At 46.6% G+C, this 288358-nt stretch overlaps 4 protein-coding genes, 3 long non-coding RNA genes, 1 other non-coding gene and 2 pseudogenes across 16 annotated transcripts; 4 read left to right on the top strand and 6 right to left on the bottom strand.

Moving 5' to 3' along the window:
* Positions 1-43218: 43218 nt before the first annotated feature.
* LOC139036517 (uncharacterized) lies at positions 43219-60279 on the bottom strand. Its single transcript, XR_011489281.1, has 4 exons — positions 60016-60279; positions 57539-57589; positions 54808-54894; positions 43219-43695 (listed from the first exon to the last, which is right to left on the bottom strand). It is a non-coding gene; the product is annotated as an uncharacterized lncRNA (long non-coding RNA).
* A 2376-nt stretch (positions 60280-62655) lies between these two features.
* Positions 62656-67882, bottom strand: LOC110133371 (thyrotropin-releasing hormone receptor-like; annotated as a pseudogene).
* Positions 67883-70433: 2551 nt separating this feature from the next.
* On the top strand, positions 70434-73734 carry LOC139036518 (uncharacterized). The gene is made up of 2 exons (XR_011489282.1): positions 70434-70754; positions 71415-73734. It is a non-coding gene; the product is annotated as an uncharacterized lncRNA (long non-coding RNA).
* Positions 73735-78233: 4499 nt separating this feature from the next.
* OCSTAMP (osteoclast stimulatory transmembrane protein) lies at positions 78234-85047 on the bottom strand. Its single transcript, XM_020887259.2, has 3 exons — positions 84885-85047; positions 81132-82137; positions 78234-79182 (listed from the first exon to the last, which is right to left on the bottom strand). The coding sequence occupies exons 1-3, from the start codon at positions 84926-84928 to the stop codon at positions 78826-78828; spliced, it is 1407 nt and encodes a 468-aa protein (XP_020742918.2). The 5' UTR covers positions 84929-85047; the 3' UTR covers positions 78234-78825.
* Positions 85048-90509: 5462 nt separating this feature from the next.
* On the bottom strand, positions 90510-191914 carry SLC13A3 (solute carrier family 13 member 3). 3 transcript variants are annotated; one of them, XM_020887200.2, is made up of 14 exons: positions 191826-191914; positions 177736-177853; positions 135338-135603; positions 132178-132341; positions 120260-120326; positions 115304-115489; positions 112918-113043; positions 109284-109379; positions 108282-108386; positions 106509-106606; positions 102282-102394; positions 94709-94870; positions 93446-93583; positions 90510-92224 (listed from the first exon to the last, which is right to left on the bottom strand). In XM_020887200.2, exons 2-14 carry the CDS (start codon positions 177757-177759, stop codon positions 92048-92050), a joined length of 1722 nt encoding a protein of 573 aa, XP_020742859.2. In that variant the 5' UTR covers positions 177760-177853; positions 191826-191914; the 3' UTR covers positions 90510-92047. The 3 variants fall into 3 exon arrangements, with proteins under 3 accessions (XP_020742859.2, XP_020742858.2, XP_070328828.1); XM_020887199.2 differs by lacking the exons at positions 177736-177853; positions 191826-191914 and adding an exon at positions 164632-164808; XM_070472727.1 differs by lacking the exons at positions 106509-106606; positions 108282-108386; positions 177736-177853; positions 191826-191914 and adding an exon at positions 164632-168304.
* On the top strand, positions 97310-97382 carry TRNAR-CCU (transfer RNA arginine (anticodon CCU)). Its single transcript has one exon. It is a non-coding gene; the product is annotated as a tRNA-Arg (tRNA).
* On the top strand, positions 179566-181770 carry LOC110133372 (protein FAM210B, mitochondrial pseudogene; annotated as a pseudogene).
* TP53RK (TP53 regulating kinase) lies at positions 189028-192297 on the bottom strand. Its single transcript, XM_020887204.2, has 2 exons — positions 191826-192297; positions 189028-189614 (listed from the first exon to the last, which is right to left on the bottom strand). The coding sequence occupies exons 1-2, from the start codon at positions 192106-192108 to the stop codon at positions 189136-189138; spliced, it is 762 nt and encodes a 253-aa protein (XP_020742863.1). The 5' UTR covers positions 192109-192297; the 3' UTR covers positions 189028-189135.
* A 3973-nt stretch (positions 192298-196270) lies between these two features.
* Positions 196271-222725, top strand: SLC2A10 (solute carrier family 2 member 10). Of its 7 annotated transcripts, none has more exons than XM_070472726.1 (7): positions 196271-196382; positions 196712-196874; positions 202932-204200; positions 204760-204882; positions 206844-206889; positions 206978-207113; positions 222133-222215. In XM_070472726.1, exons 2-7 carry the CDS (start codon positions 196793-196795, stop codon positions 222139-222141), a joined length of 1665 nt encoding a protein of 554 aa, XP_070328827.1. In that variant the 5' UTR covers positions 196271-196382; positions 196712-196792; the 3' UTR covers positions 222142-222215. The 7 variants fall into 7 exon arrangements, with proteins under 7 accessions (XP_070328827.1, XP_070328825.1, XP_070328826.1 ...); XM_070472724.1 differs by lacking the exon at positions 222133-222215 and adding an exon at positions 210036-210311; XM_070472725.1 differs by lacking the exon at positions 222133-222215 and adding an exon at positions 207632-209784.
* Positions 222726-269264: 46539 nt separating this feature from the next.
* Positions 269265-274323, bottom strand: LOC139036519 (uncharacterized). The gene is made up of 2 exons (XR_011489283.1): positions 272722-274323; positions 269265-269382 (listed from the first exon to the last, which is right to left on the bottom strand). It is a non-coding gene; the product is annotated as an uncharacterized lncRNA (long non-coding RNA).
* Positions 274324-288358: the final 14035 nt, after the last annotated feature.

Consider the following 288358-nt stretch of genomic DNA (forward strand, 5'->3'; position numbering starts at 1 on the left):
CGCTGACAAATTGATGCTTTTGAAATGTGATGCTGGAGAAGACTCTCGAGAGTCCCTTGGACTGCAAAGAGATCAGTCAAACCAGTCTGTCCTAAAGGAAATCAACCCTGAATATTCATTCATTGGAAGGACTGATGCTGAAGCTGAAGCTCTAATACTTTGGAGATGCGTTTATTGAATCGGTATGACAGCCTACTTCTGCCTAAACCTTCCTTCCTTTTGGAGATGTTGATCCCAAGAGCACTCCTCAATAAACCTTTTTCCTGGGCCTCCCTGCTGGCTCAGGGGCAAAGAATCTGCTTGCCTAATGCGGGAGGCACGGGTTCGATCCCTGATCTGGGAAGATGCCACATGCCGCAGGGCAACTAAGCCCGTTCCTCAGAATTACTGGGCTTGTGCTCTAGTACCCGGGAACCCCCAACTACTGAGTCCGTGTGATGCCACTACTGAAGGCCCTGCACCCTAGGGCCCATGCTTCGAAACAAGAGGAGCCCTCGCCCCACAACTAGAGAAAAGCCACGTAGCAGTGAAGGCCCAGCACAGCCAGGAACAATAAATACAATTATTTAAGAAACCTTCTTCTTTCCTTTTCACAAATGTTGATCCCAAGAGCACTTCACACGCAAATCTCTGTTGCAGTCTTTCTTCTAGGAAAGTCAGCTCTGACAATAGGAGATTGTCCTTACTCTAAAGGGACGCATACTTCAGAGTGAAGTGTCATAATATTGGTAACTTATTTTCAAAGACTCAGACAAAATGCGCATGTATAAAGCAAAAGACACAGAGATAAAGCAAATATGGCACAATAACAGTTGGTGAATCTAAATGCTTCATATAGAGATGTTTATTGTAGCATTCTTCTACCTTTTCTGGGGATTTGAGATTTTACAAAATACACAAGTGAAAATAAAATCCCTTTAAACTCTTTTTAATAGATGTCTCTGTGGGACCAAATTTACAGTTGAATATTCAATTCTCTATCTTTCCTCGGGACCTCTTCATTATATTAAATCTTTTGTTTGCTTTTCTAATAAAGTTATTTAAACCCACAATTCTTCCTTTGAATTTTTCTTTGGTCACACTTCAAAGATTTTTATATTTTGTGCTCTCATTGTCATTCATCAAAATAATTGATAATTTCTATTCTAATTTTCTCTTTAATCTAATAGATAGCTAAAAGAGTGAATTTTGGATATTCATGTGTTGGGGGGTTTTGGTGATGGTGAAGTTTTTATTTTTTGTTTGGCTATTCTGGGTGGTGTTTTCTAGTTTTACTGCATTGTAGTCTGTGAAAGAGCCTGTAGTGCTTCTGCCTTTTAACTACAGTAAGTCCCCTACATACGAACCTTCAAGTTGCGAATTTTCAAAGATGTGAACGTGGGTTCCATCAGTGCCAGGCCTGAGTGAAATTGTAGCTTGCCCTCGTCTCCTACTGCTGATGCCCTTCAGCTCTACCATCTCCCAACACCTCGCCCTCCTCCAGTCCGTAACCCTTCTTACCCATTATTCAGTACCCACCCCCGTGTACCAGCCGTGTACTGTTCTACTGTACTTTTCAAGGCACTGTACTGTCAGACTAAACATGTTTATTTTTTGTGTTTGCTTTTTACATATCATTTGTGTGAAGAGTATTATAAACCTATTACAGCATAGTGCTACATAGCCGATTGTCTTAGGTGGGTACCTAGGCTAATTTTGTTGAACTTATCAACTAATTGGACTCAGAACCCACTTGCAGAACGGAACTCATTTGCATGCTGGGGATTCACCGAACAGGGAAACTTCCTCTGCGAATTCTGGAGAGATGGTTGCTTGAATACATCCTTGCTACCCTCATCTTTCGATTTTAAGCCAGCTACTGAATGCTTTTTGAGGCCAGCAGCTTCTGAGGTCTAGAGTAGAAGTAAGGTCGCGTGCATCTCTGGGGTCTAGTCTGGGTCCAGTGAGAGCGGGGTCCAGGGCCCGGGAGTGATGGTCAGAAGGAAAGAGGGAATAGCTGGGAACATCTGACTTAGGCGAACCCAGGCTTCCTGCAGGAGCAGCTTCACCTGCCCACGGGGGGGTTCTCAGCCTCACTGCTCCAGATCTCAGAAAGCTGAGCGGGGAAGTAAGTGTGCTAGGCCCTTTCTTTCCTGGGGAAATGCCAGCTGAGGAGGCGAAAGAGCAGAGGGGTCCTTCTGGGACCAGCACCCCACCAGCCGGAGCACTGCTGGCCCAGGAGACCCAAGATTGCTGAGCCATCCTGGGTTCAAGGGCCTGACTGGCTGCAGGAGTCCTGAACTCAGGGAGCCAGCAGAAGGAAACACCAACACACCCGAGGGGTCCTTGAAACGAGAAAGGGAGAGAACTGGCGCGTGACAGAGAATAGCCAGTACTAACCTGCTGCAGGAGAGAGAAAAGAACGTGGGCAGAAATTGAGGATGAAAGCAACCCCTGAGGCAGGAGCTAGATGGGCCCCAGGCTGAGCAGCTCTCTCCCCTGTGGCCAGAAACTCCATGAAAGGGCAGAGGAGGCTGGGCCCTGCCCAGAGAGAAGATAAAGGACCACACATTCCTCCTTCTTGAAGTCAAGGAGACCTCCCTGACTACACAGGCGAGTAAAGGCTCCTCGGACGTCAGAAAGGGAGGGGGTATCCCCTTGTAGTAGGCGATGTCAACTACCCATAGGCCTCTCCACTAGAATCCATCTTGGCTGAGAGACACCCATGAGCACATGGGAGGACCCTGAGATTTACCAAATGTGGGTTCAGAGCCAGGCAAGTCAGAGTGACTGGTCAAAGGAAACTGAGAAGAAATGTCCCATAAAACTGATTCAAACCACCACGAGGGTGCGACTCATTCTCTGAGCTGGGCCTGTGTGTCTATCCACATGTACTATTTTTTTCTCCTAATAAACACTTGTTTCACTACTTTTGGTCTTTGTGGGAATTCTTTTTCTGCAAATCCAAAGGACCAGGGCCTTGCCTGACCACTGGTCTAGTGTCTGGGATTCAGGGCTCTAGTCACTGCGACCCAACCTCAGTCTCTGGCGAGGACCTGAAGCGATGCTTCAAGTTGCTGCATACTGTGGCCCCCTGAGATCAGACCCACAATACAGTGTGGTGGGTGTGTGCGCGCGTGCACACACTCACGCTTTGCATCAAAGGATAATCTTGTATTCAGACTAAAACATCTCAGGAGGTGAATCCAAGGAGAGCATGGTTGCTGTTGAAACCTGATGTGGATTAACAAACAGAGAAATAAAAAAAAGTTCAAAGAGATGGAGATAATGAGGTGAAATCAAAGAGGTTGGGGGACTGATGAGATCAACCCAATGAATACTTGTCTGTTTGAATTATTCAATAGTGGAATTATGACTATTGGAAAAAAACAGAAATTCATAAAATGGAGGTACTAAAAGGCAGGCAATAATGAAACAAAACAATGGAGGAAATTTTCCCTGAAATTTTTCCAACAAAGACCTGATCGGAAGACTTGAAGGGGTTCGCTGAATTCCAAACAGAGCTTCCAAAGGAGAATACTCACCTTTAGTCACGTGCTGGGAAAATGAACTCCAAGAATACATATAAAGCTTGCCAGCCTCCAGAGAGGGAAAGTAAGTAACCTACCAAGAAAATCAGTGAGGCTGGCATTGGACTTTTCATCTGCAATATTGGAAGCAAATGATGATGTAATACTACCTAGAGACTTTTTTTGGGGAAAAAGGAATCCTAAAGGAAAGACTAATAATAATATGGGACTATAAATATTGAAGGATCTCAGTCTGGCATTTGGGGAGGGGCAGGTGGAGATGAAAATAAAAGTCTTTAAATCTCTTTGAGGGTTACGGAACATGGAGATGTAAACTATTACCGAGGGTTGTCTTAATGTGGGGAAATAGATGGTGTTTTTCATATAATGGAAGATTATATAATTGTGATCATATTTTAAAAAAACTTGTTCAGGGTTTTATCTTTTTTTTGTTTTTGATAATTTATATTTTATTAATTAATTAATTTTTTTGGGGGGGGCGTACTGCATGGCACAGGTGTGGAAAAGGAAATGGCAACCCACTCCAGTGTTCTTGCCTGGAGAATCCCAGGGACGGGGGAGCCTGGTAGGCTGCCATCTATGGGGTTGCACAGAGTGGACACAACTGAAGTGACTTAGCAGCAGCAGCAGCATGGCATGGGGGAGGCTTAGTTCCCTGGCCAGGGATCGAACCCTTGTCCCCTACACTGGAAGCTTGAAGTCTTATCTACTGGACAACCAGGGAAGTTCCCATGATCATGTATTTTTTTTAATATGAAAAAGAAAAGGTAACCATTAACTTATAGAACACCAAAGCCAGATTATAAATGACCGTGTTATCAAGCCAGTAAAAAACAAGAAAAAGAAAGAGAGAACTAACAAAGTAAAATAAGTAGTAAGCCTAAATTAAAGTGGAAGGAATACAATGGAGGATTTCCATTTTTACGGCAATCTCAGAGGGGCTGAATTGTCCCATGAAAACCCCAAGTGTGCTAAATAGGATTAGCGAACAAAACCCAGGCACAGGCTATTGTGAGGAATACTGTATCGGCCAGAAGTGTGTGCAACAGAAACCCGAATCACAGTGGTTTAAACACAGGAGAAATCTGGTTTTCCTTGTATAACAAGAGGTAGGGAGGTGGGTGGAGCGGGGAGCAGCTCAGCTGTCAGCTCTGGATTCCCCTCCGCGTGGGCCCCTCTGATGTTTAAGTGGCTTACCTGGAGGCATGGCTGTTCGCCCTCATCCCGAGGCACCTGGGCCCTTCCTAGTCATCATGCTGTTCTCAGTATGAGGCCATGATGGAGGCACATGTCCATTCATCATCAAAATTGGACCCCTCCTCCAGACACTAAGCTTAGGCTTCTTCCTTCTCTCTGCTGGTCATAAGGGACCACCCCCCACTGCGTTCAGCCGCAGGTTTCAGCCAAGGGGCAGGCAACAGGTGGATGAAATGGGGTCTGGCTGCTTACTCATGCAGCTGGCTTCTGCCACCTGGCCCTCCTCGCCTCAGTCTTGGCTACTCCAGAGGTGGGTGAGGGCATGTTGGCACGTTTGGAGCAGTCTCCCCAGCAAGGTCTCCTTTTGCATCACTGAAGGTGGCCTCTCCCAGAGGAGTGGGAAAGGGGCCCCATTGCCTGGGGAAAGAGGCTCTAACCAGCCCCTTGGTTATAAAGGGGAACATATTCTTCCCATGCAATACAGTAATCTTACTCCTAGGTTTTTAAGAGGAGAAATGAAAACCTAAGTCCATACAAAGACTTGTACACAAATCCTCACAGCAGCTTTATTCACTGTTGCCTCAAACTGGACATAACCCAAAAATCCATTAATGAGTGAATAAATCAATAAATTGTGTTATATCCTTACAATGGGATGCTACTCGGTTGTAAAAAGAAATGGACCATTAATACACCCAACAACACGGATGAATCTCAAAATGATGATGCTAAGTGAAAGAACTGAGAAAAGAGTAGTTCATAGTGTTTGATTCCATTTATGTAATACGCTAAAAATGCAAACTAACCTATGGTGACAAAGTAAATCGATTGCCTAGGGATGGAGGGGCGGGGAAGAGCGATGGGGAGGGAGCACTGAGATGCACAGAAAACTCGTGGAGATAATTAGAAATGGAATTTAAGTTTCATGGGGGCAGGGGGACATCCTGAGCCATGACAAGACCTTCAGTTAGGAACTGTTGAGGATGGGCAGTGCCGTGGTATTACCCAAATTATAGGAGAAAAAATTGTGCTATGTTACATATGGAATCTAGAAAAATGGTACTGATGAACCAATTTGTAGGGCAGGAATAGAGATGCAGATGTAGAGAACAAAATTGTGGACACAGGGAGGGAAGGAGGGGAGAGGAGCGAATTGAAACAGTAGCACTGACATGTATATATATGTATACATTGTATGTATGTATGTATATATATCTGAATATTGACATACATACGTAACCTGCAGACATAACCTGCCTGCCAATGCAGGAGATATATGAGACGTGGGTTCGATCCCTGGGTCTGGAAGATCCCCAGGACATGGCAACTCACTCCAGTATTCTTGCCTGGAGAATCCCACGGACAGAGCAACCTGGCAGGCTACAATTCACAGGGTTGCAAAGAGTCGGACATGACTGAAGCTTCTTAGCATGCATGTGTGTGTACAATAGATAGCTAGCAGAAAGCTGCCGTATAGCACAGGGCTCTCAGCTCGGTGCTGTGATGACCCAGATGGGTGGGAGAGAGGTTCAAGAGGGAAGGAATACACGTATGTGCGTGCACTGTAGCCCGCCAGGCTCCTCTGTCCATGGGGTTCTCCAGGAAGGAACACTGGCGTGGGCTGCTATGCCCTCCTCCAGGGGATCTTCCTGACCCAGGGATCGAACCCAGGTCTCCCACACTGAGGGTGGATTCTTTACTGTCTGATCCACCAGGGAGGCCTGCATTACATATACATATGACTGATTCATGATGTTGTGCAGCAGAAACTGACACAGCATTGTAAGGCAATTATATTCCAAGTTAAAAAAAAAAAAAGAACTGTGCTATGTACTCCTAACTTCATGTGTGGTACAAAGATGACATCTCTTGATTCATCTCCCGCTACTCCAGTGTTTCTCAACTTTTATTTTTTAAGTTATAGCTCCTCCAAGGGGACTTTTTAGATATTTTCCCCCCTGTAATAATTGTCTTACCCATAAAAATTTAATACCACAGATATACTGCATATCTCTTTATGTACTATGGTCCTCTGAGGGCCACAAACCACTGTAATATCTAAAGATTTTTTAAGGCTCTAAGAACCAATTTTCACCCCCCTGGGGGCAATATTGCCCCTGTTGAGAATGCATGTCTATTCTTTTAAGAAAAAAATTAAAGCAGGCAGGAAAAAGGCAGTCTTATAATTTAAGTGATCTGATTTGTTTCTTTGACAGAAATGCGGAGGCACACATAACTGTGAAAAATGCCTCCCCAGCACTGTGCATTTATGTGGGTTAATGAAACTGGGTGGCTGAAATGAGGAGAGGAGGGTTTGCAAAGCAGACCGCGTTCAGCCAGGGCAGCGACGTGCTGGAGTCTTTCATGTGCGACTAGAGCCTTCTGCTGGCCATTTTGGGAACATACCCCAAAATTAAATGCCGCTTATTCGTTACCCCAGCATCTCCAACACGTCATTGATAAGCTCCAGGCTTGGGCCTGAGGCTCAGCAAAGTTTAATAATCAAATCAGAATCACATAGTAGTAAGTGGGAAAACTGGCATCCGAAGGCAGTTCTGTCTGAATCCAAAGTCCATACTTTCCTCCTCAGGAGGTTGAGGTTCATTTATTCACCTATAGTTTGTCCAATTGCTCTAGCCTTGTTTGTTGAAAAGTCTATCCCTCCTCCATTGAATTGCTTCTGTACCTTTGTTAAAAAAAATACAGTTGTGTATATTTGTGTGAGTCTATTTCTGGTGTCTCTATTATAGCCATTGATCTACATGTCTATCCATCCACCAGAGCCACAGTCTTGATTACTGTAGCTCTGTAAAAAATCTAGCGAGTAGACTGACCTTTCCATTTATTCTTATTTTTCAAAATTGTTTTAGCTAGTCTAGTTTCTCTTTATTTCCACGTACATAAACTTTAGAATAATCTTTCTTATATCTACAAAAAGATTCCTGATGGGATTTTGATAGAAGTTGCCTTAAACCTAAATATCAATACAGGGAGAACTGGCATTTTACTGTGTTGAGTTTTCCAGTCCATGAATCAGGTGTGTTTATCCACTTTTTAAGATATTCTTCGATCAGCATTTTGTAATTTTCAAAATGCAAGTTTGGACATGTTTGGTTAGGCTTACATCTAACTGCATTTGAGCAATTAAAAGAGGATATCATATTTAAAATTTTGATACCCATGTGTTCATTGCTGGCATAGAGAAATACAATTGGATTTTATATGTTTCTTTTGCATCCTTTGACCTTGTTGAACTCATTCATCAGTTCTAGGAGGTTTTCCTGTTGAGTTGTTGTTATGCTTTGTAGCTTCTTTGGGAGATTTTCTACTTAGAAAATCATTTATCTGTAAATAGAACAGTTTTATTCTCTCTTTTCTCATCTGTATGCTTTTATTTCCTTTTCTTGTCTTGTTGCAGTGGCTGGAACTTCCAGCACAATGTTGAGTAAAACTTGTGAGAGCAGATATCCTGCCTTGTTCCCAATCTTAGAGGGGAAGCATCCAGTCTTTCACCATTAAGTATATTGTTAGCTATAGGTTTTTATAGATGCTCTTTGTCAATTTCCCCCACTTGTATTTTTATGAGAGTTTTGTCATAAATTTCACGTACATTTTGTCAAATGCTTTTACTTCATTGGTGGAAATTGTGTGATATTTCTTCTTTGTTTGGTAATATGGTGAATTACATGTATTGATTTTGAATATTTCATCAGCCTTGCATCCTTACAATAAACCCCATGGTATAAAATTATTTTCATATACTCATATGTCTTTGCATACAATAAATAATTCTATTTGCTAATACTCTGCTAAGGATTTGTGTGTCTAATTCATGAGGAATATTGTTTTGTATCTATCCTTTTTTGTACTGTATTTAAATTTTTTTTCTTGGTTTTGGTATCAGTGAATGCTAGCTTCATAACTGAACAGGGAGGTGTTTTTATTCTTGAATTTTTGGAACAAACTGTGTAGAACTGGGGTTATTTCTGCCTTAAACATTTGGTAGAATTCTCTAGTGAAACCATCTGGACCTAGAGTTTTCCTTTTTGGGAGTTTTAAAATTACAAATTAAATTTCCTTAATTCTATTTCATATTCAGTGAGTTGTGATAGTTTATATTTCTGGAGGAATTGATCTATTTAATCTAAGTTGTCAAGTTTATGCATATAAAGTTGTTCGTAGATTCCGCTATTATCATTTTGACGTCTTCAGGATCTGTCATGATATCCCATTTCATTACTGATATTGGTAATTTATGCCTTATCTCTCTTTTTGTCAGTCTTTCTAGAGGCTTCTGCAATATACCACATTGCCTAAAACCCAGGCATGTATTTTAATAACCATCTTTGAATTCTTCAGAGCACTCAGCCTGATGAAATGCCCTTCAATGACCTCAGGAAATCAATGGTGAATTAAAATTGACTCCTGCCTTGTACTCCTGGAATATCTTGGTGTTTCTGCGGAGTCTGAAGCCAGACTGCATTCCCGTGGCTTAGGATGGCTCAGGGGCCCTCCAGTCTGTTTTGTTCAAAGTGGCACTAGTGTGAGCCTGCCAGAAGCGAGGTTTGAGATTCCGGAGGCCAGTGGGTACCATCGGAGACCGACACTGGTTCCCAGGGCGGAGGTTCCATCTAAAGTGAATTTGTCTTTGGGGCCCAGATAGAGCCCACATGGATACATCAGCTGTTGTGTGTCAGGAGTCTCCAGAAACAAAAATACAAGGGGACACACACAAGAAGTAAGACTTCTTACTGAGACTTCCGTGGTGGTCCAGTGGTTAAGAATCTGTCAATGCAGGGGACACAGGTGCTATCCCTGGTCCAGGAAGATTCCACATGCCACGGAGCAGCTAAGTCCGCGAGCTGCAACTACTGAAGCCCTCACACCCTAGAGACTAGGGTATGAGTTTCACCACAACCAGAGGGTAGCCTCTGTTCAAAACTAGAGAAAGCCTGCATGCAGCAATCAAAGACCCATCACAGTAAAAAATAAAGACATCTTTAAATTAAAAAAAAAAAGACTTCTCACCAGTACTCTGGAAAGAGGTAGAAGGGCCTCAGTCAGGGAGTTGGGTCTGAAGCAACTGTTGGTCCTTCTGTTCAGACTGTGTGAAATTTGCATGGTGTTACCCTTCATGAGAGAGTATCAGGGCTGTGTGATGAAGGTTTAGGACAGCTTTCAGAGGAGTCAGCTGAGCTCAGAGGATGGGCAGGAGGCGGACTCCACAAGACAGGCCCTATTTCGGGGCGTCTGTGAGAGAACAGTCTGGGCAGGAGGCTAGACCCAGCTAAGGAAACTTAATCTCCAATCCTCTCCAAAGACACTGTGCTTGCTTTATTTTCTATTTCTCTCCAGGTCATCACTCTTGGCCTCTAAAGTTGTGCTGATTGCTCCATAAATCGACAATCACAGTTTAGAATGATAATACTGGTTAATGATAATATAGTTCTTATGGACTGTTTGTATCCCTCCAAAATTTCTATGTTGAAATTCAAACTCCCCAATATTATGATGGTATTAGAAGGTGGGGCCCTTGGGAGATGCGTAGGTCATGAGCGGGGAGCCCTCTAATAAAACAGACCCCAGAGAGCCCCTCACCCTCTCTGCCATGTGAGGAGTAGTAAGGAAATGGCCAACTCTGCACCAGGAAGCAAGTCCTCGCCAGACACTGAATTTGCTGGCGCTGTGATCTTGGTCTTCCAGCCTCCAGCACTGTGAGAAATAAATTTGTTGTTTATTAGCCCTCTGGGTCTATGGTATTGTTATAGCAGTCTGAACAGATGAAGACAATAGTATGACCTGAATCTGCCTCTTCCTTTTAAAGATGAATAACATTAGGCAAGGTCAAGATTAGAAGTCAAGTTGCCCACTCTCAGTGCCCTGTGATCATTCCAAACAGTCAAAACGAGTGTCTTAAAAAGTTTCTTCCTAGAAATGTCAACCAAGGGAGTACCATCAATCAAAAAGACACACATGCCTGACAGCCTCTTCCCTCCACGGTGGATTTTCTGACCACAAAGAGTTGAAAATATTAAGACAGAAGAGCAGCAAAACCTGGACGTATTTACCTGTTGATGAATTGTTTCCCTATAAGGTCATTTTGATGAGAGGCTAAAGAATCAAATGGTTAAAAACACAGTTGGGTTAAAAGATATAATCATAGGACTTGCCCTTAAGTGCTTACATTTTAGTGGAATCAACATATATAGGCTTCCCTGGTGGTTCAGATGGTAAAGAATCTGCCTGCAATGAAGGAGATCCAGGTTTGATCCCTGCATTGGGAAGATCCCCTGGAGAAGGGAATGGCAACCCACCTCCAGTACTCTTGCTGGAGAATTCCAAGGTCAGAGGAGCCTGGTGGGCTACAGTCCATGGGGTCACAAAGAGTCAGACAAAACTGAGTGACTAACACTTTCATGTATCTATATATATACTTTTGCCCAATCCTTTAACTTTCAAATTTCCTCTGTCACCTGGTTTTACTATTTTTTGGTAAGCCACACATCGTTGAATTTAGTTTTTTAACTGAGCATTAATCTGCCTCTGCCTTTGATATATGAATTCAATGTGTTCACCTTATCTGTGATTACTTTTATTTTTCATTTTTATTTAGTTTACTGTACTTTTTGTTTCTTTTCACTTTTCTTTACTTTCATACTTTGTCAATGTTCATTTTATTATTATTTTTTTAATTAGGAAAGTTTTTTACTAGGAAATAAAGGAAAAATACAATCAAGAAACTCAGTCATACCAGGCCCAAATGACTAGTGGTACAAATACTTGAAAAAGTCATCATAGAGATTCTGGATACAGAAAAATAGATGAAAGAGAAAAACCTTGATTTTTACACCAAACACACTTTTGCTAATGTTATAATACAATTATTTCTGTTCCTTCTTTTTTCTATCTATTTCTTTAAAATTAAATAGCAAATAAACACAAACACAGAGACAAAATATAAAGAAATAAGAAATACTTATGACCCACTTAATAACATAATAAACATAAATAAATATAAATAAACATAATAAACATAAATAAACATAAGCTTCCTCTCCATCTATCCCTAAATGTAAGCCCCCTCCTTTCTCCACAGATGTAACTGCTATGCTAGATCTTGTGTTCACCATCCTCGGGTTTTCCTTTGTAGTTCTACTGCTTATTATATATGTGTCCCTAAACAGTGTACTGCTGAATTTTTTTTGACCTTTATATAAATGCAATAACATGGCATTTATATTTTCCTTTTTATTAAACATTACTGTTTTAAGATAACAATCTTGCTATGTATAACTGAGGTTTATTTTTATTGGTGTATAGTATTTCCAGTGCTTTGACAAACCTAGACAGTGTGCTGAAAAATAGAGCCTTTACTCTGTCAATGAAGCTCCATGTAGTCAAGGCTATGGTCTTCCCAGTGGTGACATATGGTTGTGAGAGCTGGACCAGAAAGGAGGCGTGCCGAAGAATTGATGCCTTCAAACTATAGTGCTGGAAAAGACTCCTGAGAGCCCCCTGGACATCAAGGAGATCAAACTAGTAAATATTAAGGGAAATCAAGCCTAAAAACACGTTGGAAGGGCTGATGCTAAAGTTGAAACTCCAGTATTTTGCTCATCTGATGCAAACAGCTGACTCATTGGAAAAGCCCCTGATGCTGGGAAGGATTGAGGGCAGAAGGAGAAGAGGGCGTCAGAGGATGAGATGGCTGGATGGCATCACCGATGCAACATACATAAACTTGGGCAAACTTTGGTAGATGGTGAGGGACAGAGAGGCCTGGCATGTTGCAGTCCATGGGGTCACAAAGAGTTGGACACAGCTGGGTGACTGAACAATAACAATTTACACTGTATAACCATATCAACATTTATTTATCTAGTCATTGTCAATGGACATTACTATTTTCTCTTTTTTTCAACTGTCATTACAAAAACTTGCAACATGGCCATGGACCTTCTCTTACTTGTCTACAGGTGTAGATGTCCAAGAGTTTCTCGAGGGCAGGGTTTTCCTGTGATGGGGGTATTGGTATCCTGGGTGAGTCCCTTCCTCCTGGTCTCTCACTGACAGTGCAGGGTGTTGGGTACCTTTGGTTCTCTCACATACTAAATGCCTGTAGCACACTTAATCATTCTTTGGCATTGCCTTTCTTTGTGACTGGAGTGAAAACTGACCTTTTCCAGTCCTGTGGCCACTGTTGAGTTTTCCAAATTTGCTGGCATATTGAGTGCAGCACTTTCACAGCATCATCTTTTAGGATTTTAAATAGCTCAACTGGAATTCCATCACCTCCACTAGCTTTGTTTGTAGTGATGCTTCCTAAGGCCCACTTGACTTCACATTCCAGGATGTCTGGCTCTATGTGAGTGATTACACCATCATGATTATCCGGGTCTGGAAAAGGTCAGTTTTCATTCCAATCCCAAAGAAAAGCAATGCCAAAGAATGCTCAAACTATTGTACAATTGCAATCATCTGACACGCTAGCAAAGTTATGCTCAAAATTCTCCAAGCAGGCTTCAACAGTAGGTGAACCATGAACTTTCAGATGTTCAAGCTAGATTTAGAAAAGGCAGAGGAACCAGAGATCAAATTGCCAACATCTGTTGGATCATCAAAAAAGCAAGACAGTTCCAGAAAAACATCTACTTCTGCTTTATTGACTATGCCAAAGCCTTTGACTGTGTGGATCACAGCAAACTGTGGAAAATTCTGAGAGAGATGGGAATACCAGACCACCTGACCTGCCTCTTGAGAAATCTGTATGCAGGTCAAGAAGCAACAGTTAGAACTGGTTCCAAACCAGCAATAGAGTGGTTCCAAATCAGGAAAGGAGTATGTCAAGGCTGTATACTGTCACCTTGCTTATTTAACTTATATGCAGAGTACATCATGAGAAATGCTGGACTGGATGAAGCACAAGCTGGAATCAACATTGCCAGGAGAAATACCAATAACCTCAGATACGCAGATGACACCACCCTTATGGCAGAAAGTAAAGAAGAACTAAAGAGCCTCTTGATGAAAGTGAAAGAGGAGAGAGGAAAAAGTTGGCTTAAAGCTCAACATTCAGAAAACTAAGATCACAGCATCTGGTCCCATCACTTCATGGGAAACTAGATGGGAAACAGTGGAAACAGTGACAGATTATTTTGGGGGCTCTAAAATCATGGTAGATGGTGACTACAGCCATGAAATTAAAGGGCGCTTGCTCCTTGGAAGAAAAGTTATGACCAACGTAGACAGCATATTAAAAAGCAGAGCTATTACTTTGCCAACAAAGGTCTGTCTAGTCAGAGCTATGGTTTTTCCAGTAGTCATGTATGGATATGAGAGTTGGACTATAAAGAAAGCTGAGCACTGAAGGATTGATGCTTTTGGAATTGCAGTGTTGGAGAAGACTCTTGAGAGTCCCTTGAACAGCAAGGAGATCCAACCAGTCCATCCTAAAGGAAATCAGTCCTGAATATTCATTGGACGGATTGATGCTGAAGCTGAAACTCCAATGCTTTGGCCACCTGATGAACTCATTGGAAAGTTCATGAAGAATGAACTCATTGGAAAATACCCTGATGCTGGGAAAGACTGAAGGCAGGAGGAGAAGGGGACTACAGAGGATGAGATGGTTGGATGGCATCACCGACTCAATGGACGTGAGTTTGAGTAAACTCCAGGAGTTGGGGTTGGACAGGGAGGCCTGGAGTGCTGCAGTCCATGAGGTCGCAAAGAGTCGGACATGACTGAGAGACTGAACTGACTGACCCTTAATCATAGTGACAACAAATTATCCCAGCATTTCCAATCACCCCTCAGAATGCTCAGTGGTTTTAGGGTATGTGTCTAAGAAGTGCAACGGTTGAGGCATGGTTTATGTGACTGTCCAGTTTTCGCTTATTACAAATACTGTATTGTTGAGATTCAGAGATAAAAATGGGTTCCCTATATAAGTCCAACATACAAATAATTCATGTTATACAGTACATTCATGTACAATATAACCTATTCATATACTTCAGAAAGTCCTCCCATATATATTCTATGCTGTTATGCCAATAACTTATTTCTGCTTTGACAAAAGCCGCACATTTCACATTCTATTAAGAACTGAATATTTTATCATCTTTTTTTGTAACAAGTTTGGCATCACATCTAAAATATGACTTCTATTTTCACAAGAACATTTTCCCACAAGAACATTTTTTATCCACATTCTTAAGACAATACATTTCTCTTCATATCTTTGAATACTTTTTGAAAGCTTTCACACAATCAAAGCATTCCTGTAAGTGTGTGCTCATTCACTCAGTCATGTCCAACTCCTTGTGACCCCATGGAATGCAGTCCTCCCCAGGACCCTCTGTCCATGGGATTTTCCAGGCAGAATACTGGAGTGGGTTGCCATTTCCTCCTCCAGGAGATCTTCTCGACTCAGGGATTAAACCTGTATCTCCTGCATCTCCTATATTAGCAGGTGGATTCTTTACCACTGAGCCACCTAGGAAGCCCCAAAGCATTCACAGAGTGCTCCTATTTCATTTTTATATTACTTCTCTAATTACATTTAGCTATGACCTATTGATAAAGACTTTCCTGCATGTTGACATCATTGTGGTTCTGCCCTGTGATTTTGCTTGTGTTCAGTGAGCATGACGTGCAGTGGAAAGTGTTTGTGGGAGTTTTCTCCTTGTGTGTTTTTCTTTGATGTTTGGTGAGTGGTGACCTCTGCCTGAAGCTTTCTCTACATTCATTACATTCATAGGGTTTTCTTCCCTGTGTGAATTCTCTGATGTTTTGTGAGGGCTGACTTTTCATAGAAGGTTTTCCCACATCCAGGACATTTGTAGGGTTTGTCTCTAGTATGAGTTCTCTGATGTACAACAAGGTTGGATTTCACACAGAAAGATCTCCAGCATTCATTACATTTATAGGGCTTCTCTCCTATGTGCATCCTTTGATGCTGAGTAAGGTTTGACTTCACACAGGAGGTTTTCCCACATTCATTACATATATAGGGTTTCACTCCTGTGTGAATTCTCTGATGGAAGATGAGGGCTGACTTTAGGAAGAAGGATTTTCCACATTCGTGATACACATAGGGTTTTCCTCCCTGTATAAGTTCTCTGATGCTCAGTAAGATTGAACTTCACAAAGAAGGACTTTCCACATTCACTACATTTGTAGGGCTTTTTCCCTGTGTACATGCTCTGATGGTGAGTAAAGTCTGTTTTCTTAGGGAAGCTGTCTCCACATCCACATTTATTACAGTCACAGGTATTCTTCTCTCTGTGAGCCCTCTGATTTCGAGTGAGGTGTGACTTCTCATTTAAAACCCTCCCACTTTCACTACACTCATTGTTTGGTTCTCCCAAGCCTGCTTTCTGATGTTGACTTAGTTTCAACAGCTTGTGGAAGGATTTCTCACACTTACTCCCTTTCAAGTTTTTCTCACTTGTGTTAATTCTCTGATTTAGAGCAAGATAGGACTCCTTTTTTAATGGATCTCTCACTGTCATTACACTCACTGGGTTTTTCTGTTGTGTGAGTTCTCTGATGTTGAGTCAGACATGGCTTTTCATGGAAGGATTTCCCACACTGGTTACAGTCATCAGTTTTCTCTCCTGTGTGAGTTCGCTCATTTTGAGGGTGGATGACTTCTGCAACACTTCCTTATTTCTGTTAAATTCACCAAGTTTTCCTCTTGTGTGTATTCTCTGATGGTCAATAAGGTTTGACTTCTCACAAAAGGATTTCCCCAATTTATTACATTTACAGTGAGCTCTCTGAGGTATATGTTTTGACCTTACATATGAAAATTTCCAATTTTTACTGGACTCATGTAGATTCCTTTCCCCAGGGGTTCTTGGACAAGCACTGAGCTTTAACTTTTGGATAAAGGCTGTTTTTCTGTGAAAGGCTTTCTCATAATGATTACATTCAAGAAGATGCTCCAAAGCTGAAATCTTCTGATGTTCAATAAAGGCCTCAATTTGCATGTGGAATTTCTTCTTTTGATCATTTTCACAGGACTTATTTCCTGTATGAGTTTTCTCATGCACAGTACCAAAGAATGCACATCCATTGAAATCATCAGATTTTTTCCTCACAGTACTTCTATTACTAATCATTAATTGAAAAACACTTTTCAACTTTGTTACAAATGGGTCACCCTGCTGGGATATTTTTCTTGAGGGCACAGGATCTGTGGCCATATTAAGTGTTTCTCTAAAGAAGAATGGAACTGGAGGAATCAACCTGCCTGACTTCAGGCTCTACTACAAAGCCACAGTCATCAAGACAGTATGGTACCGGCACAAAGACAGAAATATAGATCGATGGAACAGAATAAAAAGCCCAGAGATAAATCCACGAACCTATGGACACCTTATCTTCGACAAAGGAGGCAAGGGTATACAATGGAAAAAAGACAACCTCTTTAACAAGTGGTGCTGGGAAAACTGGTCAACCACTTGTAAAAGAATGAAACTAGAACACCTTCTAACACCATACACAAAAATAAACTCCAAATGGATTAAAGATCTAAATGTAAGACCAGAAACTATAAAACTCCTAGAGGAGAACATAGGCAAAACACTCTCTGACATAAATCACAGCAGGATCCTCTATGACCCACCTCCCAGAATATTGGAAATAAAAGCAAAAATAAACAAATGGGACCTAATTAAACTTAAAAGCTTTTGCACAACAAAGGAAACTATAAGCAAGGTGAAAAGATAGCCCTCAGAATGGGAGAAAATAATAGCAAACGAAGCAACAAAGGATTAATCTCAAAAATATACAAGCAGCTCCTGCAGCTCAATTCCAGAAAAATAAATGACCCAATCAAAAAATAGGCCAAAGAACTAAATAGACATTTCTCCAAAGAAGACATACAGATGGCTAACAAACACATGAAAGGATGCTCAGCATCACTCATTATCAGAGAAATGCAAATCAAAACCACAATGAGGTACCATTACACGCCAGTCAGGATGGCTGCTATCCAAAAGTCTGCAAGCAATAAATGCTGGAGAGGGTGTGGAGAAAAGGGAACCCTCTTACACTGTTGGTGGGAATGCAAACTAGTACAGCCACTATGGAGAACAGTGTGGAGATTCCTTAAAAAACTGGAAACAGAATTGCCATATGACCCAGCAATCCCACTCCTGGGCATACACAACAAGGAAACTAGATCTGAAAGAGACACGTGCACCCCAATGATCATCGCAGCACTGTTTACAGTTGCCAGGACATGGAAGCAGCCTAGATGCCCATCAGCAGACGAATGGATAAGGAAGCTATGGTACATATACACAATGGAATATTACTCAGCCATTAAAAAGAATTCATTTGAATCAGTTCTAATGAGATGGATGAAACTGGAGCCCGTTATACAGAGTAAAGTAAGCCAGAAAGATAAAGACCAATACAGTATACTAAAGCATATATATGGAATTTAAAAAGATGGTAACGATAACCCTATATGCAAAACACAAAAAGAGACACTGATGTACAGAACAGACTTTGGGACTCTGTGGGAGAAGGCGAGGGTGGGATGTTTCAAGAGAATAGTATTGAAACAAATATACTATCAAGGGTGAAACAGATCACCAGCCCAGGTTGGATGCATGAGACAAGTGCTCAGGGCTGGTGCACTGGGAAGACCCAGAGGGATGGGATGGGGAGGGAGGTGGGAGGGCGGGATCGGGAAGGGGAACACATGTAAATCCATGGCTGATTCACGTCAATGTATGGCAAAAACCACTACAATATGGTAAAGTGATTAGCCTCCAACTAATAAAAGTAAATGAAAAAAGAAAGTGTTTCTCTGAAGGTCTTATTCCTCTCCTTAGTCAGCATTTTGTTGTTGATGAATAAATCTTGCTTCAAATACCTGTCTTCATTTTCTTGGCTTATCTCTTTTATGTTATTGGTTCTTTGGACTTCTAGAAATATGAAAAATTAACATACATTATAAATCTTAACATATTTCTTAAGGAACAGGTTTGTACATAAATGACCTAGGTTGAGGTGATTCTTAGATTTTAGACATAGACTCCTGGGGTGAAAGAACTCCCAAGGACAGATTTATCTTACTCTTTTAGTTGGTACATGAAAACAAAAACATATACGGTAGTAGAAAAAGGGAGAAAAAGAGTAGCTTTGGCTTGTTACAAAAATGACCTCAAAATGGGTAGAGAGTTTGAAATAAAACACAAGGAATGGTGGAATGAGTACACTTCTCTACTCAGAACCTGTATATCCTTCAGGGTAATGCTACGATCCCATTGTTTAAAAATGAATCTCCTCAATACTTTAAGTTCCATTTGTGGTTAAAGTTGGCAAGTTAATACTGTCTGTATAATATATTCCAACTCTATTTCCACAGCTATGACACTTTCTATTTCTGCTTCCATGAACAAGCCTGATTTTCATTGCTTTTGGCAATTTTTCCACTTTTTTTAAAGTTTGGGGTTTCAGCTGCCTCCAATCTATAATAAAAATGGAATTGGCATTAAATACTTTTCCTTGTGGCCTTTGGCTAATTTGCAGGAAAAAGGGAAACGGTGACTACATTAGCATTTACATCTTGGGGTTCACTCCCCCTTCTCGAAAACACTGTTCACATGCTCCTGGGATACCAATGTATCCTGATTCTCCCTCTACCATCATAGGTGCTCTCTCTTGGTCTCTCTTGTTAGAGCCCTACATCTCTCTGACCTCCAAATGCAGTGCTCAAGGCTGTAGCCCTTGATTTCTTCCCTCACTGAACCTTCTCTGGTCCCATCAACTTCCTTGCTGTTCCCTGATTACACCAGGCACACTTCTGTCCAGAGGTTTGGCCCCTGCTGTTCTCTCAATCTGGAATCTCTCAGATAACCCATGGCTCACTCCATTCCTTCATTTAAGACTCCATTCCTGAATACAATCCTCTTCAAACATCCACCTCCACTGAGAAGCCTTCTCTGACTTTCTTCCGAAACAAGATTCCCTGTCAGTCTCCCTCCCCTTCATCTGACTTTAATTTTTCAGAATTAAAGCAATCAGAATTCAGACTGCTACCGGAATCTTACATATGCATTTGCTATTTGGATCTATTGACAAGAGTAGAGATTTCACTTTTGTATCTCCTGTGACTTAAATAGAAAGTGACTGGTGTATAACAGGTCTTAGTAAGTACTTATTGAATAAAATGATGCATCAATAAACGCATGATTACAGGATGTTTAGCACAGGAGGGAAGGCAAAGGACCCCATCTTTGAACAGAGAAAAACAGAGAAATAAGGGCCTAGGATGAGGAAGGCAGCAATTGGAGTCTACAAAACCCAAGCAAATCTCTCTCTCCAAAAGACAGAAAACAGAGAACATTTATATATGAGAGCGACATTGGGTGGTTTGATATCTAAGGGGTGGTAGTCATCCACCTTTCAGTGAGTTCAATTCAGTCACTCAGTTGTGTCCGACTCTTTGCGACCTCATCTGCCTTTAGTCACTTCTAATAGACTGGAGCCACTAAAAGAGATCCTTAAAACCCATTTCAAAGACACCACCCCCTGAACTGGCCAGTTTGGATCCAGTTTTCCCCAGCTATCTTCTATCTGACCTCGTTAACTCACTGGGGTGGCTCTGACTTGGGAGTTGTCCCTTTAATATCCACAGTTCTTCTTCTTGCTCCAACTCCTTGCTCCACTATAAGCTCAGGTTTGATAACACAGTGACCTGCTATGGGAAAGGACATGGGACTTTGCAAAGTTGCTTAGCCTTGCAAAGCCTTTGAAGAATCCAAAGGGAGAAGCTTTAGGAGCCATACAATGCTGAGGATCCTTTCACTAAGGAGGTGAGAATACAATATCCTTTCAAATTCCCTCAAAGGTCTTTGAATCCAAAATCTCAAGCCCAAAACTCATGACAGGCTACAGTGGTTTGGTGCCTAAGACAGAAAATGCATGCTGTCAGGAGAAGCACAGGGGACCAGGCTTAACCAAGGACACCATGTGCTCATAGTTCTCCAGCATCACATCCTTGTGCAGGAGCCTCTGAACATGGTCCAGCAGCTGCCACTCATCCTGGGTGAAGTCCACCAATGCATCCTTGAACAACATGGATCCCTGTAATAGTCCAAGGCTGCTCAATCTGCAATACCCAAGACCAGGTGGCACAGAAAATACTTCTGGATTCTGATCCTACTGTATTCACTGCAAAGAGTTTACCAGAAAATGTTACAAAGGCTATCTATCACATACCTTCTGTCATGCTACACAGGTACCTTGGAGATACTGTCGGTTTGGTTCGACACTGCAGTTAAGCCACAAGAACTTGGGAGGGAATTCCCAATGCATATAAAAGTTATGTTTATGCTATTTATTAAGTGTGCAATAGCATTACATCTAAGAGAACAATGCACGTGCCTTAATTTATAAAACAGATTGTTGTGAAAAAAAAAAAAGCCAACCATTTGGGTCTTCAGTAAGTTGTGATCTTTTCACTGGTGGAGGGTCTAGCATTGATGTTGATGGCTGATCAGGGTGATGGTTGCTGAAGACTGGGGTGGCACTGGCAATTTCTAAAAATAAGAAAACAACAAGTTTTGCAACATGATTGAGTCTTCCTTTCACTAATGATTTCTCTGTAACATGCAATGCTATTTGATAGCATTTTACCCACAACAGAACTTCTTCCAAAACTGGAGTCAATCCTCTCAGATCCTGCCACTGCTATGTCACCCAAGTGTATGCATTCTGAATCTTTTGTTGTCTTTTCAACAATCTTCACAGCATTTTCACCAAGAGTAGATTCCATTTCAAGGAACCACTTTCTTTGTTCATCCATAAAAAGCAACTCTTCATCTGTTCAAGTTTTATCATGAGATTGCAGCAATTCCGCCACATCTTCAGGCTCCCCCTCTAACTTTAGATCTCTTCCTATTTCCACCATGTCTGAAGTTACTTCCTCCATGGAAGTCTTGAACCCCTCAAAGTCATTCATGAAGGTTGGGATCAACTTATTTCAAATTCCTGTTAATATTGGTAGCTTGACTTCTCCCTATGAATCACAAATGTTCTTAAAGGCATCTAGAATGGTGAATGATTTCCAAGAAGTTTTCAGTTTGTTTTGGCTAGATCCATAAGAAGAACATCTGTCTATAGTAGCAACTGCCTTATAAAATGTATTTCTGAAAGCGATTACTCCTTGATCCATGGGCTGAACAATGCATGCTGTGTGAGCAGGCATGACAACAACATTAATCTCACTGTCCATCTCCATCATAGTTCCTGGGTGAGCAGGTGCATTGCCAGTGAGCAATAATATTTAGAAAGGAATCTTTTTTTTTTTCTCCTGAGCAATGGGTCTCATTAGTGGACTTCCACTATTCAGGAGACCATGCTGTAAACAGATGTTCTGTCCTCCAGGCTTTGTTGTTCTATTTATGGAGCACAGGTAGAGTACATTCAGCTTCATTCTTAAGGATCCTAGGATTTTCAGAATGGTACATGAGCAGTGGCTTCAACTTCAAGTCACAAGCTGCATTAGCTCCTAACAAGAGAGTCAGCCTCTCCTTTGAAAGTTTGAAGCTAGGCTTTGACTTCTCCTCTCTAACTATGGAAGTCCTAGCTGGTAGTTTCCTGACCTCTTTCAACCTTCACAGAATTGAAGAGAGTTAGGGCCTTTCTCGAGATTAGGTTTTGGTTTAAGGAAATGTTGTGGCTGCCTTGATCCTCTATCCAGGTCACTAAACTATCTCCATATCAGCCATAAGGCTTTCTTACCATTTGCATGTTCACTGAAGTAGCACTTTTAACTTCCTTTAAGGACTTTTCATTTGCATTTACAACTTGGGTAACTGTTGGCACAAAAGGCCTAACTTGCAGCCTATCTCAGCTTTCAATATTTCTTTCTCACTAAGCTTATTCATGTCTAATTTTAGAATTTAAAATGAGAGATGTGCAACTCTTCCTTTCACTGGAATACTTACAAGCCACTGTAGGATTATTAAGTAACCTAATTTCAATAGTGTTGTGTCTCAGGGAATGGGTGAGGGGGTCCAAGGAGATGAAGAGAGAGGACACAACAGCTGGTCAGGGGAGCAATCAGAACACACACAACATGGATGGATTAAGCTTGCCATCTTATATGGGCAATGTTTGTGGCACCCCAAAGCTATTATAATAGGAACATCACTGATCACAGATCACTGCAACAAATACAACAATGAAAAGGTTCGAAAAATTGTGAGAATTGCCCAAATGTGACACAAAGACACAAAATGAGCAGACAGACTTGCTTCATGCAGGGTTGCCACAAACCTTCAATTTATTAAAAGAAAAAAAATGCAGTATCTGCACCTGAGTAAAGTGAAGCACAATAAAATGAGGTCTGCCTGTACTTTACTGGAGAAACAAAAACTAGACCAGAATACTCTGCCTCTGTCTTCAGCTGGTGATTCATAAAAGAATTTGAGTTCCTCTACATGCTTATAACTGTCCTAGTCAGAACCTGGAGAGACCTCCCAGCACCGGAGTAGCTGTGGCTAAAAGCCAAGGCCTTTGGGCTTGGGCTTAGGGAACACGAGTCACGGAAGGGCCACCCACTCCTGACCCCAAGGAGGGGTGGGCTGAGGGTTAACCCTCGGGAGGACATTCCCTGTAAAAAGCTGGGAACGTCAACAAAGACCTGATGTGAAGCACAGGGAATGCCACTCAATATATCCTATATGGGAGAAGAACCTGAAAGAGTAGACATGTGTACGTATATAACTGGATCACTCGGCTGTATCCCTGAAACTAACACACTGTAAATCAGCTATGTGTGTGTGTGTGCGCGCGCCCAGTTGCTCAATCATATCTGACTCTTTGTGACCCCTTATTCTAATATATAAAAGAATTTTTTTTAAAAAGCAAGGAACTGCCTCCAGATATCTGCATGGACCTTGAAACCAAAAGGGGAGCAGGGTACAGCGCTTGGTCCTCTGATTCGGGCACAGCGTTTGTTTCAAGGCCACTCTAGGGAAACAGACTAACATGCCATCAGGTAAGAGGCTGCCCCCTTTAGCAGGGGGAAGGGGGTCCTCTCAAGTTTTGTTCCCCTCGGTAGAGCCTAAGAGAAGCCAGTCTGTACACATGACCCAAAAAACCATGTAAGAGGCCCCAAGTCAGTCCTTTCATTCAGGGGGAAATCTTGCCCAGGAAACAGACCTCTGCACTGCTGAGTATCACACATCAGCTGCCTCCATTGGTCTAACGAGGTCTTTACTTTTCTCTTCACCCAGAAAACAACAAAGGGCCCAGATGCTAGAGGGAAAACAATGATCTGAGAAAGAAGCATCAGGAAGAGCAGACTTGAAGACTGCCAAACAAATAGAATGCCAATAAAAAGCAGCAGCCTGAAAGATAAGTATCAAAACCAACAGATTGAAGACTATGAAAACAAATGGAAGTAAGATACTGCAGAGAATAAATTTTAAGTATTCCCACTGGTGTCTGCAAATCACATAAGAGAGTCTTATTTACGTAAAAGGAGAAAAGTTGGCTATGAACACAGGAAAAGGAAACACGAGTTTTGTTGCTGACTCAGCACACAACAAAAACCCAAAACTCTTAAGAGAAGGCTTGAAAACAAAATGACTCCTACGGCAAAAATGTAGAGACCTCTTAATGCATACATTAAAAACACAGAAGAATGGAAATGATGAAAGAAACACAGAGGAGCACATTTGGAGAGAATAGCCGTTTGAAGAGAAGCACTGACTATCTCATGGGATTTGGGGGCTACAGAAACAAAGAGGATGGAGTGAAGGAAATAAACACAGAAAGATCCAAAAAATGTCCCAAAGCAAGTGGGTTTTCATCTCCACAGGATCCGTCCAATTACCAGGCAGGAATTCTGAAACAAGACAGGCAGCCAGACACACTGCCTAGGGAAATAGCTGAAACCCAAGGGCAAAGAAAAAACTTACAAGAAGAAAAAATAAAACTGGCTACAACAAAGGATCTCGAATCAAGCTGTCACATGACTTCTCCTCTGTCTCCCCAAATGCTAGGAGATAATATAGATCATCTATGATCTTCTGAAGGAAAGGGATTTCAAACTAAAATTCTATAACCAGCCAGTCAGTCATGGAATGGGGCAGAAAAAAGGCCCTTTCAGATTCCTAGACTCAGAGGGCATGTAACCCATAGGGATTCTGCAGAATACTCCAGAGGCCTCTATTAAAATTAGTCAGAATCAGGGAAAGTAACACATCAAAAGCAATCAATACCATAAAAATAAGCTGTGGGCCTTCAAAACCAGAAGAAAAAAAGAGGAAAGTAAAATAATAACACAGGAAAACACTGGCAAATGAAAAAGATGAAGAACAATTGACAAGAAAGCATGGTTATTAAAAATGCAAAGTAACTTTAAGATGTCACTGAAAAAACCTGAGTAATAAGTAAATAATTCACCTGGACTGTGTTCATTTTCTCCTGCTCCTGGAAAAATTTAGAGAACTGGGAAGGCAGAGCTTGAGGAAAGGGATAGAGCAAAGAAGTTGGGAGACATATGATCTACCCTGAAGGTCCCCACAGCACTTGCCTAGAAATCCACATGTATTAGCTAACAATCAGTAACACGGTGGAAGACTGTCTCTGACCCTTCAGAGGGACAGGCAGGCAGGCTGAGGGGACTCTGGCAACCCTGGTGGAACAAGCAGAGCTAAGAGAAGCAGGCTTTTCACTGGTCAGAGTATTTTTTTTCCTTATTGGTTCTTACCATTTATTAGCAGTGGTTCAGAGGCTAAAGAATCTGCCTGTAATGCAGGAGACCTGGGTTTGATCCCTGGGTTGGGAAGATCCCCTGGAGAAGGGAATGGCAGCCCACTCCAGTATTCTGGCCTGGAGAATCTTACGGAGAAAAGAGCCTTGGAGGGCTACAGTTTATGGGGTCCCAAAGAGTCAGACATGACTGAGCAACTAACATTTTTATTTAAGAGCAGACAAATATAAAACAAAAAGTCCAACTAAGAAAGACCTGGTTTAATGCTTCACAACATAGCAAGGATGCCATGCCATGCTTTTGGCTGTTATTAAACCTGTTACATTCTGAAGGTTTAAAAAGAATTTTATTTTCTTTAATTTGACTGCTGGGTGGCTTGCAGGACCTTAATTTCCCGGACCAGGGACTGAACTCACACCCTTGGCAGTAAAAGTGCAGAGTCCTAACCCTGGGACCACCTGGGAATTCCCACATTCTGAAGGTTTTGATGTCTGGGATCTGTATTAAAATAATCCAGTAGAGGAAGGCAGAAGAGGAAAAGTGTACGTGCGCATTGGTGGTGTAGCAGATATATATGTTGATAACTACGTAAGCTGTGATGAGTATACAGGATTTCCTCTTCCCGGGAAGCCTGCCTCCTGCTACCACCCTCAGCCCAACTCCCTCTCTCTCTTGAAAGCTGGCCCACACCTCCACTGACCAACAGTTCTCCACAACCTCTGGTGTGATGTTACTCAGGTCGGAAGGGTCAGGAACTGCTTGTTTCTGGGCTCTCTGTCCTGCAGCAGTGGTGAGGTGTGTCCGGGTAGTGTGGGGATCTCCAGGAGAGAGTCCTGCTCCTGGTGGCCTGCCTTCTTTCCTCAAGAGGACTGTATGAGCCAGGGAAAATTTGTACCTGGCTGGGGCGGGGAGGGGTAAATTCAAACAACCACAATCTTTGGCCCAGGTTCCAGCAACTCTCCCTTGGAATCAGTTCACCATCTTCTACAATGGAGGTTCCCAATGAGTGGTCCTGAACCAGCGGCATCAGGGAAAAGGCAAATTCTCGGCCCCTCCCCAGACTTCCTGAACCAGACGCTCTGGGGTGGAGCCCAGTGGAGTTGTGGGTTTTAACAAGCCCTCCAGGTGTTTCTGATGCCAGCTCGTTTGAGAACCACGGCCAGAAAAATCGGACTTGGGAGTCTGTAAACTGCTGCAGGCACAGGACAGACGGGCAATGAAAGAAGAGTCTAGAAGCCTCAGTTATGCAGTAACCTGAGGGCTCTGAACAGATACTAAGGAATCTCCAAGAGCTTCTGGAGAAGACTCAGTCCTCATACAGTCCAGGTCCTTCCCTGTGGTTCTTAGGGGCATGCCACTCTGCTTAGCACCCCATGGACTGTGGCCCACCAGGCTCCTCTGTCCATGGGATTCTCCAGGCAAGAATATTGGAGTGGGTAGCCATTCCCTTCTCCAGGGGATCTTCCCCACCCAGGGATCGAACCCGGGTCCCCCGCACTGCAGGCAGATGCTTTACCAACTGACCCACGAGGGAAGCCTGTGAAGGATGTGCTACTTGATAAAACCCAGTATGGGGTCTGGAAATAAAACTGAGGCTTGTAGTCCCAGCTTCTTCAATTACTGGCCTTGAGTATTCACCCCCAGAGTCTCGGTTCTCTTGTCAGTTGGAACGGGTAATATCGACTTGTCGGGGTGGGGGGGGGTCTTTGAGAACCGGTATCTTCATGAAAAGAACAGTGATAAAGGCAATGAACACTTCTTGAGTGCTTAGTGAACACAGAGACCACGGCTGGGAGTTTGCAGGTTATCTTAGTTCAATCCTCAAAGCAACTTTGAGACAGGTTTTTGGAATATCCTCCTTTAACAGATGGGAAAACAGACCCAGAGGTGCATCCTTTTGTCCAGGGAGACTCAGGGGCCAGGCTAGAATCTGAACTTGTCTTAGTTCAAATAGAGGCTCTTAAATCATCCTGTTATACTGCAGACCCTCCACCTGCCGCTAGCCTTGCAGGCATATAATAAATGTTATCAGAATTAATTCTCGTCCCGCTGGTGTCCTGCTGGATGTGGTTCGATAATGAATGGTTTGGCCAGGTCACTTGCAAACTCCAGGAGCTTCTGGAACAGCTCGTTAACCTTTGGATGCTTTCAGCGCGTTGATTTTGACCTAGTAACCTGCGCTTCTCCCTTAGTCCCTTCATGGAAGCCAAGCTGCTCTATCATTTGGCTTTCTTTAGGCTCAAATGCAGACCAGACTCAGGAACAAGCGCTATACAGTGTCTCAGCCTACATGGGATTTGCGCAAGTTTTTGCTTCCACCAGGTGTGGGCACAAAAACTATCCTAAGCTCAGCAAAAACAAAACAAAACCGCTCCAAACTAGGTTCTTCCCTGTAGCGCATACCCCTCGTGCGGAACCCAGTCACTGAACAACGCGCGGGCCCTGTGGCTCCAGGATTATCTGCAGCGCGAAACTGGTGACCAGCGAGCGGACGAACAAGGAGGAAGAACCACGCATGCGCAGAGGGAGCTGTGAGGGACCAGTTCCCCGTCCTCTCCTCCTTGTAATCCATCTGTTTCCCATTAGTTTCCATGTCCCCTTTCTTACAGTATGTCAGAAGAGCTCCTGCCTTATTTGGTGAGTTGGATCATTTGTCCACATATACTCAAAACTGGATTTCAGAAGTAACGCACCAAAACTGTGGATAAAATGGCAGATACACATAAATGAAGTTAAATGAAAGTCACTCAGTCGTGTCCGATTCTTTGCTACCCCATGGACTATATAGTCCATGGAATTCTTCAGGCCAGAATACTGAAGTGGGTAGCCTTTCCTTTCTCCAGGGGATCTTCCCAACCCAGGGATCGAACCCAGGTCTCCCGCATTGAGGGTGGATTCTTCACCAGCTGAGCCACGAGGGAAACCCAAATCAAATAAAGATTTGATCAGAAGGGAGCCCTCATAACTTCTTCTCCCAGAAATGCCCATGTTAGATGATACCTTTATTAAAATAGGACCCTAAAAGTTCAATGTGTTATTTTGATAGTCATTAAACAAGTGGTTAGTAATTTTCTTATTGTTTTTATTTTCTCATTTTGAAAATTTTCAAACTCACAGGAAAGTTGCAAGAATGATTCCTTATGAATGAACACCTGTAAAATGTTTACTCAGACTCTCCAAGTATTATTTTGCCATATTTGCATTCACTCAATTTCTCTCATCTTCCTCACCATTTGAGAGTAAGTTCAAACAGGAACTGTCACCCATAAAATTTGCGTATATTTTAAGTAACAGGAACATCCTTTTACATAATCACCACTAATCAAATTCAAGAAAGTGAACATTGATATGTTATCATACAACATGCAGACCATATTCAAATTTCACTCATTGTCCCAATAAAGTCCTTTGTAACACTTTTTTTCTGATCCAGCATCCGATTCAGCCAATTCCTTACATCCTGTTGTCATATCATTTAGACTTCTTTCATCTAGTTCCTCGGCCTTTTATGTCTTTTATGACTTGAAGAGGACAGACACTGTTTTGAAGAGTGTTCCTTCATCTAGGTTTGTCTAACTGATTTGTCACAATTAAATTCGGGTTATACATTTCTTGGCATACATAATAGATATTAAATTCTTCTCATAAACTGTACCAGATCAATTGCATAACACAATGTCAGTTTGTCCCACTTTTGGTAATATTAACTGATTCCATAATTAAGATGATGTGTCAACATACTTTTACATCAGTTGTTTCTTATGCCAATAGTAGTTAACAGAAAATAAGTCCCAATTACAGTAGCATTCAGTATCTAGAACTAGGTTAATAATAATTGGGCAGAATTTACACAAAAGACACTATTATACTCTACTGTGTGACATGAAAGATGTGAATGGAGACACATACTGTCTTTCTAGATAGGAAGACAGCATTCTTTAACAAAATCCCAATTAAACCTCAGTGGGTTGAATGATGTGGTTTCTTTAATTTTTATTTTACTTTATAAAACACATCTAAATTTCATCTGGAAGAACAAAAAAACCTAGGGAAACGGCCAGGACTTAAAAAAACAAACAGTTACCTGTATTTCCTATCAGATATGAATATGAATAATATTAACATAATATTCAAGAAGTTGCCTCTGGCTCATTAAAGAACAGATATCCAAGAGTTCATAAGAATTTACAGTATGATAAAGGAGGAATTTCCAAGTAGGGCATCATGTGGGGAGGGGAGGAAATGAAGTAGTCAAGAAAACATGGTAGGAAACTGCAGGCAGTGTGGGAAGATGACCTCTCTCACCCTTCATAGACATAAATTTCACATGGATTCTTGATTTAACATTTTAATAGTTAAGCACCTAGAGAAAATAGAAAAGAATGTTCTCATTTAATCTCTGAGTAGGGATGGCAGGCTGTCAAGCCATAAACAAAATGACTACCAAATTTTACTCTAGAAAAATTTATAATTTTATTTTATTTAGTTATGATTTGTTTTTTGCTGTGATGGGTGTTCATTGCTGCCTGGGCTTTTCTCTAATTGTGGCAAGTGGGGGCTACTCTTCACTGCAGTCTGAGGGCTTCTCATTGCACTGGCTTCTCTTGTTTCCAAGCACCGGCTCTAGGGCATGCAGGCTTCAGTAGCTGCGGCATGCGGTAGTTTCAGCTTCCCAGCTCCAGAGCACAGGTTCAATAGTTGTCGCACATGGGCTTAGTCACTCCACAGCATTGGGATAAGGAATCTGAGACCCGTGTCTCCTGCATTGGCAGGTAGATTCTTTACCACTGAGCCACCAGGGAAGCCCGTCTCTAGAAAAACGTAAAACCTTACTTTCAGGAAAAAAAAAAAAAAAAAAACAGGTGAAAATAGTGAAAATACATTTGTTAACTATATGAAAGAAATGGTTTACTGACTTTATTTCTTACACATTTATAAGAAGATCACCCTACCATAAAAATGATCTATGGATATGAAGGAAAAGTAATATAAGGGGAAATGCAAATGAGGGATAAATATGTGAAAGCAGCCTGTGGACTGCAAATAAAAAATGCAATGGTTTAAATACATTTTTTTTGCCTTTACAGTTGGCAAAGATGATAAAGAAAAATGATATCCAGGGGAGCATTTGGGGAAATGTTTATTCTCATAAATTTCTATTTGGAATGTAATTTATAAAACAATTTGGAGGCTACTCTGTACCAAGATTTTAAAATAGCCTGCACTTTAATGGAACAATTCTACTATTAGAAATATGACCTAAGAAAATAATTGTCCAAAGATACACATATAAATACATTTCTTAAAGTTTATGTTAACAAAAACACACTGTCAAAAATCTAAATGTAGGAAAAAAGAGAGAGGGAGAAAAGAAATGAGCTTGTAGGAACCTATAAGGTGGGGTATTAGGTAACCATTAAAAATCTTAACAATGAGATGTATTAATTGACATGGGGGAGTTTACAATATATCTTTATTATATTTTTAAATAAAATGCTCTTTGCCCAAGAATTTAAGGCATTGATCTTTTCTGTAAAAATTATCAATGTCTCGTAAGAGTATAAAAGCAAATGTAAAAATCAAATGCAGGAACAAAACTGAACCAAAAAAAAAAAAGATTGGAAATTACTTATATACATGAGAATAGAGCAGTCTAATATCCCCATAGGAATAGATGGGGGATAGGAAGAATGCATTCTCAGGGAGCATAAATTTACATCCATTGTGGAGTGTATCTGCTCTAATGCTGTCTTTTTTAATTCTCTCAGCATTAGCTCTGATGTTGTATTGAGTGTTCACCACTAAATTAACTGCAGCATGCGTTATGGTGTTTGTTTAAGTGTCTTTGTAGTATAACATCTAATTTCCACTTCAAAGTAATTGGTCTTCATGAATTTTTAAGCCCCCTTAGGGCCCTACCATTTAATGAATATTCGGATGAAACTGGAGTAGTAGTTGAAAGATTTAAAATTTTTCATAACAGTGTATGTTAAAATAATAGTCAAAATTATAAAATCATTCAAAATATTCTACAGCATTAGTGAGTGTGCTCACTAGCCAGGACACTAGCAATCCTGACTTGATTATGAAACAGGTGTGTTTCAGTTCATGTGCTGGAGTGAGACAGCCAGACCTCAACAACCTAAACCCAGCTCACAATTAGTCCTCTGTACTGCTTAGAAGTTTTGTGGTTCCTTATAGTCTGTGGAAACTTTGAAAGACTTGTCTTATATTGAAATTTGTACCTAATTTGTACAAACTTTGAAAGTTATGTGGTTATATTGAAATTTGTAATTAATTTGTACAAACTTGGGCTTCCCTGGTGTCTCAGATTGTAAAGAATCTGCCTGCAATGCAGGATACCTGGGTTCGATCCCTGGGTCGGGAGGTTCCCCTGGAGAAGGGAATGGCTACCCACTCCAATATTCTTGCCTGGAGAATTCCATGGACAGAGGAGCCCGGCAGGCTATAGTCCATGAGGTCGCAAAGAGTCGGACATGACTGAACACCTAACTTTGTATAATCTTATAAGTTATATGGTTCCTTACAACCTGTGGAAACTTTGAAAGACTTCTATTGAAATTTGTACCTATGAGATATTAGTATACTGGCTGTTCAGTTCAGTTCAGTCGCTCAGTCATGTCCGACTCTGCGACCCCATGAATCACAGCACGCCAGGCCTCTCTGTCCATCACCAACTCCCGGAGTCCACCCAAACCTATGTCCATCAAATTGGTGATGACATCCAACCATCTCATCCTTTGTCGTCCCCTTCTCCTCCTGCCCCCAATCCTTCCCAGCATTAGGGTCTTTTCCAATGAGTCAACTCTTCACATGAGGTGGCCAAAGTATTGGAGTTTCAGCTTCAACATCAGTCCTTCCAATGAACACCCAGGACTGATCTCCTTTAGGATGGACAGGTTGGATCTCCTTGCAGTCCAAGGGACTCTCAAGAGTCTTCTCCAACACTGCAATTCCAAAAGCATCAATCCTTCAGTGCTCAGCTTTCTTTATAGTCCAACTCTCATATCCATACATGACTACTGGAGAAACCATAGCCTTGACTAGACGGATCTTTGTTGGTAAAGTATGTCTCTGCTTTTTAATATGCTATCCAGGTTGGTCATAACTTTCCTTCCAAGGAGTAAGCGTCTTTTAATTTCATGGCTGCAATCACCATCTGCAGTGATTTTGGAGCCCAAAAAAATAAAGTCTGACACTGTTTCCACTGTTTCCCCATCTATTTGCCATGAAGTGATGGGACCGGATGCCATGGTCTTAGTTTTCTGAATGTTGAGCTTTAAGCCAACTTTTTCACTCTCCTCCTTCACTTTCATCAAGAGGCTTCTTTGTTCGTCTTCACTTTCTGCCATAAGGGTGGTGTCATCTGCATATCTGAGGTTATTGATATTTCTCCCGGCAATCTTGATTCCAGCTTGTGCTTCTTCCAGCCCAGCATTTCTCATGATGTACTTTGCATATAAGTTAAACAAGCAGGGTGACAATATACAACCTTGACATACTCCTTTTCCTATTTGGAACCAGTCTGTTGTTCCATGTCCAGTTCTAACTGTTGCTTCCTGACCTGCATACAGGTTTCTCAAGAGACAGGTCAGAAGGTCTGGTATTCCCATCTCTTTAAGAATTTTCCACAGTTTATTGTGATCCACACAGTCAAAGGCTTTGGCATAGTCAATAAAGCAGAAATAGATGTTTTTCTGGAACTCTCTTGCTTTTTCTATGATCCAGCAGATGTTGTCAATTTGATCTCTGGTTCCTCTGCCTTTTCTAAAACCAGTTTGAACATCTCAAAGTTCTGTAGGTTTCTTATTATCAATCACAGGGAATTCTTTCTGTTCCTAGTTTGCTAAGGATTTTGAAAATCATATATTTAAAATAATAAGTAAATTTTGAGTTTTAACAGATGCATTTTCTATATTATTTTCTATATTATTGATAGACCTTTATCTTGCTAATATAACTCATCTCTTAACTCTTGTTTAAGAGTGAAACAAATATTGCACTCCTAGACTAAATCCAACTTGGTTAAGATATTTTATCTTGTAAAAATACTGCCTTTTTTTGGTACTTATATGAGATGATGGATGTTAGCTAAACTTACGTGGTAAGCGTTTCACATTATATGTAAGTCGGGTCCTTATTCTGTACACCTGAAGCTTACACAGTGCTGTGGCAGTTTCCATCTCAATAAAACTGGAAAACTATTGCCCAATTTTATTTGCTAATATTTTGTTTCTAACTCTTATTCAAGAAAGATTTATTTTTAATTTCATACTTATCTTTTTTTTTTTTTTTTAAGATTTATCTGTCTATGGCTGCGCTGGGTCTTCGTGGCTGCCCAGGCTTTCTCGAGTTGCAGAGAATAGGGGCTACTCTCTAGTTTCGGTGTACCGGCTTCTCTCGGCAGGGGTTTCCGTGGTTGAGAAGCATGGCCTCTAGGTCCATGGGCTTCAGTAGTTGTGGTTCGTGGGTGCAGAAGTTGTGGGTTCTGGAGCACTGCCTCAGTAGTTGTGGTGCAGGGGTTTAGTTGTTCCGTGGTATGTGGGATCTTCCCAAACCAGGGATTGAACCCATGTCCCCTGCATTGGCAGGCAGATTCCTTACCACTGACCCATCAGGGAAGCCCCTTCTTTGGTTTGAAATCAAGGTTATGCAAGCAAACAGAGTAAATTGGGGAGTGTTTCCTCTTTTACTAGTCTCTAAAACAATTTCAGAAAGATTGGGTTACTTCTTTATGTATTTGGCAGAATTAATCAGTGATGGCATCTGGACCCCTAAATTTTAAATTATGGATTCAATCTTAAAAAATAATTTGAAAAAGTTCAAAATTACAAAGTTTTTCCATTTCTTCTGTTGTCAGTTTTGATAACTGATGTTTTTCTAGAAGTTCATTTATTTCACCTAAAAGCACTGGCAGGGGCTTCCTCTCAATTTCTAGTTTTAATTCTGTCACTAACATCATGCATGGTCCTAGACCTACTGATTCAGAAAGTCTGGTGAGGGGACTAGCAATTGATGTTTTTTAAACAAGCCCTCCAAGGGAGGATGGTGCAAGCTCAGGTTTGAGAATCACAGCCTTCATCCTTCTCTCCCCACCACACTCTAAGCCAGAAGGGCTGGGAGATATGCAGGCAGGTGACTGGCCCTGATTGAGGAACCAGAAGATCCTGGGTATGTTTATCGGAGATCCATATAAGCAGGTGTGGGGGTGGGGGCGTGGTTTGCCACAGCAGCTGGATTTCCATTTCTGAGAAAGGGTGGTCACTCCCTCCCTGTCTGCTGGGAGTAGCAGCTTCATTTTTTCAAGGCAGGTTTGGTGAGGATGGTTTTAGACGCTAAATCATTGGAGCAGCCTACTCTACTCTGACTCCTGGCTTCCAAGGCAGCCTTGTGCAGCGTCCCTGAGGGCTGATGAAGAGGGGGTCAGGGCCAGAGCTGGGGAGGCTGTTGCAGCTTCCCCTCTGTGTGCTGTGCTGGGGAAGGGGTCGTGGACTCTCACGACTCTGTTTTCAGTTCCAAGGTGTGGCTTCTTAGAGTTCTGTTCTTTGCTAGTGAGAAAACTACAAGAGAAGGGGGAGGATAAAATGACGCTTTCATTTTTAAAAATCATGTTCCAAGTGATGAGCCAGGTGAGTTCACGTCTTGTCTCCTTTTCTGAAATGCCGATATCCAGTTCCTAACACATTAGCTTTACACATTAGGCTTTCTGGAATTTCATACTAAGAGTCCACATCTAGTGGTATGATTTCTATGTTTGAAACTAGTCAGAAAGCAGAAGGTCTCTTCCCTTGCCTTCTCCTCTCGTCCAATATTCACACATTCATTCAACAAAGTACTCAAAGAGGTACTGACTAAGGGGTATCAGAAGATGTACTATTTTTTTTAACCATTTAAAAATTTTAGAAATTACTTATTATCTCAAGTTCTGAATTTTGAATTCAGTTTCCTTACTGCGGCTGTTCAGCCGCTTAGTCGTGTCTGACTCTGCAAACCCACAGACTGCAGCACCCAGGCTTCCCTGTCCTTCACCATCTCCTGGAGCTTGCTCAGACTCATGTCCATTGAGCTGATGATGCCATCCAACCATCTAATCCTCTGTCATCCTCTTCTCCTCCAGCCCTGTTCAAATGATCTATTTCTTATTAGGTAGGCTATAAAAATTTGTGCTTTTTGAAGTACTGAACCTTACAGTTGCCTAATGTATGTATGTAGATTCATTGTTATTCCCTTATGATCCTTTTGATCTCTGGAGGGTCTGCGGAGATGGCCACTCTTTTGTTCCTGATATTGACAATATCCTTTACCCCCTGAATCCACCATGGTATCAAGTTTAGGCTCACATACAACCTCCTATTTTTTATATCTCAAATATTAAGACTAACATTTCTATAGGACTACCCGGCTATATGGGCAGTTGGAGAATCAAAGTACTTGTTTTTTCAGGGGTCAGTAAAATTTAAAGATGTGTTTGTTGACTTCTCTTGGGAGCAGTGGGAATGCTTAAACTCTGATCAAAAAAATCTGTACAAGATGGTGACACTGGACAGCTACAAACATATGATGAGTCTGGGTAAGAATAAATTTTCTCAGTTGACAAGCTGCCTATTTTGAGGCTTTTTCTTGCTATTTTACTGATATCTATAGAACTCTTGAAGTGCTGACCTAAGCTCCCTAAATTAACTATAAGAGCTTTCTGAAGGCAGAAATGAGCACATTCATGCTTCAAACACTCAAGCTTTGTGTATCCAATTTCCTCAAATCTTCACACATTTCTCAAAGACAATAGTCCTAAGGCTCTTGTGGACCCCAGATCACCAGTAGAGCTACTTTTAAAGCACAGGTTTAAAAAAAAAAAAAGGCACAGGTGGTTTATGGACTGAACTGTGAAAGAATGCTGCTCCCAGGCTTCCTTGGAGATCTCTTTCCTTACCAGGTATCAATATATAACTTCTTTTCCATCCTAAGTGGTGTTGGAAGTGAAAGAGAATGTTACAAATTATGCTGGGATAACTAAAGCAAACTGAGACCTGTAGACATCTTGCTTATGGCCAAGAGATTGGGTTTAAATTCTCTGACAGCTAAAGCACTGAAAAGATAATTTTGCTTCCCTTATATGCAGGGCAATGGGCATTTAAAGCAAGAGCAATGTCCTCTTTGAAGCAAGAGAGTGATCCCTGGATGCTGAAAAGAGAGGCAACAGATGATCCATGCCCAGGTAATTGACATGCAGTGAGCAAGGTGAAAGTCATCACAATTCCCACCCTAACTGGTCAGAGTAGCCTGGGTCCCTGAGGTGATGAGAGATGAACTCTGTGTAAGGGTTTCCATACAGGACAGAAAAGAATACCTAGTAGATCTTCTTTTTATCCCATGATTATTTTTCTAGAGCCCTTCTTGTCATCTCTCTCTTCTTAAAGAGGCAGATACTCTTACCTGTCTATGTGCATATACTTTTTAAAAAGTAATTTATTTTAATTGGAGGCTAATTACTTTACAATAGTGTAGTGGTTTTTGCCATACATTGACATGAATCAGCCATGGATGTACATGTGTTCCCCATCCTGAACCCCCCTCCCACCTCCCTTCCCATCCCATCCCTCAGACCTTTGACATAGGTCAGGATCTGGGAAAAACAGACTCTGATATCTGAGATTTGCATGCAGGAGGTTTTGGAGTTCTTTTGGGAACAACATCTGTGAAGAGTGAGGGGAAACTAGATTGAGCTAAGGGAGAAACTGAACTGCGGTGCTAATGCAACTCAGGCTTCATATCCAATCCTACAGGGACTTTTGAACCTCAGATGGCCCTTCAGAGTGGTTCTGAATTGAGGCAGAGAAGTTGGACTTTTGCACCCCTTACTCTTACAGGAGGAGTGTAATTTCGCGTGAGGCAGCAATCTTCATCCAAGCACAGTGGTCCAAAAGTTTACTCAGCTGTGAGCCATAGGCAGCCAATCTCTCAACAGGTGGAAAGAGCAGTGACTTAATTGTGAAGGAGTATTAGGACTCAGGACTAAGTGATGGGTGATGGACCATCATACCCATGACCTCCTTAGACGTTGATTTTTTTTTCATTTTTAACATTTTTATTTGACTGAAAGAATAGATACATGAATTGCTCAACTGGATAACAGTTTCAGTGGGCAAAGATGAAGGAGAGAATGATAATCCAAAATCCCCCAAATCACAAGTATCACAAATATTTTAACAAAATGGTTGTGGGGGAGTTCTTTTAAAAATGTTTGTGCTAAAGCAATAAGAAAACTGGAGAATAAAACTTCATAAATTAACAAGAAGTTTGTCAAATGGAGGAGACAAGCTATGATCATAAATATCAATGTGGAGGGCTTCCCTGGGAGTCCAGTGGTTAAGCATCCGCCTGCCAATACAGGGCACCCGGGTTTGATCCCTGGTCCGGGAAGACCCTACAGGCATTGGGCTAACCCTGCACCACAGCTCCTGGAGCCGGTCTCTGCAACAGGAGAAGCCACTGCAATGAGAAGCCCATGTGCAGCAACAAAGATGCAGCACCGCCAAAAATAAAATAAATTTTAAAAAATCAATGTAGAAATGAGCAGGATTTCTAATCACATAGAATGTAGGTCCAATACAGAGTTCAGGGATATTAAAATATAATTTCCTCTTAAAGGTTAAAGAATTTTGGAAGAAATAACTGTCCATTAATTCCTAAAAATTAAGGGGAAAATATGGCAGGGGTATATTTTTATTTTGCATCATAATTAGGTTCAAAGAATAGGAAAGAAATGATCAAATGTAGATAAGCCGTGATCAGTTTGTAATGTGGGCTGGGAACCTAGAAGTAAGTTAAACATAAGAGAATCAGATATAGTCAAAATGTTGAATTTTTTTAATGATCTGAGAATCATTCATTGGAATTCTAAATAATATCTAGGTGTTTATTTCCTGGGTTAAAAACTGCTCCCTCAAGGCGACCTTCATCAGTAGTCAAAGTATAAACTTGATTGCAAGATAGCAAAACCTGAGTTGGGATCGTTTATGTAAAATATGAGAAGATATTCTTTCCCTGAATTATATTTTCAAAAGGTTCAATCTACAAAGTTTCAAAAAAGAAAATGTAGGAAATGACTCTAATCTCACCACTCTTTTGGAACTGAAGTATTGGGTTGGTCAAAACATTCTTTCATTTTTAAGTATGAGCCTTGACTATACCATGGCTTCACCCTTCCTACCCATCTAGTTGTGGCTCCTTCTTGATATCTTTCAGAAGATCTTTTCTGCTCATCTTCTGATCTTTCTCATCAAAGGTTGCTCTTTAAACAGTTGTAATTTTGGCGTGCTCATGGGAGGAAGGGAACTCAGGGTCTTTCTACTTTGCCATCTTGGCCACGCCTCAGTGGTAGAGAGTCTTATATTTACTTTATAGTTTTGTGATTTGTTTTATCTCATGAAGCAAAACCCAAATATCTAACAACTAAACGTTGTTGTTTAGTTACTAAGTCATGTCTGACTCTTTGCAACCCCATGGACTGTAGCACACCAGGATTCCCTGTCCTTTACTATCTCCTGGAGGTAAAAAGATCAGTGATAAAACTAAGAATCAGACTGGCAAAAATATAAAATGTTGGTAGAACCCAGGGCTATAGAAAGTGATAGCAATGATTTGTACATGTACTAGAGTTTAGAATTAGAACTGGCAACTTATATTTGAGTTTTATGCTTTAACATGTGGAACATACATAATTGAGATTCCTCTTTGAAAGAGTCATTCTGTGACTTTAAACACAGTATGCGGGAGATCTGGGCTTGATCCCTTGGTTGGGAAGATCCCCTAGATGAGGACATGGCAACCCACTCCAGGATTCTTGCCTGGAGAATTCCCATGGACAGGGGATCTGGCAGGCTACAGTCCATGGGGTTGCAAAAAGTTTGGACACGACTGAGCTACTAAGCGCCCACACACATACTGGTGATTAAATTCATAGAGGTCTATATACAAGTCAATGGATCACTCTTTACATTAACAAATGGACACAATGCAAATTCCTTGTAATAAAATCAATGGATAAATCTAGTATGGCACTCTTAGTATTCAAGAAGCATTCAAATTAGTGTACTACTTATATTGAACCACATACTAACTTGGGCTTCTCAGGTGGCTCAGTGGTAAAGAATCTGCCTGCTAATGCAGGAGACTCAAGTTCAATCCCTGGGTCGGGATGATCCCTGGAGGAGGAAATGGCAACCCACTCCAGTATCCTTGCCCAGGAAATCTGATGGACAGAGGAGCCTGCTGGGCCACAGTCCACGGGGTCAAAAAAAGTTGGACATGACTGAGCAATAGAGCAGGTGAGCACACATTAACTCATCAAAATCTATGGCTAGAAGAAAAACTTGGGTGTAAAATCCTTTGTCTAGTGAGTGTAACTTCTTAGTGTACCATTTAATAGGTTATTCTTAGAGAAATTATTCAGTTCAAAGAATGTCAGTGCCTTATTTTTAAAAATACTGATGTTGCTTTTATTTTTTTAATTTCACTATTTATTTGGCCACACCTGTCAGCATGTGAGATTTTAGTTTCCCGACTAGGGGTCGAACCTGTACCCCCCAGCATTGAAAGCACAGAGTCTTAACCCACTGGACCATTAGGGAAGTCTCCTGATACTGCTTTTAAACAATACCTTCAAAATGCACAGCTGCACTTACTCTTCACCACTTTCCAATCACATGTTGCCACTCTATCTTTGTATTCCCCAACACATGCACAAACAGCTTGTGATCTATATTGTGTTGTGAGAGTCTAATTTCATTTTATTTTTGTCTTCCCATTAGCCTGCCAACCAACTTTGGATTTTTCTCCTGAACTTCATGAATCCATGGGTGCTTTCCAACAGAGCTCACACTCGAGGGCACAGCAAAGATTTTACACACTAAGGCAAAGCCATGAGTGTGATGACTGTGGAATAGCATTCAGTCATCTGTCACACTTAATTCAACACAAGAAAATTCATACAGTAGAGAAAGCATACGAATATGATGGGTATGCAAAGAACTTTAGACATCCATTTACTGCTCACCAAAGCATTCATGCTTTAGAGCAACTCTTTGAATGTCGTAACTGTGGCAATACTTCTACTAGAGCTTCAAGGTTTATGCAGCATCAGAAAAAGCATACGGGATCGAAACGATACAAATGTGATGCATGTTACAAAGCCTTTAATTTTTATTCACTCCTTATTCAGCATCAGAGAGTTCACACTGGAGAGAAACCCTTTCAGTGTGATACATGTGGAAATGTCTTTAGCCAAAAGTCAACCATGCAACGACATAAAGAAACTCATACTCTAGGGCAAAGCTTTGAATGTAGCAGGTGTGAAGACATCTTTGACAGTCATTCAAAGCTTATGGAACACCAGGCAACTCACCGGGCAATCAGTACTGATCGGGCTATGCATACTCAGTCAACAGCATACAAATGTGACAAATGTGAAAAGTCTTTTAGGTTTTACTCATACTTGAGGAGACATGAGAGAACTCATAATGGAGAGAAACCCTTCAAATGTGATGTATGTGAAAAGACTTTTAGCCAAGAAGGGGTCTTGAAACGGCATAAAAAAATTCACACTGGAGAGAAGCCTTTTCATTGTCAAGTGTGTGGACGTAATTTTATCAGTAACTTTGAGCTTATCCAGCATGCAAGAATTCATACGGGAGAAAAGCCACATAGATGTGACCAGTGTGGCAAGACCTTCAGAGTTACATCTGTTCTTAGAATTCATAAAATAAGTCACTTAGAAGTGAAACCTTTTGCTTGTGATCAGTGTGAAAAAACTTTTACGAGGAAAGTATACCTTGTTCAACATCAGAAAATTCACAGGAAATAGAATTTCTAAAATCATGGTAATACCGAAAAGGCCTTTGGGTATCACCTGGTCTTTATTAAATGTCTGAGAATTTATCCTGAGAAACCCTATTTATAGCTAAGTAACTTTCCATGTTGATTATAAGATTCCATGCTTGTTCCTCAGAATGCACGCTGTGTGAAAGATCTTAGACTAAAACTAGTATATGAAATTTAACATGTTTTTTAACATGCAAGGAAACAGCATCATAGGATGACAGATTTAATATTTTCTCTTACTTTGACCATGATTCTTGGAAATATCCACTAGAAAAATGACTGAGAAGGTTCATCCTAGGATTTGAAATAAGCCAAGGCATTGCTTTCATCATAGTCCCTACACTGAGAGTAGAAAGGAAGACTAATGTAATAAGAAAAAATAAATTTAGCTCATAATCTTATTTCAATGGATGAATAAATTAGGTCAGGAACAAATCTTTAAAAATAGAGGCAACATGGTCAATGATAAAAAGACTTGTGAGAGAAAACTGTATATCGAATCCAAGTGGGCATAAGTGATGTGAACTGTCTTCCTAGGATTAAAACCAAAGAAAATTCCTATCTACAGAGACTAAAAGCCTTAATTGACTTGCTCCTTAATTCTGAAACTAGAACAGGGGTTGGTGATGGGTATCGACATCTGTAATAAAAATTAAAATGCTGGGAGTGACAAATGTTTTTGCTGCCTTGTCTGAATGGATGTAGTGCCTGTGATATCTGGCCTCGTGCAGTTATTTAGAGAAAAATGAAGTATTGCAACAGAAGGCTGTCGGACTTCCATTCTGAATGTGGAGAATCTATGGTCATGTTTTACTTGGAAGGAACTACATTTCTTAACGGATTAATAAGTAAACACAAAGCTTTTGAGCATCTGCTGCATAGTGGATTTCTGACACAAAGTCAGAATCCATCTCACATTGCTTGATGAATTTCTTCAACCATTAATGACAAAATTCCCCTGTCCAGCTTAAGGCAGAGGGTATGGTTTAATAAGTTTCCGGGGCCTGTTTCTAATGCACAGACAACTGGGGGAATGTGACCCTAAGCTATTGTTTCTTCCCTGTCACTCCTCTCTCTGATATTATGATGGCTTCTCCAAAGAAAGGGCTTGCCAGGTGGCGCTAGTGGTAAAGAACCCGCCTGCCAGTGCAGGAGACACAAGAGATTTGACTTCGATCTCTGGGTCAGGAAGATCCCCTGGAGAAGGAAATGGCAACCCACTCCAGTATTCTCGCCTGGAGAATCCCATGGACAGAGAAGCCTGGTGGGCTACAGTTGATGTGGCCGCAAATAGTCGGACATGACTGGGCACCCAAACAAAACATAATCTCCAAAGAAAATTTGGCTTTGGGTTTCCACATGAGCCTTGCATGCCCAATTCACTAACAGCCTAAAGAGTAACATGAATGATTCTCCAAGTCACAGTTGAAACTGATCCTTAATTCTCTTGCCTCTGCAGGACCCATTTCAGTTTGATTGGATTCAACTTAGAGGAGCTGAAACTAATTGCACTTGGCTGAAAAATATTTGAGAAATTGCTAAGAACACAGAAATGAGATTATAAACACAGTCATGAAGATAGATATATTACTGGCCTAAGGTAACTCATAACTTCCTCAGTTAACGAGACAAAGGAAAGACAAGACTAATGTGTATCACAACACCTTCCCCGTCTTTGGTTCCTTTGTTGTTCAGTCAGTCGTGTCTGACTCTTTGCAACCCCATGGACTGTAGCCCTCCAGGCTTCTCTGTCCATGGGATTTCCCAGCAAGAATACTGGAGTGGGTTACCATTTCCTTCTCCAGGGGATCTTCCCAACCCAGGGATTGAACCCGGGTCTCCTGCAGGCAGATTCTTTATCGTCTGAGTAAGCGAAGCCCTTACTTTCTGTCTAACCAACTCTATTTGCTCAGCCACAAATAATGGCAGGAAACACATTCATATCACTCCAAGGTAGTTTCACATTTTGGTTCTTTTTTTTTTTTTAATGAGTAAACTTTTATTGCACTTTTATTTTCATTGTTAAGTCTTTTGGCCTTGCCTCGCGGCATGTGGGCTCTTAGTTCCCCAGCCTAGGACAGAACCTGCACTCTCTGCATTGGCAGCGTGGAGTCTTAACCACTGGACCATCAGGGAAGTCCCCACATTCATTCTTAAAACAGACTAGTCCCCACACCCTCATTCTTAAAACAGACTCTTGCGAAGTTGTCAGTTGATTGAGAAATAAGGTTCTGATCTCAACGATGCTCTCAGGCACGTCTTCTCCCCATGTGTTCTTCCTCTTTCCTCCTCTTGTGCCGGTGAATCAAGGATTCCCTGCATGAGGACCAGATAAGAAGTGAAGGAGCAGGGGTCATCTCAGGGCTGGGTGTGGTCCGTGTGCTTCATCACACCTGCAAAGTCCCTTTTGCCATGTAAGGTAATATATTATAGGTTCCAGGAATTAGGATGTGGTCCTCTTGCCACACTGGTGGTGATGGTCATTATTCTGCCGACCACACCCTGCATCATTCCCAGCCCGTCTGGGACAAGCTGCACGTGGGATTCCCCCATGCCACTGATGACGGGCCATGGGGAAGAGGAGGTGCTATCAGACACCATCTTCCTACTGAATGCAGGTAACTGTCTCTCCTCCTCCATGCAGCTGCCTCATGTGGGGCAGGGGCACCAGGTGAGACCTGTCTCCCCCCCCCCAACCCCCGCCCCATCTCAGAGATTCAAGTGGGAAGAGAATCAAGCAGATGGTGTGTTACATGACCCAGTAGGGGAACACGGTAGGGGGTGAATAAGACCACTAGGGAATTTCCAGCCTAAATCTTGACCTACATACCGCATGCCCTAATCCTTCCTGTGTCTAACATACTCAGGATCAGAAGGGCTGAGTCCTGCAGGCAGTGACGGGCCTTGATTGGGAAATGAGAAGGTTCTGGGTGTGATGAGCTGGGCTCTATATAAGCAGGCCTTAGGTGCATGCCGGGCTTGCTGGCTGTGCTGGAGCTGGTCTGTCTGGGATGGTGAGTTCGTGCTCTGTCCCACTGGGAAGCGGAGGACGTTTTGTTAGCTGCATGCCTGGGAAACAAGAGTGGCACACTCTGGCACATGGGCACAGGCCCCATACAGCTGCAGTTCCAGCTGCCACGGGCTCATGCGTGGGCTCCTTGTGGAGCCCGGGAGAAGAGGCGATGTGTCAGGCTGAGGCTGGGAGGCTGTCATGCATTCCTGGCTTCCTCTGTGTATGTGGTTGAGGCGGTCAGGATTTGGGGTGGGGATGGGGGTTTGAACCCTTTGTCTCACGTACTTCTTTTTTTTTTTTTTTTTTTTTTGTCTCACGTACTTCTGCTCTCAGTTTTAAGGTGTGACCTCTCTAGAGTGTTTTGCCCTGAGAATGGAAGGAGGAGGAGGAGGAAGCATGGTTCTTTCATTTCTAAAAGTGATATCACAGGTGAATCAATTGCTTACTTCTGAATTCCGTCCTAAATACCAATTTACCGGCCTAATTCAGTTCAGTTCAGTCACCCAGTCGTGTCTGACTCGTTGTGACCCCATGAACTGCAATATGCCAGGCCTCCCTATCCATCACCAACTCCCGGAGTCCACCCAAATCCATGTCCACTGTATCAGTGATGCCATCCAACCATCTCATCCTCTGTTGTCCCCTTCTCCTCCTGCCCTCAATCTTTCCCAGCATCAGGGTCTTTTCAAATGAGTCAGCTCTCTGCATCAGGTGGCCAAACTATTGGAGTTTCAGCTTCAACATCAGTCCTTCCAATGAACACCCAGGACTGATCTCCTTTAGGATGGACTGGTTGGATCTCCTTGCAGTCCAAGGGACTCTCAAGAGTCTTCTCCAGCACCGCAGTTCAAAAGCATCAATTCTTCAGCACTGATTTCTTTATAGTCCAGTCTGTTGTTCCATGTCCAATTCTAACTGTTGCTTCCTGACCTGTATAACCGGCCTAATAACCCTTGGCTGTTTGGAGCCGTAAGGGAGTCTGTTGCAGGTCTCTCCCCTGGCTTCTGGTGGATGCTGGCTGTCCCGGGTGTTCCTTGGCTTGTGGGTGCCTCGCTGAGGTCTCTACCTTTATCCTCTAACTGTCTCCTCCCCAGTCTCTGCACACAGTGGTCCCTCAGTGTATCTCTGCCTCTGTATCCAGACTTTCCCTTCCTAAACCATTGGATTAAGGCCCACGTAAAGCTCGTTTTAACCTGATGACTTCTGCAAAAACCCTATCTTCAAGTAGGGTCACATTCTGAGGTCTTGGGGGTCAGGGCTTTTTGGTGGTGGTGATTTAGTCACTAAGTTGTGTCTGACTCTTTGTGACCCCATTGACTGTGGCCCGCCAGATTCTCCAGGTAAGAATACTGGAGTGGGTTGCCATTTCCTTCTTCAGGATCTTGCTGACCCAGGCATCAAACCCAGGTCTCCTGCATTGCACACAGATTCTTTACCATCTGAGCTACGAGGGAAGCCTATCGTTTTTTGGGACCACTATAAATGCATAGGCTTCCCAAGTGGCTCAGTGGTAAAGAATCCGCCTGTCAACACAGAAGCTGCAGGAGATGTGAGCTCAATCCCTGGGTCCGGAAGATCCCCTGGAGGAGGAAATGGTAACCCACTCCAGTATTCTTGCCTGGAGAATTCCATGGATGGAGAACCTGGCAGGTTATAGTCCTTGGGGTCGCATAAGAGTTGGACATGACTGAGAGACTGAGCGTGCACACATGAATGCATAACAGGCTGACACGAAGAAACTAACAAGGATTCTTCTGGGAGAGAATTTCTATTTCTGTTATGGTCATTCATTATTCAATGTCCTTTTTGCTTTTTAAAAAGCATTCATTTGTTTGGCTGTGCTGGGTCTCAGTCGTGGCATGCAGGGTCTTTTTTAGTTGTGGCATGTGAATTCTTAGTTGCTGCATATGGGATCAATACCCTGAGCAGGGATGGAACCCGGGCCCCCTGCATTGGAAGCTGGGAGTTTCAGCCACCGTACCACCAGGGAAGTCCCTGGTTATTCAGTTTTCAAGTCCAAAAATTGATACATTTATACTGCCTTCATTTGTAAGGATATCTTCACTGGGTATAGAACTCCAGACACATGGCCTCAACCAAATGCCCCACTCCTCCGTTCTCCACTCTGGCCGGAGGCCCACATTTTTACCAGCACCAAGTGACCGTCAAAACTTCTGCTTGACTCAGTATCCCAGCAGCTGTTCTCACAAGTTTGACCCTGTGGTCAGCTATGGACCCAAGGGAAATTTTCATATCAGTGTTTAAGGCTCTCTGTTTAGCACCCTGCCTGCCAAGCCCAGTTGTGTTGAAAGCCCCAAGTCTGGTATCCCATCCCTCCATCCAGCAAGGTCACTGCTCTCTACTTGGGTTCTATGTCCCTGCCCTGTGGCTCTAGAAATGCCATCAAAGAGAATGTCAGGGTGACATGTGCTTTTCCTCTGTGAAGGACCACAGCCCTTGAATACATTGCTTTCTAGTATGTAAAAGTCGGGGTATGTTTGTTTATCTAGCTTTCCCTGCTCTTTCACAGTGAGAGGATAACTCAGAGCAACCACGCTATCATTGTTGTTGTTGTTCAGTCACTATAATCTTGCCTGCATCTCCATGGACTGCAGCACGCCAGGCTTCCCTGTCCTTCACCATCTCCTGGAGTTTGCTCAGACTCCTGTCCATTGAATCGGTGATGCCATCCAACCATCTCATCCTCTGTCATTCCCTTCTCCTCCTGCCTTCAATCCTTCCCAGCACCAGGGTCTTTTCTAATGAGTCGGTTCTCCGCATCAGGTGACCAAAGTATTGGAGCTTCTGTATCAGTCCTTCCAATGAATATTCAGGATTGATTTCCTTTAGGTTTGACTGGTTTGATCTCCTTGCTGTCCAAGGGACTCTCAGGAGTCTTCTAGTCTTCTCCAACACCACAGTTTGAAAGCATCAATTCTTTGGTGCTCAGCCTTCTTTATGGTCCAACTCTCACATCCATACTCTCACATCCAATTCTCACATCACTCCACCATGGATAGAACCAAAGGTGTCTGTTCTTTCATTTAAAGTACAGGTCAAACTGATTTCATTTTTGAAGATCTACCTTGATGCTTCGGCCCATATAATCTCAATCCTTATCAATCCACACTGTCTGATACTGAGTAAGTGATTGTATGAATCAGGGTCCTCTGGAGAAACAGAACCATCAGGATCTCTATATCTATCTAAATAGATATAATGACTTATGATAAGGCTGAGAATAATGTGATTACGAAGGCTGAGAAGTCCCAAGATACACAGTCAACTGGAGACTGGGAAAGCTGATGGTGTAAGTTCCAGGCCTGAAGTCTGGCAGGCTTGAGACTCCAGTAGAGCGGTGTTTCAGGAGCAGACTGATGTCCAGTCGAACGGTCAGGACATGGTCCTTATCATTCCACCTGCCTGGGACTCTGACTTGGAGGCTTGTAATCATAATCCCACAGGTGGTAGCTTCACCCCACTGACTCCTCAGGCAAACACATACACCAAAGGCATGTTTCTTTACCTGTTACTTTTCCACAAGGATAGGTAATTTTACCTTCCAAACTCTATAAGGACAAAGTTTATTTCTTACAGCTTCTGTTGTGTGTGGTGTGTGTTTGTGTATTCATCCCTTGTTCTGCCTACCTCCCTATTATGGACAACTTGAAAGTTGGCTACCAAGGGCCACACGGAAGCATGTATACTTATATAGTATCAATTGTGATTTCAGGAGTCAGTGAATTTTAGAGACGTGGCTGTGGTCTTTTCTCCAGGCCAGTGGGCTCATTTGAGCCCCGAAAAGAGAGAACTGTATCGGGATGTGATGCTGGATACTTGTGATCACCTCGTGTCGTTGGGTAAGGAGATCTTTCCTTGCTAGTTTAAAATTGCCCAAGGTGGAATTTTTCCTTCCATGGGAATATCTGCAAAGCCCCTAGAAACACTTGGCTGAATTCAACTCAACTCAGTAAAGTACTGGTGCTGCGTGATGATAGAAGAGGGCATTATCATTTGGTGATGATGGAGGCTTCATATTCTCCATTGTCTTCCAAACCATCACACTTAAAAAAAAAACAGCTCCTGAAAGATTTTTGAGGTGACAATGAATCTCATTAGAAGTCTGGGTCGGATTTCTGTAATTCCTACAGCATGGTGAAGATCATTTATTTTTCTTAGGACGCTGGGCTTACAAAGCAGAAGTGATGTCCTCCTTGAGGCAAGGGAAGGAGCCCTGGATGCTGGAGAGAGAGGTGACGAGTGCTCCATGCCCAGGTAACTGACAAGGCACAAACATGTGGAGGCTGTCCCCACTCATACCCCAACTGGTCAGAGTGACCTGGACCCCCGAGGTGATGAGAAGGGAGCTCCCCAAAGAATCCTATTTTTACCCCACATTCATTCCCCTCCTTGCACTCCCCTTGTTGTATCTCTAGTCTTAGGACACTAAATGGTGTGCTGGCAAAATTTTGAAACTTAAATGACCACACGGAAGGACAGAAGTATGAATAGCTGAACTGGTCAAATAATTTCAGTGATTAGAATGGATGGGCTCAGAAGAGTGTCCTGAAAAGCTCCCCTGTTTTTTTTTTTTTCTCCCAAGAAAGAGTTAGGGAGATTGTCTTCTCTCTAGATTCAGAGAACAGGTTAATTAAACACTGAATAACAGCTGAAAAAAGTAATCAAGTTTACCATCTAACTGGAGAGAGATGACAAGCCCATCACTAATAGAAAGTAGAAATTGCCAGAATGCAAGATGATCCAGAAATTTCAGAGAAACTCTAAATTTCAGTATATAATAGAGAGCATAGCTCACTAACGGACCTCTGAAAGTCAAGGGACAAAAAGGTAAGTTTGCCCAGATGGTGATCTGGGCTTGGGACGTCCTGAGAGCTGAATAAGTTACTAAATGCTTAAAAAATACTAAATGCTTATAAGCTGTAGGCATTTTGGAAAGTGAAACTGTAACCCAGGAAGAAATTAACAGGTTTTTATAAGAACTGTTCACTAGAATTCCAAGTAATCCTGGGCTTTCTTTGTCTTTAAAAACTTAATAACCTGACCTCCAACTTCTCTCCTACCCCCAAATTATCTATACAGATGAGTCATCTTTTGAATGCTTACTTTTATTCCATTAACATGTTTGTCTTTCTTTATCCTTTGTCTGGCAAAGTGGCAGGAGGGCTAGAAGTTTTAGGTACAGAGAATGGAGCCAATCATATTGTTCAGTTTATAGTCAATAATCACTGTTGTTCTATATGAGAATCCATCCTTTTGTATTCCCTTCATCTGTAGCCTGTGATTTCATCAATCTTCCTGTCCCATGACAACCAGTTTAATATCTTTTCTATGTTGTTAAATATTCACACCTTTGTTATAAAATACACACCACTGTTTTATACATGGCATTTTAATTTAAATGGCATGCTGTAAAAGTTTTCTTATCATTCCAGTTATCTCTGAGATCTTTACATGTTCAATATAGACATTTTCTTTTTAGTTCAAAATAGTATTCTATGGTATGGGTCCACCACATTTAACTTAGGAATCTTTTTTTGCTTAACAGTGGCTAAATCTCTCCAACTCATTCTGGTCAAAATCCCACATGTTCTTTTAAGAACCTGTGTAATAATTTCTCTGGGCCACGGGGCATCTCTAAACAATTTTATAAATATTCCCAAATTGTTTTCTGGACATCTGTTAGTTGTACAAGCATTACTCGGTCCTCTTCCTGTGTCTTACCAATGCTTGGTAATAGTCTGCATTTTACTTGTTCTATTTTGATAGTAAGGTGTTACCTCCTTGCTTTAATTCTACTTTCTCTAATAGTAAGATGAAGCTCCCGTGATATTCTTGCTATCTACTCAGTATTCAGCTTTTCTGAATTGCTTCTTTGTATTCTTTGCCCATTTCTAATGGTTTTCTCTTTTCTTTGTGGAAATTGAATTTTCTTTTATGTTCTAGATAATTTTTGCTTGGTTTAAGACATATGAAAACTTCTGCCAATCTGTCATTTGCCTCTTGATTCTGAAGCTTTTCTTGACCAGAAATCCTTCATTTGGATGTAGTCACATCCTTCACATTTTTGAGGTAGCTTTACCCATTGCACCCTAGGTCACACACACAGTCTCCTGTTAGCTGTGTCTGTGTGCTCAGTCGCTTCAGTCGTGTCCGAATCTTTGTGACCCCATGGACTGTAGCCCTCCAGTCTCCTCTGTCCACAGGATTCTCCAGGCAAGAGCACTGGAGTGGGTTGCCATGCCCTCCTCCAGGGGATCTTCCCAAGCCAAGGATCAAGCCTGCAACTCCTACATTGCAGGCAGATTCTTTGACCGCTGAGCCACTGGGGAAGCCCCCTGTTAACTTTTGAGGCTTAAAATTCATACTTACATCTTTAATCTGTCTGGATTTGAGAGAGAGATTTTTGTACACAGTGTAAGAAATCAATCCGCCCCATTTTTTCCTGGATAGTGAGCCAGTTTTTATGACACTGTCTACCAAGTCGTCTATCCTGTCCTCACTGACTTGTGATGCCATCCTTATCACATATAAGGCTGCTGCTTACTCGCTCAGCCGTGTCCAACCCTTTGTGACCCCATGGATTGTTGTTCACCAGGCTCCTCTGTCCATGGGATTTTTCAGGCAGGATTACTGGAGTGGGCTGCCTTTTCCTTCTCAAGGGACATATAAGGTATCTACACAGATAAGTCATCTTCTGAACTTGTTCTTTTATTCCATTAATGTATTTGTCTGTTCTGTGTTAGTACCATATTCTTCCTATTAGTTTCCTAGGGAGTATTTATACTTGGGAGGTATTCCCATTGGTTTTTTTGTCTAAAATCAGTTACCTATCCATGGAATGGATTCTTCCACTGATGTTTGTACTGTGTTGTAATACTTCTACGTTATACTTTAAAACTGAGCCTCCTCCTGCTTTGGTTCTTTTATTAAAACTATTCAACATAACACAGTTGAGGCCAATATTCAAAGTCTCATAAATAATGATTATGACCATAACAAATATACATGACCTAATAGATGTGTGCAAAAGTGAATTGTTTTATGAACTAAATTAAGTGGCTATGATTAAATAGTGTTCACTGTTTTATAATGATTACTCATTTATGAATGATACGGGGAAAGACCATGTTTTTAAAAGAACTGCTTAAAACACAACCAAGTTTATACAAGTGTTATTAATTCAGTCAAATAAACTTTCTCCATAAGGAAAAAAACTCAATAGAATACAAATACGAAGTCTGTAAGTGCATAAACTTTTAAGATCGCCATGCTTCAGATTAACTGACCTCTTTATCATTATTAAACAAACTTACATATATAGCATATAGGTATGGTCTCTTGATTTTTTTCATTCCTTTGGTTAAATCCAAATTTTGTATGAGAGAAAATGTCTTTTTTTTTTTTTTTTTGCTTTCATTTTTGAAAGGGTTTTGCTGGGCATGAACTCTCTGGTTGACAGGTTTTTGTTTTCTTTTAATACATTAAAGATTTTCCTTTTTTTTTTTTTTTTGCTTGCAGTGTTCCAGTGAAGAATCTGATGTTACATGTACAGCATCTTTTTTCCCCTCTGGCTGATTCTACAGTTTTCTCTCTATCACTGACTTTGAGCAGTTTGACAATGATGTCTTGGTGTGATTCTCTTCATGTTTCCTATGCTTGACTTCATTGGACTTCTTGGATCTGTGGGTTTATAAGTGTTCATTGGGCTTGGACATTTTTTGGCCATTATTTCTTTAAGTATTTTCCTCTCTGGTCCTTCTTTCTCCATTTCTCATCTCTTTTCAGAGATTCTAGTCACCCGTATATTAAGCCATTTGAAGTTGGAAAATCTTCTAACATTTTTATTCCTCTTATGGGACTTAAATTAATGGATGGTAATACTTCTCTTTGAATCCTGACTGTTCTAACTTTTGCATTACATACTCTATTTTCCCCTCCGGTTCTCCAGCCAGCTTTCCTGTGTTACTGTGTTGTCCTTGACCATATAATTTTGTCTTTGGCATACAATGTTTCTATACATGTGAACTATTAGGTTGAAATATTGTATTTCCAAACCAATTTTCAGCACTAGATTCCACCTTTCAGGGCAATGTTTTATTTATTGTTTAGACAGTATCACTCATGTGTGTCTTTAAAGTGTTCCTCTGTATTCATACATTTTCTAATAACTTCAGTAGCGTTTTAAGATCTAGAATGATAAAGGTAACAGAAACCCATGCTAGTTCTCCCTCGAAAATTAACCTTTTTAATAAAAAAAAATCCTAGCAGTTAATCCATTTTTATTTAGATTTCTTTATTACCAAAAAAGCTAGAAAATTATCTTTTGTCAAACTGGGGGGTCATAAGTTTGATAAAGTCTATAGTGATACTGGAAAGTAATGATGTGCTCATGCAATATAAGAACTTGAGTGTGGTGTGGATATACATGAAAAATAGGACTCCTTTTCATTTCTAAGAATCCATGCCTAGACTACATTTCAAGAAATTAACAAAGATGTGTATATATGATTATTCTTAAGTGTTCTCAGAAATAACAAAGAGAACTCAAATATCCAAATAGAGCACTGGCCCAATCAATAATAATCATGTCCTGCAGTAAAATATTAAATATTAATACAATGGATAGACCAGGTTCATATTTACTCACAGAGAGACCCTCCCCCAGTTTTGGTGCTCAAAGGAAAAGTATTTAAAGTCTAATTACTTTCAGAGATTGCTGTATCTCTAGAGAGAAATTTTAAAGGACCTTTATGAAAGTAAAACTTTAATCCTTGCTTAGAATCTCACGTGGCTGCTTTTAGAGTCTTTAAATGTTGCTGTTTTGGTGATTACAGTGGCAACGAATCATTTTTCAGTTACAAAAAGAAGTATTTCAAGTTTAAAGAAATTTTTCATTGGATATATGTTGATCACTTAAATTATTCTTGTCCTTGGAGAATACTTCTCTCTCGTTCCTCTCCTGGCAAACGCCAGCTTCTCATCCCACCCCTCCAGAGTCCCCAGTTGCTGATGTCCCTGCTACCCCACTAGCAATCTTATGTGTTGTGATGTCTGGCTTTAATTTTATTTTTCTCCCACTGTCTTCCCATTAGCATGCCAACCAGCATTGGTGGATTATCATGCCCTTTATGAATCTATGAGTACCTTCAGGCAGAACCCTCACCAAGCAAAGTATCGAGGACTTTCTGCTTTCGTTCAGCGTTCTGAATGTGAGGACTGCAGCATGGCGTTTAGCTGCAGCTCACAACTTGCTGAACACCAGCGAATTCACCAGGTAGAAAAAGACCACAGATACGATGAAGAAACAAAGGCCTTCAGGCACCGCGCATCATTTACAAGGCTCCAACGAATCGATACTCTGGATAAACACCTTGAATGTGACCAATGTGGTAAAACCTTTAACAGAGCTTCAAAGTTCATTCAACATCAGAGCACACACGGCGGGCTGAAACCACACAAGTGTGATGTGTGTCAGAAGGCCTTCCAGTTTCTTTCATCCCTGATTACGCATCAGAGATTTCACGCTGGCAAGAGACCACAACTGACTCAGCATCAAAGAACTCCTACACAGAAGAAGCTCTTTGTCTGTACATTTTGTGGAAGGATCTTTCACAGCTTCTCAGAAAAAATCCAACACCAAAAAACTCATACGAAAAAGAAATATTACACATGTAATCACTGCAAAAAGGACTTCAACCCATATTCACAGTTTCTCTTACATCAGAGAGTTCACTCTGGAGAGAGACCCTACAAATGTAATGATTGTGAAAAATCGTTTAAAAGCCAATCGAACCTTAATAAACATCAGAAAATTCATACTGGAGAGAAGCCCTTTTCATGTAATGAATGTGAGAAGGCCTTTACCCAGCTCATAGATCTTAAGCGTCATAAACAAATCCACACTGGGGAGAAACTTTACGTCTGTGATAACTGTAAAAAGACCTTTGTCCGTTTCTCGGATCTAACGCGACATCGAAGAACCCATACTGGAGAGAGACCCTACAAATGTAATGTTTGTGAAACAACCTTTAAACATCAGTCAAATGTTATTAGACACCAGAAAAGTCATTCTGAAGAGAGGCCAGAGACACTAGAGAGGCCCTTTCCATGTGATGGATGTGAAAAGACCTTTCGCTATTACTCTGACCTTAACCGACATAAAAAAATTCATACTGAAGAGAAACCTTATAAATGCAGTGAATGTCAAAAGGCTTTTAACCATAGTTCAAATCTTAGTAAGCACATGAAGATCCATACTGGAGAGAAGCCCTTTGTATGTGATCAATGTGGAAAAGCATTCAGTCTAAATTCGAAACTGTCTCGACACCTGCAAACTCATGATAAAAAGAAACCCTGACTGTAGAAGAGGCAGGGGGCATTTAGAAATCACTTACCTTTTACTAGAAATCGAAAATCTAAACCAAAGAGATCAACGTGGAAAGGGTGTTAGCCAAAGTCCAGTTCTTCTGCATGAATTCATCCTGTGTGGAATATTTTAGAAATTTAAATGTTGAAGAAATGGGGAGATGTGATCAGAGACGTGTTTTCTGTATTTCATTGACTCAGTTCTTTGAGCAAAAGCAGCTAAACATGCCCAAGCAAAACTTGAACCTGAAAATGGCAGTTCCTATGATGGGAAATACTCATAGGAAGTTGAGGGTGGAGTAAAAAGAACAGACTCTTTTTGCTGATTGTTCATTATCTATTTTCACTGGATGACTAAAATCCTAGTTTTAACAGAGGTGGCCCTCTATTTTGTATGGAGGGGATACAACTCTGATCTAGGCATAAGTAAGGACCACAAAAGCCATTTCTCTGGAATTAAAACTTCAGAGAAGAAGAAACTTTGCCAGTGGACAATGAAAAACAAAAGGTGGGTCACAATTTAAAAACCTAAAAGAGAAAGAGTTGAGGGAAAACATGAGAAATTTAAAGGTGCTGGGTCAGTGGGCTACAAGACAAGGTTTCTGCTCCTTGTCTAAATGGATAGAATTCATAGACATCTGCTTCCTGGAGTCATTGGCACCATTATTGGATGTATCTAGAGAACCAAGAGGAAATGGAGAGATGGCAACAATTCTATGACTTAGATTCAGGACTTGGAGAATCCATAGTGGTGTTACTCAAAATAAGTTGATTTCCTGTATTCCCTGATAAATAAGTCACAAGCTTTCTAGGGCCTGCTAACACTGGTGGGAAATGTTGAATACATTCAAGTCTTGTGTGAGAAATCTACACTTTTCTGAATCAGTTCCCATAATCACTGGTGGCAGCTTAGCCCTGTTCAGTCAACTGGGGTTGGGCATAGTATAACACGTCTCTTTAGGACTGGTCTCAATCCACAGAAATTGATGGAAAGACATTCAGTTTCTTCTTTGAGGGTCATTCTCTCATCTTTCTGACCTCTGCTTTCCCAGATATTAGAGTATTATAGTGGATGCCACAGAGCTAAATTGTTGTGTAATCATTGGAGGCAGCTCCTCATCCCATGTTCATTCCTTATGTGCTTTTTTAAAAAATCTCTAAGAAAGATATGGACATAAGCCCACTTTTTGCAAATAACCTATAAAACTATCTGTCTGTTAAGTTATATATATACTGAAAATGCAACTGAAATAAATTTAAAAGATGAGTATAAAATAAATGTGATCAATGCAATTATGAAAATGTAAAATGGTTATTGGGATGGGGAGGGGAAAATTGGGCAATTACTCCTAATTTTGGTCTTTAAAATTCTGGTTTAGAGTCAAATTAAACGGAAACTATTCTATGTGTTTAAAATATATTAAGAATTTCCAACAATGCTCTTAACTCTGGAGTCTATATTAAAAGGAGAAAAGAAGAAGCTTAACAGAAAAGAACAGCTTGTTCTAAAATATCTAGTATTCCAAATTTTGCTAACAGATTCAATAGAAACCTAGATTCCAATAAATGTCTTTTTTTTGGGGGGAGGGCTTCCCTAGTGGCTCAGAGAGCAAAGCATCTGCCTACAATGTCGGAGACCCAGGTTTGATCCCTGGGTAGGGAAGATCCCCTGGAGAAGGAAATGGCAACTTTTAAAAAATATTTGTTGCCATGATTCCTGGGGATAATCACTAATTATAAGCCCCAAGTCCCTAATTACATGAAAAAGGAAAAAGTTAGGAGAAAACAGAAAAAAAAAAGGAAATAGCCATTATGCAAAAGTTAGGCCATTCAAGACATTCTCATTGGAAAGTTTCAGCTGAAAAAATTTTCTATTGGATTTTAACATTAAAACCACATAAGATATTTCTACTGTTTAAGAAAATAGTTGTTGGTACAATAAATGGAGAGAGAGCTAAAAATGCTTATATAGAGAGACTTCAAATGTCATCTAAACACTAACATAGTATGTACAACTTTTTCTTTCTGCTTTTAATAATTAATTCCTTATTTAAATTGAGTTTTCACTGTCACACATTTGAGGATAGAATCCAACAGGGTGTTGAGGTGAGCCACCCCCTGGCTCCCACCGAAAGATACACTGAAGTTTTAACCCCCACATGCAGGAAAAACTCAGTTCTCCCATGTTCTCCTTTACTTGCAACTACCACCACGCTGACACTCCTCGCACTGGATATGTGGGGGGTTCCCCACACCAAGCCATTCTGTGATATTGCTTGGGGGTCATAATTCAACTCAATTCTGACTCTCTACCTGGGGATCAGATACCACAGGTGAAGGGCCCAAGTCCCAAAAGACTGCCCCTCATCCCTAACTTCAAATCCCAAGTCCAGGTGGTCACCTGTGCTTTGGTAGGTTGGCTCTAAATCAGAAGTTCCACCCCACCCCAGCTAGAGTTTGCTTGAGCAACTTGCTAGAGCAACTCACAGAACTCAGGGGAACAGTTTATTGTAAAAGGAAATTAGGGATACAGACAAACATTCAGATGGAAGAGGTGTGTAGGACAGGAAGGGGCCTGGGGTTTCTGGGCCTGTCATTCACCCAGGAACTCCACTTGGAAGATCTCCAAACCCCATACTGTTGGGACTTTTATGGAGGCAGCATCATCAAGCAGGCATGATCTATCCATGACCAACTCCATTTCTCAAACCTCTTGAGATCCACTCCAAAACATGGGAAGTAAATCCCTAAACAACTTACCTGGGATTTGTTCATTTTCGAAGAAGAGGGCCAAGAGTGATGACATCAGAGCTGGATAAGAAAGAATGGAATCATGAGACATCTAACACAGCAGCTCTTACTATTATCTACCAAGAAAATGGCCCTTTGACCCATCTGGTCTAGGAAATACAGGAAACAACACAGTGAGGGAATATCCACTTGTCAGAATTCTGAAATGATCACGTAGAACTTTTTATACTGAGAAAATGTAAGCAGTGGGCTTGCTTCCCTGGTGGCTTGGCGGTAAAGAATCTGCCTTCCAATGCAGGAGACTCAGGTTTGATCCCTGGGTTGGTAAGATCCCCTGGAGAAGGAAATGGCAACCCACTCCAGTATTCTTGCCTGGGAAACCCCATGGATAGAGGAGTCTGGCAGGCTACACTCCATGGGTAGAAAAAGAGTCAGAGGTGACTTAGCAGCCAAAGAACAAATGTAAGCAATGGTTTTCTATGGAATGAATCCTCATGAAGTGTCTTTCTCTCTTTAACACATCTGCACCCTTCCTTTGCCCTCCCATTGCAATGTACATTTTTCTTCTGAAAGTTGAACTGAGGCTTTCATGAATCACAATGATCAATCAAAGGTCTTTGAATATGGTGTGATCACCCAGGTTTCGCTCACCCTGGAGAGGAAAATTCTGGCCCCCAAACTCTTCTTTCAGGGATTCTTCTGTCTCTGCCTTAAAATCCTAGGGAGAGGTTTCAGTTTAGAAATATGTTCTCCCAGGTGTGATTTCTGTCCTCGGGGCCTCCTGCTTTTTCCTTCACTGGGATGGTTTTGTTTCTACCTGGGCATAGCAGCCACATTTCCATCAGTTGGACTCTGCATTTGGACTCCCAGCGTTCAAGTGCCTGGTGAGCTGGACCTTTTCTAAAGCCCAATTAAGGCTGCAGAGTGAGACAAAGCTGCAGGAGGCAGAATGAGCCTAGAAGCCTCGATTATGTCTTGTGACCTAGGAAAAATAGCTCCAATGGTTTGATTATCAAAATACATAGTATAATTGCTTCCTAGGGCACAGAGAAGGCAAATCATCATGCCAGAAAAAAACAATGAGGGCAGGCAGGGGGAATGTATATTACAAAGATCGTGCATGTGTGCTAGGCTGCTTCAGTCGTGTCCAACTCTTTACGACCCAATGGACTCCTGCCAGGCTCCTCTGTCCATGGGATTCTCTAGGCAAGAATACTGGAGGGGGTTGCCATGCCCTCCTGCAGGGGATCTTCCTGACCCAGGGATGGAACCTGCATCTCCTGCATTGGCAGATGGGTTCTTTACCACTGTTCTTTACAGTGCCACCTGGGAAGCCCCACAAAGAAAGCCCCACCATGAGACTGGGAGGAAAACAGACCTCACGAAAACAGACTTTTAAACAGTTTTAAAATCTCATTTACCAGGGAATAAATCACTTTAGCTCTCTGTAAACGAAGTTATAAAATGTGCTCCTAAAGGTGCGGTAATGCTGACTTCACAGCCTGGTTGGGTGGACTGAGTGAGGTATCTAAAAATCTTTGTAACATTGATCGCAAGGGACACAAGTCCACAGTGTATTGTATTCTGGCTTGCTCCCTGCAACATATGTGTTTTGTTGTTGTTGATTTTTACTGCACCAGGGGGCATGTGGGCTCTTAACTTCCCTGACCAGAGATCCAACCCAAGCATCCTGTGGTGGAAGTTCAGAGTCTTAACTCCTGGACTGCCAGGGAAGTCCCACGGGCTTGCTTTTTACAAGTGCTATCTTGTTTTACCTCAGAATAACCCAATGAGGCAAATATTATTCCTAGGCTCACTTTATAAGATGCCCTGGGAGGCAGTGCTTCTGTGACAGGACCTGGTCTAAACACAAACATCTGCTCTTAAAACCTCATGCGGCACAGCAGACATCGCCCCAGCCCCCCAGCCCCCTGAAATCTCTGCCGGTCAAATCTGCTCCCTGGCCATTCCTGGCAACTGAAGCTCACATTTTTTCTTCCAATATATGCATAGTATAAAATAACGAATACAATGATTATAACATTTGTTTCTATAATAAATATTCCTTCTCTCCCCTGCTGTTCTCCACTACTCTTCAACCCAGCCTAACAGGCTGCAGATCCAAGTTGCATCAGTGGAACTTTGGGGACAAGATTGTAGCTATTTGTTGTTCAGTTGCTCAGTTCTGTTGGACTCTCTGCCACCCCATAGACTGCAGCACACGGGGCTTCCCTGTCCATCACCAGCTCCTGGAGTTTGCTCAAACTCATGTCCATTGAGTCGGTCATGCCATCCAACCATCTCATCCTCTGTCGCTGCCCCCTTCTCCTCTTGCCCTCTTTAACCATGTACAAACCTTGCACCTTCTCAGAGCACCTTCTTTTTAGGGGGGGCTGCAGGGAGCGCCCATCATGAGGTCTGCAAGTGAGGAACTCTGCCCTCTGTCGCCTTTCTCCCGACAGACCATCGACCATCGGGGAACACACCTCGGGGCGTCCCTGGAAAGGGATGCGGGCAGAGAGCTCGTCCACTCTCCGCGGGCCGAGGCCAGCTCCGCCCAGCCCTTCGCCCCTCGCCCCGAAGGCTCGGAGCTCCCTGCCAACCCTTTATCTGGCGGGTGCACCTGTTTCGCCCAGGAGACCACGGAAGGGCGGGGTCCGGACACTGCAGGACTCTTTCCCCGGAACAGCCTAGAGAACTGGAACACGGACTCGGCAGAAAACTGGAAAGTACGGTAGGTAGAGCGCTGGCAATGGCTCATGTGCAGAAGAGGCCGCCGGGCCGTCCTCCCCAGATTCCCACGGGGCGGTCCACGCTTTCCCGGACTACATCCTCCATAAGGCGCAGCGGCCGCCGCCCACGGCGGGGGGCTCCCTAGAGGAGCTTCTGCCGTCATTACCGGCTTGGGTGATTGCCAGGAACCATTAAAGCAAAAAGAAAAGGTGCATATGAACTTCATCGAAGACTACACCTCAGAAATGAAGATGACAGGCTTTAAAATGTCCCCCCAAATGCAAATAATTCCCCAGGCCGTCTCTTTCTCTTCAACTTCTCCTAGGAACACCAGAAGGGCTTCCCAGGTGGCGCTACCGGTAAAGAATCCGCAGGAGACATAAGAGATGCGGGTTCAATCCCTGTATCCGGAAGATCCCCTGGAGGAGGGCATGGCAACCCACTCCTGTGTATATTCTTTTCTGAAGAATCCAGTGGACAGAGGAGCCTGGTGGGCTAGCTCAGTAGGGTCGCACGGAGTCAGAAACGGCTGAAACGACTTAGCAGCAGCAGAAACACTAGAGGCTGAGAGTCCCTTATTTTTCCTGCTGTTGTTCCCACTCAACATCAGAAAATGCAGTGGGGAGTATGCCCAGTGAGCATTTCACAGGTGAGAAAGCCTTCTACCATAGCCTGAATCTCATAGGGGAGCAATCAGAAAAATGTGTGTTGCATGGTTGCCTGGCTTAGTGGCTTGGAAAGAGTAGGATTGAATGATTGAGTGCAGACAAGAATATTAGAGGAAAAAGAAGGAATTTATGGCACTGGGCAAAAAACTGGGAAGATCTTTGTGTTTGTATTAGTTTTCTATGACTGTGTAACAAAGTGCTAACGACCAGGGTTCTTGGTCGTTAATCAATAGGAATCGATAAGAAGCCAGACAAGAAATTCAGGCAAGGCTTTGTTGGGGCTCCTGCTGCAAGGCAGAGGGCACGGGGTTCAATTCCTAGTCGGGGAGCTAGACCGTATTCCTCTCAGCCAAAAAGCCAGAATAGAACAACAAGAGAAATATTGTAACAAATTCAGTAAAGACTTTAAAAATGATCCACAAATAAAAATTTTTAAAGAAATAAAACATCAGAAAAATCTATTAAGCTTATTTCTATTTTTTTTACATATACATGTTTAGATAAAGTTATGTACATTAAATACATATGATTGTGTAACTTTAGATAAAATTTAGAAAGATACTGCAAGAATGAGGGGGAAACGGAAAGGGGCTGGGGTCCTGAGTTCTATAGCTTCCTAGGTCTCCAGCTCCACTCCTCAGCCCTGTCATCACGGAGCTCAGGAACTGGTCCTCCGAAGTGATGATCCGTCAGGGAGTCTGGGGGAGGGGAAGGGAGAAGTCGGGGAGAGGTGGGAGAGGAGGGTGGACGGCTGGAGGGAAGACAGGGAAGAGAAAGAAAACAATAAAAAATGCAGAGGCGCCAGCAGATATTGGATAATGCAGTTCCCATTATGGCCGCTAGGTGGAGGTATTATCGCAGATCAGCGGCCATTGATGGCAGGTGAACTTCGTTGCCCGGGGAGAAGGCTCCCGCTGCTGTTAACCTGGGTGAACTCATCTGTGATGGATAGCTATTATTGTTAGTTGCTTCGCTTTTGTTTGGTCCTCCTGACATATATACCACTTTTTCCTGATGACAAGCACTTCCATTTTTGTTTGGGGGAACAACCCTATTCCCATTAAGGTCTACCATATACACTCACATAGGCTGTGCACTGCACAGCTTCATGGGATCCCTCCGTTTAAACTGCAGAGTGGTGTTCGCTGGAACTAACTGAGCAGTACTCAGCCTTTACATCTTTCAGTGTCAGCCACTGAACGATGGTGCAGTAAGTTGTCCATCTTAACTCCTGGTCTAGGTGGAGTTGATTCACTCTGATATGGATGCCATGAAGCCATTGCCCATTAATACTTGCCATGTAGATCCCTGGAGTTATCCTGGTTATGATTCTTTCTGGCTCCAACCAATTCCTTTCTGATTTCATTAGCCAGAGATACTTTCTGTTGCTGACAAAGAACTGACAAGTCACAGCCTACACCTCAAATCTTCCTCAAACGGGAAGCCAGATCTCAGCAAAGGGTCTTGAGTATTAAGATTAAAATTCATTTTTATTCATTATCAATTCATTTGTGGCTCAGCTGGTAAAGAATCCACCTGCAATGCGGGAGACCTGGGTTCAATCCCTGGGTTGGGAAGATGCCCTGGAGAAGGGAAATGCTACCCACTCCAGTATTCTGGCCTGGAGAATTCCATGGACTGTACAGTCCATGGGGTCACAAAGAGTCCAACACGATTGAGCAACTTTCATTTTCATTCATTCGTTTATTCATATAATAAATATTTGGGAGCATCTCTTAGATTTGTATTTTTATTTAACCAGGAAACTGTTTTACTAAATACACAAATCTAGGCTGTCTGTGATGTAACTAGTGACCCCTGGGTTGTGCAGTGCACAACTTGGGCACCTCTCCTGAACAGCCCTGGACACCACTCTCTCCTCCAATACCCATGTCTCCTCAAATGCATGGAGACCCCTCCACCTCAATAGGGGTAAGTGGGGGGTCTCACCGTGAAGTGGCAGGATCCCCTTCCTGTCTGGACATCACGCCCCCTGGTTTCTTCCAAGAGCCCAGTCTGTGCTGGGAACAGTCTCTGATGACCCCGTAGTAAACAAGGCTGGCCTCCCGGGGCGGGGCCTTGGGCCGGGCCAGATGGTACTGAAACAGCCCATGGAAGGCCTCCCGGAAACGCTGGGACATGAGGGCGTAGACAATGGGGTTGACGGCGCTGTTCACGTAGATGCAAAGGCGGCAGAAGAGAAGGAAGCCAAGGTTGAGGTAGGGCGGGCTTAGAAAGGAATTCACCACCACCAGGGCATGGTAGGTCAGCCACAGCAGAGCGAAAAGGACCCCCACCACAGCCAGCATCTTGGTGACCTGCCGGGTGAGACAGGAAAAACAGAACCGCATGGGTGCCAAGGGAGAATCCTGGCTTCCAGGTCTCTCTGTGAGCTTGCAAGACAAGTAACACAAGAGTGTGCGGGCCTGGCCAACCTGTGATTGCAGGCATGTCCTCACTTCAACTCCATCCTCACCCAGAAAACCGCTCTCCATCCTTCTCTGCTCTGCTCCAGTCTTCAGAAACCTCCCAGCTCCAATCCACCCCCAAAGCCTTTGAATGGGCGGATCCCACATATTGGAAGCAATATTCACTCATCCACTGAGCTTCAGTCCCTTCCTCTATAAGATGGAGACACGGTACTGCTGTCATCATAAGTGGACGAGAGAACTGAAGGAGTTCATGCCAGTAAAGAATGTAGAATAGTGCCAAGCATATAAGATGCTTCTGTGGGTTTACTATTGCAGCTGCCACTACTAACATAACCACTATAGCAAATGCATGGGCTTCAGAACGGGCACAGCTGGGTTAGCATCCTGGCTCCACCACAAACCAGCTGTTTGGCCTCGGACTGTCCCTCTCTCCAGCTAGATCGCTTCTCCGCAGCAGACGCAGCCACAGGCTTCCTTCCGGCTCTTTCACTCGCCCCGCTCCCTCCCTCTGACCCTCCTTCCTGCCTTTGCTCCTAGCCACCTGTTTGCCCCTCCCTGCCCCCTCCGCTTCACTTCCTTCAGGTCTCCGCAGCACTTCCCTCACAGCACAGACTAAATAAAGCCTCCAAGAGGAGTGCCCACTGGAAGGTGTTTCAAAAGATGCCTAGTTTCTAAATCCTGGAATGAAACCACCACAAGGGGGCGTCTGTCAAGGGAGCCGGGACATCACTGACACAGCGAAGGATAGCAGCGCACACGTGCCCCGGGCCTTGAAATCCTCAGTGAGCCTTCCAGAGACCAAAACACGGTGGCAAACGTCCACTTAATGAGCTTAAACTGCTCAGATAGTCCTGTCACTGGTTCTGTGACCGGAAAACCCTGGATGCATTCTATCAGCTCTGGGGAATAGGGAGAGACAACCCTCTCATCAAGGCAGAAGCTAGCCTGGTTTCCAGCATACGCTTACTTCTTAGAGTCTGTGAGTTTAGTTCCTCTGCTAAGAGGCTTGGCTCTGGCTGAGTCAATAAATTCATGTTATATAATATTCTCCAGGAACCATGAAAAATCACAGGAATTCCCTAGAAGGTCTTGACTTCTGATTGTACTAAATTCCGATCCTTTTCCATTCTATTTTACATTAACTTGGGTGAGAAATACCAGCAGGGTGGTGGGCTCTGGAGCCAGGTTTCCTGAGTTCAAATCTTGGTTCTGTCACTTACCAACTCTGTGATCTTGGGCAGCCTCTGTGACCCAGTTTCCTCTGAGATGATGACATACGATACATCACGGAGTTGGTGTAAAAATTCAACATGTAAACGTGTAAAGCACTAAGACCAGTGCCTGGCACAAGCAAATACCCAATAAATGTTCACTGTTGTTATTATTATGCTCCACCTTGTACTGGGCTTTCTGATTTCCTTAATTTAATGCCTTTTCCCTGTTGGAATTGTACACTGCGTTCTTCAAGGACTCTCTTAGGCATGAAAGGAATGCTCAGTCCATAGACCCCTTTGTTATAAAAAGAAAACATTAATGCCCCACCAAAACAATAGCAACAGGTACCATAACTGAACACTTACTATATGTCAGATTTATATTTACTATCATCCATTGAGGTTGATATACACTATAATTATTCTTATTTTCCAGTGGAGGAAATCAAATCTCAGCAAGGTGAAGTGACTTACCCAAAGCCACATAGCAAGACATTAGCAAAGCTAGGGACCAGAACCTAGGTCTAGAATACTCTTTTCACTACCAGAAGTTTCACCTACAGCATAGATCAGGCAGGATTTTGATCCCAGTCCTTCCAGGTTGAGCCTGAGAGCAGTAACAGTGGTAAATAAGTGGGAGGGTAGGAGTTGCATTTGTCTGGAACCTAAACTTTCTATTTCAGACCTGCTCAGCCTGTGTCTTGCCACCTTCCCTCTAAAAACTACTTTGATCTAAGTTGTCTACAAGCAGGATGGGCCAAAGGGGCTTTTGGAGGCAGCTGGAAGAACCACCCCCCCCCCAACGGCATGCCCATCCCACGAGGCAGGGAGATGGCACAGATGGTTCTTGCCTGGCTCGGGAGTGATTCAGCCAGGACGAGGTGCCTCCGCCTCCCACATGAGCTGTGGGCCGGGGTGGAAGGCTGAAGATAAAGACCAGCTGGACCCAGAGAGCGGTCCTCCCACCCGCATTCCTGGAAGCCCCGTGGTATGGTGAAACTGCTGGGACAGGGCTGAAGATACAGGGGGTCTGGGCAGTTGGGGTCCCGCTCCCAGGTCCGCTTCTGTGTCACCTCGGTCACTCCCATGTCCCCTCTGCCTGTTGCCTTGTCCGTAAATTCAGGTGGTAAACCTCCCCAACAGGAGTGATTTCAGGAAGCCCCAGATAATCAGGCACACAGCAAGTGCTCAGTAAATGCTGGATTCCTCCCCAGGACCCAGTCTCCTCTTTGCTTTCAGAATGTCTGTTGAAGCAGCTTTAGCACCAGAGGGTGTGGAATTGTCTTGGAAAGTCACTTCACCTCTCTGAGCCTTACTTTCCTCCTTAGTAGAAGAAGGGGAATACTGGCTATGGTGGAGGGACCTGCTGAGGAAGTTTAATAATAAACCAACGTGAATTTAGCCTTTAAGGTCCGACTCTTTGCGACCCCATGAACTGTAGCCTGCCAGGCTCCCCTGTCCATGGGATTTTCCGGGCAAGAAAACTGGAGTGGGTTGCCATTTCTTTCTCCAGGGGATCTTCCCAACCCAGGGATCGAACTCGGGTCTCCTGCACTGCAGGCAGACTCTACCATCTGAGCCACGAGGAAAGCCCAAGTTTGTGACATCGACTCTAAAGGAATTATTCCAGTTCTGTGGGCACTCCAAAGTGGTCCACATTGCCATGACCTCACGCAACAGGAGAGGAAACAGGCTCAGAAAGGCAGGAGTGATGTCTCCCAAAACCAGCCCAATAACTAGTACGACCTGGATTTGAGTTTGACTCCAGAGGACTTTCCTGGTGGCTCAGACGGTAAAGAATCTGCCTGCAATGCAGGAGACTTGGATTCCACCCCCAGGGCGGGAAGACCATCCCCTGGAGAAGGGAATGGCTACCCACTCCAGTATTTTTGCCTAAAGAATTTGGACAGAGGCGCCTGGCGGGTTACAGTCCACGGGGTCGCAAAGTCGGACACGACTGAGCCACTAATCCGTTCACTACATTTTTGACTCCAGAAGTGCCCAAGGTGCCATCCACCAATCTGCTGCAGGCTCAGTACAGGGGCCCGAAGGAGGCGGGGAGGAGGGCCCTACCAGCTTCCGGGAGTTGAGGGCTCCCCTCCTGCCGCGGGAAGACAAGCGCCCTTGGCCCGCGGGGGGTCGCCAGGAGGCAGAGGCCCCGCGAAGAGCACGCGCGCTATGAGCGCGTAGCACACGGTGGCCGAGCCCGGGGCAGCGCGTGGAAGAGCGCCAAGTCCAGGAAGTAGGCAGGCAGGCAGAGCGAGCGCGCCACGCGGTGCCCGCACTGACCCTGCACGCTGTCGGCGTACGCGGCCTCGCGCGTGTCCACCAAGAAGGGCCAGAGCACGCAGCAGGCGCCGGTGCCCAGCCACACCAGCGCCACGATGCGCTTGGCCCGCGCCGCGGGGCACAGAGCCTGGGCGCTCAGAGGGCGGCAGATGGCGAGGTAGCGCTCCACCGTGAACGCGGTGATGGAGCCCGTGGACGCGTTGAAGCCCACGTACTGCAGGTAGGTGATGCCCAGGCAGCCGGAGTGGCCGAAGATCCAAACCCTGGCGGAGGCCGCCTCGGTCACGGTGGGCACTCCGGCCGCCAGGAGCACCAGCAGGTCCGCGGTGGCCAGGCTCACCAGGTAACAGTTGGTGGATGTGACCGTGTGGCGGCTCCGGACCACCACCAGGACCACCATGGCGTTGCCCGCCACCCCCACGGCGCACACGAGGGGCACCAGGGTCAAGGTCATGCCTGGACAGTCAGTGGAGGGCGGGGCATGAAGCGGGGCCGGACGAGTTTGCGCACTCAGAGTGCTCTGTAGGCTTCTCCACGCGCCCCGGTCCGCGCTGCCCCCCGAAGGCAGCAGCGAGCTGGGGAATGACTCCCGGGTGCAAAGGTGTCCTCGGAGAATCTCCCTGCAGGAAGCTGCGCGTCTCGGGGTGGGAGACGGGGGTGGGGTCTCGCAGCCGTCTCCAGCTTAACTGGTTTCTCCAACTCCAGGCGGGGTCTCCCTGCCACTGGCCGGGACGCTGGGAACTCGGGGGCTTCAGGAATTAGGGTCGTGCTGCTCAGTTGGAGCGATCACTCCCGGGGTGGGGTTCACTGCAGGAGAGCGTTCTGGATTGTAGGGTCGCGCTCCAGCAGGGGACCGGGCACCCGAACGCCGCCTCCCTCGGGACCGACTGCAGGAGCGCTCTCAGCTTTTACCCTTCCTCTCCAGGTTCCGGAGGCTCAGGACTCCAGGCTCGGGGATCCAGTCGATGAAGCCGGTGCGCGGACTGACCGACCTTCGCCTCTCTAACCTCTTTCTTCCCTGGCTCTGCACGACGCCCCCCCCCCCCCCCCCCCCCCCCCCCCCGCCCCCAGGCAGGCTCCTCTATGTTCTCTGGTCCTCTCCACTGATGCCACGTGGCTCATTCTTGTTGCCCCAGCCCGGCATCAGTTCCTTCCACCAGCTCCTGGCACCGCACGAGGTCAGATGGGGGACGCAGGGTGCGGTGGGGAACGAAAGCTGAAAAAAGGAGCGGTGCACTCTGCTCGTGTAGCATCTCCTCTGGACCCGGAGATGGGCGGCGGGTAGGGGAGGAGTCGGAGACCCGCTGGCTTCCCAGCACAGTTCCGGGATCCTATCCTGTTCTCCAGGGCAGAAACCTCAGCCCTGCTCCTGACAAATGGGGAGCAGAGACCCAGAGCTGCGTGCGGGAAAGGAAAGCTACTTGCTCCTCTGGACTTGGGTTGCTCCTGTCTCCTCCTAAATGTCTCGTCTCTTTGTCACCTTTTCACTTTCTCTGGCTTATTTCCCCAATTTTCTTTCCTTCCTCCTGAAGAAGACCTGTAAATTCTTCGAGAGTGACCCCACCCCCCGACCTTCCCACAGGAATCTCTCCCGTCTCTAAGACGGTGCCATTCACAGGCAAAAACCTGTTCGGAATCTTAAGCTGTGTTCCTGCTGCAGAAAAGATGCTTAAGGGTAGTTGAATGAATGAAAGGACTTGTCTCTTCACTAGAGGAAGCTTCTTGAAGGTGGGACCACACTAAGCTTCATAAGAGGCATAGAGACTGCCTCCAGGGAGTCTGGCTTCCTGCCTGCACCTAACTGATGCTGACAGTTGTTTGCTGCTGGCGATCCATCGGTTATGCTCTCTAAAAATTATTTCTTCATCTGTGAAATGGAATAATAATGATAGAACCCACCTCGGAGTGTCCCTGGGAGGCTCACATGATTGATGTGGGGGAAATCCATGTGAAACACTTAGCTGTGCTTGACTGTGACAAGGGGCGAATATATGGGTAGTTACAGTTCTCTGTCTATCCATCTATCTATCCATCCATCTACTTATCTGTCGATCTATCCCTCTCTTCCCCCTTCTTCTTCCCCTTCTTCTCTGAAGAGCTTGCTCTGTCTACAAATCTGATAAATGGACAAAGAAATAATGAGAGGGAACTTGCCAGGGGAGTATTCTGGGGGCACCAGCCAAGATCCCACTGTCCCCATTGTCAGTCTTTATAACGAATGTTGACTGATGTGTGTGAAACACTGGGTATTGCCTGGCGATGCTCTGCATGCTTTACAAACATGTAATTCTGTACTCTCAATGTCCTGTGGGGAAAGTATTGTTAGATCCCCACTCTGCCCTGTTCAAATTTCTGACACACAATCCATGAGCTTTATAACATGAGTGGTTGTTAGATAATTATAACAGAACACACATGAGTCAAACTGTCCTCAATTATCAGAAAGCAAAGACTATCAAAGTGGGAAGGGAAACCCATTCAATAATTTAACACATGTGCATGGATGGTCTTCTCCTATGTTAGAGACTGAGCTGGGTTGTTGTTATGAATAGTCAATTTAGAATTAGGCAAAGTGGGCATGATTGCTCCCATTTTACAGATGTGGAAACTGAGTTTTAGAGAGATGAAGTGATCTACTTGGTGTTAATTGACAGTAGAGATAAAGTAGGTGTTGGAACCAGATCTATCTGGTTCTAAACCTTCCACCAGACTCTGCCCTTTTGAAGGCATTTCAGTTAGGGGGCCACTCTGAACACAAAAGATTGGTCCCTGGCTTCCTAGCACTTATGGTGTAGTAAGGGAGAAAGGCAGGAAACAAATAGCTAATTACACTTGTTGTAAGAGTTTTGAAGGTATTACAGCAGTGTGAGTTGGAGAGCCATGGTTTTTTTCTTTTTATTTTAGGTTTTGACCACACCGTGTAGCAAGTGGGATCTCAGTTCCTCAACCAGTGATTGAACCCACACCCCCTGCATTGGAAGCACAGAGTCCTAGTCGCCAGACCACCAGGGAAGTCACGTAATGCATCCCCAAGAAAGTGACATTTAGGCAGAGTTCCTGGTCCATCATCAATTCCATCCCAAACAATTCTAAGTTACTAGTTTTCTTTTCACCCAGTATCCACAGAAAATAAATTTTATATAGTATCTCAGTATACCTCACACACTCACACACACACAACAAGCTGAAATGATTTTTACAAAATTACTCTTGGGCTTACTATAAGCAACATGTGCTGGTATTTTCTATTCTATTTTATTTTTTAGAAAGACTGGTTGCCATCTGTTAATTTGGTTCCTGATCCACGTTTTGTGACCCATCCTTTGAAAAACACTTCAGCCAGTCTTGCTAGTCCCATCTCCTGTCCCATCTCCCCTCCCAGTGATCGGGCTGGAGAGAAGCAAGAGACTAATTCTAGTTAATGAATCATGAAGGATTATTGCTGGGGGGGGGTTGCTCTGGGGAGGTTATATTCTTATATAACCAGCTTTAGGGGAAGGGAGGGGTGGGGCAGAGAAGGAGAGAGAGAGGGAGAGAGGGGAGGGGAGAGAGAGAGGGAAGCGGGGAGGGAAGGCTCCAAGGAGAGTCACTGGAGGGACACTCCAGGCCGTCTGCGGTCCGATGGTGGTGACGGTGTTACAAGAGGATGTTACCCACCTTCTTCCTCTCGGTCCTGTAAATTGCCGCGTGAAGAACCTCTGGTCTGAGGCCTGAGCACAGGTGGGTGGTCTCGCTGATTCACAGGCTGCTCCCACCCGCCTGGGCTTCCTTCAGATCAACAGGGAAGAGACAAGAGCCCCTGCAGCTGATGCCGCAGAGTCGCCCAGTCCTTGACCCGATTGGAACCCAGCACTTGAACTCATGTCTAGGACCCCCGTGGCATTTCCAGGTGGGCAGTGAGGCAGGGCATCAGAGACGTTGGCCTTCTTACCTGGTACCTTTTCCTCCCGGCGCCCATCCCGAGGATGGTCCTGTGGCCACCAGCAGAGGGCGTCCGCGCCAGCTTTCCAGTCTCTGGACCATTCACTGTCTTGGCTGGAGACCCCAGGGCTCTGCACCACCTCAGTCAAGGGAAACTAGCACCACCTCGCCCATCTGACTTGCTTTGAAGTCAGGGTAGGAGAAAGGTCAACATTCACATTTGTGACTCTGGGAAAAATCACATAATTCTCTCTGAACCTCAGGCTTCTCATCTGTAGAATGGAGATGACGATGTCCCTTTGCTCATGTCAGAGGGCTCTTGGGATAGAAGACAGAAGGAGGTTCCAGCCCCGTGTTTTCCAGGCTCTAGGTCAAAGAGGAAGAGGCTCCCGAGGTGAAGTGTGGGATTGTCAGGAGGGCTGGAGTTAGCCTTCACTTTGCTCCGTCCTTTTGGGCTGGGCACCCAGCAGGGAGCCCGGTGGATGTCCTGAAAGGAGCTGAGCAAGCAATCTGACAACCTCCTCATCCTCATTTCTGTCCTTCAGAAACATCAAACTTGTCCCCACTTCAGGGCCTTTGCACTTGCAGCTTTTCCTGTCTGGGATGTTCTTTCCCTTTCTCTTTGCAGGTCTGGCCCCTGCTTATCCTTCAGGTCTCAAATCAAAAGCTATCTCCTCAGAGAGGCTCTTCCTGGCCACTCCATCTAAGATTGCTCACCGCCCTCTTTGTGACACGAGTCTCCAGGTAAAATTATCTTGCTAATTTATTTCCTTGTTTGTTGCCAGTCTCTCACCTAGGATGTAAGTTCCATAAGGAACTTCATGTGTCCCTTTTTCCACTGACCACCAGGCCTCAGCACAGGGCTTAATGTACAGAGTTGCCCAATAAATATTTGTTGAGTAAATGCATGAAATATTGGACTTCTCAGGTGGTGCTAGTGGTAAAGAACTTGCCTGCCAATGCAGGAGATGCAAGTGATGTGATTTGATCCCTGGGTTGGGCAGATCCCCTGGAGGAGGCCAGGGCAACCCTCTTCAGTATTCTTGCCTGGAGAATCCCATGGACAGAGGGGCCTGGTGGGCCACAGTCCATAGGGTCACAAAGAGTCAGACACAACAGAAGCAACTTAGAACAGTACAGCGCACAGCACATGAAATGTTGGTGAATTCCATGTATTTGTAAAGACTGGGCCAAACGCTTCTTTCCATGCGTATCTCACATGGATTGGAGGAAAGTTCTGTTAAGCCCCACTGAAAGGAAGGGAAAATGACGTACAGAGAGACTTAGTGATTTGTTCAATGTCACACAGCTACTAACTAAGTGGTGGAGTCTGAACCCTGCTGTTTGTTAGCTGTGTGACTTTGGGGAAAATAGTTAACCTCTCTGAATCTCAATTTCTTTGCCTCTAAAAATAGATGACAACAATACCATCAAGCTCATACACTTGTGTGAGGTTTAAACCAGATGATGTACGTGAGGTTTTTACAGAGTTTGGGGCACATCTGATGGCGTGCTGGAGCCAGCTCATAAGAGCCAGTTGCAGGCATCTCTTCCTCAGTCCTCTTCCAGTGACAACATGTGGGTTGCTCGAAATCACATGGTAGGAGTATTTACACCATGGAAATCAGCAAACACTATATATGAGGGCTTTTTTTTTTTTCTTAAAGAACCAGTTGTTAAGCATTTACTAGCAAACTCCCCACACATTGCAAGCATCCAGCAAATGCTAGCTATTATTATCTGTAATGCTCTCATTTTTATAGGGGCAAAAGTTCATGTAACACTTGGGAAATTTTTTTAAAAACGTGTGGGTGAGTCACTGCCTAAGCAAATGACAAGGCAGTTTTTGTGGGAACTGGAGGTGGGATGGCGGCTGGGTGTCGTGGGAGACCAGCGTGCTCCTCGGGGGTGAGGACAGACACCTTTGGGGAGTTGGTGGCAGAGTGGATGGAGTGCAGCCAGCTCAGTGTAATTGCTGACTCACAGCCTAAAAACACCCCAGAGCTGAGGGCGTGGGGATGGAAGGGGCAGACGGTAGGATTTCTGTTCTCCATCCTTGTGAAAACCCAGCCACCAAGATGTGCCTTTGGATGTCAGTTCCATTAAAGGACGGATCAGATGCGCGGGCTTGAAGCTCCACCCGTGTGTCATCCCCCTGTAATGACATGTGATTGCAGGGACCCCAAGTCCCTGGGCTCGCCTTGAGTCCTGGCATTCAAATAAACATTGTGGTAGCAACATAGAGTGAAAGGGAAAGTAATTTTATTTTTAGTGGCGTTTCTGGAGAAAACCCACAAAACTGTTTTAGAAAATCCCCTTTTCTCATCTCAGTGTCTCAGTATTTCACCCTCCAGGCAGCAACATTATGAATATTTTCTCTTTCCCTCTTGTTTCTAACCTGCCTGCCTCCCTCCCATCTCAAAAGTATCCATCTCTAGGGCAAATATGATACCCAATCCATTCTTCTTCCTAATATCCAATCAACCCTCATTTTCAACGGGGTTTTCAATTGGGTAAAACCTTAACCCATAGCATTCAACGGAGTGGAGTAGACCAGAAGGGAATAGATAGACTGCGCTAGAATAGAACAGAATCAGATATGATTACATGGACTGGGACGGAATAGGACAGGGTAGAAAACATCAACGTGCCTTGCACAAATTAAGACTAAATGTGGGGTCTTCCCTGGGGGTCCAGCGGCTAAGAATCCACCTTCCAATGCATGGGGTAAAGGTTTGATCCCTGGTCAGGGAACTAAGATCCCACGCACTGTGGAGCAACCATGCCCACGTGGGGCAAATACTGAAGCTAAGATCTCTGGAGCCTGCATGAGATGAACGAGTCCGTGCGCCACAGCCAAAGAGACCGTATGACACGAGGATGATCCCATATGCCTCAACTAAGACCCGACACAGACAAACAAATGAATAAATATTTTTAAAAAACTATTTTTCATTAAACTTTTATTTCAGTGTGTGTGTGTGTGCACGCATGCATGCTCAGTTGCTTCGGTCATGTTCAACTCTGCGACCCCATGGACTGTAGCCTGCCAGGCTCCTCTGCCCATGGGATTCTCCAGGCAAGAATACTGAAGTGGGTAGCCATTCCCTTCTCCAGGGGATCTTCCCCATCCAGGGATTGAACCCAGGTCTCCTGCATTACAGCTTATTTCTTTAACATTGAGCCACTGGGGAAGCCCGTGTGTGTGTGTGTGTGTGTGTGTGTGTGTGTGTGTGTGTAGTTGCAAAGAAACAGGTATTTCCTGTGTGGGTTGAGGTCAAGAAAGTTTCAAAGTCATTATTTTGGCATGTCTTCTCGAACTATAGCTTTTCAGTCTTTGCAAAACTGAAATCTGTTTCCCACCCTCCTTTACAGATGGGATTCCTGTGGGGTTCTCTCGCTAGTGGTAAAGAACCCGCCTGCCAATGCAGGAGATGTAAGAGACAGGGGTTTGATCCCTGGGTCAGGAAGATCCCCTGGAGGAGGGCATGGCAACCCACTCCAGTATTCTTGCCTGGAGAATCCCATGGACAGAGGAGCCTGGTGGGTCAGAGTCCAGGGGGTCACACAGAATCAGACACCCCCGAGGCGATACACTTAGCACGGACATGTGCAATTTGGAAAGTGGAAGTAGAGTTGCAGTTTCGTTGCTTCTATTTCTGTTGGTAAGCAGTGTCCTGAAAGCCCAATCACCATGTACAGCCGTGCAAGGTAGGGACGCTCTGCCCTTCACCTGGGGATGCATTATTCATGCCATGCTATGGACCACTTCCCCTAGAGGTGCGCCCTGCAGTAGCCCTGCTGGAGGTGCGGGGATCTCAGTATTAGGGGACTAATTTTTGGGGAGTTGAAAGGCCAAGCCTGGGCATCCATGTTTTTGGGGGGCAAGTCTCCCACATTCAGCCTGGCTCTGGTTGCAGAGGCATCTTTCTCATCCGTGGACACAGCTAAGAGAGTGCATCCTGAGAGCCAGCAGTTTGAATGGTGCTTCCCAATTTCTTACCTTCCTGATTATCCCAGAGCCGAGCTCCCTGGTTAAGGCATTTCTGGACCCTCATCCCTGGAGGTCCTCTCCTCTAGTACTTCGGACTCATTCCCTGTATTAAATATCTCCTGGCTTAAGATATCTAAGGAATTTTCTTTTATCTGTAATCAAATCCTAACTGAGAGGGCACCCAGTTCAGGTCACATTCGTTCTTTTTAAATTAGATCAACTTAGAGTTTCATATTTCTTTTTCTTTCAAAATTTAAACTTTTTAATTTGTATTGGAGTATCAGTTCAGTTCAGCTGCTCAGTCATGTCTGACTCTTTTCAACCCCTTGGACTGCAGCATGCCAGGCTGCCCTGTCCATCACCAACTCCCAGAGCTTGCTCAAACTCATGTCCATCAGGTCAGTGATGCCATCCAACCATCTCATCCTCTGTTGTCCCCTTCTCCTCCGGCCTTCAATCTTTCCCAGCATCAGGATCTTTTCCAGTGGGTCAGTTCTTCGAATCAGGTGGCCAAACTATTGGAGATTCAGCTTCAGCATCAGTCCTTCCAATGATTATTGAGGATTGATTTCCTTTAGGATGGATGGACTGGTTTGATTTCCTTGTGGTCCAAGGGACTCTCAAGAGTCTTCTCCAGCACCACAGTTCAAAAGCATCAATTCTTTGGTGCTCAGCTTTCTTTATAGTCCAAATCTCACATCCATACATGACTACTGGAAAAACCATAGCTTTGACTAGATGGACATTTGTTTACAAAGTAATGTCTGTGCTTTTTATTTTATTTTATTTTTGTCTGTGCTTTTTAATATGCTGTCTAGGTTGGTCATAGTTTTCCTTACAAGGAGCAAGCATCTTTTAATTTCATGGCTTCAGTCACCATCTGCAGTGATTTTGGAGCCCAGGAAAATAAAGCCTCTCATTATTGCCATTGTTTTCCCATCTATTTGCCATGAGGGAATGCCATGATCTTAGTTTTCTGAATGTTGAGTTTTAAGCCAGCTTTGAAGTCATACATATAAATGTAACCAACCCTCACTCCCATCCAGGTTGGCACATAACATTGAGTAGAGTTCCATGTGCTAAGCAACAGGTCCATGTTTGTTATCCATTTTGAATATCGCAGTGTGTATGTGACCTTATCTACCCATTACTCAGATTGCACACAAAGGAAGACCTAGAAACTGACTCAGAAGCAAGAAAACTTTTTTTAGATGTGTAGGAGTGATGATGAAAAGATTGCAAACTCCTATTTTGTTTTTTTAATCCATGTTATTATAAACAACAACAAAAGACAACTCATAGTTTTATGGCACTTAATCAGGATTTATGTGCCCCCTCCAGATCCACTCTAGCCAGAATTTGGAGGGGAGCAGAGGGCATCAGGGGAGAGAGGAGTACTTTGCCCTGGGGACCCCACAGCCCCGCTCTCTCCTACTCTGCCAGCTTGGGACGACAGGTTGTCCACATTCCTAGGTTCATGGCTCCTTCCTCACAACAAAATCATCCAGACCTCTGCTCTGGTCATCATGTCCCCTCTTTCTGACTCTGTCCTTCCTTCCTCCCTCTTATAAGGACATTGTGACAACATTGCCCTCCTCCGCACACAATATTCCAGGATAATCTCCCCATTTCAAGACCCTTGACAATCACATCTGCAAAACCCCTTTGGCCATGTCAGGTGACATACAGGTTTTGAGGATTAGAGCATGGACCGCTTTGGGGTTATTCTGTCTACCACATGTTTGGTCCCGAGGGAGCTGGCCTTAGGACGCAAAGCTGATGGCTGGAGTCTGATGCGATTCTCCCAAATGTACTGGCTGTTCAAGTGGAAATACTTGGCTGGGATATCTTCTTACTGCTGAGCATCTTCCCCTTTGGTCACAAACTCAGCCTGCTTCCAGTGCCCCATCATTCCCTCCTGCAAGCCCCAAGTCTTCAGGAAGGAGCTGAGACCAGAGAGAATGCAATTCCACCTCCTGGGGTTTCCCTGGTGGTCCAGTGGCTAAGACTCCAAGCACCCAAGGCAGGTGGCCTGGCTTCAATCCCTGCAGGGAACTAGCTCCCATATACCTCAATTTAAAGATCCCCCGTGCAAGTAAGACCCAGTGCAGCCAAATAAATGAATAAGCAAGTATTTTAAAACATTCTACCACCAGGTATCTGGCTGTTTAGGTAATTGTTACTGAGCCCTTGCTCAGCTTCTGCTTGAGATGCTAGGAAAACTGTGGAAGACCAGACAGATAGCATGGAGTTTGCATGCTTGTGGGCATGTCATGAAACACCCCATCAAGTAAACAAACAAAAGGAGAAAGCTAAGTATACAAATGCATATGTAAGATAAGAAAGGATATTGATAGAGTTATATATAAAGATGATAATTTGATATGAGAGGTTAGGGGTTAGCAACCAGTTTATTTAAAGAGCCAGATGATAAATATTTCAGATTTCCTACACCATGTCTGAACTACTCACATTTACCATCATAGCAAAGGAAGTCTGAGACTACTTAAATAGGGGTATCAAAGGTCCAATAAAACCTATTCATGGAAACAAGGCTGATCTGGCCCACAGATTGGAGCTTGCTGACTCCTGTGATAGAGGAGAAGTAGGTGGGAATGGGAATTTTAGGTAGAGTGGTCACAGAAGTCTTCTCTGAGGAGGTGATGTTTGAGCTAACATCCCAATGATGCGAAGAAGCTGGCCGTGCTTGAAGGAAGAGTGTTCCAGGATGTGGGAATAGCAAGAGCATCACCTTGAGGTGCAAACCAGCCTCTGGGGAGCTTAAGCCCATGCAAGTGAGGGAGAGGCTGACTCCATCAGGAATTTGTAACCCAGGCAGGAAAGAGATCTCAAAGGGATAACTTAGGAGAGTTTAATGAAGGCATGGGAAGGGGGTGGGTATTTGGTGAAGGGAAGGATGGGGACATCCCCAAAGACCTATACCGGCTAGATTCGTGCCTCTGGGAATGAAGCAGGAACTGCAGCCACAGGACTGGGGTCACCCAGAGCAAGGAAAGCGGGCCTCTGCAAGGGGGTCTTCCGGATCAACATCCTGACCCCTCTCCCCGCTCCCACGTTAGACCTCCTGTCAGCGCGTGCTGTTGGCTGAGTCCAACCAGAGGTCAGAGGTCAAGGGAGCCAGAGTGACAGAATCTCTAAAGGTCAGATGCCTGGGAAAGAGGGCAGGTGAGAGAAGGGCAGAAAATGACCTGGAGGGAAAGACAGGGGATGCCAAGCCCCCAGGGTAACGAGTTACGATGGCACTATACTTTCGATAGGGACGGAGTGGCCATAAACTACGATTACCCATCAATTTGAGTTTCAGATAAACAACAAATATGGGTCTCGTGTAAGTGTCTTCAGGATACTTATAAATAAGTATCTTCAGGATGTACTTATACAAAACCTGTATTGGTGTTTATCCGAAATTCAAATTGAACCAGGTATCCTGTACATTTATTTGCAAAACTTGGCAACCCTAGGTTGGAAACCCCTGAAGGAACCGGAAGGAAAGGAATAACAATCTAATTTAGAATTTAATAAATACATTTATAAAATCAAGAAAATTTTAATGACTATAAATAAACCCAGAGGATTCAGGAACATATAGATAAGTTCCACGGGCATTTCAGACACAATCAGGGTGCAAAGTCTCCAACTACGGGGGACAGCAGCCAAGGCAGCAGGCAGCCTGGACAGATGCCCCCCGACTCGCCCAGAGGAAGCTTGTCTGCACTGTGCATCATCCTTTTCTGTTTATCCAGGCCTTTGCTGCCCAACGTCTCATTCCATTCTTACTACGTTTCCATGCGCAAGCAGGTCACATTAATTGTTGCTATGCAGTCCTTGTTCAGATATAGAAACCAAGGCTCAGAGAGGGGAAGCAATCTACCCAAGGTCACACAGGGAGGCAGCAGAGGGGCCAAGGTTACACAGGTCTGGGCTATGCCAGAGCTCTTTCCCCTCCGTCTCACTGCTCCGTGTCCTTCTAGGCATCCAGCAGGCCTGTCCACCTGTGCGGGGCGCTTGCTGCCCGGCCTGGGGGTCAGGAGCAGGAGGAAACGTCTTGCAGCTGGCCTTGGTGCCTGTCATATCTTCGCTGGAGGCGGGCATGAAGGTGGCGGACCCTCCTGGCCTCCTGGGTCCTGAAGAAGGAGGCAGCGATGCTGTGCCGCAAGCGGCGGGCATAGGTCTCCAGGAGGACTGTGGAGCAAGCCGCGAGCTGCAGGGCGCCCGCAGCTAGGGGCGCGGCTGTGTGCGGGCGCTGGGCGGGCAGCAACGGGCAGCCGGGGGCAGTGAAGCGCAGCTCCCACTGGAAGGAGTTGTGGGCGGAGAGGTAGGGGTTCTCCGGAGGCGGCTGGTTGAAGAGGAAGGGGATGTGGCCCAGGACGGTGTAGGCAGCCTTCAGAAAGGAGGGAAAGGTCAAGTCAGCAGACACCCCAGCCATTCCCTCCCCCACAAACAGATGCTTGTGGGGCTGGACGGGTCCAACGTTCCCTGCCCGTGTGTCTGCAAACTGGGCGTAGAAGTAACCCTTAGCTCCTGGGCTTGAGGAGGGCTGAATGAGATCAGGAATCAGAAACAGGCTTTTTGCCAAATAAAAAGCACTAGACAAATGCTACTTTTTATTATTATTACTCTCTTTGCAGAGAACGCTTTAGAGAAAGCCAATTCATGCCTACAGGCATTTTTCTCTCCTCTGAGCCCTTCATGAATACTTCAGACATTCTAATCCCTCAAATAAGCATGGTTGTATGAGGCTGATTCTATCAGGAGCCTCATTTAAAAGATGGGAACCGAAGGTCACGCTAAGGGTGACACGCAGCCCCCCGAGGGGTCAACCCCAGCGAGGGTGGGTCCCAATGTCCTGCTTCTATTAATACGTATGTGCATGCTCAGTCATGTCTGATTCTTTTGCGACCCCATGGACTGTAGACCACCAGGGTCCTCTGTCCATGGAATTTTCCAAGCAAGAATACTGGAGTGGGTTGCCATGCCCTCCTCCAGGGGATCTTCCTGACCCAGGGATCAAACTCATGTCTCATATGTTTCCTGCATTGGCAGGTGGGTTCTTTACCACTAGTGCCACCTGGGAAGCCCATATAGAATAAGCAGTCAATAAATATTAACTACTAATATTATTAGCTCAGAGTCTGATACTTTGGCATGTTTTACACAATGGACTTCTCGGTGAGATCTCACCATTAAAGAGAAAAAGATTTGTGGCCAAAGAGATTAAAAATCACAAAACTAGATGAGATAGTAAATTTTTCTGATAGTAAATAGCTGGTATTTTATATATCACTATTAAAATAGTAAATATTTTAGGCTTTGCAGGTCATACAATTCCTCTTGCAAATATTCAACTTCGTAGAGCAGGCATAGATAATACATGGACATGGCTAATTTGAATCCAATAAAACTCAATTTACAAACACAGCACACTGGCAGAATTGGCCTGTGGCTATTGTTGGTGGACTCCTGATCTTGACCATTGGTAAGGTCACCTCTAGTCTATTATCTATAGATGTGAGCTATTAATAATAGCCACTATTTATTAAACATCTCCTATGTGGCATGGAGCCTACTAGATACTTCTAGAGACAACCACTTTTTAAGGCTCTTGGTACTCTTGTAGGGTAAGGAGGATTGATCCAGCTTGTACACGTGAGAAGAATGAGGCTGGGACATGATATCACGTGTGTAGAGTGACTTTGGGGGGCAAGTTATTGTGAATGTCTCTGGGTGATAAGGAGTGAAAACAGAACCCACTGCCTTAGTCTGTCCTGAGAATTAAATGCGTTCATCTGCCAAAGCCTCTGGATCCCATGCTTATCCAAGGACAAAGACTTACAGGCAAGTAAAATTCATTCTGAGTCAAGGATTTAACAAACCCTGTCCTCTCCCTTGGGCTCCCTGGCGGCTCAGACAGTAAAGCGTCTGCCCGCAGTGCGGGAGGCCTGGGTTCAGTCCGCGGGTCGGGTGGATCCCCCGGAGAAGGACATGGCAATCCACTCCAGTACTCTTGCCCAGAAAACTCCATGGATGGAGGAACCTGGTGGGCTACAGTCCACAGGGTTGCAAGGGGGCTTCCCTGGTGGCTCAGACGGTAAAGAACCTGCCTGCAATGCAGGAGACGCAGGTTCGATCCCTGGGTCAGGAAGATCCCCTGGAGAAGGAAATGGCAACCCACTCCAGTACTCTTGCCTGGAGAATCCCACGGACAGAGGAGCCTGGGAGGCTACAGTCCATGGGGTCAAAAAGAGTCAGACATGACTGCGTAACTAAACAACAGCAATCCTGTCCATCAGGGAGATGACTCCGTTCACACCTCCTGGTCACAGCACTTACACTGTACTTGATGGTGAGCGTGACGGGCACAGCGGGCAGCTCCTGAGCCCAGTCCACGGCTGCCTGCGCCAGGAGGAAGGCCACGTAGTCCGTGGCCACCGTCACCGCCGTGGCCATCAGGAGCAGGGTGAACAGCCCCAGCCTCACCAGACAACTCAGCAGTTCCGCCTGGGACAGCCTTGGTCGGGCTGCCCAAAGCAGCCAGGCTGGAGGGGAGGCCGTCAGGTGGGTGGCCCTGACCTCTGCCAGCCGCTGAGTCAGCTGCCGGGTGGCATAGATGTTATCAAACCGCAGGTCGGTCAGGTAGCGGTGGAGGTACCAGGCCGAGTCCAGCAGGAGGCCCAGCATAAAGAGCCCGGTGACCACTCTCTGGGTCCCCAGTGCCACCCCCCGGGCCGAGGACTCCAGGCCGGAGAAGTCCTCCAGGACCTGCTGGGTGACCCTGAGCACGTGGAGCCGGAAGGCGGCAGCGCTGTCGCCCTGGGCCTGGAGCGTCAGGCCTTGGCTGCCCGCCTGGCCGTCTGGGCCCAGAGCCTGCGATGCTGTCTGCAGCCGGTGAGTGGTGTTGAGCAGACTCTCCAAGGAGCCCTCCGTGACGCACCTCAGCACCTGCCCAGCGGCACGCAGGTTGGCCAGGACGTTGGGCACCACGGCGACGGTCAGGGTGGCGGTGCTCCAGGACAGGAGAAGCCGGCGGCCCTGCTCCGTGCCCAGCGTGGGCACGCTGAGCGCAAACAGGCAGCGGGTGGGGGGCACCAGGCCCAGCCCCAGGAAGGCCAGGAGGCCGCAGGCAGTGGCCACCGCGGCCGAGGGCCCGAGAGGATAAAGCAGCGAGGACGCCAGCCAGCAGTAGGTCAGACTCGCGGCAGCAAGGGCCAGAGAACCACACAGGAGGACCTGGGTCAGCAACTGGCCACGGCCGGCTGGGACGGGCTGGGAGTAGGCAATCCAGGTGGCCTGCAGCAGGGCAACGGCCTTGTGGAGCCCCGAGGACCAGAATCTCCACCTGTACACAGGTAAATGGGGGAACCTCTATCAGGAGGGTAGGAGGGTTGCCTGTTTCCCCCGTGCTCCTGTCCTTAAACAAGCTTCAGCTGTTAACAGGCTCCACCCCCTTAGCTACAGAGGTGGCCACACCTCCCAATTGGTGGGCCAATCAGAGTAACCCACCCCAAACCCATATGACCCAAGCTGAGCCAATCAGAGCCTTCCCCAGGACTATTCTCACTGAGTTGTCAGGAGAAGAACCCAGATTACTGAGGATGTGTATCTGGGCTGTTTGTGACTTGTGAGGGCAACTGGTGCAGGGGAATGAGAGAGTCACGGAGAGAGAAGCACAGATGAAAGAAAAAATGCACGGGAAAGGATGGAACCCAGGTCTCCCACATAGCAGGCAGATTCTTTACCATCTGAGCCATCAAGGAAGTCCCAGCGAGAGGTGCTATTTCACTTGACTTCTTAGTTTTGGTCAGTTCACTGTGTAACCCTGGACATTCCTTCCTTATAGACTTCAGTGTCTCCTCTATAATTTACAGGATGGGGAGAGTGGACCAGCTGATCTGAGGAAAATTTCTCCCTTATTATACTCTTATTTATTCGGTCGACAAACATTTGTTAAGCAGTTACTATGCGCTAGTCATTGGAGAAACAGGAGTGAATAAAACAGAGGAGAACTTCTGACCTCATAGAGCCTGAAGCATGATATCATTGAAGCATGATAGCAGAGAACTAGTAAAAGGACCCGGGTTCTGGATGTGTTTTCTGGAAGAACCAACACGACTGGCAGACTGATTGGCTGTGGGGTGGGAGAGAAAGAACGGGGGAGTCAGCATGACAGGGAGGTTTTGTGCCTGATGAGCTGAAAGCCCTGAGGTGGTGTTTCCTGAGATGGGAAACCTGTTGTTGAAACAGCCTTGAGTGGAGGGGGCAGAGGGGAAACTGAGATGCCGATTCAGCCATTTGGCGGAACTGCTGTGTGTGATTGAAAACGCAGTCTGGAATTCAGAGAGACCAGGCGGGAGATAGAAAGCTGGGAGTCATGGATTGATAGATGGTCTTTAAAGATGGGGAAGATGAGACTCTTTAAGACCGTGTGTAGCCAGGAAGGAGAGAGCTCCGAGGACAGACCCTCGTGGCACTCCAGAGGTCCTGGGCTGGGAGGTGAGGAGGAGACTGAGAGCAAAGGAGACAGAACCAGGCCAAGTGGGGCTGGGGAAGCCAAGCCACTGAAGTGTTTCAAGAAGAAGGGAGAGATCCAGTGTGCCAAGTGCTGCGGGCGGGTCAAGAAAGATGAGGGCTGAGCAAAGACCATGGGATTTAGCCACCTGGAGGTCACTGGTGATGTGGACAAGGGCAGCTTGGAGGCATGTTGGGCCAAAACCTAGCTAGAGTGGACCCACGGGAGACTGGACAGAGAAGAACATGAGATATAAGTGCAGACAGAGGTTTCAGGTCATTTGTGCAGTAACGGGGCTGAGAAACAGTATAGTAGCTGATGTGGGAAATGGGACCAAGTTCGTTTAAGCTGGAGAAACTCTAGCGTGTTGGCAGATGGAGGGTCCAATCAAGAGTGGAGGCAGTGATGAAGGGGAGGGTCCCTGGGGTAATATCCTTCAGTGGGTGGCAGAGCGTGGAAGCTAGGGCTGGTCTTAGAAAGGAGCAGGGGCCATTCATCCTCAGTAGTAGGTAGGATGGCAGAGAAAATGGGCACAGGTGATGATGAATGGACAGACAAGGTGTGGGCACATATGTATCAGCATCATCTGATCTACACAGAACAGAGCAATAATTAAGTGTGTGACCTCCAGACTGCTTGGGTTAAAATCCCCACTTCACCACTCACCATCTGTGTGACCTTGGGTAAGTTTCTTAACTTCTACATGCCTCAATTTCCTCATCTGTAAAATGGTCCAACAGAAGTGTACCTCACAGGGTCATTTTGTGTCTGGTACATAGCAAGTACTATGTCAGCCATGATCTATCATGAGAGCATCAATTTCACCAGTGTAGGAACTTGGTCTCTTTTGATCACTGACATACCAAGTACCTAAAATAGTGTTTGATGTATAGTGGGTGCTCCGGAAATATTTGTAGACTGTTACATGTTTGTTTCTGTTTGTTCAAGGTAGCAGGAAGCCAGATCAGCATTGATGGTGAGAATGCTGGAAGAGATGATGGAAAGTTGAAGATGGAGAAGAAGGTGTAAAATGTTTGTCCAGGAAAGTCAGCGAGTAAATGAACTAGGGAAGTTATATACATGCTGGGCAGTATTGAGGACCCACTTGAGGATAGGGATGATGAATTACGGTCTTCCCAGCCCCTGATGGCATTTTAATTTGGGACTAAGCTTTCTATTGTATAATTTATATTCAGAACATGATAGCTGTTAAAATGATAGCTAATCATTTAAATGATATTGGAATGGAAAACCAGTTATAAGTCATATTGTGTGCCATGGTGTGCATTGAATGTTGTAAATGATAAGGAATCAGCTGCCATTCACTGGGTGTTTACTCTGAGCCAAGCACAATGGCAAGCAGTAAGTGTGCATTTTCTCATTCAGCTCTCACAACAACAGTCTCACAGACATTATTATTACTTCCATTTCACAGCTTAGGAAAGTGAGGCTTACAGAGGTGAAGATTTCCCCGAGGTCACAGAGTCAGACAACAGCAGAGCTTGAGACCTAGGCTCATACCCATCAGGCTCATTGATGGTTTTCTTGCCTGTGGCCCCCAAAGTCCCCAGACCTACCCGGTCCTGATGAGGTGTTCAAGTGTGCCCCCGGGGGGCCTCATGCTTCCTGAACGGCAGCAGATCTGGGCAGGCGGGCTCAGGCAGCGATGGCAGGTGGAGGGGAAGTGGGGGGAATTGCGTCCTCCAGGACCTGGGAAACCCTGTCACTTCTGCTTTTCTGCCCTTAATCAAGTGCTCCTGATGGCCTTGTCCCGCCCTGCCTGGGTCCACCTCCCAGGGGGTTGGGCAAGCTGCCTCATCCTCTTCTGGCCAGCGGGAGTTGGTGGAAGGTGTGGGAGGAGAGAAATGGTCTTTTACAAGCAACACTACTAAACCTGATAGCAGGAGGATAGAATTAGTCCCATTTCACAGAAGAGGAAACTGAGGCTCAGAGAGGCCATGCAGCTCATTGGTGGTGGTGTTGGGGACAGACCTCAGCTCAGCTTCTCCTTTCCCTCCTGCTGCACAGTTATGTGTCCCCAGAGGAGCCTGGTCCCTCACTCTTAGGGGGTGGAAACCCACAGGAGACCACTGGACCTCTGCTGTGACTCTTTCCGACCATCAGTGGCTCTGGACCCTCTCTCGGCTCCTTTCCTGTCTTTATTCCAACGTGGACCTGGCTTTGAATCACAGCTCTGTCCCACTGCCACCACCCGCCACCCCCCAACCAGCTGTGTGAACTTGGGCAAGTGACCTCACCTCTCTGTCTCAGTTTCCTCCTCTTAAACGAGAGTGCTTATAAGAACAGTTAGCATTTATTGAGCATTTGCTAAGGATGAAGCATGCTTCTATTAGTGTCCACATGACTGTTATTTCCATTCTTCAGTTCAGAAAACTGATCCAGAGACTTAAATCCCTCAACCCAGCCGCTCAGCTAGTAATAGGTAGAGCCACAATTTATAGTCAGCAGTCTTGTTCCAGAATTTCCCGGTCAGCTCCTGGGCCCTACTGGTGGGGAGGGAAGAATTCACAAGATTCACATTGACCTTGGGATGCATCCGGCCCTGGCAAGAGCAGGCATTCAGCATGAAATCCCTGTGTCCACCGTGGGCCCTACTGCAGTCAATGCCCTGCAGGTACACTTCTAGGCTTTTCTGAAAGCCAATCTCTCCCTAGAAAGCAGACACCCCTCCCCTGCCCCTCATCCGACCCAGGATCTCTGTGCCCATCACTGCCAGCAGGACCAGCTGCCCCAGGAGGCCTCTCCTGAGCCCTCAGCCCCCTGCCCTGCAGACAGACGGGTGCAGGGAGCATACCTAGGTGACATTCCAGGCGCCCTGTCATTTCTAAGGACATTGGCCGGGTCACTTGCTCAGGTCCGAGGGAGGGTGTCTCACGACCCAGATAAGGGAAGTGACATTCTCATAGTCACATAGTTGGGATGAGACACCTGCAGCCCTCAGAGGGCCTAACACCCTTCCTGGATCACAACCTAGGAAGCTGGGCCACTGTCAAGTCTGCCGAGAACTGGGCACCCACAGTAGGTCAGGAGCAGGAAATGCAGGCCCCTGCAAGGTAAGGGGCAGGGTGAGCCGGATGGAAAGAGCAGTGAGCTGTCACGTGGAGACCCTTTGAAAAGTATAGCTTCTACTCTGCTCCCTGAACAGAGGGTTGAAGCCCCTTGAAAATGAGGTCCAGTGTTACCAGAGTGGCTAGTTTTTCCAAAGATGCCACTCATTCCCATTTTTATGTGAAAGTCCCCCAATTTAAAAGCTAGCATTTTTTAAAAACCATGGTGCAGGCCAATCTTGGGAGGTCTGTGGGCCTGCATGAGGGCCGCTGGGTGACAGGCTCTGCAGGAAACCTCCGGGGACTGGTGCAGGGAGCTGTCTAGCTGTTTCTGTGCTGCAGGGACCCTGGGCTGGAGGCCACAGACCTGCGCTGAAATGCCAACTGTGCCGCTTAGCGTGCTGTGTGACCCTGGGAAAGACACGGTCCCTCTATGAACTTTAATAGATTCTGCTATGAAGAGAATACTAGTACCTACTTCTTAGGGTTGAGAATTCGATGTGATGATGTATGCACAGGGTCCAGTAAACAACAAATAAACTTTCCAGGCCTGTTCCTTTCAACCTGGGCTAACAGCTTGGCCTGAGTGAGGCCCAGACTTCTCAGATCAGACTGTACAGGCCTCTGCGATGCCCACTGGATCAGAGCCCTGGCCTGGGTCTCATCACAAAGGAAACATCAGATCCGTGTGGTGGTTGGAAAGGAGAGTCTTGGGGAGACACTGTCATTTGCTTAGTTCTCAGACTGGCATCAGGGAGCTGATTGGTTAAGAACCATGTTGGTCATCTCTCCAGGGCCTCTAGTGGATGCATAAAATCTGGGAGGATGGGAGCAAAGGGAGGGACAGGGCAGAAAATATTTTTGGCTTTTTTCAGCAAATGTAGGCAGTCATTTCTGCCTATATAAGTGCTGGTCTGAGTTCAGGCCCACAACATCCGGAAGGAGTGTCTGAATCATCAAAAATAGAATGAACTTTGTTGAGGGGAATTTCTGGGTAGAGGATTCAGAACCATAAGACAGAACAGAAAGAGGAAGTGGTGAGCCTTCAGATCTAGAATCATAATCAGAGGTCGATAGAATGTCAGAGTCATTGAGTTTTACAGCTTGTGGGTATAGTATGTTGCCACCATCCATCCCATTGGCTTGAGAAGGTGGAGAGCTGGCTAGACTCTTGTTAAGTAGGCAGTGCTCACCAAGAAAAATGATGTGAGTCACATACATGATTTAAAAATTTCTAATAGTCACACAAAACTGAAATTAATAAAATATTTTATCCAACCTACTACATCCAAAGTATTATCCTTTCAACATGTCATCAATATAAAAAATTATTGAGGACCTGAAGGAGGTGCACCCAAGGATCCCCTTGTATTCTGGCTTCTGTTGGTGTGATGGTAAATTTTATGTGTAAACTTGGTTGGGCCACAGTATCCAGATATTTGGTCAAATATTATTCCAGGTCTATATGTGAAAGTGTTTCCAGATGAGATTTTACATTTAAATCAATGGAGTTTGAATAGAGCAGATTGCTCTACCCTGTGCGGTGGGCCTCGTCTAATCAGCCAAAGGCCCAAATAGAACAAAAGACTGACATCTCCTGAGCAGGAGGGGATTCTGCCATCAGACTCGCTTTAGACTTGAACTGCAACTCTTTCCATATGTATGCATCTTGTTGGTTCTGGAGTACCCTGACCAATACATCTGGGTTGGGGAGCCCCAGGAGAGCTGAGAGAGAAAGGGGAGAGAGATCCAGGGTGGCTACCTCCCTATGGGGTCACAAAGGACAGGATATGTCCCTGGACTAAAGTTGCCAGCTTCAGGTCAGCATCTGTCCTTGAGCCCCCAGGCTGGAAGGTGTTTCTCCGTGGCTGGTCCTACCTCCCACCACCACCAGGGTCCATGCTTTTTCTTGTGGTTCCCATAAACGACCATCTGCTCACACCTTGCAACTAGACCTTCTACTAAAATCTCCTCACATGAGCTAGTTTATGTGTTTACCGTCTCTTTTTGAGACCCTGACTATGATGCCCATCTCTCAGATGGGGAAACCAAAGTCCAAACAGACAAGGATCTGCTTAAGGTCAGAGAGAGGATATGGGTGGAGCCAGGTGTCCAATGCGGTTCATTGAACGCCTCCTCAATGACTTTTATTCCCCTCGCCCCCATTTCCCATCAGGGTTTCCACTCCTCTGCCCACACGACTCTACTCTTCCATTTGATGTACATGCTGAAATCTCTCCGTGTCCTATCACTCCACATTTCATCACTTCTACCTGTGGCCATGTTTCCACAGTGTGAAATAACCCCCCATTCTCCAGTGACGGCCTCCAGCTCCTTGGCACCTCAAACAACACTGGCATGAATATCCTCCTATATTGTCTCTTCAGGGATGCAGGGGATAATTTTGCTGGGATATAAGCCCAAGAATAGGATGGGCCACAGGGAATGCCGATAGTGGATCTTCCTGATGACTGCCAAGGTGCTTGCCAAGACAATGACTATCGTCCGCTGTCTTGCCAACAGAACACGAGGGTTTCTGCATCTTCCCATTTCGCCATCACTCACTGTCTATTTCTCTAGTTTTTGCTAGTCTGATGGGTGCGTTGTGGTTTAACTCGCACATATCTGATTACAAGTGATTTGAGCATCTCTTTAGACACCTGCTGGCCACTTGCACATCCCTTTTCAGAATGGTACATTTCTATCTTTCACTCCGTTTTCTCTTGCGTGCCAGGATGGAAGGCTTCCAAAACTGGTGGTCAGCCACCTTCTCCCCTGTTTGTGGGTGACACGCCTCCCATCAAGGAGCGGAGTTATTTCCCTCCCGTTGAACCAGGCTAACCCTGTGACCTGCTTTGACCTAATGATGTTTTGGACTCCCAAGCCCAGGCCTTAAGGGGCCTTGTGGCTTCTGCTTTTGCCTTCTGAGAAGTCCACTGTCATGTACAGTAGCCCAGGCTGAACTCCTGAGAAGCCACATGACCCTTGGGGTGTCCAAAGCCGCCATGGACATTCCAGCTCCAGCAAAACCCCTAGATGAGTGGCCCCACCCACACCATGTACAGCAGAGATAAAACCATACCTGCTGAACTCTGACTAAATGCAGAAATATGTCGCATTTTTAGGCCCTGAACTTTGGGCTGATTTGTTATGTAACCACAGGTAATTAAGTGCTTTGTTTTTGTCTCTTTTGACTTTTGGGTATTTCTTGTGTGTTACAGATGAGTTACTGGTATATTTCTAATGACTCTGTACCACCCCTGACATCCCCCTTCCTCCCACAGTATGGTGAGCACATGGCTGACTCCTACTGGCCTTGGTCCAGTGCCGCCTCCTCAGAGAAGTCCTCCCTGACCACCCCAGCTAACATAGTCTCAGAGTAGGTTTATCACACTGGCCAGTTCATTTTCTTCTTAGCCCATATTATGACCCAGAGTCACGTTATTTGTTTACCTGTCTACTCTCTGTCTCCTGGGCTAAGAGCTATGTGGCTAAGGACAGTGAACTAACATGAAATAAGTTCTAAATTAATACTGTTGGATGAATAAATGGAAGAATAAATGAATAAAAAAATAAGCCAAATAACCTGGATTAAACAGTGAGATTGTTTTGTCATAATTTCTAGCATAGATTTATTTATCAACTATTTACTGAGCACCTACTATGTGCCAGAAACTGTTCTAAGTACTGGACTTACAGCACTGTACAAAAGAAAGTTTGCATTCTCATAGGCTTATATTCTAGAAGGTGAGAAAATTAATAAACAAGAAAATAAATAATACAGCATCCTGACTAAATACTTAGAAAACCATAGCAGCATAAGGGGATAAAAAGTAATGAGGTGATATTTAGACCCGATGGTCAAGAAAGCTTCTCTGGGGAGGTGACATTTGAGCAGAGGCCTGAATAAAGTGAGGAAACAGGCATATATTTGGGAGCAAAGTGTTCTAGGCAATGGAAACAGCATGTGCAAAGGCCCTGAGGCAGGAGAGCTGGAGTGTGTGGTTGAAGTGGCGTGGAGAAAGGAGAGCAGTAAGGACATGAGATCAATTCTGCTGTGAAACCCCAAGTTCCAGAATGTGGGGCTTTGCAGTTCTTTTATGGCCACCAAGGCAAATGATTTCCAGGCCTAGGGTTGATTAACATTCTTTATTTTACAGCATTTTTGATCAGAAGTATTTGAAATCACGATTCATCTGGTGATAAGCCCCTTGGGTTTCTCTGTGAATGAACTTCTCCCCTACCCCTTCCTATGGGAGGGCATCCCCCACCCCATCCTATGGGAGGGCACCCCCCAATCCCGGTGGTCTGTAACTGTGACTAAATCCTGAAGGACCCCCCGGCAGGAAGAACAGGAGCCTCTTCTCACTGCCGCTCCCAGGGAAACATCCATGACTCACACGTATGGGGTGTGGCTCCTCAGCTGAGTTGCTTGGGGAACCACATCCCCCGGAGGAGTAGGAAGCGGGGGCCGTGAGCTTTCTGGGCTCATGCCTGGCCGCTGATTGCACAGACACTTCCTGAGCGCCTGTCGGGTGTCCAAACTGCACTGTTCCCGGGGGCTGGGGAAAGCTGAGATGCTCCCACTTGAAACATGGAAGGAGCACATCCTTCAGCACAGGCCCCACTAGCCCCCAGCTCAGGGGATGCTATCCTTGTCTGTAGAAGAGGATTATGGGGTTTCCCTGCCTAAGACACTGGACATTTTACAAGGCCTTGATTTCTCTTTTGACTTTTCTCTCTCCCCTGGAAAATGTGGCCCTTGCTAATCACACATGCTTACCACCTGGGATGGTGGTGGGGAGGAAAAGAGCGGCTCCGGGAACAAGAAGAAGCCGGCAGCCAGGAAGGCCCGTGTGGGAGGCGCCTGGCTGGAGGAGCCATGGGCCATCTGTTAGGGGGCATGGCCCACACTTGGCCTGACCCTGGAACTGTGGCCACACTGATTCAGACTAATCAGGAAAATTCAGACAATCAGGAAAATCCGAAAAAGCTTGGGTAGAAAGGTCTAGAACTCCCCTTGTGTGCTCGGGAGCCCAGAGAAACAGCAGAGAGGCTTTGTGCAGTCTCCATGTCCTCAGGGGTCATCTGTCCCTCCCCCTGTCTCCAGGGACTGAAAATAACCCTGGCTTCTGGGTATCAGCAGAGGCGCTATTCAAACAACTGGTACAGAAAGGGCCCCCACCAAGCAGAGCACACACCAGCTGGGAACAGCTGGAATAGCTGGACTGGGACACGGCATCCCCGGCCTCTTGAAGGAAGGCGACCCCTAAAGGCAGGATGCTCTCTCCAGATGGTAACCTTGCATCATCAGTGAGGGATGCTAGCGGTGCCTCCTGCCCCAGCTGTTCAAGACAAACGCCATTCCGGATTGGCTTACTGTTGCTGAAACTGGGCTTTCTTGCATCCTAACCACAGGTCAACTCAGAGATAAAGGAGCTTGTTTCTCAGGCAACAGAACTGGGAGGAAGCAGCTCCCTGAACTGTGTGGGAGACAAGAAGGTATCCTAGATAACGAGACTGTGGACCCAAGTGGACCACTGGAAGTCACCCTTGCTTGCTGTGTACTGGATCACAGAGAAGAATTGCTTGATCAGCCTGTGGGGTCCCAGCAGCAGAGGATGGCGAAACGCTCTGGGAGGGCCCAGCCCGAACAGAGTTCCTGAGGGGGCTCAGAGGGTCCGATATGTGCCGTTAACCAAGCTGGATGGCAGTGCTGTGACGTTGCTTAAGTGGATGTCGGCCCAGTCCGGGAAGGTGCCCAGCTGGAAGATGGTCTGTGCCCAAGTATTCATGGCCAAGCTGAGCAGCAGGACGCCCATCAGGTTCATCAGGAGTCCTGTCCGCACCTGCAAGGGAGCCCAGGGTGAGGGAGGGTTCTACTCGAGGCCCATTATACAGATGGGGAACCTGAGAGTCAGAAAGCCTTTCACCCAAGATGGCACAGCTGGGGAGAGATGGAGGGGGAACACAAACCCAGGACGGTTGATACCCAATAGCCTTCCATCTTTACCGCCCTAGGCTGACCCTCAAGGAGCTGAAAATGTCCCCTTTCGTTGAGTGGTTTCTAGCTGCCAGACGCTGTGCCATGCGGTTGTCATAGAGCTATGTCATTTACCCTGAAAGCAACCCTTTTAGGGTAATTCTTATTATTATTCCCATTTTATAGAAGAGGAAAACGAGGCTCAGAGCAGTTGGCTCACCCAGCATCACGCAACTTGAAAACAACCTGCTTTGATCATTAAACATCCCCTGCTCTGCATTTCCTGTCTCCTTGGAGGCAGGCCTTTGTCTCCCCTACCCTGCACCACCCCGGCGCCTGGAACGAAGAATGTGCTCAGCAAACACTTGTACAGTGAATGACCAACGAATGAATGAATGTCTGTCTTCCCGGGTGCCTGCTGCCTTTCTGCTGTCGGCGCTTCCTGCCTCTCACTCTCGTTTTCTCTCCCTTTGTCCTGCTGGGGTCTCTGTGCCTGGAGACCCTACCTCAGCTGGGAACCAACTGAGCAGATCCCGCTTGTCTGCCGCACCAGTTTAGGGCCTGCAGTCCCCAAACTCCATGGTGCAATCATCCCAGGCAGCCAGTGGAGGTGGAAGGGCGGTGGGAAGCAGGCCGAGGAAGAGGCTCAGGTTGGAGGAGAGCCTTGCTAAACCTGGGATTCCGCGCCCCCCGCAACTGTCCTCAGCTTCTGTCTCCTGTCCAGGTGACCCGGCACCGAGGTGCACCCCCACATCCCTGGTGTGGTTGCTGCTCCATCTCCCCTAGAGATGCTGCTGGGCCCAGAGCGCTTGGCCAAACAAGTCAGAAAACAGGCGGTGCCCAGAGAAAGGGGAAGGTCCTTGTCTCTGAGGCAAGCTTTGGAAAGCAGTGACTGAGTCAGCGCTTCCTGAAATCGCCTATGCAATCATCCCAGAGTGCTTGCTAGAAGTTATCAATTCTGGTCCTACTCAGAATGACCTATTCAGGAACTGGGGGGCAGGGGAGAGCGGGAGTCCTGCCTTGATACCTTGCCCACCCCTGGTCCACCCACCTCTCAGGGCCTCTGCTAGAATATGCCTGGACTCACCATGTCTTTGACCAGCAAGTGTCCGGAGGCGAAGGCGATTGAGTTGGGGGGCGTCGAGACTGGGAGCATGAAGGCATAGGAGCAGCCGACGGTGCCAGGGATCATCAAATACAGGGGGTGCACCCGCAGACGGATGGCCTGGGCCCGGAAGTCAGGGGTGAGACCCAAGCAGAGAAAGACAGAGAAACCACACGGGAGGTGGAGACAGGAGGAAAGCGAGGGACACGGCGACAGACGGAGAGACAGGAAAAGAGCCAGAGATGTACGGACAGGGATGCGCGGAGTGACAGAGAACAAGAGAAACAAACGAGAAGATGAATTTAAAGACACACGGAGCGAAATGCAGCCAGAAATACAGACACACAGGCCGAGGGAGAGACACAGACAAGAAGAGAACCATACAGAGGGAGACAAGAGAGAACGTTCCTGGGTTAGCAACGTTCCAAGGCCACGTGCAGGTTTATCAGGGAGGACCTGCAGGTTTATCAGGGAGGATGGGCAGGGGAAACTATTCTAGAACACTCCCTCTCCAACAGAGTCACCTGGAGGGCTGGTGGCCCCACCTCTCGCAGAGCTGCTGGGTCAGCATGTGTGGGGTTTGTTGCGGGGGCGGGGGGGGGGGGCGGTGGCAGCAAGAATTTGCATTTCTGACAAGATCCCAGGTGATGCTGACATGCTGGTCCACATTTTGAGAATTTTGAAAATGTGCTGGGACCACACATTGAGAATCACAATTCTAAAACCTCACGCCCTCTGCCTGGTCCTTCTCAAATGGTCCAAACAAGTAGGAGAGAGCAGGGATGCTGCTAAACATCCTACAATGCAGAGAGCTTCACATAACAGAATTCTCCAGCCCCAAATGTCCATAGTGCTGAGAAACCCTGCTTTAAAGGGAAGCTAGAACTTTGCCTCCTGTTAGGATTTCTGCTATGGTTGTCTGTCTACTCAGATTTTCCACTTCTTTTTAGTCCATATTTGGTCATTTCTATTTTCCTAGAAAACTCTTTATGTCACTAAGGGTTGCTTTTCCCAGAGGAGACCTTCTGGTGTGCTTTGAAAATATTTACTGTTTATGCATTTCTTAGAGAAAAAAAAAGATAGGATTTTTAAAAAATCACAGTTCTGACACGTTTATGCATTTTGGACGAGAATGATGACAATTGTGGCCCCCCGTGGAGCTCCCAGGATCAGGGACGAGACTGGTGAGCCTGTGTTGGGGAGGGATGTTGCCCTCCCGTCCCAGGACCCTGTCAGGACCCTCACCAGCTCCGCCAGGACAGGCAGAAAGATGATGATCGTGGCCGTGTTGCTGGCGAACTCGGTGAAGAAGGCGACCACCACGGTGATGAGCATCACGGCCAGCGCCGGGGGCACATTCTCCAGGGGGTGCAGCTGCCCGCCGATCCACGCCGACAGCCCCGACTCCTGTGGAGGGAGGAAGCAAGAGCACCTCCTCACACCCAGCCCACCGCCGGCTGCCACCCCCGAGCCTGGGCCAGGTGGAAGCGGTTAGGATTGGCCACAGCGACGACAACTGCACCCTTTCACATTCAGGTTGACTGAGGTTTAGAGAGGGTAGGTCACCTGCCCAAGGTCACATATTCGATCAGCCTCTCTGCTTCCTGAGCTGCTCTCTACTCCATACTCCACAGGCCCAGGGCCCACACCCCTGGGTCCTTCAAATAATCCATGCGGTTCTCCCGGTAGTTCGGTTGGTTCGGGTAGCCCTGACTTGAGTGGGAGAGGGGCACTGGAACTGTTAAATCTTCTCATCCCTCCAATGATAGCTATCACTTCCAAAAATATTAACATATTTATACAAAATATTCATTATTAAAATTTATAATTATTATGAATCAGTACATATTAAATATATAATATATATGATATACATATCATATATAATAGAAAACACGCATCAGCTAGAGGTCAAATACAACACAGTGAATGTGTGAATGCTCAGTTGCTAAGTCGTGTCTGACTCTTTGCAACCCCAGACTGTAGCCCACCAGGCTCCTCTGTCCATGGGATTCTCCAGGCAAGAAAACTGGAGCGGGTTGCCATTTCCTTCTCCAGGGGATCTCCCCAACTCAGGGACTGAACCCATGTCTCCTGCATTGCAGGCACATTCTTTACCACCGAGCCACCAGTGAAGGCCAGCACAATGAATAAGATTACCAATAAAGACATTTATGATGATTATTACAATGATGGTGCACAAACACTGCCATTATTATTTGTATTATTATTCATTAGCACAAGAATCACTAACCATTCAGCAAAGTAAACACTCCTTCCCATATTACAGAGAAGGAATCCTAACTTGGTGAAGTTTTTGTGACTTGCTCAGTGTCCCCAAAGTACTGACTTAAGATGTATTTTGCACTCAGGGTCATGGAGTCAGTATACTAACATTCTCCTGCAAAGCACCCTGTCACTACGTATTCTCCAGTGGACACACCAGACTGTCACTGTGCCTCTTAATGAAGGGCAGTGCCCAGAGCTGACCACAGCTCTCCAGGGCAGTGAAGACAAGGTCGATTGTCCCCTCTCTGACTCCAGACTCCACCTGCCATCAATGCTGCAGAATTATCTCCAAGCTCTCTCTCTCTCTCTCTGCTGACTTCTCCAGGAATTACTCTACTTGCGGGTATTTAATAATGATACTCTCCCGATTCTGCCCTCCAGGCCTCAAATGTATCCTAACCTTAATAACCCAGAATCCAACGCACCTTCGTTAAGTCCCCAAAGCGGAAAACGGATGTAAAATTGTGCTCGATGCTGCCCCCTGGTGGTGCTACGCGGCAATATACCAATAAGGCTACAGGGGCGCCACCTGTAGGTCGTTTTCTTGACAAAGATAAAGCAGTTGTAGGCTTAGGAGCGGATCAAGGCCAGGGTTGGGTTAGACCCCTAACATTTGGCCAAGTGTATGTCTACCACAGCCCTTTTATCAGTGCAATATCTTCTGGTACTAACGCACTTTGGCTTATCAGAGAACATGTATGCATTTCTTTTGTGTTGAATAGAAAATTTGCTGACAAATTTAGACAGCTTTGCTGACAAAGCTTAGAAACTAAGCTTTCATAGTGGATTCTAGAATATAGTATACTGTTTTGACACAAATAAATTATTTTATTTGACGCCATGACTTAAAAGTTACCTTCAAGGAATGAATAATAAATGCTTAAAGATAGTTTTCCCTAGAAGAGACCTTATAAAAAGGTTCTTCTTCCACATCCGCAATGTTTGATAACCTGGAAATTATAGTGCATGGCAGAGTCCAGACCCCGGCCCCTCCTATGGCGCAAGGAACTCTGCAGGGGAAAATGGGGCCACTAGTTTTTCTCAGAGGCCACGGCTCTGGCAAAGAGACTGATGGCAGTGTATGTAATTAAATGGAGAAGGGCTGGAGAGAGGGAATATTAATGACTTAGATGAATGAGGAGCCAAGAGCTTCCCTGTAGCCGGGCCTCTGGGTGCCAGGCTCCCAGCCAACTTCCCCCCAGCCACTCGGGGGCCCGGAGGAAGGTCTGGCAGCTTCACGAGAGAGGAGACCCCCCAGCTGCTCTCGGGGGGACTCAGGGGGCTTCACCTGCCCTTTCCTGTTCTCTTAGGAATCAGAAGCTCTGTTTCCATGGAAACACAGCCACAGGTTTTCCCAGGGACCCGCAAGGGCAGAGGGGCATGGCCAGGGGGTGAGGACAAAGGGCTCTGGAAGCAGATTAGGCTTGTCCCCCGTCCCCCCCGCCTTCATCCATTCCTCCTGCGTCTTCCTCCGCAAGTAACTTAACCTTTCTGTGCCTCGGTTCCTTATCTGTAAACTGAGATGCGATAGTGCTTGTCCTCGGGGGTTACATAAGTGCCCGGCTAGTTCAGCTGGTAGAGCATGGGACTCCTAATCCCAGCGTTGTGGGTTCGAGACCCACGTTGGGCAGCTGCTTTCCAACGTTTGGGCTTCCCTTGTGGCTCAGTTGGTAAAGAATCCGCCTGCAATGCGGGAGACCTGGGTTTGATTCCTGGGTTGGGAAGATCCCCTGGAGAAGGGACAGGCTACCCACTCCAGTATTCTAGCCTGGAGAAGTCCATGGGGTCGCAAAGAGTCGGACATGATGGAGCGACTTTCACTTTCACTTTCACTTTAGGGGGTTATGGTTGGGAGAAAAGGAACTAATCTCTAAAGCACTTAGAAAAGTGCTTGGGTGCCAGGTGAGTGCCCAAAACATTTCATTGGCCATTAGTGGCATCAAGTCACAAGATGCCAGCGGTGGTGGGACACTCAAGAAACTGCCTTGAGGAGTGGTTGTCAAACCGTTCCTTACAGCCCCCAGGGATGCCAAGAGGTGCCTGAGGCCACTGATGCAGGATGAGAGGGGAAGGCGGAGCTGGCAGGACGGTGACCCCTCTTTCTCCTCCTTTCTCACTTCCATGAGGTCCTTTCTTCCTGATCTCGCTGATATACGGAAGGATCAGATCTTAAAGGAGGGTGTTATGGTAGAAGTGAAATGTTTCAGGTTGAAATCTAAATAGGAAACCCTTGAAAAATCTCTTTAAAGGCCTCATAAAAGACAGTAGGCTCAGCTGTGTGTGCACAACTCGACATAAGAGTTCTCGGGTACGGACTTGCCTGCTGGTCCTGCAGTTAAGATGCAACTAAAGATCCTGCATGCCACAACTAAAACCCAGTGAGGCCAAATTAGATAAATAAATAAAGTAATAAAATAAATATTTTACAAAAGACTGATAGTAAAAAAATAGAATTCTTAAGTGGAGAGAGCCAGTGAACTTGACTAAAGGAAAAGAAGAAAACACTTCATGTGCATACATGAGCATTCAAACCACTGTACCGCTTACAAGCTGTGTGGCATTGGGCAAATTAATGAATGTCTCTGTTCCTTGCTTTCTTCAAAGTACAGGTAAAAACAATTCCTATATATAATAAGTACCAAACAGGGCTTACTATTACTTATTTAATTTAACAAACACTTAATACAGTGCTTATTCTGTGCTGAGAACTCTCCTCAGTACTTTGATAACATTAACTTATTAATCTTCAGAACAAGTCCACGAAGGAGTGGCGATGTGGGTGAGTGTGCCCAGTCGTTCCAATTCTTTGTGACCCCATGGACTGTAGCCCTCCAGCCTCTGCTGTCCATGGGATTCTCCAGGCAAGAATACTGAAGTGGGTTGCCATGCCCTCCTCCAGGGAACAAACCTGTGTCTTCTGCATCTCCTACATTGGTAGGCAGATTCTTTACCACTGTGCCACCTGGCAGGGATGAAGCAGTGCAGTTTTCTATATTTTACGGTTGAAGAAACCGAAGCACAAAGGTTGTGATATGCTCAAATAAGTGAAATGGGTTTGGAATTTTGTGCTCAGAATCTGGCTCTTACTTCATAATGCTACCTCTTCAATAAAATGATAAGAACAGTAAGAACAGCAATAATAATAACTCTCCAGCAGAAAATGAGGGATTCAGGAGAATACACATGTTTCTACTTGCCTATAGGGTCTGTTCCACCCTGATTTAATACCAACTTATATCACCTGAATATATTTGTAGATAAGTTTGTTGCGGATAGAGATTAAACGAGATGTACATAAAGGTGCCAGAATGAGACCAACGTTTAATTCCTGAGCCAGTAAAACTATAATAACAATAAAAGTGGTAAGCCCTCTGCATCAGCCCCCTGCCAGGTACTCGCCATCCTTCATGTCATCAGTCCTCAGAACATCCCATTTTACAGGTCACGTCCAACAAATACTGAGCGAGCATGTTAGGTACCAGGACTTTTCTAGATGCCTAGAACAGCGATGGAGAAGACAGATATGGTCCTTGCCCTCATGGACACCAATAAACAAATGAACAGGATTTCCTGGGGGGCGGGGTAGCTGTTTGCTGTTTAGTTGCTAAGTCGTGTCCGACTCTTCTGTGACCCCCGTGACCTGTAGTTTGCCAGGCCCCACTGTCAGTGGGATCTCCCAGCCAAGAATACTGGCGTGGGTTGCCATTTCCTTCTCTGGGGCCAGGGTTGGGGAGGGTGGTGTCTTCCCAACCCAGGGATTGAACCTGCACCTCCTGCACTGGCAGCCAGATCTTTACCACCAAGCCACCGGGGACGCCCAAGACCCGAGGGGTAGATGCAGCTACAGGAAGTAATCAGGGTGATAAGAGAGAGAGGCGGGCTGTGTGTGGGGGAGACTACCTTAGATATGGTGCCAGAGAGGGCTTCTCTGAGGATGTGATCTTGAAGCCAAGACCTGAGGGTAAGGACTCAGAGATCTCAGGGAAGAGCATTCGGCAGAGAGAGGAAGCAGGTGCAAAGGCCCTGGGGGTGCAAATGAGTTTAGTGTGGCTGAGAAGCAGGCCAGTGGGACTGGAGAGGAGCCCCAGGGGGACAGAGATAAGAGCTGATGTCGGGGAAATGGGCGGGGGCTGTTCTCTGGAGGTCCAGGCAAGCCTTCAGACTAGAGTCTAACTACATGGGGGAGTCACGGACAGTTCTGCAGCAGGAGGAAACTGGTGTGAACATCAAGCAGATTTACACAAGTTACTCAAGCTCAGCGCAAGCACTGGGGTCTGCTTCCAGCCCCTCAGAACCAGCAGGTGGGCGTCCACACATCCAGGCTCACTGTGGCCTGGTCCGAGGGCCTCCAAGCCCCGTGAGGCCCGGCGGTGACCCGGCGAGGGCACTGGTCAGGGGCTGGGAAATAGGACGTGCCACGAGCACTCTGGTCCCTCCTGTGACAGGCCGCCTGGGGCGGGGATGGTACGAGCAGGGGCTGTGGAGGGGGCCGCTGTCACACACAGTCTTTGTTGCACAGAAACCCCGGCTGGCTGCCCAAGGCTGGGCCGGGAGCCAGACTGGCCTCTCCAGCATGCTCAGCGGTCCTGCAGCCCAGCCCCCACTGTGAGCTGGGCTTTGTCCTCCACTCCGAGCTCAGAGAAACCTCTGGAGTGCGGGTCAGGCTCAGGGTGAGGTGAGGACCATGCCATCTTATTAAATGGCACCATTTCCACTGAGTTGCTCCGGGCAAGAACCTCTGCTTTTCCAATCCACTCAGTAATTGTAACAGCTCTATGCGATGGGCACCATTACTGTGCCCATTTTACAGATTAGGAAATGAAGGCACACAGCTCAGAGGTGGAGGACCAACTCCAACCCAGAAGGCCTGGGTCCACCATCCACGCTTTCCACCTTTGCCCTGCATGGCCTCCTAAGACCTGGCTAACATGCCACTTCCTCCTGGAAGCCTTCCCTGATGTGTCCCAAGCAAGAGGCAATAGTGAGAGGAGTCCAACAAGTTCAAATCCTAGCTCTGCTCACTGTGAGCTCTGGAGGCCTTGTGTCACAATTAGAGAATTGGTGTGCTGCCATGGAAGATCTTTTGTGACACAGCTAAGACTGGTGGCTCAGATGGTAAAGCGTCTGCCTGCCAATTCAGGAGACCTAAGTTTGATCCCTGGGTCAGGAATATCCCCTGGAGAAGGAAACAGCAACCCACTCCAGTACCTTTGCCTGGAAAATCCAGTGGACAGAGGAGCCTGGTAGGCTACAGTCCGTGGGGTTGCAAAGAATCAGACATGATTGAATGACTTAAAAAAGACCCAGCACAGCCAAATAAAAATAAATAAATGATATTTTGAAAATCCTGAATTTTAAAAAGTAAACAAGCTGAGAAGTAATTTCAGCTTTCTTTTACCTTAATTTCCGATTGACCCTTAACTGGTTGTGTTTTGAAATCTGGGGGTAGGGTAGGGCCCAGCTTCATGAGTTGTGGATTCAAATACCACTCTGCTGGCTTCTGGCTGCACAAACGTCGGCAACTTACTCAGCCTTGAGTTGCCTCTGATTCATCTTTGAAAGGAGGACAACCACAACATCTGCTTCAGTGCTGCTTTTGAAGATTAGTGGAGTCAGTATTTGCGCAGTACTTCCCGAGGTGCCTGGCACTTGGGAAGTTCTCAAGATTGAGCATTAAGAGGCTGGATTCTGAAATCAGATGGACTTAAGTTCAAACCTCAGCGCCTAAGCAGAGGGCAACTGCATGACATTAAGAGAGCTGCTTAATTTTTCCAGGCCTCAGTTTTCCTACCTGTAAAATGGGGATAACAATATTCCCTAGCCCTGAGGGTCAGCGTGGAGATTTCATGAGCTACTAGTTACCACCTGTTGGACACTGAGGCTGCACCTCCACTGAGCAGGTCTGGCTCTGCTGAGAATGTATTTCTCCCAAAATTCTTCTCTGTCTCTCCCTCGCTCACCTTGGTCTAGTCCTGGCTCTGCCTCTGTGCTCACAGAGCCCTTTAGAACCTCATTAATAGTAACACCAAGTAGTTAATATTCATAATATCTGGGCTTTAGAGCCAAACTACCTGGCCTCTAATCCTGAGGACACAGCTGTGTGGCCTTAGGGAAGTTACTTTACCTCTCTGTGCCTCAGTTTCCTAATCTACAGAATGGGGATAACGGTGGCATCTGCCTCATAGGCTTGCTGGCAGGTTTAAATATACTAATATGAGTAGAGCGCGTTGAACAGTGCCTGTTGCAGGGTCAGCCTGCTAGGGTGAGCGCTCTGTTCTCACAGGACCTCGGGTCGTGATATTAGTACCAGCAATACTAGCATAATGCTCACTGCCAGCTCCTCGGGCTTCCACACTGCACCATTTTCCTCTCTCTCTGGGCAGCACCAGGCAGGGCACGGAGCTGTGATCACCCCCACGTGGGAGAGGGGGTGTCTGCACGGCCGGTGGGGCTCACTCAGCCCCCCGCTTGCAGCTGCCCCAGGACGGGCGCTCACCTTCCCGAGCTGCCTGCTGCCTGCCCCTCTTACCTCGCAGCCTTTGGCCATGGCGAAGCCCCCTCCCAGGAGAAGGATGATGTTCCAGGGCACCGTGTCCTGAGCTCGCTTCCACGTCAGCAAGGGCACTGTCTCTGTGTTGGGAGCTGGGTGGAGAGAAGACACTCAGCCTGGGAGGGGATGCCCAGTTCCACCCACCCCCCTACCCCTGGCAGGGAAGGGACCCAACACACTCTCAGGACCCTCAGCCGGAGGAGGGGACACGTGGGGGTCTCCAGGAAGCCACAATCTGGCTTCAGCATCCGATTTGGGAGTTTCCAGGAAAAAACACACAAGCATCATGAAAGGGCATTTGCTGTAGTCAGAATCTTCTGGGATTGTGCAGTTCACATGCAGAACATCCTTTCAGGTCCTATTTTCACCCTCGTTTACGGAAGAGAAGGTCCCCTTTATAACTGAACGTGTACAGAGAGGAGAAAAAAAGAGGAAGGAAATTCAGGAGAGCAGACACCGAGGGAATGTCTGGTCCATGGAGTTATGAGACGACTGTATTTCTTCAAAAGCAGAGATGTCCGCAGCGGCTAGAACTAGGGGCTGGCGAACGTCTGCTGAAAAGGGCTGGAGGGGCCACTATCCCCGGCTCTGCAGATCTCCGCTGCGGTCAGGCCACCGTGGGAGCACGGAAGCAGCCACAGAGAGAGCAGACACACGTGGGCGCGGCGGCGTTTCCCCGAAATTCCATTTACAAAGCGGGTGGCAGCCGGATTGGGCCACGGGTGGTAGCTTGTCATCCCTGCGTTGAGAGCATCCTCCTGGATCTTGGTCCACTGCGGGTCCCTGGAACATGACCTTGCCTCTCAGAGCCCCCATCTCCTCAGCTGACCCCTGACCCCATAAAGGAAGCTGGTAGGTCCTTGTGGGCACTTTTGTGGCAGTGATGGAGCCGTGGGTGGAGTGACACTTCGGTTCAGTTCACAGCTGCCTGGCACCTGGAAGTCACTCCGTAAACACGTGCCAGATGATATATACAACACACGGAGCCCCGTGTCTGGCACCGAGCAAGCTCCCTGGAACCAGGCCTTCCCACTGCGGGCTGCCAGCAGCCTCCCTGGAGGAGGATGGGTCTGACCCATTCAAGGTTTCTCTGCTGCCAGGACAGTCCCTGGTTAAACATTCTTTGATATTTTTGTTTCCTCTTTTTGGTGTTTTTCAAAATTTTATAGCTTGGTTCTCTAAAACAAAAGTTTCTAACTGGATAACAAAGACAATCCAAAGCTACTTTATAAAGCCCCTCTACTAAACAGTCCATGAGGTCGCAAAGAGTTGGACATGACTGAAGTGACTTAGCACGTACGAGATGCACGCAGCCCATGGGTGTATACATGTGGTTCTGATGTCACACACCGCCAGCGGATTCATGGGCCAAACCCAAGTATGAGTAAGCCCAGAGCTGGAAGAGGCAGGTGGCCCAGCCCTTGGCCTTTAGGTGATAAAATAGTATTTCACTAAAGAGGCAGCCAAGGTCTGAAAAAGTGACCCACCTAGAAAGTAAGGGTTGTACAAGCAGAGGGAGGAGGTCCTGAAGATGAGTTTAAGTGAGTTAAGATAATGAGGTTGAGTGAGTTGAGTGGTGAGAGTTTATAAAACTGCTCACCATATGGTGAAGTCAGCTGTTACTGCCTTTATTATCTTCCCACCCAACCATGCCCTTGGCGCTATTTCTTATAAACGCAGCCTCTGACTGAATTTCTCACTTCTGGCTCTATCTTCTATTCTCTGCTGTCTAGCGCAGGAGCTGAAGGGACAGACGTTGAGGTTGAACTAGAATTCAGTCCTGGCTCTGCCGCTCAGCTGTGTGACTGGAGCCAAGTGCCTCTACCTCTCTGAGCCTCAAAGGTCTGCGAAAGGGAGCAACAGTACCTTCCTGGAGACCAGTGCGGACAATGACATGGGCCATGTGTGCAACGGACTCAGCACGGGGTGTGGCCGGAGCGAGTCCGTGGTCATTCAATTACAAGAGTATATTGGGGACCTACCCTAGCCCCTGAGGATATGGAAGTGGCCAAAACAGGGAAAAACCCTTCCTGTTGGAAAACTTACATCCCAATAAGTGAGGCAGGTGATAAATCAATACATGTATTATGTTGGGAAATTTTATGCGCTATGAAAAAATTAAAAAGAAAATATAGGAAAGAGACTGAGAGTGCAAAGGAGTGCTTTTCTAGATGGTGTAGTCAGGGAAGGCTTCTTTGGGGAGGTGACCTTAGGACAGAGTCTGAAGCGAGTGACGGAGTGAGCCACTCAGATGTCTGGAGAAAGAGCCTGCTGGGCAGAGAGGAAGTGGAAGCGATCACCATCACCCACATCTCCGTCACATCCCCTCTTTCTCCGCCTCAACAACGTCATCCACAGCAGCCTCCTCGCCTTCCTCCCCCTCTTCATCATCACCCACACACAGCACCCAGGACGCAGAGCCTCAGTACTTGAGGAGCGATCATAAAGGGGGCTGCAAGCACCACTCAGACCCGCAAAGGAATGGGAGACCGTGCGTAAGGTGAAGAAAATCAAGTTTGGCTTGGATGTCTGAGGTCCGCCTCCCATATCTTTTTAACTGGCGGAGTGATCTTGATCAAGTCACTTTCTCTCCATGAGAACTGACGGACCACTCTCTAAGGCCGCGTGGAAGACATGGGTGTTGAGCACTAGAGTCAGCCCTTTAGGAAAGTAGCAGAAAGCGTGTGGGACTCGATGCTTCGAGGGACAGAAACCGGAGGCAGGAAGCAGGAGGAGCACTGCGAGTAGGTACTGTGAGGGGGGGGTGTTCTGAGGGGGACCACTATGCCAGGGAACAGAAGCTGGAATCAGGCAGGAACGCTAATGAAGTAGGAGTTACACAGATGCCAAAGCTCAGAAACAGGAAAAACTCTGAAAAAAAGAGAAGTTTAAAAAAGTGAAAGTGTTAGACAATCAGCCGTGACCAACTCTTTGGGACCCCATGGACTGTAGCCCGCCAGGCTCCTCTGTCCATGGGATTCTCCAGGCAAGAATACTGGAGTGGGTTGCCATGCCCTCCTCCAGGGGATCTTCCCGACCCAGGGATCGAACCCAGGTCTCCTGAACTGCAGGCAGATTCTTTACTGTGTGAGCTACAGAGAAACTCTGAACAGACCAAGAAATGATACAGGGAGTGGATGGTGAGGAAAGCCAGCTGGAAGCAAGACAGAGAAGCAGGGAGGAAGGGAACATCTGAATCCTGTTCAGTGGCACAGCCTCAAAGCCCATGGTCTAAGCCACCTGACCCCAAGGCTTGAGGTCCACCTCTCTACAGTAAGTGCCTGTGGGTCTCTGGGAGACAAGCTCCTGGCTCATCCTTACACTATACTCCACACATACAAACCTCTCCTCCTGGAAGCTGGAGCTGCTGCTGGAATACACTTTTCTTCCCCTGGCAATAGAAGATGGTTAGATCACAACCCCTATTTCCTGACCCCTGGCCCAGAGCTCATCCCACAGCCTCGGAGGGTGATGGGCCAGCCATGGCCTCTGTCACCGGGAGCAGCTGTTGGCACTTTCTTCTGCAGACACCAGCTAAAATCTCAGTGGGGTCATAATCTGGCGATCTGAAGGCCAGCCTACAGACGTTTTGGTTTGGGTGCTCAGTGATTTCCTAAGGCTGAAACTGAACGTCTGGGTCTAGGTTTGCCTCAGTCCCCCTGCTTCCTATCCGTTTAAAACCCAGCAGGAGATTTCCATCTCTGGCTCCTTAGGCTCTTGCTTTGGGCCCAGGGTTTTTCTGGGTAGAGCCGAGGCTATTGTAGAGGCACTCACACCACTAAAGAAAGTAAATGTCCATGAATTTCTTCTTCAAGAAATTAAAAATCTTATTTGTGGACGCTGAAATCTGAATTTCATGTTATGTTCACAAGTCAGAAATATATATATATATATATATATATATATATATATATTATTCTTTTCAACCATTTAAAAAATGTGAAAGCCATTATTCTGAGTTCAGAGACTGTACAGAAACAGCCAGCCAGCTGGGTTTGACCCAGAGACTCCAATTGCTAAGCCTTGCCCTGGACTGTCACCTCTAGCACCTCTGTACCCAGACGTGGTTGAAGCTCAGACAGGGAGAGCCGAGAGGCAGGACCGTGAGGTTTGTACAATGGGGCTGTCAGTTTTAGGAGGGCCCCGCCTTCAGGCCACTGCTCACCACGCTCCAGACCACCGGCGCCCCGGCCTTTTCCACCTTACCTTTAAAGTCAAACCACCACTTGAGGGACGGCTTTTGTGACGGGAAGAAGAACAAGATGGTGACAACGGACACGCCGGTGACAGCATCAGAAATAAACCTACAAGGACAAGGCCCCAAAGCATGTGACCCTGGGCATCTCAGCAGGCCAAGGTTTGGCAGCTTTGCAAATGAGGATTTGTGGAAGGGAATTAGGCCCACTGGGAAGGGGACGCTGTTGGAGGCCACCAACTGTGTTCTGCACTGCACTCGGCAGGGACGCCAACCGCCCGTGGATGAGAAAGCTCTTTATCCACAGCTCCCTGGGGTGTTTGGACTCTGCTGGAGCCAAACCAATGTTTATCCTCCCACTTCAAGGACCCTAGGAAGAGGGATTTGATCAAGGAGGGGAGAATCTGAGAGCCACAGAAGGCTGGAGTCTGTGGAACCTTTATGCATCACTGTAACTGGGATCCCTGTGAAGCCCTGAGTGTATTTGTTCAGCTCCTGTTTGCACTCTTCCTGGGGTGGGCAGCTTAGCACACAAAGATGCAACCCAGAGATGCAGCTCACACCGGCAGAGCCCAGATGGAGCCACCTCAGAGCCCCTCAAAACCTCACTGCCACCTTCTAAGAATCCACAGCGTGTCCTGTGGGGATATCAAGCCCATCAAAGTCTCAGAGACAGTCCTCGGGGGCAGGTATCTTCCCTTTCAAATAAGGAATCTGAGGCTCAGAGAACAGCAGCAACTTGCTCAGGGCCAGACCATGGCCTGTAGAAGAGATGACCTTGGACTCAGATATTTCTGGCTCTGAGTTCAGTGAAGCACAGAGCCAAGTGCCAACAAAAGCGCTTTCAGCCCACACATTTGGGGAGAAGGATATTCAAATGGCCAAGAAACTGGGAGAGATGGTCAGTATCAATGTAATAGAGAAACAGATGAAAACACGTGCCAACAGACAAGTAAAATGTGAAAAGGGTGACAGTATCTAATGGGGATGTTGAGAAACACAGGCTATTAGTGGGAAAATAAACTTTCTGAAGGGGGAGCTGGCAGTACGTTTCAAAACTTTACGTGTGAATACCCCTTGATCTAGGAATTTATCTTCAGGGAATAATTGGGCTCTTGTACACAGATTATGTACCGGGATGTTCATTACTGATAAGAGCAAAAAAACAAATGGGGGGGCACTTTCAGTAGGGACATGGTTAAATAAATTGTGTATTATCATATATGTATAATGAAGTATCCCTTGCTTGTTAAAAAAAAAGATAAAAAGTAACATCAACTGTTATGTTTGACATGGAAATACAACTGAGATACCTTGTAAACTAAAAAAAAAAAGCAAGTTTTTTGGGACTTCCCTGGTGGTCCAGTGGTTAAGAATCCACCTGCAGGGGACACGTGTTCCATCCCAGTCCAGGAAGATCCCACATGTGGGGCAACTGAGCGCCCAATAGGTGCTCAGTAAAAGTTGACTGACTGGCTGAATAATCGAATGAATGAACGAACCACGTGCTCAGGGCTGCACAGTCTGTAGTGGCGGAACTGGCATTCGAACCCAGTTTTGTCTGATTCCAAAGGCAGAGCTCTTATCACACGAGAACCCAGATGTCTTATCACCCAAACCTAAGCTCTTTTGGGAGCAAAAGAAGGAACTGGTAATAACCACACGGGATGAGAGGCGGAAACCTAGCCCAGCTCTCCCCAGCAGCACTGCCTCCTCAGCTCTGGGCAGCCCAGCCCCGAGGCTCCCCTGTTGGGACTCCATCCCACGGGTCCCCAGAGTCTCACCCAGGGGTGAAGAGGCTGGCCCAGCCAGGGATGAACTTCGGGTCCCGGGAGAAGAGGAGGATGGCGAAGACGCAGAACAGGATGAACACGGCCTGTTCGGCAAACCTGCGACACAGAGATGTGACCACCACGGGGACCTTGGGCTTTGGCCTGACAGCAGCAAGGGAAGGCCTGGGGTGGCGGCCTGCCGGCGGTGACGGGGCCCAGGCTCTGCCTCTGAGAGCCGGAAGCAGCAGTGGGGAGTGCGGGTGTAAGGGGTTCCTTTCCTGGGGCTTCCACGATCCCCCAGCATCCTTCCTGAGCATCGGGCCTGCCTCCCTGCAAACTCTTCATATCATTCCCAGAGTCCTAGGGACACTCCAGAGAGAAAGAAAGCGAGACAGAGTCAGAAAAACAGAGAGGAAGGAAACTGACGGGAACAGAGAGGTAGGCAAGAGAGGAACAGTCATATATCCAGAATGGGGCAGATACGAGAAGGACGCACGTGGAGAGGGGGGCAGACAGAGGCAGAAGAGAGGCTCCCCAGATGTTGGAGTAAAAATCTACCCAGTGAGCCCCTTTCACAGACCAGGAAGCAGGGCCCAGAGAGGGTTAGTGCTTTGCCCAAGGCCACCCAGAAGTTAGTAGCGGAGTCAGACCTTGTGTGTGGGCCTGCTGACTCTTGGTTATTTTCACTTTAACATGCACTAAACAAGGTCCTGGGAGCCACCTGAGGCAGGGCCAGGTATCCCATGAACCAGGAGGGAAAGCAGGCATTAGGCAGGAAGGCGACACGTCCCCACTCCAAGTCCAGCCTGAGGGGTTTGCTCGTCCTCGGGGTATCGGCCCCGGTGCCAGGGCAAGAGGCTGACTGTGTTAGTCATCTCGCTACCCTCTGTCTCCAGGCTCCCAGGCTACTGGTCCTGAAATTCCCTCTGGACTCAGTCCCCAAGAGGTAGCTCTCCTGAAAGTCTAGTGCCCAGTTCTCTTCCCACCCCAAGCAAGGATCCCTGTGCCACGTACTTGGTCGGCCCCAGGCTCTGGAATTCCTCCCGAATTGTGTCTCGAGCCCTATTTTCTGCATCAGTTCTGAGCTCAGATTTCTTCTTCCTCCAGCCCCTGAAACAGAAAGCAGGAAAGTCAGGAGTGGCCATTGCAGCCTAAAACACTTCCGCTACCCGCCTCCATCTGGCCAGGCCTCTTTGCCTCTGTTTTGGAGACTCCGTGACAGCCTGCTGTATAGTCACCCTGCTTCTTTGTTCCCTTTCTAAAATCTGTTCTGTCCACCTACAGCCTGGATGGTCTTTTAAAAATGGGGATCTGATCATTTGGCTTCCAGGCTTAAAATCTTTTTTGGGGTCAAACAGACTCAGGAATAAACCATACACACCAAGGAAATAAAGTGCAAAATCCAGGAATGGACCCCACTATAAATGGGGATTTAATCTATGATAAGGTTGGCGCCCCAGCTTGTTGTAGGAAAGATGACCTATTCAGTCAATGATGTGAGACATACAGATCAATGGACTCTAACAGAGCTTCCGGAAATAAACCCACACTTCTCTGGTCAATTGATTTCTGATAAAAGTACCAACACCATTCAATGGAGAAAGAATACTCTTTCATCAAACGGTGTTAAGACGACTGGATGCATGTGTGCATGCTCAGTTGCTCGGTCATGTCTGACTCTTTTGAGGCCCCATGGACTACAGCCCACCAAGCTCCTCTGTCCAAGGGATTCTCCAGGCAAGAATACTTCACCACTGTGCTACCTGGGAAGCCCCAAGACAACTGGACAGCCAGATGCAAAAGGATGAACGTGCAACCTCCTACCTCTTGGTACATACAAAATTTAACTCAAAATGGTTCAAAGACCTAAATATAAGAAGAGCTAGACATATAAAATTTTTAAAAGAAAACATAGAGAAAAATTCTCATGGCCTCAGATTCAGCACATATTTCTTAGATATGACACAAAAATCACAAGCAAACAAAAATAAATTGACTTCATTAAAATTAAAAACATTTGTGTGTCAGGAAAAGGCATTGAGACAACTTGATAGTTATCTGGAACAAAAAAAATACTGACTCCAAACCTGTACCCCAAAGTTGCATCCTTACACTGTACCCTAAAGGACAAGCTCCAAATAGATGAAAAGATTTAAATGGAAAAAATACAAAAATACTAGAAGAAAACATGGGACTGTTATTTCATATCTCCTATAATGGGAAGGAAGACCTTTCTAACTGCAATTGAAAATTCAGAAGCCACATGAGAAAAAATTGATAATTTCACCTCATAAAATGTTTCTAAAAATTTCTGCACAGAATAAAGCATGATAAGCAAAGTGAAAAATCAGGGGGGAAAGTTGAAACTCACACTCAAAATAAGCACTAATCTTTCAATATGGAGAGAATACTAGAAATCAATACAACCAAGACCAGCAATCAAGTTTTTAAATGCACAAAGGATATAAACACACAGTTTAACAATTCACAGGAGAGGAAATACCAGGGTCTCCCATGAATATGTGAAAAGTTTTCATCTTATCCCTGAGTGTGAAAGGTTCTTCAAAATTACTCCTAAAGTAAATGCAAATTATTTTTCTCTTATCAGATTGGCAAAAATCTACCTTGCTGCACAGAAACAGAGGCTCTCATATATTGTATTTATTTTTTATTTTTTTGGCCACACCATAGAGCATGCAGGATCATAGTTCCCTGATCTGGAATTGAACCCAGGCCCTGCATACTGGGAGCACAGGGTCTTAACCACTGAACCACCAGAGAAGTCCCTTATATATTGTAAGTGGGGGAACGTGTGTGGTTCGTCGCTCAGTCGTGTCTGACTCTTGGCGACCCCATGGACTGCAGCCCACCGGGCTCCTCTGTCCATGAGGATTTCCCAGACAAGAACACTGGAGTGGGGTGCCTCCAGGCAGCTGGCTCCATCTCCAGGGATCTTCCCAACCCAGGGATCAAACCCATGTCTCCTCCTTGGCAGGTGGATCCTTTTCCACTGAAAGTGAAAGTCGCTCAGTCGTGTCCAACTCTTTGTAACCCCAGGGACTATACAGTCCATGGAATTCTCCAGGCCAGAATACTGGAGTGGGTAGCCTTTCCCTTCTCCATGGGATCTTCCCAACCCAGGGATCAAACCCAGGTCTCCCGCATTGCAGGCGGACTCTTTACTAACTGAGTGATCAGGGAAGTTGTATTCCACTGAGCCACCCAGGGAACCCAGGCTTCATTTTTATCCCCTCTCTACTAGTGAAAAAATTAAAGAGGTAAAGCCTCAGGGAGGGGACAGAGTTGCTCGAGGTCACGCAGAACCATGATGTGAACTCTGGTTTATCTGAGTCCAGTGTCTGGGCTTGCTTCTCTGGGCTAAGCCGGGCTTTGAACCCCAAATTTCTGCTCTGATGGGTCAAGAAATACCACAGTCAGAGCTTTTCTATTCTCAAGGGGTTTTCATATCTCTTTGATCTAGAATAGCTCTTACTGGTCCCATTTTACAGATGAGAAAAATTAAGACCCACAGAGGCGAGGGGACTGAGTCAGAGAATGACTTTATGTCATGCCTGCTACTCCAGCCCTGAGCGGTAGCTCCTATGTTAGTATTTCCAAAAACCCACCCATTCATAAAGGAAATCAGTCCTGAATATTCATTGGAAGGACTGATGCTGAAGCTGAAACTCCAATACTTTGGCCACCTGATGTGAAGAACTGACTCATTTGAAAAAACTCTGATGCTGGGAAAGATTGAAGGCAGGAGGAGAAGGGGACGACAGAGGATGAGGTGGTTGGAGGGCATCACCAACTCAATGGACATGAGTTTGAGTAAACTCTGGGAATTGGTGATGGACAGGGAGGCCTGGCGTGCTGCAGTCCATGGGGTCGCAAAAAGTTGGACACGACTGAGCGACTGAACGGAACTGACACATTCACAACTCCCTTCACAAAAGTTCCTATGTCCACGTACCATGGGCTCCAACTAGATTTAGCATTTTAACTAAAGGCAGATATTTAAATAGAAAGCTTTCTATCACTCCCATATAGCAAACAAGAATCACTTGTCATACATAGAAAGTATCCACAAAATAAAGACATGAAAGCAAAGCAACATTATTACATCTGGCTGGGTACCACTGCTGACTTAAGTCTCTGGACTTGAGGCTTGCTCTTCCTTTTTTAAAAGGATGATTCGGAAATGCTAGAGAGGTGTTAAAGTTTTTCCCCACCTTACTGAGACTTTCTCCCCAACACAAGCAGCGTTGATAGAGGAATATTTTTCTCACTATCGGAGTCAGTGTTATCTGATACCTTGTCCTCAGGCTGCCCCAAATTACCTCCTGTACTGAGGCCCCGTGAAATGAGAAGCACTGCACATCTCCTGTGGTGTGAGTGGGGACCTAACTTAAGGAACAATACGATTAGTGATTATTGATGATGGGTGACATTCACCCAGGGCCTGGACTCAGCAGGCAAGATCCCACCCCACCTGTAATCCCCACTCCCTGGGAGGCCAGGACAACTACCAGCACCACATCCGACTGGAAACTGGAAGGACTTTGGAAGGTCACTCGCTAGGCAGTGGGAAGCTGGGACTCCAGACCGGTTCTGTCTGCCGCAAAGCTCAGGTTAAATGCCCGGGTACCTCAGGGTTATCCCTCCATAGAGGAAGGAGATCCAGAGCCAGCCCACCAACAGGAACAGGAGCATGAGAGGAAAGGCGAAGATGAACCAGGAGCCGAAGTTCACCACGTCGCACTGTGGGAAGAAACTGGAGAAAAGAGGAGGTGAGAGCCCGCCACCATCAGGCGGACGGATGGACGCACACACACCTACAGAGGAAAACTAGAGGAGTGTGCCCGGGACTCACAGTGGGACTGAAGGGCTTCCGATTCCACCCCCCTGTGTTTTCTGAGTAATATATTGGGTTGACCAAAAAGTTCATTCCATTTTTTTATGGTCTGGAAAAAAAAAACCCAAACGAACTTTTTGGCCAACCCAATATAAAGTTCCTATATCAGGTGTGATCAGAATAAACCAATACAATGTATCTGGGGAGCAAACACCAAGGTGAACACTCAGGGCAGCCATTTCCCTGTCTCCCCAGGTGCCCTGCTGGAAAATCAGAACCTCATATAAACCTCATATTCCTTTCAAATACCTTCCTTCCCGACAAGAAGGTCCAGGCTTAAGCAATTAAACATTGTATACGTTTTGCATGTAATTTGCATGCCCTTTACTCAAAATCCTTCATGTTGGATACTTTTACTTGAAGTTCCAGCATTTTCCCCCTAATCTCTTATCAAGGCTTGCTCACATCAGAGCGAATAGGCAGCCTGAAAACAGTCTGACAGCAAATGCCCTCCCATGTCCCCCATCCCCCAACTCAGGACTAGCCCCCGAGGGCTCCAGAGCCCCCATCTTCCCTGTCCATCCTGTGGACAGCCTCCAGCAAGAACTAACACCGGACACCCCGCTTTGTCCTCTCGGCCGACTGCCCCTTCGCTGGCACTTCCTGCTAAACGAGGAGACAAACAGGGCACCCCGGTTGGTCCCCACATCTGAAGCAGAACCATCCTGGCGTCTGGTTTTCAGTCTCACAGCCAGGCCTTGCTCAAAGAATGGAGACGAAAAGACACCAAAGTTTTGCAGTGGGGGCTGAAATCAACCGGGAAGAGACCAGTGCCTGGCCCCGATGCCCAACCTCCGAAATCAGCATCTCTGCAGCTGAGACCCAAGCATGTTTTTTTTCACCTTCCCTGGAGACTATAAAACATGCCCATGGCTGAGAATCACTGTTCTTTATGTAATCTTAAAATCAAAGGATTTGAGAATCTGAGAACAGGGTGGAGAATTAAGGTTTTAAAATCAGCTTATGAGGTAAGACATGGATGTACTTAAGTTTTCTCATGAAAATAACTTTGATTATCCACAAGTGTAGAACTGACTTACGTACACCAAACCCACTCTCAGGAAGACCAATGCAGTTAGCTTTTCCTCCATCATCCCTGTAAATCCTTCATTCTTTGGTTGAATACCAGATAAAGACGTTGGCCAGCACATGGAGCCATGTTGAATATCAGAAAATTTTGTTGTTGTTTGTCAAATGCTTACATTCGGATTCATGTGGATTAATTTAATATATGGCACATCTCCACGGTAACAAAATCTTAGAAACCGCACCTCTCAGAATCCTGGAATCTGAAAATACTTAGAATCTTGAAATACAAAGATTTTTAACATCTTCAGACTAAGGAGTTTGGAAAAATGGAATTGATGTCAAACCACCGGAGAATCCATCACTTTGATTCTCATGTCCTGACAAGTGGTCACGCAACCTCTGTTTGAACAGTTTCAGTGATGGGGGGATTTTACCTGGCAGCGTCCACTACACTGCTGGTCCACGTGCCTGGCTGTAAGGCTTCTCACGGGACATCACAGCCACACACCGGTGTCTCCCACTGGGGTTGGTTTCAGGAGGTGTCATGTCATGTCACCCCTCTGCTCTCAGCTCTCCTCTGATTCTCCTGACAATGACTGCCCTGGTCTTCTTACCTAATTCCCTCTGCACCCCAGCCTGGCCAGTCTTTGTGCTGCTTCCCACCTTTGTACGGGCTGTTCCTTCTGTCTGGGATGCTCTTCCCTCCTGCGTCCACAAAGTTCACCCCCTCACTTCTAGGTCTCTGCTCAAATGCCACCATATTAGAGGGGTGCGCAATACCGACCAACCTAGATAAAACAGCACCCACTCCTGTTACCTCTGCCCCCTTCTTCTGCCCGATTTTATTTCATAACGCATCACGCCAACATATTATATATTCTCTTGCTTTTTCCTTTATTGTTTGTCTCTCCCATCAGAATGGAAGTTCCCCAGAGCAGGGATTTTGCTGGGTTTTGTGCATTGCTGGGTCCCCAGAGCCTAGACAACGGTAGACACCCAAGGCACATCCCTGGATGTTGGGTGAAGGAAGAGGAGAGGAGAAGAAGAGGCAGAAACCCCAGCGCTGGGGATGGGGAGCATGCGCTCTTACCTCTTGAGCTGGCCGAGCAGGATGAGGTTGGGGGCTGTGCCCGTGAGGGTGGCAGTGCCCCCGATGCTGGCTGAGTAGGGGATGGAGATGAGGAAGCCCTTCCAGATGTTCCTGCGATATTCCTCCTCCTTCTTGGAGGTAGGCTGGAGATCCATTGGAGCCTCTGCCTCCTCAGGGCAGTCTTTGCTTTAAACAAACCCAAAGAGAAGCCATTCAGAATTCCTGGCCTTGTGGAGAAACACACTGCCCGGGATGGGAGAGCTAAGTGAACTTTCTAGAAGGCAATTGGTATAGGAACCAAACACTTCTAAAAATGAGCAACCCTTCAGCTTAAGCATTCTACTCTAAGAAGTTGTCCTAAACTAGTACTTGGTATTAAATATAACTTAAATGGAAAATTTAATTTAAATGTCCATCAAAAAACAATTGGCTAGATTAAGACGATCCTGTTGCTGGATGGAATACCAAAGCAGTTATTAAAAATGGTGATTTATATGGGTATTTATTCAGATGAAAGATGCCCATTATATAAAGTGAAAAGGTAGGTAACAGCACTAACTACTTCTTTTCTTTTTAAAAATATACACATAATTCATGAATACATGAGTATTAAGAAAAGTCTAGAATGGTATACACAAAGCTGCTTTGGGGACTTTCGCAGGGATGGAATTATGGATTTTTCCCCCTCTTTTACTTTTTATTTGTATTTTCTGGGTTATTTTCCTGGTACCTTTGGGTAGTTTGGGAAATAATAAAGTTAAAAATTGTTAATTATATAATTAAAAGATAATGATGCTGACACAAACTTATTGAGGTGAAAAGACATCCACTACACTCAATTAGCTGAGATGATAGGTTATAAAATGGCATATGTAGCATGGTCAGTTATTTTGTTAAAAATACACACATATGCACACACACAAACACACACACATATATATAGATAAATGGTCTAGAATAGTATTCACTTAACTCTTCTAATCTATCTTTGGGACTGAGGTGCTGAGTACATTTTTCTTTTTGTTTAAGAGTTCTTTTTCTTTTTACTTGTGCAATTATAAAATGTTTATTAGTGGATGAAATTAAGAATTGTCTTTGTGTAACATATCGATTATTTTAAAAAGAATGTAAGACACTTCAAATATCTTGGGGCCTTAATTACTAACATGAAGGGCCCCTTCTCCAGTGGGTAGTGGGGATGTGACCTGGGGTCTAAAAGGAAGAGAACGGCTGGAAGCAGCTGGAGACAGAGGCCATGGCCTGATGATCCAGAGTGAGAGGCCCGGTCAGACACCTGTGGGCTCCCTCGGACCTGGGGCTCCAACCAGACTGAGCCTCACAGGAGAATAAGAGCAGAAAGGGCTCTTGTGCACCCCCTTCCTTGTTTGGATGGAAAACTGAGGCCCAGAGTAGGGCTTGAAGAAAGTAGGGAAAACCACTGGACCACTCAGGTATGACCTAAGTCAAATCCCTTCCGATTATACAGTGGAAGTGGCAAATAGATTCAAGGGATTAGATCTGATAGACAGAATGCCTGAAGAACTATGGATGGAGATTCGTGACATTGTACAGGAGGCAGTGATCAAGACCATCCCCAAGAAAAAGAAATGCAAAAGGCAAAATCATTGTCTGAGGAGGCCTTACAAATAGCTGTGAAAAGAAGAGAAGCTAAAGGCAAAGGAGAAAAGGAAAGATAAATACTGGGTTCTTCTGAATACAGGGTTCCAAAGAACAGCAAGGAGGGATAAGAAAGCCTTCCTCAGTGATCAGTGTAAAGAAATAGAGGAAAACATTAGAATGGGAAAGACTAGAGATCTCTTCAAGAAAATTAGAGCTATCAAGGGAACATTTCATGCAAAGATGGGCACAATAAAGGACAGAAACATTATGGACCTAACAGAAGCAGAAGATATTAAGAAGAAGTGGCAAGAATACACATAAGAACTATACAGAAAAGATCTTCATGACCCAGATAATCACAATGGTGTGATCACTTACCTAGAGTCAGACATCTGAGAATCCGAAGTCAAGTGGGCCTTAGGAAGCATCACTACAAACAAAGCTAGTGGAGGTGATGGAACTCCAGTTGAGCTATTTCAAATTCTAAAAAATGATGCTATGAAAGTGCTGCACTCAATATGCCAGCAAATTTGGAAAACTCAGCAGTGGCCACAGGACTGGAAAGGTCAGTTTTCATTCCAATCCCTAAGAAAGGCAATGCCAAAGAATGCTCAAACTACCACACAATCGCACTCATCTCACATGCTAGCAAAGCAATGCTCAAAATTCTCCAAGACAGGCTTCAACAATATATGAACCAACAACTTCCAGATGTTCAAGCTGGATTTAGAAAAGGCAGGGGCACCAGAGGTAAAATTGCCAACATCCATTGGATCATAGAAGAAGCAAGAGAGTTCCAAAAAAATATCTACTTCTGCTTTATTGACTATGCCAAAGCTTTTGACTGTGTGGATCACAACAAACTGTGGAAAATTCTTCAACAGATGGGAATACCAGACCACCTTACCTGCCTCCTGAGAAATCTGTGTGCAGGTCAAGAAGCAACAGTTAAAACTGGACATGTAACAACGGACTGGCTCCAAATTGGGAAAGGAGTACATCAAGGCTGTATATTGTCACCCTGTTTATTTAACATCTATGCAGAGTACATCATGCTAAATGCCGGGCTGGGTGAAGCACGAACTGGAATCAAGATCGCTGGGAGAAATATAAATAACCTCAGATATGCAGATGACACCGCCCTTATGGCAGAAAGTGAAGAAGAACTAAAGAGCCTCTTGATGAAAGTGAAAGAGGAGAGTGAATAAGTTGGCTTAAAAGTCAATTTCAGAAAACTAAGATCATGGCATCTGGTCCCATCACTTTATGGCAAATAGATGGGGAAACAGTGGAAACAGTGGCTGACTTTACTTTTTTGGGCTCCAAAATCACTGCAGATGGTGACTGCAGCCACGAAATTAAAAGATGCTTACTCCTTGGAAGGAAAGCTATGACCAACCTAGACAGCATATTAAAAAGCAGAGATGTTACTTTGCCAACAAAGGTCCATCTGGTCAAGGCTATGGTTTTTCCAGTGGTCATGTATGGATGTGAGAGTTGGGTCTATAAAGAAAGCTGAGCACTGAAGGATTGATGCTTTTGAACTGTGGTGTGGAGAAGACTCTTGAGAGTCCCTTGGACTGCAGGGAGATCCAACCAGTCCATCCTAAAGGACATCAGTCCTGGGTGTTCACTGGAAGGACTGACGTTGAAGCTGAAACTCCAATACTTTGGCCACCTCATGCAAAGAACTGACTCATTTGAAAAGACCCTGCTGCTGGGAAAGATTGAAGACAGGAGGAGAAGGGGATGACAGAGGATGAGATGGTTGGATGGCATCACTGACTCGATGAACATGAGTTTGAGCAAGCTCTGAGAGTTGGTGATGGACAGGGAAGCCTGGTATGCTGCAGTCCACAGGGTCGCAAGCAATCAGACACGACTGAGCAACTGAACTGAAATGAACTGAGAGTGGGGCTGGGGTCTGCAACCAATGGACACGGAGCTCCAGAGGGTAGGGATTGATTCTTTTCCAACGGACTCAGCAGAAGCTCTGCCTGGATGGATGGTTAAAACAGATTCCCAGGTTGCAAGGTGGTGAGTGGCAGGGCCAACTATAGAACCTGTATCTCAAAGGTGGACTCAAAGCCCCCAAACATGGTGCCAGGAAGGAGCACAGGCCTCAGGATAAGACAAACTGATGTAAAACCATGTCCCTATCTGCTAGACACTCCATCAGTTCCCATCTCATTCAAAGTCAAAACTGCATCAATGGCCTGTGGGGTCCCACATGCCCTGTCCCCCACTAGTGCCCTCCTGCCACACAAGCAATCTCCATGACCCCACCTCCAGCCACACTAGCTTCCCGGCTGCCTTGAACTCTCAGGGCTTTGTACCTGCTGGCCCCTCTGCTGAGAATACTCTTCCCACAGACTCCCCAGGACCCTTCACCTCTCCCAGGTGTTTGTCCGAGAATGATCTTAGTGAGATCTTCCCTGACACATTTAAATACTGCCCTCTCCCTCCCCCAGCCCCCTCCCCAGCCTGATTTCCTGCTTTGTTCTCCTGTGCGTTGCCGTGTGCCTGACAGTACCTGGCTCATGGTAAATTCTCCATAAATTTGCTGAATGAAGGAAGCAGACCTGACTGATGCCCAGCAATGATGCCTTGAGCAAGTCACTTTACTCCCTGCTGTTTGCCTCATCATCATGAAACTGAGATAACGATACCATTAATAACAAGCATTACCATCTGTGCATGGAAGGCCTAACAACTGGCTTTATCTACATGATCTCATTTAATCTCAAAAACAACCCTCAAAAAGAACCCAGGTGGGTTTCTGACATCATTGTAGGTGAAACTGAGTTTCAGAGAGGGGGAGTGATGTGTGCAAATCAACAGAGCTGGTAAGTGGCAAAGCCAGGGTTCAAAATCAAGTCTGCTTGACCCCAAGCACCCAGGTCTTATATCCTCGCTGCTGTATACAAAAGACACCAAAGACTAACTACGTCGTCAGCGTCCAGACGCTTCCTGAGTCACACAGGTGTGAAGGGCTGCTACTGTCTCGGGATCTTTTGTCTGCAGACAAAGCTTTAGCTTGGCCCGGTACACCCTCTCCTCCTTGACGGTCATGTGGTCTGCGCCTCCTGCTCTTCTGGTCCCTCCTTCCAGACCCTTCACCTCAGCAGACTTTAGGGGTTTACTGTACTCCCCTGCTCATCCCACATTTTCTCTTTTCAACGGAGTTGGAGCTCAGGGAGAAGAGGTGGAAACTTGGGCATCGGGTCATTGGGAGAAGAATTGGGGGGTGGGGATTGCCTGCAGCATGGAATTCTTGTTCATCCTCTCCTTGGATCAAGCATGGGCTCCTCTGCGAATTTCACCAGGAAAACTCACTCTTCTGTGCTGGCAATGCATTGTATCTCCATGGGCACAGTGTGCAGGCCGTTTTTCCGCACAGCAGCTAGGAGGAAAAAGCATGAGGTCTTTAGTGGGATGTAGCAGGTGGGACAGAAGCGTCCCCTTCTTGTGCAGTCAATCAAGAGTACTTCCTCAGGTACCGGCCTAGACTAGTCACTGGGTTTCAAAAAAAAAAAAAAGACTCAAAATTCCATCCTTCTACCCCACCTGTTCCTATTAGGAGAGGGCTTCAGGCCTGTGGGCAGGAAGTTAGCCGCAAGGCAGCTGGACCAGTCATAACTCAAGCCTAGGCTAACCTCAACTGTCACTGTCAAGGGGATGTTTGGGAAAGACCAGCTATGAGTGGTAATGGATCAGCAACAGGATGGGTGACCTCAATCTGCCACTCATTCAAAATGCATTTATTGAGCACCTACTATGTACTACTGACCATCAGCTTGGGGTACACAGTGAATAATATAGGACAATGTCCTTGCTACCATGAAAGCTCTGTTCTAGAGAGGATGACTGACAATAATCAAAGAAAGAAAACTTCAGGTTGTGATGAAAGTGGTGGAGGAAGCAAACCTGGGCACAGCGATGGAAAGTGACTGCAGAGTAGGGAGGAGGAGCAGGTAGACTCGTGATCAGGTCAACGGAGGAGACGTATGAGCTGATGGCGTTGGAGCTGAGACCTCAAGGATTAAAAGGAGTCAATCATGTGAAGAGTTGTGGGAAGAGGGGCTGGAGGAACAGGAACAGCAAGTACAAAGGCCCCGAGGAGAGAGTGTGTCTGGTGTGTTGGGAAGAAGAAGGAAGACCCATGGACCTGGAGGGGGCTGATGGAGAGGGAGACTAGGAGGAGGTGAGGTGGGAGACGGGGCAGGGGCTGGGGTGGCAGGAAGTAGTCTGGATCACACACAGGTCTTGGGGCTCACAGTAAGGATTTTAGCTTCTCCTCTGAGCCAGCTGGGAGTGGAGCCAGGGGAGAGTTTGAGCAGAGGAGTGTCAGATAAGGATATGACTTCATTTCTCAAGAATCCCTTGCTTGACAGGTCAGTCTCCCCACAGGAGAAAACTGAAGAGATTAAAATTTCCTGCAGCCAAAACCATCACCAAGAGCAAAAGAATCCATCCCTGGGCATCGGAAGTGTGATTAATAACTGAACACATGGGTTCAGGGGTCAAGTCTCCATCAGTTGCTTTGCGACCTTAGATCAATGTGGTTCTCAGCTGGGGTTGATTCTGCCTCCAAGGGACATTGGACAATGCCTGGAGACATTTTTGGTTGTCAGAATTGAGATGAAGGTGGGGGGATGCTACTGGTCAGAGGTCGGGGATGCTGCCAAACATCTTGTAGTACATGAGTCAGCCCCCACAAGCAAGAATTTTCCCACCTAATTTGTCAAATAGTGCCAAAGTTAAGAAACTGGCTTAGATAAATCCCTTAATCACCTTGAACTTCTTTAATCCATAAAATGGAAATAATAATTCCCCTGGGGTCATTAAGAGGATTACAGAGTTGATTTATTTGCTATAGACAGAATATTTTCATTCCCTGCCCCCCCAAATTCAAATGTTGAAACCTAACCCCCAGTGTGATGGTGTTAAGAGGTAGTGCTTTGGGAGGTGTCTAGTCATGAGGGTGGAGCCCTCACGAATGGGATTAGTGCCCTTATAAAAGACCTCAGAGAACTCCCTTGCCACTTCTACCATGTGAGGACACAGCCAGATGACAGCCAGGCTGTCTGTGAACCAGGAAACAGGCCCCCAACAGATGCCAGATCTGTTGGTGCCTTGATCTTGGACTTTGCAGCCTCCAGAATGGGGAGAAATAAATACTCAGCCTGTGGTGTTTTTGTTGTAGCAGACTGAACAACTGAAACACCATTTAAAGCAAGGACCGGCAAACTTCTTCTGCAGAAGGCCAGACAGTAAATATTTTCGGCTTTGGAGGCCATATGATGTCTGTTGTCACTACTCAAATCTGCCATGGTATCATGAAAGCAGCTCTAGATAATACAGAAATGAATAAGTGTGACTAAACCTTTATTTTTGGACACTGAAAATTTCATATAATCTTCACATGGCATACAATCTTCTGCTTGATTTATACAACTATTTAAAAACATAAGAGCTATGCTTAGCTCACAGGCTAGATGAAAAACAGGTGGCAGGCTAATTTGGTGCACCCAAGTTTGCCAGCCCCTGAATTTAAAAATTCAGGAATCAGAGCACTAGTGAGGATTCAGGAAATGTGGGTTACTATTAAGAAAGTACAGGAAAGTGGCCCCTGGAGTCTGGAACTGGTCTGACCCAGATACGACACATCATTCTCTTGGACCTAAATAATCTTATACATCACTGACTCCAGACAGTCACACTGATAAAAACAGCCGGGGCAAGGACACTGTAACCTCGTTTAGGCACAAAGCTACTTGCCACCTACAAAATACCAAGCATCCCCTTCTCTTGCTAAAGAAATGGCTACTTCTTACCTAATCACAGAATTGTCCCCAGGTTTCTTTTTTTTCTGTTTGCTTTGTTTTTGGCTGAGCTGGATCATCCTTGCAGCGCATGGGCTAAGTTGCCCTGCTGCATGAAGATCTTAGTTCCCGACCAGGGATCGAACCCATATGTCCAGTATTGCAGGGTGGATTCTTAGCCATGGGACCGCCAGTTTCTGACAGCACCCAACCTAAAGCAAACTCTGTTTCCTTAGGTCCCCACCCCCACCCCAAATGCCCCAACCAAAGTCCGAATAGTGAGAGGTGCTTTCTAATATCTCTGAGTCCTTTGTCATTGCCCGTGGTGTGTGTTTTTCCTCACTGCAGCAAAGATAACAAACTCAGCCTGTTTAACTACAAATGCACTTTGCCCACTTTGAACACATGGAGGAAGGGTCTAGACTCCAGCTCTGGCCCTTTCCCTGTCTCACCCCAGGCCCCTGGGGAAGTGTCTTCCCTTCTCCACTCTGGGCTGTTCTTTTCCTGCTGGTACCACGAGGGAGCAGGGCTCCACGGTGGCTGACTCTGTCGTTTTTACTGCACCGGAAGCCGGGGTCTGAAGGCTAACTTCAGATCGTCTCACCCTGGGCCATGGGGACAAGGGCCTCAGCACTCCTGTGGTGGGAGCTCACATTCAAACGCAACGCCCAAGGCTGGAGGCCAGGGCACTAAAGCAGGACGTGAAGGGTTGCTCACAGGACACTGATGCTGTTGGGGGGGGGGAGGGGAACGCAGAGTCACTCCCCGGGGGCTGGCCAGACAGGGAGAACTCTGACCCAGGGACTCCCAGCCGCCACCCACCTCTCGCTCACCCTGCACTCTTCTTGCTCGTTCGGGAACGGCTGTTCCGCAGCATCAGATACTTGCAAAGCTCACCAGCATCTCAGGTATAACCACAGCCCACCCTCCTCAGCCCTGGATGAACATTAGAATGTCCTGAGAAAGCCCAGGCCCCACTCCAGAGGTTCTGGTTTAGAGGCTTGGGGCCTCAGTATTTTTCAAAAGCTCTACAGGAGGTTCTATTGTGCAGCCAGGATTGAGAAAGCATCCCTGAAGTTAGACATACGGAACTGATGTCTTCAGGGGCTGCCCATGACCCTACGGGGGTGGGGGGGGAGTGGGGCGGTGTGCTCACCAGTTTGCCCCAGTCCCCACCTGGCCCCTTTTCTCATCCCTGGAACCTGGTCGCTGCCAGCATCAGATCTGGAGAGCCCGATATAAAACCCGAGGGCTGCAGACAGGCCATGCATGCATGCTGTCGCTCAGTCGTGTCCCACTCTCTGCGACCCCACGGACTGTGGCCAGCCAGGCTCCTCTGTCCATGGGGTTCTCCAGGCAAGAACACTGGAGCAGGTTGCCATTCTCTCCTCCCGGGGATCTTCCTGACCCAGGGATCGAAACTGGGTCTCCTGCATTGCAGGCAGATTCTTTACCGTCTGTGCCACCAGGGGAGCCCACAGACAAAGCAGAGGAGGCTATTTGTGCGCACACACACACACACACATACACACACACACACACCACACACACATACACACACACACACATACACACACGCCACACACACACACATACACACACACACCACACACACACACACACACCACACACACACATACACACACAGATACACACACATACACAGACACACATACACACACATCACACACACACACACGCACACACCACATACGCCACACACACACATACACACACACCACACACACACAGATACACACACACACACACACCACACACACACACATACACACACAGATACACACACAGACACAGACACACATACACACACATACACACACATACACAACTGTAAACAGGAGTTATTGGTAGCAATTAAGATTAGGAAGGAGGGAGTTCACTTTTTCTTTATGCAAATTAGTTCCATTTAATTAGTAATGTGAAACAATTTGATACTGAGTATTATTTCTCTCTTAACACAGCCTTTGACTGTGTGGATCACAATAAACTGTGGAAAATTCTGAACGAGATGGGAACACCAGACCACCTGACCTGCCTCTTGAGAAACCTGTATGCAGGTCAGGAAGCAACTGTTAAACTGGGCATGGAACAACAGACTGGTTTCAAATAGGAAAAGGAGTACGTCAAGGTTGTATATTGTCACCCTGCTTATTTAACTTATATGCAGAGTACATCATGAGAAACGCTGGGCTGGAAGAAGCACAAGCTGGAATCAAGATTGACGGGAGAAATATTAATAACCTCAGATATGCAGATGACACCACCCTTATGGCAAAAAGTGAAGAAGAACTAAAGAGCTTCTTGATGAAAGTGAAAGAGGAGAGTGAAAAAGTTGGCTTAAAGATCAACATTCAGAAAACTAAGATCATGGCATCCGGTCCCATCACTTCATGGCAAATAGATGGGAAAACTGGACACAGTGGCTGGCTTTATTTTTCTGGGCTCCAAAATCACTGCAGATGGTGATTGCAGACATGAAATTAAAAGACACTTACTCCTTGGAAGGAAAGTTATGACCAACCTAGATAGCATGTTAAAAAACAAAGACATGACTTTGCCAACAAAGGTCCTTCTAGTCAAGGCTATGGTTTTTCCAGTGGTCATGTATGGATGTGAGAGTTGGACTATAAAGAAAGCTGAGTGCAGAAGAATTGATGCTTTTGAACTGTGGTGTTGGAGAAGACTCTTCAGAGTCCCTTGGACTGCAAGGAGATCCAATCAGTCCATCCTGAAGGAGATTAGTCCTGGGTGTTCATTGCTAGGACTGATGTTGAAGCTGAAACTCCAATACTTTGGCCACCTGATGTGAAGAGCTGACTCATTTGAAAAGACCCTGATGCTGGGAAAGATTGAGGGCAGGAGGAGAATAGGGTGACAGAGGATGAGATGGTTGGATGGCATCACTGTCTCAATGGACATGGGTTTGGGTGGACTCCGGGAGTTGGTGATGGACAGGGAGGCCTCACGTGTTGCGATTCATAGGGTTGCAAAGAGTCGGACACGACTGAACAACTGAACTGAACTGAATAATGATGATGATAAAATCAATGAAGATGAAGTAGGAAAAAACCTGGAAAACCAAGGTGCTACTCAGCCCCTCATCCCTTTGCTTCCTGTGACCATGGTGACCCACGTGACCACATGAAAACAGGCCAAAGTCTCCAAAGATTGTAACTTCCCTGGGTCCAGAAATCACTGGCTGGTTAGGAGCTTGGTGTTTATGTAAGGTCTTATTCAAATAATAACAATCCCGAGCTGGTATCAGGCAGGGGGAACTGAATGTCCACATCTGCAATCTTACAGCAGTCTAGGATCAACCTGGGAGAGCTGGGCAGGGTGTTACCTTCCTCTTTACACCTAGGGAAACTGAGCCCCAGACAGATAGGGCAAGGCTGGGATTGAGATGACCCAATTGAACTTTTTTGGCAGAGTTTTTAATAGCAGAGTCAGGCTTGTTCCCAGGACTGCTGATTTGCCACCGCTGAGTCTTGCCCCATCTCCAACGGCACCTACCTGGCTCAAACCTAGAACAGCTAACTACAATGTAACCTCCCCAGCATGACTGAAACATTCTTGAAGTCTGGCACATGGAAGGCTCTCAGGAAAGAGTTTTTGTGTCAAATTTGGAAAAGAGCATCCCAGGGAGAACAAAGACCCCCAGGTTAGGTAGGTTTACACCTGTTCATTTATTTAACACTCACAACCACTTGGGCAGTAAGGATTTATATCTCCATTTTATATATTAGGAAACTGAGGCTTAGAGAAATTCAGTAGCTGGTTTGTTTATTAATTGATTGATTCCACACATTTATTGATCACCTACTACATGACAAACAGTGTTCTAGGTGAACAATACTATAGTTCACAGCAAGGAAAAAGATGGACATGAGCTCCTTTGGAACTTAGAGTCCATGGAGATGGGTAATCAACAAATAAATCCTTCTCAATTAGGAGTCATGGGAAACTTCAACCTGAATCAAGGTGTAGGGTCTTATTTCCCACTCTTTCTGATTCATGGAACCCTTATACTGGTTTTTATATAATGGCAACTGTATAACTGCCATGTATTACCCACATCTGTGTGCCAGGACCTCATTTCTCATGTACGCTTCACAATGATATACACGAAATGGGAGGTTTTGCCCTCATTTTATAGATGAGAAAAGAGCCTCGGGAAGACGCCCCTCTCCCAGCCTCATGAATGAAGAGGGAAGGAGAGGGCAGTGCTTAGCTCAGGCGACAAGACTGCTTTTGGAGTGATGGCATCTTTGGCATTCCTAAAGGAAAGACAAGGGTGGCAAGCCAGCCTTTTTTTCTTTCTTTTTAGTTAATTTGTTTGGCTGTGCTGGGTCTTAGTTGTGGCTCAAGGGATCTTTAATTGCAGCATGTAGGATCTAGTTCCCTGACCAAGGACCGAACCCAGGATCGAACTGCATTGGGAGCATGGTCTTAGCCACTGAACTACCAGGGAGGTCCCGAGCCAGCCTTCTTTGGGCAGAAAAAAGGAGGGGAAAGCGTTGCAGAGTTTAGGTTCAAAAACCTGATGGTCCCTTTACTGGCTGAGGGGCTTTGGGCAAATAGTTCACCATTCTGTGCATCAGTTTCACCCTCTGTGAAATGGGGCCACCCCTTCAGGGATGAAGCGCAGGATCTAACGAGAGCGTGCGTGTAGAAGGATGCTGGAGAAGCCACCACCCATGCGGCCCTGGTCCCCTAGGCAGCGCAAGGAGCCAAGTATGTAACAGAACTTCAGAGAAGCAGCGGGGCTGCCCTTAAAGACTGAGGACCCCCAGGGTCATGTCCAGCGAGCCCTGCCCTGCCCAAGGCTCTATCTCATCCTGGCACGTGCCTGTAAGCACAGATTCCAGATTCAGACAAAACTCGGCAACTAACGTACCATGCTGCTTTGGGTAAATCATTTTGCCTCTCTGACCCTCAGTCTCTCCATCTGTGAAATGGGGATGATCTTCTTCATAGTACGGTTATGAAGATTAAATGAGCGAATGGGTCTGAAAATTTTAGCACAGGCACAGGGCGCCTTTAGAAAATGGCAGCTCACATCACCCTCACTGTTGTTGCTCTGGGTTCCCCTCAGGGACCTGGAGCCTCCAGGAGCCTCCCCGCCCCTGTCCTGGCCCCTGACCAGAGTCTCCACTCCGTCCACCCCTGCCGTCACCTCCTGCCACCAGGAAAGAACACAGAAACTGGATGAAAGGGAATGCCTCTTTGCCCTGGAATCACCTGGTTGAGGTCTGAGGGCTGATCATTAACCAATCCCTGCTCTCTGATCCCACCGCCTATGAAAGCAGGTGTCTGCCCCCACCCTCCCAGCGTCTCCTGCCTCCTGACATCCTGCAGAGTAAGGAGAAAGACTCTGGATCTCACTTATGTACCCGACGCTGTGTGTGACCTTGGGCAAGTGCCTTCTCCTTCCTGAGTCTCAGGTTTTACTTCTTCTTTCACATAATTGGCTTTCACACATTGTTTTCCCCTTTGTCACTAAACTCTTGGGGGGAAAAAAATCTGTGGAAAGTAGATCAACAGAAGAGCACAGGCTATAAAGTCAACCAGAATGGATTCAAAATACCAGAGCTGCTGTTTTGAAACTATGTGGCCTTGGGGACTACAATCAACTGCTTTTTCAGTTTCTCCCTCCTTTTTCATTTCTCTAAATGAGGTCAGTGCTAGTTCTATGTCATTCAGAGGTAAGGCCCTAAGATGAGACCTACTTAGCACGAAGTAAGTGCTCAACAAACATCAGAGACAGTTACTCGGAAGCTCAGGGTATACAGTATATAAAGAGGGAGCAGCTGGGTTGAAATGAGAGAAGGAGCAGAGTTAATCACTTGCTGCCACCCCACAGTGACTATGAGGCAGTCTCTTGGAGCCCCAAGACTCAGGGGAAACAGTTCGAAAACTGACGGAGCCAATCCTGAAAAGTGAAAGTGTTAGTTGCTCAGTTGTGTCTGACTCTTTGTGACCCCACGGACTGTAACCTGTCAAGCTCCTCTGTCCATGGGATTCTCCAGGCAATAATACTGGAGAGGGTAGCCATGCCCTTCTCCAGGGGATCTTCCCAACTCAGGGATCGAACCTGGTCTCCTGCATTGCAGGCAGATTCTTTACTCTCTGAGCCAATACTAGGCATCTGCTAAGAAATACTCGAGATCTGCACACTATGGTCCACAGGCTGAATCCTGCCTGCTGCCTGCCAGCTATGGTTTTAATATTTTTAAGTGGATGGAAAAAAATTGGTAGAAGAATAATATTTTGTGATGTAAAAATTATACAAGGTTTTAATTTCAGCACCTACAAGCAAAATTTAATTGGCCCACAGCCACACCCACTCATTTACATATCATCTATGGATGGTTTCTCCCTGCAAGGGCAGAGTTTGAGTGGTTGTGACAGAGTGGCCAGCAAAGGGCTAAATATGTTACTGTCTTGTCATTTACAGGAAGAGTTTGCTGACCCCTGCTATAGAACATCTCTTCCTGCCCACATGGAAGACTTTGACCTTGTATAGATCACGGCTTTGCTACTTTATCAACAATGTGATTGATTCTGGACATACCATGTCACCTCTCAGAACCTCACCTGTAAAGGACTTATAACTATTTCTAGCTTTCAGGGCTGCCGTGAAAATAAAATAAGCAAGACTCTTTACTGCATGATGGAGAAATACCCATCTCACAGTGAGATTAACTTAGATGGTGTGTGCGTGTGTGCTCAGTCTCGCAGTTGTGTCCAACTCTGCGACCACATAGACTGTAGCTCCCAGTTTCTTGGAATTTTCCAGGCAAGAACATTGGTGTGGGTTGCCATGCCCTCCGGGGATCAAATCTATGTCTCCTGTGGCTTCTGCACTGGCAGGCAGATTCTTTACCACTGAGCCTCCTGGGAAGCCAACTTAGATGGTACATGAATCAGTGTTTAGATTTTTAACAGGTAATTATTTTCATGTATATTCAAAAAAATAGCACACATAAGGCTCATGGTTTCATAGATAAGGTTTGTTGTGTTTGTTGGGGTAAATGATCAAATGCTACTGGGGCAGACCTACCATCTCAGCTTTCAACACACACCTTCCATCTTTGGGTCCCAGGTAGCATCTCTCATCTGCAGCATCCTATTCACATCTCAGCCAGATGGAGCAGGAAGCAGGCAGGGGAGGGCCAGAAGCTGCACAAGCCTCTCCCACTCATACCTCATTGGCTAATCATGATCACATGACCATATCTAATTTCTAGGGAAGCTGAGACATTCAGCCTTTTCTCTGCACAGTCATGTGCCAAGGTGGGGGTTCTATTATTAAAACTGCAAAGGAAGAATTAAGATTGCAATCTCTGCTCTCTTATCAGCCAATTTAAAAACCTCCGTGTAAACAAAAAGGCGTTTTAAAGCAGACAGATTATGGCATCCATTTTGAAATTAGGAAGGGAAGACCGAGGGAATCACAGCCACGCCAGTTAACAGTCCTGACATCCCTGTGCCTGCGAAGTGGCCTGGCACTGCCCTTCTCTGACAAGGAAGACAACCCTCTGTTCTCTAAGTCACTTGCAGTCGGGCCTCCTCTTATCTTCAGCCAGAAGGATTCTCACTGATGCTGCTGATTTGACAGGGAAGGGAGTAGGCTCTGTCGCCGGGCTGTCTGGGTGCAAAGCTGGGCTCTGCCGTTTGCACGCCTTGCACGCTGTGTGACTCGGGGAAGTCAGTTCTCCTCTCTGAGCCCTCATTTAGCCATTTAAAGACACGGCAGCCACTTGTGTTTTGTCGCCTTTAGAGCACAATTTCTGAGATTTAACTGAATCTAATTCCTCAGCTCACGGTAGGTTCTCATTCTCTGCTGCAGGAGGCCACTCTTACTGATTTATTTATTTGGTCCCTTTTACCCCCATTTCCCAATTCCATCCTTTTCAGAGCAACCCCTCTGATGCATTGAATGTGTAGCTTTTCCTTTGTTTATGTTCTTGCAAAATGTTCTGTCTTTTGTAAGCATTTTTAATTTACATAATGGTATTGTGTTCTCTTGGGTTGGCCCAGACTTTCGTTTGGGTTTTTCCATAACGTGTATGGGCTTCCCTCATAGCTCAGTTGGTAAAGAATCCTTTGGCAATGCAGGAGACCCCGTTTGATTCCTAGGTCGGGAAGATATGCTGGAGAAGGGATAGGCTACCCACTCCAGTATCCTTGGGCTTCGCTGTGGCTCAGTTCGTAAAGATTCCGCCTGCAATGCAGAAGACATGGGTTCGATCCCTGAGTTGGGAAGATCCCCTGGAGAAGGGAAAGGCTACCCACTCCAGTATGCTGGCCTGGAGAATTCCACGGACTGTATAGTCCATGGGGTCGCAAAGAGTCTGACATGACTGAACAAATTTCACTTTCACTTTCATAAGATGTTATAGAAAACCCAATGAACTTTTGGGCCACACCAATATACCTCATTCTGGCTTTCCCTATCACAACTAGGTTTTATGAGATTTATATAATTATGCATGCATGCTAAGTTGCTTCAGTTGTGTCCTGACTCTTGGCGACCCCATGGACTGTAGCCCACCAGGCTCCTCTGTCCATGGGATACTCTAGGCAAGAGTACTGGAGTGGGTTGCCATGACCTCCTCCAGGGGATCTTCTCGACCCAGGGATCAAACCCACATTCCCTGTGGCTTCTGCATTGCAAGTGTATTCTTGACCATTGAGCCAACAGGGACGCCTTATATAACTTTATGTCCCTCTGAATCTTTGCTCTAGAAAGCAGTACGGTGCTCAGTCAGGGTGCCCTCCACAATCTACCTCCTCCATTACTAGCAGTGGCGGCCGTATCTGAACCCTGGCCCTGACCCAGCATACCACAGGGACTGCCGCGCTAAAGATGGTCACATGACATGTGTCTCCTTCTGGACTTTCGGTACTTGCATTCAGAGCCAAATTTCTGCATTCCAGGGAATATGCATGCTTAATTTGATTATACATTTGCAGAATGCCCTTAGGAAAGGCTGAACGTTCACACTCTCTAGCAGCACAGAGAGTTCCAGTGGCCCCCATTCCTGCCAACACTGGGCACTCTCCAGCCTTCTTATTTTTGCCAATCTCACTGAAGTACATTTCATTGTTGTTTCAATTTACACAGTACTGACTTCATAAGGCTGTTTTGAGAGGCCAAGGAGGTAATGTACGTTAAGTGTTTAACTCATTACTTAGTACATAGTAAATGCTCAATAAATGCACTTAAAAAAAGGTACTGTGGTTTGATTTATCTAATCCTCAGTTACTCTCAACGTTAAACTTGGCACACAGTAGGTGCTCAATAAGTGCATCCCCCCTCCCTTCCCCGACACTGTTTGATCATCCCCACTCCTACTCCCCAACCCTGGTGGAGTTGCTCCCAGTCCCTTCCCACAGACTCACCTGCAGTCTCTTCACTCTCCCAGCTGAGGTCCTTACGAGACTCCCTGTGGCCGAAGAGACTCTTCAAGATGGCATTGGCGATCGGCAGCATCATGGCGGTAGATGCGGTGTTGCTCAGCCACATGGACAGAAACGAGGTGGTCGCCATCATCCCCAGGATGAGCCTGGGGACAGAGGGAGTTAGGGGCAGATCTAGAACTGGGGCCCCTGGTCCCAGTTTGCATCCTACTTGTCTACAGATGGAAAGTCAAGGCCCAGCGAGGATGAGCCAGTGACCAATGGAAACCAAATCCACTCACCGTGCTTATTCTAGCTCTTAAGGAAATTGACTAGGTGTATGTAAGTGACCTGACCTCAGGTACCCAAGGGAAAATAGTTCTGGACGGGCACCAACCCTAAATTTTCTCTCCTTTGCCCCCAAATCCTTGATGGCTCCCATTGCAGAAAAAAAGATGCCTGCACACCAAGATTTTTCACTATTTTACCCTAAACAGTCTTTCCAGCCTCCTCTCCCTCGTCCCTTCTTCCCAGGCACCCCTCTCAGGCTCTGCTAAATTTTCCATCAGCTCTCAAACACGCCTTGATGCCCTGACTGCCTGCTATCACTTGGTCCTTCCCACCAATAGGAATCTAAATTTAGTGTTTTTTCCCTTTACATTGAACTCTTAATCCACCTGGAATTTATTTAGATATATAGACAGCATATTAAAAAGCAGAGACATTACTTTGCCAACAAAGGTCCGTCTAGTCAAGGCTATGGTTTTTCCAGTGGTCATGTATGGATGTGAGAGTTGGATTATAAAGAAAGCTGAGCGCTGAAGAATTAATGCTTTTGAACTGTGGTGTTGGAGAAGACTCTTGAGAGTCCCTTGGACTGCAAGGAGATCCAATCAGTCCATCCTAAAGGAGGTCAGTCTGGGTGTTCATTGGAAGGACTGATGTTGAAGCTGAAACTCCAATACTTTGGCCACCTGATGTGAAGAGCTGACTCATTTGAAAAGACCCCAATGCTGGGAAAGATTGAGGGCAGGAGGAGGAGGGGACGACAAAGGATGAGATGGTTGGATGGCATCACCGACTCAATGGACATGAGTTTGGGTAAACTCCAGGAGTTGGGGATGGACAGGGAGGCCTGGCATGCTGCGATTCATGGGGTCGCAAAGAGTCGGACACGACTGAGCAACTAAACTGAACTGATAGAGCAAAGTCAGATCTAAGAAGAATTTTTTTTTTAATGAATCAATTATACCAACATTTACCATTTATTGAATCCTTCCCTTCCCCACAGATCTAGATTTCTTCCATATTTTTAAATGGAAATCTATTTTTTTTTAAAATCTATTTCTGAACTAGTGTCATACTGTTTTCATTGTTATAACTTTAAAACCCTGAATATTCACTGGAAGGACTGTTACTGAAGCTCTGATACTTTGGTCACCTGATACGGGGAGCCGACTCATTGGAAAAGACCCTGATGCTGGGAAAGACTGAGGGCAGGAGGAGGAGACGACAGATCTTGAGATGGTTGGATGGCATCATCTATTCAATGAACATGAGTTTGAGCAAACTGTAGGGGATAGTAAAGGACAGGAGAGCCTGGCGTGCAGCAGTCCATGGGGTCTCAAAGAGTTGGGAAAAACAGTGACTGAACAACAACAAACTTTAAAATGTGTTTGATAGTAGCCTCATCCTTTCTTCAGTGTCAAATACAACCTCCTCCAGGAGGAAGTCACCTGGGCTGCATCCAGCTTCTCATCCTCATTTGCTCCCCACGTGGCAGTCCAGAGGAATTTTTTAAAAACGCCATTCTGGTTATGTCACTCCCCAGCTTAGAATTCTTTAAAGCAGAGATTCATAGACAGAGGGGCCATGGATATAATTCAGGATGGAAATGATGGGAGTAACTGAAGCTCTACTTTACTAACATCTAATATTCCCTCATAGGTCAGTTGGTAGAGTCCGCCTGCAATGCAGGAGACCCCGTTTCGATTCCTGGGTCGGGAAGATCTGCTGGAGAAGGGATAGGCTACCTACTGCAGTATTCTTGGGCTTCCCTTGTGGCTCAGCTGGTAAAGAATCTGCCTGTAATGCAGGAGACCTGGGTTCGATCCCTGGGTTGGGAAGATCCCCTGGAGAAGGGAAAGGCTACCCACTCCAGTATTCTGGCCTGGAGAATTCCATGGGCTTGTATAGTCCAAGGGGTCGCAAAGAGTTGGACATGACTGAGCGACTTTCACTTTCACTTCACTTTCACTTCAATAGAAATTGAATACTTCCTTCAGTGATTAATGAAGACAATAAAGTTCAGTATTATTAGAAGGGACTTGGTTACAGCCTCAAAACTACAGTTACTAGGCTGTTGCCAGATCTTATCATTTATTGTGTTAATAAAGAAGTTCATAAGGTATTCTATCAGAAATTTTTTTCTATCACAAATTTGTGTGGTTTTAAAACATTATTTGGATAAGTGCATTTTGATGTGATTGTTGTTGTTTTAAATCCTACATGTGATTTATGCACTTAAATAACATTACTGGGAAGGACGCATTAAGATGCAGCAAACTCCAAAAAAAAAAAAAAAGAACAACAATAACCTTATTTTAAAGGCCATTCAATTCTCTTTAAATGAAAGCCTGAATCCCATCCAGGAGGCTCGAGGCCCCGTCTTTCTAAGGCCATCTTTCCAACCACTCCCCACCCACTGGATCACCTTGGCTGGTAAATAGAAAACCAGGATGATAGAGCCAGCACTTACTGTTGAGACTATCATGTCATCATTTTTATAGGCAGAGAGAGGGTAGGTCACTCCCAGAGCAGGAAAGGTAGGATTCAGCCCCGAGTCACCTGAGTCAAACTGCTAACACGGCCCCCTCTAAAACTACTGGACACGAATCCCTGGGGTGAGGTCTGGGAACCAGCATTTCAGCGGACTCCCAAGCGATTCTTATGTAATTTTGAGAACTACCCAGGAGCCTAGCACTGTGCCTGGTGCACAGAGTGGGGCTCACTACGTATTTGGGAAATGAATGAACAGGTGTATGGTGGGATATGATGCGTTTATCACTCCAGATGACCAGAGCAGGAAGGGCGGGTTTGGGCTCCGAGAGATGGGGTCCCTCTGCCTCCCACCTCTGGGCTGGACACCATTCCCTGGCCTCACCTGGCCGGCTGGACCCCGGTGAGCATCAGGACCTTGAGGGCAATTCTCCGGTGCAGGTTCCACTCCTCGATGGCGCTGGCCATGATCAGACCACTGAGGAAGAGGAAGTTGGTGTCCAGGAAGTACTGGGCGCAGACCTTGTTGGAGGGCAGGATGCCCAAGAAGGGGAAGAGGACGATGGGCAGCAGGGCCGTCACAGAGAGGGGCAGGGCCTCGGTGCACCAGTACACCGCCATGAGCAGGATGACGAACAGGCAGCGACCTTCCTGCAGGGGGAGATGCAGGTTTAGGAAGGTCAGCAGAGCTTGGGGTGGCAGGGACAGAAGAGGTCCTGGCGCAGGGCCCATCCCCGAGGCACGTTCCCTGGGGAGGTAGTGGAGAGGGTACGTGCCCAAGGCTCAGATCTTGAGCAGGTGGTGTCACCGATCTGAGCCTCATTTTACTCAACCATAAAGTGGGGGAGCCATATCTGCCATTTTATAGGACTGTTTGAAGGTCACGTGAAATACGCCCATTGTCTTTGAAGTGGTCCCTGAGATGAGCAAGACAGTGAAAGCGGTTTGAGGGACTTCCCTGGTGGTCCAGTGGTTACAACTCAGTGCTTCCACTGCAGGGGGCGTGGGTTTGGTCCCTGGTGGGGGAACTAAGGTCTTTCATGCCACTCGGCACAAAGAGAGAGAGTGTGTGTGAAAGTGAAAGTAGTCTGCTTGACGGGCAATCCTAGAGAGCTCTGGAAGGGCACTGAGGAAGTGAAATAGAAAAGGAAGCCAAGATGATGTATTAACGAGACGGTTACCACTGTGGGAAGCTTGGGTGCAATCTTGATCGGGACCCCAGAAGAGAGTGTAGATCAGACCTCTCCCCCTGGGAGGCAAGAAAGCTGAAACTCTTGGTCATCATTGGCTGAGTGTTGCTCGTGGGAGCATTAACTCCCCAGCACTTGGGCCTGCCCTGTGCGGCAGCCGGAGGACACGCTCCTGCCAAGCATCCTGGGTTCAGTAAGAAGCTACTGGCCTGTGCAGAATGGTGAGTGCCAGAGGGGATGCGGACATAGCACCAGTAGCTACTGCTGCACCCATACACAGCATTTAGCACAACGTCCAATACCGGTACACACTCTATACAGAGTGATAATAGTTACTGATATTTATTGGGTTATTGGTCTTCCCAGCTGGCTCAGTAGTAAAGAATTCTCCTGCCAATGTAGGAGATGCAGATTCGGTTCCTGGGTGGGCAAGATCCCCTGGAGGAGGAAATGGCAACCCACTCCGGTATTCTTGCCTGGAGAATCCCATGGACAGAGGAGCCTGGAAGGCTACAGTCCACAGTATTGCAAAGCAGTCAGACATGATTTAGTGACTAAACAATAGCAACAACCTTGGGTTATTAAGTACCAGGTGGTGTTTATTCCTCACAAAATCCCAGTAAAGTAGGTGCAATTAATATGACCATTTGATGGATTGGCAATTTAAGATGCAAGGAGGTCACTAGCGAGGCAATGACTGTGAACCAAGGCAGTCTGCCTCCAGAGCCAACTCTCTTAACCAAGTTGTCAGCTGATTACTAGAATCTAGGACAGCCTGATAATGCAAATTCAAAGATTCAAAACAAAACAGATTGAGGCTAATTCAAGTGCAATCTATTCTAGAGAGATCCTCACAGACACTTTGAAATAATGTTTCACCAACGAGTTAGGCATCTGTTAGCATGGTCAAGTTGACAGATGAAATTAACCTGAAAGCAGATTATTATACCTTACTGGTTTTCTCCTCCACTAGAATGTAAACTCTAGGAGGGCTGGGATTGTGTCCCTGAAGCCAAGAGCAGTGCCTGGAACTTTTAGTAGGAACCCAAAGTATTTGTTGACGTGACTAACACTTGTAACTCAGAGACAGGGCTCATAACACACTCACTGTCTTCCATTCCACAAACATCACTCCTGGCCAGACTGGGAGTTGAGATGAGAAAAATGACTGAGACATTGTCATGCACTTTTACCATTTTCAATAGTTAGTTCTTCTCACACTCAAGTGACCTTATCAGACTCTACCCACTTAGTATTCCTCAAGTGGTGTGCCGGGAAATGTTTAACAAACGGCTCTCTGAAAAACTGCGGGTATGTGTGTAAAAATTCTTAATTACTATTCAATTCAGCTAAGAAGTCACTCCACTCATTGATCAATGAGTTTGGTTCCACTATGAATGTTTGTGTGTGATAAGTTGTGTCTGACTCTTTGCGACCCCATGGATTGTAGCCTGCCAGACTCCTCTGTCCAGGAATTCTCCAGGCAAGAATACTGGAGTGGATTGCCATTCTCTTCTCCAGGGGATCTTCCAGACCCAGGGATTGAACCCGCACCTCCTGCCTTGGCAGCCGAATTCTTTACCACTAGTGCCACCTGGAATGTTAGTTATATTTTCCTTTACATTAATTATTAAGACAAAATGGACTCAATGAGTAGTCCATTTATCAATGGTGTGTCTTCTTTATTGAATCAAATGACGGTTTTCAAATACTGGAGGAGGGGACTTCCCTGGCGGTTCAGTGGTTATGATTTCACCTTCCAATGCCAGGGTGTGCGGGTTTGTTCCCTGGTTGGGGAGCCAATATCCCACATGATTCCTGGTCAAAAAACCAAAACATAAGGCAGAAGCAGCACTGTAACAAACTCAATAAAGACTTTTAAAAAATGGTCCACATGAAAAAATACTGGACTAAGAGTTCCTCATTTTTTGTACTATTCACAATGTCACAGCTATAGACAACACATTTTGAGTGTGATCTGCATTACTAACTTTTCCCATCACCTTAAGACTAGACAAGCACCCAAACAATAAGCCAAGCCCTGATTTGTAGTGTTTACTGATTTCTATGCTGTGAATACCTCTACATGGCTGATTTCAAGCCACCAAGTTACATCACTGGGCACAGAATGCTCCGAGAAGGACAGTATCACAACACTCTACAGTATTCCCGATGCACATATAGAGGTGAATAACAGTAGAGGCAAATAACCATAGATGTAAATAACATCAAGACCTTTCAAAATAGAACACAATTAGGAAGTGAAGAGCTTTGACTATCTATTACTTTTGTTTTGATCATTTAACACCAATTCATAAAATTTCACCTTAGTGTCTATGTTCAACAACTAGCTAGCAAAATTCATGAAAATTTAACCATCAGGTCTCGTGAGCCAGGAACACGCAGGCTCCAGTCACTGCTGTGGGCCTCCAGGCAGAAGAATGCACATGGAAAGCCCCCAAGGAGTCAAGGCCATTCTGAGGCAAACTTGACATTCTCCGACCCATGTGTGGTATCATGCATCCATCGTTTAAAAATATACAATTATTTGCTATCAAAGCTTGCTGCTGGCTTTGGAAGACATGCCGCATCTATCCTGTTTTATACACCACCTGACAGGCCAATAGGTATTTCAGTTTGAAAAAGATATGTGTGGCTAATCAAGCAAATACCATAGGCTGGGTGGCTTAAACAACAGACAGTTATTTTTCACAGTTCTGGAGACCAGAAGCTCTAAGGTCCAGGTGTCAGCAGATTTGGGTCGTGGGGAGAACTCCGTTTGTGACTTATAGATGGCTGTCTTCTCCTTATGTCCTTACTTGGTCCTTCTTTGGTGCCAGGCATAGAGAAACATGCTTTCTCCTAATAAGAGCTATAATTTCATTCCCAGGCTTCCCAGGTGGCGCTAGTGGATAGAGAACCCACTTGCCAAGGCAGGAGACATAACAGTTTTGGGTCTGATCCCTGGGTCAGGAAGATCCCCTGGAGAAGGAAATGGCAACCCACTCCAGTATTCTTGCCTGGGAAATCCCATGAACAGAGGAGCCTAGCAGGCTATGGTCCATAGGGCCGCAAAGAGTTGGACACAACTGAAGTGACTTAGCACATAGCACAATTCCATCCCCACCCTCATGAACTGATCTTTCAGCTTCAGAAGCATACTAAATAGATAGTATGAGCCACTTGATACCAATAAATTTGACTGGAGGAAATATAAAATCTTCTTGAAAAACATAACTTATTCAATTTAATTATTAGAGAAAGAAATAGAAAAACTATGTCATTGACTTTGAAAGAAATGGAATCAATTAAAAATCCCCCTGCAAAAAAACAAAAACAAAAAATACTTCTAAGCCCTGCTGGCTTTGATAGTAATTCTACAAATGTTTAAGGACTAAATAATATCTATCTTACACAAATCCTTCCAGAGAACAGAAGGGAAAAAGGAGCACTTCTCAATCCATTTTGTGAGGCCAGAGTAACCCTGTTACCTGGGTTATCCTGACAAGGCTATGAAGCAAAAAGAAAAGAATATTATAATAGTTGAGGTCACCTGGAAAACTTGAGCTCTGAGAAGCTCTATTTAGAACTGCCTTCTCAATCCTGCCTCACATCACTATGCAGCAGAATAATTATGGTAATAATGACAACCACCAACATGTTTTGAGCATTTTTAAATTCCAGGCATTTGACATGTATTAATTCATTTAACGAGAGGCCCTATTATTTTTCAGAGGGGATTATAGAAGACATTGGTTTAGTCATGCATGTGAAGCTGTGACCCAGATAATTTGGTCCCATGGTGGTGTTGCAATTCATGAACTGCATAGCTAAACAGAAATTCTAATTTTTAAACTCTTTTCCTTTAAACATTTAAAGGACTCCAAGTATAAAGAGAGCTAACAAGTGCTTACAACTGGCCAGGTACTTTTCCTAGTAATTTACATGCAATAACTCATTCCGTTCCATAGCTCCTCTTGGAGGCAGGTATTATCATCTCCATTTTACTGATGGGACAACTGAGGCAAAGAGGTAACTTGGCAAAGCCAGGTAACTTGACCAAGGTTGCTGAGGCAGAGCCAGAATTTGAACTCAAGGTGGCCTGACTCCAGAGTTTGCGCTCTGTACCACTTCGTATCTCTGCATGACCCATGGCTGCCCTTGCCAAATTCCTGGATCCTCTAGATCTCTAGCATCCCTGGAATCTCTCAAACCCCTAGATCAAAAGAAACCCTCTGAAGCTCACTGGCCTGGTCTTGCCATCTATGTCCTTCCATCACTTCTCATCTGTGCCTCCACTGTCCCCAAAGAACACCATCTTAATGACCATCATGTCCCCTCCCAATTTCCCCATTCCAGAAGCCTCACCCTTCCATTTTGTCTTCTGTTTTCCAGAGAATAATCTAACTGGAAGCTATCATTTTTCCTTTCATTCATATGAGAGCAATCACCACCAGCACCATAGTAAGACTACTAAGAACCAACATTTACTGAGAACGTACTATGGGCCAGACAGCATTCCAACTACTGCCCTGCATGATCTCAGTTTACTTGTGATTGTCACAACAGCCTTATGAAGTAGGTCCCACGCTTATCTCCGTTTTACAGATAAGGAAACTGAAGCACAGAGTGGTTAAGTAACCTGACGGACATTACAAAGGCTCCCAGGTGGCGCTAGTGCTAAAGGACCTGCCTGCCAATGCAGGAGGCATAAGAGACGCAGGTTCGATCCCTGGGTTGGGAAGATCCCCTGGAGGAGGGCATGGCCAAAACTGACCGTTCTACTTTCTATGCAGAGATCATGCATGTGCATTCAAATAACTGGAGGATTTTAATTATTAATACTTTTCAAGAGTGATGGGGTTAAGTCATGGTCTTCAGGACCACGTGGGTTATAGAGGAAGAACATCCCCTATGGAATACATTTTTAGAGCAACAACTGGAGAGAAAAACAAACATGATTTTTTAAAAATTAGCCTTATGAACTATAGTTTACACCCAATAAAATGCATCTATTGTTAAGTGTACAGTCTGTGTTTCAACAAATATATGAACCCACACAACCACCATCCCAATCAAGATACAGAACACTTCCAGTAAAGAAACGTGGTAAATATGTACAATGGAATACCACTTGGCAGCAATATGTATGGACCTAGAAATTACCATACTAAGTGAAATAAGTCAGAAAGGCAAATATCATATGATATAACTTATATGTGGAATCTAAAAATATGATACAAATGAACTTACAAAACAGAAATAGACTCACAGACACGGAAAACACGGTTACCAAAGGTTGGGAGGATAAATTAGGAGTTTGGGATTAGCAGATACAAACTACTATATGTGAAAATAGAGGACCTAGTATATAGCACAGGGAACTATATTCAGTATTTTATAATAAACTATAATGGAAAAGAACCTGAAAAAAATATATATATATATAATTGAATCACTTTGCTGTACACCAGAAACTTACAAAACATTGTAAATCAACTATAGCTCAAAAAAAAAGAGATACAGAACATTTCCATCCCCCCTGAGAGTACCCCGCAGCCCCCTTCAGGTCAGTCCTCAGGACCCCTCCAAAACACGGCTATGCTTTCCATCACTAGAGCATGTTTTCTCCTCCTCTAGGACTTGACTTAAATGGAATGATACAGAATGTACTTTCACATTTTCTGCTCAGTATCGTGTTTGTGGATTCATCCCGAGGTTGTGTGTGTTTGCAGTTTGCTCTTTTTCATAGTTGCATAGTATTCAGCCCTGTAAATATACCACTCTTTCTCTGCACATCTTCTTGCTTATGGAGACCGGAGTGTTTCCAGTTTGGCATTACTGTAAATGAACCTGCTGCAAATATTCGAGTACACCTGCTTCAGGGGTGACTCCTGCCAGTCCTTCCGTGCAGCGCTACTAATTCTGCACATTATATAGTGGGAGGGGGTGCTGGTAGATTCCGGGCTGCGTGGGTGGCCTTTCAAAGGCCTTTGAGTCCCAGGCCTGGATTCTCCCTCTCCCTCTTTCCCCTCTTTTTTCCCTCCCTCTGCTTCTCTCGCTCTGTCCCACTTTCTCTTCCCTCTCTGGGTTCTCTTGCCAGGAGGTCAACATCCATCTTTTGTGGAGAAATGACTCCAGATCCAGCACGTGTCAGCCAGAGGGGGTGACCCAGGGGAGATGGTAGGAAGCGGGAAGTCGATCGTTGGCCCTCACGGGGTTTGGGCAGTGAGTGGGTCAACAGTGCTTCATTGCCCTCCTGGTTAGGAATTGGAGCAGGGCCGAGGTGACCCCACGTAGCTCCCCTGCCCCGGCTGAGCTTCCTGTGGGCAAAGTGAATTCAGAATTGCCAGCTGGGTGCCAGGCATCTGGTGAGGAATTAATAAGTACTGCTGCCCCTCACCCCCTGCAGGCCTCTAGGCCAGAGCTGAGTTCCAGAGAGCAGAAGTCTCCCAGGAGGCCTGGAGGCAGGACCAGAGAGCTGGCCTGCGGACGCTAAGCGGTGGGCTCTCAGCGATTCAGCCGGCCAAGCCGGCTCCCACCTCCAGGGCTTTGCGCCTGCTGCCTCCTCTGCCCGGCCTTCAGCCTTGATCTCTGCCTACCTCACTCCTCCTTGTTCAGCCTCATCTCAAAGGTCGCCTCTTCATGGACCACGCTACTGTCCGTGATCTGATCCCCACGACCCAGCCTCATTCTTGTCAAGCACTTTCCGGCGACTGAAGAATTTATTCGTTCACTTATCACTAGCTCCCTTCCCACCAGACCTCAAGCTCAGTGCAAACAGCATTCTTCTCTGTGTTTGCTCACCTCTCTCCTCAGGGCCTCAGTGGACATTTGTTAAATGAATGATTGTGTGTGTGTGTGTGTGTGTGTGTGTGTGTTTAATCAATCAGTTGTGTCCGACTCTTTGTGACTCTTTAGACTGTAGCCCGCCAGGCTCCTCTGTCCATGGGATTTCCCAGGCAAGGATACTGGAGTGCATTGCCATTTCCTCCTCCAGGGAATCTTCCCGACCCAGGGATCGAACCCATGTCTCCTGGTCTCCTGCATTGCAGGCAGATTTTTTACCCACTGAGCCATCGGGGAAGCCCAAATGAATGACTAAATGCTCTAAATCAGGCATCACAAACTCAAGTGCAAGGGACAGTTTAATGAGTGAAGTGGGCTAGCCTAAGAAAAATCACTTCATTTTCTGGAGTCTGATTTGCACTTCTGACAGTGCTGTGGGTACAGGGAACCTATCTTTCAACACAGGAACAAAATGACCAAGTGTGATGATAAATTACAGCTGGCACTGGCTTTCGTGTCATGGGCACAACAGGGAGAAGTGGGGACTCTGGTGAAGTGGGGAATATAGGCCCCTTGAAAACAGCAACTGCCACTCAGCTCCTGACTGTTGCCATGGGGCCCAGGATGCCAGCTCTGATTTTTCAAGAGAAGCTTGAAGTTGTGCTTTTATGTGACATTTCACAGTTTTAAATTATTTGTTCATTAAAATGAAAGTATGGGATGGAAAAAAAAAAAAAAACACCTCACATCTGCAAAACGCATCAGACCCACAGTCATCAATATATGACCTCTCGTCTAAATGGTCTTAATGGGTGGAAAGTCCCAGAAAAAAGCTCACACATACACAATTTGGATCTAATGTCAAGTTGTTCATGGATTACTAGGAATCACAGGATTCTCTGTGAAAAGTCCCTGTTCTGTTTAAAACCCCTCATTTTACAAGGACAGAAACTGAGGTCACAGCAGAAGCCGCACAGAGCACAAGAGCAGATCTCGGGTTCCTGGTCCAAACAGTGTATCAGGGAGTGGGGTCCAGTGGGATTGGTTTTACCCCAGCACACAGCACATCCGAGCCACCTCTACCTCTGAGCCCCCTGCTCTGGGAATTCAGACCAGCCACCTGGCCACAGGGAGAGTCAGTCTGCGTGTCTGCCGAATGGAATCTTCCTTCGATTCCAAGGGCAGGTTTGGGTAAAGGCTAGTGTCACATGAGCCCAAGTCCCTGTTCCTTTGAATTTTAACCTCTGGAGTCCAGAGGTAGGGGGAGGTGTCTGCTCTTGCAGGCTCACTTTCTGGCTCATCTCAAGAGTCATCAGTCTGCCCCTGGGCCACTCTGTTCGGTCTAGACGTTCCGCTTCAGGAAGGGGAATTTGCTGAGATGGCACAGGGTAGACGGAGTTGTGGTTCAAGGTGAAACATCACTCACAGCCCCAGCCTGTGCCCTCTGCCAGCAGAAGCTGCCGTGACTCAGCTAAAACCCTCAGGGGGGACAACCTGAAGGAGACTGCAGTCTGAGAAGACGGGTGAGAAGCCAGAAGGCTGCTCCTAATTATGAAGGCTGATTGACCCCAGAGGCCAGAATCTGGAAGGGCTTGATGTGGATGTGGTTGGGGGATGGATGAAATGGAAAGTGGTCATTTCTTTTTCAGAAGGGAAAAGAATGCCAAGGAAATCTCTAGAACTAGGCTGTCCAAATACACCAGCTCTGGGCCACTGGTGGCTGTGTAAGTTTGAATTCATCAAAATTAAATGAAATTTAGAATTCCAGGTTCTCGGTCACACAAGCCACATGTCAAGTGCTCCACAGTTACATGAGACTAGTGTCTACCATTCTGGACAGAGAAGATCTAGAACATCCCCATCACTGCAGGAAGTTCTTTTGGATAAGTCATTCTAGAGGATTCAGATCCTAGGGCCAGGAAACTTGGGTGTAGTGGTTTTTCCACTGCATTCTTGTGTCAAGTCACTGAGTTCATCCATCTGCAAACTGGGAATAATAATGGTTCGTTACCTACATCCTAGAGGATCCCATGAGAAAGAATACATGTAAATGCATTCTGAAATACATACTTAACAGGTAGACTAGGAGTGAGATTATGAATGAATTTCTTCATTTTTCCAAATTCCAACTATATATTTACATGTTTTTTTAAAATAGACATTCCCTGAATACATATGTAATGTATCTATAAAATTCTGAGGTTGCACTCTCCTTTTTGAGAACTAGGAAATACTTCATTGTGTAGAAATTTGAGGCCAGCCTGATTTCTTCCCCTTTATAGCTCATCAATTTTTTTGCTTGGATATCCATGAGATTATTTGGTTTAATCCTCAATTCATTCACATTGCCATGATATAGCTCAGAGTTAATGAGTCTCTATACATTTTTTTTCTTGTAGACAGAAAATTTGCAGATGTTTTAAATTAATTTGACTTCAGAGTCATTTAATTAATTAATCCTCTAGAATTAGAGGTAAATTCATTTTCTACCATTAAAGATTCCAATATTGTTTTCTGTTTTATTTGTTTGATTTCTTTTTCTTTCTTCTTCAGCAACACCAATTATGCAGAAGTTGGATTTCCTTTGTCTTCCATATTGATCACTTTTCTTTCATCCTTTCTCATTCTTTCTTACTTAATTTTGTTCCATCTTCTTTAGTCTGTGTAACAATTTCTTGATTATGTTTTTAATAGTTTCCATCTTGCTATTTCCAGTAGAGCTTTTGTAATAGTGTGGCTTCACTTTTCTCTGTCACCCACTTTCATTTCTCTTCCGACACTGCTTTTCTCAATTCCATCTACTTTTTATTCTCTTCTTTGAATCTTTTATTTCTTATCTTGAGATTTATTTTAGGAAGGTCATAATTTCTTTATTTTTTGTGTAAAATACAGAGAAATGTCAGTTCAGTAGTTTCTCCTACTTCATAACACAACTCTTCCAGTATTTTTCTTTGTTTATTTTTCATTTGATGTTCTCTTTCCTCTTATTTCTCACACAACTCTTTGTAGGTCCCATGCTGGCTACTTATCACAGATCTTTGTTAAAGGAAAGTGTGTGGACAGGAGCTGGAAGGAAGTTGGGGCGGGCAGGTAACCCTGTGGATTATCTTAGATCCTTTGTCACCAGCACTGTCATGAATATATTAATATCTCTACTCTAAGCAACAGACCTAGAGGGGAGATTAAATATAAAGACCTAAGAATATCACAGTTCTTCAGGTCTCCTTGAGTAAGTCTCTGACTCACTGAGAGAGAAAATTAGAACCCTTAGAATCAAATGGCTGATTGTTATCTATCCTTTCTCTCACCTGCCACTTTAACATCGTACTTCTTGCCAAGGGTCTTCAAGTCTCTTCATCCAGTTCATCTGAGCTCTGAACTGTCACATACCTCTCACTGACTCTCCCTTCCCCTGTGCATGCTTCAGGCTTTGCCAGGATTAGGAAGGGCTCATAGAGTTGAAAATCCTTCTGGAGACTTCTGCCTCCTGCTCAGGAGCTGCAGCAGCACATGCCACCCTTGGTTCCCTTCTGCGCTTCGGTCCAAATCCCATATCACGATCAGCTCGTCTTCACAAACAGGGTGGGAATGTGGTCTGCCCTTCTTTTATCACATACGGCATTTTCTCCTCCCTTTGTTGCTTTTGGTTACCTTTTTCAGACTGCTTCAGAAAGGTGAATGGAATAGAAAAGTTTGGACTCCACCAATGTAGTAATTTTGTCATCAGAAAGTACTATATCTCCTTTTGCTTGTCTGTCTTTTCTAATCTTCCTACAATAAACACGCACAGTAGAAATAGTATCGGGCTTCCCAGGTGGTACTAGTGGTAAAGAATCTGTCTGCCAATGCAAGAGGTGTAAGAGACACGGGTTCAATCCCTGGGTTGGGAAGACCCCCTGGAGGAGGGCATGGCAACCCACTCCAGTATTCTTGCCTGGAGAATCCCACGGACAGAGGAGCCTGGGGTCACAAAGAGTTGGACATGATTGAAGTGACTTAGCATGCACGCACAGAAATAGTACTGGCTTTGGAATTAGACAAGCTTGAACACTAAATGAAATCCTTCCACACTCTAGCTGTGTGATCTAGTTATTTAACTGCCCTCACCATCAGTTTCCTTGTTGCTATAGGCACGTAATAATAGTCTCTATCTTGGAGAGTGATTTATTTCATATGAAATGACCACTGACAAGGGAATGCTCAATAAATATGAGCTATTGTTACATTGCAATAATAATACAAGTGTAGGGGTTTCCCTGGTGGCTCAGTGGTAAAGAATCCACCTGCCAATCCACAGGAGACACAGCTTCGATCCCTGATCTGTAAGATCCCACATGCCGTGGAGCAAGTAAGCCTGGGCACCACAACTATTGAGCCAGTGCTCTAGAGTGTGGGAGCCGCAGCTATGGAGCCCACATGCCGCAACTACTTAAGCCTGGGTGTCCTGGAGCCCCCGTTCCATAACAAGAGAAGCCACCGCAATGAGAAGCCCATGCACTGCAGCTAGAGAGTAGCCCCCACTTGCCATAACTAGAGAAAAGCCCAAGCAGCAACAAAGACCCAGCAGAGCCAAAACTAAATAAAATTATTTTAAAAATAATACAAGTTTAGTTTCTTAAAGTGAAAGTGAAAATCACTCAGTTGTGTCTGACTCTTTGTGGCCCCATGGACTATGTAGTCCATGGAATTCTCCCACTGGAGTGCTTAGCAGTCCCCTTCTCCAGGGGATCTTCCCAATGCAGGGATCGAACCCAGGTCTCCCGCATTGCAGGCAGATTCTTTACCAGCTGAGCCACAAGGGAAGCCCTAATTTCTTTAAGCTGAGCTTCAAATAAACTATTCTTAAAATCTTTAAATAAATCCTGAAATATCTGCGCTAGAATGAACTTGAGATTACATAATCCAGTGGTTCTCAATAGGGGATGACTCTGACCTCCAGGGGACAAAGGGAATATTTTTGGGTGATTGGAGGGGAGGATGCCAGTGGCATCTAGTGGGCAGAGGCAAAGGATACTGTTAAACATCCTGCAGTGCCAAGGGCAGCCCCCACAACAGAAAATGACTTGTTTCCAATAGGAGCAAGGTCACCATTGCTGATGCTGAGAAACCCTGGTCTAATTTAACCCTCAGTACAGTGACTGCTCAGAGAAGGACAGTGTCTCGCCTGAGGTCACACAGCAAGGCAGATGTAAGGACTTGTTTTACCCCGTTTCGTGGAAAGATCATTGCACCCTGAGGTCTATCAGGCAGCAGAAGTTGGGAGCTGGGCTGGGATGAGGGTGAGGCGGGTACATGACCCTGACAGTGAGTTCCTCCTTAAACTTTGTTTCCTGGGTGCTTCACCTGGCTACCCCTAGTCCTGCCCCTGGCTGGGAGCAACAGTTGGGCTGGGAGGTGGAGGTGGTCCTCATAGTCCCTCACCAGCCCGATTCATGCCAGCCTGACCCAGACATTTCTGACAGAAAGCCTTGTAATCTGCCCACTGAAGAAATCCCAGCTTCTCCAGCTCAGCCGGTCCATAAGCACGGGGATTAAAGTCTGCAGGCGAAACACGCAGAGGTGACAGCGGACAAAGAAGAAAATGCCATGTCAGGCAGTTAATTTTTGAGCTGGGGGAATGATTTCCAGGCAGACACAAGGTAACTTGTCCCCCACTGCCCCCAAGCCTGCCCACTTCGCTCAGGAAAAGAAAGAGCGAGCACTGGGCTGTTCTCTGATTCCGGGGCGGGAGCTGTTCGGAAACCGTGTCCACCCCCATTCCCTCCTTCCCTCCCTCCGCATCCATCTTCCTGCTGGGCTGTGACTGGCGCCATGCCAGGCCCTTTGGGGAGCAGGATCAGGGCCAGGTGCTCACAGTGGTGCCCTCCTGCTGCCTACTAGAGGCCCATTCCCCGGGAACGTCCAGGGCCAGGGCTGTGGGAAGCCTAGAAAGGCCAGACCCATGCCTTCAATCTCTCAGTATCCCCTCCAGCCCAAGGCTGGGCCACTGCAGCGGTCAAAACCCCTGAGGCCACTCGGGGCTTGAAATATCGGCTCAGGCCCCCACGGCTGGTGTGAGGGACCTTGGGCAGGTTCGGACCTCAGTTTGCTCATAGATAACATAGGGACTACAGCAGCACACTGCATCTAGAGAATGACGAGCCCCTGAGAAGCAGCAGCCGTTGGGATCAACAGAAAGGACAGTGGACAGGGAATGAGGAGATGGGGATCTGAAATCAGAGCCCGACATCAAGAAGCAGAGGAGCTTGAGTCGCAAGCTTGGCATCCAGTGGTAGAGGGCCTGGGTTCGAATCCTGCCTCTACTGCTTCCTAGAACAAGTGACTTGTTGTGCCTTGGTTTCCTCATCTGTAAAATGGGGATGATGATAATGATGATAAGAATTTCAACCTCATAGAGTTACTGTTACGAGGATTAAATGCAGGGAATGTAGGTTGAGTGCTGGGAGCAGTGCGTGGCAGATTAAGTTATAAAATGTTACCTCCTACTGACAGAATCTGTTGCTTCTGCCCATTTCTTGCCCTCCTTATATTAGAGGTTTCATCTCAATGATCCCTAAGGCACTTCCAGTCTGCACTTCATGTGGGGATGAAGGCAATGGATGCTGGGTAGATATTGACCCCAAAAGGAAGGGAGTTTGGGGCACACACAGCAGACCCAGGCAAAGGACCCAGCAAGGTGAGAGACAATCCAAGAGAAACTCTCTCTGCTGAGGCTAAGAGGCATGAGCCTCCACTTGAAAAGGGGGAATTAGGCAGCTGGAGCTCAGGGTGACAAGCCCCAAAGGGGTCCCAGACTCCCAGGTGCAAATCCTGGTTCGCCACCTACAAGCTTTGACCTTTGGGCTGATTGGTGGCCTTTCTGAGCCTCCACATCCCCACCCATAAATCAGGGTGCTTGTTCGCCATCCTGACAGAGCTGAGCAGGAAGTCAAAGGGAACATAGGTGGACGTGGCATCTTTGGAAGCCCTGCCATGCTGGCAGCATCTCTGCCTGCGATCTCCTGAGCAGCTGTCTCTGTGACCTCAGAGCACTCTTATTTGAGACGGCTGCCTGCACTGAGCACTTAAGACGTGCCAGGCATGGTGCCCATGGATTCCTTCATTCAACCTACCCACAGCCCCATGAGGCAGTTATGACCACTGTCCCCGGGTTACGTGTGGCTCAGAGAGCTTGAGCAACTGGCCCAAGCTCACACTGCCTCAGTTGTGAGTGGCAGGTGACCATAATAAAGCTACCGGTCATTGAGGGCTCCCTGTGACCTGGCACTGAGCCTCGCCCTTGGCACGCATGAGCTCACCTGCTCGTCTCACGGCCCTATTTAGGAAGGAGAAATTGGAGGCCCAGAGAAGTTCAGCCACCTCTTCGCCAACGTGTACATCTCTAGCAGGGGGCGGAGCGTGATTTCAGCATGGTGGTCTGAGCCCAGGGCCCTGGTTCTGGGCTCAGTGAAGAGAATTACTGCAGTGATGGTAAGAGTCAGCGTTTACTGACTCACTGTGTGCAGGTGCTGGGTTAAGCCCTTGAAACTTAACGTGAATGTTGCTCCTCCCACATTGTGGTAGGTTCTATGAAGGAAAACGGAAGGAGATATATTCAACAGAAAAGCACTTCAAAGGTCCTTTCACATCCTTTCTGGGTTTGTTCAGTCCTGAGGATAAGCCCGGCTGATCTTAGAGTATTTACCTTCTGGAGGAGGAGACAGAAGCCTGGAGGGTGAAGCCTGAAACTGGCTCAGGGTGACTCAGCGGGAAACATGTAAGACAGCCCAGAAGTCTTGGTCTCTGATTTCCAGCCAGGGCTCCCCTCTAACCTCAGCCCCAAAACAATCAGCAGTTAGAAGCCCCCTGTGTCCATTTGGGCCTAAGACTCAACAGGGGAAAGAGGAGAAATGGGAGGGAGAGACTTGTCCCAGAAGACTTCCAAGGCTAGCCACCCCATCCTTCCACTCCTTCCGCTTGAATGGACTGTGTTAGACCCCTGGACTTATTAGCAGATGTCACAAGTTCAGGTTCTTTGAACCATTCATTAAAAGTGTTCAAGGGGCAGCTCACACCCCACTGCCCCCCAAGCCTCACTAATCATTCATGAGCCAGGCAGGCGGGTGGGGGCAGGGTGGCAGCTGCCCAGTGACCCTCTGCTGCCCACGGTCCCTCACTTCCTAGGGCTCGGGGGCTATGGGCTTTGGGGTTAGAAGAAGAATGGCAAGGGAACTTTCACCGGGATTTTTCTTTGCACAAACACTATCTCATTTAAAATCCCAGGAACTCCTAGGAGATCAGTTTCTCCCCATTTTATAGGGAGGAGCCCCCCCAAAAAAATTCCCCCAGCGGCCTGACTCAGCCAGAGGACTGAGAGCTTTTGGAACAAGTTCTTCCCAAAAAGAGGCCAAGTGACCGTGTGACCTCGGACAGTGCCTTCCTCTCTGTGGGCCTCAGACTCCCCAAGTGTCCCAAGGGACCTTCAGTCCCCAACGCAGGTGGTGGGTGTGTCAAAGGCCCCCTCAGGGCTTCTCCGCCTCCCCCTGCTCCTGGCAGCTGTCCCACACCTCCGCAGGCCTGTGCTAACAGGAGGCCTCTCTTGGGCTGAAACGAAATCCAGCCTGAAGGCATTATGGTGGGATCTGCCTTCAAACGCCACCTATGCCCTTCACCTGAGTTTCTCTGTGATCCAGGGGTCAGTGGGCAGGCTCCGGGAAGGGCTGTCATGAGGACCCAGGAAGACCATTTGCTATTTCTTTTGTGTGTGTGTGTGTGTGTGCTTCAGATTCCGTTTCAAATTTTTTTTCCATTTATTTTTATTAGTTGGAGGCTAATTACTTTACAATATTGTAGTGGTTTTTGCCATACATTGACATGAATCAGCCACGGATTTACATGCATTTGCTATTTCTTGAGCATCCCCTATGCCCCCACCTCAGGATCTTTGCGCTTAACTGTCTCCTCACCTGGAATGCTCTTCCTTTATATGCGCTCAGGGTTTGTTCCTTCACCTCCTTCAACTCTTTGCTCCAATGTCTTCTCCTTCAGGTATCTGTTCAAATGTTCCCTTTTCAGAATCTTTCTGACTCTAAAATTGCACTTACCCCCTTTCCTGGCTCCCTGCCGTCTGTGATTTTATTCTCCATAGTACTCTTCATCATTTGATATACTACAGATCTTACCTTGGAGAAGGGCATGGCAACCCACTCCAGTATTCTCGCCTGGAGAATCCCATGGACAGAGGAGCCTGGCGGGCTACAGTCCAGGGAGTTGCAAAGAGTCAGGTAAGACCGAGAAACTAACACACACACACACACACACACACACACAGATCTTATTTATTTATGTGTTTGCTTTCTTTAAAAAAATGCCTACCACTCTAGAATGTCAGCTCCGTAAGTAAAAGGATTTGTGACTATTTGGTTCATTGCCATGTTCTCCCAGACTAGTAGCTGGTATATAGTAGGTGCTCAATTAATACTTTTAAATGTAAGGATCATGTGTGGACAGTGCCTGGCACACAGGAAACACTACGGAAACACTTGCATTGATTCCATATTCATTCTACACATATTCATTAAGCACCTTGTTTGCCAAGCGCTGGGGATATACTGGTTAACCAGACGGGAAGGACCCTCATTTGTACCTTACTATTTGCAGGTACTTATTTCACTCTTTACAAAGTGCTTAGTCTCCCTGGCTCCTCAACATGGCCCCATGGAGCTAGTGAATGCACAGACAGACAGTGAGACCAAGGATGGTGGGGAAGTGCCTTGTTCTGCCCACCCCCACCCCCATCCCCAGAGCACGTTCTTGGCAGGGATCCATCCTGGATCAGCTATGGGCCCACCACTTAGCCTAACTTCTCTTGGGCACTGAGGTCTTCACTACCCCTGACGTTTTAAGTCTCTACCATTTACCATCGTCCCACCTCCACTCTGGTCCAGCTTGCTCTGCCCCAGGCATCCTGGGAGTCAGTGCAGGGGATGATGGAAAGCTGACCCCTGCTGCTGAGGCCTGAGCTATGACGTTCACAAGCTCCTCTTGACAATGACCCTCCGCTGCCCACATTCCTTCACTTCTTAGGCCTCTGGGGCCCTGGGCTTCAGAGTTAGAGTAAGAATGGCAAGGGAACTTTCACTGTTTTTTTTTTTTTTTTTCTGAATAAGCACTACCTCATTTTAAATTCCAGAAGCTCCTAGGAGATCAGCTTTCCCCCGTTCTATAGTGGAGGAATTGGAGGCTCAGAGAACCCAAGAACCTACACAGAGATTAAAGGGAAGAAGCCAAGAGGATGCAGAAGCAAGTCTCATCCCCTATAAAGCACTTCCAGACCCTTAGATCCACAGGCTCATTTGTAAGGCAAATAACAATACTACTACCATTACTATTATACCTGATGCGAATAGCCAACTCATTGGAAAAGACCCTGATGCTGGGAAAGACTGAAGGCAGGAGGAGAAGGGGACGACAGAGGATGAGATGGTTGGGTGGCATCACCCACGCAATGGACATTAACTTGGGCATACTCCCGGAGATGGTGAGGGATGGGGAAACCTGGCATGCTGCAGTTCACGGGGTCACAAAAGAAATGGACAGGACTTGGCGACTGAACAACAACAGTAGATCTTTAACTAGTACCTCTTATGATAAGGAGCAGCCCAGAGTATTTTAGGTATCAAAACCAATCTTCACCATCCCGCTCTGAGGTAGATCCTACTAGTGTCCTCACACAGAGGAGGAAACTGAAGCACAGAGAGGTTAAGTAACTTACCCAAGGTCACACAGCCAGGAAGTGGGGGAGCCAGCATGGAGTCCAGGAGATCTGGTGCTAGAGTTCATACTCTCATGACGTGGCCCCCTCCCCTTCAGAGAGTGATTCTGGAGGACAAATCAGCCCAGTGACTCTGGGCAGCCCCTTTGTCCAGGGGAGGAACGTCAAGGTCTGGAGCAGGTCCAGACCCCATAGAGGAAACAGATCAGAAGCAGGAAAGGAAGCCAGGTATCCTGGATTGATGGGTAGTTTAGTGGGGGTAGGAAGGGCCTCTCAGGACCACCTCAGTTTCCCCAAGAAGAAGTGAGAGCTGGACTGCAGGCAGGGCCAGGCATTGGGTCTCTGCTGGCTCCCCCAGGCCTGGACACCCCGCGTTCTGGTCCCAGACGTCAGCACAGCAGAGCCTGTTCCCAAGACTCGTGTCTCAGGAAACTGCTCACACTTCTGTTTCTCGGACTCCATGCTGTCAAATGCCTGGCTCAGGCGCCAGGAGGAGTTTTGCCGAGTCCCAGCCCTTTTCAGAGGAATCCAGGGGGGCTCCAGACAGGGCAAATGGCTTAAAGGGGCAGGGAGCGTTTCCTCCCTTCTGCACTCCTCCAGGCTGCTGGGGGCCAGCCAGCAAAGTGGCTTGTCATGCGAGAAAGGTGGACTGTCATGTGGAATCGAGGGGACAATCAGGGCTGTGGGTGGCAGCGAACAAGGGCCGCTCTTGTTATTTCTCCCGATCATGGGAAAGGAGGCTGGTCCCGCCTGCTGAGAGCCAGGAGGGCAGAGGGGACGGTCAGCTCCACGCAGCAAAGCCTGGAGCAGGGCCCTGGAAGGGCCTTCTTGCCTGGAAGGCCCTCCATTTCCAAATCCCCTCCACCCTGGGAGGCCTTCTGCAGTCAGGCTGTGAGTCCAAAGGCAAGCCGTTCCCCTCTCTGGGCCTCAGTGTTCCTGACAGAAAATGGGATCTGATCACACCTGCCTCACAGGCCTGCTGGGAGAGGACCCCAAGTAAATGCACTGAGCAGGGGCTCCCAGCCTTGGCACCACTGACATTCGGGGCCTGAGAGCTCTTCATTGTGGGGGCAATCCTGTGCACTGTAGGGTGTTCAGCAGCATCCCTAGACGCCGGTAGCATCTCCATCGAGCTGTGACAATCAAAAATGTTTTCAGGCCTTGCCGAATGTCTCCTGGAGAGCAAAACACTTCAGAAGCTTGCTTTAAAGGACTCCCCAGGGCTCAGGACACAGGAGGTGGTTTAGCCATGAAGCCAGCCAGCATTTGTTGAGCCCTTTACAAGTACCATCACCTATTATCATACCCATTTACAGATGAGGAACTTGAGCACAGAAAAGTTATGCAACTGGCCCGAGGTCACACAGCATATTAAAAAACCAGAATTTGCACCCAAGCACCCAAACCCAAGCTTCTACATATCAAACTTGACAATTCATGTTAGTTCCTATCTTCAGAGCCCCCAAGACCCCAAAACCTCCAAACTCCCACTCCAGAGTCAGAATGACAGGTGTCTCCACTGGGAAGCCTTCTTAATGTATTCCCTGCCCCTTGCCCCTTGCCTCCACTGAACCATGAAGGAATGTGGGCTTTTGATAAGGCAGACGTGCTCGAATGGCAGCCTGACCACTCATTCAGTGACTGTGAGGTGCTAGGCAAGTGTCTTCCTCTCTGAGCCTCAGGCTTCTCGTCTGTAAAATGGGTCCATCTCCCTTGTGTCACACAGCGACTAAAAGCACAGACTCTGGAGCTAGAATGCCAGGGCAGAATCCCAGCTGTGCCACTTCCAGACCATGGGAGCTTGGCAAGTGACTGAACAATTCTGTGACTCAGTTTCCCCATCTGTGAATGCGGACAATAATAGCACCTGTGCCACAGAGCTGGGGCAAGCATACATGAGCTAGCCTATCTCAAGTGCGTTGAACCATGCCTGACACTTCATAAATGCTAAAGAGGTGTTGGCTATGGCTCTCAAGGGGCCTCCTGGGTGACAGAGGAGAGCGCATGAATAAGGCATGTGGCCTGGGACATCAGCAACCTTGAATTCACATCCTGAGCCTCCCAGGACTGGCGCATTCCTGCTGGAGAGCTTAACACAGCTGAAATCAAACCCCTCTCTCCAGTCCAGGCCAAGAGAGGGCTTCGCAGGAGAGGAAAGTTAAAGGAACTGGGCAGGGCAGCCACTGGGCTGCCAGAAGGGGCACGCTGGCCTCGCCAGCCTTTTTCCAACGTCTTTATTGAGCTGGGCATCACTGTTCTGTCCTATCTATCAGTCCTCCTGACTCCCCTCGCCCCCAGCACAGGCTCCTTCCCGTTGGCTGCCCCTCCCCTTGTGAATTTCATGAACAAGTAGATAGAGTCAAGCGCCTGGTACCCCTATTTTGCAGATAACAGCAATAGCCACAATTCTTTACCAAGTACCTATGCTGCATCAGGCACTGTCAAGTCTTCCAAGCAGGTGGGTGTCCTTATGCCCACTTATCAGATGAGGAAATTGAGGCTTGTCAGAGACGGCATGGCCTTGTGCATCTCTCTCATCCCTGGTGCATCTCAGCTGGAGAGAGCCGTTGGGGCACACCTGTGTCATTTGTTTCAGGTCTGGCCTAGCTAGGGTGCTTACTTTGTGTCCTCATGGTCTGGGCCGGGGGGGAGGGAGGGGCAGTGTCTCACAATCCTGCTCATCAGTCCAGAGGGCACTGCCCAGCTGAGTCAGGTCAGGAAATACGATCCTGCTCCCCACCACCTCATCAGGAATTGTGTCGGTCTGTTTACACACCTGGCAGGATCTCCAGGAAAGTGGAAAGTTGGCTAGGCCTCAGAGGAGCGGTTCCAAGGCCAAGGGGTCTGTGTGGGCAACGGGTCAAGCCTGGCGGGAGAGCACGAAGGGGGCACAGACAGATGAGGGTTCTGGGACCACCTGGCTGGAAGGGGGTGGGAAGGTCCTTCCACGTGCCCCCTGGGCCCGTTTTCCCCGCTGAAAAAGGAAAGGGCTGGAAACACTGATTTCAGCTCAGATCTTCTACAAATTAGTAGCAGTCTAGGGGTTTAGCAAGTGCATGTGTTCAGAAATCAGAGCTACCTGGCTCAAATGCAAATTCATTCATTGGCTAGTTTACTGAGTACCAACTATGTGTCAGACTCTGTCCTAGGCACTCGGGATGCTGAAGGAACAAGACAGACACAAGCCTTGCCCTTATATCACTCACAGTCTCATGGAGAAGGCAGGCAGTGAACAAATAATGAACATTTCAGGTTGGAATAAATGCCATGAAGGAGATAAAACAGGATGCTGTTTTAGAGAGTGTTCTGTACAGTGAGGAGGGCAAGTGTTATTGAGAAGAGGTAATCAAGGAGGCCTTCTCGGAGGAGGTGCCTTTGGAGCTAAGACCTGAATGACCAGACAGATCCACCTGTGAAAGATCAGGGGCAAGAGCGTCCCAGGCAGCAAGAACAAGTGCAAAGGTCCTGAGGCAGCAACAAGTTTGGCAGGTTTAAAGAACCAAAGGAAGGCCTATAAGGCTGGACCACAAGTGAGAGAAGAGAAGAGTATGGGAGATTGTAACAACCATGTTTTCCAGTTTCTGAATGTGATGCCCTGGCATCTTGGGACCTTGCTAACACTGGAGGGTCTGCCCCTCCCGGGGCTAGCTCATTCCTAGAGATAGTAAACAACTCACCTGTGCGCCGGCTTTTCAAATGTAAACCAGACAATCCCAAGCCCACACTCCCAACCATCTCCTCTCTTGGGCTCTCTCACTCCAGGCCACTATCTGCCTGCCCTAATCACCCAGGGCTAGGGACCAGACAACTAGGGACAACCTCTCTGTCCCAGAGCCTACTGAAATTATTTGAGCTAGCCAACTCTAAGCCTGCTTACTCTGACTTGCCTGTTCTTTAAATACATATTACATTGCCAGATAGTGATGAAGACCATGAAGCAAAATAAGGCAGGGAAGGGAGCATAAAGGAATTTTTATTTTCTGTGTTACATAGGGTGGCCAGGGAAGGCCTTTGAGGAGGTTCATCTTTGAACTAAGATGAATGCAGTGTGGGAGCAAGGCTTGCAGGCATCTGGGGGAAGAGCAGTTCACAACGGAAGGAACAGTAGGTGTGCGTGTCTTTAGTTGCTCAGTTGTGTCCGACTCTTGATGACTCCATGGACTGTAGCCTGCCAGGTGCCTCTCTCTATGGGATTTTCCAAGCAAGAATACTGAAGTGGGTTGCCATGACCTCCTCCAGGGGATCTTCCTGACCCAGGGATCAAACCTGAGTCTCTTGGGTCTCCTGCATTGGCGGGTGGATTCTTTACCACTGTGCCACCTGGGAAGCTGGTAAAGGCAGCAGTGAGGTGTTGCCCCACTTAATTTCAGTGAGGTGAGAGCAATCTTGGGATATTTAAGGAACACCAAGAAAGCCAGGTGGCTGGCACAGAGGGAAAGAGGGGGCCAGCTTCTGGTAAGTAATCAGTAAGTATGAAGTGTTCTTATCCTTTCTGGAGGTCTTACTATAATCTGAACAGAAATATGGGAGCTTGACATCTACTTCCCTTCACCCCTTATCTAGAAGGTAGGCTTCAGAGATTAAATGAAATGTAATGAACTAAAAGGTGAGAGGCATGTAAAACAGTGTGGGGCAGATGAGGAAAACACTTAGCAATTATTACTGTTATCAACTCCCACCCTGTTTGACAAGCATGGGACGATTTCTGTATCCTAACTGAATTAAAGCTCGTAGGAGCCCTTTGAGGACCTGTGAGTCTTCCCCACCTTACAAGTGAGGAAAACGAGGCTCAGAAATGGGACGTCTCCCGCCCAAGGCCCTCATCTTACAGCTTGAGAGCCCAGACCCAAACCCAAGTCTTCCCAACTCCAAGGCCCATGCTCTTTCCACCCTCTTATTCTGAGTCTCAGCTTCCTCATCTGCAAAACGGGAGAGTTAAAACATACCTTGAGGGCTGAATGAAAAAGTAAGAAGTTATGATGCCAGTACAACATATGATTTCACTAGGCCCAAAGAATAACTATGACCCAAACAATAATAAATGACTATGCCAAAGCCTTTGACTGTGTGGATCACAATAAACTGTGAAAAATCCTTCAAGAGATGGAAATACCAGACCACCTGACCTGCCTCTTGAGAAACCTGTATGCAGGTCAGGAAGCAACAGTTAGAAATGGACATGGAACAACAGACTGGTTTCAAATAGGAAAAGGAGTACATCAAGGCTATATATTGTCACCCTGATTATTTAACTTATATGCAGAGTACATCATGAGAAACGCTGGGCTGGCAGAAGCACAAGCCGGAATCAAGATTGCTGGGAGAAATACCAATAACCTCAGATATGCAGATGACACCACCTTTATGGCAGAAAGTGAAGAAGAGCTAAAGAGCTTCTTGATGAAAGTGAAAGAGGAGAGTGAAAAAGTTGGCTTAAAGCTCAACATTCAGAAAACGAAGATCATGGCATGCGGTCCCATCACTTCATGGCAAATACATGGGGAAACAGTGGCTGACTTTATTTTGGGGGGCTCCAAAATCACTACAGATGGTGATTGCAGCCATGAAATTAAAAGACGCTTACTCCTTGGAAGGAAAGTTATGACCAACCTAGATAGCATATTAAAAAGCAGAGACATTACTTTGTCAACAAAGGTCTGTCTAGTCAAGGCTATGGTTTTTCCAGTGGTCATGTATGGATGTGAGAGTTGGACTATAAAGAAAGCTGAGCACAGAAGAATTGATGCTTTTGAACTATGGTGTTGGAGAAGACTCTTCAGAGTCCCTTGGACTGCAAGGAGATCCAACCAGTCCATCCTAAAGGAAATTAGTCCTGGGTGTTCATTGGAAGGACTGATGTTGAAGCTGAAACCAATACTTTGGCCACCTGATGCGAAGAGCTGACTCATTGAAAAAGACCCTGATGCTGGGAAAGACTGAGGGCAGGAGGAGAGGGAACAACAGACAATGAGATGGTTGGATGGCATCACCGACTCAATGGACATAGGTTTGGGTGGACTCCGGGAGTTGGTAGTGGACAGGGAGGCCTGGAGTGCTGCGGTTCATGGGGTCACAGAGTCGGATACGACTGAGCTACTGAACTGAACTGAACTGAAATAATAACCAGGGGGGAAGGTGATATTATAGGGGTGTTATCACTGAAGAGACTGAGGCCCAGGGAAGTCAAATGACTTGCCTAAGGTCACAGAGCCGGGATGTAGATTGAGAATCCAGTTCTGATTCCGAAGCCTCAAAACTGGGAAGGAAAGGCCCATTTTCTCAGTCATCCACACATCCCCCACTCATGGATTAGGTGAATGCAAAACAGTGGGCCTCGGACTTCACAGGTATAACTGCCGCCCCAGAACAAGGCTGCTGCAAGCCAGACAACGCCTTCGTGCCAACTGGGGAAAGGGGCTCTTCCTCAGGTGGGTCCGGCACTGCACCGGGATGCCAGCTTCCGCAGGTGGATTCGGTCTCATTTCGCCTCCTCACTTCTCTCTGTGCACTGCACAATCTGTACAACACTCTGGAGCAGTCCTGCCCAGAAGCTTTTATTCACATTGTACATTACATTGAGAAACATGTTAGTCACCAACATCCAAGAATATGGCAATAATATAACATGATAAATGTAAGCATATAACAGGAGGGGGCTTTGAGTGTGCTGATACAGAGACTTGAGGGCGGCTAAAATCAGTGAAGTCAGATTATTTTGCTGACAAAGGTCTGTCTAGTCAATGTTATGTTCTTCCCAGTAGTCACGTATGGATATGAGAGTTGGACCGGAAAGAAGGTTGAGCACCGAAAAATTGATGCTTTTGAACTGTGGTGTCGGAGAAGACTCTTGAGAGTCCCTTGGATTGCAAGGAGATCTAACCAGTCCATCCTAAAGGAGATCAGTCCTGGGTGTTCATTGGAAGGACTGATGTTGAAGCTGAAACTCCAGTACTTTGGCCACCTGATGCAAAGAGCCAACTCATTAGAAAAGACCCTGATGCTGGGAAAGATAGAGGGCAGGAGGAGAAGGGGACGACAGAGGATGAGATGGTTGGATGGCATCAGTGACTCAATGGACATGAGTTTGAGCAAGCTCTGGGAGTTGGTGATAGACAGGGAAGCCTGGCGTGCTGCGACTCATGGGGTTGCAAAGAGTCGGGCACGACTGAATGACTGAACAACAACGAAAGGTCTCCCAAGAAGCCAGACCGGCCGCCTGGGAGGAGGCCCTGCCCAGAGTCCCCCCACCCCTACATGCCTCCTCCTCAAAGCATCCTTAGAAAAAGCCACCTGTGAGTATCCACTGGAAGCACTCTTGATGGCCAGACGGTCAGTCCAGCAAGATTTGCTTTTAGTAAGTTGGGAAAGGAGGTAAGATTCTCTGCAAATACATGGCCTGGTGCTTACTTGCAAGCTTGATTTAATACTCTCCTCTGTCTCCCCGAGCCGCCCAAGGCCAGTCCTCTAACACCCAGCTCCCAGGATGGCCATTCTTAGAAAACTATGAGGCAGTCCCTCTCGCAGCATCCTGAGTTCCTCAGTCTCTGGCACTCTTTGGGGTAAGAGCCATGATCCCCGTGGCCCTGGAAATTGCAGCCACTGCATTCCAGAAGGGCATCCCACTCCTTTTCACCCCTGCTGACAGTGTTCCAAGCCAGGAGGACATAATGTAAGAATTGTTCCCATCCCCTGCCCCCAGCCCCTGGCTCTACCCTTCAGATTAACCCAAGCCTCCCTGCAGCCTCCCTCACCAGTCACCAGGGGACAGGTGCATGATAACCAACCCTTACGATCATACAGACTTCTGGAACATCAGAGCAGCGATGCTGGGGACCTTATCAAGCTAGAAAAGCAGGACCCAGTGAGGGGCAAATGGCCAACACCAAGGATCTCACACTTCTTCCCTGATATCAACAATTTTGCAAAGGTTTTGGGATATGAACCCTATAACTGGCCTTGGTGGTTCCAGAATTTCTAGGTGAGAGAGGCTTAGAAGCAGCAGCCTGATGTTAGGGGTGAGGGTGGACACTGAGCACACTTGCCTTGAAGCTGCATTTACACAGAAAGCACACTTTTTTATACTGCCAGCCTTTGTCTGGAGAGGTTATCACAGGGTTGAACTGGTTAAGATTATAGGAACTGCCTTGAAACTATGTGTGCATAGCACACCCACTCTTTGCTTTACGTGTATGTCATAGACCAACAAAAGCCACAAATTTCTCTGCTCACTATTCTCTAAGGATGCTTTTATTCACCTTCTACATTAGATTAAGAAACATGTCAGTTATCAACATCCAAGAATATGATAATAATACAATGTGATAAACATATACATATAACATGCAGGAAGAGGGGGCTTTGAGCGTGCTGATAGAGACTTGGGGGAGGTTACGATCTCCCAAGAAGCCAGAGCTGCCTCCTGGGAAGAGGCCCTGCTTTATTAGCCAGTTTAAAAGGCGGTGAGATCAGAGCCACACACAGAGTCTCCACTGGGGATCTGGAGGGAACCAGGAGAGGTTCTCCACTCAATTAGAACTAAAGAAAGAGTATAAAGTGAAGTGGTCAGACACAGACAATGCATTCTGGCTTTGTACAGGTTGTGTGACCTTGGACAAGTCACCTAACCTTGCTGAGCTTCCACTTCTTCACCTGTTCCATGCTAATAGCAGTGGACTCCCTGGTGATGTGGATATTACAGAGGGCAACACCTGAGAAACTCAGCACGACGCCTGGCACATAAGAAGAGTCATGAAGCACTCAGCAAAACACCTTATGGATCAGACAGGCGCTGTTACCTATCCACACTGGGGACCATATGGAAGTGGGCTCACTGTGAAGCTAATGAGGTCTTTAGAGGTTCAGAGCCACTCCCAAGCCATGTACTGAATTCTGTACTTGTAAATCTGTATGCTCTTTCTTAAAGAAAGCCTCTCAGTTAGTATAAGTTTCTGGTCCCATAACACTTGGACCTGCCCCTGGGTTCACAAATCTTGCTGCAGAGCAGAGCAGAGCAGAGCTTTCAGAACCCTCTGCAGAGGAGAGAGACCCTGTGTGTTTCATCACTTCTTCCCCAGACTTCCGCCTGGGACACCCCCAGACTCACCCTGCCTTCTACCAGTGATGCTTCATAAAGTGAGGCAAAGTCTTCGCTCAGACCCTCACATCGAGTGTTGGAAGCTAGCATGGCAAAATCCTCCACCTTATAGACAAGGAAAAGGAGACCCAAAGAGGAAAGGAGACGGGTCCAAGTTCCTTAAGTCAGCAAGTGGCCAGGGATGGGACGGCTTTTAAATAAGCAGCCTAATCCTTACACCAGCATTTACTGTTTTTCTCTCACATGTCAAGAAAGTCTAACTGCTAGGATATTTCCACACCGAAGAATTTGTCCTGGATCTTTCAACACCATCTTCTTAGTATCACTTCCTCACCCCTTCCTCCAAGCAGCCCTCTCTGAACACTTCTCCCCACTCCCCTGGTACTCTGCTGGAAGAGCTGGGGAATCTGCCACTAAATTATACCTTCTCTTTAACTTTTATGAACATGTAATGTTTCATTGATGGCAATTAATGAATAATTAAAATCTTATTGTTGGATGGTATCACCAACTCAAAGGACATGAGTTTGAGCACACTCAGGGAGATAGTGAAGGACAAGGGGAGCCTGGTGTGCTGCAGTCCACGGGGTTGCAAAGTGTCAGACACGACTTAGCAACTGAACAATATCTCATTGAGGGACAGTGAAACAACCTCCTGGAGGTAGAAGCCTTGTCTAATGAGCCTCACACCTTCCCTTGATGCCCCAAATGTGCTGGGCACAGGTGAGGGACCCACCAGGGGACCTGCGATACCATCTTCTTCTCCCACTGGTGGTGAATTTTGTCGTGACACTCCTGACCTCAATCTGCAGCCTTTGATCTTCTATGGATTACTTTCTTTGAGAGTCTAGAAACAACCTAGGTTCTGGATTCTGATAAGCGAGGGATTGATCCCACTCAGCTGCCTGTTGTGTGACTGTGAGCAAGACACTTCTCTCCCAGCCTCACTTTTCTCCTCTGGAAAATAAGGCAAATAGTCCTCCCCACTCGGAGGGGCATTTTCAGTCTGGATTAAGTCAGATGCTGCACATAGGCAAAGTTAAGCGCTGCACCTTGCCCCTGGTGGCTCAGAGGGTAAAGAATCTGCCTGCACTGCAGGAAACGTGGGTTCGATCCCTGGATCGGGAAGATCCCCTGGAGGAGGGCAAGGCAACCCACTCCAGTATTCTTGCCTGGAGAATTTCATGGACAGAGGAGGCTGGTGGGCTACAGTCCACGGGGTTGCAGAGTCAGACATGACTGCACGACTTTCACTTCACACTTGCTCCCAGTAAGCATTTATTAAATCTTGGCTGTTCTCCATCGTATAAGGCACATCGAATAAAGACCAGCCAGTGTAGTCTTCGGCACTTACTGGGTACCAGGCTCAGTTCTAAGAAATTAACATATATTGCCTCTTTTTAATATTCACCACCGTCCAATGGATCCCTATGATCATTTCCCCCGTGTTTACAAATGAACAAAGTGAAGTTCAGAAAGGTTAAGCCCCAGATCACACAGCTTGCCATTCATCAAGTGTTTCTTGTGATTATCAAGTGAAATGTGCCACACATCACCAAGCACACAGTCAGAGCTCGATAAAGAGAAATCATTCCTGCAGAAATGACAAGATCCAGAAGGCTACTGGGACCCGGGCTCCCAGGAGCAGCAGCGGCTGGGAAAGGGGAATTGTGTTCACATCAGTGCAAGGCAGGGAAAGAGAGGGAAGGCGGAGGGGCGGGGGGTCTGGTGAAGTCTAGACTGGGACCTCTGCGGTGTTCCGCCTCCGAGGCTCGGGACGGCAGGGTCCTGATTGCGGCGCGGCCGCCCGGGGCGGGCGGAGTGGGGGGACCGCCCAGGAGAGGCGGCGTTACCTTGGGCGGGAGGGCGAAGACCACCGGCAGTAGCACGAGCGGTGTGAACAGCAGCACCAGCAACCGCCGCGCGCTCCACACCTTCTTGGCCACTGTGGCCAGCGCCGCCATCTGTGCGATCGCCCCGCGGAGCGGGCCAGCCCGGGACTGCCCGCGCCGGTCCCGGCTCCGGGCTTATAGCCTGGGGGCAGGGTCCGGGGAGGGGACTGCGCTCGGGGACCCGCCCTCCCCCCTACGCGCGCCTCCGGGAAGAAAAGGGTGGGGCCTGCTCCCCTGGGACTTGGGGAAAGAGGCCCGGGAAAGTTAGGAAAAGTTGGACCCAAGAACCAGGGAAGCGCACTCTAGCCCAGAAGACTGAGTAGCCGCCTGACTTTCCAGCTGTGTGGCCCGAGGCTTCACTGTTCCCTACTTGCCTGTGAAAAGGGCCACACCAGACAATTTGAGGATTGAATCGCTTACTAGCCTTAACAGGATTCGTATACCGCCTCTGCCGCATACCAGTTGCGTGGCCTTGACATTGGCCTCTGAGTCTCAGCTTACTCATCCACAAAGTGGGGGTGATGATAACATTAGTCGGAACTACACAAGAGGTCTGTTGCGAGTTCTTGCTGTTGATACTGTTTTTACTTATTTTTCTTCCTGTGTGGGTCAGTCATCTGTAGGTCAGAGCCTGTGTGTGTCTGTATTAGTCACTCCATCAAGTCTGACTCTTTGGGATCCCACAGACTATTGTGCTGTCAGGCTCCTCTGTCCATAGAATTCTCCAGGCAAGAATGTTGGAGTGGGTAGCCATTCCCTCCTCCAGGGGATCTTCCCGCCCCAGGGATTGAACCAGTGTCTCCTGCTTTACAGGTTGCCTGGAGAAGTCTTTTTGTTCCTTCTGGATAAGTGCATGGGAATACAGTCCTGGGTTGTATGGCAGTTGCATCCTTGGTTATTTTTTTTTTTTAATTAATAAACCACCAAACAATTATCCAAAGTGTTAGCACTCTATTACATTTCTGTTAGCAATGGATGAGTGATCCAGTTTCTCCATGTCCTTGCCAACACTGGACTTGTAAGTTGCTTTTTTTTTTTTTTAATTTCAGCCACACTGATAGGGGCGTAGAGGAATCTTGTGGTTTTAATTTACATTTTCTTAATGGCTAATGATGTTTAACATCTTTTCATATGCTTGTTTGTCATTTGTATATCTTCTTTGGGGAAAACTATCTCTTCCTGTTGTTTGCCATTTTCTCATTGGACTGTTTTTTCTGCTGTTGAGTTTTGAGAGTGCTTTATATAGCCTAAATACTGGTCTTATGATAGATATGTTATTCGCAAAAATTTTCTCCCAGTCTATAGCCTGGCTTTTCATCTTGCTAACAGACCTTTCACAGAGCAAACACTTGAAGTTTTGGTGGAATCAAAATAATGAAATTTTCCCTTTTTTGTATCATGCTTTCAGTGTCAAACTCTACACAGCCCTAGATCCTAAAGATTTTCTCAGATTTTTTTCTAGATGTTTGATAAGTTATAGTTTTATGTTTTATATTTAAGACCATGAGTTAATTTTTATATCAGGTACAAGGCTTAGGTTGAGGTTTTTATTTTATTTATTTTTGCCTATCATTGACCAATTGCTGCAGCATCATTTGTTTAAAAAGTTATATTTATTCCATTCAATTCCTTTTATACTTTTGTCAAAAATCAACTGGCATATTTGGTTGATCTGTCTCTGGGTTCCCTATTCTGTTCCATTGATCTAATTGTCTATCCCTCTACCAATACCGGGTTTCCCCAGTGGCTCAAGGGGAAAAGAATCCACATGCAATGCAAGAGACACAGGAGACTCGGGTTTGATTCCTGGGTTGGGAAGATCCCTGGAGGAGGAAATGGCAACCCACTCCAGTATTCTTGCCTGGGAAATTCCCTGGACAGAGGAGCCTGGACATGACTTAGTGACTAAACAACAACAAAACTGCAATTTTGAGCAAAGTAGATGGTATTCTTTTTTTTTTCAGGATCCATATGCTCACTGATAGTACACTGAAATAAAGTTGAATTTTAAATGTTTACCTTATACCCTAAATCTTGTTCAATTCATTTATTAGTTTTAGGAGTTTTTTTTTTGGTCACATCTTTGAGACTTTCTATATAGACAATCATGTCATCTACAAATAAGAACTGATTTATCTTTTCCTTTCAAATCTGTATGAAATAGGGCTATTTGAATTATCTACTTTATACTGAGTGCATTGTGGTAGTTTATATTGAGTTGGCCAGAAAGTTCTTTAGGGTTTTTCTGTAAGATGTCATGGAATTTTCTGAGGAGTGTTCTAGTAAATTGTTAAACATTTGCATGTGGAGTTTTGAGTACTCCCTTTTGATGTCTGCAGGTTCTATAGTGATATCCTTGATTCCTTCATCCATTCCTGATTCATTCATTTGGTAATTTGCATCTTTTCTCTCTCTTTTTATCAGCCTTACTTGAGATATTTAAATTTAATCCTCTTTTTAAAGAACTAATTCTGTGAGGTTGTTTTTTCTGTTTTCAGTTTCATTGATTTCAGGTCTCATATTTCTTTTTTCCGTCCTTCTGCTCATTCTTCTTTTTCTAGGCCATTGAAATGGGAGCTTAGATTATCGAGTTGAGATTTTTTTCCTCTTTTCAAAAGTATACATTTAATGATAAACATTCCCCCTCTCTATACTGGTTTAGCTGTATCCCACAAATTTTATGTGATGTATTTTCATTTTCATTCAATTCAATGTATTTTTTACTTTCCATTGCAATATCTTTTTTGACCCATGGATTATTCAGAAGTGAGGTATTAGATTCTAAGTGTTTGGAGATTTTCATATTATCTTTCTGTTCAGTTCAGTTGTTCAGTCGTGTCCGACTCTTCATGACCCCATGGACCACACCATGCCAGGCCTCCCTGTCCATCATCAACTCCCACAGTCCACTCAAACTCATGTCCATTGAGTCGGTGATGCCATCCAACCATCTCATCCTTTGTTGTCCCCTTCTCCTCCTGCCTTCAATCTTTCCCAGCATCAGGGTCTTTTCCAATGAGTCAGCTCTTCGCATCAGGTAGCCAAAGTATTGGAATTTCAGCTTCAACATCGGTCCTTTCAATGAACACTCAGGACCGATCTCCCTTATGATGGACTGGTTGGATCTCCTTGCAGTCCAAAAGACACTCAAGAGTCTTCTCCAACACCACAGTTCAAAAGTATCAATTCTTCGGCACTCAGCTTTCTTTACAGTCCAAGTCCCACATCCATACACAACTACTGGAAAAACCATAGCCTTGACAAGATGGACCTTTGTTGGCAAAGTAATGTCTCTGCTTTTAAATATGCTGTCTAGGTTGGTCATAACTTTCCTTTCAAGGAGTAAGTGTCTTTTAATTTCATGGCTGCAGTCACCATTGTAGTGATTTTGGAGCCCAGAAAAACAAAGTCAGCCACTGTGTCCACTGTTTCCCCATCTATTTGCCATGAAGTAATGGCATGCCATGGGAGTGTATGCCATGATCTTAGTGTTCTGAATGTTGATCTTTAAGCCAACTTTTTCACTCTCCTCTTTCACTTTCATCAGGAGGCTCTTTAGTTCTTCACTTTCTGCCATAAGGGTGGTGTCATCTGCATATCTGAGGTTATTAATATTTCTCCTGGCAATCTTGATTCCAGCTTGTGCTTCATCCAGCCCAGCATTTCTCATGATGTACTCTGCATATAAGTTAAATAAGCAGGGTGACAATATACAGCCTTGATGTACTCCTTTTCCTATTTGGAACTAGTCTGTTGTTCCACGTCCAGTTCTAACTGTTGCTTCCTGACCTGCATACAGGTTTCTCAAAAGGCAGGTCAGGTGGTCTGGTATTCCCATCTCTTTCAGAATTTTTCACAGTTCATTGTGATCCACACAGTCAAAGGCTTTGGCATAGTCAATAAAGCAGAAATAGATGTTTTTCTGGAACTCTCTTTCTTTTTTGATGATCCAGTGGATGTTGGCAATTTGATCTCTGGTGCCCCTGCCTTTTCTAAAACCAGCTTGAACATCTGGAAGTTCACGGTTCACATATTGCTGAAGCCTGGCTTGGAGAATTTTGAGCATTACTTTACTAGTAGTGTGTGAAATGAGTGCAATTGTGTGGTAGTCTGAGCATTCTTTGGCATTGCCTTTCTTTGCGATTGGAATGAAAACTGACCTTTTCCAGTCCTGTGGTCACTGCTGAGTTTTCCAAATTTGCTGGCATACTGAGTGCAGCACTTTCACAGCATCATCTTTTAGGAATTGAAATAGCTCAACTGGAATTCCATCACCTCCACTAGCTTTGTTCATAGTGATGCTTCTTAAGGTCCACTTGACTTCACATTCCAGGATGTCTGGCTCTAGGTGAGTGATCACACCATGATGATTATCTGGGTCATGATGTGGTACACTGGAGAAGGGAATGGCAAACCACTTAAGTATTCTTGCCTTGAGAACCCCATGAACAGTATGAAAAGGCAAAAAGATGGGACACTGAAAGATGAACTCCCCAGGTTGGTAGGTGCCCAGTATGCTACTGGAGATCAGTGGAGAAATAACTTCAGAAAGAATGAAGGGATGGAGCCAAAGCAAAAACAACACCCAGTTGTGGATGCGACTGGTGATAGAAGCAAGGTCCGATGCTGTAAAGAACAATATTGCATAGGAACCTGGAATGTTCAGTCCATGAATCAAGGCAAATTGGAAGTGGTCAAACAGGAGATGGCAAGAGTGAACGTTGACATTTTAGGAATCAGCAAACTAAAATGGACTGGAATGGGTAATTTAACTCAGATGACCATTATATCTACTACTGTGGGCAAGAATCCCTGAGAAGAAATGGAGTAGCTATCATAATCAACAAAAGTCCAAAATGCAGCACTTGGATGTAATCTCAAAAATGACAGAATGATCTCTGTTCATTTCCAAGGCAAACCATTCAATATCACAGTAATCCAAGTCTATGCCCTGACCAGTAATGCTGAAGAAGCTGAAGTTGAACAGTTCTATGAAGACCTACAAGACCTTTTAGAACTAACACCCAAAAAAGATGTCCTTTTCATTATAGGGGGCTGGAATGCAGAAGTGGGAAGTCAAGAAACACCTGGAGTAACAGGCAAATTTGTTCTTGGACTACAGAATGAAGCAGGGCAAAGGCTAATAGAATTTTGCCAGGAGAATGCACTGGTCATAGCAAACACCCTCTTCCAACAACAGAAGAGAAGACTCTACACATGGACATCACCAGATGGCCAACACCGAAATCAGATTGATTATATTCTTTGCAGCCAAAGATGGAGAAGCTCTATACAGTCAGCAAAAACAAGACCAGGAGCTGACTGTGGCTCAGATCATGAAATCCTTATTGCCAAACTCAGAGATAAGTTGAACAAAGTAGGGAAAACCACTAGACCATTCATGTATGACCTAAATCAAATCCCTTATGATTATACAGTGGAAGTAAGAAATAGATTTAAGGGACTGGATCTGATAGACAGACTGCCTGGTGAACTATGGATGGACGTTTGTGACAGTGTACAGGAGACAGGGATCTTTCTGTTACTGGTTTCTAACTTGATTCCCCTATGGTCAAAGAGGGCATCCGTGATGGCTCAGACAGTAAAGCTTCCACCTGCAGTGCAGGAGACCTGGGTTTGACCCCTGGGTGGGGAAGATCCCCTGGAGAAGGAAACAGCAACCCACTCCAATATTCTTGCCTGGAGAATTCCATGGACAGAGGAGCCTGGCGGGCTACAGCCCATGGAGTCAAAGCGTCAGAGACAACTGAGCAACTCACACACACACACACGGTCAAAGAACCATAACCAAGTATAATTTCAGTTCTTTTAACTTTGATGAGTTTTATGGGCCAGCACAGCTATCTTCCTATACATCCCATAGTCACTTGAAAGAATGTGTATTTTGCTGTTTTTAAAGGGATTGCTCTATAAATGGCAACCAGGTTCTGTTGTTGGATGGTGTTGTTAAGTTATTCTATATTCTTGCTGATTCTGTTTAGTTGTTCTATCAATAATTGATACAGAGGTATTGAAGTCTCTCACGACAAATGTAGGTTTGTCTATTTCTCTTTTCAGTTCTGTCAGTTTTTGCTTCATATATTTTACAGCTCTGTTGTTTGGCATATACACATTAAAGATTGATTCTGTTTAGTTGTTCTATCAATTATTGATACAGAGGTACTGAAGTCTCTCACTATAAATGTAGGTTTGTCTATTTCTCTTTTCAGTTCTGTCAGTTTTTGCTTCATATATTTTATAGCTCTGTTGTTTGGTGTATACACATTAAAGATTGTTAAATCTTAGTGGATGACTCCTTCATTATTATATAATGTCCCTCTACGTCTCTGGTAACTTTCTTTGTTCTGAAATATACCTTATATTAATATAGATTCTTACTGATTTCTTTTGACTAAATTCTTCTTTGCCATATATATTTTTCATCCTTTTACTTTCAATATGCATATATCATTATAATTGAAATGAACTTCTTATAAACAACATACAGTTGGGTCAAGCTTTAAAAACATCTACTCTAGGGTCTTTTAATTAGTGTTTTTAGGCCATTTACATTTAACATAATCATTGATATATTAGGACTTAAATCTGCCACTCTCTTTTCTATATGTTCTCTATTTCTCTATCTCTGTCTTTCTTATTTCTCTATTTCTTATTTCCTCTGCCTTTTTGTGGATTACTTGAACATTTTTTAGAATTCCATTTTGATTTTTATATTGTGATTTTGAGTGCATTTATTAGTATAGGGTTTTTAGCATTCATTCTAGGTATTACATTGTATATACATAACTTATCACAGTCTCAGTTCAGTTCAGTTCAGTTCAGTCGCTCAGTCATGTCTGACTCTTTGTGACCCCATGGACCGCAGCACACCAGGCCTCCCTGTCCATCGCCAACTCCCGGAGTTTACTCAAACTCATGTCCATTGAGTCGGTGATGCCATCCAACCATCTCATCCTCTGTCGTCCTGTTCTCCTCCTGCGTCCAATCTTTCCCAGCATCAGGGTCTTTTCCAATGAGTCAGTTCTTCGCATCAGGTGGCCAAAGTATTGGAGTTTCAGCTTCAGCATCAGTCCTTCCAATGAATATTCAGGACATGAATAGTATGAAAAGGCAAAAAGAATCATATCAGGCAATGCCATAATTTTGGCTTCAAACATTAAACATAACTTAGAAAAGCCAAGAAGAAAAAGAGCTTATTGTAGTTACCTATATTTTTTGTTTGCTGTGTACTTTCTTCCTTCCTGATATTCAAATATTCCTTTGTTTATCATTTCCTTTCGGTTTTGAGAACTTTTAGTCATTCTTTTAGAGTAGGCAACAAACCCTCTCAGTTTTTCTTCATCTGAGAAGCTTGTGACTTCCCCTTTATTCCTAAAGAATATTTTCACTGGATATAAGGTGAATTGACAGCTCTTTTCTTTCAGCACTTGAAAAATGTTATGCCCCTTTTTTCTGGACTTCATGAATGTTGGTGAGAAATTTGCTGTCATCTGAATTGTTTTTCCTCTAGAGGAAAGATGTCATTTCTCTCTCACTGCTTTCAAGATATTTGTCTTTAGTTTTCAGAAGTTTGACTTCTGAAGATTCAAACTTACATGCATTGGTGCAAGTTTCTTTCGGACTTCCCTGGTAGCTCAGATGGGAAAGAATCCACTTGGGATGTGGGAGACCTGGGTTCTATCCCTGGGTTGGGAAGATCCCCTGGAGGAGGGCATAGTAACCCAGTATTTTTGCCTAGAGAAAAGTTTCTTTCAGTTATCTTGTCTGGAGTTAACTCAGCCTCTGGACTCTGTAGGTTTATTCTTTTACCAAAGTTGAGATGTTTTCAGCTATTATCTCTTTGAATACTTTTATGCTCCTTCTTGTTTTTTCTCTCTTTTCAGAACTCCAATGACACAGATGTTAGACTGTTTGTTACAATCCCGCAGATTCTTGAAGCTCTGTTCATTTTCAGTCTATGTTCTCTCTGCTGTTCAGATAATGTAATTTCTATAGTTCTATCTATGAAACTTTTAAAAGCATGCTTTTCTAAAAATATGAATAAAAATTAAAGTAAACTCCATGGGGTCAGGACTTCTGTAACTGATCTTGGTGTAAAAGTATTCATAAGTTTCATCCACAATGAACTCGTATCTACTCTGTCTACTGTTTAATATGCTTGAACCATTCAAAAGAATCAGATTTACTGACATTTATAATTGCAGTTTATTTTGTTCAACATAATTTAATCAAATTAGTGATCTATGTCAAATGTGCAAGGGATATTGGCTTTCTTATTTATTAATGAATAACAGCCAGCACTCACTGGTACTTACTCTGTGCCAGACCCTATTCTAAAAGATTTATATGATTTAACTCATTAAACACTTATGCACTAGATCCTAATATATTCCCATTTTGCAGAGGAGGAAACTGAGGTACAGAGAGCTTGAGCAACTTATCAAACAACACACAGCTACTAAGGGGGACTCAAATCCCAGTAGTCTCCATGCATAACCACAACATAGTAATGACTCACAGTATATGTTTTATTAGCTATGTTTTATCATACACATTCAGTAGATATGAGATATGAGAGATATAAATACACACACACACAAATATATATATATACATATATATACTTTTATACTGAACACTAAAGTAAAATAGCACTCAATCCCCTCCAATATTCTAAGACCTGTCAACAATCTGAGTATATTTAGGCACGAAGCGGTTGCCCAGTACTCAGTACCATCAGGTAACAAGGACCACCAACACTCTTATAACCTAAAATCTAACACAGTGGTTCTCAACCCTGGCTGCAGCATGAATCACCTGGGAAGCTTAAAATGCTGATGCCAGGCCCTGCCCTTGGAGACTCTAACTTAATTATCTGGGATGTGGCCCGAACATTGGGATTTTTAAGAGCTCCCAGCAGATTCTAATATGCAGTGAGGGCTGAGAGCCACTTTTGTAACAACTCCACTGCTTTCCAACTCCCCACATCCCTAAAAGCTAGTCCATCTTTGGTCAGATTCTGGTAGAATCATTTCCCTGATGCAAAATCTCAGTTGGCATCTATCACTTCATATCTAGAGACTTCAATCCCGTTCTCATAGCCCTCCTAAAAGAAGGAAAGTGAAGTCACTCGGTCGTGTCTGACTCTTTGTGACCCCCATGGACTGTAGCCTGCCAGGCTCCTCCATACATGGGACTTTCCCGACAAGAATACTGGAGTGCGTTGCCATTTCCTTCTCCGGGGGATCTTCCTGACCCAGGGATCGAACCCAGGTCTCCTGCACTGCAGGCAGACTGTTCACCGTCTGAGCCTCCAGGGAATCAGGTACGGCTCACCAGGGAATGGCCCTCCTGAGTTGTACCGAATTTTGCGTCTTTATATCTCCAGGGCCCAGGCATGGTCTGTGGCAGACATTCTGTTCATGTTTACTAAATTAATATTTGAATACCAGACTTGGTTTTCCTCATCAGCAAACTTGGCATCCAAGCCTTTCATCATTCTTTTTATTCAAGAAATACTGACTACATGGCAACTATATACTAGGCTATGAATACAACAATGAAAAAGACCAAAATTTTTAAATCTCTGCATTCACAGAACTTATACTTGGTTGAGAGGAGGGGAGGTGTGGAGTTGGAGGGGACACATAATAAACAAATGAGTAGAACGTATGATAGCATAAAGAAGAGAAGACACCCAGGGCTATGCAGGAAAACGAAGCAGGAGAGAGAGACGGAGAGTGATGGAGTGGGCTGCCATTTCGGATAAGGTGGTCAGGGAAGCCCTGGATGGTTAGGTGATCAAGCACCCTAAGTTAAGCAGAGACCCAGGGAAAGTGAGCAAGTGGACCCTCTGGGTATGTGAGGGTCTTTACAAGAGGAAGGAAAAACCAAGAGCAATGGCTCTGAGGCAGGAGCAAGCAAGACCTGGCTTAGCGCCATCAGGGAACTGGGGTGCGGAGCCAGTGACAAGACCACACAGCAGCTTGAAAGGCTGAATGAGGACTTTGCATTCTACACTGAGTGACAAGGGAAGCCACTGCAGGGACTTAAGCAGAGTAATAGAGTCTGCTTTCATTATGCTAATAACAGATTTATTTGGATATAACTGACATAGCATGCAACCCATCCATTTAAAGCCAACAGGTCAATAGGGTATACTCACAAAGGTATGCAATCATTACTACAGCTGGTTTTAGAGCTTTCTCATTATCCTAAAAAGAAACCCCATACCCATTAACAGTCTCAACTGCTCCCTCAACCTCCAAAGCCCTAAATAACCACTGATCTACTTACTTTCTGTCTCTCTAGATTTACCTGTTCTGGACATTTTGCATAAATGGAATCATACAATATGCGGTTCTTTGTGTCTGACTTCTTTCACTTAAGCATGATTTTGTTCAAGGTTCTCCCAAGTTGTAGCATGCATCAGTACTTCTCTCCTTTTTACGACCAAGCTGGAATCAAGATTGCCGGGAGACATATCAATAACCTCAGACATGCAGATGACACCACCCTTATGGTAGAAAGTGAAGAAGAACTAAAGAGCCTCTTGATGAAAGTGAAAGAGAAGAGTGAAAAAGTTGGCTTAAAGATCAACATTCAGAAAACTAAGATCATGGCATGCGGTCCCATCACTTCATGGCAAATACATGGGGAAACAGTGGCTGACTTTATTTTGGGGGGCTCCAAAATCACTACAGATGGTGATTGCAGCCATGAAATTAAAAGACGCTTACTCCTTGGAAGGAAAGTTATGACCAACCTAGATAGCATATTAAAAAGCAGAGACATTACTTTGTCAACAAAGGTCTGTCTAGTCAAGGCTATGGTTTTTCCAGTGGTCATGTATGGATGTGAGAGTTGGACTATAAAGAAAGCTGAGCACAGAAGAATTGATGCTTTTGAACTGTGGTGTTGGAGAAGACTCTTTAGAGTTCCTTGGACTGCAAGGAGATCCAACCAGTCCATCTAAAGGAGATCAGTCCTGGGTGTTCATTGGAAGGACTGATGTTGAAGCTGAAACTGAAATATTTTGGCCACCTGATGTGAAGAGCTGACTCACTGGAAAAGACCCTGGAGCTGGAAAAGACTTAGGGTAGGAGGAAAAGGGGACGATAGAGGATGAAATGGTTGGATGGCATCACGGACTCAAAGGACACGAGTTTGGGTAAACTCCAGGAGTTGGTGATGGACAGGGAGGCCTGTCCTACTACAGTTCATGGGGTCACAAAGAGTGAGTGACTGAACTGAACTGAATGTTCCGTTGTACGAATATACCACATTTTATTTATGCATGCATCACTTGATGGGTACTTTGGGGCTATTATGAATAACACTGCTATGAACATTGGTGTACAGGTTTCTATGTGGACCTGTCTTCAGATCTCTAAAGATGAGACAGAAAAGAGCTGTTGTTGAGACCAAATGAGATGGTGGAATATTTCTCAACATGTGAGAAGCAGACCCATGAGGAAACACAGATCATTTTATGTTGTACTAGACAGCTCAGCTGATAAAGAATCTGCCTGCCAATGTAGGAGATGCAAGAGACACAGGTTCGATCCCTATGTTGGGAAGATCCCCTGGAGGAGAGCATGGCAACCCACTCCAGTATTCTTGCCTGGAAAACCCCGTGGACAGAAGAGCCTGGTGGGCTACAATTCATGGGGTCAGACACGCCTGAGCACGGACACACACAGACGGTATTTAAATAACATTTAATCCCACAGAGTGAAAGTTATTTCCTGTGTCAACTTTCTTTAACTCTTCATTAACCCATGGAGTGGGTCTCTGCTGGGTGTTAGTCTACTACTAACTCCTCATCACTTGGTAACTCCCTTTTTAACAGCCTGAGAAGACTTCAGGATCAGAGACTTTGACATCTTGCTGCAACTGGACAGCATTCATTTCTTTTTATTTTGTTTATTCTTCTAATTACTTTTGACTTAGAGCAAGTAATTTTTTTTAAACTAAAGACCACAATTTCTTTTTGATGAAGACCATTCTTAAAGTTTTACTGAATTTATTACAATATTGCTTCTGTTTTATATTTTGTGTTTTTAGCCCCAAGGCCCACTGGACCACCAGGGAAGCCCCTAAAGCCCATGATTTAAAAATAATCCTCCTTTTAAGCTACATCTATTGAAGTTTACAATGCGAAGCAATTCAAAGAAAAATACTAAGTAATTCTGGAGAGTGCACGGTTATGGCAAAATTCCAAAAATTAGATGTGAAGATCTGAAATTTGGGAAGCCAAGACAAAACAAGAGAAAGGCCCAGATAGAGGTGCAGTGTTCACTTCCTACCCAGGTCATGCTGCTGTGATTCCCATAAACCCTAGGCCAAGTTATTTCCCAATGGACCCTTGGCAGGCTGTGATGAAACCTTCTCCCGTGTCCTTTCAGGTTGGAGACCTGACCTTGAGCCAATCCAATAGTCGGCTTCATCAAAGGTGCTAGCCAGGTTAGCATCAGATGGTCTTGGATGGACCGCAAGGCCCTACAGGGAGCACTTTGGACATTTGAGGACTGGATGTGGGAGGATGGGGTGCTCCAAACTGGAAAAAGTAGTCCTAGGTATTTGGACCAGTTGACTTCATAGAAACTCAGGTCCATTCCCAAAAGCCTAGGTGGAAGCTGTTGGGACAGGGTATACTGGACCCAGTGTCCCTGGACAGGCTCCCTTATTCTGAAGTCAGCTAAGAGATTAAGAGTACAAATATTTTCTATTAGAGCAGATGTTTCAATCTGGTGGCTCAAATGTATTAATAATAATAGCATACAGTCCATGGAATTCTCCAGGTCAGAATACTGGAGTGGGTAGCCTTTCCCTTCTTCAGGGGATCTTCCCAACCCAGGGAACAAACCCAGGTCTCCCACATTGCACGTGGATTCTTTACCAACTGCGCCACAAGGGAAGCCCAATAATAGCATTGATAATACCAAATACATATCTATTATTACTATGTGCAGGGCACAGTTTGCAGCACTTTATATGTATTTAAACTTTTTAAAAATCCTTACAATAATCTGTTTGCATTACCTTATTGAGTCTGTGACCTTGCATTAGATGAAGTTACATTCAAATTCTGGCTGTTCCACTTGCTGGTTGTGCAACCTTGGGCAAGATGTTTAATTCCATGAGGCTTTGGTTTCCTCATCTAAAATGAGAACAAAAATTGTGTATAACGCATAAGGATATGGAGAGAATTACTAGGTGAGTGTATAGCACAGAACTTGCACATGGGCAGGTAACAACCCCTGCACCAAATATATATATATGATAGTCATCAGGTGAGTTACTAAGGGGCCTGCTGTGTGCCAAGCACTGTGCTGGGCACTTACATGAATGATTGAGTCCTGCTGAGTACTTCAACTCCATGTCTTACCCTCCTTCCCTTCAACCACCGGGTGCCACCCTCTTTGTGACCTTTTCCTGCTCCTTGAGCATGCCAAGTTCTTGCACTGACTGCTCCCTCTGCCTGCATCTCTCTTCCCCTACTCCTTCCTACCACCCCTCACAGTGGCCGCTTCCTCCTCCTCACTCAGGTCTCAATTCAGACGTCACCTCCTCAGTGGGGCCTCCATGACTACCTAATTTAGTGAAACACAGCGTTCCTCAACTTGACAACACTCCCTCTGCATAAAAATCCCGTGTTGTTTCCTTCACAGCATGACTGACCATTTGAAATTCTTCCTAGATGAAGCCCCGTGAGAACGAGGAGCCCAGATCATACCCTGCCACAGTCCCAGTGCCTGCGACATAGCAGAGGTTCAGTCAACTGCTGAATAGTTGAACACGCTTTAAATCACTGTATTGTATTACTGTGAACATCAACCAAAATCACGCCTATCATTCATTCAACAAATATGAATTGAGTGCATCATGTGTACCAGGCATCATTCTGGGTGCTGGGACAATAGCGGGGATCAAATGAAACAAAAGTCTCTGCTCTCACAGAGCTTTTGTTTTGGCAGCTCTATAACAAGATGTGTGCGTGAAATACACAGCATTATATTCAGCATCACGTGGTGTTTAGCACTATGAAGAAATATAAAGCAGGGAGGGACAGAGTCTTCTGAGCGGTGTATGGGCACCAGTTTCCCACTCTGCCCGCACAGAAGGGATTCTTGGTGCATTCCCCCGTTCCCCTCACTGAGCCCCGTGGTACCACGGTCAGCATCTCTCAGTGGGACATCTTGGTCGAAGCCTCTGCAGCTCCAAAAACAATATTGGCTTTCAAGCCTGGCCCAGCAGGTGGGGTCAAGGCTGGGGTTGGGATAAGTCACCCCTTGACATGCCCTGGAGGGAGGGGGTCACGCGGCTTGACCTCTTAGGGCCTTTCCTGGGGAAAGGGGCAGGCGATGGACTCCCCTGGCCTGGAGCTGCAACCAACTCTGGATTCTGGGCCATCCCCTAACCCCCTCTATCTCAGGCAGCGAGCCAAGGTTTACAAGCATCAGGAGGCCTTTGATCGGCACCAAACCCCCCCAGGGTTCTGACTGTTTTTTGTTCTAAGCCGCAGGCCAGGACCCTACTCTGCTTGCCTCCATCAGGGAAGACTGTGGGTAGGTGGGGGTGGGGTGGTGGTGGTGTGTGTGTGTGTGTTCGACATAGTGGTAGGAAAGTGCACATGGCTCCTTGATTTTTTTTCTCCAACATCTAGGCTGGGCTTGTATGAGGGAATTCAATTCAATTAAGTAAATGTTTACCGAGCACCCACTACCTTCCAGGCACCAGTGCAGAAACCAGGGCTGCAGCAACAATGCAAACACCATCTTGGCCCCCAGAGTGGCCAAGAGGCAAATGAGCGAGTGAACGTAAACGGGAACAGGCGCTCGCGAATGGGCTGGAGACAAAGCTGGGGAGGCAATGGGGTACCTTCTGCACAGGATCCTCACGGAAGACAAAGTGGAGTTTGGGAGAGACTGGGAGGAAGTGAAGGTGGTGGCCGGATGTGTGAGGAACAGAGTGGCAGGCAAAGGGAACGGCAGGTACAATGGCCCCGAGTCACTGGAAGACAATTTTTTCCGATGCCTGCCTATTGGAAGGACTGCATGACTGACCCCAAGTGAGAAGAGGGGGTCAGAAAGGTGAGAGTGTCAGGGTGGGGCAGGTGGGTCTCTGGCCCTGAGGAAGGCGGCAACACTGGAGTGTTTTGGACAGAGGGATGAATGACATGATATGAATTGGTCTTGAACAGGATTCCCTAGGCTGCTGTGTGGGAACAAGACCAAAGGGGATGAGGAGGAAGCAGGGAGTGTGGTGAGGGGACGGCCAGAATGGTTCAAACGAAAGAGCACAAAGTCCAAGTCACAGGATGTAGGTTTTGTGGTGGGGCTGGCGGGGGGGTGGGGGAGGCAGGAGCTAATTTCCGTGTTCTCATGAATAGGATTTACTTTTGCTAGCCATTGTATATTCATAATTTCTGGCACATCCCCTGAAGAAGTGAATGGCTACCCACTTAATATTCTTGCCTGGAGAATTTCATGGACAGAGGAGCCTGGCAGGCTACTGTCCATGGGATTGCAAGGAATTGGACACAACTGAGCAACTAACACTTTCACTTTTTTTTCCGAGAGAAAGATTCATTTATTGTAAGTGTGCATGCAGTTGGATTACAACAAATCCACCCAAGTAACCAGCGCCAAGATGGAGAAATGGAACTTACCCCTCCCCACCGCCCCCACCAGAAGCCTGTTCCATGTCTCTACCCCTCCTCCAAGGGGAGCCTCTCTCCCAGCTTCCTGATTATATTCTGGAAGTAAAGCTAAGAGGATTGGCTGCTGGGTTGGGGAACGGGATGTGAGGGTGAGAGAAAGGAGTCAAGGGGAGTCATTTCCTATGATGGGGAAGCTGGGTGGGAGCAGAGACCAAGGGCTGGAACCAGGAGTCTGTTTTTGAACAGACTGCATTTGGAGCTGCTTGTGCAAGCCCTGGAAAAAGATAAGACATCAGCTTATCTGGGGCTGCAAATTCAATGCTTACAGGGATGAGCAGCATGAGGATGAGAAGGTCTGCAAGTACGAAATGTTTCACTCTCCTCTTAACTGCATCGGGAGAAGAGCAGGATGAGCATGGTGATAAATCGTGACCAGCAGCCAGCCTCAGAGCCAAAGGGCAATAGGGCAGTAAGCTGGGGTAAGCTGGCAAGCACAGGCCCTCCCCACTCAAAAGGGGAAGTGCTGGAATGCGGGTCCAGTGTGGCTGGATCTCCTGATGATGTTCCAGAGAAGTCAGACACCTGGATGTTGCTATGAAACCATCCTAATCATTTAACACTGGCAACCAAAAAAACAAACACTCCACGGGCCCAACAAACATGTCTACAGATAAAACAACCAGCCCGATCTGGATGAGAACCTTTATTTTACAGACGGGGAAGCGGAGGGCCAGAGAAGTCCTAAATTCAGAGAGGAAGTTAGTGGAGAGATGGGGCAGGCGCTGACCGGGCCGGATCTCAGGCCACTGGTTTAAGCTCATCCACCGCCGCATTTAAAAGCAGGCATTGTTCACACAGCAGGCGACTGCAGAGGCACCCATGCCAGGCTGCGCAACATGGCTGGGCTGCTGCGCTGCTGAGTCTCGCGGGCAAAGCAAGTGCCCAGGTCCAGTCTTGCACCACCTGGCTCCTGGGCACCACTGCCCCTTTCGGGAACTGCCATGGCCACCAAGACCCCAGCAAAGTCACTGCAACAACAGGAGGCAACGTCAGCAGTACAGAGGAGAAAAGGCAAAGCAAGTCCCAGCAGCTGAAACAGACTTTTCAAAAATATGGTGCTCTTGGCGTGTCACTGCACACTGGAATCTCATTAATCTCCTTGGGCATGTTTTACATGGTTGTTTCAAATAGTGTGGGCATGTTGGCCGTCCTGCGTAAACTCGGGTTTAAACAGTCACTGGTCCAGTAAAAAATAGCAGCCAGCACGAGCTCCTTCCATTCACATACATCCATGGGTGTGAACATCACTGTTCACAACCATGAGGATCAGCATTACCTTAGTTTCCTGGCCTTTGACTGTCAGATATTTTCGGAAAGTGAGAATTTTTAAATTACCTCCAGCTGCAAAGCTTTGATAAACTCAATTGTGGACCTGAAAACCTACTTTTAAATGACACATTTTGGATTGGCTTTATTAATAGGATGCAGGTTTTGTGGTGGGTGGGGGGCAAGGGCTAATTGCTGTGTTCTTGTGAACAGGATTTACTTTTGCTAGTAAAAATTTAGGGTTTCAAATCACTGTAATTTTTGGGGGGGTATTAGTTTTGGTAATGCTATTCATCACAGGGCTTGTCTGCATAATTGAGAACGTTAGCAAAACACCACTGATAGGTTGTCATCTCAGACAAAACTGTCAGTTAGGAAATGTTCTTCTGGAAGACCACTGCTAAGGGTCTGTCTGCAAAAGCCTTGGGGTTTTAATCTTTGCTCAAGTTCTTAACAGACAATGGTTCATCAGGCTGGTTTTTAAAATTCTCTTTCCTCCAGTATTTGTTGTCAGGCTGCCTGCAGCTTAGCGTGCAATAGTGTGCAAAACAGCTACCAGTGCTATAATTAATGAAGCAGAATTTAAGGCTTCACAATATGTAATCAGGATCTAAATTAGCATCAACACTTTGACATTCATTACACTTGTTTCGGTGGGGAAGAAAAACAAGTATTTCTGGTATGTTTCATTAATTCCCCCACACACCTTCAAATCTGGACATGATGGGGCCTGCCTCAGCTGGTTTTTCCCAAATTTCATTAAAGTAGGTCAGAATTATTTGTCTCTGTTCAGGTAAAATAGGAAACTTCATCCGATACTAATGGCATCAGTTGACTCTGGACACCTGGGTCCTCAGAGCAATCTGGATACTGAACTTCTACGGAAAGCTGAGGCAGCCTTGGCCTAACTGACTCCGTCTCAGACTTCAGGCATTCCAGAACTACCGTCACAAAGTTTACATTGTGTTGCTACTTATATTGAGTTAAAATTACCTATATTAAAAAAAAAAAGATTTTGTGTCATTCTCTAAAAAAGGAAAATTACTAGCAGTTGCTGTAAATGGGAGGCAACTGTGAAATAAGAATACAAGCCCAGGCAGGACTGAACCAGTTTATCAGATAAAGGGGGCGTGACCTGAGGCCCTTCGTTCTCTGCGAGGGATATTCCTTAAGAATAGAAATCCAAGCACACGGTCCCAAATTAAGACTTTCTCTTGAAATAGTCAGGGGCAGGCAAAAGAAAAGGAATTCCTCCCCTGGGCTTCAGCATCACTGATCACTGTGACCAGGTTCCTGCAGGGCACTTGTTAGGGTAACCAGTTTGCCCTGCTACCATGCATGAGGGCTTGTGTTTATCTTTTCTGGCTCCCAGATTTATTTTTATTTTGGGGGGGTTTGATTAACTACATTTGTGACAATCAGAAAACTGATCAACCTGGTTTTACTGAGATCTGACTATTGACAGTTTCTTAGTTAGCCCTTATAAAACCCAAGTCAATCAGTTATTTCAGTTAACATTTACAAGAACCTTTGTGGGACAAATTCTCCACTTTCAAGATCTCTAAAGTGGATCCATTATACCCCTGCCCCCTTAAAGCAATTAAAGTGAAAATGGCAGTCACTCAGTAGAGTCTGACTCTTTGTGACCCCAGGGACCATACAGCCCATGGGATTCTCCAGGCCAGAACACTGGAGTGGGTGGCCTATTTCCCTTCTCCAGGGGATCTTCCCACCCAGGGATTGAACCCAGGTCCCCTGCATTGCAGGCAGATACTTTATCAGCTGAGCCACAGGGAAGCCCAAGGATACTGGGGTGGGTCGTCTATCCCTTCTCCAGCAGATCTTCCTGACCTAGGAATCGAACCGGGCTCTCCTGCATTGCAGGCGGATTCTTTACCAACTGAGCTATCACCAAAAGGTTTTAGATGGCATCATCAACTCAATGGACATAAATCTGAGCCAACTCCAGGAGACAGTGACAGATAGGGAAGCCTGGTGTGCTGCAGTCCACGGGGTTGCAAAGAGTCGGACATGACTTAGTGACTGAACAACAATAGGTTTTAGCAATTTAAAGTTGGAGCTGCCTTTCTGGGGTCTAATTCCAAGGACACATGTACACAGCAGACCCAGACGGTGACACCAGTGCCAGGTAATTCCTCTCGAGGCCCGGACCGGCCCTTTTGTATTGCTGTCTTTATGTAAACAGTTGGCTTTGGGCTCCTAACCACCTTCCACAAGGAGCCTCCCTACCATTCAGATCCCAAGTAACGTCTCTGCAAAAAAGCTGACAGGAATTCCTACAGGTTTAAGGGCTTAAATCTCAAACTTTGATTCTGCATTTGGAGAAATGGGAGTGGACTGTAAGGGCGAGCAGGAAAACAAATTACCATATCAAAGTTATTTGTTCAAGGCATAGTTCTCTTCTAAGCCCTGACTCCTACGGCCAGTGGTCAAAACACAACAGAGTAACTGCAGAGGTAAAAATAAAAGTGTCAGTCGCTCAGTCATGTTCGACTCTTTGGAACCCCATGGGCTGTAGCCTGCCAGGCTCCTCTGCCCATGGAATTTTCCAGGCATGAATACTGGAGTGGGTTGTCATTTCCTTCTGAGGAGAGGAAGTCAAAAGATAAGGGAATTAGAGCATTACATGAATTCATAAGCAAAGTGTACAAATCACTTGTAAATTTACATTGTTTTCATGGAACTAGGGGAATAAAACTGATAATCCATTTTAAAAAGGTAATAAATAAATAAAAGCAGGCATTGTTGATGGGGGTGTGTTCAAGTCAGAACTTAGAATTCTCATACTCCTCTCACCTTCTATAAGAAGCAAAATCTTCCCCCAGAGCAAACTTCGAAGGTTTTCTCTTGTGTCTTATTGGCCAGAAAAAGGTCACACACCCACCACTATTCCAGGGACCAACTTTAGCTTCCCCGGAGCCACCTGCACCTAGTAAATACCTGGATAAACCAAGGCTCTGTCCAAAAGGATTAAGGGGGTGGCTTTTAGGAGGCAACAGACAATGTCTGGCACAATTTCTGCCATACAGGCTGATGACTCTGGGCAAGGTGTTTAGCATCCACGAGCCTCAGCTTCCTCCCTGTAAAAGGGGCAGAGCAAATTTATTGTTTCTGACCTCACCCCCCAGCATCCATTTCCTGATCTTCCCATGAAACCTTGATTTCTCATAGGGCAGTGGTCTCAGAACAGCAGCCTCAGCATTTGACAGAAATGCACATTCTCAGCCCGCCTCAGACATTTTGATTCTGGCAGATTAGGCCTGGGGTCAGTCAATGCGCACCTATGAGCCCTGGGCTCATAAAGTGGCGCAAATGATGCTGTATTATGATTGCCTGTTTGTCCGTCTCTAAAAACAGTAGCAATAAAACTTACATAGTAATAACAAAAATACAGTTCATTGCTGTTGAACAATGCCAAGCACTGTGGTAGCACTCTATTTCACTGATGCTTATGGGAGGGCGTTGACGTGTGACCCAGGCCCCCTCAAGAAAGAAGATGCAGTCAGCAGGCAGCAGTCAACTGTCTCCCTTCAGGGATCAAGTGGCCTTGATCGCAAGCAGAGTGGCCTCACCCAAGCCCAGACCTCTCAGGGTGGCCCGCCCACATCTGGGTGATGCGGGGCTATGAAGGCCGCCCGGGGACATCTGTGCAGGGCCACTGCAGCTACAGAGCACCCCCCAGGGCTGGCTGGGGCTGCTGTCGGCCTGCATCTCAGCCGCACTTCTCTGCCCGCCCTCCCTCCACTCCCCTTCCGTGGAGGCTGACACCTTAGTAAACATCCTACACGCTAACCTGCATCGCTTCCTGGGGATGCTGACCAGGAGAGTGCCCACAGCAGGGCACCACTGTTGGTCCATTTTACAGACGGGGACATGGAGGCTCACAGAAGGGCAATGAGATGGTCCCAAGCCCCACGGCTGGTGAGCAAGGACACATGTGGTGGAAGCCATCACACTTCTGAAGCGGGAAGTGGCATCCTCCGGCTTTACAAGGGTGTCTCTGACTGCTGAGTGAGGAAGAACACAGGAGGCCAGGGCAGAACGGGGTGTGTGTGTGTGTCGGGGGTGGGGGGGGGGCAGTGGGGAAACCACTGACTGCAGCAGTGCTGGGAGAGGTGAAGGGGGTCCTCCAAGGTGGTAGGGGGACTCCCTAGTCATCGTAGCTTCTTCAGGATCTGGCCAGACACAGCCAACACGTTTGGTAAATGCCTAGTGAGTGAGAACAGATGACAAAATCAAGGAAGGAGAGAACCAGACACCCCCACCTCTGATCCGTCTTGCTCTCTAGGATCCTGAGCGACCAGTGATCAGCATGGCACTCACATCTGGACACTCAGCTAAGGTGTTGTGTGAATAAATGAACAAATTCAATGGAGAGAAGAAAAGAGGGAAGCAGAAGAAGATAAGGGGGTGTGGGAGGAGGACAGGGGGAGGGGAAGGGAGAAGGAAGTGGAAGAGAGGCTGGAAGGGCAGGAAGTTTAACGTCTTTGCACCCAGAATGACAGAAACTTGTGACCTCTAGTGGCAAAGGAGAGCCACGTCACTGGGTTCAGGCCAAGGGGAATTCAGTCCTCTGGAATTGCAGGACCCTGAACTCAGGACACAAGAGAGTCCTAGTTCCCAAAAAGAGGGTTGGGGCAGGCCCTTACAAGGACATGGGCACTCAGTCAGGGTCTCCATCGGTTGATGACAGTGGAGTTATGAGTTAAGGATGAGTGCAAGGCCAGAGCAGCGCTTGCCTAGGGCCCCCAAGACTCAGTAACTGAGACAAATATTTGAACGTGATATTTTAAACAATCAACCCGGCAAACTGTGGGCCACAAACCAGGTGCCTGTCAGTGTAAAGGAGATCGTATGGGAAGCGGCATCAGGATCCAGGCTGATCCTGAGTTACGGGATACTCAGTTACAGGATCCTGAGTTACAGCTGATCCTGAGTTATAGCAGACTCTTCAGTTACAGCTGATCCTGAGTTACAGGATCCTCAGTTACAGCTGATCCTGAGTTACAGGATCCTCAGTTACAGCTGATCCTCAGTTACAGGATCCTGAGTTACAGCAGACTCCTGAGTTACAGGATCCTGAGTTACAGCAGACTCCTGAGTTACAACAGACTCCTGAGTTACAGCTGATCCTGATTACAGGATCCTCAGTTACAGCTGATCCTGAGTTACAGGATCCTCAGTTACAGCTGATCCTGTTACAGGATCCTCAGTTACAGCTGATCCTCAGTCACAGCAGACTACAGCCCACGGGCCTCACCAGCACCCCCACTTCCCCGAGGGCAGCTCAGATGGCTCAGGAGCTCGCCTGCACGGGGCACTTGCCAGGCGAGGTTTGGGTAACTCCATCCTGTGGCCCCCGGACCGGCCAGTTCTCCAGATGTGGCCTGTGTCCTTTTTGCTGGACACCTCTGTCACAGCACCTTGCCCCAGCTCTGCCACTCATTCGCTGCGTGACCTGGAGCAAGGCTGACTTTCTCTGTGCCTCAGCTGCCTTCCCTTGAAGACGGGGCGATGTACACAAAGAACTTAACTGCTCAAAACAGTTAACTGATGTTGCAAATGGGAGTTTGAATCCGAGGTCGGTTGCTTACTGTGATCCGAGCACAGCATACTCCACGTTGCTCAGTGTTTCCTTATCTGTAAAATGGAGGTTTGAACACCTGTCTGGGGGGCGGGGGGATCCCAGCGGGAATTCACACATGGCTGCTGGTGCTGTTGGCTGACTGATGCAAAGCACAGGCTGTCCCCACGTGGACTTCGAGGGAGCTGGGATCGCAGAGGGATCCTTAGCCTAGCCTCTGTGAGACACTGAACTAGGAGGGGAATCCACTGATCCCCCAGGAAGGCTTGTTCACCCTTGTTTCCCAGCCCGGGCTGAGGAAGAAGGTGGAATGCTCCTCCTGGGAACAGGTAGACATCTCTCCAGTCTCTGGTTATCTCCTTCTCCCCGACGGCAGAGGCCAGTTTTTGCCTCCCTGTTGCTGCTGACACCTCCCCCAGCTGCTGGCCAGCATGTCACGTGGCTGATCATCCACCCGTCGACCATCATCACAGGCTCCACCTTCTCGCTGCTCTCTTGCCCTCACTCTGACTCCATAGGGTCTTTCCTCTACTGATGCCACCCTTTCACAACACAAATCAGATGCTCCCTGTTTAAAACCTCCTGAGTTGCGTTAATAAAAACCCAGTCTTGTTACCAGGCCTGGAATGACCCAGCGCTTACCCACTTCTCTGATTTCACCTCCCGCTTCTCCTTGCTTGGCTGCCAACCAGTCCCACTGGCCTTGCTGTCCCTTGAGGAAGTTCCTCCTTCACCAACTTGGTACATCATGCTCCATTCACCATCTCTTGGTTCTCGGGCATGTCTTAGCTCCAAGGTCACTTCATCAGAGGCTTCTCTGACCACTCCTGCCACTCCCACCGCGTGCACTCCTCGCGGTCACTTGGGATCTCAGCATCATTTACAGCCCTCATCACTGTCTGAAACTGTCTTAGGTACTTAGTTTGTTTCCCGAGTGGTTCACGTCCCCTCTGTCTCCGTTGCCTGGCACACAGCGAATACTAGGTATCTGCTGACGTAACGCCTGCACACATGGGTCAACCATTCCCTCCACAAGGCAGAGGAAACTGGGGAATGAGCCTGCAGTCTCGTTGAGAATATTCATTGAAAAAATTATGGCCAGCCTCTGTGGCCTTGGTATTCTTTGAAAAACAGTGTGATATAATGCCAATACATAATAAAGTAATTTAAACACGTGTCATAGCCAGCATCTCATTTCTTAAAGGATAAGTGGAGTTAAGCAGCATTTTTCATTTTGTTTACCATACTCTCAAAAAGAACTGTATTTTACACCAAAACTTAGTATGTACTGTTGTCTATATACACATTTGAAACAAGTTTCATAAAACAATATTTACAATACTACATATAATGCACTTTAATATTTTCTAATCTTTGATTCCATTTCTTTTTTAATATGCTGGTTGCATCCCATTGTATTGGTTTCAAGACTATGTCATGAACACAACAACAAAAAAGGCTGGGTTAGAGAGCTGATAAAGATACACTGCCACCAATTGAGGCTCTGTCCTAGTCTCTCCAGGACTGAAAAGTGGTTCAGTGTGGTTCACTGGTTCAGTATGCGGTTCAGCATGCGGTTCAGCATTTTGTAACGTCACGCCCTTCAATCTGAGGTGTACGCCTTACAACTGCAGAGAAAGCCTGAGATTTATTCTGAATGCCCAGTCCTGCCAGACATATACAGAGTGAGTGAGAACAGTGAACTGCAGGTGGTAATGCCGAACAAGCACGATCGCAGCACTGAAAATTACCCGACCATCTTTATTTAGGTAGAATCTTATACTCATAGCCTTCCTTCAAACGTACTGTGAACAGTTTCCTGCTTGTGGTTGTCACAAAGAGAATTCTTCTAGCCTACCATGGATCTCTTTCTCCCTCTGAGGCGCACCTCATCTAATTTTTTTAACACTGGTTTGGCCTTTCTGGAGGAGGTGGAGTAGCTCTTCAGAAAGGCTTCGAACACAGTCTCAGTGTTGGGATGGGTACTGAGGAAGGCCTTCTCTAGCACGTACAGGTCAACTCCCTTGTCTTCCGGAAGTGCTGAAATGAAGCTCAGCCCAAAGTCTATGAGCACAATGTTCAGCTGCTCCAGGGGGGGTTTTAGGAGCATGTTGGATGTGGTGAGGTCACCATGAATGAGGTCTTCATCGTGCATTCGAGCCAAAACCTGCCCAATTGTCCTGGCTAAGCCCAGGAGACTTTGGGGAGATTTTTCAGTCTCCAGAGTGGATTCAATATAATCTCGAACAGTCACTGAGCCTTCGATTTCTTCCATAAATAAGCAGTTGGAAGCATAGTCCACAAAAAAGACAACTGGGGCACATATTCCTGTAACCAAGATATAAGGGGGTCATTGAATTAGATACTTTTTTTTTTTCTTAATAGTAAGCTTAATTTTCTAGCTCAAATTTTCCAGTGTGTATCTGCATATTTGGGGGAAAAAATTTAGGAATACTGCAGAATGGCACAGCTTTCCTTCTCTGGAAGTTTCTCCTGCCAGACTATGCTTAGACCACCCCAGCTAAGGTCAGCACAGCCAAAACTCCCTCCTCCCTTCCACCCACTGTGATTGAACTTCATTTGTCATATTGCGGCTTCCCTGGCAGTTCAGCTGGTAAAGAATCCACCTCCAATGCAGGAGAACCCAGTTCAATTCCTGGGTCCCGAAGATCCACTGGAGAAGGGATAGGCTACCCACTCAAGTGTATTCTTGGGTTTCCCTGGGGGCTCAGCTGGTAAAGAATCCGCCAGCAACATGGGAGACCTGGGTTCAATCCCTGGGTTGGGAAGATCACTTAGAGAAGAAACAAGGCTACCCACTCCAGTATTCTGGCCTGGAAAATTCCATGGACTGTGTAGTCCATGGGTCGCAAAGAGTCGGATACAACTGAGTGACTTTCACTTTCACTGTCATACTTCTTCCCTAAAATACAAATCCAAATAGAGCCAGAAGGGTAAGCACCAACAGTCATATGTTCAAACATATGAAAGCAGTTTCCCGACAAGGACACAAGCAGGAGGCCAAGCAGCATGCTGGCTCAGAGATGCATCTTTACCGAGAGGAAGGACAGGTGCAAATCCCAGCTCCCTTCCTTATTAACTGTGTATCTTTAAAGACACATGCGTTTCTCTAAGCCTCCATTTCTGCCTCTATAACATGAGAACAGTATACCAATAATCCAATGACTTCACTGAATCTGAAGATTCAATGACTCTTTACTGAATGTCAATCACACTCAAGACACTTTGAGATACTAGAGACAAACGTGTAGAGATACAGCAGGAAACAAAGCAACTGAGGTCCTGCTTAATAGAACTTAACTCCTGGAAAGGGTGAAAATAGGAAATAAGAACGCATACATAACTATGCAAATCCAAGAAAGGGCAGAGACAGTGTTCTTGTTGGCAACTGAATTTCTTCCAGATCTCCCAACACCTAACAATGTCTTGGTGTACAGTAGATGCTTAAAAAATTACCAATGAAAGAAACAAAGATAGAAAGTGTAAAAGTGAAAAGTCAGTGTTGCTGAGTCAGAGGGATAGGGGGTGAAAGCCTTACTAACTGTGTAAACTTGAGCAAGTTACTTCTCCCCTCTGAACCTTGTTTCTCAACAGAGGCAAAGGTTTATGGTCATGGTGCAAAATAGTGTTTAGTCAAAGCTATGGTTTTTTCAGTAGTCATGTATGGATGTGAGAGTTGGACTATAAAGCAAGCTAAGTGCCAAAGAATTGATGCTTTTGAACTGTGGTGTTGGAGAAGACTCTTGAGAGTCCCTTGGATTGCAAGGAGATCCAACCAGTCCATCCTAAAGAAAATCAGTCCTGAATATTCATTGGAAGAACTGATGCTGAAGCTGAAACTCCAACACTTGGCCAGCTGATGTGAAGAATTGACTCATTTAAAAGACACTGCTACTGGGAAAGACTGAAGGCAGGAGGAGAAGGGGACGACAGAGAAAGAGATGGTTGGATGGCATCACCGACTGGATGGACATGAGTTTGGGCAAGCTCGGGGAGTTGGTGATGGACAGGGAAGCCTGGTGTGCTACAGTCCATGGGGTCGCAAAGAGTCAGACACGACTGAGCGACTGAACTGAGCCAGACTGTGTGAACCCAGAGACCCTGGCTCCTGGACAAGTACTTGTAAATACTTCTGCTTCTTAAAAGTAACTAATATAAAAATAACAGTGGTCGAAAGTTGAGACTGTACAGATGGGGAAACTGAGGCTCAGGGCAGTGAAAAGACATGCTCAACGTTGAGTAAGGGTGGAAGAGTCGGGAACTGAACCAGGCGCCAAGAGCTCCGGGGGCTCAACGCTACAACGTCAAGTGGCTTCTTAAGAGTTAATGAAAGGAAAAGAAGGATGCAAGGATGACATTTCTTAATGGAAAGCCTTGAAGAAGGTACAAATGGACAAACTGAGTAAAATCTCGCCCCCCCCCCCCCCCAACCCTGCAGCGCAGGGGAGCCCCTCATCTGCGTCGCCAGGGCCCCGTAGCCTCGGGGCTTTCCCGCGTCCCCAAGCTGGGCCGTCTTACCTGCGCGGCGACAGCGGAGCAACGCCCGGGCCTCCTGCACAGTCCGCCGCCGGCTCAGCCGCGCTTCCAGCGTCGGGTGCCGGTAGCCCTTGGGGAAGCGGTGCTTCACCACGGCCGCGCGGCCCTGGAATCGGCCGCGGAATACGCGCGCCTCGGCGCCCTGCTTCACCAGCTCCAAGCCGCTCAGGAAGCGACTGCTTCGCTCCCGGGCTGCGGCCAGCGCTTCGGCCGCGGGCGCCAGCTCCTCGTTCGGCTCAGCGGCAGTAGCGCCCGGCGCCGCCATGTTTGCGTTTCAGCGTCGCCGCGCGAAGCCCCTCGGCAGCCTTCGGAAACTGTCGGGGCTGCTTCGGCTCACTCCGGAAATGCTCGGGCCTCTTCGGTCTCTCTAAGGCCGACCCTTTTGCCTTGTGGAAGTGGTTCCCCCTCCCAACCTTTCAGCTCTTTTCTAAGGCTCCTGGCCCCGCCACTCGGCTCTTCGGCTATTTCCGTAAACCCTCGGCAGCTCCCGGTGAGTAGCTCTTTCCACTCCTCGGCTCTTTCCGGAAGCCCTTCGTGACTCTTGAGGTTGGCTTCGATGGCGGCGCCACCTCTCAGCTCTTCGGCTATTTCCGGAAAGCTTCGGCGTCTCTCTGAAAAACCTCTTTTGGAATCTGCTCTCAGTAATCTATCTGGATCCTGGGAAGTTGTACTTCACAGTCCCTGCATTCATTCATACACAGGGAAGGTAACCTTTTCAAACATCAGACCCTTTCTTTTGGCCTAATGTGGTTTCCAGTACCTTTCATCAGTTCAGCCTACTTGAAGCTCCTATAGAACCAATTCTATTTGGTTTGGAAAACCCAGTTTCCCAAGTTTGTAGTTTCATTATCATAATTCTTAGTGTCCATATGGTCATCTCCATGGTTACCAAATCTGTCTGAATTGCTCTGTATGGTTATTAGCATAACTGAGGCCATCTTTGGTCTGTACAGTTCCTTCTGCTCACCCTATCGATGGCTGTTCTGTGTAGTAAATCTCTGTCATCAGTGATTTTTAGGTCCAGGTGGCCTCTAAACTTTGTTAGCCTCCAAACGATAAAGACCTTTGCCGATGTACTCTTGGTTCCTGCAAAAACTAGTTACCCATTCATGAATCTTGACTGAGGAATGCACTTCCTGTTTCCAAGGATGTACCCCTAAACTGTAGGTTAACTATAAAATTGTCCCAGTGGCCTCTCGAAGGTTCAGAGTGCAGCTGCAAATGCTTCTGGATTGCCGTCCACTTGATTCTACCCTGTAAGTTACCTTATAATAAACTTATCTGTTGATTACATGGAGCTGCCTGCCTTGTTTTCCATTCTCAAGATACCTTTTCAGTTTGGTGGGCACTTTTTGTTTCCTCCAATTTCCAACACCCTCCTTTGGAAAAATCCATTGTGCAAACATATTTAAAAGTCCCAGGCTTGCTATAGTCAGACTGGTTCTGACTTCTACCATAGGAAATCTAGTTTAAAATCTTTCAGTGGCTCCCTGTTGTGCTTCAGATAAAGACCCATGAGGTCTTGCATGGGGCCCTGTGTCCCTCTCGCAGATTCATCTCCCACCAAACTCCCCTTTGCTCTGGGATCTTCAAACACATTTGCCTTCTCTCAGTCTCATTCTTGCCAGGCTCCCTCTTGCTATGGGGCCTTTGCACCTGCTATTGCCCACATCAGAAGTGCTCTTCCTTCTCTTGGTTGCCTAAACTCATCTAGGCATCTTTCCATTTCCAGCTCAAATGTTATTTCCTCAGGAAGCCCTCTCTGACTTCTCATAGGAGGGAAAACCCAACTTAATAATTCCTGGAGTCCCTGTGAATCTCTCTTTTGTGTTGCCTTTTTGTTTGCTTATATGACTATTTGATTAGTGGCAGGATTTAGTTCCCCACAGATTGTTAATCTGAGGGCCTTAGTTCCTCCCTGGTATTGCCTGGAGGGCACCCTCAATTCTTGCCACACTGGCCTCTCCACTGGGCAACTCATAACACAGCAGGTAGCTTCATCAGAGAGAGTAAGTGATCAGAAGTGGTTTAGCAAGATGGAAATCACCATCTTTTATAACCTGATCTCTAAAATGACAAACATTTTAGAGTACACTTTTGCTGTATTCTCTTTGTTAGAAATAGTTACTAGGTCCTGCCTCGCCTCAAGGGAAACCATTTTAAAAAAAATAATGTTTATCGTTTAAAATTTTATTTATTTATTTATTTTAATTTTTTTGTGGCTGAGCTGGGTCTTTGTTGCTTCATGTGGGCCTTCCCTAGTTGCAGTGTTGCGGTGAGTGGCAGCTACTCTCTAGTTGTGGTGTGTGGGCTTCTCATTGCAGTGGCTTCCCTTGTGGTGGTTTCTCTTGTGTTGGAGAACGGGCTTTGGAGCACATGGGCTCAGTAGTTGTGGCTCGTGGGCTTGCAGTTTGCCCCATGGCTTGTGGAATCTTCCCAGACCAGGGATTGAGCCCAGATTCCCTGCATTGGTACGTGGGCTCAAGCCACTGGACCACCAGGAAAGTCCAAGGGAAGTCATTTTTGAAGACGCCTACCAAAATGCCCAATTAGAAATTTTTCTTTCTCATTTGGGGCAACCAGTGAAGAGAGATTCTCTATTCTCTAGGAGAGATAGAACCGGAAAGCAGACCTGCAATTATCCTGACATAATGCAAGCCATGAAGATCAAAGACTTCCTGCCCTTTTAAATCATATAACTTCTACAAGTTATCTCAGGAATGGAACAGCCTAGGCTTTTCTGTATGTCTCCTGGTGACAGTTCCAGATACGCACATGAAGGAGGAACTGTCACGTGGCAAAAGCCAAGAGGCCTCCTTGGGCTCTTCTCCATGCCAAGAGCTAGATGGATAAGAGCACGGTTTTCCCCATAAGCTGAACTTCAAGGTCAGCTATATACTGTGTGTCCTTAAGCACTATTGATTTTATGTATTGCTTATAATGCAAGTTACTTCACGTCCCTTTGCCTCACTTTCCTCATTCATAAAATGCTTCTCTCCCAGTCCATCTGCCCTTATCGAGTCTGTCTGCTGACTTTTCTCCAGCCCCACTGCTATCACTTTGCTGCTGCTGCTGAGTCGCTTCAGTCGTGTCCGACTCTGCGCAACCCCATAGATGGGAGCCCACCAGGCTCCCCCATCCCTGAGATTCTCCAGGCAAGAACACTAGAGTGGGTTGCCATTTCCTTCTCCAGTGCATGAAAGTGAAAAGTGAAAGTGAAGTTGCTCAGTCATGTCCGACTCAGCGACCCCAAGGACTGCAGCCTACTAGGCTCCTCCGTCCATGGGATTTTCCAGGAGAGTAGTGGAGTGGGGTGCCAATCACTTTAGTCCACATCAATGTCAACTTTTCAACCTGCAACAGCCTCTAAAGGGTCCCCTGTTTCCATGCCTGCCCCCTATAACCTGCTAGAACTGCCCAATTATTTCTGTGTCAGTTGGAATAAAATCCCATCCTGACCCCGGCCTCCCAAGGACTTAGATTATCTGGGTTGGCCAACATCTACCCTGGACTCGGCTTCCCAAGTGGCGCTGGTGGGAAGCAGCCCAAGCAGCCCGCCTGCCAATGAAAGAGGCATAAGAGCCTCAACTTCGATCCCTGGGTGGAGAAGATCCCCTGGAGGAGGGCATCGCAACCCACGCCAGTATTCTTGCCAGTATTCTCCCCATGGACAGAGGAGCCTGGTGGGCTACAGTCCAGAGGGTGAAGAAGAGTCGGACACAGACTGAAGCGACTTAGCACGCATGCGTGCATGCACCTTGGACCCTATCTCCCCCTCTGCTCCAGACACTCTGGCTGCACAAGCTTCTCCCTGCAGGGCCTTTGCCTTTGGTCTCCCTTCTGTCTGGAACCCGAGGTCTCAGCTCAAAAAAATCCCCTCCCCACCCCCAGCTAAAGCAGCCACTTGTGGCTGGCTAACCCAGCACCCTAGCTTAATTCTCTGCCTGGCCTTCATCACTAGATGGTATTTCTCTGGTTCTTTTGGCTATTTATCTTTCTGCTTCCCACACCAGAAAGTAAACTCCACAAGAACAGAACGAACTGTCTTTCTGGTTCTCCCAGCCCATACTCTAGACGTAGGAGAGCGCCTGAGGGCAGGTGGGAGGTGTCCAAACCTAAGTGTTCAATGAATGGAAGATAAATCCGTGAGAGCGTGAGCGGCTGAAGTGGGTGTGTGTGTCAGTGTGGATGCTGGGGAGGCCAAACTAGCGTGGACCGCAGTGATTCGGACTCCTTTCCTCTAGGAGGACAAATCGTGGGCTCCCCACCCGCAACCGGGATGACGCTGGGTGCGTTCCCAGCCGGGCCGGGCGGGACTGGCGACGTCCCGAGCGCACCGCCGTCCCCCGCCCCCAGCACAGGGGCCCTGAGCTGGCCGACGTGGCGGCGGCGCCGCAGGAGGGCAGGCGGGGAGGGAGGGACGGAGGCGGGCCGGAAAGTTTGTCCGGCTGCGGCTGACGAGGCGGGGACTCGGCGGGGGAGATGCACGCCCAGTCCCCCAGCGCCCCCCGCTCTCCTCGGGAGTCCTGGTCGCCATGGGTAAGTCGCGATCGGCGCTGCGGGCAGAGGGGCGCTTCGGGCAGGGAAGCCCCGCGATCCCATCCTTGCGCGCGCAGCCTCTGCCCGCCGCTGCCGCGCCCAGACCAGATACCTCCCACTCGGGTGGCCGCCGGGACAGCAGGCCTTGGCTGGGGGCTGGGAAGGGACTTGAGCCCACTTCCTTCCACGTTCCTTTCTGCCCAGAAAAAAAGTGACCTGAGAGGGCTCTTTAACTTGATACCGGGAGCTTATTCCGGGGCCCTACCCTCTCCTGACCTCTTGAAGCCTTGCAGCGTCCCATGAGAGAGTGAAATTGTTCTATCCTGCAGACGAAGAAGAGGTTCCGAAAGGAGCAAACTCATTCATGGATTCGCTGAGCACTTCTCTCCAGCCACTGTTCTAGGCTTGGGATGCTGCCCTACACAAAACAGACAAAAACCTCTGCTGTCGGATGCTCAGTGGAGGGGAAGATAGAGGAGAGTTGGGGCGGGGGTGAGTGGTGGGGTTTTGGGGGGTGGGAAGGTTAGGAAACTTTGTTGCTCCAGGGGACTAAGGTTTGTGTTTTTCTCTCTGGATTTAGAAGCCTCAAAAGGTCAATCATTGATCCACCTACTACCTGGCAGACATCGATTTAGGGGTTGGGAACTCAGTGAACCTGTATGTAGATTTGGGGGTCAGAAAGACGGGTAGGGGGGCGGTTCCAGCCCTCATTCTCCCATTTCCCAGGTGCATCCTGATCTAGGACAGGGTAGTTAACTTCTCTCACCTTAGTTTTTGCATCTCCAAAACAGTCACCAGGAAATACCCCACCACAGGGAAGCCATGTGAATGACATGAGAATATGAACTTAAATACTCCATATACCACTTGCATATGGTAAATGATCTGTTAACATGAGATTTTATTTTTTTAATCACACCCAACATTGGGACTCTGGAATCAGACTACTCAAGTTCAGAATATGCTCTATGACTTGATAAACTCTTGGTTCAGTTCAGTTCAGTTCAGTCACTCAGTTGTGTCCTACTCTTTGCGACCCCATGAATCACAGCACGCCAGGCCTCCCTGTCCATCACCAACTTCCAGAGTTTACTCAAACTCATGCCCATCAAGTCAGTAGTGCCATCCAGCCATCTCATCCTCTGTCATCCCCTTCTCCTCCTGCCCCCAATCCCTCCCAGAATCAGGGTCTTTTCCAATGAGTCAACTCTTTGCATGAGGTGGCCAAAGTACTGGAGTTTCAGCTTCAACATCAGTCCTTCCAATGCACTCAGGACTGATCTCCTTTAGGATGGACTGGTTGGATCTCCTTGCAGTCCAAGGGACTCTCAAGAGTCTTCTCCAACACCACAGTTCAAAAGCATCAGTTTCTCAGTGCTCAGCTTTCTTTATAGTCCAACTCTCACATCCATACATGACCACTGGAAAAACCATAGCATTGACCAGACGGACCTTTGTTGGCAAAGTAATGTCTCTGCTTTTTAATATGCTATCTAGGTTGGTCAAACTCTCAACCCTAGGCAAACGTCTTTACTTCTCTGTGCCTCAGTTGCTTCATCTGTAAAATGGGAACAGCACCAGTGTCTGTGACACAGGGTTAATGTAGGAATTAACGCAGCTGCTGAGGTATGGCTTCTGGAAAGGAGGTAAGCTGGCTATAGTATCAACAACAGTTCCACTTATATTACCTGTTGTTGGGACACTTGGAAGCCAGTCGTCTGGGTGAAGACATTTGCATGGGTCAGTTTCTCTCCTGGCTTTTCCCTGGAGTTTCAAGGGAAGCCATGGCAGGTCTCTGGTCGGGGAGGGATCCAATACATTGTGCCTCTGAGTGAGATGCTGCTCTAGCGTCACCCACCGAAGGTGCCCTGGGACTTGCGGCTGGTGACGTGTGCAGCCATGACCTGGCTTTTTCCTCTCCACCTGCCCCTTGATTCTCTCCCCTGGGAAGCTCTGCTTTCAAAAACTGAGGGATTTCATCCAGGGTGAGCCAGTTTCACATATTATATTTAGACAGACAATCCATAGAAAGGGAGTTGTTTAGTCGCTCAGTTGTGACCGACTCTTTTGCAACCCCAGGGACTGTAGCCTACCAGGCTCCTCTGTCCATGGGATTTCCCAGGCAAGAATACTGGAGTGGGTTGCCTCCCCCAGGGGATCTTCCCAACCCAGGGATCAGACCCAGGTCTCTTGTATCTCCTCCATGACAGGCAGATTGTTTACCTGCCGAACCATCCAGTACCTAAACTCAGGCTGGGCCGTCATAGTTTGGAGGCCAGGATTTACTCCACTTCCTGTCCATCGCCACTTCCAGACCCTGAATCCGCCAAGATGCTCAAGAGCCCAAACCCTTTCTGTCTGGATTCCCTATGTCCTGAATTCACTCGTTTATTCAATCATGTGTTTACTCAACCAGTATTTACTGGGTGTCTACTGTATGCCAGGAACTGTCCCCAGCATCAGGAGACAACTTAGAACTCATAAAGAACTCCTGTCCCTTTAGGGTTGACATTCTGGTTGTTGAGCCCCCCAAATATGTTAAATGTAAGTTATTTCAGATGATGAAAAGTACCATGGAGGAAAACAAGCAGGAAAGTGGAAAACGAAGGGCTGGATGCCATGGGAGCTTGCAGTTTTAAGGAGAGCATCAGGGAAGGCCTCATGAAACGGTGATGCTGAGCAGGAGCCAGAGGGAAGTGGGGTTGGGGTCACTGAAATGGAGAGAAAGGGCTTTCCCAGCAGAGGTGAGATCTGGTAAAAAGCTTTGACTTGAGATGGGCTTGGAGTGAGGAGGCACCACAAGGAGGCTGGTGTGCCAGGAGTTCAGTGAGAGGAGTCAGGTCCTATAGGGCCTTGAAGGTCACTGTTAGGACTTTGCCTTTTTTCACAGCGAAAGGGGAGCCTTGGAGGACTCTGGGCAGAATGATGTGGCCTGACTTGGGTTATCATACGGTCTCTCTGGCTGCTCTAGAGCATTAGATTAAGTTCAAATGTATCTGACACAGTCCTTGGAATGGGACATGGAGATACTGCCCTGGATCCTGACTCAATCTTTCATTCACTCAGTAGAACCTTTAATCGGCCCATCTTAGGTTTCAGGGTGGGGCTGGGGCCTAGAGACATAGAGACAGTAAGTCTCTGTTCTCATCGTGTCCCGTTTAATAAGGAAAACACGTCGATTTCACAATTACTTGGTGTGAGCAAATGCAGAAGAAAGTAGAATTGGCTGGAAGTGAAAAATATGACTTAGAAAGTTGAGGAAGATGTACAGGAATTAAGAGTCTCCGTCAAACTAGCTTAACCAGGAAAAAACCAAAAAGGTGCTTATTTATTGGTCTCTGAAAACATCTACGGCTTCAGGCATGGTTGGATCTAGGAGCTCGGGCAGTGTAGTCAGGATTCCCTGCTAGGGAAAGATGACCTCCAGCTGCTCCAGGCAGGTAAACTACCAGCTCAGAAACCCAAATAAGCAACCAGCCTGGGCTGGACTGTCTCTCACTGGCTCAGGTTCAGCCACGTGGCAGAGAACCTGCTAGCTAGTCAGACCTGGGTCATGGACACAACGTCTGGAGCTGGGTGATGGGGGGTGGAGGTGGGGAGGTCAAGTCTACCCAGATCCAGAGGTTGAGAGATGAAGACAGGAGAGGCGAAGGCAGCTCCCCACGGAGCATGGAGGCCTGAGGCCAAATCACAGATGTGTATTACTGGAGCCCCTCAGGGAGGTGAACTGGGGCTGAAGAGGGTGAGTGAGCATTTGGGGAACACAGGTCGGGAAGAGAGGGACCAGTTCATGTGCAGGGCAGAACAGCATGAAACTCTAGGGTGTGTGCTGGGAACAAGTGTTTGCAGGGTGTGTCGGAGGGGTGGGGATAGGGGTGGAGAGGAGAGGTGGCTAAGGAGGTGGGCTGGGGCCACCAGCTCGTGCAGGGACTGGGAGGTCATGCTAATGAGTTAATAGAGCAGGTGGTAGGAGCCTTGGAAAGCTTAAATACGTGGGTTTGGGAGTCAGATGGGACGGCGTTTGAGTCCTGATCCTGTTGCTTCCCAGCTGTGAGAACACTTGGTTTCTCACAGAACACTTAGTTTCTGAGCCTTAGTTTTCCCATCTGTCAAATGGGGGTAATCACAGCAGTACCACCTAGAGTTGTCACCAAGGTGAATTGAGAGAAGGCACCTGAAGTCTTTGCAGAGAGGAGACACTCTGTCAGTGACACTTGTTATTATTACTGTTTGATCTTCCTTTATTGTTGCTGTTCTGCTCTTGCCACTGAGACCTGAGTCTGTCCTTCTGCATTTTCCGGTGGAACCTGTGGACAGTCAACTTTGCCCCTGGGCCCTTTGGCTGGGTTCCCATTCACCTCCAGAAGAACCCAGGACATGGCAGAGAAGTTCTGTGTTTTCACGGGATTGCCTCACATGGCCTGGACAAAACTTCCCTTCTGGCAGTGAACTCTAGAAACGGAGGGAGGTAGGGCAGAAGGGGGTGACAAGGGGCAGGACCTGGGCAGCATCATCCCCCCAGGGTGTTGGTTGATGGTCATGAAGAGGAAGGACTGGGCCAGCCAGGGAATAGTAGGGGGTTGTTTCCTGGGGGGCAGAAGTGATGGGGAGAAAAATGAGCTGGCGGGGGAGGTGATTCCTCCACCCATGAAAGTCCTCTCCCCGCCCCTGCACAAAAATTGCCTAACATAGATGGGGTGAGGCAGGAGTGAGAAAACAGTGAAATTTTATTCTGCCAAGGTTTTATACTGGAGTGGCTAAGGGTACAGATTGTGGAACCAGAGCGCCAGGCTTTGAATCTCAACAAGCTGCTGCTGCTAAGTTGCTTCAGTCGTGTCCGACTCTGTGTGACCCCATAGACAGCAGCCCACCAGGCTCCACCGTCCCTGGGATTCTCCAGGCAAGAACACTGGAGTGGGTTGCCATTTCCTTCTCCAATGCATGAAAGTGAAAAGTGAAAGTGAAGTCGCGCAGTCGTGTCCAACTCTAAGCGACCCCATGGACTGCAGCCTACCAGTCTCCTCCATCCATGGGATTTTCCAGGCAAGAGTACTGGAGTGGGTTGCCATTGCCTTCTCTGACAAACCTTATGAGTTTTTGCCTAATTAAAAAAATTATGACATTTTGATTCTACTTGTTTGATCTAGTATGAATAGAATGCTAGATTTTTAATACTCTTCATCTTAGGCAAGTCATTTCGTGTCTCTGATAATTGGTTTATATGTGTGTGCTCAGTTGCTCAGCGGTGTCCTACTCTTTGTGACCCCATGGACTGTAGCCCGCTAGGCTCTTCTGTCCATGGGGATTCTCCAGGCAAGAATACTGGAGTGGGTTGCCATTCACTTCTCCAGGGGACCTTCCCAATCAAACCCAGGTCTCTTGCATCTCCCGCATTGGCAGGTGTACCTTCATAGTACACCATAGGAGTACTAGCTATTAATAGTTATTTTTCAAACATGCCTCAAACCGTCCAGCTTCAGAGCCTTTGTTTCTGTTATTCCCTTGTCTAGAATGTTCTTCTCCCATACTTGACATGATTTTCACCCTCCCTTCATTCAGATCTCTGCTCAAGTTTTCCCTCTTCAGAGATGCCTTAGCTGCCTGGCTACTCTATTTAAAACAGAACCCCTCCATCGTTCTCAATCCCCTTTCAGCTCAGCCCAGTCTCTCAGTCATGTCCAACTCTTTGCAACCCCATGGTCTGCAGCACGCCAGGCCTCCCTGTCCATCACCAACTCCTGGAGCTTACTCAAACTCATGTCCATCGAGTCAGTGATGCCATTCAGCCATCTCATCCTCTGTCATCCCCTTCTCCCCCTGCCTTCAATCTTTCCCAGCATTACCTGCTCTTTTTTTTTTTAACGACACCTATCACCTATTCGTTTATTATCTGCCTTTTTCTACTAGAATGTCAGGTCCTTGAAAATACCACTGTATTGTCAGCCCCAAGAACACAGCCTACTGGCATAAAAAATTATGCCAGATAATTTTTTGAATGATTGGATGGATGAATGAATGGATGGGTGTGTGTGTGTGTCTGGGTAAGTAGCAAATAGAATACAGTGATGGGTGGATGAATATATTTTTGGATAGATGGATCAATAAATGGATGGATATTTGGGTGAATTAAGGGGTAGACGAATGGACCAATGAATGGAAGAATATGTGGTGGATGAAGTAGGTGGATGGATGGAGGAGTGGATGATGAAGGGATGGGTAAACTGATCAATAGCTGGATGAACAGATGGAGTGGATGGATGAAGGAAGGAGTGGATGGATGGATGATGGGTAGATGGATGGAAGGAAGGATGGAGGGAGAGATGGATGAAGAAAGAAATGGATGAAGGAAGAACTGGGTGCATGCATACATACATGTGTGGGTATATGGATAGATGGATGAATAAATGAATAGATGGATATATAAAGGAATAGATGGAGAGATGGAGGGCTGGACAGGTGGAGAGGGGGTTCGATGGGACAGATGGATGGACGGTTGGATGCTCTGGAATGGAAACATTCTGCGCCCGCCCTGTCACTTTTGTTTTTCAGGCCGACCTTCACTGCTCCTACCCCTGTGTGCCTCGGTGTCCTTGCTGGGTGGCCTGACCTTTGGCTATGAACTGGCAGTCATATCGGGTGCCCTGCTGCCGCTGCAGCTTGATTTCGGGCTGAGCTGCTCGCAGCAGGAGCTCCTAGTGGGCAGCCTGCTCCTGGGGGCTCTCCTCGCCTCTCTGGTAGGCGGCTGCCTCATCGACCGCTATGGCCGGAAGCAAGCCATCCTGGGGAGCAACTTGGTCCTGTTGGCAGGCAGCCTGAGCCTGGGCCTGGCCGGCTCCCTGGCCTGGCTGCTCCTGGGCCGCTCGGTGGCTGGCTTTGCCATCTCCCTCTCCTCCATGGCCTGCTGCATCCACGTGTCCGAGCTGGCGGGCCCACGGCAGCGGGGAGTGTTGGTGTCCCTCTACGAGGCAGGCATCACCGTGGGCGTCCTGCTCTCCTACGCGCTCAACTACGCGCTGGCCGGCGCCCCCAGGGGATGGAGGCATATGTTTGGCTGGGCCGCTGCGCCCGCTCTCCTGCAGTCTCTCAGCCTCCTCTTCCTGCCCGCTGGTACAGCTGGGGCTGCAGCCCGCAAGGACCTCATCCCGCTACAGGGAGGCGAGGCCACGAAGCTGGACCCCGGGAGGCCGAGATACGCCTTTGTGGACCTCTTCAGGGCCCGGGATAACATGCGGGGCCGGACTGTCGTGGGGCTGGGGCTGGTGCTTTTCCAGCAGCTGACTGGGCAGCCCAACGTGCTCGCTTACGCCTCCACCATCTTCCGGTCGGTCGGCTTCCGGGGAGGCTCCTCCGCTGTGCTGGCCTCCGTGGGGCTCGGTGCGGTGAAGGTGGCGGCTACCCTGACGGCCATGGGGCTGGTGGATCGAGCCGGCCGCAGGGCGCTGCTGCTCGCCGGCTGCGCCCTCATGGCCCTGTCGGTCAGCGGCCTCGGCCTCGTCAGCTTTGCTGTGCCCCTGCACTCGGGCCCAGCCTGCCTGGCCGTGCCCAATGCCACCAGGCTGTCGGGGCTCCCTGGAGACTCCAGCCTGCCCAGGGGCTTGGCTCCACCTCTGCCGCCCACGACCAACCAGAGCCCGGGGCGGCCAGTCTTGTCAACCTCTGAGAGGACCAGGCCTCCTCCGGGAGCCGAGGACCCTACAGCCCTAAGCCTCACTCCCCCTGGAGGCCTTTCTCCCGCCCCCGAGCACGCCCTGCTGCACTGGACCGCGCTGGTCTGCATGATGGTCTTTGTGAGCGCCTTCTCCATTGGCTTTGGACCCGGTAAGTGGGAGTCTTCTGCAGGTAACTTGGAAGCCTTCTACCCCTCCTAGCAGAAAGCCTGGGGACTGAACCCATCAGGGTCTCAGAGGGACCAGAGGTGGCTTGACCGTGAGAACAATGAGCTTGGACTCCAGGGCTCCTTGCTTCCTTGAAGCTACTTCTTCCGAGGGCAGGAGCCTAATTTGTGTCTGTCATGGTTTCTTTCTTATGAAGACCCCAAATCTTCTAAGCTTCATAAAGCCAGAATGTGCCGCTGGATAGCTCACTCAGAAGGGTTGACTGGAAAGGAATTTAATAAATAGGGTGACCAAGCATCCCAATTTGCCTAGGACACCGAAAGTCTGGGGTCCCAGGAAACCCTTCAGTTTCCTGTGCAAACCCAGGTTGCTGGTCCTTCTGAAGGGAATCTTATGGCCATGTGGGGAAAACAGCAGAGAGAAATGGGTGTCAGGGGCCTGACCCTGCACTGAATCCCATTGTTGGGGGGCTGCCTGCTGGACCGTGGGTGCCAGGCCCTGGGTCCCGGCTACTAGGCATCCTCTCTGCCCTCCTGTCCTAGTGACCTGGCTTGTCCTCAGCGAGATTTACCCCATGGAGATCCGAGGGAGGGCCTTTGCCTTCTGCAACAGCTTCAACTGGGCCACCAACCTCTTCATCAGCCTCTCCTTCCTGGACCTCATCGGTGAGTCCTCTGACCTAATTCCCTGGCCCAAAATCTGGAAACAACTGTCTCCAAACAGAGCCCAGGCTTCTATGTCATCTGGGTATAAGTGACAGAAAATCCCGTGCACAACAGTTTGTGAGCAAAAGGTAATGTTTTTGTCTTAAGTCATGAAAAGAGGAGGGTAACTGTCTTTAACCATGACTGATCCAGAAGCTTCAACAAAACTGTGGGCCCGCTTTCATACTCTCTTGGCTCTGCCTCCCACGCTGTGAGCTTCATTCTTGGGCAGACTGACTGCGGGGCTGCAAAGATGACCACAAGCGGGGCTGTTCATCTTAGCAGCCCCTGGGAAGGAAAGCCTGTTTTTTCCAATGGTTCTAACTCATGTCCTGGGACTGGCTCTCATTGGCCCAGCAAGATCACATGCCCATCACTGAACCCTCACTGGAAGGCTGCAATATTCTGACACCCAGGCCTTGGGCCACATACCCAGTCTGAACAAGGTGGGGTGATAGACACCCCACGGCATGGACTGAGAGTTGGGGGAGGGTTCCCCGAAGGAAAACTGAGGTGCTATTGAAAGAATGAGAGGGGTTGAGAGACAAAGACAACAGAAGATAACAACCTGCGAAGTTTCTACTTCATTCCAGGCCCCATCAGTTGTCAGTGGAGGGGTGGGGGGGATTGGCTTTATTGACAACCTGGGAGTTGAGGCTGAAGGGGGGATAGAGCTGAAGCATCCATTTCTCCTCGGCCCAGGAAGCCATCCCTGACTGGGGGGGTGGGGGGGGTGGGGGGGGCGGGGGGGAGGAGTTTGTTCTCAAACCCCGAGTTTGTTCTCTGGGTAGAGGGTACGGAGATTGGGAGCCCTGAGTGTGGGGCTTTGCTCTCTGATCCCATCAAGACAAGTCCATTCTCCTCTAGTAACTGAAAGTTTCCACTCTACTGCAGAGGAGTTTGCATTTTTTTTCCTATTTGCAGCAGCAGAACAATTCCCCAAATAAAATTTTGTGCAGAAGCTCCACAGAAGTGCCTGACAACATCCAGAACTCTCAGACATGCTGTAAAATCCTCCAGGCTGGAGAAGAGGGGAAGGTCCACTCCCCCACCCACCCCTACCCCTGGAGAGAACGTGTCTGAGACCAGCAGGAGCCACAACCTTTCCTTTTCATTCTAAACCAGCTTAAACTGGCTCGTGCCCGCCTGCCAGCAGGAAGCTCTGCTCAGATCTGGTTTGAACGACACCTTCTCTTCCTAGCTGGCATTCAAACCCAGTCTGGGTGCTGGTGGGGTGGGGTGGGAATTATATGGGCCCAGAACACTAGGGAGGGGTGTCTGAGATGCAGAGGATACTCATGACCCAAGACCAGGGGTCATCAGGGCCCAGGTGGGTGGGGCTCCTTCCCTGCGGGCCCAAGGCACAGTTCTGAGAGTTTCGTTATTTTCCCACTTCCTGCAGCCGAGTGTTTCCCCTTCAGAGGAGGAGCCCTTGGGGGCCGTGGGAAATGCTGGTGGGAGAACCCGTCCACCTTGCCTGTCTCCCACACCCAGTCTTTGGGAATTCAAATTTCTCACTCATAAAAGAAATTTCTCATTTCTTTTATATGGAATGAATGAGAGATAAGAGAGAAAGGAAGGGAGACAGGGGAGGAAGGAAGCAAGGGGAGGAAGGGCTTCTTAGAATTGTTTCATATCCTATCATCCCCGTCTCACAGATTGGGAAATACGTCCTTCCCAAGTCTAGCCAGGTAGTCAGAAGACTAGAAGCCCTCCTTCTCCCAGCCCAGCACGCCCTCTCTGCTGGTATAAGGATTAAGTGGAGGTCAAGCTTCCTAGGTGGCTCAGAGGTAAGGAATCCGCCTGCCGACGCAGGAGACAGAGGTTCAGTCCCAGACATTTTGTGGGTTTGGGCCCTGGCCCTTTGCCTGCCTCTGGGACAGCCAGTCCTACTCCTGCTTTATGGTTCTTTTATCTGACAGCGTGTTGGTCATTCTGCAAATCTACCATCTGGAGAATCTGCTCCAGGTAAACTGATTTTAAGTCCACCTGGAACACTGGTCAACCAGTTGGCCCAGGCTAAGCTCCGCCCACATTCCCGCCCCATCATTCTCAGGTGCCATTGGCTTGTCCTGGACCTTCCTGCTGTACGGGCTGACCGCTGTCTTCGGCCTGGGCTTCATCTATTTCTTTGTCCCGGAAACAAAAGGCCAGTCGTTGGCAGACATAGACCAGCAATTCCAGAAGAGATGGTAAGGTGGTCAGGGCTGGCCGAGGGGGATGAGTGACCTCAGACCAGAGCCCTTTGCTTCGGGATTTAGTCCTTACACTTTGCCTTTGCAGAAGAGTGTTCTTCTTCTCTTCTGTTGTTCTTACTGCCTGGACACAATGACTTTTGTCCTATCTTTGCATACGAGCTCTTCTCCTTGAGTGGGATGGGAAAATGGGACTGGAGGGTGGTGATGTGGGAGAGGCCGGTTGGGCGTGATGTCACTTCCCAGCAGGAGTGACAGGAGCTAGTCTTTGTGTGTAGGAGGGTCAGTCTGGCTGTGATGGGGAGATCTGGCTGTAGGGAGCACAGGTGGACCCAGGAAGACCAGGGGGAACAGCTGGGCTGTTCGGAAGATGGAAATGCACATTAAGGCAGAAAGCAGGAAGGGTCAGGTAGGAGTGGGGGTGGGGATGGGACGGGGACCCCAGGCATGGTCCACTCCCATCAGCCCTGGGGAAGGCCACCAGGCCCCGCCAACCTCCGCTCTCTGTGCTGCAGGCTCCCCCTGAGCTTTGGCCATAGGCAGAGCCTGGCTGGCGTCCAGTATAGTCGTATCGAGGTCTCCGCAGCCTCCTGAGGGGGTCCATCCGGAAGATGCTGGAGCCATGGCTTTAATAGACAGTCTTCAGCTTCCTGCTTGCCTGGGCCCCGGAACACAGGGCTAGATGGTCCTTCAAGACTCGCCCTTGCTCCAGAAGAGGTCTGTTTTGCTGGGGCAAAAGGGTTCAAAGTCTGAGAGCTGCACAGTCTTCATTTTGAGTCTCAGGTTCAGAGGGTTCCTGAGGCTCTGCCTTTTTGCCTCAGTTTCCCAACTGACTCTGCACATCTCTGCAGTAATGAAATGATATGAGCATCTCACTGTGACACTATTGCTCCGTGGGCTTTCTCAAGCAGGAAGTCACTCCTGGGATCACCCCTAAATCCAGCAAAGGATACCATATTATCTGCTCTCTTTCTCCATCTGGCTGGGACTTTTGGGGGGGAACACCTGCTTTTTGGTACTCAGATCTCATTATGTTCAACCCCTCCAATTCCCTTGCCCAGAATACTTGTCATTCACCAGCGACTCAGATGGTTGGTAGGAGGCTCGAGTTCTAGCCCTGACTGCAGCTGTTCTTGCTGTCTGACCGTGGGCCTCAGCTTCCCTTGTGTATACAATGGGGGATCTGAACCAGGTGGTTCTTAAGATCTCTTCAGAAGCCAATGAGTTGGAATTTTAAATGATGGCAATGCCACAGATAATCAGCATGGGCCCTGCTTTCAAGTTGCTAGTAATCCCTTTACGGGAGATAAGTTTTAATTAGGGGAAAGGTGAAGAATTCCAGAGTTGTGTGCCCTGAAATCCAAGGGCCATCACAATGCAGGTCATGAGCTCCAAGAGCAGTTTCCAGGATGGCACAGGAGGACTTTGCAGAAAGGAGATAGGTCTGAAAGCTAACAAACCCGGTTGTCGGCGTGGCCTCCACCTCTTGGCAGCTACTGACCTTGACTAAGTAATAATTCCCTCAAACCTCAGTTTCCACATCTGTAGAAAGGAGTTGACTTTCCCCCTAGGGGTGTATTTAACTTCTGTCTCCCATCAGGAGTGTCTTCAACTAGTCCCATTCAGCTGGTCAGGATGGATGGGGTTTCTCTTTACCCACAATGCCTAGGTCCCCACTTTTGGGACATTGTAAAGGGGTCACCCCCACACTGCCCCAGGCCAAAAGGGTTGAGTCAAATGGAGACAGAGCGAATAGCTCCACCCCACAGGACTCTGGCCCCTCCGGAGTCCTCCTCTCCTCTCATTTCTCGATACTTCCTTTAGAGCACTGAAGCTGGCTTATGCTGGCTTGTGAAAGCTGGTTGTTAAATTTTCAGACTTTTGCAAGCTCATTATTAAGCACAGTTGCTAAAAAATTAAATTATTTAAATTTATGCTTAAGTAAGTTATCTTGAAAAACAAGGTAATGTATACTCTAAGCGCATCACTTCTTTATTTTACTGCATTTTGCTTTCGTCTGTGCTCTTAAGGTGATGTACAGCTATTGTATCACAAGAGGAGCATGGGGGAGGGGCACGGCCCACCCTTTGCCGATTCTGCATTCAGTGATGTTGTGTTGGTCACTTGAGATGTCCACGGGGAGTGTCTTTGCATCAGAGAGACTGAGGAACATGATAGATCGGGGCTTGATGCATTGTTTTGTTGATTTTCCAGTCTCAACAATGTGATGGATGAAATGTTAATAATGTAAATTAAACTTAACAATTTCTCCTGTCTGTAGTTGATACATTGTGAATGGCACAAAAAAATGGAGGGGATTATTATCCAATTCAGCCAACAGGTGACGCATGTCAGCAGTGAAGGAGTCTGGACACACATCTTTCTTGTTGTACTTCCATCTCACTCATTAACGTGAACAGAAATTTCAACCAGCATTCGTGTCACAACCACACACATGCTTCAGTGATGTGAGCACCTTCCTTACTGAGTCGTGTGGCTGTTCTTCGTGGTCTAATTTTGTGAAATCATGGCTAAATTGCAGTGACAGTTGGTTTTGGAATCCAGAGTTTGACAGGAAAATCAATGAAAAAATTTGAGAGAATTAGTTGGGTAGATGGAATTTACAGTGAAGAGTCTTTACAATAAAGTGTTTATTATTATTTGTAAATTTGTCAGTTTTGTGCAACAGTACATCCTTTATCCCAGTAAAATTTACATACATTCTTTTCCCCCTTGAGAGCAGTTACTATCAGTCCACTAGGAGCATTTACCTGGCCACCATTGCTTACAGCTGCTGCTTGGCTCCTTCAGACCTAATTTTCTCTGCAGGAACCCCCAGACCTTCTCAGTTCTCCTTTCCTGTCAGCCGAAGGGGATACCTTTCCAGTCTTAGGGTGGGTTCTCCTCTGTTTTGATCAGGGTCATAGACTCATCGATCAGGCAGGGGATGTATTGCATGTGCAAAGGCCCTGAAGTAAGCCTGAGATTCCATCCTGGAGGAATGCCAAGGAGGAGCGCGTGAAGAGTAGTGTGATGGCAGAAGATGAGGAAGAGGTCAGCAGGGGTCAGATCATGAAGTAGCTTCCAGAAAACAGAAGCGTTCCTGACTTTCTTCTAAGTGTTCTGAGGAGCCACTGGAGAACTTTGACAGTGGAATGGCATGATCAGACTTAACGGTGTAAAATACCGTTTGTATTTTACAAACGGTAAGTTTGTGGGTGATATTAGTGAATATAAAAAAAAGTCAGTTTCAGAAATAGAAACCATAAAAATACTATGAAAGCAATCCAGTTCCGCTGGATTTGATTCTCTTGCAATACTGTCATCAACTGATGGCTCTGAACTTAAGGCCTCCTCTGTGCTGAAAAAGGGGGCTCCAGTGAGAGAGGGGTTCATGACCTAGTAGCACCATCCTCAGATTCTGTGTCTGGGCTGAGAGAACAGTGGTGTGATTCAGCACATTTTCATGTTTGTGAACCACCGAAAATCATTTCCGATGCCATGGGCACTCTGCTTCCCAGTCTTTGGTTGATGTAGCACTGAAGTAAAACGATTAAGGAAGTCTTAAGCACCAAGAAAGAGACAGGGTGCCTTAGGTACTCTCTCATCAGACCCTCCTGGAGAGGAGCATGGGCAGTGTGGGCCTGGAACCATGGAGACAGGAGCAAGGTCCCCACAGCCAGTGTCCTTCAAGGAGGACTGAAGGGGTAGGGGGATGGGTCCTCCAGCCGAGGAGAAGGCTGTGCACATCCACCCACTATCTCCCTGCTGCTTCAAGGGGCCACTCATTCATGGGACAAGATGTGAAACCAATCACAGTCCATGCCTGAGGTCATGGGTCATCAGACTTGGGAGGAGAATCTCCATTTCTCCTTTGTGGATAAGGAAACCAAGGCTTACAAGGAAGATGACTGACCCTGTCCAGCTCTAGCATCCTTTTGGATGATACCTCAGTGTGGCCTCTCTGGGTCCGTGTACCTGCCATTCCAGCAGCCTCCTGCTCCACTTTGCCTGCTCCATCCCGAATCTGGTCAACCTCAAACCTGACTCAGTCTTAATGTTTTATATCAAACATCCCACTTCCTGATCACCATGTGCTAACATTTCTCCTAGTACTTGAATGCTCCTGCTGGCAATAACTCTCTGACCTCACTGAGATCTCTGATCTCTAAATGATGATCCTTGACTCCAGTGCTTTTCCGGAATCCATCAGGAGGCTCACGGGCTTCACTGTCCTTCTTGTCAAATCTAGATCCCACATCCCAGCCTTAGGACGAATCTCTGCAAACACCATTTCATAGATTAGCCATGTTGATACTGCCTTAATGTACACACCTGCTGCACATGGGCAGAAAAGTCGGCCAGCCTGACAAGCAGGTTTCACCTGAAGCCCAGGAACTCAAAGCCTCACACTCACCCTCTAAATGCTCCAACACAGCAGAGGAAATGCTCAGTGAGTGGAAAAGGCAACCGATAGAATGGAAGAAAATATCTGCAAACTCTAAATCTGATAAGGAGTAATCTCCAAAGTATAAACTCAACAGCAAAAAAGCACATAATTGAATTTAAAACTGGGTGATGGACCTGAATAGACATTTTCTTCCAAAGACATACAATACTGTTTGGCCAATACAATGACCAACAGGTACATGGCAAGGTGCTCAACCTCACTGTCAAAACCACAATGAGACCACACAGGTGAGGATGAGCATAATAAAAAAGAAGAGATAACAAAAGCGAGGATGTAGAGAAAAGGGAAGCTGCACCATTGGTGGGGATTGCAAACTGTTGCAGCCACTAAAGAAATCAGTATAGTGGTTCCTCAGAAAGTTGAAAGGAGATCTATCACGTGATTGTCCACTCCTAGGTACATGTTTGAAGAAATTGAAATCAGTATCCCAAAGAGTTATCTGCATACCCGGTTCACTGTAGCATTATTCACAGCAGCCAAGCTCTGGAAACTACCATGGATGTTGACTTTGGCCACGTGACTCGCTCTGGCCAATAGGATGTGGGCTGAAGCTACAAGATGTCAGTTCCCAGCCTTGACATTAACAGGCAGTGGGTGTCTCCTCTCTCTCCTTGGGGAACTTTCTACATCTACCATAACAACAGGGAACCCCAGTCCATCGAGCCTGGGCCCCAGAAGGAGGAAGCTGGTACAGTCCTGAAGCTGACCTGTAGCCTGCAGTGGGGCTGTGCCAGCCAACCCACAAGTCTGAAAGTGAGAAAGGACTACTAACTTATGGTTCTGGGATTGCTAATTGTACAGCAAATAGTGACTAATACAGCATCCACCCAGATAGTAAGTGCTTTTAACCTCACCCACAGGGTATAGTACTGCCATGACTGAAAGCCCTGAAATATAATAATAACAATGACAGCGATAATAATAGTAATACAGCCTTTGCTTGCAAAAATACAAAGTACTGAAAAACATCGAGAAAAATAAAACCCACCCAAGCCCTACTACTCAAACATAACCACTAATGTGCGTGCATGTGTGGTCATGTCAGTCGTGTCTGACTCTCTGCGACCCTATGGATTGTAGCCAGCCAGGCTCCTCTGTCCATGGGGATTCTCCAGGCAAGGATACTGGCGTGGCTTGCCATGCCCTCTTTAAGGGGATCTTGCCCGCCCAGGGATCGAACTCATGCCTCTTACATCTCTTGCATTGGCAGGGGGGTTCTTTACCACTAGCACTATCTGGGAAGGCCCAAATCACTAACATCTTGGTGTACATCCATCTAAGCTCTTATCTCTGATGACAGATGAAGCAACTTAGGAAGAGAGATAAAAGGCAACTGCATCCTTCGAATTATTCAGATTAAGACCTTGGAGGCATCCTTGACTCCTCTCTTTCTCTCTCACATCCAGTCTGTCAGTGCATCCTGACAGAATCCCATCTTTCTAGTCACCGCCTCCATCAGCATCACCACCCCCACCCCACCTCTCACCAGGAATTTGCAATAGTGCAAGAGCGGCCTTCTTCCTTCTGTTCCTGCCTTCTCGTCTGTCCTCCCCGCAGGGGCCAGAAGGAACCTCTGCAAACCTAAGTCGGTCCACCCTGCCCTTCTGATCCGATCGCCCCACGGTTCCTGCTCTTACTCAGCAGAGCACTGACCACCCCCCCCTCCGTGCGGTGCCCACGCTTGCCTCTCTGACCTCATCTCTTCTCCGTTGCTTCTAACGCATGTGACCAGCTCCGCCTTCCCTTCTTGGCTCCTCTGTGCCCTGCGGTAGGAACGTGCACACGGCAGATGCCTGCACTGCTCAGCTCCTAGCTTCCTTCCATCTGTTATTCCAGAGCTGCCTTCCCCGGCTACCACAGCTAAAATTGCACACTCGCATGGACACGCACACACTGACACTTCACGTTCTCCCTTCCCTGCATCCTCGCTTCTCCTTCACCCTCTCCAGTCTCCAACAGACTGTAGCTCATTTATTTGTTAATTTATTATCCGTATCCCCTGTGAGAATATACGTGCCACAAAGGCAGGGTATTTTGACTGCTTACCTCTGTACTTTCCATATCTAGAACAGTTCACAAGTGGACATTCAGTATTTACCACGTGAATGAATGAAGGAGTGAATGAATGAATGAGTGATGGATGCGTGAACGTAAAGTGCCTAGAATGTTGCAGATGCAGAATAAAGGATATTTGTTAGTACCAGAGACTTAAAGAAAAATGCTTTCTTCCTCTTATATCGTAGGTGTTACAAAAAGTTGATATAAATTTTTTAATGGAGCATAAATATTTAAAGTCATAAAGGTCACGCTGGTAGAATAATAATATAAGCAATACTATCACTTATAAAAACAAGGGAATAAAAGGAAAGAAGCGGGTAGTGGAAGGAATGCAAATAACCAAAATTCCTCATCTCTCTCATCACTAGACATTGTCTAGGACTAATAATTTAAGAAAAGCACTCTGTGTTTATTTTTTTAAAGAAGAGGCCTCAGTGCTCTAAAAACAGGTCCTAAAATGTATTCTATTTGGCCCAACCATTGCTTTTAACTTTTTTTGAGTCAGTACCAACTTTTGAAATTTGGGCTGTTTTCACATACAGCCTCGTCTTTTGAAGAGATCTGGGACTGCACTCTGAAGTCTAGCCAGCAGGTGGCGAAGGGTAGCAGCCATTCTCTTTAGATGTGGCTTTTAACCCGCAGTTGGCTGTGGACCCACCTAGCTTTTCATTCCTGGTATAGTTTTACGGTAACAAACTTAAAGGAAGGAAGGCAGGCAGGGATGATGGGCGGGAAGAAGACAAAATGTTAACAGTTGTTATCTCACCGATGTGGGGCCTGGGGGTGTTGGAAAGATGAGCTACTGTCTAATTTGAACCTTTTAAGCTCTATGTCTTCAATATATTCCTGTAAGTTCAGGTACACGGTCTTGTTTCAATAATGAAGGGACCAGTTAGGTTTAAAACAAAATCATTGAAAAGTAAATTTTTACATTAGGAAAATCTCAAAGCACTGAAATCTCTAAAGATCAAAAATAAAACTGCCCATGTCCTGCCAGTTACTATCCACATGTTGGTGTATAGTCACCGAATCTGTTGCTTATGATGATAGCTAGTTAAAAATGGAGACAGACAACATTCTGATAGACACTTCCACATCACTGAGATCGTACTCTATCTAAAACGTGGCAGCATATACCTTTGTAGATATACCTGATGAGGCATTGACATGAGACTGAGTTCACATACGTATCACCTTTGCCAGTGTTAAAAACTGTATCAGCATTTTCACTGTCTGGCTTTTTCTTTACTTCGGAATGTATAGAAAATCGAATTATGTGCATACCAAATCAACATTCCAGTTTTCCTGGCAAAGACTGCTTTCTGCCAGTGGAAACAGTGTTCTCATTTTCCTTCTTTCTCCCCACCATCCTGTGCTTTTCTGGTTTCTCTGTGCATATTTTCCCCCTGGATCTGGCACTGTGAAGTTGCTAAGTTCTTCCAGATTGGGGATCTGATGCCATCCTAAATCTCCGGGTTTGACAGGCGAGGTCGGTGGTCAGAAAGCTCGCTCTGAGGTCATCTCTCAATCAGATGTCAACTCCCGAGGTGGGGGAATTGGGCAGCCATCCTGCCTTTGGACGCCAGCTTTGACTGCCTTCTCCCTGAAATACATCTGGCAGGACACTGGGCACAAAATAAGTGCTCACTACATCCTTGACAGTTGGAACCAGCTCAGGTGGCTCTTGGCAGGAGATGGAATTTTTGCTCCAAATCAACTCTTCACTGCCCTCCATACCAATATCTCCAGATCTGAAAAGCATTTAAAGCACCAATGTGCCTGCTTAGTCGTGTCCAATTCTTTGCAACCCTGTGGGCTGTAACCCATCAGGCTCCTGTGTCCATGTGATTTCTCAGGCAAGAATACTGGAGTGGGCTGCCATTGCCTTCTCCAGGGGATCTTCCCCATCCAGGAATCAAACCTGCGTCTCCGGCTTTGGTAGGCGGATTCGTTACCACTGACCACCTGCTGCTGCTGCTGCTAAGTCGCTTCAGTCGTGTCCGACTCTGTGCGACCCCACAGACAGCAGCCCACCAGGCTCTGCCGTCCCTGGGATTCTCCAGGCAAGAACACTGGAGTGGGCTGCCATTTCCTTCTCCAGTGCATGGAAGTGAAAAGGGAAAGTGAAGTTGCGCAGTTGTGTCCACCTCTTCGGGACCCCATGGACTGCAGCCCACCAGGCTGTGCCGTCCCTGGGATTCTCCAGGCAAGAACACTGGAGTGGGGTGCCATTGCCTTCTCCACTGACCACCTGGGAAGCCCATAAAAGTACCAATGGCCATTCTAAATTCTTGAATGCCATTGTGGCTTCATTTTTGAAGATATTTACAAGGTGACCCCCGTGTCAGCACCTGCGACTTCCAGCCTTCCAGAGTCACCCTCTTTCACACCTGATCTAAAGCTTCATTCCATACAGTGATCCTGCCTGCCATCACTGTCTCTTTGAACTTGCTCTTGGGGCAGACATATTCGAGTACGTTGAAAGCGAGGAAGCCAGCAGGTGCAATCATCAATCCTATTTCCTCTCCCACCAGGTACTCAAACACAATGAGTGGGGAGGTTCTTTACTTGGCCCTGCATGATCTATCCTGCAGACTCCATAGCTTTTCCGCTCACGCTTAGATAATGATAAATAACAATATAAGAATAATACACCTTCCAGTTATTTCCAAGGGTAACAACGGTCTGTGTGCTCGGCCACTCAGTCATGTCTGACTGTTTGCCACCCCATGGATTGTAGCCCACCAGGCTCCTCTACCCATGGAATTTTCCAGGTAAGAATACTGGAGTGGGGTCCCATTTCCTACTCCAGGGGATCTTTCCCACCCAGGGATCAGACCTGCATCTCTTGTGTCTCCTGCATTAGCAGGCAGATTTTAACCACTCGTGCTGCCTGGGAAGCTAAATAATGGTCTAAAATCAGTAATTAACATGTCATGTCAAAATTCCCAATTTCATTCACGTTACATCTTCCCCTTCCCCACCTCCACCAGACACCAAAGAGGTGAGAGGCAGCAAAGGCCTTACCTGGCTGACGCTGTTAGGACGGGGTGTTGTGCCTTCTGGACTCACTGGGTGCTTGCAGTGGTTTGCAGTGGGGTGTGCGTGTGTGTGTGCGTGGGGGGTTCTTGGCCTTCCGCCCACCGGGAACCTGTGAATGCACTTCCTTGGAGGCAGATCCTTGGCGTTCCGTGGTCCAGTCCCTGCCCTCGGATCTCTCACCTTTCCAGGTGGTCCTGCCACTGAGAACCCAAGTGATCGCAGGCTTCTGTGGGGTTCAGAACCAGTCCTCGGGAAAATTCACACCTTTGACCCACTCTGGAGCCACCCACTGCTGTCGCTTGCAGTAATTCATTTCCTATGGATGCTGAGCGGCCACTATCTGAAATGTGTAGACTGTTGGAGGCCCAGGTGTGGCACTGGTTTGTCCAGGAGACTCAGGGAAAACTTCCAGGTGGTTCCCCCACATGGCTGACTTTTCTGTAGGTGAAGAACTACCAGCAAGGAGAGCCTGGTTGAGGATAAGGCCAAGACATAATGTGGCAGGGTGATGATAAGGAGAGAAATAGATTTCTAACGACATCATTTGAGCATCTCACATCCAAATTCAGACCCACTCATGAACCTTTTAGATATGTGAGTCAGTAAATCTCCTTTTGTTCTTTTAAGCCTGTTCACCTTATCTTTTTTCTTCCCTTGCAATCAAGAGACCTGACTGATACAGAAAGAGGAGCAGTTGTCTCCCAGGAGGAGAAATGATTAAGCATTTAATCTGAGACATGCCTATTCTTAAATGTCTCCTTAGCATAACTCACAGCAAGAATCTCATCAATTCATTCATTCATTCAGCGAGTATTTCTGGGCTGCCCTGGTGGCTCAAGTGGTAAAGAATTCACCTGCCAATGCAGGAGACATGGGTTCAATCCCCGGTCAGGAAGATCCCACATGCCATGGAGCATCTAAGCCCGCGTGCCACAACTACTGAACCTGTGCTCTGGATCCTGGGAGCTGCTACTACTGAGCCTGTGAGCCACAACTATTGAAGTCCGTGCACCCTACAGCCAAGGCTCTGCAACGAGAAGCCGCCACAATGAGAAGCCCGCACAGCAATGAAGACCCAGCACAGGCAAAGATAAACAAATAAAATTATAAAAGAAACCACAAACATTTCTGAAGCACGTGGACTTCCCTGACAACTGCCCCCCTACAACCAAGCTAAGTATTATTATCCATATTTTATCGGTAAGGAAATTCAAGTGTCAGCAAGGACACGAAATTTGCCTGATGTCACACACTGGGATGTGAGAGGTGGATCTTGACCCCGTGAACTTTCCCATCAGGTTTCACTGACTGCTCTGCGAGGCTGCTTATTGGATCACGTTTCAGAAGGGAGCTTCTGGAGGTGCAGGGCACAGGTTGTGCCATCCCCAGGCAGTTGACCAAGGCCATCGATCGAGGCAGGGTAGGCAGCAGGCTTTCTGCCTTGGGAGAGCCTTTAGATTAAGTGAGTCCGAGTCAACCTGGAGTCTTTCACGGGACTTAACACAATTCCATACATCCAGTAGGTGCTCAGTAGTAGTTTATCAAGTGAAAGAAATAATAGGAAAAAATGCCTGTCTCTGCAACTAGTGCCAGTGCTGATTCAAAGTGGTGCAGATTGCCCCTGGGAAGGACCATGTGTGTGTCTGCTTGCTAAGTTACTTCAGTCGTGTCTGACTCTTTGCAACCCCATGGACTGTAACCTACCAGGCTCCTGTGTTCATGGGATTCTCCAGGCAAGAACACTGGAGTGGGTTGCCACGCCCTCCTCCAGGGGATCTTCTCAACCCAGGGACCAAATCCGCGTATCCTGCAGCTCCTGCATTGCAGGTGGATTCTTTACTCTTGAGCCATTGGGGGAAGCCTGAGAAGGACCACATAGAAATGCAATTGTATGTCTAAGAATTTTCCCACAGGTACATTTGCATATCAGGGCTCCAGTGCAAGGCTGGGCAAACTGTGCACTGTCCAACGTGAGGGGGGACACGTTTCTACATCACGGGGGAGTGAGCGGCAGATAACTTTTCACTGTCTACCTTTGTGTATGGAATGAATTTTTTCCTTTACCATAGTCATGTAAAACTTATTCCAACGAAAAACCTGATGTCACAACTGAGGTGGTGCATTTAATCATTATTACTATTGTTGCTATTTTTAAAGATGTACTGTTTGAACGTCCTACAGTGTTATTACACCATAGAGACACACGAGGGCGCGCCAAGCACCTATTAAAGAAGTTTTTTCGTAGCTGTGGCCCTTGGAGGCTATAACTTGAAGAACACAGGGGTGGTGGGGAAAAACATCCTGGGGGTCTCCTGTTAGTGACCAGGGCGATTTTTGGCTCCATCTTAGTCCCGTTGTCCAACCCTGTTAATGGAATTCGAGGGCTCGTTTCCTGAGCACGTCCATAAGAGGAATCAGGGTGAGTGTCCCTTCCCTGTACGTGGCGGGGAGAAGGGCTGGCGAAGCCAGAGCTGTGCAAGGGAACCCTGTAATCTTGGACCTCAGTGTTCCCATCCATGCAATGTGGACAGTAAATCCCACCTTGCAGGGCTGTTGCGAGGATCAAGCAGGGACTCTCAGAGATTAAAAGAAACCTGAGCTAGTTCTCTCTGTAAAATTTGAACTAGTTCTCTCTGAAAAATTGGAAAGAAAAAGAGAGAGAGAAAGAAAAGATTAAAGCCCCAGATGGAGTTACCAAAATCAAAGTCACTTTTACAAGGTTAGATTTTAAAACTTATGTCTCTAACACACACACACACAAACACATACACGGCAACCTAAGAGGCTTAGGCAGAGACAGAGATGGTGGGATGCATTTTAAATAAGTAATTCACATGGTCTGATAGCGGGACCCAAGTTTAATGATTTTCTATGATCCAGGAGTTGGTGACGGACAGGGAGGCCTGGTGTGCTGCGGTTCATGCGGTCGCAAAGAGTCGGACACGACTGAGTGACTGAACTGAACTGAACTGAACTGAACTTCTGCCATCACTTCTGGTGGTACCTCTCTATGACTTGGGTATAATTTTATTTGAAGATCATACGTAAAAGCTGACAGCAGGACCTGCAGCAGACAGACTGCTGTCCTCCCTTCTCCCGACCGAGCGAACTCCCACTTTGTTCCAGCACAGAGCAGATGGCAATGTGCTCAAAGGAGAGATGCTCCATCCCCAGTCCCAGGAGGACAACTGTTCTTGATGTAAATCATTCCCTTTTGCCAGTGATTGGTTTACAGGTGGGCCGATGCTCTGGTTCTGGCCAGTGAGAAGTAAGTGCATGTCTCCTGGAGGCTTCTGGGAGAGACTTTCCTGTGTAATAAGAGAGAGACCCTTAGAAACTTCTCCTTCTGTCTCTCCTCCTACCTTTGAACATAGTCAGAATGTCCAGACTTGCAGCAGTCATCTTGTGACCACAAGGCTAAGCCCAGGGGAATGCAGGGATCCCCATCCTCCTGTTTGACATAATTGAGGCTGAGCGAACCAAACTTGGAACCATTTAATTCAAGACTACTTGTTACAGAATGCACTTTCTAGAAAATACAGTTCAAACTTCTTCTAGATGATCGGTTACTTGCAGCTAAAAGCACATTTGATGATACATGGCTTATGTGAACTCTGTGAGGCACATGCCAAATGCTTCCTTGGCAGAACCCGAGAACTGCATGTCTAATAAGCTCAGAGCCCCTATTACGAGTAGCATTTGGTCTTGGCTATTTCTTACTCTAGAGCGGGAGCCTGCAGACCGGCCAAAGCTCAGGAAGTGCCAGTTTATTTATCCATTCCCCAGGAGAGGGACATCATGGTTGTTTCTAGTTTTGGGTGATTTATGAATAAGTTGTTCCTAATGTTCACATTCAGGTTTTTGTAAGAACACAGGTTTGCATTTCTTAGGTGAAACTCCCAGGAGTGTGTCTGCTGGGCTGGATGGTCAGATTGTGTTTGACTCGAAAAGACTATCAGATCATGTCGCCAGAGTGGCTGCACCATTTTGCATTCCCACCAGCATTGTGGGAGACCACAGGTTACTCTGCACCCCCACATCTGGTTTCTTTCTTTCTTGTTTTTTTAGAAGCACTGATTCAAATTAAAAAAAATTTTTTTTCCTGTTGTTTTTTTAAATTGGAGGATGCATGCATGCTAAGTCCCTTAGTTGTGTCTGACTCTTGGCGAGCCCGTGGACTGTAGCCCACCTGGCTCCTCTGTCCGTGGGATTCTCCAGATAGGAATACTGGAGTGGGTTGCCATGCTCTCCTCCAGGGGATCTTTCCAACCAGGGATCGAACCTGCTTCTCTTACGTCTCCTGCGTTGGCAGGCGGTTCTTTACTACTAGCACCACCTGGGGAGCCCCAAATGGAGGATAATTGCTTTACACTGTTGTGGATTTCTGCCATACAACTATGCGACTCAGTCCTAAGTGTGTATGCATTTCCCCTCCCTCCTGAGCCTTCTTCCCACCCCCCATCCCACCCCCCACATCTGTTTTCTTCTCACTGTTGTATCTCTACTTCCAAGCATGGAACCTGGCACACAGTAGGTGCTCAACAAATATGCACACAGTAGGTGCTCAACAAATACTGACATCTGCTGAGTAGAATAAATGGATGACTAGTAGCAGTCACACACTGCATAGTTGTGAGGGTTTAATGGGATAATTTTGTAAAGCATTTGGCACAGTGCCTGGCCCTTAAATGTTAGTCACTCAGTGGTGTCTGACTCTTTGTGACCCCACGGACTGGGACTTGCCAGGCTCTTCTGTCCATGGGATTCTCCAGGCAAGAATACTGAAGCGCGTTGCCATTTCCTTCTCCAGGAGATCTTCCTGACCCAGGGACCGAACCCAGGTCTCCCACATTGCAGGCAGACTCTTTATCATGTGAGCCATCAGGTCAGCTCGCCCAGCCCTTAATCCGCACTCAACATGTGAAGGTCACTAATCGAGGCCACCCTCCCCGGGGGCAGGGTGGAGCGGAGCAGGCAGTGAAAACCTTTCTATGTTCTAATCTCTAGTTTTCTGAGCTCCAGGCTTCAGGGATAGGAAGAGCTTCTCTTCCCAGGAACCAAGGAGGTAAAGAATCCCCCACCCTGACCCCTAGCTGGACGCCCCAACCTTCGAGCACTTTCTGAGCCAATCTTGTGGCTCTGTCTGCTCCAGCCCGGGAGGAGCCCAGGGAGACTTGGATCCCACTGTATTTTCCTTGCCCCCACACTGGAGAAGGGGAGGCCAACGGGCCAGGGAACAGAGCGAGTTTTTGTTTTGCTAGCTGTCCCCGGCCCCTGTGGGGGGGAACACGGACGCCTCCACACCTCTGGGGATTCTCCCAGCTCAGCCAAGCTCTTTGGCCTCCCTCATTCACCCACACCCACCGGGGACCTGTTTGCCAGATTCTTTTCACCACTTTTCTTTCTCCACAATAACTCTGACCCTTTCTGCTATTGTTTTTCTAGGTTAATTGAATACGTGCTCTTTGCCGTGGAGGCCTGCGGACCGTGCCAAGCACAACAGCCCCAGCACGAAGTGGGCCTGGGAGGCCTGGCCCACCTCGGCAGCCTGGGGCTGGCTCAGGCGGGGCAGGGGGCGTCTCTGGGGGACCAGGGATGTGAGCTCACCTCACATAGGCAGCATCCAACTGGGGTGGGGAGGCAGGCAGGGAGAAGGGCGTCTTATCTGCTTTTCAACCTCTTTTTCTTAATAGAGCAGATAATCCCCAAATTATTTTTTTTTTAATTAAAAAAAAATCTTTTGGATGCACCACACAGCATGTGGGATCCTCCTTCCCCAACCAGGGATCAAACCCATGCCCCCAGCACTGGCAGTGTGGAGACTTAACCACTGGACCACCAGGGTTTTTGTTCTTGTTTAGTCGCTTAGTCATGTCCAGCTCTTTACGATCCCGTGGACTGTAGCCCACCAGGCTCCTCTGTCCATGGCAGCCCTCTTCAGTTATTCTTTAGGAACTCATGTTGATACTTTCTGAGCCCCTTTCAACAGAAGAAAACTGTAGCAAGGTGTTGGGGTCATAATAAAAACCAAGAGTGCAGTGGTTCTCAATCGGGGGGCATCCGTGCCCCCAGGAGACACGGATCGCTGTCTAGAGACCTTTGGGTTGCTGGGACCTTCAGGTGGGGTGTTGCTGGGACCTTCGGGTGGAGTGTTGCTGGCATCTACTGAGTAGAAGCCAGGGAGCTGCTAAACTTCTTACAGGGAACACCGCGGCTCTCACAAGAGAATTACCCGGCCCAGAAAGTCAGCAGGGCTGAGGCCAAGCAACCCAGGTTTCCCAGGATTCCGTTGTATGGATGAGCTGACTGAGGTCCAGAGCAGTTACGTAATATGTCCAGTGACACAGGAAGGAAGGATCGGGACAAGGTTTCAGCTGGAAAGCTGCCCCTGCTGCCCTCCTGTCCCTCCCACTATTAGATCACATGATGCTTGCTCCTTGGAAGAAAAGCTACGACCAAACTAGACGGCATATTAAAAAGCAGAGACATTACTTTGCCAACAAAGGTCGGTCTATCAAAGCTATGGTTTTTCCAGTAGTCATGTATGGATGTGAGAGTTGGACTATAAAGAAAGCTGAGCACCGAAGAATTAATGCTTTTGAACTGTGTTGGAGAAGGTTCTTGAGAGTCCCTTGGACTGCAAGGGGATCCAACCAGTCCATCCTAAAGGTGATCAGTCCTGAATATTCATTGGAAGGACTGATGCTGAAGCTGAAACTCCAATACTTTGGCCACCTGATGCGAAGAGCTGACTCATTGGAAAAGATCCTGATGCTGGGAAAGATTGAAGGCAGGAGGAGAAGGGGGCGACAGAGGATGAGATGGTTGGATGGCATCACCGACTCAATAGACATGAGTTTGAGTAAACTCTGGGAGTTGGTGATGGACAGGGAGGCCTGGCATGCTGCAGTCCATGGGGTGGCAAAGAGTGGGGAATGACTGAGCGACTGAACTGAGCTGAACTGAGGTGATGGAAGGTGAAGGAGCTTGGAGCAGGGGCTCATTCCGGTAAAAGTGGGAGGTGGGAGAGCAGTGGGAAGTGGAGGGAACCTACCACAGACGGAGGAGGCACTGGGAAATTTGGCAGGATTCTCAGAGGATGGCCAAGTATGTCATGATCCCTCTTCTCATTCACTTCTGCTGCTGCTGCTAAGTTGCTTCAGTCATGTCCGACTCTCTGCAACCCCATAGACGGCAGCCTGCTAGGCTCCTCCGTCTCTGGAATTCTTCAGGCAAGAACAGGAGTGGGTTGCTATGTCCCCCAATGCGTAAAAGTGAAGTCGCTCAGTCGTGTCCGACTCTTCGACACCCCATGGACTGTAGCCTACCAGGCTCCTCCGTCCATGGGATTCTCCAGGCAAGAGTATTGGAGTGGGTTGCCATTGCATTCACTTCTACCTGCTTCCAAACCTCCATGGGACACCTCCAAACGCAGATCTTGGGAGCTGCGCTGCAGTATCCAATATAAACAGCAGAGGGCGCAAGAGGTCCTTTGCTGCCTTTCCGCTTAAAAAGCTTTTTCATTATAAAGAATAGGTGTGCCTTAAAGAGAACGCGGCAAAAACAAAAAAAGCAGAACAAAGAAGTCTAAACTGCCACTAGTCCCACCTCCAGGGGAAGCTAAAATTTAAATCATACTTTCTTCTGTCTTCTTCTCAAGCCAGTTTGTTTATGATTTCTCTTTCGTTAGTTTTCCGACACAGGTGTGATCACCCCCAGAGGCTTGATTCTTTGGCCTGGATTTTTCACCCGAGGTCACATCAGAAGTTTTCCCTGCTGTCTAACAAGCTCTCCGTACCACCTGTAGTCACGGAGTGGCGGAGTTGGGGGGGGGGGGTGCAGGCTTCCACCCGACAATTGGGTTTTAAGTGCCAACTGTGTGCCAGGCTGTGTTTGTGCACGGTGGGGGGAATGGAGGCCAAGGTCTGGGAAGACGGGAGATACCCGGGATCCCTTCATATCTGGAGCAGTGCAGGGGGTTGGGGTAGGAGGGAACCCCAGGGTGATGTGACGGGGAGCTCTGGGGTGGTGGTCCCAGAACGGCCTCTCGGAGGATGGGACCTTCAAGCCGGGACCTGCAAGATGACAAGCAGTCAGCTTGCAACGAACGAGTGGTGACACAAGTTCTTCCGCCAGGAGCACGCCTGGCACATTCGGAAACTAGGCTGGGAAGGGGGCGACCGGCTGGGGGGTGGGCGGAGAGAGGAGAGAGGGCAGCCGCCAGACCAGGGGAGCCCCGGGGAGGACCACGGAGGGGAGGTCCACAGAGGGGAGGTCCATCTTCGTCCGAAGAGCAGCGGGGTGTCTCCGGGTTTGCTGCACAGTGGGTGATGGGCTCTTTGCATTTTTTTTCTTTGGGGGTGGGGGAGCTGCAGGAGGAGAGGAGCCAAGAGGCTACCGCAGACACCCAACAAGAGAGGACCTTGTTCGGGAGAGCGGACAGAGAGCAGCTTCATCCAGAGCAGGACTTGCCTTTCCCAGTGGCACTAGTGCTAAGGAATCCGCCTGCCCGTGCAGGAGACTCAAGAGACGTGGTTTCCATCCCTGGGTCAGGAAGAACCCCTGGAGTAGGGAATGGTTAACCAGTACGCTTGCCTGGAAAATTCCACGGACAGAGGAGCCTTGGGGGCTATAGTCTGTAGGATCGCACGACTGAGTGCACACACACACACACACACACACATTTTCTTAAAAATCTAAACAAAAGTAGAGAAAATGGTAAGATGGACCCCACGACACCCCTCTGACCCCCAACTCCGGGTCCATCTGCCCTCATTGATAGACCCACCCCACCCCACCACACTGGGTGATTTTAACCAAACCACAGATGTGTGTCATTTCACCTGGAGTCATTTTGTAAGTATCACCAAAATGAGAATTTTTTAAAATATCACCTTGAGACCATTAACATGACTTCAAAAATGACCCATGATTCTGTAGTGTCACTCTAAATTTAGTGTTCAAATATTCCTGATAGTCTAAATTAGCTTTACAGTTTATTTATTCAAACAAGCATCCAAAGAAGGTGCAGATATTGTGAATGACTAATCTGCCATGCGCTTCCCAGGTGGTATAATGGTAAAGAATCTGTCCGCCGATGCAGAAGACTCAAGAGACACAGGTTCAATTCTTGGATCAGGAAGATCCCCCAGGGTAGGAAATGGCAACCCATTCCAGTATTCTTGTCTGGAAAATTCCATGGACAGAGGAGCCTGGTGATCGGTCCACGGAGTTGCAAAGAGTCAGACACGCCTGAGCACATGCACACACAATCTGCCCCTTAAATCTTTAAATCTATAGGTTCCCCCTTTTACTTTGTGTGGGTTTTTTTTTTTTTTTTTTTTTTTTTGGCGGCAGGGGAAGCTGGGATTCAAAGACTAAGAAGGAGCTGGACATGGGAAGAATCAGGTTTAACTCTTTTATTTAAAACTGCAGTCATTCCCCCTTCCACGCTTGCTTCCTTTCTCATCTTCTAACATAGATTTTGATTTCTGAAATTAAATTGTTCAGTTGTGTCTGACTCTTTGCAGCCCCACGGACTGCAGGCCGCCAGGCTCCTCTGTCTGTGGAATTTTCCAGGCAAGAATACTGGAGTGGGTTGCCATTTTTTTTCTCCAGGGGGATCTTCCCGACCCAGGGATCGAACCCATGTCTCTTGTGTCTCCTGCATCGGCAGGCAGGATTCTTTACCATGGCGCCACCTGGGAAGCGCATTAATTGGATTTATTGCTTATGTCTTTTCATTGGAATGCCAGCTCCGTGAGGACTGTTCTGTTTGCCAGGGATCCCTCAATGCTTAAAACAGGGTCTGGCACACAATAGGGGCCTAATAAATTTTTCTTGAGTGAATGAATGTTGCACTCAGAGGCAGCTTCAGGTTTCTTGTCAACAGTGAGTTCCCAGCAACCACGAGGAATCAATCAGAACAGGCAAAGGAGATCAACCCAAAGCTATGGGGATTCAGCAAGAGGAGACTACGGATTTGTCAAAGAGGTTCCAGCTGAAAACCCTTTCAGTGGGCTTCTAAATCAGACTGAATTGGCTTCAACCCCAGGTCCACCACTATATAAACTGTATGATCTTGGGCAAATCCAGTGTCCTCTCTGAGCCTCAGTTTCTACATCTGGAAAACAGGGGAAAAATAGTAGACGCCTCCCAGGGTCATTGAAAGAATTAACAAGATAACATATGTTAAGAGTTCCAAGGGCCACGGGAAGGAGGGGATCGGGGCCATTACATCTTTAGATTGACTTACCATGGGTCTCGTCTACACTGGAAGGCACATAAGGTCGTTACAAAGCTGCTGGGAAATCGGGGAGCCAGGTAGGAGGAGTGGGGGTCACTTTGGGGCCTGGGTGCACTCTGTCCCCTCTCTCTGCTGCACTGTCCCCCTGCCCTGACTCCTTCTGGTCATTTGAGTCTCAGGTCAAACTTCAGCTCCCTAAATGGGTCTTCCCTGGTCACTGTGTTAGAAGTAGCCTCTCCTCTCCTCGCCTCCCCCATCACCCTCGCCTCCATCACCATGTTGATTTCTATCACAGCGCCCATCACCACCTGTAAGTTGTCATCGCTTCACTGTCTTATTTATTGTCTGTCTTACCCTCCACCAGCCATGCCTCCCCACCAAAGGTGACCATAAATTCCTTTTTTGCGGGGAGGAGCAGTGCTGTGCTGGGTCTTCATTGTGGCACACAGCCTTCTCTAGTTGTACGTGAGCTTCCCTAGTTGTGGCACATGGGTTTAGTTGGCCTGCAGCACGTGGGATCTTAGACCCCGGACCAGGGATCGAACCCTCATCCCCTGCATTGGAAGGTGGATTCTTAACCACTGGACCGCCAGGGAAGTCCCTCGATTACAAACTCCTTGAGAATGGGCTCTTACCACTTTTTTGTTCACCACCTGAATCCCCAGCACCTAAAACAGTGTTCGACCTGTAGCAGCACTCAAGACAGGTGCTGAATGGCCGAATGAATGAGTGAGTGAATTAGGACGATGGGAAGGACTCATGGAGGGAAACATGGGAGGAAGGGAGGCTGAGAGGCTGTCCCCCCAGGAGAGGGATTTTGGACTTTCAGACCGCGGTGGGTGGAAGTGTAGAAACAGATCCCCAGGAAATACCAAGCCTCCTGCAATATTACTGGTTTTTAAACGTGGCCTTAATGTGATTTTGGCATATTGGGAGTAATAAAAGTGTAGGCGATGTCTGCTCAGAACACACTCCCCGATTCAATTTCCACTCTGCTCGTGAGCATGTTGCTAAATTGTCTGGTCCCCTGGGTAAAGAACTCAGGTTCCTGGTCTGCTAGAATCGAAAGGCCCTGGGAAGTGATCTAGTGCAGAGCTTTCTACTTCCTTCGACGGCAGCCCACTATAAAGAGCTACATGGTGACCCGGTACCTGCTCCAGCACTCAGGCACCTGAAAGTCAGAGGAGACTGACTCACGCTTCCTCGTACTCAGCTGGTCACGCTCTGCTTTTTCTATTTTTAAAATAATGGTCCGAACCCCCAACTTGATTGTGTGACTCATTTAATGGGTTTCAGCTCACAGTTTGAAAATCAGCAGACCTGATGCCTGCAATTTACAGACGGGAAGCTGAGGGAGACCCAAGATGGATCAGTGACCTTCCTAAAACAACGGAAGTTAGTGGTAGAGCTCAGGGCTCCCCAGGTGGCACTGGTGGTAAGGAACCTGCCTGTCAATGCACGAGATGTAAGAGACATGGGTTCGATCCCTGGGTCTGGAAGATCCCCTGGAGGAGGGCATGGCAACCCACTTCAGTGTTCTTGCCTAGAGAATCCCACGGACAGAGGAGCCTGGCAGTTTACCATCCATGGGGCCGCAGAGTGGGACACGACTGAAGCGACAGCACACACACATTTCCCGGTAAAGGACCTTCCACTTTCCTTCCAGGGTGGATGTCTGGGGGCCTGGGGGTCCAGGGGAGAGCAGAGAGCCTGGACACAGGAAACCCAGCCTGGAGAAGAGCGATTTTGCTGCAGTGTCCTCTGTGCCCCACTAAACACCCTCTTCACACTTGCCCTGCCAAGCCAGCTTCTACGTCATCACGCTATCGGATTATCTTCAAGATGCTTATTGCCAGCCGGCAAGATGGTGTTCATTTGTAGATTTCCTTGTTGTCTATCCCACCCCCCACGATACCCAAAATATAATCTGCATGAGAGGAAGGACTTAACTATATGCTTCTCTGCTGTGTCTCCAGCACCCAGAAAGGTGTCTGGCACATAGTAGGTGTTCAATAAATCTTTACCAACTGACTACGAGACTAAATGGAGCAGCTGGCAGCAGGCATCCTGGTTTTGATGAAAGCGAATCTCAGACCACATCCATTTTACACAAATTGTTACTTATCAACAGGCAGCAGAAAATAGCCACACAAGCCGGCCTGGAGGCTTAATGGACTGCCGGATCCTTGTCCTTTTTGAGGCTCAGAAAATGCTTTGCACAAAAGGTTCATGGGGGCAAAGGCAGCAATATTCCAGCAGCAGGATTTGTCTGACATCCACAGGGGTCAGAACCAAAGTCACTCGGGGATCTGGCCCAGGATAGTAAAGGGTACCACTCCCTAGATCAGTTCTGTCCAATAGCACTTGCAACAAATGAATCTTCTACTCTGCGCTGTCCAGGATATTAGCCCCCAGCCACATGGCGATTGAACACTTGAAATTCAAGCTGATGTGACTAAATGGAGCTGAATTTTTGATTTTATCTAAACTTGGGTTAGTTATCAATGAAGTTGAAATAGCCACCACGTGGTTTGTGGCTACTGTATCAGACAGCACAGCCCTAGATCATTCAATGCTGTTCATGCAAGTGCAGGGAGCCGCTGTAAAATATCTCCTGCCACCTGCTTCCCTTGAGTAGCGCTGAAGTCACCGAAGAGAACACATTCTAACATCCACTTTGTTAATCATCAGCCACGACTTTCACCAATGCCATTTATGTCTAACATTCATTGTATCAGTTAGCGAAGTCTCTGGTATTGACCAAACATCAAAGTCATTGCTTCTGGCGTGTGGTCTCTCTGATTCCTTGCTAGGGGATCACCCACAGAGAATGAATTATTGATTAGAACAACGGACCACCATGAAAATGGTGGTTGAAATGAACACTGTCAGCCCTCGATATCCCACGGGTTCTGCATCTGCAAGTTCAGCCAAATGCAGGGAGCAAACCTAATCTACCGTCCCAGGGTGGTTGAACCTGCGGATGCGGAACCGTGGATATGGAGAACTGACTCTGGGACTTACGCATCTGGGGGACTTTGGTATTCACAGCGAGTCCTGGAACCAGTCCCCCAAGGATACCCAAGGATGACTGTCCTATGTGCCCCATCTCTGCAGAAGAAACAGAAACACTACATGCATGTTAATGTAATTATGGTTGGTGACAAGTCATGAAGGACCTGAGAGGGGGAATAATGGGAGAAGGTTGTGGTTAAGCCCAGCTTCCCGAGCAGGTGATTTTTGAAGTTCAAGACTGAGGAGGAGAAAGCCAGAGAAGGACAATGGGAGAAAGCACTGCAGAGGTGACTGCAAGCGCACAGGTCCGGGGGTTGTCCTCGGTCGGTTTGAGGAATAGGACAAAGGCCAACATGGAAGATTAGTGAGAGGCCAGAACTTTCTGGCTGTGCCGTGGTAACAAGGATTCCGGATTTTGTTTTCTCATCCTTCACTTGAGACACTGGCAGATACTGGGTTAAGCAAAGCTCAGAAGAAGCTGGAGATTTCCAGTTGAAATGAAATCCTCTGTATAGGCTTTCTGCTATGGGGTCCAATTCAGTATCGATATTCCCATTTAAAAAATACTAATTTCCATTAGATTGAGGCCAGAATGCCCCGGGAAGCCTAGTGTGGTTTGCCAATTGATTCACAGAATGAAATCTTATCTAAAATCTTTTTATTTTATGCTATTAAGGACACAGGAGGGAGCAGCGAGTAAAAAATTTCCCCGCCAGGTTAATGCACAGGGTCAGCTCAAAGTGGCCCCAGGGCTGTCTTAAAAAGATTGTCATTTGTGATTTCTCACTATTTTGTTTCCCGCTACCAGTAATTGAAAAAAAATTTTTTTCTTCCCTTTGGGGGAGGTTAATGGATTGACACCTCCTTATCAGCACCTCGGATCTTTATTGGCAATTTCTTCCCTGGGCTGGCATCACTCCCAGCTGCCCTTGGAGGGAGTGAGGCGGTCAGCATGGTTTGCTCACACTGGTCTCTGCTTCTCCTCCTGCCAATGGGGAGTGGGGCAGGGGCGTTGAGGGAAAGAGCGGGGTGCTACCCACAGTTCTGAGACCACAGACATCTTCGGCACTGACCATGTGACTCAGGGAAGGACAGACTTGAAGGGATGCTCAGATCTCACGGGAAGTCATCCACTGTGTCAATGCAGAACTGATCAGGATGAGAAAACCATCAGCTTTCCACGGGCCAGAAAAGCAGAGATGTCTTCCCTCCTTCTCTTTTGCTCTTCCTTTAATGATAATAAAAGGCTTTTATTCCCATGATGAGACTTCTCTGGTGGCTTAGCAATAAAGAATCCGCCTGCAATGCAGGAAACGTGGGTCCGATCCTTGGGTCTACAAGATCACCTGGAGAAGGAAATGGCAATCCACTCCAGTATTCTTGCCTGGAGAATTCCTCGGCAGTGGAGCCTGGTGGGCTACAGTCCATGGAGTTACAAAAGCTGGACGTGACTCAGCATCTAAACCACCACCGTTTCCATCATACAAGCTCTGTACTCTCAGAGAGAACACAGAAAGCGCAGCTAACCACTGCCCCCTTTTCCTCTCTGCTCGAGCCTCACCGACCCCCGGGAAGTTTTTGTGCACTTGCTGTTCCCTCCACTTGGAACCTTCTTTCTCCAAATATCCTCACTCCCTCCTCCCCTCCCCATCTTTGTTCAGCGCTCACCTTTTCTCACTGAGGCTTCCCATCAGCCTGCTTGAACTCAAAACCCCCACCCCCAACCTAGCACTTCTGGTCCCACTGTCCAGTTCTATTTGGTTCTCCCAGGTACGTGCCAAGCCCCAACCTGCTCTATATTTTTCTTACTCTGGTGTTTATTGTCTGTCTCTATCCATCAAGAATTTTTGCAACTTGTTATGCACTGCTTTTTCAAGGCATAGAATAATATCTGGCACCCAGTAGATGCTCAATAAACATTTGTCAATGAATGAAACAGAGAGGTTGGAAAAAATATCACCCACACTTCTCTTTCATAGTCAACCACTGGCAGTATTTTTGTGCATTTGCTTCCTAATTTTTTGACTTATATTGGCTTTTGTTTTCATTTCTACAGTGGAGTCATCGTGTACACCAGGGTTAGGTTATCAAGAAAAATGCCTCCGGAGAGAAACCAGAAATGCCCATGAAAGCTGCTATTTGCTCCCAAATGATTCTGTCTATACACGGAGTAGCTGGTTTGCTATTAAAAGGCTTGTTGGCTGGAAATTGCATATCCTGAGTTGCCGCAGAATGAAGCGAAGGGGGAGATGCTCTCAGGAGTACTGGGACTCAGAGTTTCTGTCCCCCCAGCATCTCACCCCCCATTTCACACTCAATTCGTGGCAAACTGTCCTTAAATTAGAGGAACTGCCTGTACTGTGTAAATAATTTTTTTCTTTCCTATGTATTTATTGAAGTATAGTAGAGTTACAATATCATGTTAGTACAACATATATATGTATACTCTTTTTCACGTTCTTTACAAGTTACTAGAGAATATTGAGTATAGTTCCCTGTGCGGTACAGTAGGTCCTTGTTGGTTATCTGTTTTGTACAGTGTGTATATGTGAATCTCAACCTCCTAACACCCTCCTCCCTTTCCCTTGGTAACCATATGTTTGCTTTCCATGTCTGTGAGTCTTTTTCTGATACGTGCACCCCAACAGCCCCCAGCAGCACTATTTATACTAGCCAAGACGTGGACGCAATCTAAATGTCTGTCGACAGATGAACGGATAAAGATATGGTATGTTTGTACAATGGAATACTACTCAGCTATAAAAAAGAATGAAATAATGTCATTTGTAGCAACACGGATGGCATACGAAGTGAAATAACATACTAAGTGAAACAACACAGACAAAGACATGCTGAGTGAAATAACCTAGACAGAGAAAGACGAATATCATGTTATTGATTATATGTGGAATCTGAAAAAAAACAAGACACAAACGAACTTATTTGCAAAACAGAAGAGTCTCTTTCCTTTTTAAATGTTTTTGATCAAGAGACTATAGGTGACTTTACTTGCACTTGATGGACACACGTGCTGCTCCCCTATGTACCACTCTAGTTTCAAATCATGCCTTTTCACTTCATTATACTGTATTCATTTCCTATGTTATTGCAAACTTGTCATGCCTATCATCTCTAAAGGCTACATAATCTGCCATCAGGATGTGCCCTCATCTATGTCTTGTTCAGCCCATCCTGTATTCGTGTACATTTTTCCTCTTACCCTGCCCAGCTTTATAAATAGAAACCTCCCTTCAAAGGGCCCTCTTTAATTCTGTCCCCATTTCTTCCTCAGACCCCGGCCGATACAGATCTCTCTTAGTTTATATACTCTCAGCGTTTCAAGCCAAGATTGCAAATTAGTGGCCCTTGTGGGTTGAATTTGGGTGTCACTCATGCTCAGTTGATCCTTGCCACCATTAGTTATCTGGAGAGCTCACGTAACTAGATGTCCACGTGGAAGTTTAGATCTGGCCACACATAGCTGCCCCTCACAACATCTCTCAGCCATCAGGAAGGAGCTGTGGCCTCTGTTGCCTTTTTAGAAGCTTGACCCCAAGCTTTCCACGAACTACCCTCCCATCTAAACCAACTTTCCTATTGACGTTACCTGCCTGGCTCTGCTAGGCACTGAGTTTATGACCTCTCAAGTCTTCCAGACTTCACCTGCATTTAACCACAGGCCTGCTTACAAGAGAGATCATAACTAGGATCCCATTCTCAGGTTTAGGGGGATGGCAGTCGATATTGCAGGAAATGGACCAGCAGTGATGGTCCAGGAGCTCGGCAGCTGCGGTGGGTGTGGAGGCAGCAGGCAGGCTACGTATAGATCTGACTGAGCTGGAGAGACTGTGCTTTGATCTCCAGCGAAGCTAGTTAGATTTGGGAATAGTGGCCTCGGTAATTAGCCAGCGGTAAGAGCTGAGAGGCAACGTGAGTGCTTCTCACTGAAAAGTCTCTCTCTGTGAAATGAGTTCAGATGGAACCAAAGAATTAGAAGGCTCTGTACTAGAGGCCACCTTTGCCTTCCACTCTGGGGTTTCTGATGGAGCTCTGGGACCCGATAAGAGCAAGAAGATCAAGGCCCTTGACCTTCTAATGAGATGATGCTGTAAATTTCCCTCCAATTTGCTTATCAAGTTTACCAGCTCACACTTAACCAAGTGCAAGGTTAGGCTGGAGAGAGCTCCCTTCATGATCAATGAGCTGAGAAAGCTCTCTGGAAGATTCCCAATGCACACACACACACACACACACACACACACACACACAGATCCCAAAACCCAGCACAAGAGAGAGCTTATAGAGAGCACAGAGAAAGTTAGGGCAAAGTATCCCAGTTCAGGGGCTTCCCAGGTGGCAGTACTGGTAAAGAACCCGCCTGCCAATGCAGGAGATGCAAGACATGTGGGTTCAGTCCTTGGGTCAGGAAGATCCTCTGGAGGAGGGCATGGCAACCCACGCCAGTATTCTTGCCTGAAGAATCCCATGGACAGAGAAGCCTGGCGGGCTACAGTCCATAGGGTCACACAGGGTCGGACACAACTGAAGCGACTTTAGCCCGCACACAAGCACCCCAGTTCAGTCTGGGGGTTACACCACCTAATAGGTCTCACTGTGCTTGCTGGTCCCGAGTTGGCACCGATGATATTCTCACATGGACAGTTTGGGAAAGTTCAGTTTTGCAAGCACCTGAGAGACCATTTTCAGACTTGGGGTCTGCAATATGATAGGGTGATCCATTAACATTAGGGAGTTGGACAGACTTCAAATCCAGCCCATCTCCCAAAGCTTGGTGCCTTTAGCCATGAGATTAACCTCTCTGCGCTGGTTTTACTCGTGTGTAACATAGATGCCGGCCATCATCGCTGAGTCCTTACTGCTCAAGACAGAGGACCAGCAGCCCAGCATCACCTGGGAGCTTGTAGAAACGCAGCCCCTGGGACCCCACCCCAGGCCGGAAACTGTGTTTTCACAAGATCTCCAAGTGATTCATGTGCATGATACATTTACTGACTGAGGTTTTGTGAGAAGGACATGCAACTTATTCATTGATTCAACACTTTTCTTAAGCACTTAGTCTGTGCCAGGCTCTGTGGCAAACACTGGGAATACACCAGGGAATGTGATCCACAAATCCTGACTCTTTTGGAATTTAACTTCTATGGAGGGAGACCAACAGACCAGATAAATACATAAAGTGAAGTGGTGCTCCTGGATGGGGCTTGGCGAGAAAGCTTATGATGGTGGAGAGAATGACAAGAAGGTGGCAACTGAGCATACACCTGATGGAGGTGAGGAAAGGGGCGTATCACAGCTGTATCGAAAAAGTACGTGCAGAGATGCCTCAGCAGCAATGCTTCCTGCATTTGAAAGATCAGAGTGGCTGAAAAGAAGAGGAGGTGACAGAAGATGAGTTGGGAGAGAAGAGAGGGCAGGGGCAGGTAATGGGTGACTTTAGGAGTCACTGAAGACCGTGGCTTCTCCTTCAGCAAGCAGGGACTACCCCCCCACCCCAGCAGGTGGAGAAAGGAGGGGTAGCAAATGGTAAGTAGGCAACCAAGGGTGACACCGTTGTTGGAATTGTCCCCATTATCCAGGCAGTGTAGAAGCAAGTTGGACTCACCCTGGAAGTTTCAGCTTGGACATCCCTTCTCTAGAATTCCTTCTCGGACTGCCCCCGCTGGAGGGGAGGGATTGTAGTTGTCTGAGCGCCCACAGGCTTCTGAAAGCTCTTGGGTGTGACTGGGGTGGGGAGCTGATCATGTCTCAGAGCTGAGCACCATGCTTGGCGCCTACGAGATGCTTAATAAATGCTTTGTCAGCAAAAGGAATGAGTATATACAAAGACCCGGGGGCGTGCATGGGCGGGTGTGCTCAGAAAGGGTGAGGAAGTGGCTGGGGAGGAGTGGTGGGGTGTTGTTAGAAGCTTTGTCCCTTCAAGGCGCCCTCTGGAACCTGACACCCAGGCACAAGGCGAGGGCCCTGGCCGGCTCTGGTCACACAGCTGGGACGTGTGACCCAGAGGCCGCAGGGACTCGGGGCCGAGAAATCCTGGCTTTTTATGCCGAACTTGGTGAGGCTTCTGTCCTCTGGCCACCTTATGCCTGGGCCCAGGCTCCTCCACACAGTTCCCTCCCCAGTAGTGATGCTCGGCTCTAGGAGCCCTAGGACAGCCCCTTGGAGAGCCACATGGCAGCGCTCTGAGAAAGTAACAGTGCGCATGCTCTCAGACGGGGCATCCTGCCCCATGGCAAAAGCCCAGAGCAGGGATTCTCAGCCAGGACAATCCTGCACCCGGGGGACACTTGGCAACATCTGGAGACATTATTTAAAGGCTTCCCTTATTTATGCGGCTGTGTCAGGCGTTAGATGCAGCGGCACACGGGATCCTTTCCTCGCAGGCACAGACTGACTGGCTGTGGCACGTGGGCTCCAGGGCACGTGGGCATTAGTAGTTGCCAGAGGAGGGCTTAGTTGCTCTGAGGCATGTGGAATCTTGGTCCCCCTACCAGGTATCAAGTCCATGTCCCCTGCATTAGAAGGCGGGTGCTTAACCATTGGACCACCAGGGAAGTCCCTGGAGACATAATTGATTGCCACACCAAGGGGTGTGCTGCTGGCATCTGACGGGTAGAGGCTGCTAAACATCCTACACTGCACAGGACAGTCGTCCACATCAGACAATTATCTGGTTCAAACGTCAATAGTTCTTACTGTTTCCCAAGGAGCTTTTGAGGAGGGCATGGCAACCCACTCCAGTTTGTGCCTGGAGGATCTCCATGGACAGACGAGCCTGGTGGGCTACAGTCCATGGGGTCGCAAAGAGTCAGACAGGACTGAAGACTAAGCACAGCACAGCACAAAGGAGCCTTTAGGGGCATTTTTCCTAAATGCCCACCCCCAGGAAATTTAATACCACAGGGACACTGTGTGTACTCTATCTGCTTATGTGCTGTAGGTACAGCTGCGCTTTATGTATAAGAAGAGTTAAGAGTTTTAAGTGTCCATTGACAGATGAACAGATAAATAAAATGTGGTCTAGAACTACGATGGAATACTACTCAGCCTTAAAGAAAAAGAGAATTTGGACACAGGCTACAACATGGATGAACCTGGAAGATGTTACGTGAAGTGAAAGAAGCCAGTCACAAGAGGCAAATTCTTTATGATTCCACTTGTAGGAGGTACCTGCGTGCATGCGTGCTAAGTTGTTTCAGCCATGTCTGACTCTTTGCGACCCTACGGATTGTAGCCCGCCAGGCTCCTCTGTGCACGAGAGTCTCCAGACAAGAATCCTGCAGTGGGATCTTTCCGACCCAGGGATCGAACCTGTCTCCTGCAACTGCTGCATTGCAGGTGGATTCTCTACTCCTGGGGAAGTAGAATGTCAATAGTTATTACTTTTTCCTAAGGAGATTCTATGGGAAAGCCCATAGAAGGTACCTAGAGCTGTCAGATTCATAGAGACAGTAGAAGGGTGGTTGGAAGGGGCTGAGGGGAGGGTGAATGGGGAGTTTTTGTTTAATGAGCATAGAGTTTCAGTTTCACCAGATGTAAAGTGTTCTGGGAGATGGATGGTGATGATGGTAGGACAATAATGTGATGTACTTAATACTACTGAACCATATGCTGTAAAATGGCTGAAATGGTAAATTAATGCCATGTGTATTTTAGCACAAACTTTTAAGAGTTTTGTGTTGCCAACCCCTCAAGAGTCTATTCTTATCCCCAGGGGGACAGTAGGACACCTGTTAAGAATGCATAGTCAAGCAAGGTCCTTGTATAGGACACACGTGTTTGCATGTACATGGCAGCTCAGCTCACACAGGACACACGTGTTTGCATGTACATGGCAGCTCAGCTCACACAGGACACGTGTGTTTGCATGTACATGGCAGCTCAGCTCACACAGGACACGTGTGTTTGCATGTACATGGCAGCTCAGCTCACATAGGACACGTGTGTTTGCATGTACATGGCAGCTCAGCTCACATAGGACACGTGTGTTTGCATGTACGTGGCAGCTCAGCTCACACAGGACACATGTGTTTGCATGTACATGGCAGCTCAGCTCACATAGAACACATGTGTTTGCATGTACATGGCAGCTCAGCTCACACAGGACACGTGTGTTTGCATGTACATGGCAGCTCAGCTCACATAGGACACGTGTGTTTGCATGTACGTGGCAGCTCAGCTCACATAGGACACGTGTGTTTGCATGTACGTGGCAGCTCAGCTCACACAGGACACGTGTGTTTGCATGTACATGGCAGCTCAGCTCACACAGGACACGTGTGTTTGCATGTACATGGCAGCTCAGCTCACACAGGACACGTGTGTTTGCATGTACATGGCAGCTCAGCTCACATAGGACACACGTGTTTGCATGTACATGGCAGCTCAGCTCACACAGGACACGTGTGTTTGCATGTACATGGCAGCTCAGCTCACACAGGACACACATGTTTGCATGTACATGGCAGCTCAGCTCACACAGGACACGTGTGTTTGCATGTACATGGCAGCTCAGCTCACATAGGACACACATGTTTGCATGTACATGGCAGCTCAGCTCACATAGGACATGTGTGTTTGCATGTACATGGCAGCACAGCTCACACAGGACACACGTGTTTGCATGTACATGGCAGCTCAGCTCACATAGGACACATGTGTTTGCATGTACGTGGCAGCTCAGCTCACATAGGACATGTGTGTTTGCATGTACATGGCAGCACAGCTCACACAGGACACACGTGTTTGCATGTACATGGCAGCATAGCTCACACAGGACACGTGTGTTTGCATGTACGTGGCAGTTCAGCTGGAGGAGATGGGACCTGGGTGTTCCTCCCTGGAGACTGGTGGAGGATGGTGACTGCCCAGCCATGCAGACCGGAGGTGCTGATGGAAAGATGCTTGTGTTCAGAGACAGCCTGTCACAGGTGCTCCACAATCACCCTCTCCAGATTTTCAGAAAATCCATTTATAGCCAAAATGTCTCTCTGCTCTCTCGAGTTGATGACTCAATGATCATTTCAAGCCAACTGCTTCCCTGGATGCTAGAACTTTCAGAGGAAGGATTAAAGGAGAAGAGGCCACGAACCAAATGAGTTCTGCCGGCTGCTTGGGAATTAGTCAGGTGAATGAGGCAAGGAGAGCATGGGGCACATGGAACATGAACCCTCAGGGATCTTTCAGAAATTCTCGGTGACTGAGTGGGAGGCCTAAACAATGAGACATAAGATGAGAGTAGAGACGTAGGCAGGGGCCAGGCCATGAAGGAGCTTGGTCATCCTGGCGGGTGGGGAGGTCGGTAGGTTTATGGGATGGATCATATAACTTCTGGCATACCATTGTAAGGACTAAAATTTCCCGGAAAGAGATGGAAGCCACTGCTGGCTTTGAGCAGAGGTAGCACATAGTCTGGGCTCTCCAGGTGGCGCTATTGGTAAAGAACCCGCCTGCCAGCGCAGGAGACATAAGAGATGTGGGTTCAATCCTTGGGTCAGGAAGATCCGCTGGAGGAGGGCATGGCAACCCACTCCAGCATTCCTGCCTGGAGAATCTCATGGACAGAGGAGCCTGGCAGGCTACGGTCCACGGGGTCGCAAAGAGTTGGACACGACTGAAGAAACTCAGCACGCATGCACAGCACATAGTCTGACTTAGGTTTTAACGGAAAGGAGGTGCCGCTGATACTTGCCCCTGAAACTCAGCCAGACCATACAACAGATTGAGGTCTGTTACTTCTTCTCCAGAGTAGTTTCTAAGATGAGAATTCAGCCTGTCACCCCCAAATACAGCAGGCCATTAGCCCCCCATCTTAATCAGATCTCTCCTATCTTATTAAGCAATTTGGGGCCGTTTCTAGAGAAGATTTTGTTATTTCCCTAAATCTCTGGCTGCTTCATTTAGACCTGGTGTTTAGGTGGAATGCAATTAACACATTCCAAACCTGGTTTCCCCTGAAATCCAATCAATTGTAACTCGTTTTTAAATCACGCTGCTTTCTCTAATTGGGAGCTGCAGCCTCCACAGAATAGCGATTTAAGTCAATTATTGTATCGCCTGCATGAAAATTGCGCTATTTATGTTGGCAGCTCCCCCACATTACTGATGAGCTTCCTCCAGCTAATGGAATAATGAAAACACAAAGCAGATTTACCATTCTTAATAAGAGAGAGAGATAATGAAGGCAAATTAAAATGGAAGCTCAGATCTGCGTGGAGAACAGGTAATGCAGTTTCTTCTTTTAAATTAACACTCGAATTCTCAAATGCTGATGGCAGGGCGGTGGAGAGGAACTCAAAATCCTATTAGACACAAGTGTGCCACTTGGGTTTGGTTTGGGAGAGGGTGGTCTTCCTTTGCACTTCCTGGAGTTTAGTTACGGGATGCTCTTAGGAGCTGAGCCCCCTGGCGCCCCATTCCCCCATTCTTACCCCTATACTCCCATTTATTAGAGTAAACTCACTTTCAGTCAACCACCGGGTTTTTCTCGTTAAATGCATTCAGTCGTCTAATCCTCCCCCAATTCTACGAGCTTGATGGCGTTATTATCACCATTTTACATTAGAGGAGCATGGATCTAAGGATCATAGATCTAAGGTTTAAAGCTGCACATGAATCCAGATCAGGGTTTCTCAGCTTTGGGGCCCAAATTGTCATCTGGGGCTGGATAGCCCTTTGTAGGGGGATGGATGGTTGTCCTGTGCGTTGTAGTTCATTTAAGTAGCATTCCTAGTCTCCACCCACTAGAAGCCAGTGGTACCCCTGCCCCCCAGTTGTAACAACCAAAATGTCTCCAGACATAGCCAGATGTTCTCTGGAGGGTGATACCATCCCTGGTTGAGACCCACTGGTCTAGAATCTGGATGTTCATCCATCACCCAGGCAGCCTCTCTTGCCAGGAAGGGCAAGGAACGTGGGGTTGGGATTTGGGAGACTGATCCTGCCTCACAGTGGGATCCAGAAGAAATCATGACCCCTCACTGAGCCTGGTTCCCTGACCTGTCAAATGGGGGTAATAACACCAGGACCTGGAATCTGGCTTGGCTGAAGAGGTTTGGCCAATGTCTTAGAAGGTGTGGTCAAATGAGAAGCAGCAAGCCAAGGGGAGGATAGAGAGAAGAGGACCAGAGAGATGCCAGGGGCCAGCAAAGCTAGTTGGAGGGTCCAGACTGGCAAGAGATAAGGCCAGGGACTTCCCTGGTGGTCTAGTGGCTAAGACTCCAAGCTTCCAATGCAGGGGAACTGGGTGGGTTCCATCTCTGATCAGGGACCTAGATCTCACATGCTGCAACAAAGAGCGTGCCATGACTGCGACCCAGTGTGGCCAAATAAATAAATAAGTGTCTTTTTAAAAAGAGGTAAGGCCAGAGTGGGGGCCAGCAGCCGGCATAGGCAGGGCCCGACTCTGGAAGGCAGGGAGAGTTGGACCCTCCACCATAACCTCTTTCCTGCCTCCCACCCCACCCTGCCTCCCTCTTCCACTTCCTCTGTACCAAGCACTCAGCATCACAGACTCGTAGTTGCTAAGTTGTGTCTAGATTCTTTTGCGACCCCAAGACCTGTAGCCCGCCAGGCTCCTCTGTCCATGATGTTTCCCAGGCAAGAATACTGGAGTGGGCTGCCATTTCATCCTCCAGGGGATCTCCCCAACCCAGGGATCAGACCCGCATCTGCCTTGGCAGGTGGATTCTTACCACTGAGCCAGCAGGGAGCCCCAGAGACTCAGTTCCTCTGACACGTTCACTGTGTGCTTTCTCATCTCTCGGGCAGGTGCACCTGCGTGACGCCCCAGAGGTTATCAGAATCACAACAGTGATCCTCATAAAGACGAAAATGACAGCAATGCGTGTGAAGCGCCGTGCTAAACCCTTCACGTGCGTCATGCCAACGCCACGAGGTCCTCCCAATGGCTCTTGTGTTTTTTCAAGTTCACTCATTCCTTTTTTCTTTCTTTTTTCCTTTTCTGGCTGTGCTGCATGGCATATGAGATCTTGGTTCCCTGACCAGGAATTGAACCCTCGCCCTCTGCAGTGGACGCTCCGAGTCTTAGCCACTAGACTGCCAGGGAAATCCCTGGATCTATATTCTTGTCATTACTAGCCCAGTGGGATGGCCTACTGCTAAGTGTCCCAGAAGATGAAGAGAGGCAAGAGGGTCCTTTGAGGCCAAAGAAAAAGAAAAGAAAAAAGGTGGGGGATGTTTGCTGGTACCAGCTGTCATTTATTGAGTGCATCCTCTATGCCAGGCCTTATCTTAAGGCCCTTAAACAGTTTCACTCGTTTACTCCTTACCATAAGTTTTTATCTCCATTTCATACCTAGAGGTTAAGCCAGTTGCCAAGTTTGCACAGCTAATAAGTGGTAGAGATATGATTTGAACCGACGTGGCCTGGCTCCAGAGTCTGTGCCCTTGACATCTGCCCATTAGACTGTTGGCTGCAAAGTGCACCTGGGGAATTTAGGCCCTAATCTTACCAAAGGTTTTGTGTCCTAATCATGGCATGAGTGACTGGGGCTTCCTGCCCGGGTGGGAATAGGATGTCTTATCAACAGGAGACTGTGGACCAGTAAGAATCACCTCCCATAACTTGAGCCATCCCCGGCCACCAGGCATCGGTACAAGACTTGGATGGGAGCACCCAAAAGGACTAAATTTGGTTTTCCCTACAGTTCACTGACATGCATGTGGCTTGGAGACCAAAGGAAAGTGCTTAGCCAAACACAGCAAAAAGTTACCTGAGTTTGTGGACCAAGAATAATCCAAGGACAACAGTCAGTCAGTAAGAAAGGGGCCCAGCATGGAGGGAGGCAAGGAGCAGATACTTAGTAATGGTTAGCTTCTTCCTCACCTCCCCACCCACCCTCAGCTTGGCTGACCCTGCGGCTGGGGTTAGTTTGGGGTAGCTTTGCAGACTTCTGACCACCCCCACCCCTCACTTGCTGCAGCCCACTATCCTTTAGTGGCTTCCCTTTCTTTTCAGAGGTCAACGCTTAGCTGTGTGACCTTGGGCAGGTTGCTTGACCTCTCTGAGCCTCCACTTCCTGGGGGGTTGGTCGGGATCTGTGGACTCCCAGCTCTAAAGTTCTAGGAATCTCCACTCTGGCCACCTTCTCCTCTCCTCTTTTCCTCCCTACTCCTCCTCCTATACTGTTCTCCTTGCCCCTCTGCACACACCTCTGAGCCTCTGTCTAGATCACGATTTCCCAGGAATGAAGGGCAGGATAGCATAGAGAAGACCCCCTCGTTTTCTAAGAGGTTCAGGCTAGATAAGGGGGCACTCAGCTTGCCTCTTCCAGAACTTTCTAGCACAGGTAGAGCTGACATCTGGTCGACAAGCTAAATATTTACAGAGCTCCTAAGATTTCCCGCCACGTTAAGCCCATTGCTTTATCTCCCGTCTGCACAGAGCCCTTCTCTGTTCACCTTGGGTCAGGCATTTCCCAGAATCCTCTGGGCTTCAGGCAGCATCTCTCAGGAGGGTGATGAAACCACGGCCGCCTCTAATCACTTCCAGTAATAATAATAGTTCCCGACATTGTATAGGATTTCTCAAAGCCCCTTTGCACACGTTATCTCACTTGCTTCTCACAATAACCCCGAGACTTGGACCTTCTTTGGAGTCCCGTTTTAGAGAGCACTGTTAAGCCACCTGCCTCCAGGCTCCCAGCCAGTGTGGGGCAGAGCCTTTGCAGCCCTTCTCGGGCCATCCACAGTGGCCAAGGGCCGCTCATCCAGGTTCAGCTCATCTGTTGGACCCGGAACAAGAGTATAAATGGAGGCCCAGGGACTTCCCTGGCGGTCCAGTGGTCAAGACTCCGCATTTCCAATGCAAGGGAAACAGGTTCGATCCCTGGCCAGGGAACTAAGATCCTACCTGCCACCTGGCACAGCCAAAAGATAAACAATAAAGTTAAAAGTTTTAAAAAATTACTGGAGACCCACGTGCCATATGCTTCATATGCAAAAGCTATGAATAAAGCTAAGAATTTTTTTTTTCTCCTCCTACCTTGACAAACATATCTGGAAGGACAGGTTTGAATTTAGCAATCTCACACTCCTTGGAGTTTCACACTGGAATGTGCTAGAAGTCATAGTATACATGGCCTTCTTAGTTTCATGAGCCAATCAATTTTCTTTATGCTTAAGCCACTTATGTTTTTGTCACTTATGACTAGAAGTTCCACTAATATATTGTTGTGGAAGACAGACTGGGGGACAGAAAGATGGCTCAGATGTACCCTTGTGAATTGCGAAGGTCAGAGGCCCACAGTAATTTATAACCAGAACTTTTAGATAAAGAAATAGTGATAGAAAGTTTGAATCGAACAGTTTACACCAGAAGATGCATACATCTCTGAACAATACACATATATACTACACCTTTTTTAAAAAAAAAAATTCTTTTTAGGTTTCATATTTAGATCTATGATCCATTTTGAGTTAACCTTTTGTATATGGTGCAAGGTATGACCAGTTGCTGTTTTTTTGCATAGAAGTATCCAAATTTTCTGGAGTTATTTTTTGTTCTGCACCTCTCAGCATGTAGGATCTTAGTTCTCTAACCAGGGATCAAACCTGTACTGCCTGCATTGGAAGGTGAAGTCTTAATGCTGGATGGCCAGGATACTCCCATCACACCTTTTTAAAATAAGAAAATAATTCAGAAATACCATGGGTACCTTGAAATTCTCAGCCATTGCTTCCTCTCACAGATTATCACAGCTCATCTGATTCAATCCCTTTATTATACAAATGAGGAAATGAAGGCTCAGAGAGAGAAAGTGATTTGTTCAAATTCTCACAGTTTCTGAACAGCAAGAATCACTCATCAAATCAGCAAATATTTATTGATCACATACCACATCCAAGATCTCACGGGATACCACAGGGCAGAGGTAACAGAGGATACCACTGTGGCCCACCATCTGCTTTTGCAAATGAAGTTTTATTGACACACAACACTGTTCACTGGTTATGTATTGTCTGCACACAACACTGTTCACTGGTTATGTATTGTCTGCACACAACACTGTTCACTGGTTATGTATTGTCTGCACACAACACTGTTCACTGGTTATGTGTTGTCTGCACACAACACTGTTCACTGGTTATGTGTTGTCTGCACACAACACTGTTCACTGGTTATGTGTTGTCTGTTGCTGTTTGTGTGTTGCAGGGGGACTGCTCAACAGCTACAACAGAGACTACGTATCATGAGAGGGTTGGGCTTACCTTGGGTTCTGACCACCTACAAGCTGATACACCATGCTCGAAGCTTCCACCATCTTCCTTGGAAGACAAAGACCCTTGGGTCAGCAGGGTAGGCATTCCAGCTCCTCTCTCCCCTTAGAAGAGGCCAGGGCAGCAATCTTGACTTCAGAATCTTTATTGGAAAATAAACACCATTAATGTACAAGAAATCCATCCAAGGGTCCAGTCAAAACATCCCCATGTGGGATTGATGCCATTCTAATGGACTCCAGATGTCCCCTGGCCCCAGTGTCCCAGTGGCCTGAAGGAGGGAAGAAGGCCCTGGTAGGACACATGTAGCAGGTTCGGAACCTAAAGAGGCATCTTCATCACCCCAATTTCTTCCTAGTGGGGAAGTCTGGGGGGACTCCCTCACCCCGCCCTGCTCACCAGACCCGGTTGATCTCTGCTCTCAATGGTCTCGACAGCCCCCTTCTCTTGTGTTTATTCCCCTGACCAAAGAAGATACCCAGGGCTAGGATTCTACTTGGAATGGGAGCTGAGGGTGACTTCCCGAGGCCAGGTCAAGCTAGAATCTCTGCCAAAGCCCGTCAGTGCAGGAGAGAGAACTGTGGAAGGAGCCGGCTGCAAGGGATCGGGAGTGAGTTTTGGATGGAGGGGGCCAGAGATAAGAATCAGATGGTGTATTTCATTGTCTGTTTATTCATTTATTTTCCCACGTCTCTCTCTGCGAGGTTCTATGTGCCCCCTGGGGACTGTGTCTTGTTCACCGCCTTGTCTCCAGCACTTAGATCAGGGCCAGCACCCTCAAGGAGCTCAGTCAATAGTTCTTGAACAGGACTTCCTGGGGGTCCAGTCGTTAAGAATCCGCCTGCCAGCAATGGAGAAACAGACATAGAGAACAGACTTATGGACGCGGGGAGAGGGGAGGAGGGGGTAAGATGTATGGAGAGAGTAACACGGAAGCTTACGTTACCACATGTAAACTAGAGAGCCGGTGGGAATTTGCTGCATGTCCCAGGGAACTCAGACGGGCTCTGTATGAACCTAGAGGGGTGGGATGGGGAGGGAGGCGGGAGGGAGGTTCAAGAGGGAGGGGACGTAGGTGCACCCATGGCTGATTCGTGTTGATGTTTGGCAGAAAACAAGATTCTGTAAAGCAATTATCCTTCAATTAAATAAGAAGAAGAAGAAGAATTCGCCTGCCAATGCAGGAGATACAGGTTCGATCCCTGGTCCAGGAAGATCCCATGTGCTGCGGGGCATCTAAGCCCCCGTGGCCACAACTACCGAAGCCCACGCGCCTGGAGCCCAGGCTCGGCAGCAGCAGAAGCCCCTGCAGGGAGAAGCCCGTGCCCCACAACCGGAGAGGAAGCCTGGCTCGCTGCAGCTCGAGAAAGTTCGCGTGTGGCAACAAAGGCCGAGCACAGCCAAAAATAAACATAAATAAACAAAATGATAAACATTATTTCTTGAACAACTACTGTGCTCATAACATCCTTTTTGTAAAAAAAAGATTTTTTTGTGTGTGTGTGGACCATGTTTTAAAGTCTTTATTGAGTGTGTGTGGATACTGCTTCCGTTTCATGTTTTGGTTTTTTGGTCCTGAGGCGTGCGGGATCTCAGTTCCCTGACCTGGGATCGAACCCACACCCCCTGCAGTGGAACTGTGGAGTCTCAACCACGGGATTGCCAGGCATGTCCCCGTGCTGCATTCTTGATGTAAAAATAGTTAAATAACCCACCAGATGAGACTTGTGCCCTTGGGAGGGTTGAGCCACCCCCAACCTGGCTCCCGGACTGCCCCAGTGCCCCATGCCCCTGGCGTCAGGAGCAGACAGCCATGCCTCTCTGTGATGCAGTCACGTCTGATCCCAAGGGCCTGAGAGCTGGGAGCCTGTCTCATGCACCCTGGTTTTCCTTCCTCTCACCCCTTGGCTGCCAGAGGATGACCAGTGGAGAGGGCTCAATAGCAACAAAGGCAGTAATAGTAATTCAGGCTGATGGCTCAGAGCCCTCGTTAAGCCTCACGATAACCCTGGACAGGAGGTTGTAACTATCGCTACCCTGTTAGCAGAAGAGGAAACGGCGGCCCAGAGAAGTTAAATGCTTGCCCAGGATCCTGTGCCAGCAAGCGGAGGAGCTGAAGGTGGAAAACCACAGTCATCCTGGTTAGGAATTTGGTCTAGGTCAGCTTGGGTCCAAAGCCAGCATCCTTGTCTTAATCACAAGGAGCTCTAGTGTGCCCTGGAGTCCAGGAGAGTGAAGTAGTTTCCACCATCAATGTGGTCCTGAAGGGGAAAGAAGCCAGAGAGGAGAATCACCTTTGGGCACAGGAGAGCAAGAGAGGATGCTGCTAATGGGATGATCCAGTATCCAGGGTCCTGCTCGACCAGTCACCTCTCAGGGTGGCCTTCCCTCCGCCCCTCCCATTGTTGCCAAGATATGGGGGCTGCAAGAAAGAGCTCTGGGCATGCTCATCAGACCTCCCTCCCTGAGAGAACACAAACTTAACTAATGCCCAGTGATTGGTGTGAATTTCTCATGATGTACACAATCCGGGCTTGGCTCCATCAGCCAGAGGGAAGCAGAGACTTCTAGAAATGTAGTGCTAAAAGGGGACGTAAAAACCATCTATCCATTCTCCCTTTCTTTCACTCTGTTCCTCACTGCTGTTCTTGGAGCACAGAGGATTCACTCCTACCCCAGGGCCTTTGCATTTGCTGGGCCTTCTGTATGGAACAACAGTCTATCTCTTTCCTATCAGCTTCTCAGTAAGGCCTTTTTTTAGTGTTTGTTCTTTTTTTTTTTTTTAATGTGGACCACTTTCAAAGTCTACATTGAATTTGTTGCAGTACTGTCTCTGTTCTGTGTCTTGGCTTCTTGGCTGCTGGGCATAAAGGATTCTAACGCCCTGGCCAGGGGTTGAACTCACACCCCCTGCACGGGAAGGGGAAGTCTCAGTGATGGGCCCACCAAGTGGAGTCCCATCAGTAACACCTTCTTTACCATTACAAACGCACACCTCCCACTGGTACTTCTGCTCCTCTTCCTCACTTTATGTTTTCTCATAGGACTTTCTCATCCTCTGTGTGTGTGTGTGTGTGTGTGTGTGTGTGTGTGTGTGAAGTCACTTCAATCATGTCCGACTCTGCAACCCTGTGGACTGTAGCCCGCCAGGCCTGTCTATCCATGGGACTCTCCAGGCAAGAACCCTGGAGTGGGTTGCCATGCCCTCCTCCAGGGGATATTCCCGACCCAGGGATCGAACCTGAGTCTCTTATATCTCCTGCATTGGCAGGTGGGTTCTTTACCATTAGCGCCACCTGGGAAGCCCATTCACATCCTGATATCCATGCTATTTACTTATTTTCTCCCATTCTCTGGGATGTCAGCTTCATGGAAGTAGGGGTTCCTGTCTGTTTATCCAATGCCAGGTACATAAGAGGTGCCCAGCATACACTCATTGAATAAATCTATGTTAAAGAGCATCCCATTTTACAGGTGAGGAAGTTGAGGACCAGCAGGGTGACGGACTTGATCAAGCCATGAGATCAAAGTCTGTATAGGTGTCCTCAGGTTGTTGGAAAAAATTACCAAAAACTTGGTGGCATAAAACAAAGCCATTTATTCTCTCACAGTTCTGGAGGCCAGAAATATGAAGTTGATGTGTTGGTAGGGGTTGACTTCCTCTGAAGGCTCTCAATGGAGGATACTTCTTGCCACTTCAGCTTCTGAGGGCCTCAGCATCCTTGGCTCGTAGCTGCATACCCGCCTCCAGTCGCTGCCTCTGTCTTCACAAGGCTCTCTGCCCTGGGTCTCTGGATCCATCTCCTCCTTCTTGTAAGGACACCAGTCATCAGATTTAGGGTCCCCACCACCATCTCTGGGATAAGCTCACCTCGAGACCCTTAACAATTACAAATCTGCTAAGAGCCTATTCCAAATAGAGTCACATTCTTAAGTTGCGGGTGGACATGAATTTGGGAGGATGCTGTTCAACCACTACACTGGTGGAGCTAACGAGGACCCGGGTCTCCCCCCAACCATGTTCCCTAGGGGCTTCACCCAGGTCTCCCCCCAACCACATCCCCTAGGGGCTGCACCAGCGGCTCGACTAAGAGAGGCTGGGTTGGCAGCCGGCGGCTGTGGCTGTCAGTCTCCTGTGAACTTGTCAAGACGGAGAGGGAAAAAATAAACTCTGGGGTTAATGAAAGCAGCGAGATGATCTGGGCTGATCCCCGTAATCCCCTGCTCTGAGCTCAGCTTTCCATCATCAGTCGAGGGTTCTTCCCCGCCCCACTTCTTTTTCAGAGTTTCCCCAGAGAAGCAACCCTTCCAAATTTAATAAACTTCCCCTGCCCCCAGCTTCCCCTGAAATAATGTAACAGCAGGATGATTTTCAAATGTCTGTCCTGACCCTGTGATTGATGAATCCCAATGAGCAAAAAATGAAGGGGAGGGGGACACGGTGATGAAGGGGTGAGAACGCACCAGTGTGGTTTTTTAAAAAAGATAATTTGAGTTATTTGTTTGGCTGTGCTGGGTCTTCGTGGCTGCGTGCAGGCTTTCTCTAGCTGCGGGGAGCGGGGGCTACTCCCCCGTCAGGGTGCATGGGCTTCTCGCTGCGATGGCTTCTCTGGTTGCAGAGCACAGGCTCCAGGGTGCGCAGGCAGTCAGTTCAGTTGCTCAGTCGTATCTGACTCTTTGCAACCCCATGGGCTGCAGCACATCAGGCTTCCCTGTCCATCACCAACTCCTGGAGCCTACCCAAGCTCATGTCCATCATGTCGGTGATGCCATCCAATCATCTCATCCTCTGTCATTTCCTTCTCCTCCTGCCTTTAGTCTTTCCCAGCATCAGGGTCTTTTCCAATGAGTCAGCTCTTTGCATCAGGTGGCCAAAGTATTGGAGTTTCAGCTTCAGCATCAGTCCTTCTAATGAATATTCAGGACTGATTTCCTTTAGGATGGACTGGTTAGATCTCCTTGCAGTCCAAGGGACTCTCAAGTCTTCTCCAAGTCCTCAGTTCAAAAACGTCAATTCATTGGCACTCAGCTTTCTTTCTAGTCCAACTCTCACATCCATACGTGACTACTGGAAAAACTATAGCTTCGACTAGACAGGCCTTTGTTGGCAAAGTTCAGTTCAGTTCAAGTAATGCTCTGCTTTTTAACATGCTATCTAGGTTGGTCATAACTTTCCTTCCAAGGAGTGTCTTTTAATTTCATAGCTGCAGTCACCATCTTCAGTGATTTTGGAGCCCAAAAAAATAAAATCTCTCACTGTTTCCATTGTTTCCCCATCTATTTGCCATGAAGTGATGGGGCCAGATGCCCATTTTCTGAATGTTGGGTTTTAAGCTAACTTTTTCACTCTCCTCTTTCACTTTCATCAGGAGGCTCTTTAGTTCCTCTTCACTTTCTGCCATAAGGGTGGCGTCATCTGCGTATCTGAGGTTATTGATATTTCTACCAGAAATCTTGATTCCAGCTTACGCTTCATCCAGCCCAGCATTTCTCATGATGTACTCTGCATATAAGTTAAATAAGCAGGATGACAATATACAGCCTTGACGTACTCCTTTCCCTATTTGGAAACAGTCTGTTGTTCCATGTCCAGTTCTAACTGTTGCTTCTTGACCTGTATACAGATTTCTCAGTAGGCAGGTCAGGTGGCCTGGTACAGTCAAAGGCTTTGGCATAGTCAATAAAGAAAAAGTAGATGTTTTTCTGGAACTCTCTTGCTTTTTCAGTGATCCAGCAGATGTTGGCAATTTGATCTCTGGTTCCTGTGCCTTTTCTAAATCCAGCTTGAACATCTGGAAGTTCACAGTTCACGTACTGTTGAAGCCTGGCTTGGAGAATTTTGAGCATTTCTTTGCTAGCATGTGAGATGAGTGCAATTATGTGGTAGTTTGGACATTCTTTGGCATTGCCTTTCTTTGGGATTGGAATGAAAACTGACCTTTTCCAGTCCTGTGGCCACTGCTGAGTTTTCCAGATTTCTAGGGTGTGCAGGCTTCAGTAACTGTGGCTCCCAGACTCTAGAGCACAGGCTCAGGAATTGTCGCACATGGGCTTAGCTGCTCCATGGCACATGGGATCTTCCCAGATCAGGGATCAAATCTGTGCCTCTGACCTTGGCAGGCAGATTCTTTAGCCACCAGGGAAGCCCTGTTTGTGTGTTTGAGTCTCTGCATGACTGCTGTGAGTGACAGTGGGAGCGGTCAGCAGAGAGGTGTGTGGGTACAAGAGTGTCAGGTGGCGTGAGGGGGTCCAGGGCTAAGTGTAAGCTAGCCATGTGTGGGCAGTTGATGCTGGTGAGCAGGTAGATGTGACTGAGTAGAAATGAGCACACGTGAGTGCACATGCATGCTTGTGATTGTGTGTGCCGCTTGTGTGCATGAGCACACGTCAGAGAGAATGTGGACAACTGTGTCAGAGTATGTGTGTCTAGGCAAAGGGTGTACATGTGCATATGTGAGTGTGTGTGCTTATGTGTCCATAGGCTAACATAAGTGCAGGTCTGAAGGGTGTATGTGGGCCTGTGGGATTGTGGGTGTGAGTGTGTGATGGAGAAAGTGTGTAAGGCTGACAACATGGTGACCATAGTCAGCAACACTGTATTGCATTCTTGAGAACTGATAGGAGAGTGGCGCTTGAACGTTCTCACCACAAAAACAGCAACAACAAATTGGAATTATGTAGGATGAGAGCTGTGTTAATTAACCTTATTGCGGTAAGCATGTCACAGTGCATCTGTGATGAAATCATCACACAGTGCGTTCTAAACATACACAGTGTCATATGCAAATTATATCCCAATAAAGCTACAAAAAAATATGTGGGACCAAAAAAAGAATGCATGTAACCCTGAACATCATGCTAATATTAAGAAATAACACCCAGCTCCCCACACAGTCTGCCCTCTCCCACATTTCCTCTCTGAACTCACCTCGTACCACTCCACTCCCGTCCCTCTCCTCCAGCCACACCGGGCTCCTTGAACACAGCAGGCTCACGTTTGCCTCAGGACCTTTGCACTTGCTGATTTCCTGCCCGGAATACTCATCCTCCAGAAACCCACATGACTTCCTCCCCCACCTTTTCCTGGCTCTGCTCTAATGTCATCTGATCAGAGTCTCCAGCCATGACCACCCTTGTCATCCTCCAGCCACCCTAATCCTCCGTCCCTGGGGTGGAGCAGAAGGACAGAAGTACAGACCGGGAGGAGGGAGTGAAAGGGCGGCCAGAGGTGAGTGGTGAGTCGGTGACTGTTAGGAAAAGTTCGCTGGCTTGACAAGCAATCCCAGGTCGCATAACATTCTTTGTTGTCAAATCTTGGAATGGAAGTTTTTTAAGAATGTTTGTCTGGAGGGGAATTTAGAAACCACCTAGCTTCATGCTTCTTAAATGATTTGTGGTCGTGAACTAGTATTAAGCCTCTCTGGATAAAGAGTGACAAAAATATAAAACTTCAAACCAGCTTAAACCAAAAAGCAAATCTGTTGGCTCAAGTAACTATAACATGCAGAAGTAAAATTGGCTTTCAGCTTGGCTGGACCCGGGGACTTATTTGTGTAGTCAGGAACGGTCCCCCTCCATCCCTCAGCTCTGTTTTCCTTTGTGTTGGATTCAGACCCAGGGGGCTGTCCTGGCCTGGGGATCTCGAGTGGTTTTGAGCTTTCATTTAGCTTAGCAACCCAAGTTTATATCCTTGCAGAAACAATTCTAGGATGACACCCACTGCCCTGACTTGAGCCCTCTGCTCAGGCCAGAAAGATGGCTCGATGCACAGGGTGTAGAAAGCACTTATTATTTTTGCTGACCAGCACGTGCTATGCTGTGCTGTTCTCGACTGCTCAGTCGTATCCGACTCTTTGTGACCCTGTGGACTGTAGTCCACCAGGCTCCTCTGTCCATGGAATTCTCTAGGCAAGAATACAGGAGTGGGTTGCCATTCCTTCTTTAGGGGATCTTCCCCATGCAAGGATCGAACCTGCATTTCCTGTGTCTCCTGCATCGGCAGGTGGATTCTTTAACCACTGAGTCACTTGGCAAGGTCAGACACTTGTGCACTGTTACGTGTACTCTACCACAGTGATAGATTTTATTTTCTTGGACTCCAGAATCACTGCAGACAGTGACTGCAGCCATGAAATTAAGAGATGTTTGCTCCTTGGAAGGAAAGCTATAACAAACCTTGACAGTGTATTAAAAAGCAGAGCCATCACTTTGCTGACAAAGGTCTGTCTAGTCAAAGCTATGGTTTCTCTAGTAGTCCTGTATAGATGTGAGAGTAGGATTAAGTGCTGAGGAACTGATGCTTTTGAATTGTGGTGGAGAAGCTCTTGAGAGTCCCTTGGACTTCACGGAGATCAAACCAATCAATCCTAAAGGAAATCAACCCTGAGTATTCATTGGAAGGACTCATGCTGAAGCTGAAGTTCCAATACTTTGGCCACTTGATGCAGAGAGCCAACTCATTGGAAAAGACACTGACGCTGGGAAAGACTGAAGGCAAAAGAAGGGTATCACTGACTTAATGGACATGAATTTGAGCAAACTCGGGGAGATAGTGAAGGACAGGGAAGCCTGGTGTGCTGTAATTCATGGGGTCACAAAGAATTGGACAGAACTTAGTGACTGAAAGACAACAACCACAATTAAAAAAAAAAGCCCCCAAATGCCAATGCATTCCTTATTTGTTTACGTTCAGTTGAGTCACATTCTTACCTCTTAAAACCACAACTTCATGGTACCACTAGTTATCTGCCTTTGATGTATACCTGTCCTGTGTCCCCTCCTCTCATGGGTTCCCCTGGCAACTGACCAAGCATTTGGACAAAGGTTTTAGCAGGTGCCAATGAGCTTAGCACTTCTGGGTGTCACGGCGTGAGTTCACCAGGGCTCTTGGTAGAGAGTTCAAGTCCAAAGGCGGGCTCCAGTGGTGGAGCAACCTGAGCGTGAGGTGGCTTCCCCACGAATCCATATAGCTTCATTCAACAAGAGGCACTTCTGAGGTCCACCCCCTGCCCCTGAGAGAGGCGAGCTCGGGCACAACTGGACTGCAGGAGCCGCAGGGGAGTCCCCATCCCAGGGGAGCGGCCCTGCCTCCCCTACAAGGAAGCAGACTGTGGCAGGCCAGACAGCCATCCCACTCACCCCTCTGCTGGGCCCTAAATGCTTCTCCACCCGCATTTTTATCCCTGGGGATAATTACATGTGAGTTCCTGGTGACAGACGCTGTCAGATTCCGAGACCCTGGTGGGACAGGCCGTTGGGCCTCCCCTCTCCCTCCCTCCTCACCTTGTCTGGCTCCCTTCCTTCGCCTCTCGACCTCCCAGTGGTTATTAAAGTAATAAGCGGCATTTCTGGTCCAGCTGCAACGTTTCTGACGGTTCTCGTCGCCATCCTAGACAGGGGACTTCCCCTCTCCCTCCAGGGGCTGGAGAGATCTCCCCCAGATGGCCTCCTCTCCGATTTCTCTAGCTTTAGGTCGTCTGCTCAGTGGCTCATGCAGTCCTGCGTTCATTCTGGCCACTGCAATCTCGCGGGCCTCATTTTTTTTTTTTTTTACTTTTTACTTTTACTTGATGGTGGGCCCCGTCACGCTTACTCCTTTCTGCTCCTCTGACGTGCCCGTCTTTCCCCTCCTTCCCCTTCCCACGCCAGCCCCCCAGCCCTCGCGCTGGCCTTGCTCTCTGCCCGGAACTCTTTTCCTTCAGAGCTTCCTGCGGCTGCCTTGTCGTCATCCTCCAGGTCTACGTTATCTCAGAGGAACCTTGCTTGACCACCCAGACTAAGACAGCCTTCACCCACCAGACACTTTCTGAATCATGGTACTGTTTAACTCTTTGGGGCATCATCTGATGTTTTTCTTGTTGATCTACTAATGGACTTGTTTGTTGTCTGTGATCCATTCCAATCAGAGGAAATAAGGGTCAGAGGGAGCCTGGTCAGTTTGTTCCTGGAGACCAAAGCCACTTCTGGCCCCAAGCGGGTCCTCAGAATCTTTGAGTGTCTGATTTGGTCTCCATGGGAGCAGATACCGTGATAGGAATTCAAGTGCAAGAACAAAAACCACTACAATATTGTAAAGTAATTAGCCTTCAACTAATAAAAATAAATGGAAAAAAAAAAAAGAAGAGTATTTGGGAAGAATGGGAAACGCCTCTAACTGAGTGGGGACGTGACGGGGAAGGAAGCCAGCCCCGCAGCAGGTGGCATCAAGCAAGTTTCCACCTTGGGCAGCTGGAGCCTAATCCCATTGGGATGCGTGGGGTAACCATGGAGAACACACACCTCAGTTACCTTCCCCTGGGGAGTGAGTAAACTGGAGTAATCTCCAAACTCTAGTCCATCATTAACTGAGGGTTGCTCTTGGGAGGGGACGGAGTGTTAATTCCTTGGTACCTCCTACCTGCCACGTGCAGGGCAGAACTCATCACACTGGCTCATGGAAGCCCTCAGGCAAAGAAATGCAGATGTTGGCACCTGCAAAGTCAGTCTGGGGTACACTGAATAAAGACCAAATGGGCCCAGGCAGAGGGCGGCGGGCTGATGGTGTCTGCTTGGTGAATAAATGAATGGATAGAAAAATATCATCATTCATTAGTTTCATAAGCCTGAATACTTACAGAATATATAAAGCCCTGGCGACAGAGTGATGATTTAAACAGACACAGTTCCTGGCCTGATGGAGCTGGTAGTCTGGGAAGGGAAATGAGATAGACAAGCAAAAAACAGATCATCACAGACTTCACTGTTTAATTTCAACTGTGACGCAGGCTCTAAGGAGATGGGGGAGGGAGGTGGGGCTCTGAATGTTTGTAAAGTGGAGACCTGGGGAGGGAAGCACAGCATGAAGGAGGGATCTTCCTGAGCAGGTCATATTGAACCTGAACTATTAACTTGAAGGAACAGCATTTACACAGAGGGAACAGCATTATGAAGGCTCTGAGACAGAAGGGTGATTTGTTTGAGAATTACATCATTTTGCATATTCTATCGTTAGTGGTCTGTCTCGAATCTCCACTAGGTATTAGCAGTTAATGAACATCTCAGATTAATGTGTTCCCCTCCAAAAATGTTTTTTCCGATCCCGAACTTGCTTCTCCCAAAAGAGTTTTCCCATCCTTGTCAATGGTTCTTGTACTCTCCCCAATTACTCAAATGTCACCTTGACACAGAAGAGCCCTCTGATCACTAATACGAACATGAAGCAGTATTCTACCCCATTTTGTTTCATCATCACTGATATTACCACTTGACAAATTGTTTATCATCTGCCTCACTGAAATGTCAGATTCTCGAGAGAACAAATGTTGCTCTGTTTCCTGAGATATCCCCACCCCTAGAACAGTACGTGGCTAAACTAATATCTATTTAAATAAATGAATATCTGAACAAAAAATGAGTGAATGATTTTGTCTCCACTACCAGACTATGTGCTACATGAAAATTAGGACTGCGTCTGACTTTTAGCTTAGGCTGCAAGAACCAAAATTCCCAGTCAGCAATGGCTTAAGTATTCAAGACATGTAATTGTATCATTTCACAAGATTTCAGGAGCAGTCATGCTCAACCAGGGGTGATTTTGCCCATCACGGGACATTTGATAATATCTATGGAGACTAATTGTTTTTATTGTCATGACTGGGATGTGAAATCTACTGAATGGAGACCAGGAATACTGCTAAACATTCTATAGTACACAGGACAGCTCCCCACAACAAAGAACTATCTGCTCCAAAACAGGTATTGAGTGCTGAGATTGAGAAACTGACCTAAATGAAAGTTTCAGAGTCTAAATGGTTTCAGAGTTTGTTCAATAGTTCAGCAATGAGAGGACTTTGTGTCCCTGTGATTTTTCTAGAGTTTTCCCTCCTGGTTATAATATGGTTGTCATAGCTCTGAGCATCACACTCATCATCCCAATCATTCCAAAGAGAGACAAATATCTCTCTTGCTCTCTCTTCCTCTCCATCTCTTTCTGAAAACTCTTTCATTATAAGTCCAGTGACACACCTTGGGTCACATGTCCACGCCTAGTCCAACTGTCCAATGAAGACTGAGTTACTGTGATTGGCTTGGATCAATTGATTCATCCTCTGGGACAGGACCCTGTGCCTGGGATCAAAATCAGGGTTATATGTGTAAAAACGGAAGGGGAATGGCTGTTGGATAGTCAAGTCAAAGGGAAATGTCCATCACTGAAAATAATCTCATTTTTTACCTCTTATTGCTGCTGCTGCTGCTAAGTCACGTCAGTCACGTCTGATGCTTTGTTACCCCCATGGACTGCAGCCCACCAGACTCCTCTGTCTGTGCGATTCTCCAGGCAAGAATACTGGAATGGGTTGTCATTTCCTCTTCCATTATTATTGCTCCTACCACCCAAACCAAGAACCAACAAACAAGTAGAAAATGCCTTGCTCTTCCAGTTATTGCCCACCCAGAGTTCTACCTTTGCCAACCTAACCCCACTTCCTCAGTTTGCTGGAGAAAAGAAGGCAACTCTTTCCACTGTTCCCCATTGGATCACGCTGGGTCCTAGGTTTGCCTGTGAACCCAGATCAATCAGACACCCCTTCCAATATCCCCTCAGTGAAATGCCCCTTCTTCTTCCTGCCAGAAGTCTCTTGCTGGCTGGACAGATCTAAGCTGCTGGTAGCAGTGGAACAAACATCCAAGTTCACCGAAGAGGCCTGACCTCAGGAAGGCAGGTGGGTGTTAAGCAGCCTGAGCCCATCCATCCGCAAATGCCAGACAGCTGTGCACATCTTTGGGGTGGAGATGAAAAACAGATACTTAATGTATCTGGTTAGAAATGAGGATTTTCTGGTTTGGTTATGCCTGTCATTTTGAATGTGTCTCTTCTATTATTTACAGCATTTGTGCACCTGACCTTGTCAATTTCATCCCCAGAAGCAACTTGGCTAACCATCTTCACAGTCCAACCAGAGGTGCGGGGGAGCTCTCTGCCCAGACTCAACCTCTCAAGCCTTTGTTGGGAGACAAGTCTTGGAAAAGATGCACACGTAGGAAAAGATTTGGGAAGCTGTAGACAACGCTTTCCAACTCGGGGCAGAGCCAAAGCAAACTGGTTTCTTGATTTCACCCTCTTTTACCTTCACCTCCAAATCTGTGGATGGCCCCAACACCCAACCCATTCCAAGTCCCTCAGTCTCAAGGTTATCCTTTCCTTCTCTCATACTGTACATCCTTTCCATCCACAAATCCTATTGGCACTTAATAAAGTTTATTCCCCAAACCCATCTACTTGCAAGTACTTCCCTAGCCATCACTCTGGTCCAAACCACCATCATCTCTAAAGTACTGCAGTTACCATCTCATTGGTGTTCTTGTTTCTATTGCCCCCCTTTTAAGCCAGTCTCTATAGAGTAGCCAGAAAGAATCTTTCAAAAAAGAAATCAAGTCAGGGGACTCCGCTGGTGGTCCAGTGGTTAAGACTTTGACTTCTAAAGCAGGGAATCTGGGTTCAATCCCAGGTCAGGGAGCAAAAATCCCACAAGCCTGGGGCTGAAAAACCAAAACATAGAACAGAAGCCATATTGTAACAAATTCGATAAAGCCTTTTGAAATGGTTCACATCAAAAAGAAAAAAATCTTTAAAAAAAAAGGAAAGAAATCAGTCAGGTCCCTACCTTGCCTCAAATCCACCAATGACTAATTATTGCATTTAGAATAAAATCCAAACTCCTGACAATGACTTCTAAAGCCCTGCATGATTGGTTCCCCAGAGACCTCTGTTCTAGCCACGTGAGCTCCCTTCTACTCCCTGATCACTGCAAACTGAGTCCCACCTCCCAGCCATAGAGCACACCTTCCTCACACAGGAAAGACATAGTTCTCAGACCCAGCTCTCAGACTTCCCCTGCCACGGCTCACTCCTTGTCATTCACATCTTCACTTCAACACCATATCCTGAAAGCCTTCCTGAACATCCAGCCTATGCGGCCAGCTCACTTCATCAGTCACCATGACACCATCCCATTCTGTTTGTTGATCACTTGGTGACTACTTTCCTCCCTTCTTTAGACGGTCCCCTCTGTGAGAACAGGAGCTGTTTCTAACTCTTTGACACTATTTTCCATGCCCAGAATGGTACCTGGAACATAGCAGAGGCTCAGTAAATTGTTGTTGTTCCGTCACTCCGTCGTGTCCGACTCTTCACAACCCCATGAACAACAGCATCCCAGGCCTGATTAACAAAGCTCACTAGTGGCCATTTCACCAGAGTTATCCTGATGCACTGGGCCCCCAAGACCCCTGCCCTCTCTGTCTCCCCAAGCCTTGGCTGTCCAGGGACCTTCAGAAGGGAAGCAAACACCCTGGGAATGCCCTACTCTCAACTAGACTCTAGGCTCATCGGGACAAAGCCTGGACTAGATCCAGTTCCGTCTTCCCCTGGATAAGTGCTGGATACGTGGTGGATGGAGAATTCCGTCTCTACCTCAGAACAGTACTGAGTACCAAGAAAAGCTCGGTGCTTTATTCTTGGTTAACTCAAAACAGCACAGCATCTGCCCCAGCGTGCAACCTCTCTGACGCGGCACTTCAGGTGTGAGGCACACACGTGTGAGGCAAGCAAGCTGCATCAGGAGAGGTGTTTCCTGCAGCATCGGCAGTCCTGGGGGAAACCTGGAACTTAACCCGAAAGCTGCTTTTTACAGGAATGGCTGCATGTGCCATAGTTTTCCCAGTATTAGGAAATACTCTAAGTTGATATATTTTTTTAAGATTTTTTTTTTTGATGTGGGCCATTTTTAAAGTCTTTATTGAAGTAGTTACAATACTACTTCTGTTTTAGGTTTTGATTTTTTGGCAGCAAGGCATGTGGGATCGCAGCTCCCCGACCAGGGATTGAACCTGCACCCTCTACGCTAGAAGATGAAGTCTTAACCACCAGACCACGAGGGAAATGCCTCTGAGCTGATTTAAAAGACACAAAAGTGCTTGGACGCTGTGTTCTTTCCTGGGCACCTAGCACGTGCCAGGCCCTGTGCTAAATATATGGTATGTAACGGGGAGCAATGAGGACAGAAATATGTGCTCAAGTTGAGGAAGACTAGCAGAAAAACTAAGTCAAAGGAAGAATAGGGCAGATGGGGATAAGGGCGATGGAGGAAAATTAAAAATTAAACAGGCCAGAGTCAGGGGATTGCCTAGTTGTCTCTGAAGTCTTGTGGAGATGAGGGTCCTGAGAAGACGGGGTGATGAGGGTCTGGGCTTCTTGGGGTGTCTGATGGAGCCAAGGGGTCAAAGACAGATTAGTTCTGATGGTTTTGAGGCAGATAAAGGCGAACAGTGGGTGTGGAGGGGAGGTGAGGAGGGGGTCTTGCTGAGAAAGCATGGCGCATCCAGTCCCCCTGCCCAGCCATGCAAGCTGACAGAAGGAGGTCTAGTGGGGCAGGTCACGTGGGCCTCCTTCGCTGCCCCTCCAAATCCAACCTGGAGGACGAGCCATGAGTAAATCTGAGCGCTCCCCTCCTCCGGCTGCCTGTGGGTTCAAGGGGTGAGAAGCCCCAGCAGGAGATGGACGCCCAGAAGCAGTGAGGGCAGCGTCTCCATCCCCCTGCTCCCTGCCGGGCACTGTCTCTCTCCACGCCTCTCTCTCTGGGTTCGGGGGCTCCTCCCTTCCTGACTGCCTCCTGGCCTGGAGAGGGGAAGGCTCCCATGGCTGGGAGTGTGCAGCACCGCCTGCAGGGTCTCCCTGCCTCCCCCACAGCTTTGTAAATGTTTCATTCACTGAACTCTCCTCTATGACCTAGACTGAATGCTCCATCTGTTCCCCACGGGATCCTGATGGACACACAGGGTGGGGTCTCAGCTCTAAGAAGTAAAGTTACCCGAGGGTAGGCGCAGAGAACTGTTTTGGAAGCAAACACTGAGTCATCAATACTCATTACGGACAGGAGGCAAGATAAGGGTGTCTGCTTGTTTTTCACAATGAATATGAATCAGTTTTGTAATTTAAGATGCACTGGACTGGAAGCAAAGCGTCACCAGGCCCACTGGACCCCCTTGAGCCTGGACACAGCCCGCACTCTCCAGACTGGCAGAGCTGATCACGGTCCCTCTTGGAGAATCTGTGTGGATTTCAGGGATGGTCTGACTTGAGACAGGGCCAGGACACATTGAAACCCCAGGTTCTAGAACCTTCTTGGGAAAGGAGCACATGAGAAGCGTCCTCCTCTGCCAGGCTGCCTGTCCTTGCCCAACACCTGGTGCACCATCGGAAGAAAACAAGATAGAGGAGAATTGCCATGTTCCAAAAGCTTCAGAGCCCTCTCCGAATTTTCTGACAATCTCTGTACAAGAAAGCTAGCATTTCCAAAAATCACAGCTATTTGCCATTCATTTTCTAAAATTCCAAATGTCCATTTTTCTGATTGAAGTTCATTCACCCTTCTGCAGTAGGCAACCATTCTAGTGTGTTTAAGATGTATTTTGGGGGAATTCCCTGGGGGATTGCAGTGGCTAAGAATCTGCCTTGCAATGCAGGGGATGTGGGTTCAATCCCTGGTCAGGGGACTAAGATCCCACATGCTGCAGGACAATTAAGCCCGTGGGCCACAACTAGAGTCCTTGTGCCGCCAGGAGAGATTCTGCATGATGAAGGAAGATCCTTTGTACCAAAAATAAGACCTTATCCAGCCAAAAAAAAAAGATGCATTTTGGTTTGCATGCGCTCATATACAAATTGTAGTATTTGGGGATACATACATGCTTTTACCTTCTGTAAAAGGTGAAGTAATGTATACCTCTTCTTGCATTGCACACTGGGATTAGGTTCTCAGGATGCATTCATGCTATAGTGTGTATGCCTCATCCATTGCTCAGAACTGCAAGAGTGCCTCCGTGTTTTATCCATCTATACCCTCGGTAGTGAACACCCCGGTAACCTCTTCTCACCACCACTGATGCTGGAATGATGTCCTTTGGGAGGTCCTTTTATGACCTTCTTGAGAGTTTGTCTTGAATTAATACCTGGGAGAGGAATACCTCTACTGACTCAGCAGTGCCTGTCTGCTCTTTAGAAAGATTGCATCAGATTACCCTCCCACCAGAATATTTTTGCTTTACCCATTTTTTATTACTTTTTACATTTTGAGTTTCCACTGTTAGGTATACCAAAGTCCAAGGTCCTTTTTGGTGGGGTTTTCCTTCTTGTTCACATGAAATTTCCCTCTTTGTCCTTTTCAAAGCTCTTCACCTCGAATTCTGTTTTGTTGGGCCCCAGGACCTGAGTGCTTCCTAATTTTCCATGCTGCCTTTCTGACTCAAAACTCGTGCCTGCTAATCCCACTGATCAGGGTTTACGTCAATGCCCATAGCTCATGCATGCCCATTGTCAAGATGGGATAATTCCTGTTGATGGATTATTCAAAACAACAGCCTTTTGTCAGCAGAGAAAAAGACAACTGACTGTCTAAGAAATGTAATGAAACCCTGTTGTTTATGCCTGCTCAGAATCCCTTCCTTTTTCTGGCCTTAGAAGCCCAGTTTTCGTCTGGGAAACCCATCCCTCTCCTACTCCTAGTTTGTGAGGATCCATCTCTCCCTGGATCCAAGTCCTGGCCAATCAGAGTATTCCACACTCCTGGCCACCGTGATTGGTCGAGCAAGGGCAACTAACCCACACCATTTCACAAAATTCAAACCCAGGATATTACACGGAACTTTTGAGGAAAAGGTACTCTGTTTCTCCTGAGGTGTCTAAGCTTGCAGAATAAAAGATGGAACCACTGGAAGCCACCTTAGCCATAATATGTAGAAAGCCTGCTCGAAAAGGGAAACAGCTGACAAACAGAGAGAGACAGACACAAAGAATTGAACATTCATTATGACATCATCATCTTCTGAGCTACTAGATTCAACCATGCCTGAAAACTGCCTGCCTCTGTTTTGTTTTTTCCCCAGATACATGATCTAATAAAGTCCCCTGTTTCAAAGAAGGTAACTTGAGTTGGATTTCTATCACTTGCAGCTGAAAAGTGCCTAATACAGTGAGTGATAGGCAGTTTACCCCAGCACCTATTGAAAAAAGAAGTACCCATCAATAACCTATTAGCCTTAGCCCCTTGAAGCTTGAAGCTTGAAGCTCACTCTTTACCTGGCTTTCTCACACACACTCTGGCTGTCCCCGGAGCACCGCAGCCTGTCCTCCGCCGACCTTGGCGTTTGCTGATCTCTGACGCAAGGGCTCTGCTGCCGATTGTCACCTCACCGTTTCCTTGTCAGGCTTCAGGACTCAGCCAGGATGGGGACTCCTCCAGAGGGACCTCCTTGACAAGCCCATCAGGATGCTGTCCCATCACCGTGCTCTCCAGCGTGGCACAGCCGTCCCACAGATGTGATGCCTTCCTGTGCACTGACTCCTTTACTTCATTGCCACTTGTTTCCCTCACTACCGTGATGCTGTTTTTTCATCACCATAACCCCGATGTTTAGAACAATGGTTCCTGGAAGATGCTCAATAGACTAACAAAGGAAGCAAATTTTGCAGGGAGGAAGGAGGTAGAAAAAAAACAAAAGAAAGGAAGAGAGGAAATGAGGGTGGTGGAGGATGGATTCAAACAAATGTTCCAGGTTTAAGAAAGTGCCATTCCGTTCTTCTTCACATACTCAGACTTGGTCTAGAACCAAACTCAGAAAATATCAGAGCCTTTGAAATCCCATCTCAGAATGTCCCTCTGGCCTGTCACTTAATTAAATGACCCCATAATGAAATTTCTCCCCATTGAGTCTATATTTAATAATTAATTGACCTTTTCAGCCCAGCCATGCTTGGAGTCTCATCAATTATGCATCTTTCCCTTCTGCACTCAACATTCACCTCCTGGGAAAGTAGGACCCAGACAGGAGAGGCTTGGAGTGGCTGGAGCCTAAAGGTCCCCAAAATGCTGATCTGTTGGAGAGATATGGGTGGAGGTTTGGGGGCAAAGACAGTCTTGGGCCTGAAACTTACTCTATCTGAGAGGCCCTCTTTATTAAGAAGACAAAATTACTGATACAAAAATCTCATACAAACTGAAATATTTAGAAAAATAAAAAACAATTGCTTTTTTAAAAGCTGCCACAAGCCACAAAATTCAGAAATACAAAGCAATATCATTAACTTCCTGGTATGCTTTGAGAGGGCTTGCCAGGTGGCTCAGCGGTAAAGAATCCACCTGCCAAGCAGGAGACGTGGGTTCAATCCCAGGGTCGGGAAGATGCCCTGGAGAAGGAAATGACAACCCACTCCAGTACTCTTGCCTGGAATATCCCATGGACAGAGCAGCCTGGCGGGCTACAGTCATGGGGTCGTGAGAGTTCAGACACAACTTAGCAACTAAACCACCACCGCCACCACCAAAGAGAAAAGAAAGGTAACTCAACCTTTCCTCTAGAAAAGTTGATCAGAAAAAAAAAATCAACTGACCATTTTCAGAACAGTTTCCTTTGGCCTGGTAATCCATGATCGGTAACGTCACATCCAGTGTTAGTTTGCTACAGCTGTCATAACGATGTACCACAGCTTAGGTGATTTAAACAACAGAAATTCATGTTCTCGCAGTTCTGGAGGGTGGAAGTCTGAGATCAAGGTGTCAACAGGGTTGGCTTCTACCGAGGTCTCTCTCCGTGGCTCGGAGATGGCTGTCTTCTCCCTGGGTCTTCACGCGGTCTTCACTCTGTGCCCACGTCCTCATCTCCACCCCGTCTACAGACAGCAGTCATATTGGATTAGAACCCGCCCTGAGGACCTCATTTTGACTTAATGACCTTCTTAAAGACCTATCTCCAAATACAGTCACATTCTGAGGTACTGGGGGCCAGGACTTCAACACAGGAACTTGGGGAAGGATGCAGTTCAGCCCATGACACATACCTTTGCAGGACAGTTGTCAAATTTGGGGAAACCACTCTCAGGTTTCTTTCCTACATGAGCTAAAACATTTCAAGGCATTTCAAGTTTTCTAAGCCCAGCGTCTCAGCTCCAATACCCTCTAACTGATGACTCTCATCAACCAGTTTGTCAATGGCATCCATTCTCATGTTGTGACGACACCCCTGGGGCCACCGTGAGCAAGAGGAATTTTCTGGAAAGCCATTCTCACACCTGGAGGACAAGCAATGACTTAACTATGCAGAGATGTCTGTGAGCCACACAAAACATCTCATGGGGCCAACTGAACACAATCCCAACCAAATTTCCCTTTGGCCAGCGCCCTAGGGCTCTCCCACATGGTGGTCTTGAGAAATAGTAGTTAAAATAGCATACTTTTGCAGATTTCACAAACATGTGGTTCCATGGACATGGTGTTAGGGCTCTTCCCAGAGTTTTAGAAGATGCCCAGGTTGAGTGACTCCGGCCCTGAAGTTTAAGCTTCATTAACTTCACAGGAAATCTGCCTCCAGGGGGCAGGTCTGTGTTCTGAGCGTCCCCTCTCCAGCCACTCAGAGTCCTGGCCAGGCCAGAGTTCCAAAGAGAGAGAAAAAGTAAATGGGGCTTTTTGTGTGTGTGATGAGGCGTGTATTTGTTTCCTAGCATCACTATAACAAATTACCACAAAGTTGGTGACTTAAACAATATGAACTTATTCAGCCACAGTTTTGAAAACCAGAAATCTGCAATCAAGGTGTTGGCAGGTCCGCACTTGCTCTGAAGATTCTAGGCGAGAAGCTGCCGTGTCTCTTCCAGCTTCCAGTGGCCCCTGGCAGTCACTGGCTTTGGCTAGCATCACTCCAGTCCCTGCCTCCGTCTTCACCTGCCCCTTCTGATGTCTTTTCTGTCTCTTATAAGGATACCTGTCGTTGGATTGGGCCAACCCAAACCCAGGAAGACCTTATCTTGAGATCTTTACTGTAATTACATCTGCAAAGACCTTCACCTCAAATAAGGACACATTCATAGGGTCAGGATTTGGACATATCATTTTGGGTGGGCGGAAACTATTCAATCCACTACAGGGGATCACCAATGCCCTCACCAGGCATGGCCTTTAAAGAACAGGCCTAGGCTCCAGGCCTTTCATTTCACTGGAAAGACCACCTACTCAAGACTGAAATCCCACTATTATCACTCTACTTCAGGATCAACTTGATTTCAGCACATCCATCCATCACCCACGGGTGAAGCCTCTGAAAGCAAATGCTTGGGAGACAGGTTTCTCTCCAACACAGAAGAGTTGCCCAAACTTCAATCATCTTCTCAACTTCTGTGATGAATTTCATGTCCACAAACCACTTAATGTTCGACTATTCACTTAATGTTTTTTCCTCAAATGGATCTACTTTTAAAAATTCACACCCGTGAAGGGGATTGACATGCTTCTTCTGGTTTTGTCTCACATCATATACATTCACATCATCAGAACTCACAGGCAGGGATCTCTAGCTTTGTGCCAGGGGGTCTCTAAGCCCTGGTTAATCCTCACAGCAACTCCAAAAGGAAGGAATTTTTTTATTATCATCCCATTTTACAGTTGAGAAAACTGAGGTATAGAAAGGGTAGGTAACTTGAACCAGGTAATACAGGAAAAAATGGGGTGCAGCTTTGTTTTGTTCACGGCTGTTTCCCAAGAGCCTCGAGCAGTGCCTGACACGGTAGGCACACAGTAGGTATTTTATTGTGGAATGCTGTCCCAGGGTGGCAGGACCAGCACATGTAGGGAAACAGAGTATGAAATGAGGGCAGAAAAGTGTGCTGGAGCAAGACTGGTGGGGGCCATAGACCTTGGTAGGGATCAGAATTGTATTCTTGTGCAATAGGAAATTAATGGAGGACTCTGGGTCGCAAGAAACAAGTTCTGATTTTTTTTCTTCTATTTTGACTATGATTTCTTAAAAAAATTGTTTTTAATTAGACGGTAATTACAATCTTCCCTCATAGCTCAGTCAGTAAAGACTCTGCCTGCTATGCAGGAGACACAGATTAGTTTCCTGGGTCTGGAAGATCCCCTGGAGAAGGAAATGGCAACCCACTCCAGTATTCTTACCTGGAGAATCTTATGGACAGAGGAACCTGGCGGGCTACCGTCCATGGGATCACAGGAGTCGGACACGACTTAGCGACTAAACCACCACCACAATATCATGATGGTTTCGGCCACAGGGATACATGTGTCCCCTCCCTCTTGAATCCCACCCCCCTGCCTCCCTCCTCATTCCACCCCTCTAGGTTGTCACAGAGCACCTGCTTTGGGGTCCCTGCTTCACACACAATCTCCCACTAGCTATCTATTTTACATACATAATATACAAGCTCTGATTTTGAAAAGATTGCTCTGGCTGCTGCTGCTGCAGATGAAAATTTGGCAATGTCTGACACTGAGAATGTGGGTTCTAATCAACTGGCCTGAGAGCAGCTGAGTGAAGAGGTGTTTGGAGAGGCAGGGGATGGGACCAAGAGGTCCTCCTTATCTGCCAGGCCAGTGGCCCTGCTGAGGAAGGTCTTGCACCCGGCCTTCGGAAATTACATCTAAATGAGGTCTCCACTTAGTCCCAGGGCTTCCCTGATAGCTCAGTTGGTAAAGAATCCGCCTGCATTGCAGGAGAACCCGGTTTGATTCCTGGGTCGGGAAGATCCCTTGGAGAAGGGAAAGGCTACCCACTCCAGTATTCTGGCCTGGAGAATTCCATGGACTATATAGTCCATGGGTTCACAAAGAGTCAGATATGACTGAAAGACTTTCACTTCACTTCACTTCGTCCCATGGACCAAGGAGCAAGTAGCTGATAAGAAGCTGAGAATCACCTCCTACAGAGAAGCAGCTCATCATCCAACCGAACCCTTGACCACATAACTGGCCACGCTGTCTGCAGGGCTCTAAGGAACTATCGTTGTACAAATCGGTCCTGTAAGCGCCTTTAGGAAGAGCACAAGTTGATTGCACCTTGATGGGTAATGGGCTGGGGGGGCGGGGTCAGGTAGGGGTGGTATTGGGGGGGGTGGGATTTGAGTGTGAGGAGGTTCAAAAGGGTTGATGCAGTCAAGATCTATTTAAAATGGGATAGAATTTCAAATCCCTGCTTCCGCGCTGACTGTGCATACCTGGTGTAGCACTAAAAATGGAAGCGGAGGGGGGTTACTCAACGTCACTGAGGGTCCCTTGGGGACAGTCCTGGACTCGGAGTCCCTGGGGAGCTCCGACTTGCGGGGCGTCCTTGGCTGCGAGGTTGGTCTCACCTGGCTTCAATCTCCCACATTAAATGAGGTCCCAGAACTAAGGAGGAGGCCCTGGGTGCGACAAAGTGGCTGCGGTTCCCCTCCCCGCCCCCAACCCACGCCTTTTACCCCTGCGCGCGCTCTCTCCATCGCCCCCTCCCCCAGGCTGGAACACCCCTAAGAGACGGCTGCAGTAATGACCCTCGACAGCTGCGCTCCCACTAAGCAGCCGCCCCTCCCCGGGCCCCCGCCCTCCACCCTGCCGCCTCCGGAGACAGGTTCGCACCTGCTCGGGGCCATTTCTCATCAATTAGGCCTTGGCAGCGCCTGAATGGGGCCCGGCGAGGGCGCGTCCCGGCGGCCCCTCTGCGCGCCGCCCCCGGCCGCCCCCGGCGGCCCGGCGCACACAGATGGCAGCCCGGGCGCAGCTGCCCGCCGGGCTCGCGGGGGCCACAATCGGCCCAGTGTTCGCTGCCCCCAGGTTGGACAGGGGGCCGGGCACACCTGCGCGGCGCAGATGGTGCCGCCCGCGGCAGCAGGCACCGAGGACCCTCTAGGGACCCGGAGGCGGGACGAAAGCGGGGGGGATGGGAGGGGTAGAGGGGGTGGGGTCCTTCTCTCCCTCCCCGCCTGGTGATTCCTTTCAAAGTCTGGAATCTGGGGAAGGAGCCACTGAGAAAATCGCACTGGGCTGTGGGACCAAGACAAGCCCCCGCCCGTCCCTTCACCATGCCATGCCCTGCGCTCCTGGCCCAGTGGCCTCCCCAGCCCCCCTCGCTGCAAAAGTGAGTGAGTCCCTTTTGGTAACCTAAGTACTCAACAATAGGGGATAGACTAAAAAATGTGGTTTCTGAAAAGCCCTAACATGCAGCCGTGAAGAAAAAAAAACATGCTACAGAAGGGACGCAGGTCTCGAAGCAGTATGTTCAGTGTAGTGGATCCAAGATTGGATTCTGGCTAGCTTCATTGCTTTGGAGCTCTGCAAAACTGCTGAGATCACCTTTTCCAACATCAGTTTTCTCTTCTGTAGAATGGAATAATAGTAGACTGTTGCAAGAGTTAAATGAGACAGTGGGTTGAAAGTGACCAGCATAAGACAAAGACACAGTAAAGTACTTCGTATTTTTCATTTCTTATAAAAATAACACATACTCATTGTTAGGAATTCACACTTTATCAAGCTGTATAAGATTCCAAGTTAAAGTATCTTATCCTTTCACCTCTACCTGAAATATCCATTAGTAATGGTTTAGTGTTTGGCTCCATGAAATTTTTTTACATTATGTGTACATTATATGTATAAGATACATTTTGCTCCGTGTGCTCGGCTGTGTCCGACTCTTTGCAACCCCATGGACTTGTAGCCTGCCAGGCTCCTCTGTCCATGGAATTTTCCAGGCAAGAATACTGGAGTGGATTGCCATTCCCTTCTCTCGGGGATCTTCCCGACCTGAGTCTCCTCCTTTGGCAGGCAGATTGTTTATCACCAGCACCACCTGGGAAGCCCCTTATATATGCACACAGACTCCCAAATCAAATGAGAAGCAGTTTAATTTAGTGATTGAAATCTGGAACTCTGGGGCCATACTGCTTTCAAAAAAACTGACTCTGTTGTTTCTCTGCTGTGTGTCCCTAGGAAAATTACTCAACTTTCCTGGGCCCCAGTTCCTCATCTAAAGCATTGCAGGAAGGCTGTGAGATTAATTGAGCTAATGCACACAAAACATTTCAAACGATGCAAATAGAAATATCAGCTTTATTGTAGATACTGTTTTGTAAGTTTTTTCTTAATATTTTTCTGTTCCACAAAAGTCAAAGCAATCAAATTCTTTTAACAACTATACAATATGTCATCCTATGGTGGGCCCTCATGGATTTAAGTGGTTCTCTTTGTGGCTCAGCTGGTAAAGAATCTGCCTGCAATGCGGGAGACCTGGGTTCGATCCCTGGCTTGGGAAGATCCCCTGGAGAAGGGAAAGGCTACCTACCCTCTCCAGTATTCTGGCCTGGAGAATTCCATCGGCTGTACAGTGCATGGGGTTGCAAAGAGTCAAACATGACTGAGCGACTCTCACTTCACTAGAAGGGACTTTGGGGTTGGTTCCCCAGTGTTACAGCAAACACCACTGAATGCACATCTTTGTGCCCTGCAGTGAGATTTTCTGTAGTTTCGGGTCCTAAAGGTGGTTTTGCAGAGTTAGGCTCTCCCAGGCTGGGACTAGGGAGAGGCAATCAAGCCACTCCACTCAGGCACAAAATTTAAGAGGACACCAAAAAGAACTGTAACCAAGATACATCATATGTTAATGCAACAATTCTTAAAAAATGAATGCTAAAAACAGGTCACGATGAACAAAATATCACCATTTTACAGATGGCATCTGACAGTGCTACTGAACTACACTGAAGCCTGTGGCCAAAGAAAATGCATGCCTGTATATACAGAACTTTGTATATTCTTTAATGGTAATTTTTTCCAGAATATTTTAAAAATTTATTTTATTGATGTATAGCTGATGTACAATGCTATGTTAATTTATACTGTACAACAGTGTAATTCAGTTATACATATACATTCTTTTTCATATTTGTTTCCATTATGGTTTATCCCAGGATATCAAATATAGTTCCCGGTGCTATACAGGAAGACCTTGTTATTTATCCATTCTATATAAAATAGTTTGCATCTGCTAATCCCAAACTTCAAATCCATCCTGCCCGTACCCTTCTCTCTACTTAGCCACCTCAAGTCTATTATCTATGAATCCATTTCTGTTTCATCGATAAGTTCATTCTTGTCATATTTTAGATTCCACATATAAGTCATATCATTGAACTGTGTTGTTGGAGAAGACTCTTGAGAGTCCCTTGGATAGCAAGGAGATCAAACCAGTCAATCCTAAAGGAAATCAGTCCTGAATATTCATTGTAAGGACTGATGCTGAAGCTGAATCTCCAATACTTTGGCCCCCTGGTGGGAAGAGCTGACTTATTGGAAAAGATCCTGATGCTGGGAAAGATTGAAGGCGGGAGGAGAAGGGGGCGACAAAGGATGAGATGGTTGAATGGCATCATCGACACAATGGACATGAGTTTGAGTAAACTCTGGGAGTTGGTGATGGACAGGGAGGCCTGGCATGCTGCAGTCCATGTGGTTGCAAAGAGTTGGACACGACTGAGCGACTGAACTGAACTGATGGTATTTATCTTTCTGATTTAGTCTATCTCTTGGTCCATATGTATTGCTGGAAATGGCATTATTTCATTCTTTTTATGGCCAAGTAGTATTCCATTGTATATATGTACCATATCTTCTTTATCCATTCATCTGTTGATGGACATTTAAGTTGATTTAATGTCTTGGCTATTGTGAATAGTGCTGTTATGAATATAGGGGTGCATGTGTCTTTTCTAATTAGAGTTTTTTCCAGATATATGCCCAGGAGTGGCATTGCTTTTTTTCCAGAATACTTAAGTAGTTGGAAAAAATTTTTGTAAAATTGAAAAATAGGCATATTAAACAGCATTATTTTATGTTTAAATATTTTATTTATATCTCACAGAATTTGTGTCAGTTTTACTTTCCTGTCTTTAATGGAAGTAAACTCATCACTAGTATTTTCAAAATCTACTTCTAGAAAGAAATTAACCATGAAAAAAATTACATAAAAACGTGTTTATCAGGGATGCACATTTTTCCTCTTGCATCAGGCTCCAACATGACTTAAGAAGTTTCTGAATGTTGTAAATTTGTCATCCCAAAGGGTTTTAACAATTGGCATCCCACCAACAAGGGACTTCGTTTTTCAAGCATCTTTGGGCATTAAGCTGCTTCCAGCAGACGGTCATTGTCTCCACATTAGGCCCTTGTCTGAGAAGACCCTGGAGCTGGCTTGCCTACCTGGGCTGGCTTTCTGTCCTCACTGACTGCTGAGGAAGACCCAGACAGCCCTACCAGAGCCTGGGTGGGCTCAGGTTACGGCAGGCTCTGAGAGCGGCCTGATCATGGATCTGCAAAGGCCCCGCGCAGCACTGCGCTCTCAGGAAGGCCTTTCAACTCTGGGGCAGACAAACTCTAAAAAACCTGCAGCTGCCTTGAGGGCAATGAATGCAGCTCCAGAACTGACTCGATCTGGGACCCTCGCTGAAATAATCTCATGAATGTTCCCTCACCTGTGGCCAGCAAGAGGGGCTTCCCTTCCTTACTCCCTCTACGGACACCCTGGGCCTCTCTGCTCTGAGCGGCCCCGAGTCAAGCCCTGGGACCGGGGGAAGTCAGTCACGGTCTCTGGAGCACAGAGGGGCAGACAGCAGGGGTAAACAAAGAGTTTCTAAGACATTTTCGTATCTGTTATTATCTCACCACTTTGTCCTGGGAGAGTTTGGAGCACTTGGGCCAGATGTCATTGGATGTCAGCGGGCATCTCAATCTTAATGTCCGAAGCAGTAACAGTAGTAGCTGTAATAGTAATAATGATGATGGTGATGATGATGACAGAGTATTTACCGCAACCACGACTGTTCCAAGTGCTTTATACACATTAACTCATTTAGTCCTCATCAGAATCAAATACTTTTCTGTACTGTCTAGTTCCATTCTACAGATGAAGAAACTGAGGCATAGTGGGGCTTAGTCACTTGCCTGAGTTTCTGAAGATGGTAAGTGGCAAAGCTGCAAAATGAATCCACGGGTCTGGCCCCAGAGTCTGCTACACTGTGATCTTCTATTCCTGCTTTTTCTCCCTTAGTTTTCCACATCTCAGGAAAACGGCAGCACTCAACAGAAGAAAAAAAGAGAGAGAAAAGAAGGAAGGGATGAGAGGAGGGAGGGAGGGAGAGGAAAGAGGAAGGAAAGAGAGAGATTCAGCTACCACTTTTATTCCACTCTCTGCCAATCTTTTTCAAAACTGGCTTCTCATCACTCAGATATCAGAGACACCTGACATCCGAGTTTCCCCAGAAGCGTCAGAGGCATGTAGTTTATTTGAGAAGCGTTAGTCAAAGGGAAGCAGGGAAGGAGACGGGGCGCAAGTAGCCAATACTGCATCCCTTGTCAAACCAGCGGCCGCATGGGTGACCACAGTTCCATTCCTCAGAAAAACCCTGGGAAATGGTGCAGATTACATGCCCTGCAGTTATTCTGCCCAAGGTGAGGGAGCTAGACTGTTTTTACACTAATTCCTAAGTCACTGCTTGAGAGTTGTTGCAGTGTTAGATCCTGGCACTTCTTCCCGTTGGCAGCAAAGATTTCTGGTTTCAGGGAAAGAAGCTCCCAGGCACAGATGTCCATACCAGCAGTTAGAAGTTATTAGAGCCTGCAGGGACCCATTTCCGTGTCTTTCCCCTACTTCTTCTCCTCCCTTCTTTCCATACAATGTTATGGACTGAATGTTTGCAACCCCCACCCAAATTAATATGCTGAAATCTAACACCCAATGTGATGATATCTGGAGGTGGAACATTTGGGAGGTGATTAGATCATGAGGCTGGAGCCCTCATGAATGGGATTCAGTTCAGTTCAGTTCAGTCGCTCAGCCGTGTCTGACTCTTTGCAACCCCATGAATTGCAGCATGCCAGGCCTCCCTGTCCATCACCAACTCCCAGAGTTTACTCAAACTCATGCCCATCGACTCGGTGATGCCATCCAGCCATCTCATCTTCTGTCGTCCCCTTCTCCTCCTGCCCCCAATCCCTCCCAGCATCAGGGTCTTTTCCAGTGAGTCACCTCTTCACATGAGGTGGCCAAAGTATTGGAGTTTCAGCTTCAGCATCAGTCCTTCCAATGAACACCCAGGACTTACCTCCTTCAGGATGGACTGGTAGGATCTCCTTGCAGTCCAAGCGACTCTTAAGAGTCCTCCAACACCACAGTTCAAAAGCATCAATTTTTCGGCACTCAGCTTTCTTCACAGTCCAACTCTCACATCCACACATGACCAGTGGAAAAACCATAGCCTTGACCAGACGGACCTTTGTTGGCAAAGTAATGTCTCTGCTTTTTAATATGCTATCTAGGTTGGTCATAACTTTCCTTCCAAGGGTAAGCGTCTTTTAATTTCTTGGCTGCAGTCACCATCTGCAGTGATTTTGGAGCCCAAAAAAATAAAGTCTGCCACTGTTTCCACTGTCTCCCCATCTATTTCCCATGAGGTGATGGGACCAGATGCCATGATCTTAGTTTTCTGAATGTTAAGCTTTAAGCCAACTTTTTCACTCTCCTCTTTCACTTTCATCAAGAGGTTTTTTAGTTCCTCTTCACTTTCTGCCATAAGGGTGGTGTCATCTGCATATCTGAGGTTATTGATATTTCTCCCGGCAATCTTGATTCCAGCTTGTGCTTCTTCCAGCCCAGCGTTTCTCATGATGTACTCTGCATAAAAGTTAAATAAGCAGGGTGACAATATACAGCCTTGACGTACTCCTTTTCCTATTTGGAAACAGTCTGTTGTTCCATGTCCAGTTCTAACTGTTGTTTCCTGACCTACATATAAGTTTCTCAAGAGGCAGGTCAGGTGGTCTGGCATTCCCATCTCCTTCAGAATTTTCCACAGTTTATTGTGATCCATATAGTCGAAGACTTTGGCATAGTCAATAAAGCAGAAATAGATGTTTTTCTGGAACTCTCTTGCTTTTTCGATAATCCAGTGGATATTGGCAAATTGATCTCTGGTTCCTCTGCCTTTTCTAAAGCCAGCTTGAACATCTGGAAGTTCTTGGTTCACGTATTGCTGAAGCCTGGCTTGGAGAATTTTTAGCATTACCTTACTAGCGTGTGAGATGAGTGCAATTGTGCAGTAGTTTGAGCATTCTTTGGGATTGCCTTTTTTAGGGATTGGAATGAAAACTGACCTTTTCCAGTCCTATGGCCACTGCTGAGTTTTCCAAATTTGCTGGCATATTGAGTGCAGCACTTTCACAGCATCATCTTTCAGGATTTGAAATAGCTCAACTGGAATTCCATCACATCCACTAGCTTTGTTCGTAGTGATGCTTTCTAAGGCCCACTTGACTTCACATTCCAGGATGTCTGGCTGTAGGTGAGTGATCACACCATCGTGATTATCTGGGTCATGAAGATCTTTTTTGTACAGTTCTTCTGTGTATTCTTGCCACCTCTTCTTAATATCTTCTGCTTCTGTTAGGTCCATACCATTTCTGTCCTTTATTGAGCCCATTTTTAAATGAAATGTTCCCTTGGTATCTCTAATTTTCTTGAAGAGATCTCTAGTCTTTCCCATTCTGTTGTTTTCCTCTATTTCTTTGCATTGATCACTGAGGAAGGCTTTCTTATCTCTCCTGGCTATTCTTTGGAACTCTGCATTCAAATGGGAATATCTTTCCTTTTTTCCTTTGCTTTTCACTTCTCTTCATTTCACAGCTATTTGTAAGGCCTCCTCAGACAACCATTTTGCCTTCCTGCATTTCTTTTCCATGGGGATGGTCTTGATCCCTGTCTCCTATACAATGTCACGAACCTCCGTCCATAGTTCATCAGGCTATCTGTCTATCAGATCTAGTCCCTTAAAATCTATTTCTCACTTCCACTGTATAGTCATAAGGGATTTGATTTAGGTCATACCTGAATGGTCTAGTGGTTATCCCTACTTTCGTCAGCTTAAGTCTGAATTTGGCACTAAGGAGTTCATGTTCTGAGCCACAGTCAGCTCCTGGTCTTGTTTTTGCTGACTGTATAGAGCTTCTCCATCTTTGGCTGCAAAGAATATAATCAATCTGATTTTGGTGTCGACCATCTGGTGATGTCCATGTGTAGAGTCTTCTCTTGTGTTGTTGGAAGAGGGTGTTTGCTATGACCAGTGCGTTCTCCTGGCAAAACTCTATTAGCCTTTGCCCTGCTTCATTCTGTACTCCAGGGCCAAATTTGCCTGTTACTCCAGGTGTTTCTTGACTTCCTACTTTTGCATTCCAGTCCCCTATAATGAAAAGGATATCTTTTTTGGGTGTTAGTTCTAAATGATCTTGTAGGTCTTCATAGAACCGTTCAACTTCAGCTTCTTCAGTGTTACTGGTTGGGGCATAGACTTGGATTACCGTGATATTGAATGGTTTGCCTTGGAAACGAACAGAGATCATTCTGTCATTTTTGAGATTGCATCCAAGTACTGTATTTCAGACTCTTTTGTTGACTATTATGGCTACTCCATTTCTTTTAAGGGATTCCTGCCCAGAGTAGTAGTAGATATAAGGGTCATCTGAGTTAAATTCACCCATTCCAGTCCATTTTATTTCGCTGATTCCTAGAATGTCAACATTCACTCTTGCCATCTCCTGTTTGACCACTTCCAATTTGCCTTGATTCATGGACCTAACATTCCAAGTTCTTATTGCAATATTGCTCTTTACAGCATCAGACCTTGCTTCTATCACCAGTCCCATCCACAACTGGGTATTATTTTTGCTTTGGCTCCATCCCTTCATTCTTTCTGGAGGTATTTCTCCACTGATCTCCAGAAGCATATTGGGCACCTACCGACCTGGGGAGTTCATCTTTCAGTATCCTATCATTTTGCCTTCTCATACTGTTCATGGGGTTCTCAAGGCAAGAATACTGAAGTGGTTTGCCATTCCCTTCTCCAGTGGACCACATTCTGTCAGCCCTCTCCACCATGACCCATCCGTCCTGGGTGGCCCCACATGGCATGGCTTAGTTTCATTGAGTCAGACAAGGCTGTGGTCCTGTGATCAGATTGGCTAGTTTTCTGTGGTTGTGGTTTCAGTCTGTCTGCCCTCTGATGCTCTCTCGCAACACCTACCGTCTTACTTGGGTTTATCTTACCTTGAACGTGGGGCATCTCTTCACGGCTGCTCCTGCAAAGCGCAGCAGCTGCTCCTTACCTTGGACGAGGGGTATCTTCTCACGGCTGCCCCTCCTGACCTTGAACGTGGAGTAGCTCCTCTCGGCCCTCCTGCGCCAGTGCAGCCGCCACTCCCTTAAAAAAGGGGACCCAGAGAACTTGAATAGAATTTGCATGCTACTTCTGTGTGAACATGGTATAAATCTTAATTATGTTGAATTGGTTCATAGTGTTCTTCTGGTCTCCTATATCCTTCTACTTCTCTATGTATGCATCCTATTAATTTGCGAGAGTTGGATATTGAAACTCCAACTAAATATCTTATTTATCTGCTAAAAAATAATTGTAGTATATAGTGGAGCTGTATGTAACTTTGTTCTGTATTTTTTAAGTGTCCTGCAAATGTGTTATCATACTTTCATAATTTAAAAAAAGAGGAAAATTAAAATTACTGACCAAAAAAATAAATACATAAAAGGGGACCCAGAAAGCTCTCCTGCTTGCTGTCTCTGACACGGGAGGATCCAACAAGAAGTTGGCAGTATGCCACTCAGAAGAGAGTTCTTACCAGAACCTGAGCAGGCTGATCCCCTGATCCCAGGCTTCCAGCCTCCAGGACTGTGAGAAATCAATTTAAAAGATTGTTTTTCCTTCTTTTTCTGCTTGCACTGGGTCTTTGTTGCTGCGCGGTGGCTTCCTCTCGTTGCAGCAACTTGTGGGGAGGAGAGCCACTCCTCATTGCAGTGCACAGGCTTCTCGTCGAAGTAACTTCTCTTGTTGTAGTTCAGGACCTCTAGAGTGCAGGCTCAGAAGTTGTGGGACATGGGTTCAGTTGCTGTGCAGCATACGGAATCTTCCCGGACCAGGGATCAAACCCATGTCCCCTGCATTGGCAGATGGATTCTTCACCACTGCACCACTGGAAAAGTCCAGAAATCAATTTCTATTGTTTTTAAGCCACCCAGCCTGTGGAACTTTCAGACTAAGACGGAAGACAGAGAAGGAAGCCAATATAGAGTGTGTAAGCAAGGATGTGATCACTGCAGGCAGCCAGAGTTTCAGCTCACTGGAGCTGTCCGGATGTGGGGGGTGGAGGGCAGCACCGAACAGGTACCTCCCGCCAGGAGAGGGAGCACAGGTATTCACCCTCCAGTCCCCATCTGTCATTGGGCGAGAGCTGCTTCTTTGGGCGAGAGCTGCTTCTGGGAGCATTAACTCCTCCGCCCTCTGGCTTGCCCTGAACGCAGGCCAAGCATGCTTCTGGGGCTAGAGAAAGAGCCTCAGGCTGGAGGTTGGCAGGTGTTCGCAGTGAGCATTCTCTGGGGAAAGGAGGACCTAGATGAGGCACCCCGGTGGCTGCTCCGAGTCACTGACTCAGAGCGAGAACCGGGTGGTGGCCCTGCTATTTGCCTAGCATCATGCTGAGTGATTTCCGTGTACAATTCCACTGCAAAACATTCTCATGTAGCCCCATAGGTGGATGAGAAAGGCAAGCTTTAGGGAGCGTAGGACTTTGCCTAAAACCACATACCCAGTTAAACATGGCAGATTCATGATTCAAACCAGGTCTGTTTGATTTACCAGACCCAATATTTTCCCCCTCAGTCCATTTCTCTGGCTCTCTTTGCATTTCTGATTCGTGATCCTCAGCATTCAGGCCCATCAGGGTAATATGTACCAAAGCTCTTATGAGTGCCGAAGTGAATAAAATGCTAATCCTCATCAATAGATTAAACTGAGAAATGCTTAAACCAGAGATCTGTCTGCAATAAAAGCAATTGGGTTGTTTCTTTGTAATTTGACTGCTCACATGAGCCCAGGAACCTGCCTTATAGCTTTACAAATCTGTGATAATTTCCTTCAACTTTTCCATTTTATTGCTGCCATTAAAATCCCGTTGTGTTCTTAAAACAGGAAAAAAAAAATGATTAAAACAGATGTGGCTCTTAAAGTTACAATATGAATTTTACAACCCAGGGTTTTATGGTACTGAGAGAAATTTCAGCCACCAGGGTCAGAGGCAAGAAAAATGGGACCGGATTTCTGAAATGGGTTTGGGGAGGGGGAAAGAGTCGGGGCACTGGGGTTCAGAATGACAAAGACGGCCAACAGAGCTAATTTCCTGACGTTTACTTCTCTTTCCAAACTCTCGGGACAAACTACAGGATGTCACATTTGCAGCTTGCACCCCAAGTTTAGTCTCTGCAGCTACCGAGGTTTGATTAAACCACGTTCCCTCACTCCAGCCTTCCTGCCAAGCCCCTCTCTTCAAATCATACTTTCCACTTAAATAGTCTGCAGGGATCTTTGTTTTGTTTATGGAGGCAGCGTTTTGTCATAAAAAGAGCGCTGAGACAAGAGTTCTAGACCCAAATCTTCAACAAATTCACCGTGTGACTTGGGAAAATCCCTGAACTCTTGTGCTTCAGTTTCTTTGTCCACAAACCAAGGATCGTACCAGGTCTCCAGTTTCTCTCCTAGCTCCGCAATTTCCCGACCTCGTCCACAGGATCATGGTTTCCAACACAAAGAACACTCTGGATATTTGTTGCCTGGAGAAATAAATGAATTCCTAAATTCTTCTTATTTCTCTTTTTAGAAAAATGAAGGGGTTATTGACTTCTACTAACAATCAAAAAGAGAATTAAAACCACCATGAGATTGGTTTTCCTTTTTTTAAAAAAATAAGTTATCAGCCTGGCAAAGAAAGACAGAGAAATGGGGATTCCTTATACAGCTGAGTGGGACTGTGTAGTGGTATGTGTGTGCTCAGTCGCTCAGTCGTGTCTGATTCTTTGAGACCTTATGCACTGTAGCTCACCAGGCTCCTCTGTCCACGTGGATTCTTCAGGCATGAATATTGGAGTGGGTTGCTATACCCTCCACCAGGGGATCTTCTTGACCCAGGGATTGAACCCAGGTCTCCCTCATTGAAATTAAAATATGCTTACTCCTTAGAAGGAAATTTATGACCAATCTAGACAGCATATTAAAAAGCAGAGACATTACTTTGTCAACAAATGTCCGTCTAATCAAGGCTGTGGTTTTTCCAGTAGTCATGTATGGATGTGAGAGCTGGACTATAAGGAAAGCTGAGCGCCAAAGAATTAATGCTTTTGAACTGTGATGTTGGAGAAGACTCTTAAGCGTCCCTTGGACTGCAAGGAGATCCAACCAGTCCGTCCTAAAGGAAATCTGTCCTGAATATTCATTGGAAGGACTGATGCTGAAGCTGAAACTCTTAATACTTTGGCCACCTCATGCGAAGAATTGACTCATTGGAAAAGACCTTGATGCTGGGAAAGATTGAAGGCAAGAGGAGAAGGGAATGATAGAGAATGAGATGGTTGGATGGCATCACCGACTCAGTGGACATAAGTTTGGGTAAACTCTGGGAGTTGGTGATGGACAGGGAGGCCTGGCATGCTGCGGTTCATGGGGTAGCAAAGAGTCGGACACAACTGAGCGACTGAACTGAACTAAACTCCCGCACTGTAGGCAGATTCTTTACCATCTGAGCCACCAGGGAAGCCAAGTGGTATAATGCTTATTATCAAAATGTTAAATGGACATATCCTTTGATCAGCAATTTCATCCTCAGGAGTTTATCCTAAGGAAATAATCAGGAAAACATAACATGAGGAAATGCCCACAGTCAAAAGTCTAGGTAAGGAGAAAAAAAGAATATAAACAACTTATGTGCTGTAAAAACCTGAAAAACAATCTGAAAAGAATATATATATACTTTTCATATTTATATATATATATATATATAATATACATATACAGGGGCTTCCCAGGTGACACTAGTGGTAAAGAATCCACCTGCCAATACAAGAGATGCAAGAATCATGAATTCGATCCCTGGGTCAGGATGATCCCCTGGAGAAGGGAATAGCAGCCCACTCCAGTATTCTTGCCTGGAAAATCCCATGGACAGAGGAGCCTGGCAGGCTACAGTCCATGGGGTCACAAAGAATCAGATATGACTGAGTACTCATTATTTCCTAGTATTTATATATACATCTGATATATACATGTATATATACATCTATATGTATAGATGTACATATATATATATATATCAGAATCACTTTGCTGTACACTTGAAACATTGTAAATCAACTATATATCAACAAATTATTTTATAAAACCTGTATTTCACATGTATTTAATTACATATTCAAGTTTCATTCAAGTTGCCCCACAACCTGAGTATCAAGTCCATGAAGGCTATTTCCTTAGTAGCTAAACCAAGCCTGGTGTATAGAAGGTACAAAAAACATGAACGGTGACTTGAGTGGATGAATAAAATATGCAGATATGTGTATCCAAGAGTAATCTGTTGCAGTGTTGTTTATAATAGTGAAAGTTCGTTTAGACGTAATACTGTATATTTTCATGTGTATTTGTCATTCTGTAAATACTCTTTGTCCATTTTGCTATTGAAATGTTTTACCTTTTTCTTGTCAATTTCTAGGAGCTCTTTGTAGGTTAATATTATATCTTTGCCTGTCAGTTTTGTTGTAAATGTCTCCTCACGCTCTCCTGAGTGTATATAAACATTCTCTCAAGTATTATCCAAATGTTATGTTATTTTCTTACATTTAGATACTTGATCCACTTAGAATTGATTTGTGTATAGTATGAGGCAGAGTCTAACCTACCTCCTTATAAGAAGATCGCATTTTAAATTAGTACTGCTGAAACCTTACAGCAATACCATCGTAAAATAAAACATCCTATTTCTACTGAATTGAAATGCCACCAATGTATTTTTTTCCAGATATACTTAGATTCTTTTCTGGAATATCTACAATTCTGTACACATCTTTTTTTTATTCTTACGTTTTTCTTTCACTAGCTTTCTCGTACTATGCCAGCCAGGGTCTCAAGAGGAAATAAAGGTCGCACTCAAGCAAGAGGACTCAGAAGGGTCTAATACACGACTCGCCGAGGGAGGGACAGGGTCTGTGGAAGCCAACAGGCGATAAAGCAGTACAGGGCTAGTGTCAGGACGCTGCCACGGACTCGAGGCCTCAAGGGGGGCAGAGGAATGCTGGAACTAGCTTGCACTGGCTAGCAAGAACCAATTGTCAGCGTCTCTTTTGGGCTACGCATGACTTCACGTGGGTAACTTGAAATCAGCCACGGTGGGAATATTTCACACCAAGGAAATTGGCAAATGCTATAAATCAGAGCGCCTCATCCCCAGAGTCGATCGTTCAATGCTTAGCACACCACCGGGAGAAGTGTTGCCTGGAACCGGGAGAGTAGACTTGTCTGGAGTAGCCTGTCTGGGAGGAAATTTGGTCTCCACTAGGACACAGCCCAGCCACCACAGCCCAGCACGGAAGGAGGGGGGAAAGTATGCTGACCTCCACCTTCCATCCTTTCATACCTCTCAACTCTTGCAGCGCCTCTCACTCCAGAAACCCCAGCAGCTGTCAGGGGACACAGGCGCTGGAGACACAGTCCGAGAGATTGACTTCCAGGGGCATGGAGCAAAGCAGAGAAGGGTGGAAATGGAAATATCCAGATGGAAATATCCTCCCAAGACAATCTGGTAGGACAGCTTGTCTAATCCACCCCCACCCTGATCCTCATTTTCAAAAACATCTTGGAGATTCTTATCCATGTCCCTAAAGACCTTGTTGAGATAAGGATTGGAATTTTATACAACTTAATGATTAATTTGGGAAAGACTGAAGCTTTGTGAAATTAAATCTTCTCATGCAGGGACATGGAATGTCTTTTTTTGGATGCCATTTATTTAGGATTTTGTTTCTTATTCTTTAATTAAATCTTAAAGTCCTTTCTATATGGGTCTTGTATTATATTTTTATTGCTATATTTCATCATATTTTATAGTTTTGATCACTGATATGAGTGAAATCATTTTTTACCTTCCTTGTTCACTAAATTCATACTTAATAAAAAGAAAAGCTATGGATTTACTCATCTTTAAAACATATCAGAGCAAGTTATAAATTACCATTTATAAATACCAAATACTCAAGTGAATACTATTTTTTAAAATAACCTCTTTTGAATTTTCTACACTTACAATGATATGATCTGGCCCCTCAAAGAGACAATTTTGCCTCCTTATTTTGTATATTTACACTACTTATTCCATTTTTATACAATTACATTAGCTAATTATATAGCTAGCTAAAACTCTTAAATAACAGTAGAGACAGTGACCTTCCTGCCATATGCCTCATGTTACTGGGCCTGATTCATGTCTCATGGTATCTTAATAAATCCACTGTTAGGTTGTCATAATTATTTTTATTCTATTTATGTAGCTTCTTTTTATCCTTGGTTTTACTCAAGAGTTTTTCCTAGGAACAGCTGTGGAATTTTATCAAATGTCAATCCAGCATTTTTTTTTAAATATAAAAATGGTTTTCCTCGCTTAATTTGCTAATGTAATGATGTAATAAATTATATTGTCAGCTCTTCTAATGAGCTATTCCTGCTTCTGAAAAGGATGTTATTTTCCCATGATATATTATTCTCTTTAATATGCCACTGCATTCTATTTGCTGACACTGTATTCAGATTTTTAGTATCTCAATTCACAAGTGAATACGATCTAGGGTTTTCCTAATTGTACCAGGAATGACAAATCTTGGCATTAAGTTGTTCTTTGCTTTGATAAATGATTTAGGACCTTTGCATCAATATCTACTGAAACACTTTGAATAACATTTTGGTAAATTTTTAACAACTTCATTTTTTCCTATGGTTTGCCTTTTAACATTTCTGACCTCTTCTTGAGTCAATTTTGGTCATTTATATTTTGATTTAAAAAATGACTATTTCCTCTAGATTTTCCATATTTTTGCCCATGGCGTTTCCAAGCCGTTTTCTTAAAATAATTTTACGTTCTTCTTCATCTATAATTATATTTCTCCCTCATACTTGATGCATATTATTTTCTTTATTTTCCTTCCAGAAGGCTCACAAAGGATTTATCCAGTTCTCCTCTTCCTCTTGCCCCTCTCTTGCGCTAAAGAACTTTGTTTGGCTTTGTGTTCTGATGGTAACGGCGTGTGGAGTGATGGGAAGGGCTTTGGGTGCCAAAACACATTCTGCCACTTGCAGGTGGGGGACCTTGACAAATCATTTCACGTTTGTGAGCCTCGGGTTCCTTATGTTCCCATGTCCCAGCCTCACTCCCTGTAGTCATCCATCGTATGAAATGATAAACGTCAGTATGATCAAGTTTCTGTCCCTTGCAGCTCAGAGACCCGAGTAGCTCTGAGGGGTGCCCTATGAATTAAATTGCAGTTGATTTTTTTTGACCCAAAGGCCTCCCTCTGTCTGCTTGCACAGCCTCCAGTCCCTCTACCATTGTGTCCCTAATCCCAGGATACGGTAATTGCCTCTCCTCCTCTGTCTCTCCCCAAAGACTGCAGCTTCTAGACACCAGAAACCTTTTTCATTTCTGTGTTCTCCTAGTCCAGTCTAGAGTCCAGAACCAACAGTTAGCGGGAGCCGACAGTGTTAGCCCATTCCTAACAGGAGTGTGCAGGTTCCCTGCTCATCGCACAGATAGCTGACCGCATACACCTCTATGGGGAATTCCCCGTGCCCCTCATACATCAGAGTCCCCGTTTTACCTGCCCTTAATGCTCTGTGTGTTTCCTTAACACCATCCAACACACCTGTTAATCACGCACCTGTCTAGGGCCGCGTGGGAGCAAGGGCGCTGTCCTGATGGTTCTCGCCCGCGTCCCCACCCCTGGAACGGGACCTGGCCCCCCCGTGTGCGCACTCAGCAGCTCAGCCACGTACAGCTCTTCGCGACTCCCTGGACTATAGCATATCAGGCTCCTCTGTCCGTGGAATTGGACCAGCAAGAACACTGGAGTGGGTTGCCATTTCCTCCTCCAGGGGGGGCTCCCTGATGCAGGGATCGAAGACATGTCTCCCGTGTTTCCTGCATGGCGGGCTGATTCTTTACCACTGAGCCACCAGGGAAGCCCCACTAGGAAATCCATAAATACTCACTGACTGGATGAATGAATGAGATCAACCAATTTGTGCTCAGGATTTGTGATCAGATCCCCTCAGATCACAAACCTATTTATATGTCATCAAAGTGTTAGTCGCTCAGTCATGTCTGACTCTTGGTGACCCCATGGACTATAGCCCACAAGGCTCCTCTGTCCATGGGAGTCTATGGGCAAGAATTACTGGAGTAAGTAGCCATTCCCTTCTCCAGGGAATCTTCCCGACTCAGGGATCGAACCCATGTTTCCTGCATTGCAGGCAGATTTCTTACCGTCTGAGCCACCAGGCAAGCTTTAGACACCCTCCCAAACCTTTACTTGGAGCTGAAATACTGAGCCCAGAGCAGGGTGACCTCTCACCTGGTCTGGATTAACATGAGGACACCTTCCACACCCATCCCACCCTGGGCTGCCTGCCCTCCTAAAGCTGAGGTTATGTTTCCTATTTGTATAAAAACCTCTCTCTTACCTCTGCTCATACTCTCCTGAAAATCTCACCCCCATCTGCCTTTAAAGGAATGATAAACATAATACAAACAAGGATGATAGGAATTCCCTGGTGATCAAGTGGTTAGGACTCTTCACTTTCACTGTCAAAGGCCAGGGTTCAGTCCCTAGTTGGGGAACTAAGATCCCACAAGCCACATGGCATGGATGAAAAAATAAAAACGGATGATAATAACAAGTGTTTATCATGTGCCAAGCACTTAGCACACTTCAGTTCATCTAATTCTCTCCCACAAATCCTATAAGGTGGAGGTACAACCATTGCCCCCATTTTAGAGACAAGGAAACTGAGGCCCAGATAGATTAAATCAGTTATTCACGGTCACACGGCTGGTAAATGATGGAGCCAGACAGTCTGACCCCAGAAAAACCTCATATAACCACTAAACTATATAATAATAACTTCCCTACATTTTTTACTGTGACTCACAGTAAAAAATACTTTTTATATCATGACCCAGTTCACACATATGCACTCACCCACAAGAAAGACTGAAACAGAAGTTTCACAAAGCAATACTTACTTTCATTACGTGTCATGCATTCTATCTCCCAAAGAGAATAGATGATGGTAATGATCCAGGACAATTAATTGGTGGTACATTTTCAGTAGGTTAAAAATTAGGTATAAGTCACATTTGAATGTGCAACACTGCTTTTTTGTTTGTTTTACATTAGAATTCAACAGTTCCATTTCAGCCAATAAGACCTGTGTCAGACTTCCAACCTACAGAACTAAAACAATAATAAATCCATGTTGTTTTCAGTCACTAAATGTGTGACAATTTGTTACAGAGGCAACAGGACACTAACGCAACTAATAAGAAACCTTCAATTCTTAGTTGCCTCTGGGAAACGGGAATGATTAGTTGAAGGACAGAAATGAAAAAGTATAGAATGAAAAGAATATATTGTTTGAATTTTGAACTATGTGAATATATGGTTTTAACATAAATAAAGTGTTTTGACTATTTGGGAATTCCCTTTAAGTCTCCCCTAAACCCAGACTAGAAAGCCATTGATCCACTCCAGTCCCCCTGGCAAACATCAGGTAATGTTGCCTTCATATAGCACGAATCCCCTTTCCTCCAGCTCTTTCAGTCTGACTTTCCTTTGAGAAAAACTTTCTCACTCTTGGGCTTCCCTCTTAGTTCAATTGGTAAAGAATCCGCGTGCAATGCAGGAGACCCCAGTTTGATTCCTGGGTCGGGAAGATCTGCTGGAGAAGGGATAGGCTACCCACTCCAGTAGCCTGGAGAATTCCATGGGGTCGCAAAAAGTTGGACACGACTGAGTGACTTTCCCTTCCCACTCTGACTCTCTGTCTACGTGATTTATGTAGGTCCAATCCCTAGTGTTGGGCTTGCCTGGCGGCTCAGATGGTAAAAAAAAAATCCGCCTGCAACGCAGGAGACCTGGGTTCAACCCCTGGGTTGGGAAGATCTCCTGGAGAAGGGAATGGCAGCCCACTCCAGTCTTCTTGCTTGGAGAATCCCCGTGGACAGAGGAGCCTGGCGGGCTACAGTCCATGGGATAGCAAAGAGTCGGACATGACCGAGCGACGAAGCACAGCAGAGCACAGTCCCTAGCGCTGGGGTGAGCACGTGACCCAGGCTCGGCCTATCACAGCCGTGTTCTTCCCGGCACAGCGATTGGTTCGGGCGTGGAAGGCGGCTCCGGAGCTATTCCTCCTCCCCAGCGCACTGTTCCTTGCTAGGTGGTGTGCTCTGCCTAGTCGCCCAGTCATGTCCATGGACTGTAGCCTGCCAGGCTCTTTGTGACCCCGTGGTGGCAAATGTCTCCCACATTGCAGGTGTATTCCTTACCATCTGAGCCCCCAGGGGAGCTAGGCGGTAGTGAGAATTAAATGCGACCAAACTTGCCAGGTGCTTAGGACAGGGCATGGCACAGTCAATTCCAAGCTGCATAAATGATGCTTTTCTGACTTTACACACTGTCTTCTGCCGCCTCCATGTCCGTGCATTACTTTACCTGTTACACACCCAGCTACATGCTTCTGGAGGCCTGGCATCCATTGATCTAACTCTGGAGAAAGACTGAAGTCAATCTATTCCTCACAACAGTTCTGGAGGAGAAATTCCCACAGGTCTCACCCCAGACGTGGCTCAACCATATCTCTGAAAACCTTGGCAGAGCCAGAAAACTGTGCCCTTAGCCCCAGGCAGACAACCCAGAGAACTCAAGTTCAGAGTTGAAGAGTTCAAATCCAGGGCAGCTCATGACTGTTCCTGGATCCCAAAGAGTAATCCGAGAAATTGTTTGTATCAGCAAAGAATGACTTAACTCTTGGCAAATTCTAGGAGACAGCCTCTCTTCTGATTCCTAGAGGCCTTCCAAAGAAAAGAAACAGTTTAGGTTTTCCCCTGCTCTGTGGTTGACTGGAGACTCCCACCCTCTGTGGTACAGGGGACCCGTGGGTGAGGTCTCAGCTCCCAGGAACAGCGGGAGGGAACTCTCATGGAGTGCAAGCCAGACAGTTTGGTTTCTCTGGCCACCACGGGGGCCTCTGAGTCGACGTCAGAGACCACCAAAGGGTGGAAGGGTCTTCAACACTGATCCCGGGATCTCAACTCTGAACTGCACCTACCAATCGACAAGGCTGGTCTCCTCACCACCCCATCCATCCTGTTCCCT

The sequence above is a fragment of the Odocoileus virginianus genome, chromosome 9, assembly GCF_023699985.2.
Source record: "Odocoileus virginianus isolate 20LAN1187 ecotype Illinois chromosome 9, Ovbor_1.2, whole genome shotgun sequence".
NCBI classification, from domain to species: Eukaryota; Metazoa; Chordata; class Mammalia; order Artiodactyla; family Cervidae; genus Odocoileus; species Odocoileus virginianus.

What these genes read in the sequence shown, in the direction of transcription:
- SLC2A10 (XM_070472721.1), top strand. Translation starts at nt 196,793, where the DNA reads ATGCTGCCCTACACAAAACAGACAAAAACCTCTGCTGTCGGATGCTCA. An exon ending in AGAGGAGAGTTGGGGCGGGG is followed by an intron (nt 196,875 to 202,931) that starts GTGAGTGGTGGG and finishes TTTGTTTTTCAG; the next exon opens with GCCGACCTTCACTGCTCCTA. An exon ending in CTCCTTCCTGGACCTCATCG is followed by an intron (nt 204,883 to 206,977) that starts GTGAGTCCTCTG and finishes CATCATTCTCAG; the next exon opens with GTGCCATTGGCTTGTCCTGG.
- TP53RK (XM_020887204.2), bottom strand. Translation starts at nt 192,108, where the DNA reads ATGGCGGCGCCGGGCGCTACTGCCGCTGAGCCGAACGAGGAGCTGGCG. An exon ending in GCTCCGCTGTCGCCGCGCAG is followed by an intron (nt 189,615 to 191,825) that starts GTAAGACGGCCC and finishes TCTTGGTTACAG; the next exon opens with GAATATGTGCCCCAGTTGTC.
- SLC13A3 (XM_020887199.2), bottom strand. Translation starts at nt 164,742, where the DNA reads ATGGCGGCGCTGGCCACAGTGGCCAAGAAGGTGTGGAGCGCGCGGCGG. An exon ending in GGAGAGTGAAGAGACTGCAG is followed by an intron (nt 120,327 to 132,177) that starts GTGAGTCTGTGG and finishes TTTTCCTCCTAG; the next exon opens with CTGCTGTGCGGAAAAACGGC. An exon ending in TGCATTGCCAGCACAGAAGA is followed by an intron (nt 115,490 to 120,259) that starts GTGAGTTTTCCT and finishes GTTTGTTTAAAG; the next exon opens with CAAAGACTGCCCTGAGGAGG.
- OCSTAMP (XM_020887259.2), bottom strand. Translation starts at nt 84,928, where the DNA reads ATGAGGCCCCCCGGGGGCACACTTGAACACCTCATCAGGACCGG. An exon ending in GAACACCTCATCAGGACCGG is followed by an intron (nt 82,138 to 84,884) that starts GTAGGTCTGGGG and finishes ACCTGTGTACAG; the next exon opens with GTGGAGATTCTGGTCCTCGG. An exon ending in CGCTCACCATCAAGTACAGT is followed by an intron (nt 79,183 to 81,131) that starts GTAAGTGCTGTG and finishes TCCTTTCTGAAG; the next exon opens with GCTGCCTACACCGTCCTGGG.